General features: G+C 46.5%; 5 protein-coding genes and 1 long non-coding RNA gene across 16 annotated transcripts in view; 3 read left to right on the top strand and 3 right to left on the bottom strand.

Moving 5' to 3' along the window:
• The first annotated feature begins 14,768 nt into the window (after window positions 1–14,768).
• CNGA3 (cyclic nucleotide gated channel subunit alpha 3) lies at window positions 14,769–41,844 on the top strand. The gene is given in 8 exon segments (XM_082356203.1): window positions 14,769–14,906; window positions 22,138–22,251; window positions 24,519–24,698; window positions 28,246–28,299; window positions 36,143–36,250; window positions 37,044–37,150; window positions 40,372–41,724; window positions 41,727–41,844. Coding segments are annotated over 8 exon segments (2,055 nt in total). The 5' UTR covers window positions 14,769–14,802; the 3' UTR covers window positions 41,762–41,844.
• A 36,778-nt stretch (window positions 41,845–78,622) lies between these two features.
• INPP4A (inositol polyphosphate-4-phosphatase type I A) lies at window positions 78,623–204,121 on the top strand. Of its 8 annotated transcripts, XM_082356134.1 has the most exons (26): window positions 78,623–78,884; window positions 128,349–128,483; window positions 148,150–148,220; window positions 149,146–149,354; window positions 149,944–149,988; window positions 156,774–156,892; window positions 158,920–159,036; window positions 159,311–159,390; window positions 161,545–161,656; window positions 162,408–162,498; window positions 162,952–163,099; window positions 165,960–166,090; window positions 167,938–168,042; window positions 168,534–168,642; window positions 172,887–173,070; window positions 174,303–174,521; window positions 175,323–175,566; window positions 179,087–179,119; window positions 183,373–183,545; window positions 184,374–184,497; window positions 185,228–185,354; window positions 185,647–185,787; window positions 187,993–188,090; window positions 190,413–190,525; window positions 192,565–192,719; window positions 196,540–199,992. In XM_082356134.1, exons 4-26 carry the CDS (start codon window positions 149,249–149,251, stop codon window positions 196,718–196,720), a joined length of 2,955 nt encoding a protein of 984 aa, XP_082212260.1. In that variant the 5' UTR covers window positions 78,623–78,884; window positions 128,349–128,483; window positions 148,150–148,220; window positions 149,146–149,248; the 3' UTR covers window positions 196,721–199,992. The 8 variants fall into 8 exon arrangements, with proteins under 8 accessions (XP_082212260.1, XP_082212265.1, XP_082212262.1 ...); XM_082356139.1 differs by lacking the exons at window positions 128,349–128,483; window positions 196,540–199,992 and adding an exon at window positions 201,467–204,121 and having other exon boundaries at window positions 175,323–175,461; XM_082356136.1 differs by lacking the exons at window positions 128,349–128,483; window positions 196,540–199,992 and adding an exon at window positions 201,467–204,121.
• On the bottom strand, window positions 193,494–196,542 carry LOC309611589. Its single transcript, XR_014234612.1, has 2 exons — window positions 196,034–196,542; window positions 193,494–194,130 (listed from the first exon to the last, which is right to left on the bottom strand). It is a non-coding gene; the product is annotated as an uncharacterized lncRNA (long non-coding RNA).
• Window positions 204,122–221,559: 17,438 nt separating the features above from the next.
• On the bottom strand, window positions 221,560–231,716 carry COA5 (cytochrome c oxidase assembly factor 5). Of its 2 annotated transcripts, XR_014234602.1 has the most exons (4): window positions 231,497–231,716; window positions 225,262–225,345; window positions 222,568–222,756; window positions 221,560–221,630 (listed from the first exon to the last, which is right to left on the bottom strand). XR_014234602.1 is itself a non-coding variant. In XM_082356202.1 (3 exons), the coding sequence occupies exons 1-3, from the start codon at window positions 231,593–231,595 to the stop codon at window positions 222,715–222,717; spliced, it is 225 nt and encodes a 74-aa protein (XP_082212328.1). In that variant the 5' UTR covers window positions 231,596–231,716; the 3' UTR covers window positions 222,230–222,714. The 2 variants fall into 2 exon arrangements, 1 of the variants encoding a protein (XP_082212328.1); XM_082356202.1 differs by lacking the exon at window positions 221,560–221,630 and having other exon boundaries at window positions 222,230–222,756.
• A 54-nt stretch (window positions 231,717–231,770) lies between these two features.
• UNC50 (unc-50 inner nuclear membrane RNA binding protein) lies at window positions 231,771–240,585 on the top strand. The gene is made up of 6 exons (XM_082356194.1): window positions 231,771–231,918; window positions 232,990–233,273; window positions 234,035–234,155; window positions 237,983–238,122; window positions 238,211–238,312; window positions 240,241–240,585. The coding sequence occupies exons 2-6, from the start codon at window positions 232,994–232,996 to the stop codon at window positions 240,375–240,377; spliced, it is 780 nt and encodes a 259-aa protein (XP_082212320.1). The 5' UTR covers window positions 231,771–231,918; window positions 232,990–232,993; the 3' UTR covers window positions 240,378–240,585.
• Window positions 240,586–241,183: 598 nt separating this feature from the next.
• The window catches only part of MGAT4A (alpha-1,3-mannosyl-glycoprotein 4-beta-N-acetylglucosaminyltransferase A), a 117,903-nt gene continuing 72,129 nt past the window's right edge, over window positions 241,184–286,957 (bottom strand). For all 3 annotated transcript variants that reach the window (XM_082356175.1, XM_082356174.1, XM_082356176.1), the window contains exons 6-16: window positions 272,709–272,755; window positions 271,809–271,922; window positions 269,985–270,060; window positions 262,650–262,764; window positions 261,396–261,526; window positions 257,904–258,011; window positions 257,599–257,792; window positions 255,685–255,763; window positions 254,961–255,027; window positions 247,340–247,452; window positions 241,184–247,210 (exon numbers count right to left, since the gene is read on the bottom strand). In XM_082356175.1, the coding sequence (XP_082212301.1) occupies window positions 247,184–247,210; window positions 247,340–247,452; window positions 254,961–255,027; window positions 255,685–255,763; window positions 257,599–257,792; window positions 257,904–258,011; window positions 261,396–261,526; window positions 262,650–262,764; window positions 269,985–270,060; window positions 271,809–271,922; window positions 272,709–272,755 (1,071 nt within the window). In that variant the 3' untranslated portion in view covers window positions 241,184–247,183. The remainder of the gene's footprint in view (window positions 247,211–247,339; window positions 247,453–254,960; window positions 255,028–255,684; window positions 255,764–257,598; window positions 257,793–257,903; window positions 258,012–261,395; window positions 261,527–262,649; window positions 262,765–269,984; window positions 270,061–271,808; window positions 271,923–272,708; window positions 272,756–286,957) is intronic.

Below are 286,957 nucleotides of genomic sequence, written 5' to 3'. Positions count from 1 at the left end.
GCGCTCCGGCAACCCTGGGCAAGGACTGGATGACTGGAGGAAGGGCCGATTCATTTTTCTCTCCGTGCGATTCCCCAATTCACAGCTGCCCTACTTTATGCTGTTGTTGAGACTAAAATTTGTCATTCTGAAGTGTGTATCTCTAGTTAGACACGGCATGGGGCCGAGGATGAGTGGGGCAAGAGCAGAGGGGACCTGGAGCCCGCGGCTGGGACTCCGTGGCGGTGGACGCGGTGCCGGGGACACGCAATTCGCTGGCTCAGGGCTCTGCCTGCGAGCGGTTCCGCCGGCGCAACCCCTCTCCTGGAAACCCGATGGCCCGACGGTGGACGCTCCTCACCAAATGTTCCGGAGGGGCGAAGCTGGGGCCGGCGCCTTCCCTGGTACCTCACACCCTGGGGCAATGACTGGCTACCGGGGTTCGGGCTCTACCCCGGAGTGTTCAGTCCAGACCCCGGTCTCTATGGACCCGTGCACCAGCCGCTCCCCCGCACACACACGCACACACACACTTTCATTCATAAAAACGAGCAACGACATCGTTGTCTAGGCATGGGGTGACATACTCCCTGAATGACAAATCACTGGAGGGGGCGATGGAAAGCCGGGCCGGGAGGAGGGAGGTGACCCCTGTCACAGCCACTCCCTGAGCTAGGTCCTTGAACGCCAAAGTCCCGGATTCTTGACAATTCTGCTAGGTCAGAGAAATGAGTTAGCATTTCACTGAGCTAGCGGGACTCCCTTGGCGGGGAGCGGGTGCGGCAGGAAAGACGCGAACCTCCCTTGCTTCGCAAGAACGCCCGAGCGCACGCACTTTTCCTTCTCAGCCTCTGTTCTGTCATAAACTGGGCCCTCGTCGGGCGTGGGATGCCAGGAGAGAGTGACTGACTGGTCCCCACAAGATCTCAGTCACTTTATCTGGGACTTTGGCCGGGACTGCGTGTGCCTCTTGCCTTTGATGCGCCTGTGTTTATGCCTTTTCTGCCGTCATTCACTATCTGCCGGCGATTGCTGCGGCTGGTTAATAATGGGGTTGCCATGGCGACCAATCTCCCGTCGCCATGGTACCCAGGAGGTAAACAGTTGGAAGCCACAGAGGCTCTTCAGTAGCTCCCTCCCAGATCTTGCACAGGCTGCGGGTTTCCTGTGGTTGTGAGGCAGGGATGGCAATGATCAGGTGCTATGGTCCCCTCTACCCTCCCAACCCGCACTGTCTAGCCGCCTGTTCACCTGAAACCCTCTCTAATTCCTGCCAATCACTGCGGCCTCCAGGTTGGGATGGGTCAAGCTTTTACCTCCATCCCCCAACTGCTACAATGAGGCCGGGGTAAACGGTTTTCCCTCTGACCTAATTCATGTCAGCTGCACACTGTCTACTCCTGAGTACAAATGACAAGGCTAAGCCCTGTGGGAGACAAAATTAATTAAACAAACACGGTCCCTGGCCTCTGGACATCATGGTGTAGAGATGGCCTCTGCTCTGGGCTGCAATAGGGGTGATAACAGTGTCCCAGAGTAGAGAGAAGTGGGAGTGACAGACCCCCACCAGGGGAGGCCATAATGGAGTTGAAACTAAGGAATTTCAACTGCTGAGCAAGAGGGAAAACGTCTCTCTAGGCAGAGGGACTAGCAGGAGCAAAGATGCGCGTTTGCTCAGGAGAGGCTAGGCCCTGCTGTGCTAACACATAGACTTGTAATAGGGGCAGAGCCGCGCGCAGCCCTGAGCGCAGGACAGTTATCGCGAGACCCTGAGCACGCGAGACCTGAGTGCATGAGAGCGGGAGCGCTCCAGGCGATTGGAGGTCTGGCTCTCGCGAGGAGTGCGGCTGTGGTGTTCCTTGTGGCAGAAAGTGCGGCAAGGCGGACTTCGGCCTTCTCCTCTGGGCCTTCCAGACCCTCCGGTCTCCGAGCCTGAGGGTGAGCTGGGGGGGGCCCGGGGACAGGCTGAGGGCTGTGTCCCCCAGAGCTCCAGGGCCCTCACCCCAGCCGCCCACTGGCCGGGCCCAGGCCTTGAGGCAGCAGCGAACCCCTCCCCCATCCCCGCCTCCGAGACTTCATGGCGGCAGCCGTCTCCGTGGGTCGCAGTCCCTGGAGGCCTCGGCAACGGGAGTGTATGGACACAGCCATGAAGGTAACAGCTTCAACCAGCTTCAGTCTCTCCGTTCAAGTTTCAAACCTTGGTCCAGCTTAGATCAGTTGTCCACCGCTAGGAGGTGGCCAGAGGTCAGGGTTAAATCGCAAGGACCTTGCACGTCGTGACCGCAGGTCCACCTCTGTGGCGGGGCTGTTCTCAAAGCAGGGCAGTTGTGGTGAGCTGGGCATTTACCTGATTGGTATTTGCTACAACATGTGCTCCTGTTGATGCTCTACAAATGTTTCTCTCCAGTTTAAATGAAAAGCCTGAGGGCCGACTGGGTGCGCGTGCCTGGCTCCCTCAGTGATGACGGCTGGGCGGGGTCTGGGGCCCTGGCCCCGAGGGCGCCGCCAGCTGAGATCCGCCTCCTCGGCGGAGCCTGGGCAGTGGCGGGAGGACCCAGACGGGACGCTGGATGGACACTCCCGGGCAGGGTAAGCGGCCTGCACGGGCTCCTCTTAGCAGGACCTGGACCTCGGAGGGCGGAAGTTGAGCCTTGGGACCTTGCCCTTTCTTGTCAGAATAGAGGAAGACATTTGTTTTTGGTGGAGATTTAGGGGAACATCCTGACCTGACCGAGACCCGACCTCAAGAACAAAGGATCGGACACCAAGAAGTTAGCAACAACTAACCACGCCCCTCCCTCACCTTTCCTACAAAAGGGCTTTGCTGAAAGGTCTCAGGGAGTTCAGGGTTTTTAAGGCATGAGCCACCCGTCTCCTTGCATGGCCCTGCAATAAACCTTTCTCTGCTGCAAACTCCGACATTTTGGTATTATTTGGCCTCACTGTGCGTCGGGCACACGGACTTGCGTTTGGTAACAGACCCAGAACGTCTCAGTGGCTTAGCCCATGGCCTATGCGATGTCTGAGGTTCCGAGGCACTGGGGGGCCCTGCATCATGGGGGGGACTCTGCTGGCCAGATCCTGCCACCCAGCCCTCAGCTGGCCTGGAAGGGGGACTGAGAAGTACAGCCAGTACTAGGGTGGGCTTTGGTGAGCAGTCTCTGCCACCAGGTGGGATGAGAAAATTCATGCCACTCTTAAGGGAAGGATGAGTAACTTCATTTAAATGGAGCATCCTTTTTAGGCTAATATGATCCAAGTTACAAAAAAATCTTGAATGTCAGGCTAAGACTGCATGCTGGAGAAAATAGGCAACCTCTGAAAGTTTCTGAGTGACATGATTAGAACTATCGTGTAGAAAGACCCCGATGTTAGTGTAGAAGATTCATTCATTCTTTCATTCCACACTCATTGAGCACCTCCTGAGTGCCAGGCCTTGGATGAGTTGCAGAGGTGAAACTAAAGATGGGAGATGCGCAAAAGGAATTGTTTCAACAATCCTGGGGAAGGGGAACAGGGCCTGGACAGAGGTGGGAGCAGAACTCAAGGAGGCCAAGAGCCGTCTCTGGCTTGTTCGAGCCCTGGCACATGGTTAGGACTCAATGCATTTCTGACTTAGTGAATGGATGCGTGGAAGGCAACAGAGGAGACAGATAGTTGGTGGTGTAACTGAAGGACTTGGTGATGGTGGATCTGGGGAAGTGAGGGAGAGGGAGGAGTGGAAGCTTATGCGAGTCTTAGCTGGGTGATTAGTTGGCTCCAGGTGTCATTCATGGGGCATTAACCAGAATAAGACTCAGGGGAGGAAGGGCATATTTGGGAGCAGTTGGGATGGTGCCATTCAGGACATTTAGTTTGGTACCAACAAAAACTTCCTGGATATACTGTATCCTCCCTCACATGGCCCACACCTTGGACCTCATCTGATCCCCTTTTTGAGGAACTTCACACATTCCATCTTGTACTATAATAATGCAGTGTAGGCATTTAAAAAAAACAAAAAAGCAAACAGGCTTTTGTTCCCCAGTTCTGCCACTGGTTGACTTTGAATAAGTTGTTAACCATTCCAAGTCTCAGTTTCTTCATGTGTGAGTTGGTAGTGGTAGTTATAACATCTGCCTCATTGAGTTGTTGGGAGAAGAAATGAAGCAATTGGTGTGAATTTCTTAGTACAGTGCCTGGCATGGCAAGTGCTCAAAGTTGGATATGACCATCTTATAATTTCTTATAATGACAGTGTATTACTTTTATAATCATATCCCAAAAGTTAATTAAGGGAAAAAACACACTTTATCTCCTGTGTCTGCAGCTAGCCTTGGGGAAACAGTACTTGGGGAAGGAAGGGAGGTCCTTTGTCTGGCCTTGATGACTGTGTGTGTGTGTGTGTGTGTGTGTGTGTGTGTGTGTGTGTGTGTGTGTGTGTGTGTGTGTGTGTTGGGAGGTGGGAGGAGAAGATGGAATTCTGAGCAGAGCATCTATAGGGCTGGCTACAGAGATCTGGTTTCTCCAGCCCTAGATACCTCTAGAAAGCACTTTCATCCTCTTGGAATCTCAACCTGAGCAGCTGAATCCTATTGCAAAATAGTCATTTAGAAACTGAGTGCAGCTCAGGAAACCAGAGTCCCATTAGTTCTGAGTCATCTCTACAGAAGACCAAGACACTTTCTAGGCATGAGGCAAGCCTCTGTCTGGTGGTTGAGTAACATAATTGATAACCTTGTTACAATTTCCCTGTGCTCTCTTTTACCCAGAATCTCTTCCTGTCTGGGGGAACAAAGTTAGCTTTTCTTCTCAGGAGGGAATTGAAAATCTACAGCTGGTGTGTGCAAGCTTCCCTTTGCTTGTGTTATAAATGTGCATAGAGTTGAGAAGAGGGAGGACTCCACCTCCCAGCCATTCAGAGGTTTCCTTGAAAAACAAAATTGAACTCTCCTAACTCAGACTCATTCTTCCTATCTTGGTGCAGTGACATTCCTGGGTTTGCCTAGCCTCTACTCTGCAGAAAAGGGAGAACAGAGATTCTGACTTCCATTTCCCTTCATCAACCGGGAAGCTCAGCTCTGAGCACAATTGGACACATCCTCATGGTCTAAGACCTGAGCTACCCTTTTGGACATTCCTTGGGCAGATGGAGGAAATTTTGATACTTACTGGTCCCAGAAATTGGCCTCGTTTCTTGAGAGGCAGTGGATTAAGCTTGCAGGCTTTACTGTTAGATTGCCTGCTACAGTCCTGGCTGTGTGAACTGTGTACCTTGGTTTGCTCATCTATAAAATAGGGATAATAGTTGTACTTACTTCATAGGGTTATTGTGAGAATTAAATAAGTTGATACATGGGGAGAAGTACCTAGCATCATGTAAACTCTCAAAAATGTGATCATTATCAGTATTTTTATTACTATGATATTTCGACATTTCTCCCCTTTAGTATATTTATGTTTCGTGAGTTTCTTGTAGCAGACATTGTGAGTTTTGCATTTGAAAAGTGTTTTGATTTTAGATTTAACACTACTTCTTTTTTAGGTATAACTCACATGTGATGAAAGTCTTCTAAAGTATATATTTCAGTTATTTTTTTAGTATATTCACAGCTGTGCAACCATTAATTCGATATAATGTTTAAACTTTTTGTAGGGCCAGGTCACTCAAGATGGCTGTTCTCTTGCCCTCTGTTCATCCCCTGCCCAACCAATGCCTGATTCACTTGTATCTTACACACCTGACTGACCTTCCTACCTACTTGCCCCAGCCCCCAGCTAGTGATTATTCTTATGGAAGGGGTGGTGAAGGGCGTGCCCCTCTGCTGGTTTCCCTGGTAACTAATGAGCCCACCTGCTGTCAATTCTCCTATAAATGGTAATTCCCCCCTTTCCTTTGGGGGCGAAGACTGCCACCACGTCCTGTCTGCCCTGAGCCACACACAGTGGGGTGTTGCTCCAGGACCTTGCTTCAGACGTGTAAGGTCCCCCCATCCATTAAACCATTGATGTCTCTGTTGCTGACTCCAGGCTCTTTGTTCGGTCTTAAAGCTGGGCAAGCGCAGGCCTTGTAGGCCTTCGGGTTGCAGCCTAACACTTTTCAACACTCCAAAAAGAAACCCTGCACCCATTATCAGACATTTTCTTTTCTGACTCCCCTCCCCATCCTTGCCCCTTGCAGCCACTAATCTATTTTCTTTCTCTATGGCTTTGCCTATTCTGGATATTTCATATAAATAGAATTATACAGTATGTGGCCTTTTGTGTCTGGCTTGTTTACTTAGCATAATGTTTTCCAGGTTCATCCATGTTGTAGCAGGTATCAGTATTTTATCCTTTTTAATTGCCAAATAAAATTCCACCTGAATAACATTTCATATGTAGATATACCACATTTTGTTTATCCAGTTATCAGCTGATGGACATTTAGGTTGTTTCCATTTGGGGGCTATTATGAATGATGCTGCTGTGAACATTGAAATACAAGTTGTGTGGACATATGTTTTCATTAGGTATATGCCTATGAGTGGAACTCCTGGGTCATATTGTAACTATTTTTAGCATTTTGAAGAACTGCCCTGTTGTCTTCCAAAGTGGCTGCACCATTTACATTCCCACGAGCAGTGTATGAAGATTCCAACTTCTTCACATCCTTACCAACACTTGTTATTGTCTGTTTTTTTAATTATAGCCATCGTAGGCAGTGTGGAGTGGTTATCTCATCGTGATTTTGACTGACATTTCTCCATGACTAAATATGTTAAGCATTTCTTCATGTGCTTGTTGAACATTTGTAATTTCCTTCAGAGAAATGTCTGTTCAAATCCTTTGCCCATTATTTAATTGGGTTATTTGCCTTTTTATTATTGAGTTGTAGTAGTTCTTTATATATTCTGGGTACAAGTCTCTTACCAGTATATGATTTTAAATTATTTTTTCCATTCTGTGGGTTGCCTTTTTACTTTCTTGGTGGTATCATTTGAAGCACAAAGGTTTTGTGTGTGTGTGTGTGTGTGTGTGTGTGTGTGTGTGTGTGTGTGTGTGTGTGTGTGTTTTAATGAAGCACAATCTAATTTTTATTTTAGTCACTTATACTTTTGGTGTAATATATAAGAAACCATTGCTTAATCCAAGGTCATGAAGATTTACACCTATGTTTTCTTCTAGGAATTTTATAGTTTTAACCCTTACATTTAAGTCTATGATCTATTTTGAGTTAATTTTCATGTATGATATATATTCTTTTACATGTGAATATCCAGTTTTCCCAGCAACATTTGTTGAAAAGACTATTTATTCTTTCCCCCATTGAGTTATCTTGGCACCCTTGTGGAAAATCAGTTGACCATAGGTGTATGAGGTTTTTTTTTGGACTCTCAATTCTATTCCATTGACCTATATATCTATCCTTACACCAGTACCGCTCTGTCTTGATTACTGTAGCTTTGTAATAGGTTTTGAAATCAGAAAGTGTGAGTGAGTCCTCCAACTTTGTTCTTCCTTATCAGGATTTCAAGTTTGTTTTGGCTACTCTGGGTCCCTTGAATTTCCGTGTAAATTTTAGAATCAGCCTGACAATTCCTGCAAAAATTCCAGAAGGGATTTGATAAGGATTGTATTGAATCTGTAGATCAATTGGGGAAGTATTGCCATCTTAACTATTAATTTTTCTAATTTGTGAGCAGGAGATATCTTTCCACTTCTTTACATGTTTTTAATTTCTTTCAACAATTTTTATAGTTTTCAGTGTACAAACCTTTCATTTCCTTGATTGAATTTATTCCTAAGTATTTTATTCTTTTTACTGCTACTAAAAATGGGACTGTTTTCTTAATTTCATCTTCTTTTTATTTATTGCTAGTGTATAGAAATACAACTGATTTTTCTATGCTGATCGTGTATCCTGCAATACTACTAAACTCAATTAATTCTAATAGTTTTTTAGTGGACTCCTTGTGATTTTCTATATACCAGATCATGTCATCTGCAAATAGAGATAGTTTTACTTCTTCTTTTCCAATCTGATGCCTTTATTTATTTTTCTTGCCTAATGGCCCTGGCGAGCCATACCATGTTGCATAGAGGTGATGAGAATGGATGTCTTTGTCTTATTCCTGATCTTAGGGGGAAAGCATTCAGTCTTTCACGATTATGTTGTTAGCTATGGCTTTGTCGTAGATGCCCTTAATCAGGTTGAGGACGTTTCCTTCTAGTCCTAGTTTATTGATAGTTTTTAACTTGAAAATATGTTGGATTTTGTTAAATGCTTTTCTTGTGTCTGTTGAGATGATCATATAGTTTTTACCCTTTATTCTACTAATATGTTGTATTATGCTGATTGATTTTGAATAATAAATCAACTTTGCATTCCTAGGATAAATATCACTTAGTCATGGTGTAAAATCCTTCCTATATGTTGCTAGATTTGGTTCAGTAATATTTTGTTGAGGATCTTTGCATATTAATATAATTTTCAAAATGCCCTCTCACATTAAGTTCTGATATTCAAGTTGTTTATACTTATATTGTGCCATGTCCAGAGAATATTAACATTATATAGTTTTTTCCCTTTTCTGTTTTTGAAGCTCTGGAATATTTTTATTTTCTCCACATAGGATCACACTCACAGAAAATATGAGAGGACCCTCAGGTACAATATTTGCACTGTAGAGTTTTGTCCCATCATGGAACTTCTGAAACAGAAGGACCTTTAATAATCAGCTTGGCCTTGGTTTTCAACTCTGTTCCACAGAGTTCCCTAAGGTATTCTGTATGCATTTTAAGGTTTTTTTTTTTAATGTGTATTTAAGTATTTTAAAACCCCAAATAAATAAAGATAGCATTGATTGACATGTATTCCATACCAAACTTTACTATATTGGATATCATGGTGAAAATTAACTTATGTCCCACTGATTGTCTTTATAAAATTACAAAATACATTTGAATAAAATACTACAAGTGAATGTTTTATGCATTGGGTTCCTATGAAAGATTTCATCTGCAATAAGTCTATGTCCATCATTAGATAACGAAACTAAAGTGCTGGGTCACTCACCCAAATTGGAGGCTGAGCTGAGAAGAGACTCCAGGCCTCCTTTCTCTCAGTTGAGTGCCCTTGACTGCGTATATTGTCTTTCCAAAGTCATTTGTCTCAAACAAAAGATATTTTACTCAAGGGACTGCTTGAAACACTCGTCATTGGGTTAGTGTAGTGACGTCTGTTCTGGTCCTTGTGTTTGTTCTCTGGCTGGTTCGCAGGTCTCAGAGTGATTCAGTGCCTCAGCATTGGACATTTTCCCTTCGACCCTGAAGTTCTCAGATGGAATAGGAAAGAAGGGAAAGGCAATTAGAAGTGTGCTTTAGACAAAAGTTCCAAGGCATGCAGACCTTGTGGGAGTTATTGATTTATCTTTGGAGTTTAATTTGACAGAGTGAGCCTGTCCAGCCTCATACTTACTGAGAATTGGCTGAGTGCTTTTGCCTAGAGCAATGCTGAGAAAGTTGAGTTGTGGAGGATTGAAATGGATGAAGCCCAGAGAGAGGTTACTTCTGAGAAGAGCAAAGACCCCAAGTGGTAAAAGTGGTCCATCTCCACTGGAGAAGACAGAGACCTGGGCCAAGAGTGCACATCCAGCAAGACTGGATGGATATGCAAGTGCCTTACACTCAGGGGGCCCTGGCTGGATGGCAGTTCCCATTTTCAACAGAGCCTCAGGATCATCTATTGTACTTTCATCATCTCATTTGTGAGCTCTCCTAGAGTTTATGGGGCCGGGAGATGTGAAAACACTCTGGCGGTTGGGGAATCACTTAGGATGTTATGGCTTACAAGCTAGTAAATAAAGGGAAAGAATTAAGTGTTTATTCTGCCTTTCCTGTATGAACCATACCACTGAGCAGCCAAATAATAAGTCAAATTTTCTTTTTTAAGAATATTTCAGCTAACTGATGAAGATGGAATGATAGAATATCACCAATTTGCAACTCCTAATAAATCAATAGATCCAGTCAGTGATCACCAATGGCTGCTAAAATCACCCAAGAAAATATGGAACCCAAATTTGAACAAGCCCTGAGTACAACTTCCAATTTACAGGAAACATTGTAGAGTTGGAATTGGCAAAAATCCATATTGTGGGAAATTCTGTAGTACAAACAATTATGTTTCTTCCGTAAAGAGAAAGAAGAAAAATGCATAGAAACTTCAGATTTAAAAATACCAATGAGATACATCAGCCAATCAGAATATATAGACTTTGTGTGTGTCCTGATTCTTTTAAGTAATTTTTTTAAGCCAACCCTTATGACATTTATGAAACAATTAGGGGAAAAAAGATCTTAATGATTTATCTTAAACTAACATTTTCCTTTAATGATGTACATTTTGCCCTGTCCTACCCAACCTCATTCTCCTGGATAAAGAACACGGAATTAAAAAGGAAATTAGGTTACTTCTAACCCTTGAGGGACCTGGGTCAGGAGTGCACAGGGCCCACTTACCATGTCTAAATAACTAAAAACCATTCTCTTAGCTGAGGTAATCCCCTCCTCCCACCATTAAAAAAAAAAAAAAAAAGAAGAATTTTTTGGGTAAGAGCATGCTGGCAGGCAACTTTTTTTGGGAGTGTTTCCAAGGAAGAGAAGTAGGGGTCTTGGAAGAGAAAACAAGGGAAGCAGGGGAAACCACCCCAAGTGTACATTATCAAACTAATCACCACTCTGGGCAAGTGATTTGATCCTTCTAGGGCTTCTCCAAAGAGCCATGTAGAATATATGTCTGAATTATCTTCCTGAGGGGACAGAAAAGGGAAATATTTACCCATGGTTCCAGGCTCTATTAGTCAAGGGTTGCCCAAGGGGAGTTAACTCTCTAGCACTTTGGGTTTGCACGTGTGTCAGAATGGCCTTGGAACATGGGGCATGGGGACATTTGATCTCTGGTCCCCCATCCATGGCCTGCCCCCTTCTATTCCCAGGCTTGGGTCCACCCCCCAAGCCACAGGGGGCCTTTCACACACATGCGTGGACACTCTGCCCACACCTCCAAGCTCCATTCACCTCACCCTCACAAATAGCTCCTCCTGGGCCACCTGTAGGTCTAGGGGCATGCACATTGACACCGTTCTCAGGAAAACAGACCTGGGAAGAGGCCCAGGCAGACTCTAGAGCCAGTCCACAGAGAATTTGGGGTTCCCGGGCACCCAGAGCATAGTCTAGGGCAGGGCGCGGGGTTCTGGGTGAGCATGTTCCCTTGGCCTCATGGGCTATGGCTGGAGCGGAGTCAGAGTGGGGCCCTTTAAAGGTACTGGTCCGAGGCCTGTTAGGAACCGGGCGGCACAGTGGCAGGCGGGCGGGCGAGCGAAGCTTCATCTGCCACTCCCTATCGCTCCCCATCGCTCGCATTACAGTGACCCATCCCCCCCGCCCGACTCCTTGTCCATGGAAAAATTGGCTTCCACGAAACCGGTCCCTGGTGTCAAAAAGGTTGGGGACCACTGCTTTAAAGAATGGGGCCCCAGGCAGGACCCCTACTGCTCAGGCCAAAAAGTAATGCCAGTTCTTTTCCACCGACTGACTTTATCAGGCTCTGGAGTCAGACAGATCTTTGTTAATCTTGGCTCAGGCTGCAAGCAACAACATTAGGGAAACTGCTCACCTGTTGAATTTCTTCATTGGAAAAGGGAGGGAAGAAGAAGGCTGCTGTGAGGATTGAAGGAGACAGTATTACACAAGCAGCCACTCTGAGCCTGGCATATGGGAGCTCTCCACAGGGGGCAGGTCTGCAAGGGTCCAGAGGTGGCATCTGGGGTCAGGGTTTGTGGCCAGGGTGGAGGGGACAGCTGAGGGGGGCTGAGGGAAAGGGCATAGACTGGCTGCAATGAGCTTTTTCTCTGTTTGGTACAATTCTCATGAAGATACACAAAGAAGAGTAATTTAATAGATTTTCCACAGAGTCCCAAACTTCTTTAAGACTTGTTCTAGGGACTTCCCCGGTGGTGCAGTGGTTGAGACTCCACGCTCCCAATGCAGGGGGCCCCAGTTCAATCCCTGGTCAGGGAACTAAGATCCTGTATGCTGCATGGTGCAGCCAAAAAAAAAAGACTTGCTCTAGATCCCACTGGACCATAAGCTCCTTGAGGACAGAGCTGCATATCATTTTCTGATAAAACCCTAGCTCTTAGCATACTGCCTGGCACATAGTAAGTGCTCAGTAAAAAAGCACTGGATGGATGATTTCAAATTTGGTGTATTTCTTTTAGTGGGAGACTCTTAGTTCCTATGTTGGCTTCAAAGTTTCCCCAGACATCTCAACCTGGAATCATTCTCTGCCTCAACCCTGCCCCTCCCCCAGTCCCCTCCCCAGTGGGCAGCACCACCGACCCCCACGCCAGAGGTCACGGCAGCGTGACCCCTCATCCTTGATCAATTACTATGTCCCAGTGCTTCTATCCATCTGGTAGTTGTGGGTTTTTTAAAATTATTTATTTTTATTTTTGGCTGCGTTAGGTCTTCATTGCTGTGTGCGGGCTTTCTCTAGTTGCAGTGAATGGGGGCTACTCTTCGTTGCGGTGCGCGGGCTTCTCATTGCAGTGGCTTCTCTTGTTGCAGAGCACGGGTTCTAGACGCGCAGGCTCAGTAGTTGTGGCGCACAGGCTTAGTTGCTCTGTGGCATGTGGAATCTTCCCAGACCAGGACTCGAACCCGTGTCCCCTGCATTGGCAGGCAGATTCTTAACCACTGCGCCACCAGGGAAGCCCATCTGGTGGTTTTTTAATTTATTTGATTCACCACCACAAACCTAGTTCAGGCAACTATTCTCTCTCCCCCGAGATACTGCAGCATTTAGCTGCTCATACCCACTCATGTTCCCTGAATATATCCTCCCCAGTGTAGCCAGAGTGGCCTTTACACATCTGACCACATCCCTGATGGGCTCAGAGGTAAAGCCCAAGCTTCGTGACTCAACCTTCAGGACCCTCTGGTATACGTCATCTGCCCCACTAGACTTGTAAGATCCTTGAGAACAGTCATTGTCTTATATTCCTTTGTATCTCCTGTGGTCAGCCAGAAACTAAGTTACATAAATGAATACAGTTTTTAAAAATCAAAACTATTTTTTATCTATTGAGAAAATTATAAAATTTAAAATTGTGGGCTTAAACTCTCCAACATCAGAGATGAACCAGGACTATCTGAGCCAACGGCTGCCCCTCCCTGAGTAACTCGTGGTGAGCAAGGACCACATCCATGTTCGGTACTTCAGTGCAGTGCTCTGGGCTCCTGGCACTGACCTTCCTTTGGATATGAAATTAATTTAGTCCTGGAATTAGTCACTGGGCTATTTCTGGAAATCACCATCTTCTCTGGAGTGGTCTGTACTGACTTCTGACACACTTAAGCCACGTGGCTGCTCAAGAGAGCCTGTGCCTATCTGTTTCAGAGAAACTGTCCTCAGGAATTCATTTTCCTTCTGGAAGATTGTGATCAGAAATCACACAATTGGCCTGTCTTGGTATCCATCACGCCAGCTGTGCACTCACATCAGTTTTCTTTTCTCATCTATCAGAGGGGCACCTTCCAATGTTTGCTGAAGGGAAAGTATTCATGGTCAGATTTCTAGCATCAGGATCATGCCATTGATAGGTTTTATCTATTTCTTTGCTTGTATAAGCTGTTTGACACCACTGAGTCTCAATTCAGTCATCTTTATTTGTTAAATTTTTTTAAAATTTATTTATTTATTTATATATTTTTGGCTGCATTGGGTCTCTGTTGCTGCGCACGGGCTTTCTCTAGTTGCGGTGAGCGGGGGCTACTCCTCATTGCAGTGTGCGGGCTTCTCATTGTGGCAGCTTCTCTTGTTGTGGAGCACTGGCTCTAGGCACGCGGGCTTCAGTAGTTGTGGCACGTGGGCTCAGTAACTGTGGCTCACAGGCTCTAGAGCACAGGCTCAGTAGTTGTGGCGCACGGGCTTAGTTGCTCCGCGGCATGTGGGATCTTCCCGGACCAGGGCTCGAACCAATGTCCCCTGCACTGGCAGGTGGATTCCTAACCACTGCGCCACTGGAGAAGTCCCTCAATTTAGTCATCTTTAAATGGAGACAAAAATTGTAAATATCTGATGAGGTTATTGTGAAGATTAAATGAGATAAAGTGTGTACTGGGTTGAACATCACATTGTAAAGGTTTTATAAATGTCAAGTACTTAGGTTTTTTATGCTTTGTTTTAAAACAAGATTTTGGGGAGTTACTAAAACATGTGCAAAATTATAAGATTAACATAGGGTAAATGAGAAAGCCAGAGTTAGGAGGGACATTGCATCATTAAAGAGAATCATGAGGGTTTTAGCTTTCTTACATCGGATACCGACTTGGCCATTCATTCATTCATTTGCTGAATCAGCACTTAACTTTGAGCAGCCCTTGGGAATTCCCTGGCGGTCCAGTGGTTAGGACTTCATGCTTCCACTGCTGGGGGCCCAGGTTCAATCCCTGGTCGGGGAACTAAGATCCTGCAAGCCTTGAGGTACGGCAAAAAGCAAAACAAAACAAACAAAAAAACCTTTGAGCAGCTCTCAGCATGCAGCATATACAAAGGAGTAAAAGACCTTGTTTGTGCTCTGGCTCGGAAGACTAGCCCAGAGAGATCCAACTGAAACACAGTGTGGCAGGAACTGTGAGAGAAATGGAGGAGGGCACATGTGCCAGGGCTTGCCTGGGGGAGTAGCCCTCCCATACCAGCTGGGTTTGCAGTTACTTCCTGGGGGTTCCTGATGACATATCTGCTTTGTGTTCATGTTTCAGCAACCACCGTGGGGCTGAATGTGACAAAGCAAGAAGATGGCCAAGATTAGCACCCAATACTCCCACCCTTCCAGGGCTCACCACCTCGCAGTAAGGACCACGGACAGAGATCTCGATCGCATTGAGAACGGCCTCAGCAGGTAGGATGGGCTTTTAACTTCATGCCTGGAACAGGTTATTTCCATAGCTGATCTAGACCTGGGGGAAAGACTGCCTTTGCCTGTGGGCAAGCACAGGTTGGAGGGCGGGGTCTGTTCACAGCACTCCTTCTAACTTCATTTTCCATGTCCCTTACTCCTCACAACCTACACTGAAGTAGTTTTTATTCTCATTTTAGAGATGTGGGAGAATGAGGCTCCAAAAGTTACATAACTTTTGTAACGTTTTTTCTAGAAGGCAAGAAAATGAAGATTCATATGCAGCAGATTAAATTCTACTGTAAAAATGTCCCCAAACTGCCACACTTTCCCTTGTATACATCAAACATGTATTGGGCTCTGTCTGTGCACCAGCCACTGCCCTGGGCACTGGGGTGGAGTACAGATCAGGTGCACTGTCCCTCACTTCCAGGAGAAGGCCAGCACTCAGCCGTGCTCATGTACCTGGGGGGAGTGGGCCATGCTTTGCCAGCAAAGCCATCGTCCCCATCAGTGACATCCCGACACAGGCAGCCACATGGAGACCTGGGGCCTTGAGTTCTACTTCTAGCCCTGTTCCTAACTTACTAGTAGACCTGGGAAAACTCACTAACTCCTCCATGCCTCAGTTTCTTCAACTGCAAAATGGAGCAGCATTGGGAAATGGGAAATGGGAGAGTATCTATTTGGTGCAAATGGACTTACATTTTTATGTTTCTTAAATTCTCAGTGAGTTGATTGAGTTGAACAAGAAGAGGCTTTATTTCCAATATTTATGTTATTTTTGTCTCACATATATAACACTTAAAAGCTCCCGCCCATGAAAACTGCATATTATCTAATGGCCACAAGTGCAATGACAGTCCCTCAATCCTAGCATCCCTGGCACTAGGCCCTCCTCCGTCGTTTCTCCTCACTAACTTATATATGTCACTTCCTCTCTCAGATGCACATTTGGTTTTTTCTACGTCTAGATGCTTTGTCCCAGCTCCTTAGCAACTCTGCTAATAAGTGATAGACAGCAATTTCCCTATCTTTGCAAACTTACGTAGTCTTTGGACCTCCACCTTCTGGGATTCAGGCAAAGGGAGGAAATCTCAAAGCATGGCAACAGATATTCCTTCCAACTCTTTTAAGTTGGTGCTCGGACCCAGGAAATTTGATAGACTCAGGGGCATCAGAATTTCTCACCCTACTCAAATTTCTCCCTCCTAACTGGCCGACTGTCAATACTTGTGTTCCACAACTGAGGACTCCTTCCTTTAGGTTAAGGCATTGCCCTTATTTAAAAGGAAGAGGAACACTGTTAGGACAGTTATCTGCTATTAAGACTTTGGCGTGCGTTAATAGTTTCTTTCCCACATCTGAGCTAATAAAACCCCCTGAAGAGGGGCTTCGAAGAGGATTGCGGTAGAGGGGAGAAGAGTCCCAAGCATGGGGCACAGCAGGAAGTCAGGCCCCCTGGGCAGCATCAGGCTCCTGGGATCTTGGGCCCAATGGGAGAAGGAAGAAGCTGTTAGGATCTAGAAGAATTTGAAGCAAATGGAACTTTTCCCCATTGCTCCCTTTTGCCTCGAGTGGGACAAAACCAGAGCATCTCGTGGAGCTTCCAGACTCCCTAGAGGCTCAGTCTGGCTCCTCCCAGTGAGACAGTCAGGAGAAGGCAGGCCTGGCGAGTGGGCTGGGGCTCCTGCCCAGAATGCCTGCTTGACCCGACACCACCATGAGCCAGCTCTGCCCGACTTGTCCTGGCTCTGCCTCAGCCGGTGGCCGACAAGCTCCGTCTGGCTTGCGGGCTGTTCAAGAGCCTCTGGCTTCCGAGAGCCTTGCTGTGGGCTCACACTGGGTCCATGCACACTCCGGGGATAGGTTGTCCACACAGCCAGCGCTCTGAAGTGATGCTCTTGGACAGTGCTCTGCCATCTCACGGGTGAGCAAATGCCCTCCTCTCCCCAACCCCCATCCCCAGGCCAGCGTGGTGACCAACAGCACAGGCTCGGGGTCAGACTGCCAGGTTTGAAAAGTGGCTCTGAAAAGCCGCTCAACAGCTCCAAACCTCAGTTTCCTCATCTGCAAAATGGACTAGTACTGACCTCAGGGCAGGAATGAGGGTAAAACAGGGTAAAGCTTGGGGCACAGCCCCTGCCACGCAGTGAGCGCTTAATCGGTGCTCACTGCTGGTCTTGGAGATGCTGTCCCTCCTATGGGCCTTCTCTGGCGTCCCAGCTGAAGCCTTCTTCACCTCCTCTGACCTCAGATGGCCCCAGCTGTCCCGACACCTGGAACGGGCCATTTCCTGCCTGTGCCCACATCAGGCTGTCTCAGCCTGACCACTAGCCAAGTCTCAGTGAGCTCCACTTGGGGCTGTGCCCAGCTACATATGTGGTAAAAGCTTGTTGACAGATTAGTACAGAATCCCGTGGAAACACTTGAGAGGTTTCAAAAGGAGAGAGAGGAAAAATGCTTCCTTCATGAGAAGCATTATCTCATGGAGGCAGGAGTGGGTTAACAGACAGAAGTTTCCAGAATGGCTCCTTAGCATCACCAAAGATTGAGAATAGGAGTTCAGGCTGGGGGGAGCAGCCTTGGGCCGGAAGGCTGGGTCCAGAGACCTCCCCTGCTTCCCAGAGCAGCCCAACATCTGTCGATTCACTGACTAGTTTTCCCTGTAAGATTGATTTGAGCAAAGGACTCTGGCACATTCACATAAAATTTTTAAAGTTGCAAATCACTATTTGCAGGGAGGAAATGGTGTTTGAACAAATCATAGATCTTTGCCTTGAAATTCCAATCCTTTCAGAAAACTTTTGGGAGAAATAATTATGAATGTGTGTCCTTAAATATTAATCACTCTTTATCCTCAGTGATATCACACAGCTGTGCTGGGAACATATGCATTGGTGCGGTCCTTTGCTGAGTGCCCCACAAAGCGGGGAGTATCTTTTCCCTGACCCCTGAGACATCCCGTCTCCCAGGTCTTTCACCAAATTAGGAGACCCAGGTTTCTGTTTCTCTTTTTAAATCATTGGGCCCATTTTCCTAGTGAAGAGTCATAAGGAAGGATGAAAATATTTCCTTTGAATAAAAAAATTAAGTTTACACCTTGAAAAGACCAGAAATAAAAATGTCTTGAATTTTGCTTTTTCTGTTTAGATCTGTTTGGTTGACTCAGTTATTTGAGAGCTGTCTGGCATATTTTTGCAGATAATGCAATAGAGAAAGACTTCAGAGTCTGCCACAGAGAATTGCAGCTAGGACCGAGGGCACCCCAAACCCCAAATTAATCTCCTAGTGTAGCTATTTTAGGTGAGCTTTTGGGCATAAGGGGTTATGTCCTACAGAGAAGGAGACTTCTTCATGCTTTACCCTGAACAGAGCCCAAAGCAATTACCACAAAAGAAAACCATTTTCAACCTGCTTCCCCAGGATCCAAGACAAAAATGCAGTGACTTCAGTTCCCTGGTCACATGTGGCCAGGGCAGTACCTGCCCATCCCTCTAGTTCCTCAGGGCTTGAGAGCAGGAAAAGTAAAATAAGGTATCATTTTCTCCACCCTTGTTCCAAAAGGCCACTTCTCTTTCCTCTTATGTCCCCAAAGTCACTGGAAGAAGACACCAGATCCACAGAGCACAAAGTTAATCACCAGTTCCTGTTCTGATGAGAACCTCTGCTCCCTCCCAGTGACGAAAAAGCTTCACCTTGTGGACATTAATTCCTCTGTATAAATAAACTCAGAAGATGAGCTTTACAGGTTGAAAATGACCTTGTCTTTCAAAACAATCACTTCATTTTGTTTCACCAGTTGCCCTTGATCTTGCTAGTTACTAACTTCACAGGGCTTCTTCCTGCAAAGGCACCATCACCACAGAGAACCGGAGTCTGCGGGTAGAAGGCAACTTCAGGTTGTCCTGGCCTGATCTGCTTGTTTTACAGAGACCGAAGCCTGTTGAGTCCTGAGCCAGCTCCCGGCGGGACAGTACCTGGCCCGCACTCTCTCCTGCCTCTGTATTACCCTGGGAGGTTCTGGATCCCTGATCTTGCACTGATTGCCAGAAGTTTCTCCCTTTTGGCAGTACCTGTGTGTCTTTGGGGACACAAAATATCACCTCAGACATTTGGTTCCTCTCCTCCTAGCCAATCTCCCCTTCCATCTACCTCGTAAAATCAGTTTCTCTGAGGAATAACTGATTGGGTTTGCTATTTAAATACCCCCAGGCATTTAATGAGGGTAGAGACTATGGAGCTAGAAGAAAGACAGCAGGGTAGAACTCTGGGCATCAAGAAGCAAGTGGGGAGATGCATCAAGAAGAAAAGGCCCCTTGGGTCCCTTGAACTTACATCGTATAAGACCCTTCCTATTCTTCACAGCTAAATGTGCCTTTCTGGACTTGGGTGTTTGACCAATACTTAAATCAGTATGGAATCAATTTTTCCTTTGTTTTCGAAGACCAGGAAAATTAAACTCAGGGAGGGTAAGTGACCAGCCCACAGTGCACTTAGTTAATAGGTGCTGGGGTAGGGATTCGAACCCAGGCCTCCGGGCTCCCCACTACGCCACCTCCCCTTCACGTAGGTGTCAAAGGTCCAGGCCACTCGCAGTAGCTCTCACTGCTGCCAGCTGCAGGCCTGCTTTGAAATCTGGGGTGAGTTCTGCCCTACTCACCCACCCACAAGCCCTGATGTCATGGGCATTGAGTCCTTTGCTGCTGATGCAAATAAATCTGGTCTCAGGATGTGTCCCCCCACCCCCCCGCAATGAACAGAATCCAGACTAGGCAGAAATGCTGGGCCGCCTGCTCGGTGCCTAGAGCTCCCTGAGGAGGGAGCTGCTGGTGGGGACAGAACACCTCGTCCTGGGGTTGCCTCTAGATCTTCCGGGCACACATTCTGTGGCAGAGCTAGAGCCCAGCTGTTAGTTGCTGCCCGCACCCCAGCTCCCCACCCCCAAGCATGCCAGCTACTAGGATCCAGGCACTGGAGAGATGGACTCACTTGTCCCCCTGCCGCCTCCTCCTCCTGTAACTGACCCGGTGCCTTGCAACATGCATTCCCACCTTTGTAGTACGCAGAGTATTAGAAGCGCAAGGGTATTGTCGCTTCCTAACTGCAGCAGGGCCTCTGGTAGGGTCTCTCATATGTATAAGGATGAGGTGTGAGTGGTCTCTTACGAGTACAGAGAATTCAATTAGGCGGTTTGGAAATAAAAAAGCCATGCCCACAGTAGTGCAGCCAGGGGAATCAGAGCCATGTCTCTAGTGGCATGCCACAGGGCTCAGCTCTCAGCCATGTCCTATTCAACTTTTGCTTTAATCAGTGCCATATATGAAAATACAGAAGGCAGATTCATGGAGTAGGTGAGAGCAGGCTTTGAAATGAGATGGAATGGCATACAAATCTCAGCTTTGCCGCTTGGCTGTGTGACCTTGGGGAAGTTACTTAACCTCTCTGAACCTCACTTTCCTCTCATACAGTTTTTATGTGGATTAAGTGATAAAATGTATGTGGCTGACATACAGCAAGCAGTCAATAAATGGCATATACTTTGGGTATCACATCTGTGAATGAGACGGGGTTGGGAGGACCCTGCATACCAAGGGTGCCAAAACATCAAGTGACTCAGATAAATGGGAGAGTCCAATACTTATTTCCAACAAATCAATTGTCTATGCATAAGACAGGGCCTTCTGGCTTAGCAGCAGCACATGTTATAAGACATTGGGTTTTGCATGATAGTAGCTGGTGATGGGGAACCAAAAGCACGTCTTGGGCTCCAGTAACAGCAGGGTGGTTCTCAGTCTCTGTGCCCAGTCAGGCAAGAATACAGGAACCTGCTCACTGGAGAATGACCATGACAGGGAAGAGACTTGGACCTGATGAGGAAAGCCTGGGTGAGCTGATGCGTCTAGCCTGGGAAAACGAGGCAGCACAGGTGTGAGAGCTGTCCCTTTATGGAAGGCGGTCTTTTAGAAGATGAAGTTGCCTGACTCCATGTGGTTCCAGCAAAAAAAAAAAAAAAAGTGTATCCTCGATATGGGGAAGCTGAGGGAGAGAAGAACCTGCTGGCAATCAGGGCTGTGCAGAGAAGACCTGGGGGAGCCATGGAATGGTAGTGAGCTCCCCATGCTGGAGACGGCAGGGAGGTTGCAGAAAGGAAGAGACAGCAGCTCGGCGGCTGAGATACGGGATTCTGACTTCGAATCGCTCACTGGGGAGAGATAAAGCCTTTACCCAGACATTAATTCTTGCTTGCCTCTTCAACCGTGTTGCCACCTTGTTAAGAAGGCCGATTGGGCTGGAATAGGTCACGTGATCGAATTAATTTGTCTTGCCTGGGCTCTTCAAGACTCTTAGAATGAAGTGCAAATCCCTGGAGGCCAATGCCTGGATGGCTTTTAATCAGGTTGATCAAACTTCAGCCCTAGGAAGTTTTAAAAGAAAGGGAAAGAAAGGAAAATTACGCCCCAGCAGAGAGGTCTTATTCCAGGAAATTCAACAAACACGAGGCTCTGCTGATGCTCAGACTGAGCTGTGGACACCTGTCCTGTGGGTGCTGTTGCTTTTCGCCCTGAACTGCACAGGTGGGGTCCCCGCCCCCCTTCCCTCTGCATTACAGGGGACACAGGTTAGGGCTTGGCAAAAGGGCACAGCAGAAATGGATTTCCATTTGAAAGCACTACACAAATGCACGTGGAGGGCTAGGCCAATTCCTTACAATATTGCCGGACCTTCCTCTTAACCAGTGGGCTCCTGCAGTACCTACACACTATGACAGAGGGCAAGGGAAGACCTCTTGAAGGAGGTGGCACTTGATCTGACTTTAGGAGATAGGATTTCAGTATGCAGAGATGTGTGTGAACCAAAATCCTTGTTCTGGAATCCTTGCATGGAAACAGTTGCTCTGGCTCCAGATGTAGGCCCGGGACCTCCCCCGCCACCGCCCCCAGTGCTCTAATAAGGACCATTTGCTGCTGACTTGCCCTTTTCACCTGGGCTATGGGCAGTAGCCTCCTTGTCATAAAGGAAAGGCCACTTTCTCCTGAAAGCCAGGACCTGCTGGCTCCTGCTGGAGTAGGAACTGAAGTGGGGAGCTCTGGGCTGATGATCTGTGACAGCAGCTTTCCTCTTTAAGCAGGGCATCTGACCATCTCAGTCCTCAACGTGTCCAGGAGGTTGGAAATCAATGTCAAGGATGAGCTTGAAATCAATTTTGCTTGCTGCATATTTGATTTCCTAGGACCCACTTGCCATGTGAGGAGACACCGTCAGAACTGCAAGAAGGCATCGCCATGGAGACCAGAGGACTGGCTGAATCCAAGCGAAGCTCCTTCACCAGCCAGGGGCCTGCCAGGTAACCGACCGTTCTCAGCCCTCACCTTGGGAAAGGGCAGACGGAGGCAGAAAGAAGGTAGATAAGTCTCAGGAAGAAATGGTGGTTGAGGGTAGGGTTGCAGATTTGGAGAAGAAAGGGGCAGGAGAAGCGGAGTCAGAAATCTATCAGGGAGTCATTTCCTCTTGGGTCAGGTGTTCCGAGCTCAGAAAAGTCTAAGATAAACTGCCTTTATCTGAAATTGCTCTCATAAAAAGTGATGTTGAGGTACTTGCTCAATTCTGGAAGAATTCAGGAAAAAAAAGCCAACCAGAGAAGTTTCAGAAAAGAATTCAGAAGAAAGATCAGCCAGCTGTGGGAGACCGTTGGATGGATCACAGTGGCACACAGAGGGCAATCGTGGCTCTGTCGGAAATAGCCCCTGGCAGGTCCTCACTCGTATGGGTCTAGACTTCATAGCTTACGTCCTCGCAAAAGTATTTGAAAGATTAACTAGGCTCCGAGCTCTGTCTCCCTTCTGATGACATCTGTCCTCCGGCTTCAGTAGCAGTACCACCTGGAGGAAGTCATTTCACCTTTCACATCTCATCTAAAGATGCATCTAGTAACATGAGGGCTGCGGCAGAGCCCAGTGCTGCCTCACAACGGGCGCTCAACAAATGTTGGGCTCATTATTTCCTTCCACTGATTTTTTTTTTTTTTTTTTTTTACCAAAGCCAGAGTTTCATACAGTCATGTGTTCTACAGGTTTTGCTTAAGAGTATTGCAAAAAAATTAATTTATCTAGTTATTCTTCATGTTTTTCATTGTGGAGGATTATTTATTTCACTAGCCACTTATAGCTGGGCATTTAAGTGATTGCCAGTGTTTTTTGTCTTAACTAATAAAATGTCTCATTAATAAAAGGCCGGTTGATCGTAAGTTAGAGAACACCTTCAACTAGCTCAAATGAAAAGGGTAGGGCTGGGGCAGGGGCTGGTATAAGCTAAGATCCAGGCCACCTTGTGGAAACGGAGCCAGTGGGGCTCATAAGGGGCCATGGGGAAGCAGCTGCCTTCCCTCTCTCGTTTCTCTAGCAGCATTTCATGATCTGTGTGCTTTTTTCCTGCATCCCTCCTACGTTTCTGGCTTTCTCTGCTCACACCTCAGCAGTCACAGGCCGAAAACAGCCTTCACCATACGATCCCGAGTTGAAACACCCAACCCCATCTTGGAGTGGTTTTTAGTTCAGAGGCTTGAGTGACTCTCTGTGGGTCAGTCGTCCATCCCCGAGCCTGTTGGCTGAGGCTGGAGCTCTGGGGAGTATGACCTTGCTTCTCCCCCTCAGCAGAGGGAAGACGTGGGTGTGGGGAGTGTCAGAGCAGAGAGGTTAGGCTGGGCAGGCACCTTGCCATTCATCTGCAGCAGCCGCTGTAAGCATCTCTGTTCGTGGGATGTTCCTTACTTCAACTTATTCCCTTAGGCTATGGTCACAAGTGTGTGATGGGGATCAAGGTACGTGACAATTCATGACTCCATGCCAGGTTGCTCAGAACTGATTTGTTGGGGACAGTGGCATGCACAGTGGGTGCCAAGTCAGGAAAGCTGAACGCCAAGAAACAGTTGAGTCTGTCTTTCCGTTCCCCCCTGGCCAAGACGGGGAAGCAAGAGGCAGGGCTGAGGGAAGCTTTTTACAGAAAACTGAAGCTAAGATGAGCTCTGGGCGTGTGGACTGCCTGGTCTCAGGTGCTTGAGGCCCGGGTGGCGTCCGCTCCAGTAGAGAGGTCAGGGCATGTTGCAAAGGAACTTCTGCACAGGGCTGGGGAGAAAATAAGAGTTTGTATGAAAAGCAACTCATAGGACAAGGGTTGGGGAAAGAACCTAGGTTGTATCTGGGTGCTTGTTCCTTTATACCTTGCTCTGAATTTTATCACTATTTGGAAATTGTATTTTTTACTGTTCCTATGCTTACCAGTCATAACAAAGAGCTCTACATGGGGCAGGAGGAAAGATGAGCAGAAAAGCTTGCTAATGGCCCATTGGCAGGATCATGCCTTTGATAGAGTCCAGGTGTTATAGGGATAAAGCCATAATGAAGAAACGTCCCTTATGGCGGAAGCTCCGTCCCAGGTGGCAGAGGCGGAGGGAAGAAAAGGCTCTGGCGAGTGAGGGGCAGGGGGTGGCGTGCAAACCTGAGCCCGGCCCTGGGACCCACATCCTGCCGGCATCCCTACCCCTGCCCCAGCCCTCTGGGAGGGGGCTTCCGTCTCCTTCCGCTCCGCCCTCGCTGCGGGTCTGTGCCCTTCCAGGTTATCACGCCTCATCATCTCGCTGCGCGTATGGGCCACCAGGCACTTACGCCACGAGGACCAGAGGCCTGACTCTTTCCTGGAGCGTTTCCGCGGAGCCGAGCTCAAGGAGGTGTCCAGCCGCGAAGGCCGTGCCCAGTCCAACGCGGGCAGCCAGGGGCCGCCAGGCAGAGGGAGAAGGTGAGGGAGGCGGGGCTGCCTGCCCCAGACGGGGAGGGAAGCACCTGCTACTCCTTCCGTGCAGAGTGGATCCCCGCCCCCCCTCAACGGGTGGCCGGGAGCACCAGTCCCTCAGCTGTTCCCTGAAGAAGGGGTCTGTGCTGGGGGAACACTGCATGCTCTAGGGGTCTCCGCACGAGCCCAAGAAGCCCTGCGGGAGCGGAAACCCTTTAACCAGAGGCCCCAGCCTCGTGGGCGGCTGACCCTGTCCTCCGCGGAGCTCCCGCTAGCGCCCCCTGGAGTTGGTGCTCTCAGAATCGCACCCGGGACGTTAGCCTCACCAATCTCTCCGCCAAAGGACCCTCAGCCTACTCACCTTGCACTGTGACCCACCTTGCTAAAAAACTGGGGCTCTTGTACCACGAACCTCAGGGAGTACCTAGACGGTACCCACAATTTTATGGATGGGTATACGTACATTCTTCTGGGGAAAAGGTCCAAAGGTTGGTTAGAACTTTCAAGGGGAACCGTCCTCGCCCCGGGTTGGTTTAAGAGCCATGGGGAGCACAGTGGGTGGGAGTAGGGTGGGGAATGGGGAGAGTGTTTGTTTTTTGGTAGAAGGTTCTGCAGAACAAGGGCTCTGAGCACCGTGCACGGCCCCCTGCCGCCGGGGAGCTTGTGGCTGGCGCTGTCTGGTGCCTGCAAGTAGAGAAATCTGCAGGGGCTGGACTGACACCCCCGAATCCCCCTGCCCCCCCGCACAGAGCTGCTGCCTCCCCTCCCCCTCTTCTCGTGTTCTTGAGAAGTCACCCCAGCCTCTGGGCGGGGAGATCACTGGGCGACCGTGGCTTGAATCCACTGTCGTTGAACAGCAGAGGGTCTCTTTAGGACCCTTGGGGCAGTTGAGGGAGAAGAGGTAACACGTTCCGGGGAAGCAGACCTCCTCTCAGCCTCACAAACAGGAGGACACTTGCTCAGAACCTGCTTTAAGGAAAAAAGGGGCTTGAAAAAGATCTTTTAGCTGAACTCTCTAGGTTATGCCAGGGTTTAGAAGACGTAAAGTGTGAAAAAAGAAGCATGATTGTTGCAAAACAGACAGTCCCTATATAATTTGCTAGAGGAAATGCTGTTTTGTTTTGTTTTCTTTTTAAATTTATTTATTTATTTTGGCTGTGTTGGGTCTTCGTTTCTATGCGAGGGCTTTCTCCAGTTGCGGCGAGCGGGGGCCACTCTTCATCGCGATGCGCGGGCCTCTCACTGTCGCGGCCCCTCTTGTTGCGGAGCACAGGCTCCAGATGCGCAGGCTCAGTAGTTGTGGCTCACGGGCCTAGTTGCTCCGCGGCATGTGGGATCTTCCCAGACCAGGGCTCGAACCCGTGTCCCCTGCATTGGCAGGCAGACTCTCAACCACTGTGCCACCAGGGAAGCCCAATGCTGTCTGTTTTTGAGTCAAGGGAACAGAAGGGCTCGGTTGCGGGCCCCTCGAAAGGGCAAAGAGAGCCCCTGGGGAGTAAAGGCCATGAAGCCTCAGGGGAAACAGATGAATCTTTCTGGAGCTTCGATTTTATTTCCAGATTTGGGGTGGGGGTTATGTTTATTATAGGTTATGCAGTGCATTGCAAAATGTACAAGATGTACAAGCGTATTTAAGATAAAATATGAGAGTTCAAAGAAATGTCTTGCCAGAGACATTAGGAGACCTACATTAGTCTTCTCTGCTGGGGAAAGGTGTGAGAATCTCTGGCTGAGAGGCGGAGGCCCAGTGGAGCAGCGTTCTCAGGCTTCCATTTCCCATGAGCTTGGACTATAAACCCTCGGGCTCCCTGGGCTGTGGGAAGGGGACCGTGGATGGCCTGGGTGCTGGCTGGATGTGTGCAGGGCCATCCCAGGTTCCCAGGGCCGGGCATCCCAGGCTGTGAGGGAGCACCAGGACCACGAGGCCCACATGCTGTTCGCTGCTGAGCCAGAAAGACAGGAGGGATGGCAGCTAAGGAAGAAGGGAGGGTGGAGAAGGAGGAGGAGGAGGAAAGAGTGGGGGAGGAAAGGAGGTTTGCTAGCAAGCCAGCCAGGCTGGTTCAGTTCCTTTTAGGCAAGCAAAGACTTCCTTGGCTTAATTGATCAAACTTTTTCTCCACAACTTTAGACTCATGGAGATGAACATTGGACTCTGCCCATTTCCCTATGTGACCAGATTAATGGAGGGTTCACCCCATCAGAACCAGGCCCCAACTATGCCACCAATGCCTGGTCACTTGCTGGAAGGTTCAGAGTGGGCAGGTGAATGCAAAGGTGCAGAATGGGAGCAGATCAATCAGGGAGGCTTCCTGGGGGAAGAAGACTTTGAATTTTGAATTTTCAAGGCCAAGTCCCATCAGCAAAGCAAAGTTTATGCAGAGATGGGTCTTAGTTCTCCTGTAGGTTTGGCCCGATGAGATTATGGCAGATTATGGTGCAGCTCACGGGCAGCTGCACCCCAGAGAGCTAAACTTTCCTCCATAATCTCACAGTTTTGATTCCCCAGGGGATTTTTAGATGATCCGAACCAATCCTGAAACAAGCAGTTAGAGCCACATCCTGGATGGGGAGAGGGAGGCTTGGGAGGGATGAGCAGAAGTACCAAAAAGGCATTTGGCTGGATGTTCAACATCATAGAACAGGTGCCCGGAGAGTCAGGCTGGAGTGTCACCAGCGCCTGGCTCTGGGCCCCGGGGTCCCCTGTCCTGTGAATGGTCTGCAGTCACCACAGACAGGCAAGCTGCGCTCTAGCCCTGTGAGGCCAGGCTGGCTTTCTAAAACCAGCTGTCAAAGACGCGAACTGGCAGGTGAGCCCAGGGAGATCACGCCTTTTCCTAAAGAACACCACCAAGTACTGCCCAATCCAGCTTTCAATAAACGTGCTGGGTTGTGAAACCAGCACCCACCTTCTACCAGATTCCCACATAGATCCGGGGTGGCGGGCCCTGAAGTTCCAAGATGAACGTGGGGCAGGGGAAGGGGGAGGATGGGCTGAAACCTGGGGCAGCTCTGCCCAGAGTCCATTTTTTGCCCTGAGAACTGGAAGCGGCCCCTGTGATGGGGTTTCCGAGGGAAGGGCCCCGTGACAGCCACGTCTCTGCAGAGGGGGCAGCAAGTTGCTGCTGCTGCTAACTGTGTCCATTCTGGTCCAAGGAGCTTGGCCTGTTCACCCAGGAGCACCCGAGGGCAGGCGCCACGCCGGGTGGTCTCTGTGCCCCCCCATAGCGCCTGGCCCACTGCCTGGCACATGCTAAAACTGGAGGACATTGAGAGGAATTGAGACTAGGATGTTGGATGGGATTCAAAGAGTTAATCCTCACTTATTCAGAAGCCTCAGTTTACCCAAGTGTTCATCCTCTCCCCTTCACCAACACTAACTAGTCACAAAAAAATGTCTGTCCCTGACAATAACAATTCCCTCTGTTCAAGCTGTGTGGAAAGGCCCGTGAGACAGGGGATGGGAGTCCCAGAATAACTGCCTGGGGGCAAGGGGTCCCTAGCAATTGGACTTGAGTTCAGATTCCCATGCTGTGCTCTCTTTACCTCCCCGCAGTGACTGGCCCCTGGCCAGAAGCAACACCAATGCCTGCAACAACTCAGAGAAAGAGTGAGTACCTCTGCTCCCTCCTGCTCCCTGCGGCCAACCGCCTCCCTGTAGACACCCCAGCTTTGTACTGCTACTTCCCCCAAACCCCACCAGACCATTCTAGAATCCTGCTCCTTCCATTGGAAACCCATCCCCATGGACAAATGGGGAGAGGGACCTGGTCTGTGTGACTTCTTTGGGCAGGTCATTTTATCTCTGTGTCTCTCATTGTTCTTATCTAGAAAGCGAAGGGGTTGGATTGGTAAACATTTTCAGTGCTAACACCTCTGTTGCTATGTATCTGAAGATGCAAAGCTGGAGTCCCTTTACAGAGCAGTGGATAATCTCCTTCATGATGGGAATGCACTTTCCATTCTACATCCTCAAGCTCCTGTGTGCCAGTGAAGTGCCCTTGTCTTAAGGCCAATTCAGGCCAATGTGGAGGGCATGATCAGGACAGTGGAAAGAGGAAATTTAAATAGTTCCGGAGATTAGCCTCTTGAAACCGTGACCCACTGTAATTCCTTCCTACCACCCGATGCTGAGCTGGCAGAGCAGTTTGATGTGTGATTCTGGCAACATCACCCAAGAGCCCAAGCAGACAGTGTGCGTATGTGTGTGACCATATTTGTGTGTGAACACGTGTGCGTGTGTGCCCCGTTCTCCAGCCTTCCTTTTTGGAACACCGTGGGGGTAGGTAGCGGAGGGGGGTCTCAGTTGGAGCTTAGGGGAAAACCATCAATATCAGCCAAGAAATTCCAATTGACTGAGAACTGTGCCGAGGCTTTTTCTTGTTATTTCCCTTTGTTCTTCTGATAGAACTTCTTTCCATTTCCCTCCGTGAACCTTAGTTGCATTTTGGGGCTTTTTTGTTTATTTTTTAAATGTATTTTTTTAATTGAAGTGAGTTTACAATGTTGTGTTAATTTCTGGAATACAGCAAAGTGAGTCAATTACACATACATATATTCTTTTTCAGATTCTTTTCCATTATGGTTTATCACAGGATATTGAATATAGTTCCCTGTGCTATACAGTAGGACCTTGTTGTTTATCCATCCTATATATAATAGTTTGCATCTGCTAATCCCAAACTCCCAGTTGATCCCTCCCCCATCTTCTCCCCCTTAGTTGCATTTTGTTTACATAAATTGGGACATCAAATCCAGAGACCCAAATGCCAACAGTCAAGAAAAATGAAATGATTTAATCTGCAAAATGACAGCTACTGTGATATGTGTTTGTTGCCCTTGGAAACCTGGTGTTGAGTCCCACAGTCAGACAAAGGCTCAGGGCACCAGAAACCATGGGTAGAGGTCTTGTGGGTGGGTCTCCAGGCTTCTCCATCCTGGGGCTGGGATGTGGGCAAGGATGGTGTGGATACCGTCAGCTACATCAGGCTCTTATAAATCTTTTCAGATGGGCTCGTATCGTGGGTCCACACTGCAGCCAAGGACCGAGGGACAAAATTGGGGGCTGCCCCCAAATGGAGCCACCTGGGTACAAAGATACAGAAGTAATTCTTATGGACACCTTCCCCCATTCTTCCACCACATTTCTAGCATTTTCACTTAGTCCCATGGGTTCTGAAAATTTCTTTCTCCCGCTCAATCTGTTCTCAGCCAAAACCAGCCTCGTTTTGTAGCTCTGTGTAGGTCCCCTGGGGCAGTGCTGGGTGGATTCCGGGACACAGCTGGATGGCACGGGGTCTTCCCTAGGCCCTCAGCAGGTTGGTAGCCAGAGGAAAGTCCAAGGCTTGTAACTTGGGGCCACAAATCCTGAACAAGGGTGGCAGAGCCTGGTGTAATTAAACTCCCAGCAGGGCTAAGTGTGCCCGATAAGCTTGTGGGCAGCGCCCTCTGCTGGTGTCTTGACATTAAGACTTCAGCTGCAGAAAGACCAGTAGATTCAAGAGAACAGAGGATGGGTGAGTGTCCTTGCTCCTCTCATTTAAAGATTCTAACAACTTTTGTTCTTAAGTTTATTAATATGCTCATTGTCAAAAACTTATAAAACACAGAAAAGCACCCACGAGCATACACCCATAAAAAAGTACACTTTATGTTAGCAGTTGAACTCCATTATCAGAGACAACCCCTCTTCACATGTTGGCAAATATCCCTCCAAGTTTTCTCTAGGCATATATATTGAATAGATAGATACATACATACATAGATACACAGATACATAGACAGATGCAATATGTTTAATATATGTACTGGTTAAGAGCATTTGCATCCCAACTCAACCACCTAAGAGCTTTGTGACCTTGAGCAAGTTACCTGACCTCTCTGTGCATCACATTCCCGACTTGTGAAATAGGGATTATAATTGGCGTCTTACAGAGTTGTGTTAAGACTAACTGTTCTAATACGTGTGAAGTGCTTACAACAGTGCCTGGTACGTAGTAAATGATCAATCAATATTGACTACTGTGGGAAGCAGAGTAATTTCACTACCACAACCTCACCAAAAATGTTTCCATCCTAATCCCTGGAACCTGTGAGTAGATGATTTTACATGACAAAGAAGACTTTGCAAATGTGATTGAATTTAAGGACCTGCAGATGGAGAGATTATCCTGGATTATCCAGGTGGGCCCAATGTAATCACATGAGTTCTTAAAAGCAGAAGCGGGAGGTAGGAGAGTGAGTCAGAGATATGAGACGGAAGGAGGAGAGATTCGCAGTGTGAGTGGGACCGTCCTGTCATTGCTGGCTTTGAAGATGGAGGAAGCAGGGAGGGAGGCATGAGCCACGGATGCAGCAGGCTCCAAAAGCCAGGGATAGCCCTCCATCTACAGCCAGCAGGAAAACAGGGACCTTGGTCCTGAGCTTCAAGGAACTGAATTCTGCCTGCAATCCCAGTGAGCAGGAAGCAGATTCTCCCCAGAGCCTCCAAAAAGGAACACAGCCTGAGGGCACCTTGATTTTCATCCAGTCAGATTATACGACTTCCAATCTCCAGAACTGTAAGAGAATAAATTTGGGTTGTTCTAAGATACTACACTTGTGGTAATTTGTTATGGCAACAGTAGAAAACCAATAACACAGCTTTCGATCCCAGAGGTGGAGTGCTGCTGTAACAAATACCTAAAATGTGGAAGTGGCTTCGGAATTGACCCTAGGCAGGATCTAGAAGAATTTTAAGGAGCATTTTTTTTTAAAAAAGCCTAGATTGCTTTGAACAGGTTGTTAAAAGAAATATGAATGTTAAAGACTCTACCAGTAGCACAGGGAGATCAGCTCGATGCTTTGTGATGACCTAGAGGGGTGGAATAGGGAGGGTGGGAGGGAGGCTCAAGAGGGAGGGGATATGGGGTTATATGTATATATATAGTTGATTCACTTTGTTGTACAGCAGAAACTAACACAACATTGTAAAGCAATTATACTCCAATAAAGATATAAAAGAATGGGGAACAAACATCAGAAAAAAAACCTCTACCAGTGAGGGTTCAGAAGGAAAAATGGGGAGCATTACAGAGAAAAACCTAAGTTGCCTACATACTTAATACCTAAATGATTGAAACAGACTATTAGTAGAAATCTGGACTTCAGGGGTGCTGCTGGTGAGGGCTCATAAGGAAGTGAGGGGCAGGCTATTAGAACCTGAAGGAAAGGGGATTCTTGTTGTTCAGGGGCGAAAAGCTTAGCGGGATTATGTCCCACAGGTATGGGGGAAGCAGAATTCGTATGCAACGAGCTTGAATATTTAGCTGAGGACATTTCTAAGCAAAGGTATTGAGGGTGCAGCCTGGTTTATTCTTGCTGTTTATGGTAAAACTTAAAGAAATTGAGGGAAGAACTGATAAATGAAAAGGAAACAAGACTTGATGATTTGGGAAGTTCTCAGCCTGCTCAAATGGCAAAAGATGATAAGTTTTAAAAACTCACTGTCAGGAAAGCATGCCTTCAGGAAAAAGCTGAGGATGCAGCTGAACTTTTGCTGATAACTCAGAGATCAAAAGTTCTGAGTATTCAGTCACATAAAAAACCCTCTGAAGAGACCAAGGGTGTGAACCATGGCTCATCTCAACAGAAGCCAAAAATAGAGAAGAGATTTCTCAGAAAGCTTTGTGGATGAGCCTCAGTCTAGTGGAGTGGATCCCTCTGGTATACATGACCCATTAAGTTCTAGAAGATTTTATGGCAGCAGAAACGCTGCCAGCTTGGACCTGAAGGATAGAAACAGTACAAAATGAAGGAAAACTGTTAGACCTCTAAATTCTAGATGCAGAAAGCTGGCTGATAAAAAACTACTCAGCTACAAACAGGTGCTACCTTTCATGAAAAAGGAAGGATGACTGAGGGCGGAGCCATGAGCTATAGAGGTTTATTCTCAGGCCTTGAAACATACTGGCCGATGGCCCTGCTGGATTTCGAAATCACTTGGAACCACTGACTCCTTTTGTCCTCCCATCTTCTCCCTTGTTGAACTAGAATATCTACATCTGGTGTCCTATGCCTGCTCCTGCATTGTGTTTATGGAGATGATTCGTTTCTTTAGTTCCACAGGTAGGGAGGACTCGTGTCTCAAATGATTCACACCCAGAGTCCACACACACCTGATTCAGATGATGAGATTTGGGACTTCTGAACTGATGAGACTTAGATGATAATTTTGGACTCTGAGTTGATGCTCTAATGGGATGAGGCTGGGGGATCTTGGAATGGGGGTGAAGTCATTTTGCACATGGGATGCAAGGAAATCTTTGAGGGGCAGTGAAGACTGTAGTAGGTAGCCTGGAGGTGCCCATATGCTAATCCCCACATCCTGTGACTATGTTACCCTACACGGCAAAAGGGACTTTGCAGGTGTGATGAAGTTTAAGGACCTTGAGATGGGGAGATTATCCTGGCTTATCAAGGTGGACCCAGTCGAATCACATGCATCCTTAAAAGTGGAGAACCTTTTCCAGCTGCAGAGAGATGGCATCTTGAGAAGGACTCAACCCGCTGTTGCTGGCTTTGAAGATGGAGGAAGGGCGCCATGAACCAAGGATGCAGCAGCCCCTAAAAGCTGGGAATGTCCTCCGCTTTCAGCCAGCAAGAAATGAAGATATTGGTCCTATAATTGCAAAGAACTGAATTCTGCAAACAATCCAAGTGAGCAGGAAACAGATTCTTCCCTAGCGTCTTCAGAAAGTATTACAGCCCTGCCGACACCTTGACTTCGAAGAGATCCCAGACCTCTGACCTACAGATCTGCAAGATCATACATTTGGGCTGTTTTAAGCCACTAAGTCTGTGGTAATTTGTTCTGGCAGCAATAGAAAACTAGTACAGCTATTATTAGAAAATCTTTTGTAGTCTACTTTTTAACTTAGCAAAATCTGCAGAACATTTTCCCCTGTCACTGAATATTCTTCCACAACCTCGTTGTAAGTGGCCTCGTAGAATTCTGTGGTTGATGAAGGATTTCCTCCGTTGTGTGATTAGATTGTTTATGCTGTGGCTATTAGAAATGATGGTGGTGACGATTCTTCTGTATGCATGTTTGCACACATCTTTGATTATTTCCTGGGGAAGTGCTGTGTAAAGTGCATTGGTCCTTTTCAACGAGTGTTTAATTAGCAGACACTTATTTCTCAGCCCTTCCTTCCTCCAGGGGAAGGAACAGGGGAATCAGAAGGGCCTGCGGGTGATTCCGGGGGTGCCCTGAGGCAGGCAGGGTCTTTTACCCTCCACTTTTGTTTCCTCGGCTGTTCAGTGGGCAAAATGCATGCCTTGCAGGACTACTCTAACCGTTAATAGGTAACCCTTGTAACTGTGTCCAGCCCATAAAAGACATGCACTAACGAAGGGGAAGCAGAGTAAAGCTGTGTGTTGAGGAAACATCTGCCCTTACAGGCCCTTCCTGCTGATGCAGACAGGAGGGCGAGGCCCCACCTGCAACGCCACACCCAGCAAAGTCTGGAAGCGTCTGAGCGTGGCTGCATTTGCCTCAGACGACTTGAAGACTTGCTGCTGCACAGCGCACCTGTGCCTGCCTAAGGGTCTCGCTTCCTTTCTGTCCCCTGGCTTTCCCATCGAGGGCCAGGTTTTCATGTGACCCCAGAACAACGGAAAGGCTGCCTCCTTTCCTCAGAACAAAGAGCGTTCCATGTGATCCCCAAAACTCTGAGTGACTTCTCCACCCTAAAGGTGTGGATTTGGGTTTATTTCCCATTACCTCAAAAGTTTCCAGTCTCAAGCTGCTTGTGATTTTCTAGGGACTCACGGAAATAGGTCAGAAATTGTAGAATATTAGACTGAACCATTGTGTACATTTCAATGTATACAATGGATACTTCAGTGGAGGTGGTACCCTCACCCTTCAGGAATAATAATAATGATATTATTCATGAAATCAACAACCTCATTTCATCCCAGTGTGCTGGAAAGATTGGTTTCCTGCACCACGCCCTCTCCCCCGTGTCACTGTGGCCTACCCTCTCCCCGTGGTAATGACCTTGGTATATGAAAATTGCTAAATGTCACCCAGTGTCATCCAATGACAAGGCAAAAAAGGAGAAAGAAAAAAAGGAAGAGAAAAAGGAAAACCCAAAAAAGGAGGAGTAAGTACTGAGAGAAACTGCCCCCAAAGAGGGGGTTCCATGGTCACAGCAGGCCTGGTTCCACACCACCCGGCCCTGGCCCTGGGGAGGAGAGAGATGCCGTCAGGCCTTAGGGTCAGCCCTGGAGAGAGGGCTGCTTAGGGCTACAGAAAAGGAGTCGGTCTCAGGCAGGGATCAGGCCTACTGAGATCACGTGAGGGTCTCGTTCTGCAGGGAAAGTCGGGGAACCCAAAGGGGGGCTTGTAGGTAGGCAGGTTTGTCTGCAGCCTCAGGTGAGCAGTTCAGGGGTTCCCTGGGAGCTTGCTCCGGTGCCCTCCCCTTGGGCATTCTGTTTGCCCACAAGGTGGCCGTCCACACAGTGGAGTATGTGGAGCCCTTTTCCTGGACACTAGAAAACACTATATTCACAAACTTTAATCCAAACCCAGTGGCAATGAGTGTTGGGAACGTCCAAAGCCCTGTCAATCAGCAGCTGATCTTGGACTTGCTGAGTTGAGGTGAAAGCAGAAAGGCAACTCAGGGTCTCCTCCGGGGTGCGGGAGCAGCTCTGCAGGCCTAGGCGGGCATGGGGGGCAGATGGGGTGGGGGAGGAGACGCATGGGCCCAAAGAAAGATCTCTAGTACCGCCTATAAATTCCAATCCTCCGAAAATTCTGAAAATAAACACCGAAAGCACCCTAAGCTATTTCTTCCATTCAATGTTGGCTGATATAACCTCGATGATTCCCAAGTTGGTGGTTTTTGGTGGAGAGGCAGGAAATGTCTTTAGAACATCTGCACAATTGCAGTTAGTGAGGTGGAGAGAGCACATTCCCAAGGGAGAGCTCCGGGCTCCCAAGCTCCCAAGTTCAGTCCAGAGAGGCGCTGTCTCAGAACCACCCAGGGCAGTGATTAAATGCACATTTCCAGGCCCCAGTCCTGGAGGGGTCTGGCTGGGCCTGGGAGTCGGCATTTTCACAGAGCTCCCCGAGATGGTTCCAACAGCACCGTGCTCCCTTTTCCTCCTCGGCATCCTGAAGGGTATGGATGATACCCCAGGACATGGGAATGTCATCACTGTGGTTTTGTAGTCACCAGTGGCTTCCCGAGGTGCTGAGCTGGGAGAGAAGGCCTTTGGAGTCTGCCCTGCTCCCAGCCTGGGTGGGGGCACCCATACAGGGACACCCATGTGACCCCCTGGGACTGACAGCACCCTATCTGGGAAGCCATCTCTAGCTGCTGCCCACAGTTGCCCTGGGGTCTCTAAGCCTTTCCAAAGCTGTGGTCTTCTAACGCACCGTACTGCTTGTATGTCGGTGTTTCCAGAAAGAAGAAGGACACCATCGTGGTGGACCCCTCCAACAACATGTACTATCACTGGCTGACCGTCATCGCTGTGCCCATCTTCTACAACTGGTGTCTGCTCGTTTGCAGGTAGGGGCGTGGGCCGGGGCCTCAACACAGAGCTCTGAGTCCCTGGCAGCCACCATCCAGCTGCATGTGCCTCAGTTCCTCCTGGGTTCCCTGAAGCACTGGTGGAGGCCTGGCTTTGAGATCAAAACCATGGTCCTGGCACCTTGGAGCCTCCTTAGTGGGGTCGCAGGAGGAAGATGCAAGGGCGAGCTGTTGCTCTTCTGAGGGGAAGTGGGAGGGGCTGGGTCACTCCTGAGCTGACCTGCAGGACAGGGATGCAGGCACCCGGCGGCGTTCTCAGGCTGTCGGCTGTGGGCTTTGGGTTTTCTGAGCCGGTTGGGGTGCAGGGTGAGCTGCTGCTCTTGTGAGGGCAGCCGGGGCCTCGGGGTGCTCCCAAACTGCTAATTTGTGGGGGTAGATGTGGCTTGTTCTGTTGTTGATCTCCCAGAAGTTGTTATATCTTTGTTGGCATTTAAAGGCCCCAGAAAGGGCAAGTTCTCAGCCCCTTCATCTGAGGCCTGGATAAACTGCCTCCCAGCCGGGGGAGGGGAGCAGTCTTGTCGCTACTGCTGCGAGGCAACAGGGCCCACTCTTTGGGGTCAATCCCAGCTCTTCTTAGGAGCTCGGTGACCTTGAGACAGAAAAGCTTCTGAGAGCCTGGGTCCCCTCATCGGGGCTGGGATGCTGATGCCGGGGTGCAACCCTGTGGGCTGGGCTGTTAGCGGGATGAGCTGACCCCGGGTTTGTAGCACAGAGCTGCTGCCCGCCTTGGTCCCTCCCCCCTACACACCTGCCCCTTCTCACACTTGTTTAGGGCCTGTTTTGATGAGCTTCAGTCTGGGTACCTGATGCTTTGGCTGGTCCTGGACTACTCAGCCGACTTCCTCTATGGCTTCGATGTGCTGGTCCGAGCCCGGACAGGTGAGTGGGCCCAGGGCCGCAGACCCCACAGCGTGATTCGGGGGCCACCTGGGGGCCACAGGGCAGGTTCAGGGAGATCCAGAGTGGTAATAGCCCTTGGAGTTCCTCTTCTTAGACAGTCAGAGGAGCCAGGGCATGTTACCCCATGGCTTTTAGAGGAGGTGTAATATACTAAAAGTATATTCGTTTCAGAACTAAAATCTAAAACAGGGCCTAGGGGGAATATGACTTCCTTCAGATTAAGACAGGCTGGGACCTGGGACCCTCTACCAGAGTGCTTGCACTTGCCGCTAGACAAACGTCTCCTCTAGCAACAGGACACAAAGAATCTGTAAAGGACTAAAAATAACTACATGCATGTGCAGACCACCTAAGCCACACCTCCAGCCCAACCCACCAATCCACCCCCATATCCTTTAAGGGACAAGCTCGCCCCCGCCCTCAGGGAGCGAGCAAGGCCACCTGTTACTGTTTTCGCTCCCTTGTGCTGCAGCATGAGTCCCAATAGAGGCCTGAATTCCTCATCTGGACTCTTATCAATTTCTACTGATTAAAGAGTCCAAGGACCCCAGTCGGTAACAAGATCACCTCTAGTTGTGATTGGGGGCTAAAGCCCCACCCATGCCTCAGTCTCCAAGCTGTGCCTCCTTGGGTCTCCTTTTTCTGATTTGCACGAAGGCATCACATAAGCTGGTGGAGGCCCTGCTTGTCATTTCCAAGATTTTTAAACTAAAAACTGTGCCATGGTTGTGGATATAAAAACCAGTAGATCACAGCAAAACCTCAGGGTGGCTTCATGGTGTACAAAGCATTCCAAGCACGTCTTGTTTTCTCATGAGAACTGCTGCAGAAGACAAGAAGTGTGGGCATGATTATCTCCATCTTACTGCTTTAGAAACTGGGGCCCAGAGATGCTGAGTGGCCAGCCCAAAGGCCACAGTCACCACCCAGCAGGCCAGATGGGTGCCCCCCCACCCCGCTCCAGAATTAGTGCCCTGCATCATAACTTAGAAGATCTCAAGAACACAACTTGAGGCTTGCCTGGGTGACTTGGCCAGTCCTGGTGGCCTGCCACTCCATGGTTACATGAGCCTGTGGAGATGCAAGAGCCCCATGGGTGGCCGACTCGTTGTGGGGACTCCCTGCTTCAATCAGGCTTCAGTGGGACATGCAGCTCTCACCCAGACATCGACCCCACCCCTTTTTGTGTTGGTACTGTCCTTGGCAATCTAAGATTCAGCAGAAGGCTGGGAGAGAGAGGAGAACAGGTGGGCACAGACACCAAGAGGCCATGGATCATACTCCAGGAGAAAAAATCGTCAGAATTGAGACAAGATTATTAAGGAGGTGTTGAGGAGTCCCAAGGCACACGAGTGCAATGTAATGATCTAGGCACTCAATAAACACAAGTGTAACCAAACAAATAGGGGACGGGGAGCTGGGAAGCCAGGTGTCCCTAACATGTGACAACAAACTTGTTGTTTACTTTTCACAGAGGGGGCAATCCTACCTCTGTCTAGCCCTCGAAGTGTGGCCCTGGACCAGCAGCGTCACCTGAAAGTTGTTAGAGGTGCCCCAGACCTATGGGACCAAACTCTGGGGACAGGTCCAGCTCTGTGACTTACAGAGCCCTTGGTGTGGTGCTGTAGCTCACTCAAATCTAAAAAGCACTTGTTACATTAGTCTCTCTACTCTTGTGCATGTTTGAAAATGAAAGAAAGAAAGGAAGAAAGAGGGAGGGAGGGAAAGGAAGGGAGAGAGGGACGAAGGGAGACGGCAGGTCATGGCCTATTTGGTGGATTTCACCAGTAATAACACCTCACGACTCCCAAGGTCCAGCCCATCTCCAGACTAGGGTGGGTCCCAGGCTTCATGTGTTTTCAGAGCCCCCTGGGTGACAGTAATGTACAACCAGGAAGGAGAACCACTGTGCTCCTGGGCAAGGTTTTAAAAAGATAGGTTGCGAGACTTCCCTGGTGGCACAGTGGTTAAGAATCCGCCTGCCAATGCAGGGGACACGGGTTCGAGCCCTGGTCCGGGAAGATCCCACATGCCACAGAGCAACTAAGCCCGTGCACCGCAACAACTGACCTGTGCTCCAGAGCCTGTGAGCCAAAACTACTGAGCCTGTATGCTGCAACTACTGAAGTCTGCGCGCCTAGAGCCCGTGCTCCACAAGAAGAGAAGCCACCGCAATGAGAAGCCCGCGCACCGCAACAAAGACCCAATGCAGCCATAAATAAATAAATAAATAGAGTTTAAAAAAATAATAATAAATATAAATAAAAAATAAAAAGACGGGTCACGCCCCATCAGTGACTGGTAAAGTCAGTTTGCTAGGCCATGACCAGTGTTTTCAATTATTTTTTCATAAATTTATTTATTTTATTTATTTATTTTTGGCTGCGTTCAGTCTTCATTGCTACGCGCAGGCTTTGTCTAGTTGCATCGAGCGGGGGCTACTCTTCGTTGCGGTGCGTGGGCTTCTCATTGCGGTGGCTTCTCACGTTGCGGAGCATGGGCTCTAGGCGTGCAGGCTTCAGTAGTTGTGGCACCCGGGCTCAGTAGTTGTGCCTCACAGGCTCTAGGGCGCACGGGCTTAGTTGCTCTGCAGCATGTGGGATCTTTCCGGACCAGGGCTCGAACTCGTGTCCCTTGCATTGACAGGCAGATTCTTAACAACTGCACCACCAGGGAAACCCTCAAATTTTTTATTGTTAATATTTTCAAACATATACAAAACTGAGACAGTAGTATTATGAATCCCCACATACCCTTACCCAGCTCCAAATGTTATCAACATTTTGCTCATCTTTTTTCATTTATCCTCCCACTCCCTGTTCTTGGATGGAGTTTTTTAAGGCAAATCTCAGACAGTAACCATGTTAGCATGTAACCTTAACTAGGGGCCCATTTTTTAAGTATAACTTCCATTTATCTCTGAAAATTTAATAAGCATTCCTCACTACCATCAAATACCCAATCCACATTCAAATCTACCTAACTGATCTATGTTTTTAATTGAATAAAATAGATTAGATCGTTGAATAGAAAATACCAGAGTGCATTTCCTGTAGTAATGGTATGTGTGGTTTGTGGAAATTGTTCCTTTTATATATGTATAACCACGTTTTGTGTGGTCTTGAGGTGAGATACCTTTCTGCGGGCCATGGTCATAAAAAGGCCTCTTTGTTGCCCACATGATCTATCTTCTCCATCAGGCTTCCTGGAGCAAGGCTTGATGGTCACGGATGCCAACCGGCTGTGGAAGCACTACACAAAGACCTTGCACTTCAAGCTGGACATGTTATCCCTGGTCCCCACGGACCTGGCTTATTTTAAGCTGGGCATGAACTACCCAGAACTGAGGTTCAACCGCCTACTGAAGTTGACCCGGCTCTTCGAATTCTTTGACCGCACAGAGACGAGGACCAACTACCCCAACATGTTCAGGATTGGGAACTTGGTCTTGTACATCCTCATCATCATCCACTGGAATGCCTGCATCTACTTTGCCATTTCCAAGTTCATTGGTTTCGGGACCGACTCCTGGGTCTACCCAAACATCTCAAACCCAGAGTATGGGCGCCTCTCCAGGAAGTACATTTACAGTCTCTACTGGTCTACCTTGACCCTGACCACCATCGGCGAGACCCCACCCCCCATGAAAGATGAGGAGTATCTTTTGGTGGTCCTCGACTTCCTGGTGGGTGTCCTGATTTTTGCCACCATTGTGGGCAATGTGGGCTCCATGATCTCGCACATGAACTCTTCGCGGACTGAGTTCCAGGCCAAGAGCGACTCCATCAAGCAGTACATGCAATTCCGCAAAGTGACCAAGGACTTGGAGACACAGGTGATCCGGTGGTTTGACTACCTGTGGGCCAACAAGAAGACGGTGGATGAGAAGGAGGTGCTCAAGAGCCTCCCCGACAAGCTGAGGGCCGAGATCGCCATCAGTGTGCACCTGGACACTCTGAAGAAGGTCCACATCTTCCAGGACTGCGAGGTGGGGCTGCTGGTGGAGCTGGTGCTAAAGCTGCGGCCTGCGGTGTTCAGCCCCGGGGATTATATCTGCAAGAAGGGGGACATAGGGAGGGAGATGTACATCATCAAGGAGGGCAAGCTGGCTCTGGTGGCTGAGGATGGGATCACCCAGTTCGTGGTCCTCAGCGATGGGAGTTACTTTGGGGAGATCAGCATCTTGAACATCAAGGGGAGCAAGTCGGGGAACCGCAGGACGGCCAACATCAGAAGCATCGGTTACTCGGACCTGTTCTGCCTCTCCAAGGACGATCTGATGGAGGCTCTCACTGAATACCCTGAGGCCAAGAAGGCGCTGGAGGAGAAGGGGCGGCAGATCCTGATGAAGGACAACCTGATCGACGAGGAACTGGCCAAGGCCGGGGCGGACCCCCAGGACATCGAGGAGAAAGTGGAGCACCTGGAGTCCTCCCTGGACACCCTGCAGACCAGGTTTGCACGGCTCCTGGCTGAGTACAGCGCCACCCAGATGACAGTGAAACAGTGGCTCAGCCAACTGGAAAGCCAGGTAAAGATCGGCCTCCCGCCTGACGGGATGCTCCACAAACAGAGGCCAAACAACAGTGAAGATGCAGATGTCTGTCTCCCGCTTCCCAGAGCCAGCTGTCAGTGTGATGCTACACGGCGCGGGACTTGGCCAGGGTTGAATTCCAGCTTTCCTTACCCTTTGCGAGCTGCATGGCCTCAGTTTCCTCATCTAGAAAATGGGACTCTTTACATCTGCCCCAGTTAAGTGGCAGGTTGCTGTGAGCTCCACAAGAAACACTGCATGCAGCAGGGCTTTGTAAAGTGTGAGGTGTCCCCTGATCAAGAGTATGAAAGTGTGAGCACAAAACTCTTAATTTTTATCCACGGGGAATTTTTAGACTTTTGAACTTCATTTTTATTTTTTTATAAGTGGAAGATTGTTTAGTCACCCACCCGCTCCTGCCCCTCACTTCACCCCCTTCTGCTGAGGGAGATGTAACAGAATCTGAAGTACATGTGGTAACTCAAATTCGATACACGAGACAGTTTGGGGCTTGTTTCTGACTCTGCTATATCCTCGTGTTCTCTTTGGGACCCTAGAAACCCTGACCATTGGTGCTGCAACAAGCACAAGGGATAAAGCCAGGTTGCACCAGTTGAGGTCACTTCGAGTCTGAGAAACAAATCCAGGCTCCCTGCCATCCAGCTGCTGTGAAACTGGAATCTGTTTCATAGAAAAGAGCATCTCCGTTAGGGAAAGAGGCATCTCCTAACTCGCCAGTGGGGTTCTAAGACAACCTCTCTCCTGGTACCTGAGTCAGGGTTCTGGGGCAGCCTGTTCTGACTTGGTGGGGAGAGTTATGTGGAGGGGAAAGGCTCCCAGGTTGGAGGTCGGAATGGGGTCCTAAGCCAAACAAGCTGACCACTAGGACTTTTAGGAGATGAGACCCTTAGGCCATGTCTTTGCAAACTGCTCCTTGACCCCTGAAGAGGAAGCCTTGCTCTCCCTTGGAATTACATCCTGAGGCAAAGCTCTTAGCTGAAAATGTGCAGAGTGTGGAACCTAGGTCTTTTTGTCGAATCCAGTAAATAGTATTGCATTAACATTTTATATAAGATATCTATAGATTTGGGTTCTATGTTTGTGAATTATTACTTTAATGGTCCATCCTTTGCTTAATACACATTGTAAATTACCCAAAGACGAGTCACTCTCCTGATGCAGAGAAGCCGTATATGTAGGTTTTCCTGATCCTCTTTTCCATCAATCTCTCCGTCTCTGTCTCCCCTTCTTCTTCCTTCTTTCTCTTCTCTTCCTTCTCCTCTTTCTTCCTGGTCTCTCTTGTTCTCAGACAAGATGCCCCATTTGCTTTGAAGTCTCTGTGGTCCACTGTTATATAATCCGTATTCTATATAACTCGGCCCTAATGTAGTTCATCCAAAAGGTGCTGCCTTTTCAAGTATGTATTTTGGATTTACATGGGTCTCTTCTGGTTTTTACTATGGATCATTTGACCATTTTAACTTTCTAAAAGGAATTTCGAAGGCCTATTAAAGGAAAGTGTGATCCCAGCTCATATCAACAGCAAAATATAACTAGCAACGTGTTATCAAAATGCATATATTTTAAAAAGCCTTTTGACTGTTAATTTTGCCTACATTCATATTTGCACAGGAAAAATAGAGGCCTGGATTTTAAAAATACTGAATGACTCCTGCTTCATCTTTTGTTATAAGGGAAGATTCAGTCCTGGGGTATGTTTCTAGGGCAATGAGCCTGGCTTCCCCAAAAGAACTGGCGCTGGTGAACAGGGACAGCACATGCTCGATGTGAAGGGGATAAGTACAAAAGCAGGTAAGAAAATGCAACCGAAGTGGCAGCATTTGTCAGAGTGAGTGATTCAAAGCATTCAGGTATATAAGAAGTGTATCCCAAGCAGGATGCTAAGATTCCTGGCATCATTTGTCCCGGGTCACCACGGGGGGTTGGTCAGGCAGTTCGGGAAGGCATGGATGGACAGGTAAGCGTTTCCCCAGCTTTGTCCAGTGCTTGTGCCCAAGGAGTTTGGGTGCCAAGTTAGAATATGGGCTTCGGGGAATCAGGACTGCTGTCGTTCAGGTCACAACCCTGCCTCTTGGGCAGGTTATTTTGCCTCACCAGACCTCGCTTTCCCCACCTGAAAAATGGGAACCATATTGCCTACTTCACAGAGTTGTTGTGAATAAAGTTTAAAATAACACAGTATAATGCGGATGGCCCTTTCAACTTCTTGGGTGCAGAAAAAGTCACGTTATTGTCCTAGAGAAATAAATGAATACAATTTCATCTGGTTAGCCTCCGGCTGCCAAGATAGTTGGGAAGTTGAGTCTTGGGTTGTTTTCAGGACTTCTGTTCACTGTCTTGGAACCTGAGACAGGGTTTGTGGTCTCCCAGCCATTGTGCTGCCCCTGAAGGCCATTCTTCCTTCTGCACTGGGTTCAGCCATGGGGATCCATGCTGGGAGACAGCTTCTGTTTGTGCCTTTTGTGGGACTCTACGCTCATTGAGGTCCGTGTGTGTGTGTGTCTGTCTGTGTGTCTGTCTGTCTGTCTCAAGAGAGAGAGTCTCTGAAACAAAAAAGAAAGAAAATGTTGGTGGGCGCCCCTCGAGGTATGGACTGATGCAGGATCCCTGGCAGAACCCTGGGGAGGTGAGAGGTGGCAGGACCTCAGGTGAGCGGGCTGGAGCTTTGGCGCTGGGGAAACCAGCCTGGTAAAGAGTCCCATGCCTCAAGCTTGGAAAGTCCCAAAGCTTCCAGGCCTCAAGGAACCACACAGAGCCGGGCAAAGGATTTCTTGGCAGTAACCAGTATAAGCAGCATCTGAAAAAATTTGTAACTCAACTGATTCAATAAGAGAGAAGACTGCTCCATCCCCCCTGAAACACCGGCCCTCAGACATCTGATGCTACCGACTCCCCAAATTAAGCAGGACCAGAGACCTGCTGTAACTTTATCAAGCACACTCTGGTCCCTCTCAGACCCTTCTGCCAGGGTTCTATCAAATAGAAGGAAGCCAAGGCAGATTCCTTCTCTGGGTCTGGGGCCATTAGTAATACCCTGAGGAAGGAGAGGTGAAATGCAAACCATGAATGAATAAAATGGAGAAGAAAAATGCTTCTCTGAAGTGCAGGGAGTGATTTTGTTTAGTAAAGTTGAAGACTTATTCCTGTAACATAGCAACCACACTTCTGGCTCCCATACACAGGAAAGCTTTCACACGTGTACCCAGAGACATGTACAAATGTTTATTGCAGCATTATTTTAATACAAAAAAGAAAATAACCTAAATACTAGAATCTAAGAACACCCTTGCAGCCCACAGTTATTACAAGGGTTGGGGGGGCACCCCTCTCCTTTCAATTTAAAGCCAGAAACATCTGTGATCTCGGTCCTAAATGGGCTCCTCTTCTCCCTCCCACTTTGCACCCTCGGTCCAGCCTCTCTTCTGACATCACACACGAGCAACCCCTGTCCCTCACTGGATACTGGCCTTGCACTCAGCTGCACACAAATGCAGTCAAGGTTGGGGGAGCCTCCGAGAACCACTTCCGAACCCCTACAATGCTCCCGGAGCCCTCCAGAAATTTTTTTTAAATGCCAAGCAATTGCCAGGCCCCCAGGGTGGGCGCTCCATTGCACCGCTGGGGCACAGCTGGTTCTCAGAGTGCACTGGTACAAGCCTGGGAGCCTGAAAGAGCAGAAGAGGCACCCCCGGGCTTCCCAACTATGCAGCCTCCTCTCTGCAAAGAAGAAAAGCAAGTGGCTTTTGGCGCCTGGATTGTGGTTTTCTTCTGTCTGGTGTCTGGCCCCTGGTGGGTGAGGCTGGTCTAGAAGCTGGTACAGGCTTCCACCGCTGGGTGGAGCTGGGTCTTGGCCCTCTGGTGGACAGGGTCGTATCTAGAGGTGGCTGTGAGCTCAGGAACTCTTCAGGCAGCCCGTCTGCTAATGGGTGGGGCTGTGTCCCTGCCTAGTTAGTTGTTTGGCCTGAGGCTTCCCAGCACTGGTGCCTGTAGGCTGTTGGGCGGGGCCAGGTCTTGGGGCTAATGAGCCAAGGTGGAAGCCCCAAGGAGCATTGTTCCCACACTAGAATGTTCCCCAATATTGCTGCCACCAGTTTCTATGTCCACCAGGTGAGCTGCGGCCACCCCCTCCCTCCACCTCTCTGGGACACTCTCCAAGATCAGCAGGTAGGTCTGGCCCAGGCTCCTGTCAAATTACTGCTTTTGCTCTGGGTTCCCGTGAGCGTGAGATTTTGTGTGCACCCTTTATGAGTGAAGTCTCTATTTCCCCCAGTCTTCCCAAAGACTGCTGAAATTAAGCCCTGATGGTCTTCAAAGCCAAATCTTCTGGGGGCTTATCTTCCTGGTACAGGACCCCCAGGCTGGGGAGCCCGAAGTGGGGCTCAGAACTCTCACTCCTGTGGGAGAATCTCTACAATATAATTATTCTCTAGTTTGTGGGTTGCCCACCCAGGGGTATGGGACTTGATTATATCAGAACTCTGCCCCTCCTACCTGTGTTGTCATGGTTCCTTCTTTATGTCTTTAGTTGTAGAAGACCTTTTCTGATAGGTTCTGGTCTTTTTTATTGATGGTTGTTCTGCAAATAGTTGTTATTTTGTTGTGCTCGTGAGAGGAGGTGAGCTCAGGGTCTTTCTACTCTGCCTTTTTGGTCATTCTCCCCTCATCCTCTCAAATCTGACCTGCACTTTGTCCCTCAACCTTGAATGTGAGCCTGGATATAACTTGAACCTCAAAAATAGTCATGGGCCTTGAACCAAATCCTGGACGTGGACATTGGAAGTAGACCTTTGACCTTGCACCTGAACTTTGAACCTGGAACTCAGACCTAGCCCTAGACCTTGGACCTGATCTTTGGACTATACCTCAGATCTCAACCTGGTCAAAGGCCTTGGCTACTGACCTTGTCTTTGGTCTTGGACTTGGACCTGAAAACCAGACACCAGACCTCAGCCATGTACTTGGATTAGTCCTGAACCTTGAATCTGGCCTTAAATCTGATCTTTAGTTATAGATCTGAACCTTGATACATGGTCCTCAAACCTGGACCCTAGACCTCAGTCCTGGACCTAGACATGACCTTCATCCTGGAACTTCATACTGAAACTTGATCTGCCCTTGAACATTGAACCTGGAACTTGGACATGAATTTGAAATGAAACATGTGCTTGACATTATTATACTTTGGACCTAGAACCTAGAATTTGGAACTGGACTTCTAAACTTGAATGTGGGGACTTCCCTGGTGGCGCAGTGGTTAAGAATCCGCATGCCAGTGCAGGGGACACGGGTTTGATCCCTGGTCCGGGAAGATCCCACATGCCACGGAGCAACTAAGCCCATGTGTGCCACAACTACTGAGCTCACATGCTGCAACTACTGAAACCCACGCGCCTAGAGCTCGTACTCTGCAACAAGAGAAGCCACCACAATGAGAAGCCCACGCACTGCAACAAAAAGTAGCCCCCGCTCACCGCAACTAGAGAAAGCCCGCGTGTAGCAACAAAGACCCAACGCAGCCATAAATAAATATATAAATAAATAAATAAACAAACAAATAAACTTGAATGTGGACCTTTGGTTTAACCTCAGATTTGGACCTAGACCTGACCTTGTTCATAGACATGGGCCTGAACCTTAGATCTGGACATGGATACTGAACTTGGACTTTGGACCTGCATGAAGTCATCAGGGCTCGTGGCTGAACTGTTCTCCTATACTTGGGTAATGAACCTAGACCTGGACCTTGAACCTGCACTTGGACACTGGTCCTTCATCTTTGATCTGGATTTGTCCAGGATCTTACGGTTCACTAGACCAGCCAGTGGTGAAGACAGAAAAAAGCTAACTGATTATTCATTGCTATAATCATGCTTTCTTTATCTAACCCAATGAGAATTGTGGATTCAGTGTTGAAAATAATCAGGTATTTTAAATGTCAGTCCATTTCAAGGTCCTGGGCTCTGGGCATTGATTCCTCCCCACCTCCCCCAACATTGTATTTTGAAAATTTTCAAACATGCAGCAAAACAGAAATAATTGTGCAGTTAAACAACCATATACCCACCACCTAGATTCTACCATTTACATTTTACTGTATTTATTTTATCACTATCCATCTATCCATTCTTCTATCCATCCATTAATGCACCTAATTTTAAAATATATTTCAAAGTAAATTGCAGCTATCAGTATTCCTCCCAAATACTTCAACATGCATATCATTAGAGTTCTGTGTTAACAGATTTTTTTTCTATTGAGGCAAAATGCATGTGTGAACTATGAAGTACACAAATATTAAGCATATGTCCTCTGAGTTTTGGTAAGTGTATACCCTGCAACATACCCCTATCCAGATGTAGAACATTACCAACACTCCAGAAAGTTCCTCACACTCCTTCCCAGGCAATCTCCATTCCACTCTCAGAGGCGACCACCTTTCTGAGTTGTTTCCATCAGAGATTGCTGGTTTTTAAAAAATATCTAACAGAGGTTTTATACTAACCTTTCCTGATATATGGGGCCCATGTGTCAGTGGTCATGGCTTTGAGTGGCTTTTTGTGAATGGTGATGGGAAGTGAGACACCAGGCTAGGTCAGGCCCTGATGGTTCATCAGGAGGATCTTGCATTTGCTGATGGATGACCTAGAGTCCAGGACTGGGGGCTGGCTTATGACCAGAAAGTACTAATTTGCCTTGCACCGGCATAGAACTGGGATTTCCCAGACCCAGGCTCTAATCGGTTAGGCTAATAGGAAGAGAGTTGGAGACACATGCCGTAATACTCCCTGACACGTGGAAGGCACTTGCTTGGTGTCTGGTACAATATCAGGTGCTCTGCATTTCTTTTATATTCAACCCTTGAAGGCAAGGAGTAGAATCCCCATTCTACAGCCATGGAAACTAAAACTCAGAAAAGTTAAATGTCCCACCCAGTGTCAAATCAATTGAGATAGAGAAAAAAGCACCAAATGTTGGCATTGAATTCACCCATATACATTATCTGTGATCAGAGCATAAACATTTATTAGTATATATTTTGTGGCCAATTTTGGATTCACGATTTTTTTTCTAGCAGAATAGCATGCCTGCTAAACAAAAATGAAGTTAAATGCAGCCCAACAAAAACCTGGACTAATGAGAATTTCACATTCTCTTAATGATTTACTAGGATAATCATAGCATAGAAGATAGAAATTTATCTGAATTTTAAAATTTTTCTTTGAGCCAGTCATCGGATGAGTTTGCAGCTCAGTTGTCCTCACCCTCATCCCCACTAAGACTTCAGTAAGTATTTTATAAGAAAAAGAACAAGAACATTCTTTTACCACAGTGCAGTTTTCAAAAGCAGAAAGTTTAACGACTTCCTGATTTAATACTTTTATCTGATCTGTGATCCATATTCACATTTCAGTGAGTCCCAAGAAGCTCTCCTTTTTCCATGTCCAGGATCTAATCCAGGTCCAAATTGCATTTATTGTCACATCTCCTTAACCTCCTTTCATCTGGAACAGTTGGCTCCTCAGTCTTTTTTGGTCTTTTGCTCCTATGACAGTTTTTTGTGTTTTTTTAAAAATAAATTTATTTATTTATTTATTTATTTTTGGCTACATCGAGTCTTCGTTGCTGCGCACGGGCTCTCTCTAGTTGTGGCGAGCGGGGGCTACTCATCGTTGCAGTGTGTGGGATTCTCATTGCGGTGGCTTCTCGTCGTGGAGCACGAGCTCTAGGTGCTCGGGCTTCAGTAGTTGTGGCACGTGGGCTCTAGAGCGCAGGCTCAGTAGTTGTGGTGAGTGGGCTTAGTTGCTCCACGGCATGTGGGATCTTCCTGGACCAGGGATCGATCCTGTGTCCCCTGCACTGGCAGGTGGATTCTTAACCACTGTGCCACCAGAGAAGTTCCTGTGCAATTTTGGGCCCTAAGATTTAAATGGTTAAAGGTTGAACATCAAATTGGGCTCCAAGGATCCAAACAATGAAAGTAAAAAGGCAAACACTGTAAGTCACATGACTTGTTATCAGAAACCAAGAAACCATGCCATTCTTATTCAAGAGGCTTACACATTTAGCATTTTTTTTTTTTTTTTTATGGCTGTGTCGGGTCCTCGTCTCTGTGTGAGGGCTTTCTCCAGCTGCGGCAAGTGGGGGCCACTCCTCATCGCGGTGCGCGGGCCCCTCACCATCGCGGCCTCTCTCGTTGTGGAGCACAGGCTCCAGACGCGCAGGCTCAGCAATTGTGGCTCACGGGCCCAGTCGCTCCGCGGCATGTGGGATCCTCCCAGACCAGGGCCCGAACCCATGTCCCCCGCACTGGCAGGCAGACTCCCAACCACTGCGCCACCAGGGAAGCCCTACATTTAGCATTTTTATACATCCTGCCTGAGTCCCCCGCCCCCCAACAACTCTATCAGTGTACACGCCCACCCCCTGTCTGAAAGAGCAAATTCTCCCAGTCTTGCTGATGGTGAGTGCGGTCAGTCTTTAATCACACATCTCCACTATTCATTTCTTATTTTGTGAATGATTTTTTATTCTCTTTGTTCATTTTTCTATTGAGGTTTCATCTGATTGCCTCCTACGCTAAATTCCATTCTGACAAAGATCAGGTCTTTTTTTTTTTTCTTATCACAGTGTACCCAGCAAAGGGCCAAGCGCAATAATAGGTGTTCTATAAATATGTGCTGAAAAGTTGAAGGGATGAAGCTCCTTAGGGTAAATTCCTGGAAGTGGAATTAGTGAGTCAAAGTGTAGAAATTCTCCAGAAAGGCTTTTGATGCACATTAAGTTGCTCCCCCAAAAGTTTACATCCTTTTACAGTTTATAAGAGTAACTGTGTATTATCATTTTTTTATTCTTTATCAAACTGATAGTTGGGAAATTATCTTATTTTAATGTGATTTATTTCACTATAAATATAAATGGATCTTTTATATAATAATTGGTTATTTATAATTCTATTTAAACCCCTGTTTATAACTCTTCCTATATTTCTGGTTTTCTCCTCTTTCTTATTCATCTGTGAGACGGTATTAGGAAAATGAATTGGTATTCGTTTGTCAACATGTGATACAATTTCCCCTCTGCTTAGTTTTTGTCCACAAAAGTTTCTACATTTTTATGTAGTTGAAGTTATCCATCTTTTATTCATTTTGGCCTTTATGTCATAGTTAAGCCTTTTCATTCGGGACATAGAAATATCCACCCATGTACACCTCTAGGATTTTTATGGCTTCATTTCATATATCTGAATTCTTTATCTATTTGGAAAGAATTCATTTTGGTAAAAGGAGTTAAATGAGGTTGAGACCACAAAGTTCCAGAGCAAAGGTTTTGATGTAGATAAGATACAGTGAAGTGGGGAAATCGTAAATGTAGAGCTTGATACATAGTTACATGTGGACATGAACTCACAGGCATAGAACAGTTCCAGCATCAGGAAAGACCCCCTAGTGTCCCTTCCCAGTCTAGAACCCCCTGAAAGATAACCATTTTGACTTCTATCACTAGAGATTAGTTCTGTCTGTTCTCAAACTTCATATTGTGGAATCATATCGTATTTGCTTTCTGTGGCTGACTTCTTTTGTTAAATATAAAGTTTTCAAGATTCATCCGTGATGTTATATATAGCTGTAGTCCATATTCTCATTGCTGTCCACTGTTTCATTGGGTGAATAGAGCATGGTTTATTTATCCATGCTGGTAGTGACAGGCTTTGGGTCTGTTTCTGTTCTTGGTCATAATGAGTAACGTTGCTATGAACGTTCTTGTGGTGGATGTATGCGTTCATTTCTGTTGGGCAAATATACCTGTGGATCATATGTTTCTTATCTCATGTTTTCTCACAAAGTAATGGGATGGCTCATGAAGTGAGAAGCTCCTTTCAAAAGTGCAACTACAGGCTTCCCTGGTGGCGCAGTGATTGAGAATCTGCCTGCCAATGCAGGGGACACGGGTTCGAGCCCTGGTCTGGGAAGATCCCACATGCCGCGGAGCAACTGGGCCCATGAGCCACAACTACTGAGCCTGCGCGTCTGGAGCCTGTGCTCCGCAACAAGAGAGGCCGCGATAGTGAGAGGCTCGCGCACCGCGATGAAGAGGGGCCCCCACTTGCTGCAACTAGAGAAAGCCCTTGCACAGAAACGAAGACCCAACACAACCAAAAAAAAAAAAAAAAAGTTCAGCTACGTTATCACTGGTAGACTTTGACCACCACACTGTGGAGTTTCAGGATCACTCAGTACCAGGAACTCTGTTTTGGGAAGAATAAAGAATCTGTTGCTGGGAGCTGCATGGCTCTACTTCAAGGCCCCTGAAAGGAGGCAGCAAACAAACAGATGCCTTTATTAAGGATTCTAATAGTTATTTCTTTGCCTATTCCGTCTACTTGCCCAAATGTAAAGATTTGACCATGTAGAGAAAGATAAATCATGTTCCCTCTCTCTAAAGTATAAAAAAGTATAAAGCACATTCAATTCACTTAAAATATGAGCAACAGAAAAGGATCACAGCCAAATTCCAGGCAAAGTCATTATTAAAAGAGAGAGAGAGAGAGAGGGAATAAGATAGAGTATGATGTCTCTATAAATAATGAAATCCACCAAAAAGACATGCTCACAAAGCAGATGTAAACTGTGGCCTGACATTTCAAAATCAGCCCAAAGAGATTAAGAAAATGATGGACGCTCTAAAGAACAACGTAAAGCAAAATCAGGATCGAAGTGATTGAGGAAAAGGGAGATTCAAAAAGAGAGGTCACAGACCTCAGAAAAGTATTGGAAATAAAAGAAAAAAATCACTTCAAAATAAAGACTGAAGTAGAAGAAACACTGAAGCAAATAAACACAATAGATAATGAGAGAAATATCAAAGATGGAAAGGAGGAATACTTTAAAACTCAAAAATAAATGAAAAAATTGAAAAGATTTGAAAGGGATAGATACAGAGGACAAGCAACAAAGATCTAACATGTTGACAAAAATTTCCAAAGAAGTAAACCAAAACTCTGGAAAAGAGCAAACACTATAACTTATAATTTAAGAAAACTTTCCTAAAATAAGTCAGCTTGAACTGTATATTGAAAAAGCATCCTGCGTCCTGACAAACTGACCCAAGAAGCTGGCATTGAGACATATTCTTGCAAATCTTATGGATCTTTCTTTAAAGGAAAAGAAAAAAATATTTTAGGCACTCAAGCAAAAAGACAAAATCACTTGTAAGGGGGACTTCTATAAAATAGCACTTGATGCTAGAAGACAATGCAGTAACACATTTAATATATTTAAAGAGAGAAAATATGAGCCACAGATTTTATATCCAACCAAACTGACCTTGAAGTATAAAGGCCACAGATAAACAGTTACAAACATGCAACAACTCAGAGAATGCTGTTTCAATGAGCCCTTCCTGAGTAATCTACCAAAGTACAAGAAGCTTCTGAAGATCAAAAGACTGGGAAGATATTGGCATAAGGAGTGTCCATTGAAAAAGCTCAGAAACAATGACAATTCAGTAGTATGAGTATCCATAGAACCCAGATTGCAGTCTTTAAATACATTTTCACATTTAAGAAACCACAATGAACCTGGACATTTTGTTTTGCCAGAAAGCAAGGGAGCTATCAAAGACTACTTACTGGGGTTACATCCATAGGACACGGGAGCCGGCCTGAATGAACTTCCACTGGCCAAAGATGGGAGATTTGAGCATTGAAAAGAAAAGCAACTGCAGTGGTTCTAACTAAATCCAATATATATACATATATATGTATATATATGTCTTTAATCTGTGAGTTGATAAGTATACTAAAAAGTAATCTATTGGTCACCATTGCAACTCGACATTCTGAAAACCGTTGAGGGGAAAGAATCAAGCACTTATCCTGATCTTCCTGTACAAACTGTATTTCAGAGCAGCCTAAACAGTTGAGGAAGGAAAGTTCTTCTCTATAGAAGAATTCCAACTAAAAAAATCACCTTATGAAATATTGGATCTAGCAATAATATTAAATGGATGTCAAAACTGCTAGTTGAAAAGTTGATGGGGAAATTTATTGTGGATCAGACTGACAAATCTGAACTCAGTGATCCCCTTTAACATCACTACAGGTGGATCAATCAAGCATTATGGGACCCCTCACTTATGTAATAAAAAGGACACACCACCAGTTATGAAATGTTTTCACCAAAAGTGAAAGGAAGGAAGCAAAGGAAGGAGGAAGGGAAGTAAGGAGGGAGAAGGAAGAAAGGAAGGAAAGCACTTCCTCCCTATTACCTCAGCCCCTGATTTATGATAGTCTTTACGGAAAAGATGGCCTTGGAGATGTTCCAGACCCTCAAGCTCTACACCTGGATCAGGTGAGTGTGAACAGCAATGTTACAGCGATGAGGAGAATCAGAGAGAGGCCTGGTAGGTACAGGAGGGCTTTCTGCCATGTACTTACCACCACCAGGCTGTTCTCCTGAAGGAGTGAGCAGAAAGCAGCCTTCCAGAAAGCATGTTCAGGGATTCTCAAAACCATTTTCTCATGGAGTGTGTGTGTGAGCTATGCTAGTACTTTGCTCTGAAATTTAGAAAGGGCAGTCTTTTGCCAATCAACAGAAAACAGTAATGGCCTTATTTTTTCATTTTCCTCCTTATGGTTTGCTGAAACTTTTGCTCCCTGGTACTATTTGTGCTATTAGCAGACAAAATGTACTAACTATTAGCAAATCGTATTAAGATAACGCTAGCTGCTGTGATAAATGAACTCCCAAAAGTTCGTAGCTTGATGCAATACAAGTTTCTTACTCTGCAACAGGGCAGTGTGGGTGCTCCTGGCTGGCAGGGATCCAGCCGCTGTCTATTTTGGGGGTCTGCCCTCCCCTTGCGTCTCAAAGCTCTGAAGCCTGCAGATGGGGGGCAAGGGAGATGGAGAAGGCACCCCTGCTTTCATAATCACCTCAGCCTAGAAGAGATGTACATCACTTCTCTTGGCAAAAATTTGTCATGTCTAGACACACAGGAATACAGGGAGGGGAGTGAAAATTATGGTCCTTGACTAGGCAGCCCCTTCCTGGTGACAACTCTACACTCTGGAAGGGAGCACAGTCTTTTAATAGACCTATAGTTGTCCATGCAAACTAAAATTAGCTGAAAAATCCTTCAGAATTCATGTAGCTCACCAGCTTCCTTCTATGTCCTCATACTTGCTCTTGAATTTGATGTATTTCATATACATATAATAGAGTCAGTCCTATTCTCTGATGACTAAACATGCCAGGGAAACAGGATCACCCTTTATATAAAGGCTGGGTAAGGAAAAAATCAAGTGTAGCCAAAATTACCCTAGGAAATGTTTCGAATTGCCCTCTGTGTACAGTCTAGGATTTTGTTAGGTCCAGCATGCCTGTATTCCCTTCAGTGGAGCAGATTGCTCACTCTTTGGCTGGGAGCCAGAGGAAGGCATTGGCTTGCTTTTAGTGACTATGGTCAGGACTGCCACATATGGTTGCTCTAGTTGTGCACTGCTCAAAAGTGTCCCTTCTAAAGAGGCATCCTGCCTTGTTAGCATCACAGATTTTTGTATTCATTATGACATATTTCCAGCAGATGGCAGTAGAGGGTCCTTTTTTTTTTTTTTTTAATAGGAGTATAGTTGATTTACAATGTTGTGTTAGTTTCAGGTGTACAGCAAAGTGAATCAGTTATACATATACATATAGCCACTCTCTTTTAGATTCTTTTCCCATATAGGTCTTTACAGAGTGTTGAGTAGAGTTCCCTGTGCCATACAGTAGGTCCTTCTTAGTTATCTATTTTATATAGAGAGAGGGTCTTTTTCTAATATGATAAGTATAGTATGACAGTTCTCTAACAGGGTAGGTAAAGAGTCTTGTCTGGACAGGGCAGCTGTATATCTTTCCCTTCCGTATAACAGAGAGATGTGAGTTCTTAATCGAGTCATTTTTTGACTCCCACAAGGGTGTTGGAGCATACTTGCAGCGATGATTTACTGGATTCATTTCTGAGTTCTTTTGTATATATTTAGATACAAAATCAGTTAGGCAATATCAGTTGTCAGTAGAAAATGTAGCTTCTTAAGGTTTACAATGCCACAAGAAAAACTGGCAAATGCAGTGATCATTTCTATAGAAAAGAGATAATGGACACACCACCATTAAAACTCGCAAAGCATTTCATTTCCATGAAAGCAATAGGTATATCTGTTTCATAACAAATTAATTTTTCTTAGTGATTTTGAGTTTCTAACTCATTAACAATTCAAAATTTCTATTTTATGTTTGATAATTAGTTTCACATAATTTTTATTAAAAAATTTTTTATTGAAGTATAGTTAGTTACAATGTTGTGTTAGTTTCTAGTGTACAGCAAAGTGATTCAAATATATATATATTCATATACATATTAATATAAATATTATTTTTCAGATTCTTTTCCATTTAGGTTGTTATAAGATATTGAATAAAGTTCCCTGTTTTATACAGTAGGACCTTATTATTTATCTATTTTATACATTGTAGTTTGTATCTGCTAATCCCAAACTCCTAATTTATCCCTCCCCTACCACTTTTCCCCTTTGGTAACTGTGAGTTTGTTTACTATGTCTGCGAATCTGTTTATGTTTTGTAAGTAAGTTCATTTGTATCAGTTTTTAGATTCCACACATAAGTGATATCATATGATATTTGTCTTTCTCTGTCTGACTTACTTCACTTAGGATGATAATCTCTGGGTCCATCCATGTTGCTGCAAATGGCATTATTTCATTCTTTTTTATGGCTGAGTAGTATTCCATTGTGTGTGTTTACCACATCTTTATCCATTCATCTGTCAATGGACACTTAGGTTGCTTCCATGTCTTGGCTATTGTAAATAGTGCTGCTATGAACATTGGGGTGCATGTATCTTTCCAATTATGGTTTTCTCCGGATATATGCCCAGAAGTAGGATTGCTGGATCATATGGTAACTCTAGTTTTAGTTTTTTAAGGAACCTCCACACTGTTCTACATAGTGGCTGCACCATTTTATATTCCCACCAACAGTGTAGGAGGGTTCCCTTTTCTCTACACCATCTCCTGCATTTATTATTTGTAGTCTTTTTGATGATGCCATTCTGCCAGTGAGAGGTGATACCTCATTGTAGTTTTGATTTGCATTTCTCTAATAATTAATGATGTTGAGCATCTTTTCATGTGCTTGTTGGCCATCTGTATGTCTTCTTTGTAGAAACGTCTGTTTAAGTATTCTGCCCACTTTTTGATTGGGTTGTTTTGTTGTTGTTGGGGGTTTTCTGCTTGTTGTTTGTTTGTTTTTGATATTGAGCTGTATGAGCTGCTTGTATATTTTGGAAATTAAGCCCTTGTTGGTTGCATCATGTGCCAATATTTTCTCCCATTCCGTAGGTTGTCTTTTTGTTTTGTTTATAGTTTCCTTTGCTCTGCAAAAGTGTATAAGTTTGATTAGGTCCCATTTGTTTATTTTTGCTTGTATTTCTTTTGCCTTAGGAGCCTGACCTAAGAAAACATTGCTACAATTTATGTCGGAGCATGTTTTGCCTATGTTCTTTTCTAGGAGTTTTATGGTGTCATGTCTCATATTTAAACCTTTAAGCCATTTTAAGATTATTTTTGTGCATGATGTGAGGGAGTCTTGTAACTTCATTGATGTACATGCTGCTGTCCAGCTTTCCCAGTACCACTTGCTGAAGAAACTGTCTTTTCTCCTTTGTATATTCTTGCCTCCATTGTTGAAGAATAATTGACCATAGGTGTGTAGATTTACTTCTGGGCTCTCTATTCTGTTCCATTAATCCATATGTCTGTTTTTGTGCCAATACCATGCTGCTTTGATTACTGTAGCTTTGTAGTATTGTCTGAAGTCTGAGAGGGTTATGCTTCCAGCATTGTTGTTTTTCCTCAGGATTGCTTTGGCAATTCTGGGTCTTCTTTGGTTCCATATAATTTTATGATTATTTGTTCTAGTTCTGTGAAAAATGTCATGGGTGATTTGATAGGGAATGCACTAAATTTGTAGATTGCTTTGGGTAGTTTGGCCATTTTAAAGATATTAATTCTTCCAATCCATAACATGGGATATCTTTCCATTTCTTTGAGTTATCTTCAATTTCCTTTATCAGTGTTTTATAGTTCTCAGCATACGTCTTTCACCTATTTGGTCAGGCATATGATTTTTTAATGATGGCCTTATGTTTGTTATAATTGTTAAGACTGGTAAACAAAAAATCTATTAACTGAAAAAATGTTTGCCTTGTTCTGGCACGTTAGGATGTCTGTGTGGTAAACTGCTCACACTCTGAGATGCTCTTGGGAATCCCTGCTCACTTCAGCAGCAGAAGGACAGGCAGAGTCTCCCACACTGTTCAGAGTGCTTCCCTCCTTCCCTCCCTCCTGCTCAGCCCCAAACTCAGACAGTTGGATTTGCAGAAGTTAAGTGAGCAAATGCTACAGCTCCACCATGTTTCCAGATGTTTTGTTGAGAAAGGCTACTGTGTCCAGGGTTCTGGGGCCGCTCTGGTCGGTTAATGCTATTGCCAACAGGATGATGTCACAGCTATTGCATCTCTCTGCACCTGGGGCAGGGCTGGGGGCGTGGGGTCAGCCAGTTTCCAAGGCCCCTCCAGCTCTGCCCTTCTCTGATCCTACCAGTAGGAGAAAGGGGGACTGTGCCCCTTGTGTTTTATAGGTGGCCCTTATCCTTTGATACTGGAGGGTTCTGAGCTGCCTCCTAAATAAACCACTGTGTGTGGGAGTTGGATTTGGAGACCTAGGGAGACCAGTTGGGAAGCCTTAGTGCTGGCCCAGGTAGGGAGGATGGCAGGCTGAACAGTCAAGAAACATTTAAGGGCTTCCCTGGTGGTGCAGTGGTTGAGAATCTGCCTGCTAATGCAGGGGACACGAGTTCAAGCCCTGGTCTGGGAAGATCCCACATGCCGCGGAGCAACTAGGCCCGTGAGCCACAACTACGGAGCCTGCACGTCTGGAGCCTGTGCTCGACAACAAGAGAGGCCACAACAGTGAGAGGCCCGTGCATCGCGATGAAGAGTGGCCCCCGCTTGCCACAACTAGAGGAAGCCCTCGCACGGAAACAAAGACCCAACACGGCCAAAAATAAATAAATTAATTAATTAAAAAAAAAAAAGAAACATTTAAGAGGCCTGGTAAGTTAGTAGTATTTTAAAGCCTGGGGAGCATCACCATTTTTAAAGGGTAGGAGAAAGAAGACACACCCATGAAACCTACAGAGAACTGAGGCAAGCAAGTAAGTGGTCAGGATGTGGTCAAAATCAGAGATGGAAATTCAAGGAGGAGGGTGCGATCGATGATGTCACGTTCTGGGAAGAGCTGCAAAGTGTGCATTGAATTCGGTAACAAAGAGGACATCGGTGACCTTGGCAAGTTCTCCTGTGCTATTTCATTCAGTCTTTCCTTCTAGAAGAGGTAGGTATGATAGCGAAAGGTAGAAAGATACATGCACTAAATCATTAACCGTTGTCTCCTGGTAGAATTGTGAATGATCTTTTTGTCCTTCTTTGCTTAACTGTACCTTCCAATTTTTTTAAACCACAAGCATGTATTACTTTTGTTATTATTTATGAAAAAAAAATGAGACATGAAGGAGGAAGAACTCTGGGCCAGGGGCCCTCAGAACCTTTGGTAAGCAACTCTCATCTTCTAATTCCTGTCTCGGCCAGAGAGGATCCTGCACGTCTAATATTCTTTATTCTCCAAGTCTTCTGTTTTTTGTTTTTTTTTTTTTAAATGGTAGCTACCATGCACGGCCAATCAACACCTCTTTTTTATCATTTAACAATATATTTTGGAGATATCCTATGTCAATACGTGTAGTGCTGCCTTATTCTTTTTTTTTTTTTAATTTTTATTTATTTATTTATTTATGGCTGTGTTGGGTCTTCGTTTCTGTGAGAGGGCTTTCTCTAGTTGCGGCAAGTGGTGGCCACTCTTCATCACGGTGCGCGGGCCTCTCATCATCGCGGCCTCTCTTGCTGCGGAGCACAGGCTCCAGACGTGCAGGCTCAGTAATTGTGGCTTACAGACCTAGTTGCTCCATGGCATGTGGGATCTTCCCAGACCGGGGCTCGAACCCATGTCCCCTGCATTGGCAGGCAGATTCTCAACCACTGCGCCACCAGGGAAGCCCCAAGTCTTCTGTTTTAACACTTTGCTTTAACGTTGTATTTGCTAAACCACATCATGAGTACAGAGAATAGATAAGTAGATAAACATGAATGAAACCATTAAAATTAAAATGATAGACCATTATTTTTTTTCTGTATGCAAGAATTTCATGATGAATGGATTTCCCAGAACCACAACAAAGCAAGATTTTTGAGAAAAAATAAAACAACTCATGCCCATGGGTGACATTGTACTTCAGAAGTTGCCTGTCCCCAAGACAAGGCAATTATATCAGAAACCAGGCTTTGTATCTAGTAATTGCTACAATGTGGCAACTGCAGTCCAGAAGAATCTGATGTCAATGACCTTGAATATAACCATGTAACTGGCTCCCCAACTTGAGCAATGATGCTTTAGATGCCAAGGATCAACTTCTTTTTTTTTAAAAAAAAGAGGGGCTTCCCTGGTGGCACAGTGGTTAAGAATCTGCCTGCCAATGCAGGGGACACGGGTTCAATCCCTGGTCTGGGAAGATCCCACATGCCGCGGAGCAGCTAAGCTCGTGTGCCACAACGACTGAGCCTGTGCTCTAGAGCCCACGAGCCACAACTACTGAGCCCATGGGCCACAAATACAGAAGCCTGCGCGTTTAGAGCCCATGCTCCGCAACAAGAGAAGCCACCGCAATGCGAAGCCCGCGCACTGCAACAGAGTAGCGCCCGCTCACCGCCTCTAGAGAAAGCCTGCATGGGTTATGAAAACTTCAAAACTCTTTTGATAGCTCCTTCAAAATAATCTGAGTTCTGTTTTACTAAGACAAGCATTTTAAGATGAGAATCTCAAGATGGTCTTTGGAAATTTTTTAAACTTCAGATATACTTTCAAATATTAAAATTAAATTTTGGTCAATACATTAATAGACACCTTATATTACCAGTGAAATTGCCTAAGATTAGACAGTTACGAATGACACATTATGAATCATTTGGGTGATATTTTCCCCTGGGGCCTGGTGAACTACTGAAGCAAGCCGGTCATGGCTGCTGGCAGTAGTGGTTAACCCTAGACCCAGATGAGGAGTCGGCTTTGACAGAATGATTTCATTCTTCCATATATTTCAGGTGGGTATGCAAGATGCATGCTGTTAATAGAAATCAGTGTTCACAGATTTGGCAATGTTGGACTCTCCCATTGTTTAAGTGCAGCCCATATCTTTCCTAAGTGCATTGGAGGAGAAATCGTGTGTGTGTGATTGTTGTATACAAAGTTTAGGTTAATAATCGGGGGGGGGGAGGGATCCAGAGGGCACATCTGCCAGTACTTGGAGTGGTTTTCCAGGGAAAGGTTAGGCTGAACTGTGCACATACACCCACCCAGGGGATCCACCCAGCAGGGAACATGCCTCAGAGCCAGAACAAGTAGGAGTGGGAGGGAACAGCTCTTTTCTGTGCAAACAGCAGCCTTCAGGGTTGGCAGCAAGGTATGGTTTGTCCTTTTTAGCACCCTGCAATAATTAAGTCAAAATGCCAATTCAAGAATGTGGTTGACACCATTTGTAGAATTTAAGATCCAATGACTGATAATAAATAAACTCCTAGGTGCTTGTCCCTCTCGTGGGTGGGTGGCTTTTGATGATGGTGGTGATGGTCACAAGCGTCCTCCTTCCTCGTCTCTGTGGTGAGGCCACGGTGAGGGCTCACTGACAGACACCGAGGCCCCCCTCTGCCTCCCTTGCAGTTAGGCTGATGAGGGGACCAACAGTGGGCAGAGACGTGTGAGCAGAAGTAGCATGTCTGCATGTGCCCACCCCACGCTTTCTTCCTCCTCCGCCTCGGTGACCTGCAGGCCTCATGATGCAGAGTCTGCATCTCCAAGCCATCGCTGCAGCCCCCAAGACTGTGAAATGAGTGAGAAATAGGCCTTCACTGTGTAAAGCCAATGACATTTGGTGTTTATTTGTAATGTTTTATAATATCTGCCTTTGAATAAGGAAGGAAGCATTTTACTTCCTGTGCCAGCAAGTCGGTGTTATATTTCTGTTATATTTCTATAGTCATTCCCAACCCTACCTCCTGATCCATGATGCTCCTAAGGGTGCTTTCCCCGTCCCTGGGTCCCTGCAGTGCCATTCTGCCCATGGATGCACAGAAAGCCTTGGGCCCAGAGACACACCAGTTATTTTGCCACCTGTGGGACAGCTAAGGGTGAGCGCAGTTTCTAGGAGAGATCTAGGAAGGAGGAAGTAGCGGTCATCATTCCCATTTTCAAATGGGGAACCAAGGCTGAGCAAGATGAAATCACTTGTTCAGAGCATACAGCTTTGAAGCCAGGCAGGGATTCCGGAAGCCCGCATTTTTAACCACTATGCTAAACTGTGCCTCAGGAGTTGGGTCAGCTTGACAAGTTCAAACAGAATATGTCCAGTGCTTTCCTTGCAAAATTACTATGATTCTGTGAAAAGCATTTTTTTTCCAAATTGTGGATTGCAATCCATTATTGGGTCATGAAATCAATCTAATGACAGATTTTAAGAGAATATAATAGAAAATAACAGACTGCATTGGCACCATTCACAGGGGTATGGCTCCATGAAGATTGTGTTTGTTAGACTCACATATCACGTGTTTGATTGGGACGTAAAATTCAATCTTCTGCTACAGATTGTAGTCAACAGTCTGACAACACCACAAAAATTAGGCCTCAATTGTCTGTGAGTTTAATGGGAAAAGAAAATGTTACATTTGGGGGTAACCTGTGACTCCTAATGGGCCAGCCCTCAGAAATGCCCCACTATGCCTTTTATGTTTTAGACAACATTGTGTTAGTTTCATGTGTACAGAAAGGGATTCAGTTATACGTATAAACATACATCTACTCTTTTTCAGATTCTTTTTCATTATAGGTTATTATGAGATATTAAATATAGTTCCCTCTGCTATACAGTAGGTCCTTGTCACTTATCTATTTTATGTACAATAGTGTGTATCCACTAATCCCAAACTCCCAATTTATCCCTCCCCCCCTTTCCCCTTTGGTAACCATATGTTTGTTTTCTATGTCTGTGAGCCCCGCTATACTTTGATCCCCAAAGTACAAGGTGAACAAGGCTGCTTTATTTATCCTACCAATGAAGGCACCAATGTCAGCATGCTCCCTGGCAACCAGATCTGCTCCAGCCCCCCAGAACACCCAGATCGTTCTCAATGAATTGGCCGTGTCAGACAGTAGTCATCCCTTCCAAACAGACCATCCCCAAGGCCTCCGATACACTGATCTTCAGTGTGCCAAGAAATGCTTCCATCTATCTCTCCAAGTGCCAACTTCACCTTCCCTCTTCCCTCACACAGGGAATCCACCATCCACTAGCTCATCTCTCCCCTGCTTAGTCTCAACCTGCTTTGGATGAGATGCTCTGTTTTAGCTGGAGAATAGAATAGAATATGATACTCCTTTAAAGGAAAGCAAAGCAGAGTGAATAGGAAGTGAAATACAATTCACAGTGAGCAAGAATTTTGACATTTGTGTGATATCGACAGCACTTTTTCTCAGACCTCAGTGTGCATGCAAACCACCCTGAGGACCTTGTTAAATGCAGATCCTGAGTCAGTAGGCCTGGGATGGAGCCTGAGATTCTGCATTTGTAACAAGTTCCCTGATGATTCTAGTGCTGCTGGTCCACAAAACACACTTTGCGTAGCAAGGGTCGGTCTCCACAATGGCTGGCACAGAATGGGTGCTCAAAAATATTTGCTGAATTGAATTAAATTTCAGGAGAAGCTGGTTTTATGGCAGGACTCACCAGCAAGAGCAAGTGTGATAAGGTGAAGCAATCAGTTAAACCAGTGGTTTGCAACCCTAGCTGCACATTAAAATCACCTAGGAGGCAGCAATGTGGATGCAACTAGAGATTATCATACTAAGTGAAGTATGTCAGAAAGAGACAAATACCATATGATATCACTTATATGTGGAGTCTAAAATACGGCACAAATGAACCTATCTACAAAACAGAAACAGACTCACAGACGTAGAGAACAGACTTGTGGTTGCCAAGGGGGAGGGGGGTGGGGGAGGAAAGGACTGGGATTTTGGATTAGCAGATGTAAACAATTATATATAGGATGGATAAACAACAAGGTCCTACTGCATAGCACAGGGAACTATATTCAATATCCTGTGATAAACCATATTGGAAAAGAATATAAAAACAAGAACGTCTATATGTGTATAACCGACTCACTTTGCTGTACAGCAGAGATTGCCACAACATTGTAAATCGACTATATTTCAATTAAAAAAAAATCACCCAGGAAGGCTTTTAAAAATCCCAATGCTTGGGCCCCATCCTCAGTGATTCTGATTTAATTGGTCTTGGGGTAGAGCCTGGACAGCTACAATTTTTTAAATCTCTCCAGATGATCCTAATATGCAGCCAAGTTAAAGAATTTCTAGAAAGAAAATTGTTGAATGCATGCTATGTACCAGGCGTTGTGAGCTGAGTGAGGCCCTAACATAGAGTTGAGTGAGACCAGGTCCCTGCCCTCAGTGAACTTGCTGACTAATAGGGGAAATAGATCTGTGTGTGACTATAATGCCAAAAGTTGCTATAGTACATTTATGTATGCTTGTTTTGGAAATACAGATGAGAGAGGAACTAATTCAGTCTTGAGGAAGTTGGAAGAAAAAGACGACTGCTCAAGAAATGATGATATTTAGACCTTAAAGGATGAGTAGGGGATTGTCAGGCAGACAAGGGAAGGAGCTGCCCCAAAGCTTTGTTCTTTCTCATTATTAGCCGTAGGGAGATGATATTTGGCCAGGACTCAGGATCCCAAATTCTGGACCAGCTGCCCACTGCTGCTTATGAGATTTATGAGGAAGATCTCTGTGCAGTGAAGAAGGTCAATCAGTGCCTGTTCTTTCTTTTTAGCAGCTAGGGGTATTTGGAAGACCATATGTAAGCTGTCAGTAGGGTGCAGTCAGGAAAGCAGCCCACAACAGATACTCAATAGAGAGAATTTGATAGAGGAACTAGTTACATGATAGAGTTGCTAAAAATCCAAACATAAGGCAACCCAGAGATTAGCAGAGAGCCCAAAAGCTGAAGGGGCGTTAGGAGGTGGTGGAATTACCAGAACCCAGGGGCCAGAGTTGTCTAATGGGAGCTGGAAACACAGTAAGGACTGCACAAGGGGAGCTGGGCTGAGCAAGGAGATGCAGCCAATGATGCAAACATGACAAACTCTGGTCAAGGGAGATAGGGGGTGCCTGGATTCTCCCTTCCTCCTGCTCCTCTGTCTCCTGACAGTGCATGCCATTGGGGAAACCCAGCCAGAAGTCAGTTGGCAAAGGAACCTAGGAGGTGTAGTTTTCAGGGGTCAGTCCCTGAAGGCTGGGAAATGAATCTAGATGCTTACAGGCTGAATTGATACATTCTGGACTTCTGGCCCAAGGCTGACACCAAAATCAGACTGAGAAGCCCCTCTGTCCCTTTTTACATCTAACACTTTATCTTGGCCTAGAGCAGAGATGCTCAACTGATATGTTGGAGACACTTCCCTGACGGGGTCTGGGAAGCCAGAAACCCTAAGATGTTTAAGCTGCAAGAGGCTTTCTTTCATTACCCCAGGATCCTGGAAAATATGTTTTATGTGTGCCACGGAGTAAAAATATTTGGGAAGCAATGCTATAGGAAGAGGCAAAGAATGGAAGGTGCTGGAGGAAGCCCACACTTAGGAAGAGAAGGTGCTTCTAAAGCAGGGGCCCACCTTGAGGGTCTGCAAGGTGAGACAGTCCCAGACTCATCCAATTGTACTAGCCAGGAGAAAAGCAATCAAAGGAGGGAGCCAATATCCAAAAGGAGAAATATGATCAAAATCCACTCTCTTCACAGAATCCTGAAGATGGAAGACTAAATGAAACCAAAAGTTCTCCCAGCCTCAGGTTTTGAAAGAAGTAACAAGACACTAGCATGTCCTACATCTAGGTAGCTGTTAAGTAGCTGCTCCTCTCAGTTCCTATATGCAAAGAAACAGGAAAGTGGGACCCATACACAGGAAAACAAAAACAAAAACAAAAAAACAGGCAATAGAAACTGCCTAGGAGAGAGCCTAGATTGTACTTAACAGACAAAGACTTCAAAGCTATCATTATAAACATATTCAAAGAATGGAAACCATGCTTTAAACAAGTGAAAAAAGGGAATTCACTGGTGGTCCAGTGGTTAGGACTCCATGCTTCCACTGCTAGGGGCCCAGGTTCGATCCCTGGTCAGGGAACTAAGATCCACAAGCTGCATGGCATGGCCAAAAGAAATAATAATAATTATAATATAGTGTTGGCCCTTTGGAAAGTAAAGGAGATCTTCAGGGTCCCCAAACAAACACCAAAATTAAAATCCTAGACTTGAGCAAAAAACAAACATGAAAACCAGATTGCTCTGAGGCAAATTACCAAATCAGTCCAGAGATTCAGGAATTAGGTGGTCAGGAATAAACTTTGGGGCTGAAATTAAAAAAAAAAAAAAAAGTGAAAAAAGATTATGACAATGTTTCATGAAATAAAGAATATCAAGGACTTCCCTGGTGGTCCAGTGGGTAAGATTCCGTGCTCCCAGTGCAGGGGGCCTGGGTTCGATCCCTGGTCGGGGAACTAGATCTCGCATGCATGCTGCAAATTAGAGTCCACATGCCTCAACTAAAGATCCCGAGTGCCAAAACTAAGACCCAGCACAGCCAAAATAAAGACAAATATTAAAAAAAAAAGGAATATCAATAAAAAGGCAGAAATTATAAAAAAAGTCAAATGAAAATTCTGGGGTTGAAAAGTATAGTAATTGGCATGAAAGATTCACTAGAGGGGCTTGACTGTAAATGTGAACTGGCAGAAGAAAGAATCAGCAAACTTGAAGATACAGCAATAGAGATTACGCAAGCCAAAGAACAGAGGAAATAAAGAATGAGGAAAAATAAACAGCACCATGAGAAATATGGGACTCCATTAAACACTCTAATATACACTTAATGTCAATAACAGAAGGACCAGAGTGGGAGAGAGGAGCAAAAAGGGATCTACATATTCAAGGATATTAACCAACTCCTAGTAGAATAAATCCAAAGAGATCCAAACACAAACACATCAGAGTAAAAATACTAAAAAGACAAAGGGAAAATCTTGAAAGCGGCAGGAGAATGTGACTTGTCACATGCAAGGAAATCCCAATAAGATTAACAGCTGGCTCCTCATAATACGTAATGGAGACAGTTGAGTAACATATTCAAGTGCTCCATTTCTATTCAACATTGTAATGGAGGTTCTAGCAAGCACAATTAGGCAATAAACAAGCAAACAAAATAAATAAATAAATGGCATTTAGGTTGGAAAGAAAGGAAGAAGTCTCTGTAGACAGATGACATAATCTTGTATATAGAAAACTAAGGGATCTAATAAAAATCTATAAGAATTAACAAATGGGTTCAGCAGTGTTGCAGAATACAAGATGAATATACAAAAATCTACTATTTCCATACAGTAGGAATGAACAAACCAGAAATGAAATTAAGAAAACTATTATGATATTATAAAAAGAGTAAAATAGGAATAAATGTAACCAAAGAGTGCAAACCTCATACTCTGAAAACTAGAAAACATTATTGAAAGAAATTTTAAAAGACCTAAGTAAATGGAAAGATATCCCATGTTCATGGATCAAAAGACTTAACATTTTAAGAGGGTAATATTCCTTGAATTTACCTATAGTTTCAACATATTCCCTAATGAAATTCCAGCTGGATCCTTTGAAGAAATTAATAAGTGGATCCTAAAGTTCATTTGGAAGTTCAGGGGACCCAGAAGAGCCAATGAAATCTTGAAAAAGAAGAACAAAATTGCAAGACTCACACTTCCTGATTTCAAGATTTATTACAAATCAAGGCATTGTGGCACTAGAATAAGGATAGACATATAGATCAATGGAATAGACCTGAGAATCCAGAAGTAAGCCATCACATTTACAGTCAATTGATTTTTGGCTAGGATGCCAAGGCAATTCAATGGGAGAAAGAATCATCTGTTAAACAAATAGTACCAAGACAAATGGCTATTTAAAAGAAAAAGAATGAAATCGTACCCCTACCTCATACTAGATAAAAAATTGAACTCAAAATGGATCAAATACTTCAATGTAAGAATGAAAACTGTAAAACTCTTAGAAAAAAACAAAGGCAAACATTTTTGTGACCTTTTAGTAGGCAATGGTCTTTCAGATGTGAAACCAAAAGCATCACCAGCAAAAGGAAAAATAGATAATTTGTGTTTTGAGAATTGTTCTAAAAGCAAAGATTGGAAATACTGTTATTTTCAAGCTTGACTTTTGACCAAATGACACAATTTGTACACCCTTTGAGAATATTATGATGGCTGTCGGGGGGACAGATGTAACTGACAACACAGAGCTTGGTGAGAAAATTTCTATCTGGAAAGTGTAGGTTAAAACACTCATTTTGTTCAATTTTTTTCTATCTGATTTTAAAATAAATTGTGTTTGATTCCTTGGAGAAGAAATGCTTCATTTGCACTAATTCACTGAAGTAACAACCTCAAAACATTAATATCACTCATCAGGCATAGCTGGATCCAAAGCCTGGGATTATGCTGCCAGGGCTCCTTCCCTTGCCTCCATCCCTTGACTGTTTTTCTCTGCTTCCTGACCTCGTTTTCAGTCTGGCCCTCTCTACATAATGGGAAAGAGGCCAGTGTCTGCCAAAAGCACACATCCTTAAGGTCTGTGATCCAAAAAGAAGAGAGATAACCTTTTCTAGGGTGCACTAATCAGGTCCCACAGAAGGTCTCTTGTCTTCTCTGGAACACCTGCCCTCGAATTAGAACAGTTCCTGTGGAAAAAGGAATGACATCCCATGATCAACCAGGCCTGGGCCATATGCCTGTCCTCATTGCACTGTAATTGATAGCACCCATCAGAGTCTCACTGGATGAGAGATGGACCTCTCCTCAAAAAGAAAAAGGGACTCAGAGCAAGCAGAAACAATAGGTTTTTACTACAGAAAGCACGAGTGAAAAATATGAAATGCTTGAAAAAGTTTGACATGATAGTAATTACTTTTATTCTGATTACTAATTACAGTAGAAGAACAAACAACTTCTTTTCAGTACTGAAGAATAATGAAGTACCTTAGCTTTTATATCCCTTCACAGTTCGTTGAAGTTAAAGAAATCATGCTATTCTGTATCTCACTTACTTTAAAGGTTCACTTAAGGTTGTGAGGATTCCATACCAGCACTGGTCATCATTACAGAATATTGTTGAGGTGCACTGTGTGTACTTTTCTCTGGGAAATTTTATACCAACAGTTTGATTTAAACTGTATGCTTGCTTTCCATCTAGGGGTCTAGACTTCAGTGACTGAGGCTAGTCATGCAGGTGCTGTATGCCTGCATGACTGACCTCCAATATAAACCCTTGACATTCAGGCTCATGTGAGCTTTCCAAGTTGGCAACACTTCACACATGTCGTTGCTGGAGGAATTAAGTGCAACTTGCGCCACGCCATTGAGAGAGTCCATGTGTGCTTGATTTCCTCAGGACTTTGTCCCATGTGCCTTTTCCCTTTGCTGGTTTTGTTCTGTATCCTTTCACTGCAATAAACTGTAACCTTGAGTATAACAACCTCTGGGTCCTGTGGGTCCTTCTAGCAAATTATTGAATTTCAGGACAGTCTTTTGAAGATCCCCAACATAATAATACCCTACTTGCTTTTTTAAATAACAGTTTTTTTGAGATATAAATTCACATACCATAAAAATTACCCTTTTGGAGTGTACGATGCAATGGGTTTCTATATATGCACAGAACTGTGCAGCCATCACCACTATCTAAATCCAGAATATTTTAATCATCCCCAGAAGACCCCTTTACCTATTAACAAACACTCCCCATCCTCCCCTCCTCCCAGTTCCTGGAAACTACATATTTACCTTTGTCTCTGTGGACTTGCCTATTCTGGAAATATTATATAAATGGAATCATACAATGTGTGGCCCTTTGTGACTGGCTTCTTTCATTTAGCATATTATTAAGGTTTATCCATCATAGCATGTATCAATACTTCATTCCTTTTTATTGTAAACAATATTCCACATTTTATTTATCCATTCATTCAACTGATGAACTTTGGGTTGTTTCTACTTTTTGGCTGTTATGAATAGTGCTGCTATGAACAATCCTGTAAAAGTTTTTTCATGGATATGTTTTCAATTCTCTTCATTACATACCTAGGAGTGGAATTGATGGGTCATATGGTAACTTTATGTTTAACAGTCTTGGGAATTCCCTTGCCGTTCAGTGGTTAGCGCTTTCACTGCTGTGGGCCCAGGTTTGATCTGGGAACTAAGATCCCACAAGCCATGCGGTGCGACCAAAAAAAAAAAAAAAAAAAAAAAAAACCTCAAAAATTGTTAAAGTGGGTGCTCCATTTTACAATACTACCAGCAATGTACGAGTGTTCCAATTTACCACATATTTGCCAACACTTGTTATTATCTGACTTTTTAAGTCTTGGTCATCTTAGAGGCTGTGAAGTGGTACCTCATTGTGGTTTTGATTTGCATTTCCCTGATGACTAATGAGGTTGAGCATCTTTTCATGTACTTATTGGCCATTCATATATCTTCTCAGGAGAAATGTCTGTTTGGATCCTTTGCCCATTTTCAGTTGGGTTATTTGTCTTTTAATTGCTGAGTTGTAAATGTCCTTTATGTATTGTGGATAAAAGTTCCTTAAATATATCTGATTTTGAAATGTTTTCTCCCATTCTGTGGGTTGTCTTCACTTTCTTGATGTTACCCTTTGAAGCACAAAAGGTTTTGATTTTGGTAAAGTCCAAATTATCTATTTTTGGTTGTTGTTGCTTGTACTTGTGGTGTCACATCTAAGGAATCACTCCCTAGTCCAAGTCCAAAGAGACTTATTCTTATGTTTTCTTCTGATAATTTTACAGTATTAGCTTTTACTTTTAAGTCTGTGATCCACTTTGAGTTAATTTTTGAATACAGTGTGAAGTGAGAATCCAATGTCATTTTTTGCCTGTACATACCCAGTTGTCCCAGGACCCTTTGTTTAACAGGTTATTCTTTCCCCAGCTAAATTGTTTTGGCATCAATAAAATCAATAAATCACAAATATAAGGGTTTATTTCTGGACTCCCAAGTCATGTCTATCCTTATGCCAGTACCATGGTATCTTGACTATGTAGCTTTTTAGTAAGTTTTGAAATTAGTCAGGATAAGTCCTCCAACTTTGTTTTCCTTTTTCAAGATTGTTTTGACTATCTGAGTTTTTTCCATTTCCATATACATTTTTAGATCAGCTTGTCAATTTCTGCAAATAAGCTAGCTGGGATTTTGATAGGGATTATGTTGAATTGAAGATCATTTGAGTGGAATATTGCCATCTTATAAATATTAAGTCTTCTGATCCATGAACGTGGGGTATATTTCTATTTATTTAGGTTTTCTTTAATTTCTTTGAACAATGTTTTGGATTTTCAGTACACAAGTCTTGAACTTTGTTGAATATATTCCTAAGTATTTTATTATTTTGGTGCTATTATAAATGGAGTTTATAATAAGTGGAGTTTTATTAATTTCATGTTTGGATTGTTCATTGCTAGTTTATAAAAATATTGATCTTATATCCTGCATCCTTGCTGAACTGGTTTATTCTAATTTTTTTTTTAAAAAATTGATTCCTTAGGCTTTTTTATATACAGGATGATACTATCTGCAAATAGAGAGAGTTTTACCTCTTCCTCTTCAGTCTGGATGTCTTTTTTTTTTTCTCCTTTTCTACTTGCCCTAAGTAGAACCTCCAATACAATGTTGCATGTAAGTGGAAAGAGGGGACACCTCTGTCTTATTCCTGATCTTAGAAGTAAAACATCCTATCTTTCATCAAATATAATGTTAGCTCTGGGTTTTCAAAAATATTCTTTGTCAGTTTGAGGAAGTTCTCTTTTATTCCTAGTTCGTTGAGTTTTGGGTGTTGAATTTTGTCAAATCATGTGTTTTTTGTCACTTATTAATATGATGTATTCCCTTAATTGGTTTTCAGATGTTAAACTAAATTTATACTCCTGGGATAAATCTCTCTTGGTCATGGTGTATAACATTTTCCATATGTTACTAGATTCAGTATGCTAGTATTTTGGGGGGAGGATTTTTGTGTATATTCATAAGGAATATAGATTTGGAGTTTTCCTTTATTCTAATGTCTGTGTCTGTTTATGGTATTTGAGTAATACAGGCCTCATAGAAAGAGTTTGGAAGTGTTTCCTCCTCTTCTAATTTCTGTAAGAGTTTGTAAAGAATTTTTAAAATATTTGTTAAAATTCATTAGTGAAGACATCTGGGCCTGAGGATTTTTTTAATGGAATGCTTTAAAGTTATTAATTAAAAATTTTTTTCTTATTATAGATCTATACAGATTTTCTACTTCTTTTGAGTTTGTCTCATTTGCTTCTTTCTAAGAATTTCTCAATTTCATCTAGGTTTTGTAGCTTGTTAAGATAAAATTGTTCAGAGTTTTCCTTTATAATCCTTGTTATTGATGCATGGTCAGTAGTGATGTCTCCTCTCTCACTCCTAATTCTAGTAATTTGAATCTTCTCTCTCCTTTTTTTCTTGGCCAATCTAGTTAAAGGTTTGTCAAAATTGTTCGTATTTTCAAAGAACTGACTTTTGGTTTTATTGATCTTTCTATTTTTTCTATTCTGTATTTCATTTGTTTCAATTCTAATCATTATTATTTTCTTTCTTCTACTTTTTATGCGGGGGAGGATTGTTATTTTTCTAGTTTCTTAAGGAGAAAGGTTAGGTTACTAATTTTAGGTCTTTTTTTTTTTTTTTTAATATAGGTGTTTCCAGCCATAAATTTTCCTCTTAGCACTGCTTTAGCTGCATGCCGAAAGTTTTGGTATGTTGAGTTTTCACTGTAATTTTTCTGAAAATGTTTTCTCACTTCCCTTTTGAGTTCTTTTTGACCCCCTGGTTATTGAGGGCTGTGTTGTTTAATTTCTACCTACTTGTGATTTCCTTTTGTTGTTGATTTCTATTTTAATAACACTGGGGTCAGAGAACATACTTTATATGATTTCAATCCTATTTAATTTACTGAGACTTTTTAATGGCCTACCAGTCTATCCTGGAAAACGTTTCATAAATAACTGAGCAGTATGTATGTATGTTCTGATATTGTTGGGTGGAGTATTCTATAGGTATCTGTTAAGTCTAGTTGGTTTACAGTGTTGTTCAAGTCTTCTATTTCCTTGATCTTCTGCCTCATTGTTTTATGCATTATTTGAAGTAGAGTATTGACATCTTTAACTATTACTATTACATTGTTCACCTCTTACTTAAATTCTGTCCGTGTTGTCTCCTGTAATTTGGGTCTCTTTTTTGGATGCATTGTCTTTATTATATCTTCCTGATGAACTGACCCTCTTAGAAAATGTCCCTCTTTGTCTGTAGTAATAGTTTTTTTGTTTCAAAGTTTGTTTTGTCTGATATTAGTATAACCACAGTAGCCCTCTGTTGTTTACTGTTTCTATGGTATACTTTTGTCCATCATTTTACCATTGACCTATTTGTACCTTTAAATTTTAAGTTTGTTTCTGTAGACAGCACATAGTTTGGTCATGTTCTTCTTTTTTAAAAAAAAATCCATCTGCCAATCTCTGCCTTTTAATTGGAGCATTTAATTTATTTATATTTAATATAACTTGTGATAAGGTAGGACTTATATCTGCCATTTTGCTCTTTGTTTTCCACATATTTTATATCCTTTTTGTTCCTCTCTTCCTCTATTACTGCTTCTTTTCTGGTAAATATGTATGTTTTAGTATACTACTGATATTTTAATTCCCTTCTTTCTTTTAATGTTTATATTTATATCTATATCTGTGTATATCTGCGGTTAGTGTTTGTCCTGGGAATTAAATTATCATCTTAATTAACTTAAATCAATCTAGTTTGTATTAATACCAACTTAATTTCAGTGGTATACACAAACTTCACCCCAATTAAGCTGTTTTCTCCCACTCCTTTGTGCTATTATTATTATACACATTGTATCCTTTTATATTATGAGCCCATCAACACAGATTTATATTGATTGTTTTATGCAGATGTCTTTTAAATCAGAGAGAAGAAAAGCATTTCAAACTGATTTTTACCTTTGTATTTACCTTTAGTTTTTATTTATTTGTGTGAATTTGAGTTATTCTTTAGTGTCCTTTCATTTGAGCCTGAAGGATTGCCTTTATTATTTCTTATAGGATGGGTCTGCTAGCAGTGAATTCTCTCAGTTTTTGTTTATTTGAGAATATCTTATTTCTCCTTCATTTTTGAAAGAGAGTTTTGCTGAATATAGAACTCTAGGTTTACAGCCTTTTCCTTTCAGCACTTTTATTATGTTATTTTACTTCCTTCTGACCTCCATGATTTCTTTTTTTTTAATAAATTTATCTATTTATTTATTTTTGGCTGTGTTGGGTCTTCATTGCTGTGTTCAGGCTTTCTCTAGTTGCGGTGAGTGGGGGCTGCTCTTCGTTGTGGGGCACAGGCTTCTCATTGCAGTGGCTTCTCTTGTTGCAGAGCACGGGCTGTAGGCACACAGGCTTCAGTAGTTGTAGCTTGCAGGCTCCAGAGCTTGGGCTCAGTAGTTGTGGTACATGGGCTTAGTTGCTCTGCAGCATGTGGGATCTTCCTGGACCTGGGCTCGAACCTGTGTCCCGTGCATTGGCAGGCAGATTCTTAACCACGGTGCAACCAGGGAAGTCCCTTTCCATGATTTCTGATGAGAAAACAGCTGTTAATTTTGTTGAGGATCCCTTGTACTTGACGAGTTGCTTCTCTCTTGGTGCTTTCAAGATTCCTTCCATCTTTGGCCTTTGTTTTTTGTTTTTGTTTTTTTTTATCTTTGGCTTTTGATAGTTTGATGATGCTGTGTCTAGGGTGAATCTACTTGAGTTTATGCTAGTTGGAGTTTATTGAACTTCTTGGATGTGTAAATTAGTGTTTTTCATCATACTGGGGAATTTTTAGCCATTATTTCTTCAAATATTCTTTCTGTACCTTTCTCTCTCCTCTCCATCTGGGACTTCCATCATGTGTATGTTGATATAGTAGATGGTGTCCCACAGATCTCTGAGGCTCTGTTCATGTTTCTTTATTCTTTTTTCTTTATGTTCCTCAGACTAGGCTATATCAATTGACCTATTTTCAAATGTAATTCTTTCTTCTGCCAGCCCAATCCTGCTGTTATACCCCTCTAACAGATTTTTCATTTCAGTTATTATACCTTTTAAATATAGGATTTATGTTTGGTTCTTTTTTTATAATTCCTATCTCTTTTTGATATTCCCTTTTTGTTGCTATCATACTTTCCTTTAGCTTTTGATACGTGGTTTCCTTTGGTCCTTTGAACATGTTTATGATAACTGATTTAAAGTCTTTGTCTAGTAAGTCTAACATTTGTGTTTTCTCACAGACATTCTATTGACTACCTTTTTAGCCTCTGTCCTTTACTGTTTCTTTATGTTGAAACTTTTTATTTGAAAGTGGACATTTTAAATTACATAATGTGGCAATTCTGGAAATCAAATTTCCCTCTACCCCAGGGAAAGGGAAGAGGGCCTTTTGTTTGTTTAGTGGCTCTCTTGGGATAATTCTATAAAGCCTGTATTCTGTGTCATTTGTAGCCACTGAAGTCCTTGCTTGGTTAGCGTAATTCCTATCTTTTTATTGATATTCTTTGTGTAAATTGGCTAATTATTATACAAAGATAGTCTCAAATGCTGGGACCAATATGTCTTCTTTTTTTTAAAAAATATTTATTTATTTATTTTTGGCTGTGTTGGGTCTTTGTTGCTGTGCATGGGCTTTCTCTAGTTGCGGTGAGCAGGGGCTACTCTTCGTTGCAGTGCGTGGACTTCTCATTGCAGTGGCTTCTCTTGTTGTGGAGCACCGGCTCTAGGCACACGGGCTCAGTAGTTGTGGCACACGGGCTTAGTTGCTCTGTGGCATGTGGGATCTTCCCAGACCAGGGCTTGAACCCGTGTCCCCTGCATTAGCAGGCAGATTCTTAACCACTGTGCCACCAGGGAAGCCCTCAATATGTCTTTATGAAGGGGCTCTGTGTGTATGTTGAGGCATGTCTTCAGTGTTCGGGCAGGCAATTTACAACTCCGCCTGAGCCTTCATTTCTTGCTTGCTCAAAGCCTCAAGGCCAGCCAGAAGTGAGAAATTATGGCCTTCTTAAGTCTTTCCTGGACATGTGCATAGTTGTACACATGTGTGTCCTTTTGGATTCCAAGAAATATGTCAGGTCTTTCCAGAGTTCCCCCATGCTTTCCTTTTAAGTTAATTGGTGAGTCTCTTGCTAGCTCCACCTGGTATCAGCACCTTAGGCAGTTGCCCTGTTAAATAATTGCTGCTGATTGCTTTCACCAAATGCTCTGTGGATAGGGCCAACTGCACCAAATAAGCACTGAGTCAGGTCAGTTAAAGACAAGCCCTGAGAATGGAGCTTCTCCATTAAGCTGCCAGGCCAGTCACATAGTGAAAACTCCCTGGCAATAGGGCGTTAGGAGGCACTCCAAATGCTTTTTTGCGCCTCCTTTTTTGCGAGGCCACTGGTTTTCACAGCTACTATGGCAGCAGGGCTGTTAGTTTTCCAGGCTACATATATTCTCCAGTGAAAACCCATGTAAATATATTGTTTAATGGCCCCCAAAGAAATTCTCATGTAGGTTCGTTCTAGTCCACAAAACAGCACTGCTTAGCTCTGAATTATCATATATAGATGATCTAAGTCAGCTTACTTATTGTACATAAACAATCTAGGTCTACATGGTTATCAGAATCCCTGGAGGGCTTGTTAAAACACAGCTTGCTTGGCCCCGCTTTCAGAGTTTCTGATTCAGCAGGTCTGGCATGGAGCCTGGGAACTTGCATTTCTAGCAAGTTCTGAGAGGATATTAATGCTGTTGTTTGGGTACCACATGCTGAGAGTTTCTGAAGGATGGGGATATTTTCCCACAAGCACACTTCTAGGATACTTTCTTCTATCATGTTGTGATGCTTAGGGAATGCATAGTACCATATTTACCAACAAACTTGGCTCCTTTTTCTCTTGATAATGTCCATTCTACAGTGAAATTGGGGCCCCGTTCCTTGCTGCACTGAAATTGTAATTGATCTTTATAAGATTAACCTGAGTTACACAACAGTCAAGTGACAAATGTTATTGGAAGCCTGATTCTCATTCAGTGTTTGTTACTATGCTAAATGAATGAATTGTTGAACTTTGATGTCTATTTTTAAATGTTTGTGAATTTAAATTTGTTACTTTTTTTTAAAGCCAGTGATTTAAAAACTCTCTTGGCTTGATTAAAGTTATCATGGCCATAAAATGTATTGTCTGAACACTTTTGAGAATGAAAGGGGACCTGTTAATAATTTTGCTGGGTAAAAGATGTAAACTGGGGTTGTCCCAGCTAAACCAGGTATATTGGTCACCCTAATTTTAGAAAATAAGGTATAAAATTATTTTTGCATTTCCACAAGTTTGTTTGATATTTTGGATTTAATTTTACACTAGGGTTAAAGTTCTGTCAATATTTCTTTCTATTTATCTGAAGAAATAATAGAAAGCTTTTTGTTAGTAAATTACTTTTCAAAAGAGAAATAAAAAAAGTCAGAAAATAAGTTAAACTTTAAAAAGTTTCGTATTTACTTATTTTTATTCCAGACTGTTGTCTGCGTTTGGTTTTTGGTGACATGCGGAAGCTCAGCTCTAATTCTAAATATTAGAGAATTTTTGTTTAATTTTCATTTCTTACAGGTTAATCTTTTCTTTTTAAAGTAATTTATAAATGTTTGTTTTTATACCTGAGGGATGTGAGCTCCAACTGAGAAGTGTTCTGGTTTATCGAATTAAATTAGTTTTCATTCAAGAATTTTTTTTCTGACAAAATTTAAAGATGAAGATTAATGTTTATATTCAGTCCAGTATTACCCTTGCTCAAGCAGAAATATTAAGGTTTAAAGTCATATTAAAGTGGAATTTTTCTTCCAAAACTTCTGACTCTTCTATTTCACATCCCCCCGCCCCCGCCCCCCGCATGGAAAAATAGAACTTTGGGAGGTGTAAGGAGCTGATATTTGGTGAGAGTCTATAAATGTATATTTATACAATATGCCAGAACAATCTGGAAGGATGTTAGCAGTCCCTGTCTTCTTGCTCATCTGTTTCTTCAAAGTATGATTTTAATTTTGCTTGTTTCTGGGCTGAATGTTCAGTTTCCTAAACTTCGCCAAGGTACTGCGTAGTCCGCACCCGGGGAGCGCGCTCACCGGAGGGCAAACGGCCGGAGCGGTTCCCGGGTCGCGACTCTTCAGGAGTCTTCTTCCTCAGGGATGCGTCAGGGCCTCCAAGCCTCAGTATTTGTGAGGGCGAAAATGCCATCGTCCAATTAAAGTGCAGAAGTTCAAGAACTCCTTGCAGGCGATTCGATCACAGCTGAGAGCGGGTTTTGCAGGAAGCCGAGAGAAATCAACGTCAGCAGCCGCGGAGGAGGACCGGCCGGGTGGGGGCGGCCCAGACCGAGGCTCGTGGAGCGCGCGTGCGCGGCGAAGGGGCGGGGCCCGGGCGGGGCCGGCGTGGCCTCCTGAGCAGCGGCGGCGGCGGCAGCAGCAGCAGCAGCAGCAGCCTCGGCGGCGGGTTTCGCGCTGCAGTGCTGGCGGCAGGTTCGCGGCTGGGGTGGGCGCCGCGGACCCGGACAAGAGGACAAGCACCTGGAACCCGGCCGCAGCCCACGACTTTGCGACCCAGCGGCGGCGTTGCTGCTGCGGGACTCGGGCGCGCGGCCCGGCGGGACCGAGGACGGCGGGGCGGCAGGGCGCGGGCGCCGCGGGCCGGGACGCGCCAGGTAGGTGGGCCGGGCCGGGCCGGGGGCGACGCGGCGGCCGCGAGCCGCCGGGGACCGGGATGCTCCCCGGGCGGAGCGGGGAGCTGCGGGGCGCGGCGCGCATCCCGACACCCGGCGCGCCGGACGCGGAAGGCGCCGGCGGTTGTCATGGAAATCGTACAGCCTAGCGGTTCCCTGGCGGTGGCGTCTTTGGAGAATGATCAGACCCCGACGACCACTAGCAGGATGACGCCCCGGGCCGCCTCGGGCTGAGGGCAGCGGGCGGCGGGGAGCCGGGATGCGGGACGTGGCGCCCCCGAGGCCAGGTCGCGGCGCCTGCTTGGTGCGTCTGCAGGGCTGGATCTAGTGACTCCAGACGCTGAGGCCTCGGGGTGTTTCGGGTGTAAACAGAACCGGGTAAAAATAAACATACATCTCGGTGTAGGTCCCCATCCTCCCAAACTCTTCCTTTTTCTGCCGGCCCACCGTCCCCGACAACAGTTCTGGCATCTTTGCTTTTGATATTTTCTTTCTTTATGGCTTTGCTAGTCAATGAATTGAGGCCTGGGAAATCTGCAGGGGTTTGTGACCGTCTCCTGAAAAGCCAGTCATGAATGTGTAGGCCACAGGAGATTGAAACACTCAAAACGTCAACGGTTAATTTACGTCTTTGTGGGCGAAGGGAGCGGTCATGGGCTCGGCTCTCCCTCCCCTTGTTGCCTGCCCTCTGACATTACATAATCATGTATTCCTCCTGCCCCGACTTCATCCCTAATGACAGATCATGAAAAAATATTCCTCTGGATAAGGAAAAAGTATAGGCGGTTGTAAAGCCCATCTTCTTGTCTTTTTGCTTTGCCACTGAATGGGTTTTGTGTTGAGAGGCTGCTGAAGAGTCGAATTTGATTTGCCACCTGCCCCTTAAAGGGGCATCTAAACCGAGGGAGTAGGAGGTGCGGTGGCAGTTTGAATGTTGCAGTGAAATTCTGCCTGATTCATCTCTGTTCACAGTGGATGGGGTGGACTGTGGGCCGTGGGGTTGGAGACGGAACAGGCTGACTTGGATGCGAATCTCGAATCTGCCAGTTGCTAACTCTGGTTCTCAATTTTCTCATCTCTGGAAGGTGAGAACAGAACCTACTTTGTTGAGTTTGTTTTGGAATCTAGATGCTGTTGGCATTGGTAAGTGCACATAGACTAGCTATCGATTGTCCTAGAATTAAGCCTAATTTTTCTTTGATTGAAAACAGGCTTTCTTTAACAGGAATTTTTGTCTTTGGATTTAGGCTAGGGCCTTTGTTTGGGGGGGTTCTTTGCTGAAATGTTTACTTCTGGAAGAATCAGTTCACTGGTTTCTTTGAAGAAAGTTGAGATGATGGTGCCTGTGTGGGAAGGTCAGTGTGGTTGTTGTGTTGGAGGGCTGGTGTCAGGAGACCGCGATGCTGTCCGGGGGCGGGGTGGGGGGGCGGCGTTGCGTGCAAACGGAGCCCACAAGGCCTGGTTCCCTGTGGTGTCTTGCAAACAAGCCTCTGTAACAACAAGCCAGAGTTACATTTACAGGGAGGGTTTGCCCTGAAGACAGGGTTTAAAGGAATAAATGCTGGAAGAATACAAAGAGAAAGGAGGGCTGTATTTCTACTGAGCTCAGTGGTAGAATTAGTTGTACTAGTTCCACTAGCTACTTTACTTATCCAACTATTTTTCATTAGGCTTATGCTGTCTCAGAGTGTTTATCTGCTCAGGTGCAAGTCCTGCCTCCCAGCTAGACGCAAAGTCAAGGGTAGACATTATAACTCATTGTTTTTGGAAACTGGATATTTTGTTGTATTGCTGTTAGACTTAATGCCATTAGTAAGTAAAAAAAAAATTAAGGGAAGGATGAAATCAAATAATATACATAAGAGGTTGTAAGCTGTAAAGCTCTAGAGAGACAGGTTGTGTATGATAGAACTATTGACCGTTCAAGCCCCGTTAGCCAGCTGCCTGCCTGGGAGCAATCTCCCCAGCCAGCAAATCTGCAAGTGCACCAAAGGAATGGAACCGAAAGGATGTGGGACAAACTGATCCCAACCCCCATCCCATGGCTTAACATTTCAAGAATCCAGTAAGACACAGTAGAGGGGGAGACTTTGGACCAAGACTGTTTTATCCTGGTTTCTTAATGAAAAACTTCTTTAGAGATTATGTATTCCAAGAAGGGCCCTGTAGCATCATCAGCTACGCACAGTGTCAGGATGCTGTGGCTTTCACTGAGGGAAAAATAGCACAGATTTGCAGTGAAGAAGCCTTGATTATGTTGTTGCTGCTTCTGTGGAACTTGGTTAATGAGCTAGTCTTGAGAGATCCTTCAAAACAGCTTTTTCCAGTGTCCTGGAACAGAAGCTCTGTGAGGACAGCATATTCTAGGGAGACCAGTATTAACACCAGGGTAGGCCTGCTTCATTTTGTCTCTCTGTACTTTTAAGGAAAATACCATTGTGAACTTAATCCCCAGGAATTTACCTGTATTTTTCTATGCATATGCATACCTTGCTCTCTTAAAAAATTTTTTTAAAATATATTATTTCAGATTCACTGAAAAGTTGAAAGAATAATCTAAAGAGTTCCAAGATATCCTTTACCCAGATTCTCCAAATGTTGACATTTGGTTTATCCTCTCTCATATTTGTGTGTGTGTGTGTGTGTGTGTGTGTGTGATTACTTTTCTCTGAAATGTTTAATGTTAAGTTGCAGACTTGATACGCTTTTACTGCTAAATACTTTATTGTGTATTTCATAAAAACAAGGACATTCTCTTACAAAACAACAGCATGATTATTAAAAATCAGGAAATTAAATGTTGATGCAACACTATTATTTAATCTACAGGTCTTTTTCAGATCTTGCCAGTAGGCCACTTTAGAGCAAAAGGAAATCCAAGATTCTGTGGTGCCTTAAACCATCCTGTCTTTTAGTCTCCTTTAATCCGGAACAGTTCCTGAATCTGTCTTTGTATTTCATGGCTTTGACATTGACATTTTTGAAGACAACTGCCTGTGTTTTGGATAATGTCCCTCCACTTGGGTTTGCCCGTGGTTTCCTCCTGCTTAGATTCATATTATGCACTTTTGGCAGGTGTGGCACGGGGCGGTGCTGCAGCCGTCTTAGCGTGTCTCACAGTGGGCGGCATATGCTGTTGATTAGTCCCATTCACTGGTCCTGTCATCACTTCATTAAGATCCTGTCTGTCAGATTCCCTCACAGAAAGTTACCATTTTTCCCTTTGTCATTAATATGTATCTCATAGGAAGATCACTTGAGACTGTGTAAATATACTGTTACTCCTCATACTTTCACCCACTAGTTTAAGAATCCATTGATGATTCTTACCCAGATCAGTTATGATAGTTGACAGATGGTGATTTTCTAATTCCATGTTTCTTTCTACGCTTATCAGTTGGAATTGTACTAAAAGGAGGAACTTTACTTTCTCCCTCATTTACTCTTTGGTTTATGTCTCTACACTCATGAATGAATTCCTGCTTTATGCAACAGCTTATAGTTTGTTATGCTCATTATCCATTTTTCTGCTTAAATTGTCCCAGACTTGGCCTGCAGGAGCCTCTTCCAGCTGGCCCTCCTGTCCTTTTGATGTGTTCTCATCATTCTCTGAGGACTTCTTTACTTTCTGGCACAAAACCTCTAAGACTCAGCTTGTACTTTCCAGCCCTGGAATCAGCCATTTCTCCAGAGAGTCCAAGTTCATTGTAGTGGAGAATGATCTGGGTGCTAGGTGTGCTCCTTGCTGCTTCTAGGCCTTTTCAGTGGACAGGCGTTCTCATTGTAAACATAAATGGAGACACATCATACAAAATTTTCTCTGATTTACTTTTTAACTTTAATGCTATGTCCTGGGGATCTATATGCACTGACATGAAAAGTTTGGTCTGTATTCCAGAGTGTGGGTGTACTGTTATTTACTTAACTGTCCTTTATTAATGGACTTTTAGGTTGTTTCCAATATTCTACTCTAAAAATAGTGGGGAATCTGGGAACCACATCACTGTCAACACAAATATTTCAGTCTCCTAGATCCCTAGAAGTAGAATTTCTGGATTAAAGAGTAATAGGAAATGGATAGCTTTGCCACATTGCCCCACCCCCCGCCACTTCCAAGAAGCTTTATCACTCTTTGCTTTCATCAGTGTGTGAAATTGCCTTTTTCCCTTTAATTTGGCCAACACTGAACTGAAGAGCATAAATCTTGTTAATTTTTGCCAATCTAATGGATAAAGAAGACATTACTTTTTAAATTACATTTCCCAAATTACCAAAAATATTGAAAACCTTTTTTTGCTAGTTTATATTTTAGCTTCTGTGAATAGCCTGTTCATATCCTTTGACCATTTTTTCTTATTAGGTTATCTTGCTGGGTTGTGGAAGGTACTATAACTTCGGACTTTATTCTCGGCAGTGTTTGATGTCTCCTTTAAGGGTGATGCGTTTTTCATCCTAAAGGAGAAGGAAACTAACATATTCTGAGCGCCCCTATGTTCCAGGCCCTGGGCCAAGCGTCCATATGCATTCTCAGCAAGTTCCCGGGAGAAGGCCAGTGGTGTTGAGGGGGAGGCTGAGGCGAGGCATCATTAAGGCACCACCTGGGAGTGATTGTAAGTGGTTGAACCGGGATTCAGACCCGGGTCTGTCTGGATCTAGTGCCGTCTCCACGAAATTACATAGCTTCCTTCACAGGATTTTGAAATGAATGCTTTACTTTATGTGTCAGTGTGGGCGTGAAAATCAGTTACCTGGAGTCCCCAGTATCAACAATTTCTGTATCAGTAAAGGACTTTTTTACTCAGTCCTGCTTGGTGAGCAGACACATCTCTCAAAACCATCTATTTTATTCCTGGAGCTATTGAGGACTCTGCAGCCAAACTTCCTACGAGCCTCCAACTGGCTGTGTGACTTCGGGCGAGTGGCTTCATCTTTCTGTGCCCAGTTTTCTCACCCGCAAAACTGGGCTGATGGCAGCAGCAAACCCAGAGGCTTCGCTGGGGGCTTGAATGAGTTAATACACATCAGGTGCGTGCAATGGTGCCTGATGCCTGCTGAGCACCCAGGGAACGTACCTTAGGATGAGTTTATATGGAAAGCACGTGTGGGAGACCGCGTGGAACTAGTGCAGCCTCTTCTCATTGGGTTTAATCTCTTAACCATCCCTTTTGTCATAACCCAGCTGGGAAATGGGAACCCAGGGCCCCTGGGTGCTGTGTGCTTGTATCCTCTCTCTACGTACCTTGCTTGTGCCCTGTCACGGGCCTGCCAGCTAGCCCAGTTGGCCCTTCCTGTCTGCCCGCAGCCGCTGACCTGGGACAGCTGAGACGCTGCAGGCCTTTCTGTGTGCGGTCTGCTCAGTGGGGGTCACCTGGAGGGTCTCAGAAGCAGGCAGTATCTGGTGGGGGAGGGGCATGCTCTGGGGATAAAGAGGAGGTGTCCATTTTCTGGAATGGGGTCAGGAGAACAGACGGGTGTCCTCTGGCCTCCAGGAGGAGGGGAGGGGACCACCGGAGGGGCCAAGCGACCAGCTCGCCTCAGCTCCCTTCCTCAGAGCCTGTCCCTCAGACACCTAGTCATTCTCCTGACCTCGAGCCCCTGCAGCACCCCTTCTCGTACACTTGCAGGCAGGACTCTGAGGTCTCCTGAAACCCCCGGCCTCCCTCCCTGCTCCCTGCCCCACGCCTCCATCAGTGCCCTTGAATGGCTGGCATCAGCGGCTGTTACAGTAGCTGTCTGATAAAACTCACTCACTCCAGGATGTGGAACTCCTTTCCTTCCCTGTCCTGTGTTGCTTGCATTTCAAGTGGTGCATTCTCTAACCCATGAATTAGAGCTTTGAAGACGGATGACCTTGGTGTGCACATTCTGGGAGAGTGAAAGAAACGCATTTAGGCAGGTGGGTGTTTCTGGGAGAACAGGTCCTGTTAGGAAATGAGGATGCCCAGTTCAGGAGTCTCCCTGGGGTTATGGATCATGGGGCGGGTCAGTTGGGGTGCTTTTGGCTGCCAAGTGAGCAATGAGGACGTTTACTGTCTCCCAGAACTGGAGTCCTACTCTAGCAGCAGTTTTGAAGTTTCATCGAGGACCTAGATGCTTCATCCCAGGGTCAGCCTCCCCACGGTTATGAGATGGTCCTTAGCGTCAGCGGGACCGCGTGAAGGGGACACGCCAGCCAGTCCCCAGCCACAGCCTCTGCCTGTCCTCCCTCCGGTCTGGGCAGCAGTGAGGATCACGTGGCCTCCCCGGACCCAGAACAGGAGGCTGTGAGAGGGCTGTGGGCCGGCTGACTTAGAAGTGCTCCTCCGAGTGTGGTCCCCAGACCAGCCGCATCAGCATCGCCTGAGACTTGTCCAAAATGCAGTCTCAGGCCCCAACCAACCGACTGAATCAGAAACTCTGGGATGGGGCCCAGCGATCTGTTTTGAAACAAGCCTTCCAGGTGATTCTGATGCAAGGTCCAGTTTGAGAATTGCTCTCTTAGTCTAATCAAGACCACCCCCCACTCCTCAGCTGCATATGGAGCTGGTGTTTCCTGAATCCAGAGAGGACAGTTCCCAGAATAGGCGGACAGGAGGGAGGAGTTGGGAGGTCAGCCCACAGCGTCAGCCGAGGGGCGTGTAGAGTGTTTAAGGAGCCTGTGGGCGGCTTTACCCTCCTTGGCCCCCTGCCCCGGTGTATGGGCCCAGCTGAGTGTCCCAGCTCCCGTGCCCGCAGTCTCTCCAGCGCCTCTGAGCGGGGCCCACGCCCTCCCTGCAGGACTCGTCACTGAAGGGGGCCGCGTTGGGAGCACCGGCCCCAGCTTCTCACTCTGGCCCAGCGGGGATGGAGTGCGCGGGCCCTGCCGACTCACTTTCCTAAGCCGGTCCCTAAGCGTGCTCAGGTGTGTGGGGTTTGCACGCGCTGCTACTTCGCACTCAATTAGGAAGAAATAGCGAGCAGTGCCGTTAGTAGGGGCTTGGGGAATGCTGAAGGGACCGGCCTGGAGGGACGGCAGCCTCAGGGATTATTTATAATGGCAGCGGGGTGTGACCTGCTTTATCGTCCCCTTTCGGAGGCACAGCCTCACCTTCACGTTTGGGTGAAGTAAAACAGCCACCTTCACGGTGTGATTCGTGAGATCAGAGTAGCCCCCTGTTCCAGACTTTTCCTGGAACTAGAGAGCTGAGGTGTTTCTAGATTTTCTTGACTTTGCACGGCTTTCAAGGTTCATCCTGATACATAAAAATGATGTATGGGGACCGCCTCACGCTGAGCGCCTCTGCATCGGTGCCAATAGCCCAGGAAGGAAGAGCAGCCGGGGGGAGAGGGCCTGGGGAGGGTCCAGAATAGTGTTTTCAGACAGCAGTGGTTTGTGACATCAATTTGAGATTGTAACCAGCATTAAAAATGTTTTTGAAATAAAATAGAAACTATCCAAGTATATTTCCTACAGGGAGGGTAAGCATTTTTTGATCCCACAGGTAGTTATTTGCACATGGCGTGTGTGTGGGTATTGTCACGGTGTGATTGTTTCTTCCTGTGGGTTTTTTTCAAAAAGTATTAAATCCGAGGGTCGAGCACAGGGAGGAGGGGGCTCCGCTGGACGTGTACGGACACGGGGTCTTTTGCCGGGGAGGGGGCCTCGGGGGGCAGTGGTGCATGGCTTACTCCAGGTGGAGAGCCACTGATGGGAAACGAGAAGGGCCTTGTAGTGGTGTGGGCCGGGGGAGTGGAGCTGGAGCCAGGAGGACAGCAGGGAGGGGCCTGAACTTCCTGACCTCACTCTGGTGTATTGTTTGTGGTGTTTGACCACCTGGGCCAGATCCCCCTGGTGATGTTGGGGGTGCTCAGCCTGGCCACTCTGAGACTGGGGAGGCTGTGGCAGGGAGTGTGTCGACTTCTCAGAGGTTTAAAATTTGACTCTGGACGCCTGACCCATCCTTCTGACAGGGCGGATCAGCATATGGTGACCTACAGAGGGAGGGCGGGGAAAGGGGATAGAGGTGGAGACAGATGCAGACAGGTGTCTGCGTCTGGCTTGTTTGGAGGCTGGCCCCGCTGTTGCCTGTGAGCAGTGACAGGACAACTCCTACGTCGCCTTGGCTGCCGTTGGGACGGTGTGATATGCATTGTTTCACGCTGGGGTTAGTCTGGTTTGTGTCACAAGGCATACGCAGTAATGGCTTCGGGGTGTCAGTGTCTGTTTTTTGAGGGGGGCAAGTTGGATTGTGGGAAGAGAAAGTGCTGGACAAGAACCTGAGTCAGCTTTCTCATGTGTAAAATGCGGAAGGTGCCTGGCTCACGGGGATGGGGGCGGGTGCTGTGTGGATTAAATGGTATTGATACAAGCAGGAGAGGTCTGGGCACTGCAGCTCTGGACCAGTGCCGGTCCAGGGAAGGTACTGTCTCGCAGGAGGTCCGGCGTCTCCCCTCTCGACTTTGCAGTCTCGATTACCCTTTTTCCTACTGTGCCCCTGTTCTAAAAAGTGTATTCAAAAGGCTAGAGTGCATCCCATCTCTTGAGTCCTGCCCAGGGCACCTCTGAAGGGAAATGCTGCAGAAGAAGGAGGTTTTGAGAGGCAGGGGACTGCCGGCAAAGGTCAGAGGAGAAGGATGTGGGCAGAAGTGGGAAGAGGGAAGTGGGAGGGGCCTGGGCTCATAAATGTTTAGTCAGGTGGCCACTAACCCAGCTGTCTTCTACTGGCACTTTTTTTTTTCTAAAGCACATAGAAACTTGTGATTGTGTGCAGTGGAATGGTAAGTATTTTCACGTTTCTTAGTTATTGCTTCGACTGTGTTCTGCGTAAACACACGTTAAACAGCAAGATCACATTGCCTAATTGGGTGCTAATCAGATGGCCGGTAAAATGGAATCATTGATGGAGCGTGTGCCAAGCAGCATCAAGGTGCCCCAGAATCTTCCACGCGTTGTTACTGCTCTGGTTTGGAAGAGGAGAGGTGGGTGAGTGGGTTGGCCTCGCGGAAACACCCTGCTGGTCGACAGTGCCCACCTGGGGTGGAGGAGGAAGGCGCATTTGGGTTTTACCCCCGGCTTGCAGGTGATTTGGGGAAGTCGGGCCTGAATTTTACCTTCTCCTTCCTTGTTCATCTAGTGAAGGTCAATCCCTGCATGGGCGAAGTGCATGGGCGAAGTCTTGTGTGTGCTTGGTTTGGTGGGCCTCAGGCTCAGACACAGACATACATAAACTCTATTTAGGGAAGTGCTTCTTGAGTCTGTGGCCTTGGAAGTCCACCTCCTGCCTTGTGCTCTTTCACTTTCCCTCCGCTCTGTAGTGATTCAGCAGCAGCTTTCCAGAATGGAGAAGCTTCTTGTCAGAGATGCTGGAGGACCCCGGACGTGTCCGTGGAGATGGAAGCTCCCTGTGTACCATGCAGACCAAACTCTTCCTGGTCCAAGTAGAGCATCCGGTGCCATCCCTGGCTCCTCCACCTGTGCCCCATCCCCACACCCCTACTCTGAGGCTCTTTGCAGAAAGTCCCCCAGTACAACTGCACTTTATGTTGAAGCCCAAATCCTTGTCATTCTCCGTGGACTGATGGAGACCACGCTACTCTCTGATATTTTGCCTTGATAATTTATGCACAGTTACTGTCTGGTTCAGCTCTGGATTCTCTCTGGCAGCTTGACATCCTTCCCTGACTTCTCCACTTACCTCTCTCTGACCTCCTTTTTACTCTGTTTTTGACCTATTTTATTTCTGATTAGCCATTCGTGACCTTTTACACAAAGGGTGCATGGACTTAAAGTTATCGGTCAAAGCATAAACTGATTGAAAAGAAAAAAAGAAAGAGCTTCAGATGGATACAACTATATGAGTACTGTCCTTCAAGAGGAGTCCTAGTTCAGGAATCCTGCCACTGGTGAAAGTTGTCACATTCTTCATTTGTGTGTCTTCTTGAAACGCCGTAGAGCCCATGAGAACAGGAACCTGTCTTAACTTGATAGCAAAAATAATCTTGGAAATAGTTGGTGTTCTACGTGTGATTTCTCAAGACACGTGTTTTGTAATTGTCATCATAGGTGCCTTCGAACTGTTATGGTATTTTGAATAACTTCAGCAGAGGGAGGGAGATCTTTGCATTTTGAGTCAACTTAATTACTTAATCATTCTTTAATTAGTCAGATATCTTTACCAAGCTAGGTATTCACCTCGTTGGTCAAAGACAGAAGAAAAGCCAGCAGATGGATTGGGAAGCAGTGAGGGGCCTTGTGCAGGGCTGTTTCACGGGCTCAAAGAGAAAGAATGCTTCCGTGACAGTAGTACCGCCATCTTGGTTAAGAAGATCCGGGTTTTAAAATTAATCTCCATCAGTTCCTAACCTGGGACAACATAAGCCTTTTGCACTGGGGACTTGCAGATCGGGCTGTGACCCTGTGTGCTCCCAGGGCATCAGGTCACACTGTCTAGTGTGCAGGTTCGTTCCTCCTCGCAGCAGCCAGCGAAGCCTCAGCCCCTTCTATGGCCAAGAGTGTTCTAAGCTGTGGTGGGTGTGACTCATTTCAAACAGGATTAGATGAGACATGATCAAATTCCAGGGCCATAAATCACTGTATCATTCCTTGGAACTGGGCATGACAGGATCTGACCAGTGTTAGAGACCCATAGGTTGGCTGTTCCATAAACTGTTAAGGGTTGTACCAGTGTTTGTCATGGCAACCAGCAGCCCATGGCTTAGACTGTGAACCTAGTTTAGTGGACTAACTGTAATGAATAAAAAGGGGCTATTTTTACCTCATAACCTAGATTTGTCTGGACTGAATATGCAAGCCAAGCTATTAAATGTTTGGGGCAGTAAACAGGAATTCAGTATATTAAGTCTTTTTGAGCTTGCTACTGGGGCAGGCCTGGAAATAGGGTTGGTTAGCTATTTTAGGGTTATAAGTGTTGACTGCGTTAGGAAGGAACTGTTTCATGAAATAACTCTATAACGAAGTGAATCTTCTTACGCTTATAAGGTCTTGTGAGAATGTACTCACCCTAGCCTGGAGCCCAGGGTAAATTTGAGAATGCTTTGTTTAGAGGTCTCTTTCGGGGAAAATGGGACTGTTAATGAACTTAGATCTAAAATAGTATCCTTCCTTATCCCCAGCTCTCAGCATTCCAGGATGGTGACATTCTCCACCATTGGTTAAGTGAGAAATGGTAAAATTGTTAGGATTAACATCTGGTTGTGTGTAACAGAACAAATCTGAAGGAAAAGAGGCTTAGTTAAGGTAGGCATTTATTTCTCTTTATCTACTGAGGTCTGGAGGTGGGCAGTCAGAGCTTGTGCCCTACCATCCCTAAGCCCAGGCCTCACGTCCAGGACGGCGGCTAGAGGTACACCGAGCTCGTGGGCATTCCAGACACCAGGCCGCAGGAAAGCAAGCTTCCTGAGAACTCCTCATCGAGCTCTGTCCTTGTGTCTTGTTGGCAAGAGCTGAACCCCTGGCCACACCTAGACGCCAGGGAGGCACTCAACCCCATGCCAACCGAGTCAGGGTCCTGGGCCTGTTCCTAAGGAGGGAAGGGAACAATGGACATTGGAGGCAACTAGCTGTGTCTTGCTTGGAAGTTGTTATCTGTTTTAAAAGATGAGTTTTTGTGCTTGTTGGGAAAGTGTTTGCAAAATTTCTGTGGGGAAACTAGGCATGGGCATCTAACTAAAAACTCAAGGGCTTAAGACCTTTCTCACTTCCACATGGGCCTTCATACTCGAGCCTGAAAGAGGTCACTGATCCTTTTGTGCCTTCATTTCCTCATTTAAAGAACAGAAATGGTAGAAGTCTAATCTGAGTTCTCAGGGCCAGTGCTGAGCTTCGCAGACTGGAGTTGCTTTTCCCCAGTAGCCCCCTTGGGGTTTCTGGACCCAGGGGTGTGTTCAGAAGGCAAGGGCTGCCTCGGCGTGGGGATTTCAGGCAGAGTGTGAGATCCAGGCGAGGGCCAGTGGGTGAGATGCCCTGAGTGGGAAGAGGCCTGGAGTGGGAGGGCCTGGGAGAGGCGGAGAGCTTCTCTCTCCAGAGCCATCCTCGCCCTGAGCCTGCCACGGACATGCCCCCTCCCCAGAGTGTTGGGGGAGGGCCGGCCTCATCAGCTGAGTTGAGAGACACCTGGGTCTGCTTGTATCTCTCCTGCCTCTTTCCCTCCTCATCCTGCTTTGCCTTTCAGAAGGGTGATCCCAGGTGCCTCGCTCTCTGTCCGATGAAAGGGATCCCATAACCAGTTTAGGTGTCAGCGAAATTGACTGTGTTCTGCTCTTTGAGGCATTTGCATTGTAAGAAGGATATATGTGCTAGCAGTGCCTACACTCAAAGCCTCTCGGATGGTCGGACAGCAGACCCAGGAATAGGAGGAGCCTGGGGCCCTCCCTGTGCCACCAGCCGCTGGGCATAGCGTTTGTCTGCTGCACATCTGGGTGAAGCTGGCCAGGCCAGCTGCTCCTGTCACCTTCCCCCCACCCCAGCCCAACGCCTGTGTGCAGCACACGCCTCACACCTCTCGTGTGCTCACACGCCAGTCAGGCGTGCATATGCCGTTCACACCTGCACTTACGCCTGCCGCTTGCACACGTGTACATACGCTCACTGTGCGTGCGTGTGCATGCCCACGCACCCCTCCCCCTCCCCACCCCCCTGCAAGGAGGCAGTAGCCCCCGGAAGTTGAGCTGCTGGAAGGGCCGTGCATTGCTTTCTGGTTGAGTGGAATCCCTGGGGGCTAGGGGTCTGGATGTGCACGTATTCAAGAATCTTTACCAGAAACACTCCCTGAATTCCTGCTCCTAAAATCAGGAACTTCCTTTTGTGTTTCCAAAACTAATGATGAAAATCGGCTCATGTGTAATAACAGCTTTTCCTGGCCTCTAAAGACCTTTTAACTTCACATTTTAAAAAGACAAGGACTGCCCCATGGCCCTTTCTTGTCTTCTCTCCCCGGGGGCAGCTCCGCAGGCAGTGGATGAACTGGGCATCTTTGCTCTCACCCCAGCATCGTCGCTGCCTGAGCTGGTGCTGATCTTCCAGATTGTTTTGCTGTCCGGTTCTTTCTCAGTAAAAACATAATTTGTTTTTTCATGTTTGTGGGTGAAATTTTTTGCTTGCGGGAGGTGACCATCGAACTTCATCGAACTACCTTTCCTTCCCGTCACGGGTGTGCCCGTCCCTGTGTTATTTGCGACTTGCCTTCCCGTTGCACAGGTGCCCCGGTGACCAGATGCTGCATGTGTTTTTCAGAGGAAACAAAGACTGCTGAGACACCCTAAGTATGCAATGTGAATGCAGAAAGTGAGGCCCCGGCTGGAGGCAGGTGGTTCTGATTTCCATGTTTCGTCTCCCACTCTTGAAGGGGCAGGCGCTGTCACGGGGTGGGCTGGGGGAGAGGAGGGTAGAGGAGGCGGGAGTCCTGGAAAGCACTGCTGCCTGTGGGCGGTGGCTGTCAGCACAGGTCGTGTGGCCCCCGGCCTGGTAACCCTTGCCAGGGACATAGTGGCACTCGGGGAACATCTGAGTTCCAGACAGCAGCACCACAGGCCCAGAGACACTGAAGTGTGAGGGGAGCATCCATGGGGGCGCAGGATATGGTCCTTGGTCAGGGACTGACCCTTAATGCTGGGGAACTAGACACCCTGATTGCCTGGTGTGGGTCTCTCTGCCACCCCTCCCCCACCACGTTGAGTGGCCTGGGAGAGGGTGGGTGGCATGGTCACTTTAACGGCGTGTAGGCACCTGTGGTTCGGATGAGGCGGGTGAGTGCTGGGCAGCTAAGAGGAAAAACAGCATCAACGTAAGATAATCTACTCTGGGCACCTTGAAGAGCTGGTGTGGGGAGTGCTGAGTGGCTGGATCCCCTGAGCCCCATTGTCGGGAGGTCCCCTTACTCTCTCCTTCCTGGTGTGTAGTTCCTTAACAGTAACTCCTTAAGGGTCTGGAGGAATTGCTTAAGAGGTGCACTTCTGCTTTACTGCGTTTTATGAGGATGTTATGTCCCACATGGTGTTCACCAGTGTAAAGATTGTTCTCAAGGGACATGCCCAGTGAACACAGCAGATCTGGGGTGTCCTAAGACATCAGCGTCCTTCAGGGCAGGGACAATAGCTCAGTTTTCTTTCTGTTCCCAAGAGCATCCTACAGTGCCTGGCACAGAATCGGTGTGTAATCAATGTTTGTGGAGTGAACGAAAGAAAAAAGCTACTACATCATTGTCAGAAGTGAAAGAAAAGCCTCAGGCTCTCCTGGGAACATAGCCCGTTACCTGGAGGTCAAGTTGGGGTTCAGTCTAACTTAAGAAAGGGAGGTGAGACCAGAGCCCGTGGTCGCCCCAGTAAGTTCTCAAGGTGAAACCAAGCCCGTCAGCTTGTCCCCCTGCACCTGATGTGTCCTCAGCGCACGCCCCCTCACCCCGCTGGCTGGAACCTAAGGCTCTTCTGCCCTTCTGGGAGGACGGAACCACACCTCAGGGCTTGGTCAGCCTGGATGTTTGCTTCCTACATTTAATGAACCTGAAAGAGGAATTCTGTTTGCACATGCACAGGGTTGTGAGTGGAATCCTAGGGACTTTAGAGAAGCCGGGAGGATGGGGCGCACAGGAAGTGGGGGGGCCTCCTCCTCTCCTGGGACTCGCGAGGCATCACAGGGCTTCACGGAGAGATGAGTTTTGTGTCAAGGCTGCGGGTGGTGGCTCGAGCTGGGGGGCTCAGGAGAGAAGTGTAGGCAGGACGGGGTAACATGTCAGGAAGGAGGCTCAGGAGGGGCGGGGCCGGCTCAAGATTTGGGACATCATTCATCCCACACCGGAGTTTCTTCAGAGTTTTTTTTTTTTTTTTAATATTTATTTATTTTGGCTGCGCCGGCTCTTCATTGTAGCACGTGGGATCTTTAGTTGCGGCACGCAGGATCTTTTAGTTGCAGCATGCGGACTTCTTAGTTGCGGCATGCATGTGGGATCTAGTTCCCTGACCAGGAATCGAACCCTGGCCCCCTGCATTGGGAGCATGGAGTCTTACCCACTGGACCACCAGGGAAGTCCTTTATCAGACTTTTAAATTCTGTTTTGCTTGTATCTTATTGGTTGGTTGGTTGATTGATTGAATCATTATTATCATTTTAAATGACAAAAGCAACTCTGTAGTCTTCTAAATGGTCTGAGGAGGCCCTTTCTTAGATTGCAGTAGTTCTTTTGACCATCCCTGTGTACTAATCAGGTTTGTGGGCCAAAATTGGCTTCCTGGTCTCCGCTCAGGGCTGGGCCAGCAGGCGTGGGCACCACAGCTCCCTGAGCCCTGCCCGGCCCCGGACCTGATGCTGGGTGGCCGAAGTGCCCAGCCACAGGCAGGATGTCCCCAGATCGTGCAGTGGTGGCAGTGAAGCCGTGTCTCTGAAATGACAGAAATGAAACCAGCCCCAGGGAAGTATATTCTAAACCGCCTGTGAAAACTGGGCTGTGAGGGAGAGGAGGCACTGGGATATGCAGAGCCCCAGAGACATGTGTTCCTAGAAGTGGATACCGTGTCTCAGGGTCCTCTCCCTGCGATGAAAACAGCCAAGCGGCAGCTTTGGTGGCCCCCCGTCCTCCACCATCACGCTCTCCCTGGGACCTTGTGGGGTCTCTGTGCAGTGGGCGTGGAGCTGCCATGAAACATGGTTGAGCCCGTTGGCCAGAGGCTGGGGAGGGGGCTTTGGTAGTGAGCGATTACAGGAACAGGGCTTGGCTTGCGTCCGCTAAGGCACGCTCGGTCTCTAAGATTCTGGGGCTCTGGGACTCGGAGCATACATGTCCCTGTGCCATATACTGTAGTGACATAGTCGGCGGAAGACACGGCCGAAGGCGCCCAGTTGGGGAGGAGGGAAGTGAAGGCAGAGAGCGAGGGGTGCTGGTGCTAGAGGGATGATGGGGGTTACTGCCAGAAACCAGCACGGCCCCCTCCTCCATTCCCCAGAGTAGGGCCCCCTCAAGTCCCCCATCCTTGCACTAATGTCACTTGGTGCGAGTCCTCGAAACGTGCCTGCTCTTAGCTTGATTTAATAAATGGGATGACATCCTGTGTTATGTTTTACAACAGGCATTCACTTCCGTGGTTCAGAAATTATAAAGTTCAGCAGGATATGTGATAAAGTCTGCCTCCTGCCCCATCCCCCAGCCACCCAGATCCCTTCCCTGGAGCCACCAATGCCACGTGCTTCTCATGTATTCTTCCCCAGGTATTCTGTGTACAAGCCAGCAAGTGTGTGTATGTTTTATGTGTAAATATGTTCATGTTTACCTTTTTATTGCACTGGTGCCGTCGCACTCCATGCTCGCTGGGCCCTCCCCTTATCCCCTGACTGTATCCTGGTACTCCCTGCACATGGGAACATAGTTTCTCTTTGTTTGGCCCAGCTGTACCGGGTCACCCTGCCAGGCTGTACTGTAGATTCTGTAAGCAGAGCTCTCTTGATGCATGGTGGGCACTTTCCAGCCCGTGCTTGGCACGAGTGTGGTTGCTGCCCCACCCTCTTCTGAGGGGTGGATGGAGTATCACCCTGGCTGGAAGGAGAGCGTGGGCTTAGATGACGTTTGAACATTCCTCCGCATTTCCTCCAATTCTCACCTGGCCTGTAACTATTTCTTGGTTAGATATTATTTGTAAGATATGCTTTTTAGAATTATCGCCTTCTAGTCACACACAGACTTTTCAAACGAGTCTGTAGCATCCTGAATGAGGCTTGTCAAGGCCACCTGGACCTCAGCTTCAAGAACAGTGGCTCTCCGGGCTTCCCTGGTGGCACAGTGGTTAAGAATCCACCTGCCAATGCAGGGGAGAGGGTTCGAGCCCTGGTCGGGGAAGATCCCACATGCCGCGGAGCAACTAAGCCCTTGCGCCACAACTACTGAGCCTGCACTCTAGAGCCTGCGAGCCACAATTACTGAAGCCCGTTTGCCTAGAGCCCGTGCTCCACAACAAGAGAAGCCACCGCAATGAGAAGCCCACGTACCACAACAAAGAGTAGCCCCCTCTCGCCGCGACTAGAGAAAGCCCTTGCGCAGTAACAAAGACACAACTCAGCCAAAAATAAATAAAAGAAAATAAATAAATTAAAAAAAACAAAACAGAACAGTGGCTCTGAGGGGCACTCCTCTGCCTGGCCCACTGCAGGGCTGAGCAACAGGTGCTACAGAAGGTTCTGGAGGGACGTCTCTGACAGCCGGGCCTAGGACTGCACAGCGCCTGGGGAATCGAGCCGATTTCCAGCTGTGATGGTGTCTGGCTGACGCTGGTCCTGGCTGTGCCCTCCCAGGGTATCAGCCGCTCCCACCATCACGCTGTGTGTCTGGAAGGGAAGGGAACGATCTGGACACGGGCACTGTACATACGGACGTCTCGGAGTCATGTGGAATGGTCGTCACCGGCTTCTAAGTCTGCCAGGCAGCCCTGGTAGTTTGTCACTGGAGTGGGTGCGTGTGGGCAGGGGCGTCTGCGAGGCCCCCCTTCAGGCCTGGGAGGTGGGCTGGCGGAGGCTGCTGACACCTACCTACCTGCTCACGTTCCCTCCCGTACGAGGTTTCAGGCACAAGGGGAGGCACTGTGGCCGCACGGCCCGGGGGTGCTCCAGGGAGCGGGACGCGGCGATAACCCCCTCAGAGCCGTCACAGGAGTGCGTCTGGGAGGCTGCGCACAAGACCCAGGTGGGATCGCGCAGGACGGGGCCAAGCTGCGAGGCCTCCGAGGGGAGTGAGGGGCGCGCGGACGTTAGACCTGAGCCCCTGGGGTCTGGCAGGCCGAGGAGCGCTGAGGTGGCGCCTCCTGCTGCCGTGGCTCGGTCCCAACATGCCGCTGTCCCCTTTCTGCCCTGGTGGTGTCTTGTCAGGAGCCCAGGGCACATGTCTCCCGTGAGCGAGCCCAGCCCTTGCACCCGTGCAGAAGGTCAGATAAGAACGGGTGCAAAGAAGACAGCTCAGAGGGCTGCTCTCAGGAAGCCAGTGGGCTTCCTCTTTCTGTTCATTTTTTCTTTGAAACACTCTTGAGGTTTCGAGGTGCCGCCTTGAGCCCTTTGTGGTGGGCTGCTCGTGGCCTGTGAGAGGGATGGTCTTCAAATCTCGCGCAGGCTGGAGACAGGGTGGCGGGGCCCCTGAACGGGGGCAGGGGGGGGGCAGAGGCGCCTCCAGGATCTGGGCCTCGTCCGTGCAGAATCCGGAGGGCAGCTGCCAGCGCCAGAGGAAGTGGGATTATTGCACATCATGCGTTTCAACACTGGGACCCACCCCTCAAGAAGGAAAACCGAGAGCGGGGCCGCGGAGCCAGGGCTGAAGAGATGGAGAGAAGGGGACAGAGGGCCAGATGTTAACCACCCGTCCTTTGCTGGCCCAGCTGGCCCTTCTCCTGGGTTCGAAGGCAGGGCTCTCGGGCCCCACCCACATCGGGGTCCGCCTCCAGCCCCTCCTTTGGCAGCTGCAGGGCCTGTGGCTGAGAGGAGCGCTTCTGCTGCGTTTATTCAAGGTAAGGAGGCCCTGATCACAGCTTACTGGTGCCTGAGGTCCTCTGTGAGAGGTCAGCAAAGGTCACCCGTGGAATAGCTGAGTTATTGTACTGGGTGTTTAAGACAAATGCCTGTGGCAAAATTGTATTTTTATGTAGGATGAGCTAAGAGTTTGGGCAGCCTTGGAAACTCCCTCTTGAGACAGAATCAAGAGAGTATATGTGAAGGAGGTTTTTAAATGTCAGCAGGGTCATTGCAGCATAAGGCTGTAGCTCTTTGCATAGCTTGAAGGACTGGCTCGTGGTCCAGGGAGGTGGCAGGAACCGTCCTTCACTGATTGAGGTTCTTGAATTCCTGCTGTGGGCCGGGCACTGTTCTGGTGGCTTCACTCATACTTCCCACTTCGTCCCCTGTATCAGTTTCCTAGGACTGCTGTCACAAATTCTTACGGACTTGGCGGCTTAACACAAAAGAACTTTCTTTCTCTTACAGTTCCAGAGGCTAGAAGTCCAAATTAGCATCACAGGGCCAGAATCAGGGTATCAGCAGGGCCATGGTAGCTGCAGAGGAGAATCCATTTCTTGCCTTGTTCAGAATGGTAGCCGACTTTCCTTGGCTCAGGGCCCCCTCCTCCGTCCAGTGCCAGCTGTGTAGCTTCTTCTCTGTGACTGTGCCTCCCTCTGCTTCTGTCACATGGTTCTTCTCTTCCGTCTGAAATCTTCCTTAGCATCCTTTTTCTCAGGACATTTATGAGGATTCAGGGCCCACCATGTATTCCAGGATAGCTTCTTACCTCAATATCCTCAACTTAATCACGTCTGCAAAGTCCGTGCCATATAAATAACACTCACAGGTTGCAGGGCTTAGAACATGGACATCTTTGTGGGGGGCATTATTTGACCTCCCACATGGCGCAGCAGCCTGGTTAGGACGGCACTGCCTGACACAGCAGACAGAATGGGGAAGCCCAGGCTTGGCACGGCTGAGGCTCTTGGGCGGCCATGGTTCGTCCTTCTCCTGGACCTGCAGGAGGGCCATTTGCTGGACGTGCACTCAGTGAACAGATAAGTCCTGTCGTCTTCCTGTGTTACACTGGTTTGGAAAAGTAAGAGCTTCGGATCAGGGCCTATGCTGCACCTTGCTAGGGGCACGTTTGTTGATGAGTGAATTCGCTTCACTGTGGCCAGGTGGCCCTGGCCAGTCTTGTTGTCCTCATCTGTGAATTGAGGACAGAACAGCCCGTGGGTCAGGTGGTATCACCTGGGTGAAATGGCCCAGCAAGGGCGGCCCAGCAAGGGTCTGTGTGAGGGGTCCTTATTCAGTGTGAGTTCCTGGTCCCAGCAAGGAGAAGTCACATGAGCAAGGCCAGGTGACATGAAGGATGGATTGTGTTAATACCCGAAAGAAATAGTGCACTGGGATTTGTGCAAATAATTGACTCATTGATGTGACAAACATTTATTGAATGCCTGCCTGTGCCAGGACGTCAAGGGGGCGAAAGGGAAAGAATAGCAGACAACACATACCACTCCTGCCCTGGGGGGAGGGGAGCCAGAGGACAGACATCTAAAAGGTCGTTTCCCGATTGTGGACTGAGAGGAGTCACCTTTGATATGAAGATGAATAGATATGCCTCTATTACATATTTATTTATACTTACATACTCTAAATAACATGAAAATTCATGGTGGTCCAGGGGGAGGGGGGTGGTAGTGGGATGAATTGAAAGATTGGGATTGACATATATATACTAATATGTATAAAAAGATAACTAATAAGAGCCTGCTGTATAAAAAATAAATAATTAATTAAAAAATAATAATAAATTCATGGTGGTCCCTGTTCCCGAAGCTGTTCTGTATCTTCAGCTCACCTTCCTTTTCTCCCCCGCCTTGGTGGCTGGCCGTGGGTCCCCAAGACCCCTCAGTTGCTTGTCGTAGGTCCTTGAAGTCCCCTCAGTGGCTGGTCGTGGGTCCCCGAAGTCCCGCACTTGATGGCTTTCCGGTCCCTGGTAACTGACTAGGCCCGGTTACCTCCTTCCCCAGGGGGTGGGCCTGCTTCCTACCCCTCTCTACACTGAGCCTGGGCTGGGCCTGGGGTTTCTCCTCCCGGTGCAGGCCTGGCCTCTACCCAGCCCTCAGGTGGACAGCTGCTTGGCCTCCGGGCTCTGGTCTCCCTCTGACTCCCTGGCTCCACGCCCAGGCCGGCCCCTGCCCACCTCGCCGAGTCTTCCCTCCTCTGCCAGCTGCGCAGGAAGGGACCTTGTGTTGTTAGGTTTCTTACGCTGACCTTACTGAGCACTCACTGTGCGCCAGGGCCCGTCGGCTCAAGAGGGGTGACGCACGTCCCCTGTCACTGATTTCATGAGCCACCCGCCCTCCTGGAGCCTTGCCGGGCGCTGGCTGCTGTGCACGGCTTCCTCTCACACGTCCTGAATCCTACGCGTCTGTCCTCCCATTTTGCAGGTGAGAGAACTGGGGCGCAGAGAAGTGAGGTCGCCCAGTGGTCAGTGGCAGAGCAGGACTCACAGGTCTTTCTGTCCACAAAGCCCCTCGCTTACAAAGTTACGCCAGGTAGGCCTAGCCCGGGGATAGACCAGCCACCAAACTCACGGGGCGACTGGGGTGGCAGCAGGTGACAGTGTCCTCCTGCATTCTTTCTGATGGGGACCCACAGTCTTATTCCCATCTCCCTCTCTCTAATCCTTGTCTCTCAACCCTGTGTGTACTCACCGTGGACGCCTCGTACACCCCTCCTACCCCCTGGTCTGTTTACCGTTCCCCACTCTGTGAACTTGGCCTCTCCGTCTGTGTAGCTCCGTTCTCCTTGCGCTTCCCTGTGTAAGCAGTTAAGCCTGAGACCTGCCAGCAGTGCTGGTAGCAGCCCCACGTGGGGCGGTGGCTCGGAGGGGAGACCCAGAATCATCAGCGTCCTCCGCCTCGGCAGGGAGCAGAAAGGCTCTTCTCAGCCCCGTGGACTCACGTCTGTGTACATGATGTAAAGCTTCTCTTCCTTGAGTAACAGCATTTTTGCTTATATCCCCACACATACAGTCACGTTTGATTTTCTTGTATGTAGATGCACATAAACCCACACTTGATTTTCTTCTATTATTATAACATTTTTCTTATTTTAAATTGGCAAAAGAACAAACCTGTTCAATAGGCATTTGCCTCTTAGCTTGGAATCTTAAATCCCGTCTTAATGGTGATTTTATATGAAGAGAAATATTCTCTAGGTTCCAAGTAACTTATAAATGGGCTTTTGGAAAGCAACCTGTTGGTTGAACTGCCCATAAGTTTACCTTCACCTCTGTGGAATTCTAGAACTGAAATTTAAGATTATTCATCAGGGGTAGTGCTTTGTTTACTTTCTAATGCAGTGAGACCATGAACTAATTTAACACGTGGTAACTCTTAAGTAAGTGAGATAATAGTAAAATTTTGAGGCTGGACGGTAAGGAGTTGAGAGCCTTAGATACCCCAATTTTGATGTCTCAGTAAAGGAAACAGAAAATTTAAAGGTGCTGCGAGGGAGGGGAAAGGAAGGAAGGAAGGGGAATGAAACCCAAACCGGAGTCAGTTCTGTGTAGTGAGAGGCTGGCGGCTCACATCTCTGCTCTTAAGACCTGTGGCATTTCTCTCTTGATGGTCTTGGTCCTGAACCCAGTGGGACTTCATTTTGTAAAGGTGAAATGCCACAGTCTGGATGGTGCAGGATTGAAGTCTCCTGGGTTCACAAGGGGACATAGGTCAGCTGAGACCAGACGCAGAGCTCATGGCTGGACGTCGAAGGCCGGGGAGACCTCATCACCGCAGACCCCGGTCACTGGGGACTTGCCGCCTGGGAGGCTGGGCGGATGCCTCCTGAGGCCTCTCTGGGCTGCAGAGAAGGAGCCTGCGTGACAGGACAGACGTGGGAATTCTGGGGAAAAGGAACTGTCGGGGTGGGTGTGGAGTTAGGCGGGGAAGCAGAGCAGTGATGGGCGGTCCCCCACCCTGGCCGCACATTACACTCACCAGGGGCTTTCGAGGAGCAGGGAGGCCTGCTTTCCACCCCCTTACCTCCGCCCGAGGCCAGTAAAGGAGTGTGGGGTGGAGCCAGCCAGCAATGACATCTGTCACCTTTTCCACGGTGATTCTAAGTTGCAGCCGGGGTGGAGCGTGCTGGGCCCCAGAGGTTCAGAACTTGGGCGTTTGAACCGGACCAGCCTGTTTTGAATCCCCGCATGGCTGAAGCCTCTTCAGTGCTGAGCCCTGGTCCTCCCCACCTCTCGGAGGCTGCGAAAGTAGCTGAGGATGTGCCGAGCACAGCGTGCTCTGCTGGGCGCCAGGGGCGCGTGGCAGGAGTGGCTGATTGTCTGATACGGAAGGGCCGGTGGCAGAGGGCCTCCTTGTCACTTGGTAGAACCACAGTCCTGGTTATGGCTGCTTCTCAACATGGTGGCATGTGGCTGGAGAGCCCACGACCACGTTGGCGGGTTTCTGAATTCACAGCCGCAGCGTGGCTGGGACCATTTGGCACCCAGCACCTGGTTCCTCACCATCCTAGACCAGGGGTCAGCCAGCTTTTCCTGAGAAGGGCCAAAGAGTTAACATTTGGGGCTTTATGGGCCATGCTGGCCCTGTCACAGCATCACTGAACTCTGCTGTTGTGGCGCAAAAGTGGTCAAGGGCAGTCGGCAAACAAACGGATGTGGCTGTGTTCCAATAAAACTTTATTTTACAAAAGCAAACAGTGGGCAGGACTGGGCCCCTGGGCCGCAGCTTGTGGATCCCTGTCCTGGGCTATGCTTTCACACTTTATCCTCAACCTCACCGCGCCCCGCTCGCGGCTGCTGGCCTTGCTGCCAAGTTACCGCAGAAACGAGCACTCCTGTAGACTCGCCAGCCAGCGTCTGCACCATTCGCCCGGCCTCTCGGCCTCCCACCCCCTCTCAGTGGTCAGTCCCCGGGCTTCGCCCTCAGCCGCCTGTCAGCATCAGCTCGTCACCCCCACGTCCTAGAAGCCTCTCCCCTCAGCTCCCAGCACCCCTCCCTCGGGATCGCCCTCCTGTCTCCCTCCTTGGCTGATTTCTCCTCCTGGCGTTGCCGGGGCCTAGTCCCGGGACCTCTTCTCTTCTCTGCTCGCTTTGCTGGTTTTGTCGTCCATTCTGGTGCTTTACTCACCATTTATAGGCTGGCGACTCCGAAACATACTTACCCAGTCCAGACTTCTCGCCTGGATTCTGGGCCCCTCTAGCCCCTGCCTTCCTGACAGGAAGCATCTCCGACTGCACGTGTCCAAAACCGGACTCAGGCGCGAGCCTCCTTCCCCACCTCCGTGAAATGAAGGACCACGCGCGCCTCCTGCTTCTGTCAGTGAGACCTCGTGTGGTCCTTGGCACTTCGCTGCCCGTATCGGCTCTGTAGGAAGCCCTGCTGCATCTTCAGAGCATAGTCACTCCTCCTTTCTGTGTGTCCCACCTTTGCCTTCATCACGGCACAGTCTGCAGGGTGTCCGCTCTCCCCACGGCCGCCCTTGCCCCATCACTGTTTCTAGCAGAGCCGCCGGAGGGGGCTTTATGGAGCAAAGTCAGACCAGCTCACTCCCCTGCTCAGAACCTGCCAGAGGCTTCTCACTTGTGTACAGCGGAGGTCATGAGGCCGCACGTCGCATCCCCCATCTCCTCCTCTTGTCCCTGCTCCAGCCTCAGGCTGATGGCCCTGGCCTGCCCTTCTGCCTGGCACCTCTTCCCTCAGACACCTCCATGGCGTACTTTCTCTCGTAGCATCTTTGGGCCTTTGCTCAAATGTCCCCTTCTTAGTAAGGCCCATCCCGACGGCTGTATGAAAAATTGGGTCTCCACCCCTCCCCCACTTTGCCCAGCAGGCTCTGCCCTGGTGGCCTGGGCAGTCTCCCTGGGTGCCTTAGGACCGTGATGTTGGCGCAGGAGGGGCCCTGCACGAGGCCCTACGCCCAGGCAGGTGTTTCCAGGGCGTGGCCACATTGGCAGCAGGCGTCCTGTGAGTGGGTGCACCCCCCCACCAAGTGCCTGGCGTGGTGATGGAGGGGGTGGGGGACAGCTACGGGGAAGCCCTGCTGTCTTCTTGAGAGCAAGGGCTACTTTATATTTCATGAAGGGCTCAGGATTTATAGCCACAAAGCCTTCTTAATGACGTTGTTGATTACAGTCCGGTTCATCTTAGGCGTGTGTGTAAAGGGGTAGCATGTAGGCTGAGGCTGCGAGGTGCTGACCCATCTGGCAGGGTCAGTATCAGACTAACTGCTGCATGTAGGATTTGTGGCTTCCACAGAGATTTCCTCAACTTTTTTTCCTTTCTCTTTTCTCTTTCCTTTTCACTTGAGATTTCAGAGGACTGCTTTTCCCTTTGTCGCGTCCCTGGATTTTAAGGAGCCCGGCTCTGGGCCGGGTGATACAGGCAGGGAGAGCTGGCCTGTGCGGGCTGGCCAGGCACAGGTGCGCCCCATCCCGGGTGCCTACCGACCTCCTCACCAGCCCCCCCAGGCCCCTCCCACGGCGAGGAGGGGAGCAGTGAGGCTCACTAGCCGCTGGTTCTGAGCGGTGAGGGGGCGGAGCGCACGCCTGGTGGGTCTGTGTCCCTGAGTGGATGGCCTTTCCCTTCCCTCCATCTGGAGGCACGGCTGGAACCGGAGCCCAGAGCCTCACCCCTGCACCCGTGGTGTTGCCTCTGGTCGGGCGTGGATCAGGGCCAGGCTGCGGGAGGAGCCAGGAGACGTTTCCAGAGGAACCTTCACGGGCCTCCTTTGAATAGGTTTCAGTGTGGGTTTCATTTTTGTGACAATCCGCTCCATCTGTGGTCTCAGAGACCAGGATGATTTGGGCAAACTTTTGATTCGAGGTCACATCAGAACAGTTTTGGCCGTGGGTGTTGCACGTGTGCTCACAAGTGTTCACGAGTGTGCTCACCCGTGTGTCTGTGTCTGTAGCTTCTCCTGGACGGCCAGCAGGAACGATGCCTGACCCCAGTCCTGTGAAAACACTGCTTCGTTATTCTACAGTCACTACGTGTAGGAGAAAAGAACGGATGACCCTGTGGGGATAAAAAAATTGAGTCCGAAAAGCGTTTTTTTCCTTTAAACTTGGCAATCTCGCTAAGCTATCAGGGGAAAATGTGGAATTATATAATAGGTGGGAGTGTGTTTCTTTTAACTTACATTTGAGATGTCAGTGGTATCTTGTCACGTGTGGAATCTTTCTGTTAGGCCATCTGAGAAGTTAAAATTGGAGGAAGGCGAGGTTCTTTTGCACGTAAGCCCTTCCGTGCTGTGGCTTCTCCCAGGCTAACAGCCTCAGGCTGAGCTTTCAGGGACCAGAGACAGAGCTAGGTGTTTGTTTGCTAAGTGGACTGTGTAGCCTTGAAATGCTTTAGCCCAGTGGCCCGCAAACTTTTTGAAAAAGTATCCCATAAATGTGGAAGCTCCCCAGATGCTGCCCCTGTTCATGGATCTGCCCCCGGCCTCCAGAAGGGCCCGGGCACCCGCAGTGTGACTGCCATGGAGAGCAGGTTATAGGTCTGGGGTTCACCCCACGCGGGCAGGCTGTGACAGAGGGCCCGGCCCGGGGTTGGGTGACTGAGGCAGGAGCCATCTCTGAGAGCCCTGGGGTGGGAGATGGGGGGCTCCCGCTGACTGTGGCCTTGGTGCTGAGCTGGTATCTGAGGACCAGCTGGGCTTGTCCCTCTTTCCCTGCCCTACGAGGAGTGTGTGGGAACCGAGAGTGTCGACTGGGCTGTGGGCAGCTCCAGCAAGGCCCCTGTCTCCATCTCCTGTGTGAGTCCATTTTCTCTTTCTCTCCTCCAGCCAGGCTTATTTCTGCCCCTCCTGGGCCGGCAGCATTGTCTCCACAGGCGGAGAGCTGGGGGGCCTTGGTGGTGGTGAGCACGAGCCACGGGTGGGGTCCCTGGTGAGGGAGGAGGGTGCGAGGTACCGACTGGGCTTGAACCCAGCACCTCCCGACAGCTCCCTCGAAGCGTGTCCAGAGTAGAAAGGTCAGGGATGCGAGCCTCACACAGGTGGCGGCACCCAGAGCCTTGATTCTTGAGATTGTTACATACTTTACACAGTTACACGCTGTGAGGGCATTACTTACCTGTGGCCTCATTCAAACGTCCCAGGAGTATGGAGAGAAAATCATGGCTCCTCTCTGGTCTTTCCGCTCCCCTCCCTGGAGGCCTGGCATTTCTGTGCATGGTCCCGGGGGCACTGTCTGTCCCATCTAGATGTAGGTTTCTGAGGTGTGCATTTGTTTACCAAGGCTTGTTTGGAAAGCCATGTACACAGGGTTATGAAATCACTTGTGGTTTTCATTTCAGCCTCCTATTATGTCCCTCTTCATATTAGTAGTACCTGGTATCACCTGGCTGGACTCAAGATCAGCCTGTTGCTGGGTGTCCACGGAGCAGCGGGGAGGGCTGCCTGCCGGCCTTCTGGGTGCTGCCTGAGGTCTGTGGCAGGTTTTGTACTTTTAAGCAGGTCGCCCACACAAAAGGGTGTCCTCCAAAGTAGCTGGAGTTGGAGGTGTGCAGCGCTGTGTTCTTATAACATAGAAATACCGCACAGATCGAAGTGCCTCTGAAGAGCCCTGGGTGCAGTGAGCTGTGACCGGTACTGCCTGGCCCCGCACTCCACAGGCATCATGTTGAGGGCCAGGGTGGATCTGTGGCCAACCCAGGCTCTCCTGGCTGGTGAGCGACAGCCAAGACTAAACCAGGCCCCTGACCCCAGGCCTGGCCCTTTGTATACTGCAGGGCCCCGAGAGGCTGCAGTCACCCCGACAGTTTGCAGCCCCTCTTCACACTGTGCCATCAGTATCAGCCTAAGTGAAATGCAGGAAAATCAGTTTCATTACTTTATAGTCATTTTTCTAAGCAATCTGTTTCACTGATAAAAAACATTTCCAAATAATTTTTCTTATGTACTGAATTTATCTTGGGGCACTGGGGATGCAGAATGTGAGTTTTTCTGTCATATAATCATTTAAGAAAAGCTTGTTTGGGGCTCCTTCAACGGGTCAGCTTTGTGCTCTCGTTAAAGGTGAAAATGACTCAGTCCCTTTCCTTAAGGAGCTCAGGGGAGACAGGGATCTACAGTGTATTAAAGATTTTTTCTTTGTGGTTTCAAGAGGACTGTGTCATAAAGAGCAGAGGGTGTTTATTTCTGGCCAGGAGAAGCTTCACAGAGGAATTGCTATTTAAACTGGTCCTGAAGCATGAGTATGAGTTGCCTGCAGGACAAGAATCAGGGCATCAGGGGAGGGGACAGCCCGAGCAAAGGTGTGGTGGAGGGTGCATATTTGAGAGCCTTAAAGAAACAGCCTGTGGGTGTGGTCCTCAGCACGCTTGGGGAAGGTAGGTGGGCTAGCAGGCCCCCCACCCCGGGGTAAAGGACCTTGGACTGTATCCTGTTTGTGCTGAGAAAGCCAAGGAAGGGATTTAAGCCAGGGAGTTAGCCCATCAGATTTCCAGGTTACAGAGAGCCCACTAAAACCCCATGGTTCAAGTACCAAAGTCATCTCTCTTTCCCAACTATTTAAACTCAACTCTTGTTCATCCAGGATGACAGATGAGATGGGAGAGCGAGGCTAAGCCTTGGACAAAGCAAAATCACCAATACCACAGAAGGAGTCAAAACTTAGTACAAAATGAGTTTAATCTGCTTAAAATTACGTGTAACATTTAGCAGCATGTTGAACTTTTACAGATATATTGTTTTTATACTTTCTGCCTCAGTATTATACGGCACGACTGAAAATGGCCACGATAGCCTGTCCTCGGCTGTTGCGGACCAGGCTGCGTGGGGCAGGAGCTCCGCAGTCCACTCTCTCCTCCCCACTTTCCCTACCCAAGGTAGGGGGCGGGGGCGCGGGCGCAGCACTCCCTGTGGTGGGGAAGGACGGGCCTCTGTAGGGGGCCCTGTGTGTCCTTGTTGGTTATCAGTAAGTTGGTTGCCAGTAATTCCAGATAACAGTACGGAGTGCAGTTAAAACGGTTTTTATTTTGTTCCGCAAGTGCACTATCTTCTCGTTGTTTACCTAGGCGGCTAATCCACAAATGTTTAATCCACCCACAGGTAGTCAGGATTTGAAGGCAGAATCTTACTAAAATCAACTCCAAATAGCTTTGTGGTAACCAGCCTTCTTTGCAACGAGACTTTGCCCATGTTTCTCTCTTTAATATAATGAGTCAGAGTTGCCACTGGAAATATTTTTAATCACAAAACTTTTCAGAGAAGTGAATTAGAATGGGCGCACAGGATAATGAGGATTCATGGCATAGAAACTTTTTCAAGATTTGCGTTTCGATAGTTCCTGGAGCTTGAGTTGGGCTTGTTCAGAGCTAGGTTAGATAGATAGCACCTGGGTTTCAGGTCAGGTCTTGCTGGGACGCACATGCTGGTGCTGACTCACTGAGCTCTAAACTCTGTGTGACCTGATCCTGGCTGGACTCGCCGTCGGTCTGCACGGCTGCACACCGGGTGGAGATGGCCCTGCTTGCCTGCACCCCGGAGCTCCCCAGAGCAGGGACCCTCTCCAGCTGGGCTGGATCCTGTGCTCTGGGGATGAGCCTCCCCTTCTCTTTCCTCCCCTCCCCCCAGGTGTCCAGTCCCCAGCCCCGGAGTCAGGGTGGCCCTCACCGTGGCGCCGTTGCCCTGCTCTGAGTAGGTGCGTGGGGAGGAAAGGCTGCAGCGGGAGCCCTGTGGAGGGTGGGGTTCCTCGAGGCCTCCGGCCCTTCAGAGGGCAGCGGGGCCCACCCCGGAGTTCCCGGTTACCGAGGTCATTTCCCTGGTGCACCGTCACCCGGGCATGGTCACTATCGCCTTCCCTCCCTTCCTGCTGTCCACAAATTCTCACAGGGCTTCTCTGGCCCATTCTTTTCCTGGCCAGGTTTTTTTTTTTTTTTTTACTTACTTAATTAATTTATTTTTGGCTGCGTTGGGTCTTTGTTGCTTGCTGCACGTGAGCTTTCTCTAGTTGCGGCGAGCGGGGGCTACTCTTTGTTGCGGTGCGCGGGCTTCTCATTGCGGTGGCTTCTCTTGTTGCGGAGCACGGGCTCTAGGCACGCGGGCAGCACTCGGGCTCAGTAGTTGTGGCGCACTGGCTTAGTTGCCTCGCGGCATGTGGGCAGGGCTTGAACCCGTGTTGCCTGCCTTGGCAGGCAGATTCTTAACCACTGCGCCACCAGGGAAGTCCCTGGCCAGGTTTTTAATGGGGACTTTGAATAGATTTATTGACCTTCATCAAGGCCTCATTTCCTGCTGTAAGCTTCCCGTGTTCTCTGCTACTTAGAGCCCCTTCCCTGCTGTCCTGGATCCAGTGGCTTGGCCTGAGTGCTTCCAGGGCCTTGTTTCTGAAGGGATAGAGGAGATCCCGGGCCTTTGGGGCGTCAGCTGGGCTTGGTAGCCGGGCTTGGTAACGTTTGCTGGGGACAGTTCATGGGGCTGGCATCATGTAGCCCTATGCAACAGCCCGAGGAGGAGGATGCTGGTTACGCCCACGTCAGGGAAAACTGAGGAGCAGAAGGTTAAATGAGTCACCCCTGGCTGTGCGTAGTCCTCTGAGAGGCAGAGCTGGGACTCGAGCACAGGTGGCCTGGCCCCGGGCTGTGCCCCTGACCACGAGGCAGGACCCCTTCCCGGGACAGGACGCCGGCCGTGCTATTGCACCTGACACCCGCACCCACGCCACCTTGACCTCTGTCCCGAGCAGGTGCGGTGGCACGTCCTGGTCATCCTGCCGGGACTGGGGAAGCTGGGGCCCCGCAGCGTCCCAGTTCTCAGCGAGTGACTGCTCCAGGCCCCGTTTCCAAATTCTAGGGGCATTTTTGCTGTGGCCTTTCTCTGTCTGCGGTGCTGGAACCCGGCATTCCCAGAGCACAGCCCCATGAGCGAGGATTCACCACGTCCTCCGTTCAACGGGCTCTGCCTGGCCGGGACCTCCAGGATATTGCTGGGGTCTTGTGGGAACTGCCCTCCCTCTGTGAGAGCGTAAGGCCGTGGCAGCACCAGTCCCTCCTTAGGGACCGTCTTTTCAGCCCAAAGCTTCGGAGTCTGCCGGGTGGGGGCTTTCTCCCCCATGCCCACCTCACCCCGCCCACTGCCCGTTTCATCCAGTGCCCGTCCTGCCGAGACCACAGTTGGAGGCCCCCTGACTTGGAGGCCGGGCCTCACAGTGGCTGGGAGCTGCGTAGGAGGGTCGGAAGTAGAGGGTAGGGCCTGGGTCGGGAAGACTCAGGGGGCCGTTTCAGCTCTTGGGCCTCAGTCTCTTGGTCCTCGAAACGGGGCTGCGGTAGGAGGTGGTTAGGCAACATCTCCACGCCCTGCAGCTCCTAACCCTCTGTTAGTCCTGATCTGCCAGACTGTGGGTCTATTTTGTGACCCATTTAGGAGCTGCCTTTGATCTTCCTAAAATAGGATGTGCTGTTTTGGACATTGCTATCTGTGAGAGGGATGTGTGTTTAAAGCTAAAATAGGCTGTACTTTAACTTGCGGGTGTTTCCTTTTTCTGTGTCATGCACACCGTGTTTAAGTCATAGTGTCATAGTGTCCTCCCTCCCACCCGAGAGGACAGCCCCAGGCGGGCCTGAACCCACAGACCCAGCTGGTGAAGGCCTCCCGCCTGCTTGGGACCCGGGACTCCTCCACGTCAGGAGGGCTTTGACAATGTCTGTTCTTTGTTCGCTGACCCGAGGACGAGGTCATTTGCCCAAGAGCCTGAGGGGGTCTGGGGTCTAGACAACTGAGGGCCTCCCTTGCAGGCCAGCTGCTGAGTGGTTTCCCTGGGCTGGGCTGGGCTGTAGTGAGAGTGCACACGGGGACGGGCGGACCCCAGCCCCATTCTGGGTCAACTGTGGGCAGCTGTCAAGTGTTGCGTGTACACACACACACACACACACACACACACACACACCCTGCATGCACACACACACACACACATCACACACACACACCCCACACACACCCCCCCACACGCACACCCTTGCACCAGGTGCAGTAACCTCTCTTTTGGCCTTTTTGATGGTCACCAGTGTGGCTGTGAAGAGGGTGCGGGGTCCCGTAGGGGAGGGTGAGCTGGGTGGGAGTGGGAGGCTGGGCAGGGACTGCTGAGGCGGACGCGGCTGACTGTTCCACTCTGCCTGACTCACTCTGCGTTCAGTCCTGCTGTCACTGAACGTGGACACAGCCCACATCCTGTCTTTTTGCTGTGGAGCTGATTTGCAGTTTATTGAAGAGGGAGGCCTCTTCAATAAAAAGGGGGGGGGGGTCTGATTTTTCGTAGAGCATTAGGACTTAATTGGAAACAGTTGTGCAAAGCTTAGGGCCTCTTTCTAAGACAGCAGACTAGAGGCAGCTTCTGCAACTTCAGTGCCTACGAATCACCTGGAAGGCTTGTTGCAGGCTCCGCCCTCCGGGAGCTTTAATAGGTGGGGCGCTTCCCACCAGCTTCCGGATGTCGCTGATGCTGCCTGTCTGTGGACCATACTTCACGCTGTCCTGGAGCCCTTGGTCCTCTTCCACCCCCACTCAAGGTATTAGCTTATTTTTATCACCTTCCCTAAACTGGGCTACTTCTTGTGGTGCTAATTGATAGCAGCTCCAGTTCCAGGAGTGTGGGGAGGGCTTCTGTGCCCGCTCTAATTGGCAGCGGTTCTGACGGGGGTAGGGAGACAGAATCTGCCGTGCTCTTGCCAGGAGCTCCTGCATGTGCCTCGTGTGACGCCCCAAGACTACGCCACCACAGTGAGTTGAGCAAGGTGTCAAAATCCAGGCGCCCTGCTGTTTCGCCGTAAGAATTACACGCCAGGTCTAGTTTATGGAGCCTCAGAGATCGATGAATGGTCTGACTGGTGGCGTCTCTGCTGGTTCGTCCCTGGTCTGAACCAGCTCGTCCCAACCACTGGGACCAGAGCCGTGACCCTGCTGTTTATGAATTAGGATCTTCTCAGGTGTTCCAGGAGGCCTGTCACCCACTGTGTCTGGGACCAGGCAGTGTGGCTGATTGGCAGGACGCCACATAGACAGAGCGTGTGAGGATGAGGAGGTCCCAGGTGGTTTACCTTGTCTGATACATAAAACATCATCAAGCACCAGCTTCTCTGAAACGAATAACCGTTGCAAATGGAATTTGGACAAAGGATAGCAGACTTGTTCTCCTGTCCACCCAGCCCAGTCTCCTTGGTTTCTGGTCGGCCACTCGGCTTGAGCTTTTCCCATGAGATGGTCTTTGGAGCCCTTCAGCCTGACCCTGGGCTGGGCCCCTTCCTCGGGCTGGATCTGGATCTGAAACTGCCCCCAGGCCCCAGTGTGCGGGCCTTAGGAATTGCCCCCAGACTGCCCAGTGGGGCTGGGGTGCTGCCCCCAGGGGGTCTTGCTGAAGAGCTGCCCTCCTAGCCCCTGCCCGCCCTGCTGCCCTCTGGCCAAGGGGCAGCCCCTCGCCGGGCCACTCAGGCTCTGCCCCAGCAGAAAACCCTTCTTCCCGTCTCTGCAGGGCACCAGGTGGAGCCCCTCGGAGGGGTCCTGGCTCTCTCGCTGTCTCACCCCCAGAGGTGGGCTCATGTGCTGGGCATTGGGCCAGGTGTCTCCAAGGAGCAGTTGATGACTCCCCAGCCACCTGATGAGGCTCCACTGTAAACCCACTGCAGCTGAGGAAACCGAGGCCCAGAGAGAGAGGAAAGGAGAGCCTGGGAATTGACGTAGGGCTGGCTGGGTCCCACTGGCGTGCTGCTAGGTAATCTGCTCGTCACCTTTCAACTTCAGAACTCTTTGGAGGGGGGGCTCCTCACAGAACAGAATTTAGCCAGTGGAATTTTCCTGCATCTGGTGCTTCCATTGCAAGGTTGTGGGTGTCGCTCAGTGTGAGCCCTCGCCCCACGGAGAGGTCAGGGGTCGTGAACAGCAGGGGTTGGAGGGGCCTCTGGGGACCTGGTGGGACCCTCTGAGTTGGGGGGAAGACGTCTTCCCCTGACATGTTCAGGAGGGAGGGAAACTGCGTGCCTTTCCCCAAAGCCTTGAAGCGTTTTGTGTGCCAGAGCCAGCTTGGTCACTTGTCAGCTGGAACCTGTTTGTTTGCAGTCATCTCTTCTGATCGCCAGTGGCTACTGGATAACCCAGTGGCCTGGCGAGGGTGCTGGTTTCTTTATGGAGCTGCATTTGGCTTAGTGTTGGCCTGTGTTTTACCTGACTGACATGGGTTTGGGTATAAAGATTCAATGACACCATTCCCATGTGATTTAGTGCCACAGTTCTCTGTGTGAAATGATCTTACTACACTGAGCCTCAAGAACAGACTTATGGGGAAGCTTTGTTGTACCTCCAGGTGATACAGTGTCAGCAAGCAGGCTTGTGTATGGGAATGATTCTAAGCATTTGACTATTCCCCCAGCAAACCGTGCCTTGTAGAGTCCCAGGAAGGTGAGGGAAGTGGCCTCAGCTCGCAAGTGTGCTGCTTGGCTGGACTTGAGCGTCTGGTGTCTGGTCTCAAGGGTGCACCCTGCCCCACCTCCGCCTCCTCTGGGCTGGGCGCTTTGTTTTTTGGTGGGAGGTCTCATCATCAGTACTTCTTGCTTTTCCTTTTCCCTTTATTAGGAGTCTGCCACATGGAGTTAGGTTGTGATGTCCTTCCCTGGCTTAATAGCTCAACGTGGTGTTTAAATGTTCTAAAACTTTAAAAACTTGAAAAGTTTAAACAAGCCGAAGCAGTGTTAAAGGAAGTGGCATAGCAGGTAATGTGAGGGAACCTGTGTTTTGGTCCCTTTCCTCTCTGCCTTTACACCTGCAACTACTGCGTTAGCACATTTTGGGGCTAAGCCTTTGGAGGTCTGGGTAAAATCCCCCCAGGGGCCGCAGGTTAAATTGTTCCATTGACCATCTTGGACAGGTGTGGTTTACCTCATTAGCGTTAAGTCACGGGAGGGACTTGATGGATGTCAAGAGTCAGTCACACCTGGTCCAGGGGGTGAGGGCCCTACAAGGAGGGCGGGCTGGTGGGGGGCAAACATGAGAGGTGGGCCCCTCTAGATAGGTGTAACCGACTCTCCTGGAAGGGAGCAAGGGGCAGGATGTGGGCAGCTGTGAGGTCCTGCCCCCCCCTCCCCCCGCTCGTCATCCTGCCTGAATGGGGATGTCTCCTCAGTGGGCTTCTCATGGGGGCTGGGTGCCAGCAAGCAGCTAGTCAGCGCTGATAGTGGGCAGGTGTGGGTGACGTCCAGGGATGAGATCAAAAATGACAGGTGCACACCCTCCCATTTAAAAGAAACATGTGGCCTCTGATCTAAGCTGTAAAGAAGATTTTTATTTTGCTTACGTTGCTTTTTTGAAAAGAAAAATAAAAAGATAAGTCAAACTATAATGCAGATAGTGGTTTTTGATATTCTTCAGTATGTTTTATTATGATAAAACGACTTAGTAGGTGATACTTTATATGAAAAAGCATAGGAAGACTGATACGGTGGATTCCCACTCGGCTTAAGACATTTTCATTTCCAATATAGTTGAAACTACATACCTTCACCCTGAGGTTACCGTCAGCTTCAGTTTGCATTTTATTATTTCCATCCGCTCAACTCTTTGTATTTTGTGACCCAGTCTTTACATATTTTTGTGCTGGGAGATGGGAAGCAAGTTATTTCTCAGTTTGTCTTGTGATGCTTACGGTTAGAAACAGCTGTGGCTTGAAATTAGGCTTGTTGCTACCTGCCGCCGCCGCAGGTGGTACGGGAATGGTCAAGGTCAGGGTGGGGCCTGGGTGGGGCCGGGCCTGTGGATTATGCTCCCTTCCCTCTCTCTTCCTTTTGCCTGCCCCGCGGCCGTGTGCCGGGGTGGGCAGCACCCAGCCGGGTTCCCAGCGCAGAGCACAGACTGGTCTGTGTCTACCTCTGCTGCAGAGTTGGCTTCATCGGGGCAGGCTGTCTCTACCCCAGAGCATCGCTATGGTCTCCGCGCCGAACACCGTGTCAGTAACATTGCTCACGAGCCCTGCCCTAGAGATAGCAGCCTGGACCTGCTCTCTGTGCCCCCCTTTTCCGGGCTTTTCTCACCTTCCTGTTGGCCGCTCTGCTCCTAGGGATGGTGTGCCGCCGTACAAGGCCTGGTGAACACGTGTGTCCGACAGATGGACAGTCCGTGAAGTCTTTTCTTCCTTTCCAGTCTCTACCTGGAGCCTTTCCTTTTGTAAAGAAGCCCTTGCTTAGGGACTTCCCTGGTGGTCCAGCAGGTAAGACTCCGCGCTCCCAATGCAGGAGGCCTGGGTTTGATCCCTGGTCAGGGAACTAGATCCCGCACGCGTGCCGCAACTGAAAGATCCCACATGTCGCAACTAAGACCCGGTGCAGCCAAATAAGTAAATCAGTATTAAAAAAAAAGAAAAGAAGCACTTTCTCTCCCACCTCCGCTCCTTTGCAGATGCCCCTTTGTCTCCCCACGGTAACTGCAACGTGGCTGGTTCCCCCATGAGAGCCAGAGGCCTCGCAATGGATGGATTCCTTCCTCTGCACAGCCTACATTTCTTAACCGAGGTGGGCTCGGGGGTCCCTTCCTCCTTGACCCACGACATGCCATCCTCTCTACCTCCTGTCACTGCCCTCTACCATCACTGCAGGTTACCCCGGTCTCCAGAGATGGCTGGCCACCAGCCTTTGACGTCCTGTCACTCTGTGTCTGCAGGGCATGTGGCGTCACCAAGCCCTTGGCCTTCAGCCTCCTCTCCCGTGGTCGTTCCTGAAACTGCACCCTCCAGGAGATCCCAGCCTTCCGAACGCCCACCTCCCTCCTGTGTGTGCCCGTCCTTGGCTCCCACTTAGTCCCCGCCTGTCAGGCCCACGGAGCTCCTTGTCCACTGGGCCTGCGGTACAGGGACAGCCAGGTCCCAGCCACTGCTCCCAGATCTGGCGGTGTGAGGTGTGACAGTTTTCCTGTGCCTTGGTGATGGGGGAGATGTGCATCTCCCCCTGTGAGAGACAGGGGAGGCTGTGAGACATTTGAGGCAGAGCCCTTCTGGCTGAATCTGGAGGGATGGAGGGAAGGGAATCCGCCCCAGCAGCCAGGTGGGAGGGGAGGCCCTAAACCGCCTCACATGGTCTCGTTTTTTCCAGTAATTAAAATTTTACATACTTACTGTAAAGGGTTTAGAGAAACATGGTCCAGGTGATAAAAAAGAAAATCACAGTACACCATCTGCCAATGTTAACGTCTTAATAAGTTTTCTTCTAATCTCTTCCATTTAGTGTGTGTGCGCTTCTGTGTATTTATATTGGTAGATCTTAGAGTTTTAGGTTTTCATTTGTCAAGTTGTTATAAACTCAGTAATTTCCATTTCAAATGTCTGCATGGTACCTCACCATATGAGATGGTATCTCACCAAATGACTGAACCGTAATTTACTGTTTCCCTGACAGACATTTAGGCTGCTATTAAATCTTGCGGTTTATGGTGTAAGGTACGTTAGGGCACAGGTAACAAGCTGCAGTGAGCGTCCTCTTAGCACACATCCGACCTACTCCCCCCTCCCCCCACCCCAGTGGCCGAGTAAACTCCAGCTGCTGCACATCTGTCTTGTGGATGGATGGCCAGGCCTAAACGGGTGTGACCTCATTCCACTCAGAGGTCTTGCCTTCCTGCTGACAGAGACCGTCCGGCCACTGCTAACCACAGGCTCCTAGTTGCTTTGCCCGTCAGTCTGTGCCTACTTAGGAGCTGAAGAAAATAGCCACATGTTTTCTTGTTTGTAGGACATATTTTAGGTTAAATGTTTAAAAAATGTGTGTGAAGAGTTGATGCAGTCTTGAAAATATGATAGTCATGCAGCCCGGCAACAGCAGGAACTATGTTTGCAATTTAACATTCAAGAGAAAAAGTAGGATGCTATACTTTTGTACCGGCTGATCTCATCTATGTAAAATATGCAAATAAAGAAACTCTGACTTTAGATAGGGTGTGATTATGGGTGGGGTTTCCCCTTTACTTTCCAAACTTGCAGCAAGGGAACCATGGTGATAATTTTTCAAGTGCCTGTGCTGTCTGTCCTTGGCTGACTACAGGGTCAGATTCCTTGAAAACCCCCAGGGCGGTTCCTAAGGTGACTTGGCTGCCAGGCAGGTGGTGTGTGTCTGGTTGTCCCCCTGCGCTTGGGGACCAGCCATCGCTTGGGGACCAGCCATCGCTTGGGGACCAGCCATCACTTCGGGGCCAGCCATCGCTTCGGGGCCGGCCATCGCTTCGGGACCAGCCATCGCTTCGGGGCCAGCCATCGCTTCGGGGCCAGCCATCACTTCGGGACCAGCCATCGCTTCGGGGCCAGCCATCACTTCGGGACCGGCCATCGCTTGGGGACCGGCCATCGCTTGGGGACCGGCCATCGCTTGGGGACCAGCCATCACTTCGGGACCAGCCATCACTTTGGGACCACGGCTGTAGCTCTTCTGGGGATGGGAACCCAACTGCGGGGTTCTTTGTTTTGTTGATTTCAGGGTATCAGCATCTTATTAATTTGAAAGTATTTTGCTTTTTAAGTGAGAAATTTGGAAGCTGTTTCATTCATCTTCCTTTGAAAGTTAATCCAGGGTTTTGTTGTTATAGTAGAATACTCTTTTCCTGAGGTAAATCTGTAACTGAGAAAATAGAAATCTGTTGGAAACACCTTGTCTAAAGTACTACCACACGCTGATTGCTAACCACCTACATGAAATATTTCTCTTCATAAAATTTTAAGTTCTGTCAAAAGGGTTACTGCTTATTAAAACAAGGGGAAGGAGGCCTCTTGATGAGAAAGTTAAATTAGAAACAGTACTGTTGAGAGGTTTTGAATCTCAGCCTTCAGGGGAGGTTTGCTATAGTCCCACTCCGCGGACCACGGCAGCTTTCCAGAGTCCCTGGCAGGTAGTTCCTCTTCCCTCTTTGCTCCCTACAATGGACGGCTCAATTTCTAGCCCTTTCTCTTTCCTTTCTGGGTATCTTCATGGGGTACCGTAATTGCATTGATGGGTTTATGTTGTTTCCTGAAGTCTCAGTAGTAAATTAGGCTGAGTTTAATGGAAATGCACACACATTGCGGGCGCTCTTACAAGATGGTCTAAGAATCAGTCGTGTCCCTGTGATGTTTGTGAAGCAGCAGAGGTGCTGTGAACCCTCCTGGGGTCCTGAAAGTCTGGGAGGGGTGGCACATCTTCCTCGGTGTCCAGGCCGGTCTCTGTTCTCTTGTCTTCTCTCCTCCTTTCCTTGCCCTTGGTCATCTTCTGAAAGAGGAGACTCTTCCACTTCTCCCGCCTTTCTCATCAGCCTGTGCGCCCCTGCCCCCTAGCGCAGTGGTGCGTCCAAGGCCTACAACAGCGTGGAGACCATTGGAGCCGCCAGCGAGCCAGAGGAGGGGAGACCGGCTGAGGGCAGGCAGGGCTCCCGGAGTTGCCCAGAGGCCCTGCAGTGTGGGCGGGCGAAGCAGGCCCAGATCCCAGAGCTCTTAGATCACTGGGTTCCTGAGGATGAGTTACGTCAGAGGAATCTAGGAATAGAAATCAGTTCTTAGAAGGCTGGGTTGTGTGAAGGCCAGGGCAGCTGCTTCTCGGGTGTCTGTTTGCTCTACCTCTGATGGCCTCTGCCTGAAGGGCCTCCTCCTGTAAGGAGTCTGCACCAGTGATCTCAGCCAATGGCAGGAGGTGGGCAGGGGGAGCCTGGAAGCTGAGTCCTCTGGGGAGAGAAAATATATAAAGTATAGCTTTCCATCTTTGCACTTAAAAAAAAGAAAAATAAAAAAGGAAAGGCTAATTGATTCAGAGCCAAGTAATTTAAAAGAAATAAGCTTTAAAATTTTAGAATAGTTTGAGATTTACAAAAAGTTGCAAAGAGAGTAGAGAGTTCTTCTACACTCCCCCCTCACCCCCCCACCCAGTTTCCCATGTTGTTAACATCTTACCTTATCATGGTACATTGTGATACATCAGTCACAACTAATGAGCCAATACTGATACATTATTATTAACTAAAGTCCATACTTTATTTAGATTTCCCTAGTTTTTGTTTTTATTATTATTATTTTTTAACCAGATGTCCTTTTTCTGTCCTAGAATCCTATCCGGGACACCCTATTATATTTAATTGTCTTATTTCCTTAGGGTCCTCTTGGTTGGGAGACTTCCTCAGACTTTCTTTGTTTTTGATGACCTTGACAGTTTTAAGTAGTGATGTTCCGGTATTTGTAGAATGGCCTTCATTTTGGGTTTGTCTGATGTTTTTCTCATGATTGTACTGGGGTTATCGGTTTTGGGAGGAAGACTACGGAGATGAAGTGCGTTCTGGTCACATCCTGGCAGGGTCCATACTGTCAACGTGACTCGATCATCTGGCTGAGGTGTTGTCTGTAAAGTTACACTCCCCACCTGCCCTAGAATGTTCTCTTTGGAAGGCAGTCACTATGTGCAACCCACAGGTGTGGGGTGGGAGGTAGGCTCCACTCCTTTGAGGTGACAAGGTTATTCACATAAATTGTTTGGAATTCTTCTATGTGGGAGGTTTGTCTCTTCTCCATTTATTTATTTATTCAGTCATTTATTTATAACAGAATGGACTTTGGATATTTATTTTCTACTGGGGGTTATAATTTAGTACTAGGTTACTTATTTATTTTGTTGCTCAAATTGGTCCAGCTTTGGCCATGGGAGCTCTTTTGGTTGGCTACTGTGTGCCTTTGACATACCCCCATTATTATGGGTTTTTTAACTGGTTTTTTTTTTTTTTTTTTTTTGGCACTACGAGATGCCCCAGGCTCATCTTGTACATTTCCTGCCCCGGCCCTAGAATCTGCCATTTCTCCAACTACCCCTCACCCCTTTTATTGGAGAATTGCATTAAAAACCAAGACCCCGGCACCGAGTGGTTAAAGTTATTGTAATTTCAGTGTCTGTGTACTCAACTGAGCAATAAAAGCAAAGCACATAAATAGCGGTACCAGCAAGAAATAACTGAAAATCTCCATTACCAGCTCTGCCCCTTCTCAGGCTCCTCAGACACAGTTTTACGGTTGTAAACCTGATGTGCACCTCGTTCCGAGTCCTGTTTCTGGAATCGTCTCTGTAGTGGTGATGCCTTTATGCACACACTCTTACCCGTTCATGGTGGAGATGCAGTAAGTAGGTCTTAGAATAAATAATTCCTGCGCCCTGAGTCCTGTAGTGGCTCTTGGTCAAAAGCAATAAATTGAAAAAAGAACCCGATGGAAGAGAAGTTTTAGACACACGATGAGCTGTGTAGACAGAAAGCACCGCTGAGCCCCTTAGAGAGAGAGGGGCTGCTTGAGGCTGGGGTCCGGGGAGACAACTAAGAGATGGGGTTGCAGCTGGTCCGGTAGGTGGGGTGGGTGGGATGGGCTGGGGTGTTGTGGGAGTTGTATTGTGGAGGCTACAAGTGCAGGGGGGGCCGAGTGGAAGCCTTGCACCCCACCCTAAAGACTCCGGAGCCTCACCTTTAGGAGAGTGTGTGCATGTGCACGCGTGTGTGCGTGTGTAAGTGATGTCATCTCTGGCTCTCAGCCACACTGGGAGGCCAGATCAGAGCTTGTTGCCTTAGCCCCTTGTGGGGTGCCAGTGGGAACAGAGAGAAGAGGGTGATGAAAGCAGAAGTCTCAAAGGAAGAGGGGGCACAACCCAGTGACTGCCCAGCGGGGTTGATGGTTGGGAAGCCATGTCAGGAATGTCTGAGCTCCTGAGAACGGGGGACCCCAAAGGGAGAGGATGCAGGAGAAGCCAGTTCTGAAGGGGGACATGGGCCCAAGTTTCAGCAGGTGCCAGGAGTCCGGGGCTGGTGACTCATTGACTTAATAATGCTGGATTCGGCCTCAAGAGAGGCCTTACGGCCGAGGGGAGGGATCCGGGCATCATCTCCTGGATGGCTCGGTGGCTGAAAAAGTCAGGGTGCAGGAGGGTGAAGGCACACACAGGACGAGGCCCGGCCTGCAGCCTGTCCCTGTCCCTGTCCCTGCCGTTGTCCTGGCTGTTGGCAGAGGGAGCTGTCCCTCGTGCCGGATGACTGATGAGCATGGGGTTGCTGAAGCACCAAGTGGGAGCTGCCGTTACACACCGTCTCCTGACACCATCAGTACTGGGTGGTTTAGGGTCTTTTTTTTTTTTTTTTTTTTTTTTTAATATTTACTTATTTGGCTGCGTCGTGTCTTAGTTGCAGCACATGGGATCTTCACTGTAGCATGTGTGGTCTTTCGTTGCAGCACGCGGGCTATTTGTTGTGGCGCGTGGGCTTCTCTCTAGTTGCGGCGCACGGGCTTAGTTGCCCTGCGACATGTGGGATCTTAGTTCCCCGACCAGGGATTGAATCTGCGTCCCCTGCATTGGAAGTGCAGATTCTTAACCACTGGGCCACCAGGGAAGTCCCAGTTTAGGATCTTTTATCTTGGGGCTTCTGTTTTGCTGTGCTGGAACTCCTCTGACAGTCTCATTCTGAGGGAATTTAACCCTAATGCTCTCTTCTTGGCAGAGTGAACCCTGCTCCTCTCCTTCCTGAGTCTGAGAGGATGCTTGAGAATGTGCGCCCCGCCCCTGCCCCCTGCCACGAACTACGGGTGTGACTTGTTTCTGGGAGGGAGATGGTGTGGGGGACTCTTTAACTATTTGGTCTGAGTTTTTGTCCTTGGAAGACATGGTATATTGTGTAGGGTTTTTCCATCATCCCTGCGTGCAGCCACCAAATTCTGACCGCCATTTTCGCTCCTTCTGTGTGGAATTAACATCTTTGTGAGATCCACGTGCCTGTGGAGTGATGTGGACAGTGTAGAGAGGCCCGGGGCGATGGAGCTTACCCAGAATTCCTGTGCCCCTGCGGGGGCTGTGGTGATGGGGAGAAGTGCTCCGGTTCTGGGTGTATCACCGGGACTTGTCGGGGGGCTGGGTGTCGGGGAGGGAGGGACTGAGAGAGGAAACGAGGAGGACGCCATGCTTTGGGCATGAACCACTTGGAGGATGTGGATGCTGAGATGGGGAAGGCTGGAGGTGGAGCAGGAGGGAAGCCGGGGCGGCACGGACAGTCCCAGGGAGGTGAGGACGTCCTCTGAAAGGGCTGGGATAGTCGGCTGGTTTCCTTTTTCTGACTGTGCTGCTTATCACACGGGAATCTCTAAAAAGAAGATGGTTTCAGAAATAGTACTTGGCTCTGGAGGATGGAGCCTATGTGGGATGAGGATGCCCACATGGGAGGGTCTGGGTCCATCCCGCAGTGGTCTTCTCAGTTGGGCCGCACAGAGGTACCCCAGGTCCCTGGCCTGCAGTGTCACAGTTAAATACGGAGGAAGAACTTGAGTTTCGGGCCAGGGAGTTTGGCACTTCACTGGTTTAACATGAGGTGCTTCCGGAGGTATTTGTGGTCTGGTTCAGTCCCGACCCCTTTATTGCCCTCGTGGGAATGCCTTCCTTCCTCTCATTCTGTTTGAAACTGGGATTCCACAGCTCCTTGCCCTAGAATCACCTGTGACACCAGTGCCTCCTAGTAGATGAGGTGGGAATCTAGGGCGCCCCACCTCCTGCCCCTGTCGGGGGCGACAACAAGGTCGGGGGTGGAGAGATGGTGCCTGCAGCAACCAAAGAGCAAACACATCGAGGGGAAATATTTGGTCCTTTGGGTGTCAGAACGTGCCATGAAGGGTTCGTTTTCCAAAATTATTATTTTGTAGTACGTGGACTCCTTCTACTTAGAACAAAATAAAACACTTCCCAAAGAAGAGAAGCATTTTAATGCCAACTTCTTAATCTAAAAAAAATTACAGTGGGGAAAAATAAAATGAAGTTGCATTTCTTTATGGTGATGGAGAAAAAAATCAAAGCCCAAACTGGGTCAGATAGACAATAGCAGTAACGATGAGTTCTGTCGGTATCTGATTGCAGCTGAGAAAACAAAACATCAAAAACAAATTTTATTTCCACAAGGGAGTGGGAGGTGAGCTTTGTGCATTCCACAGGATTTTCACACAGTGGGTAGTAACGTGTCAGAGCCTAGGTGTTTTTACACTTGGGGTAAGACCTCTGCTTTCTCAACTGATTCGGGAGGGTCTCGTGAGCCCCCAGCTGCAGACCCAGTGCCAGGCGGGGCCTGGGCAACAGAAGGTAAACCAAAGTGCCTTGGAGCCCTAAGGCCTCACCCAAGGAATGCTCTCTTTTGAGTGTTCACACACACTCACGCATGATCTCATCTGGACGGTTTGGTTTGCAAGCACCTTGGCCAGGGAGAAGCAGCAAATTTCAGTCAACAAGAACACTGAAAGCTGCTTAACCTGATTGCAGGTGAAGAGAGAGAAGCCGGCATCACGAGCAGATGTAGCTGGAAAAGGAGCAGCAAGCCGGGTGCATCTCACATGCAAATAAGCTGCCCTGTACCCCCGATGGGAGGCACCTTTGTGCCCAGTCACAGACGTGCTGAGTGCTGTTCATACTGTTCCCCGCACTGCAGACTGGACGGCAGCACCAGGGCTCCCCGGTCAGGGACAGGACTGGAGCTGGGGGATGGGTCTCTTGTTCAGAAGAGTCCTTAAAATCAAGGAAGAGTGTAATACGTTTTACAACAGTTTTCTTCTAGTGTGGGTAGCTTTTAAAAAATTGCCCCCCACGTGATCTCTCACTGGCCAGAAGCAGCTGCCAAGGGTCCCCTCCTGGGACATCTCTCTCCTTGTGGGAAGGGGCAGGCCCTGTTGATAGGCTGTCCTGGGGGCCGGTACATTGTGTCCTTCCTCACTGTCTCCCATCATGCTCCTAGAACCTGTCCTGTCTTCAGCTGGCTGGGAGGAGATCTCAGAGTGGTGTGCGGGCAGGGAGCCGGATCCCTGTGATGCCAGGGGGCCTTCAGGGATGACTCGTCTGGTGTGTTCATGAGGGTGAGCACCGTCAGGTTCCAGGGGAGGTTGAGGCAGGGGCTTCTCCGGAAAGGGTGCCTGTGGGGCCTGTATAGGAAGCATAACCCTTGGACCTTTGGCATCTGTTTAATGTCTGGAGGGACCTGTAGGGGAACCTAGCCCAGGAGGGCCCTGTCCAGAATAACATCAGTTTGCTAAGTAGTGACTTTGGGTACGTTTCGTACGTTATAGACGGGGAGTCTGGGGCTGGAGGGGGTCTAAGGTCCAGCCCAGTTCTCAGCTCCTGCCTGACAGAGCCAGCACTGGAGTCGTCCTCCCTGCTTCCCCACCCCCATCACTGCTGTCAGGTGGAGATGCTTGGCTGGCGTCTTCACACTTCCCAGCCGCCTCCTTGATTTGGATTCTGAGAATGCCGTCTGCTTCCCTTAGAGAGTGGGCAACACTTGGTGACTTTCAAGAATGTGCTGGTAGATCTTCTCTCTGCCACGCCTGGTTACCCCAGGCCAGTTGTTTTTTGGGGAGGGGTGAGCACCGCATTTCTTTTGCATGTGGATTGGAACCCTTTTGGCCTTCTCAGCTGAGTGGCCCAGAATGAAATGGTCTCCTTTTGTGTAGAGGGGGCTACTTGAGAGGGATTTATTTATGAGGGATGCGTGTGGCTTGTGCACTTACTCTGACCTGATGATCTGATCTGTGATCACACACCTCTCATGCATGGTAATGTTTCCTCACATTTTCAGCTGACTTGCTAATCAGGATATACATCTGGGTGACTTATTTTTAACAAAAATAATATATTTTTACAGACATGGCTTCGTTCCTGCTGGGGGGACGTTTCCTTATAGTGTGTAGAACTCATATTTTGCTGGTTAATGCCAGCTTCCCTAACATGAAGTATTAGACAAAAAGGAACTTATGCATAATATTTTGCCAATTGTTAGAAATTAAGTATAAATTTTATTGGGATCCACTTCTGGAATGGTAGTATTAGGAGCTCCACAGACCTATTCCTCAGCAAAACAACAATAATTGGTGAAAGCTGTTTTTAAGAAAACAATCAATTAAAATATCCAGAAATGGTCCTAAGGGTATGCAGCAAATGAAGAAACATTTATTCAAGAAAATCTACTGTACATCGGTAGCCACGTCAAGAGTCTGTGGCACTTGAGCTGTGGCCCACTCCTTCCTGCCCAGCTTAGTATGACAGAAGTTTTCCCTCTGGCTGGGTGTGGCCAAGAACATGTGGCTCCCCCCAGCTTCCATCAAGGGCTACAGTATCTCCCTCGGAGGGGCAAGCTGCCAGCACTTCTCACTCCTCTCAAGCTCCCGTGTTGCAGAGGCGAAATTCCAGGAAAGTGTACCCAGCCTCTACTCATTGCGTGGAGACTCTGCACCGAGCTGAGGATATTGGGGCCCCAGTTACCCTCTGTCATGCCAGTTTGCTCGTAGGGTGGAGGTCTAATTCCAGAAGAGTTAAGAAGGTCAAAGGCGGACCTCCCTGGCAGTCCAGTGGTTAAGACTCCCGCACTTCCACTGCAGGGGGCACAGGTTCGATCCCTGGTCGGAAGATCCTGCACGCCGTGTAGTGTGGCCAAAAAAAAGATCAAAGGCTACCCCCTCCACCCAGCACTCTGTTCATAATGTGGGGTGTCACTCTGGGAGAAATGAGCTACTGTCCTTGACCCCAACTCCAGAGCAGTGACTCAGAGACTTTGCCAAGGAGGAGAGGTTGGCCACGAGAACAGAAAACTCTGAGGTTCTCCCCAAAAGTACTGAATTTATTTATAACAGAGTATGGGGCAGTTCAGACCTAAGCATGCTGTCAAAAACAAGACAAGGAGATCTTGGCGGTAAGAAGCTAAAAAGAGGCTGGTAGCTCCATGAGAGCAACAGTTGAAACTTTAGGCTAGCGAAAACCAGAGAAAGAGACAGCTAAGAAGAGCCCTCCTGGGGTCAGAACAAACCTCAAACCCTGTTATCAAAAATTGTTCCCTCAAAAAGGCCAGCATTTAATTGATCATGCTGCACAGCAGTTGATGCCCGAGGATATTGTCAAAAACAATAGAGCAATCAGCCAGCAATTCCTGGAGCCTAACAGCTGGCTGTGATAACATCAGAGGCAGGCAGCTTTACTGAGAGATCAGGGAAGAGAAGAAGAGAGCCCGGATAAAACCATTGTCACCCCAGGGAGACTGTGCACACCCAAGGCAGTGTCCTCTGAGGAACAACATCAGAGGCTGCACACTGTGGGGAAAGTGGGGAGTCCTGAGGGGATAGACTTCACTAAACTAGTCCCGCTGATTCACTGAAAAAGTAAGCAAACAGAAACAAGCCCTTGTGGGGAGAGGATCAGTATTTGAACTGCTACAATATATTACCTAAAAGGTCCAATGTTTAAGACAAAAGAATAACATGCAAAGAAACAGGTAAGTGTGATGGGATTCTTTTTTTTTTTTTTTTTTTTAAAGCATCAGAAACTGCCTGAAAGAGGGCCCAGATGTTGGATTTAACAGACAAAGACATTAAAGTAGCCATTGTAAATATATTCAAAGAACTAAAGGAAATCATGCTTAAAGAAGTAAAGAAAGGTCTAATGACAATGTTTGATCAATTAGAGAATACCAATTAAAAAAAAAAGTATGAAATGAACTGAATGGAAATTCTGGAGTTGAAATGTAAAATAACTGGCATGAAGAATTCACTGGAAGACCAAAACAGTAGATGTTAACTAGAAGATAGAATAAGTAAACTTGAAGATAGAGTGATAGAGATTATGCAGTTCAAATGATGGGGGAAAAAAATGAAAAAAATGAACAGAACCTCAGGGAAATGTGGGACACCATTAAGCACACCAATGTACACATAATACAAGTACCACAGGAGAGGAGAGAGAGAAACAGAAAAAAATATTAGAAGAAATAATGTTGAAAACTTCCCAATGTGATGAAAAACAATCTCCACATCCAAGAAACATAATAAACTCTTAAGTAGCATGAACACAAAGAAGTACACACTGAGGCACATCATAGGAAAAAATGTTGAAAGACAAAGAGAAAATCTCGAAAGCAGTGAGAGGAAAATGACTCCGATTGTACCAAGAATCTCAGTAAGATTAACACTTCTCATTGAAACAATGGAGACCAGAAGACAGAGGGATGGATGGCATGTTCAAAGTCCTGAAAGAAAAAAAAAATAAAGTCAACCAAGGATCTTATATCCAGGAAAGCTGTCTCTCAAAAATGAAGGTAAAAATAAAGATATTCTCAAATTGAAAAATAAGCTGTAAAACCCCCCAGAGAATTTGTGGTCAGTAGACCTGCCTTACAGAAAATATAAAGGAAGTTCTTTGGGCTGAAAGCAAGTGACCACAGGTGATTATTCAAATCCATATGAGAAGCCAAAGAATGCCAGTAAGAAGACAAAGAATGCCATTAAAGCTTATTATATAATTACATGAGACAGTATAAATGCATATTTCTCCCCAATTTTATAAAATAATATGTATATAATTATGTTTTTGGGCCTAGGACATTTAGAAAAGTAATGTATTTGACAATAACAGCATAAAGGAGGCAAACGGGAGCAAAACTGTATCGGAATAAGGAAATTACACTGCATTAATGAGGTAGCCCAAATCCACAGGACAATAGGAAGAGAACCAGAAATGGTGAATAATAAGGTAGATGAAACAAACCCTGGAAATATATACTTGCTTTCCTTCTCTCACTTCTTAAAAAACACAAAAATTATATAAAGAAATAATTACTATATTTTGGGGGTTGTAACATATATAGATATAATAATTATAATAATAATTGAACAAAAGGAGGAAAAAGGAATAGAACTATATAGGAGCAATGTTTCCATATCTCACTGTAATTGTGTGGGTAAAGGAATTAAAGGTTACACTAGAAAATATTTACTTAATGCAACGGAAAGCAGTAGATGAGGAAGAGAGGAACAAAAAAGGCGGAGACTTCTATGCCCTTGCCACCTTCAAATTGTTTTTATTATAAGGGTATAAACTAAATATTAGAGTTTGACTGTGTTTCTTTAATTCTACTACATGAAAAAAATTTTTATTAGGTTTTTTTTTCTGGATAGAGCCCTCATCTGTCTCCCATTTATTCTGGGGCTTTTTGTCAAAGGTGTATTTTAAATGTATTCAGAGCATGTACACACCTGACCAGGAGGTTGTAAAGATAAAACAAGTGGCTGTGGCGTGAGGGAGGTGCTTGGACCTGGAGTTTACAACCTGGGGTTGGTGTGTCCTGGCTCTGCTACTGCTTTTGACCTTGAACTGGTCACTTGTCCATCTCTGACCCTGGCTTCGAATGTTAAAAGGTCACCTCGAGCACTCAGATGATGAGTGGGAAGTATTTGACCACAGCTTCCCCCATCCCCCTTCCCAGAAGATGAGATGTGGGGAGGGGCGAGAGGGGATTCAGGTTCTCTGCCTCAGTGTGAGAGCCACACCCTTTGTAAGCAGAAAGGGGAAGGGGGGCTGCTTCACCACCTCTGCTCCTGGACCCCTTCCTGGCAGCTCAGTCCAGCTCAGCTGCTGGACTTGTGCGGTGTATTAGGTCAGAGGATGCCAGGTGCTGTCTGTTGTGCGAGGCATGTTGTTGTGGACTGAATTGTGTCTCTCCCACTCCCAGCCCGTACCAGATTCATATGTTGAAGTCGTAACCCTCAATGTGACTGTATTTGGAGATAGCGTCTCTAAAGGGTTAATTAAGGTTAAATAGGTCATGAGTGTGGGCCCTAATTGAGTAGAACTGGTGTCCTTATAAGAAGAGTAAAAGACACCAAGGAGGGGTGTCCACGTGAGGGCACAGGGAGAAGGTGGCCGTGTGCACGCCAGGGAGAGAGGCCTCAGGAGAACCCCAACCTGCTGGCACCTTGGTCTTGGGCTTCCAGTCTCCAGAACTGTGAGAAAAGAGATCTCTGTTGGGTGAGCCCCCCAGCCTGTGGTGTTGTGTTATGGCAGCCCGAGCAGACGAATACCCAGCTGCTGTGGAATCTCAGTGTTCTTTGTTGATACCCACCAGCACTGCCCCACTGAGGAGCTGGGAAAGCCATCCCACTCAAAATTATAGATGTGCAAGATAATCAGAAATAAAAAGGCTGGTTTGCAGATTGTCTTCTCTCTGTTCTCCTTCAGATCTGCTTAATGACCAGCCTGGTGGCAGAAGCCGTCTGAGTGCCGGTGTCAGCCTGCCTGAGGGCTGTGGGTCTGGGGTGCACACTGGTGCACCAGAACAGGGTCGCCTGACAGCAGTTATCCCAGAAATGCCAGGTTTGCCTTGCATTTTGATCTCCTCCCTATTTTGCCCCCTAAAACCGTGGTGGTGGATAATCACACGGTATTTTTAGATCTGCTTTGCAGTTTCTCTGTGCAAACCTTTCCTCGGGTACATGGTTTAATCCTCTCATCCAGCCTTGTTTAAGGTCTACAGAGTGCTATATTTATTTGACTTTATTTGAACTTTCAGGGCTTTTCAGAATATTGTTCCAAGAAATCTAATGTTTACAGAACTCTAGAATTTAATGCCTTAAAAGGCTTAGCTACTGATATGAGTGTAGGTTTTCTTATGACTTATTTCCCTCCTTTTTTTCTAGGCCATCTAGGGCAGGCTAGCTAAAAACTCCCTTGGAATTAGTGTCAGAAGGTCTTTTTTTTTTTTTTTTTAATTAATTGCATTTTTTAGAGCAGTTTTAGATTCACAGCAAAATGTAGCAGAAAGTATAGAGAGTTCCCATATATGCCCTGTCCCCACACAGAAAGTTGTTTGCTTGCGCCGTACTTGTAACTTTTCAAGGACAGAAGGGACAGATTGTCCTTTTTAGAGAAGTGTAGTATATTTTCTTGGCTAGATTGACGACCTTTAGTGATCAGGTGGAGGGTGAGTGTCAGACCACCCATCTCTGTCTGCAGCTTGAATGAACTTGGGCCTGGCACCCAGCGGAGTCTCACCACGTCTACCATGAGCCCAAGGGAGCCACAGGAGGTGTCATTGGCAGGCCCAGGTCTAATTCCTGGGGAAGCCTCCCCACTGCTCATAACCCAGGCTGTGTCATCCTCCAGAAAGAATGTGTCATTTAAAGATTTAAATCCTAACTCCTACATTTTCAGAGCATTTTTGCCTTTGTATCTCATTTGACTCTTAGCAAGACCTAGTGTCACTTAAATTTAACTGAGTAACTTGGGATCTACAAAGCCTTCACACACACTTTCTTAACTGAGATTTGCAGCAAGTCTCTAAGGTTGGGGATGTCTCCCCAACTTGATGACAGAGGACATGGGCTCTGAGCAGAGCCTTCCCACAGTCAAACAGCTGGTCGGGGGTTGATGGAGATGGAGATGGGATGCCGTGCCCCGGGCCCCCTGTCTCCTGAAGGGGGCCTGTGTGCTGCTGGATGCAAGCCTTATATCTGAAGAGTTAAATTCATTTCTACATATACTTGAGTATTTAACTAGATCAAGATATTACGTGTAGCAAATTTAAGTTAAAACATTTATTTAAAGAAGAATCTCTGTGCATCAGTACAGTGCAGTCATGGTAGAAGTCATGCCCCCCACGAGGGCCAGCTGTTCAGGAGGTGCCGTGAACCGTGCTAGCTCTGCGAGGGGACCAGAATGGAGGCCGGAGTCCTGTTGTGCGGCCCAGCCTCGCTGGTCGTCCTCAGGATGGTGGGGAAGACGCCCCTCTTCTCTGCACTGTGATGTCCTCGCTGAGGCAGGGAGTAATGATTTCCCTGGGGCTGGGGCTGGGGCAGGCTTTGTGGTGAGGAGCAAATGACAGAGCAGAATATACACAGTTCATGCCATTTGGGGCAGCCCACCAGTGTAGGGTAATAGATCGGGGAGGAAGGGCTGGGGAGGACAGAGCCACACCCAGCAGGGGACACCCAGGTGCCCAGAGTTTGTGCTTTGCCTGAAATCTGATAGCTGAATGAAACACCTGAAGCAGACCAAGAGCACGACTCTGTGTCAGCTGTGTTTCCCTGAATTTCTCTGCTCTTGTTTGTGGTTGGTGGGCGTCTGATGCACTGCGCACTGCTCAGCGGAGTGGTGCAGGCCGAGCGGAGGGATCCAAGACTTTAGTTGGATACACTGGTGCCTGCTCCCTTCTGGTTGAGTATTGGACACATGTGTGTTCACACCTCCCCGATGGGTGTACATCTGGCCCCTTCCCCAGCTGGTCCTCACTGAAACCTGGTGATGGGGCTGCGTGATGGTCCTGGGGGTGTCGGGTTATGTCTGTGTGGGGCCGGCCCAGTCACCCAGAGGAGGAGGACATTCCACCGGGTGGAGACCTGCCTCCCTGGCTCTCCGTCAGTGACCTGCCTGCTCCCAAGGGGGCGGGACCTGAGGTGGCTTGGAGGGTGTACCTGCTCCCTGCCAGCTTCTGGTTTTTTTGTTTTTCTACAGATTTCTTCTAGTGGGAGGTGGGAGCAAATCTAAAAATCGAATTTTGAAGGCACATTTTCCCTGGTCTCTTTATTACCCAACTGCCAAGAACGTTTAAAAAAAAAAAAACGTGAAAGCACAAGTAGAGATTTTAACTAGTTTTCACTGTCGTGACAGGGAGACACTTTATGGGGGCCTTTGTTCTCAGTGTGTTCTCTACACTGTAGAACTCAACTGTGAATTTCAGAGAAAAACAAATAACCCTAAAAGGTTTATCTTGACACTTATAATTATACAGATGTCCTGACTCGTTAGCATTCTTTTTCTAAACAAAAAGCACAACGAGCCTGGAATCTTTCTGGAACAAGGAGACTGCGAAAGAAAGGGAAGATGCTTCTGGCAACTTCCTTGAGTGGTCTCATCCCACGTGGTTTACGGTGAGCTCATCGGGGGAGGGCCTCTCAAAGGCGACAATGGCTCTCGTGTAAGGTGCTTGCTAATAGACCTGAAATTGCTCTGCCTCTTCAGTTACTAAGTGGTTTTTAGTTCCTTTCCTGGTTGTTGCCTTGTTGGGTTTCACTTCTGATTTGTAGAATTGAATAGCGCTTCCTTCAGCGCTAGTGAGCATGTGCCGGCGTCAGTCTTCTTGTTGACAAAACGGCCTTTGAACCCCCTGGAGACCTGCCAGGACAAGAGAGCTGTCCTTTACATGTTGGGCATAGATGTTGCCCGTCTGTTCCGGGGCAGGTGCCCCCTTGGCCCAGCCTTACGAGGCCTGAGCTGGTTTGTACCAGTGAGCAAGAGGTTTGTTTTCAAAAGCCCAAGACGAGGGTTCCAGAGAGCACAGGAGTTGCCTGCTAGCTGGAGCCCAGCACTGTGGTCTGGGGTCAGTGGCTCCCCAGAACTGACCCTGTCCTGGCCCTCCAGCCCATCCCCTGTGTCGCCTGCAGCACCAGGCTTCCCCGTTCCGTGAACTCACTGTCCCTTAGCGAGCCTGGACCTTTGAAGTCAGCTCCGTCCACGCTGCATCTGGACAATCACTGACTAGATTTAAGGGTTCTTCCTCACCTTCCCCACAGCCCAGGGCGTGCGTTTCCCTTTTGTCTGGGTGTTGTCTTGCCTGAACGTCTTACTTCATCGGTAACACTGGTGGGTCCTTGCAGGCAGGGACCCTCCTGACTCGCCGTGTGTCCCCTCGGAGTGCCCGGCCCGGCACCTGTTGAATGAACGAGCGAGCAGCTCTGGTTCCCGGTTGCAGGCTCCTGTGAATTGCTCAGGGGGTCGCAGGCCCCCGGGCCAGGCTTGCCAGTGGAGGGCAGAAACACCCGCAGAGCTGCTGTCTGCCCCCTGCCCCTGGCCCGTCCCTGTTGGCCTGATGGTCGCTGGAGGTTGGCAGTGGTGCATGGCTGGTCTGCCGTTGAGTGTGAACTGGGCGCCGGCTGGCACCTCTCCCACCGCAGCTCGGGTGGGCGGCTCTGAGTGCTGCCCCGAGAAACGACTGGGCCTCCAGTCATTGCCTGCAGCTCTCTTTCTGAGTTGCTTTTCTTGGGCTCCCATCATCCCTGCCACCATCGGCTTTGCACTCAGAGCTGTGGCCAGGCTGCCGTGGGAGAGGCTCCCAGAAGGCCTCCCGCAAGGGTCCTCTTTGCTCTGGTCAGGAAGTCACTCCATCCAGGCCACCCTTTGAGGGGCGGCCTGTGAAGGGCAAACACAACTGGTGGGGGAGCCGCGGAACCCTTCCCCCTGCGCCGTCCTCCCGCTCAGCTCTGGGAGGGAAGGATTGGGAGAGGCTGCCTGGGAGGGCAGCCCGGGGTCGGTGGCGGGGGGGATGCTGGCTTCTCTGTTGGCCGTGCCCCCTCCTCCTCGCGCAGGGGCGTGGGTGAAAAGTGGGCCAGAAGGGGCTCCCTCCCGTGGGCCAGACCCACCTCCGGCCGCTTCCCCGTCTCGCTTCCATCACATCACAACCGCACAGCCGAAGCCAGAGCCCCCTCTTTCCAGAGAGGTCACATGTGACACAGGACCGCCTGCCTTTTATTTTCCTACGAGAATACGGGGCACTGAGGTCCTCTCAGAGTCTCCTCTGTGTCTCCCACCCAACAGTGTTCCATTTTGGCAGCTAGAGTGGCAGCGAATACACCACTTCACCAGAGACTGACGTGTCGTGAAGTTGGCAGAACGAGTGCCCCGCTTTATGTTCCACAGCACATAGAAGATCGAGACATCTCTCCCTGATCTGGGTTTGGTGGTGCAGAAGCTGAACTCGGCCTGGTTGGGTGCTCCCCGCTGCGAGGCCTGGGGCAGGCCATCCCAGTGTCCTGGCTCACTGCCTTGTTCCAGAAATAACTTTGTCTTCCTGGCATTTCATTGATCTGCGGTTGTTGCTTCGCGTTAATAGCCCTTTAAGGAATTTTATTCCTGCTCAGAAAGTTTTATATTCTCTCATGAATAGAAAGCCAACTTTGACACTTCTGGCTTAGAAAACAAGCTTTCCTAGTGATTATAAAAATAAACTGAACCCACCCTCCTCCTGTCATCTGAAACACGTGGAACTTTCCAGTTACCGTCAGGGCCGCTCTGGCGATGGCCGCGGTCTAGAAGGAAACATGGGTGACAGTGGCGTGGACTGGCCAGTGCCTCGTCGGGCCCACGCGCCATCCCGCACAAGGTGCTGGAGCGAGGGGTCCAACAGGATCCGGACGGTGGCACCGGGCTGCCCGCGGGTTCCGCTGATTGGAAGCACTGGGCGGTGTGGTGCTAGCGCACAGACGCCAGAACTTGAGGGTGAGCCTGAGGCCTTCTTGTGGGATAAGCCCTGGCAGCTGGATCCTCCTTTGTTTTCCCCAAGCTCCGTTAGCATGGGGTTTGGAAAGTTAAAGTCCTGCGCTAATAACCTGTTTTCTAGTAAACGGAACCAAAGCCCGGCATCATGGCTGCTCGCTGACCAGCGCGTGGAGCTGCATCGGGCCAGGTCTGACTCACCCCTCTGGGGGCTGGTGTGGACGCCCAGCTTCCCTGCCAGGAGTGCACTTTGCCATCAGGTTTGTGAAAAAATACCGGCAGGTCTTTGGGACTGTAGTGTCTCCTGGGCGGGCTAACCCTGGCCAAGGCCTGTGTGTCCCCGCGTCGGGCCCACTCCTTTTCCGTGTCCAGCCGCTGCCCGAGTGGGGAGCTGGTTCACTCTCCCTGCAGCGCGGCCCTGGACAGGCCTGGAGGAGGACGTGGGCCTTTTGGAAGGAGGGGGAGCACGCGTGTGTTATCCTTGCATCGTGGCGTGTGCGCCACCAGCGTGAGCTGGGGACGGCGTGCCGGCTGTCTCCCCGGCCTCCTTGACACGTTCTTCACATACTAAGCCAGGATATTCCACAGTGAATGAATCAAAGCTGTTGTGAACCGTACAGAGAAGGACATGATGAGAGAGCCACGGTAGTCATGCAAAGAGCAGAGGAACCCCTGCTAGTTGTGTTAACGTGTCGGCACCAGAAGGAGGTCTTGAGTGACGACTTGCTGGTTTGGGGGTCAGTGTATTTCCCATCCTACTTTCCCATTGAAATATAACGTGTCTGTACAATATTCTATAAGCCACATCTCCACCATCAGAAATGCAGAACATTATATATATGTTTTCTTACTTCAGTATCAGTTGGTATTGTTGGCTAGGTTTTGTCTGTTTATCCTGTTCACAAATTTTTGTGTTTTTTAAAAACTTATTTTGAAATATTTTGACAAAAATAGGTTATTTTTGTCAAGGAGCTTAATCTCAGCTTAGGAAAAAGGAAGCAAACATGAAATGATGCAAAAAAGAAGCTGTTCTCATCCTAAGGTTCTCTTTTGCCTTCTCTAGGAAGATCTGTTTCCTCTCTCGTGTCTGTGGTGCTGACTGTGAAAGCCGGACACGGGCTCAGGACTGAGGAACCAGAGCGGGCACTTGTAAAGCTTGTGGCTGGTGATGGAGAGGGAAATATTATTTAGTGTGTCTTGAATCTGAAATATGTTCTTCCAGGAGGTCCTGAAAAGGGACAGAGGGAAGAAAGTAATATTCCAATAAACATTATAAGATTAAAATGGTATTTGTGAAAGTGCTTAAAAATCAAGGACCTCTACGAGTGGACAAGATTGTGCCTTTTATTGATATCAGCATTTGTTTGTAGCTTGAATTACTGTGCCCAGCGCTCTGTGTTGCGTTTGGGAAAGAGACTGGACTAGTGAGACCCTTCTTCCGGTCCTGACTTCCCTCCGCGGCTCACGACCTTAGAGAAGCCTCTTTAGCCCCGTGAGCCTGGGTCCTGTCTGTCAGACGCCACCAAGCAGCGAGCGAGGTCACCTGGACGGGCGTTTTCTACCTGAGAAGGTTTTCTTTCCATGGGGACCAGGTGAGGCAGGTGAGCGGCCGGGGTGTGGGTGGAGGCGCCCCGGACTGGTGGTTCGTGGTCTCCTCCTCTCTTGACCTTTTCATGCGTGTTGGAAACGTTACAAGAAACTTGATCCTTTACGTGAATCGGCAGCAGATACAAAGTCCAGGTGGGAAAGACATACGGCTGCCTCTTGATTTCATGTAAAAGAGCAAAACAACATGTTGCCGCGGCTTGGGGTGGCCCTGCCGTCCGGGATCCCTAGGTCCCCACTCAGTCCCAGGAGTGTCGCTGCGTCCCCACCCCTCTGCCCTGTTCGACAGCCCCCTTTCTGGGGAGCGGTGGCCGCTGGCTGCTGTTATTTTGACCAGCTAGCTGCGGGGTAGAGCTCAGTGGCCATTGCAGGCATTCCTGGCCTCAGGCCAGGCAAGGGGGGGAGTGGAAGGTGTGGCCCGAGAGAGCTTCGAGTCACTCAAGGTCATGTCTGTGCAATAGTTTCTGTACTGCAGCCCCGTCTGTCACGTTAAATTAAGGTAAACTTGAGTGCATTTGTGTCGGGCTTCTGTTTGTTGTTATTTTGTACATCTCTTTTAGTTTTAGTAGTTTAAGAGCTCCAAGAAAAGAGTTTATACGTAATTTATGTTTACGTTATCCATTTTAAATAATATAGAAAACAACAAACGCTGGGAGCTCTTTGACTTTCCAAAGTTTAAGAAGGACTTGCGATAGGGTCTCTCCATTCAGCTGCTAAAACCTGTGACTTGAGATGATTCTGTCCAGCCTCTCCCTCCCCCCTGTTTGTGGGAACTCTCCCCACCAAACTTAGGTGTCAGGGTGGCACCCATGCTACAGTGTGCCCCCTCCGGCCGGGGCGGGGGGGGACCTGGCCCAAGCGAGGCCCTTGGGTCACCTTCCCCGGAAGAGAGCTGGGCTGGAGACTCGGGGAGGATGCCTGCGTTCAGCCTCTTCAGTGGCTCTGGCTGGAGAGTTTGAAGTGGGGCTCTCGGCCCTACTATGTGCACAGGGTCCTCGGCAGAGTGGGGGGATGACGTGGGCGAGCAGAGGGAGCCGAGAAGAGTCAGGCGCGGGGTGCACAAGTCAGCTCAGCCATTTTCCTGCCCAGGTTTTGTAAGTCAGCTCAGAACCTTTATGAAGACGGGCTTTTCTGTTTAAACTCACCTGAATCGGACTCTCCAACCTGCAGCACCAGGTCCTGTCTGTCAAGTATGGTTTTTTGGCCATGATAGGAGTGCCCAGAACCCGCCCCCACCGTGACAGCCCCGTCGCTGAACCCCCGAGGACTGGGGGGGCAGGGGCAGCAGGGTCAGCAGAGTAGAGGGCGTTGCTGCAGCTGGGGTGTGGGCCCCCGCCCTGGGAGGGCGCCCCCTTTCGGCACTGTGACCCTAAGGAGCCTTGAGCAGCTGTGGCCACGCCCGCATTGGCCATTCCCTTCACTGAAAGGACAGACCTCTCCCAAAAGGGAGGAGGGCAGAAACAGAGTCTGGGGCGGCTTCCGCCCTGGTGGCTGGAGGAGCTCAGGGCCCAGCCTCCAGGTGGCCAGCTCCGGGTAGGGGGAGGTAGAAACAGGCACCAGGCCAGGCCCTACAGCCTTGGATTTGCGTGGAAATAGAGAAGAGAGAGAGTCTTAGGCAGTGAACGGGGCACACGCAGCCCAGCGCTGGGGCTTAGAGCGCCCCCCAGCCCTGGGCATCCAGAGTTCTCTTCCAGCTTTGAGTGAGTGCCTGGGGGTGGGGCCTCTGCGTCTGTGATGACACCTTCCTTCATTGGCTGGTGGGGACTTCATGGAGCCCCACCCGGACGTAAGCTGACCCACAGGTCACGGGGAAGCCCTTGTCCTGTCCCCTTCGGCTCTCGGTCCCCTGGGAACTGCATGTCTTCATTGACAGTGGGAATCGGTAAATACTGGATGGTTTCCTCCGTCCTTTGCACACCTGTGTGGAAGTTTCTGTGGAATTGCTGAGAGGCCAACACGCAGACGAACTTTCAGTTAATTATGTGAGGGCTTCGAGTGGCCAAGTTGACAGAGGAGCACGACGTGAGGCTTGTCACAGCCGTGGACCTTCTGGGATAGAGAAGAGTGCATTGTCCCCAGCACTGACGGGCGGCTCTCGCAACGGACTGTGGCGCTCAGGGTCTGCGTCATCTTTGTTCATGGTGTCCTGGGGAGCTTATGCGATGATCAGATGACAGGTGAAGCCCAGTGTGTGGGAGTGAGAGGAGTGACCTAAAGGACACTGAGTCGATTCATCCCAAGAAAGAGCCTTCAGAATCCCTGGTTCCGGCACCCGGGGCGCCCCTGCTGGAATAGGGGGGAACAGCACAGGGGAAGGTCTCAGAAGAGGTTTCACTAGCACCAGAATGGCCCTCAGAGGGCCCACCATTCATGTTTCCGCTACGTTTCTTGTGATGCATTTCCTGAGCAAGTCTTGTTCATCTCTGTGTCCCTGAGACCTGGTCCACGAGAGACCTGAGATGGTCAGTTGATAGAGAAGAAAGCGCAGGAGGTGTAGAAGCCAGAGAGGGGAGGCACCTGTGGAAAGCAGCTGGAGGGTGGGTGCGGGGGGAGGGAGGCTTGTCATGGCAGAGGGACCACAGATGTTGCTGGTGCCGCGTGCTTACCAGTAACACGTGTCTCCTCTCCCAGGAGTGAGCACCCAGACCCGCAGTGCTCACACAAGCACTTTGAAGCAGTTTATTCAGGGCACCTTAGTTTCAGACTAGTTCCTGCTGAAATTCCCCTGAAGGTTCGTGGTTTGCAGGCGAGTCACAGGGGCTGAGCTGCAGTTCTAGACCGGGCTGTCCCCAAGACCCCCTAGAGGAGCTGGTTTTCAGGAAGGACACACGGGAAGCGAGAGAGCTGCCCTGGCGTCCAAAGAAGGGCAGCCTCACAGGGCAGCCGGCCGGGGAGGTCTCAAGAGCGAGGAGGCCGGGGCGGGAAGCGTCACAGGCTCGCCAGTGCTGCGTGGGGACAGACAGGGGACTGCAGGGGGACGGTCAGAAGCCGGGTTGAAGTCTGGATCTCTGGGGAGGATACCACTGGCACGAGTCGCTGATGGATTGGGTGTGGGTGTGAGAGGAAGAGGAGTCCAGGCGCTTGCACTGATCTTGTTTCTTGGCTGGAGCCAGTGCAAGGATGGAGCCACCATCGACCGAGGTGGGAGAACTGAGGGGCCGGGGGGATCGGGGCTGCGGCTGGAACGGTCTGGGCTTGTCCTGCTTAGGGCACCGCCCTGCCTGTTGTCCTGCCCCCTCCCCCCCCCCGCTGTCCTTTAGAGCAGCGGTCCCCAACCTTCTTGGCACCAGGGACCGGTTTCATGGAAGACAGTTTTTCCACCGACCGAGGTTTGGGGGGTGGGGAGCAGGGAGCCGGTGGTCCAGGCGGTAACGCAAGCGATGGGGAGCGGCCGATGAAGCTTCGCTCGTGCCCGCCGCTCACCTCCTGCTGTGCGTCCGGTTCCTAACAGGCTGCGGACCAGTACGGGTTGGGGGGTGGGGGACCCCTGCTTTAGAGGAATATCCACGGCCCACCCAGTGCCTGACTCTTCCCACTGGAGTCCAGAGATGTGCATTGAATCTGGGTTAAGGCACTAAATTCTGTCAGCTGCCGTATTCATTAAACTAATGAGGCAGGTTAGTTAATTAAATCGGGTGAACTCATTGCCACGCTACCTGTTCAGTGTCACTGTCAGCGAGCGGGACTTGGGGGAATGGGAGGACACACGAGGTGACAGGTTGATTGTCCCTTGCTGAGCGCAGGCCCAGTGCAGCCCTGGATCGGCTTGTCTGTGTCTGCAGGTGAGACTGTACACCAACTGCAGCACATTTCCTATTATCCTGTGCTTGCCTTTCTAAGACACATCATTTTCTGGCAGTTAAATGCCAGCAACACTGAACTGATGTTTTGCAGCTCACTCACATGTTAGGCCTCGTTCTTGGAGTCCCAGCCAAGGCCCCAGGCCCTCCCTGCACGGGGGCTAGAGCAGGAAGTAGGAGAGCTGGGTCCTAGGGGAAGGAGGAAGTGGCCTCCCCACAGGCTTTCTCCAGTGCAGCGGAGCCCGGGGGCCACCCTCTGGAGAAGAGAATCCCAAGGATGTCCAGCCCGAGGCACAGCCCTGGGGTGGGGGCAGGGTCTCCTTCCACGCTCCCCTCTGACTGGGGCACCGTGGATTCCTCCCACCAGCGGTCGTGTCCTCATCTTACAGGTGAGGAAACCTCAGCACAGGGAAGGCGCCCTGTGGAGGTGACATGGCTCCCAGTGGCTGACGCCAGTGCCCGGGCTCCCTCACCAAGCCCCACCGCCTCCGGGAAGGGTCCTCCGTTCACCCATTCCTTCCCAACAGCAGCCTGTAAGCCTAAACTTTAGGGATATTATTAGAAAATGTGATGACTATAAACTGAATCACAGCAAAGTGCCATGGACCTGGGGGAGGAGTTGAGGTTGGAGAACCCAGGGAGGCTGCGGAGTTGTACATGTGAAGAGGCTGAGCTGGAGGGAAGGCCTTCCCGGCTTGCAGATGCCCCAGGAAGAATGTAGTGTGGACCCGACACGTGGGAGGTCAGGAAAGCCCAGGAGAGGAACTCCGCGTGTCGCACGGAGGCCTTTGGTGCTGGGCCCTGTGTGGGCTGTCGTGTGTTTCTCTGTGTACGTGCTTGCTCCTCAGGGCATCCCTTGGTGGTAGTGCTGTTATTCCTGTTTTACAGATTGTGAAACTGAGGCTGGGAGAAGCTCAGTAGCTCTGTCACTCGTGCAGGAGGAGGGGTCTGAAGTGACATTAACTGAGCAGGTGCTTGGACTCATGGTCCAGCTCTGGGCCTCTGCTGGTTGACCCAAGCATCCAGGTCCCAGAAGGGCAGGTGTCGAGAGCGCTGTGGACCAGGGTGTCTGGGGCCTGGTGGGCTTGGGGCCAGAGCACGGGGCGGGGGCCAGAGCACGGGCCTGGGGCCAAGCTCAAGGCCTGCCTGTGTGCCCCCTCAGAGCCCTCCCAGGTGCCCTCCGCCCTGGTCTCTGTTCCTGGGGCCTCTGGCCTTTGCCGCAGCCAGCATTCCTGGCTTTTTGTGGTGAGGAGGCATATTTGACTTTGTTTAAAAAATTAAGATCTTTCCTAGGTAGTTGGCTTTTTTAAATCCTAGGTAGTTGGCTTTTTTAAACAGAAAAAAAGGAAGACCTGCTTGCTTCCACTATTCTTTTTTTTTTTTTTTAAAGCAAGCATCTGCCTTTTAAAAAAAAAAAAATTAATTAATTAATTAATTAATTTTTGGCTGTGTTGGGTCTTCGTTTCTGTGCGAGGGCTTTCTCTAGTTGTGGCGAGCGGGGGCCACTCTTCATCGCGGTGCACGGGCCTCTCACTGTCGCACCCTCTCTTGTTGCGGAGCACAGGCTCCAGACGCGCAGGCTCAGCAGTTGTGGCTCACGGGCCCAGTTGCTCCGTGGCATGTGGGATCTTCCCAGACCAGGGCTCGAACCCGTGTCCCCTGCATTGGCAGGCAGATTCTCAACCACTGCGCCACCAGGGAAGCCCGCTTCCACTATTCTTATGCATTTTTTTAAACATATTTATTGGAGTATAATTGCTTTACAGTGTTGTGTTAGTTTCTGCTGTATAACAAAGTGAATCAGCTATATGTATACATATATCCCCATATCCCCTCCCTCTTGTGTCTCCCTCCCACCCTCCCTATCCCACCCCTCTAGGTGGTCACCAAGCCCCGAACTGATCTCCCTGTGCTATGCAGCTGCTTCCCACTAGCTATCTGTTTTACACTTGGTAGTGTATATATGTCCATGCCACTCTCTCACTTCGTCCCAGCTTCCCCTCTTATGCATTTTAGGGTGGGGAGAGGCACCGGAGGTGGAGCATCCAGTGGGCGGAGAAGTCCCCAAGGTGAGCAAATTAGAATAAAGGAGCCCTGACCCCCAGGGCCCCTCCTCCTGCCCCCCCCTCCTGGAACCCACCCTGTGCTCTGCTTTTGGTGGCTCTTCCCCACCCCACAGCCCGACTCTGCTTTACATCAGGTGGCGGAGGTTTCCGTAGTGTAACGTCTCTTCTGTAACCCTCCTCAGCAGCCTGCTCATGATTTCTGTTTCAGGAAAGGTGTGTGTTCCCCTCACCCCGGCAGCAGGCTTCTCCGACCACAGCCATTCTGTCGCTTTCCTTGCATCGGAACTTGATTGACAGCATTTACATTTCTGAGTCTTCCCGTTGCACACATTCATCGGTTCCAAATATAAGCCAGAGGAATTTTCTGCTGCCATTGGCTGTTGTTCTGGAACATTCACAGTCCGGGCCTTCCTGGTCCTTGCCCGTATGCCGGCTCTTCCTTTGCTGGTGACTGACCTGGGCGGATGCCCGCGAGCTGTTGGATGTTGGGCGCTCTGAGCCTGCACTGTGGCCAGCACTGCCTTCTCCCTGGAGCGCAGCCTCCGGTTTGCTGCTCACCCTTGCCCTTGGCCATTGCAGAGACACTGCTCCTGTTCCTCTGTGTTGGCCTTGCCCATCCCTCGTACCCCAGCTGCCATGGCTCTGCCCATTCAATTTTTGTCATTGGCAGCTGCCCCCCAGCCACTGTGTGCCCACCCCCAGGTTGGTACCCACGCCATGGAGTTTGCACCCACGCTGTTGTCATTCTCTTATTTGCTGGGCTTTAAGGAATTGGTGGCCCTGAAGTCCCCAGCCTATCAAGTTTCCTCTTGGGTGTAGACCAGGGAGCCCTGGGTGGCCTCAATTCCCAGCGGACTCCAGGGAACCCGTGGGACCAGAGGTTGATTTTGGTGGCAGTGGTAGTGATGGGTCCCTTTTTCTCTCTTGGTTGGATTAACAGCTCTGAGGCCACCTCAAAGAACTTGCTTTCTCAACTAATATTAAGGCCAGCCTCCACCATAGGGTGTGTCTGGAGTGGTGAGGTCCAGGCCTCGCCAGGGGATATCGGGGTGGGAGAGGGGCAGGAGAGAAATCAGGGTGTCCCGAGCCTGACCTGGAGCTAGAGAGGGAATGACAGATTTGTCTGGTTGACGACCTGCTAAAGTGGATTTTTTACTTCTCTGTGCTCCTCTTATTTCCTGGAACTCTTCCTGCCACCTGTGGGTGTTTTTCTCATGAACTGGGCTACCTCATCCAGAGCACAAAACATCATTCTTTCCCAAGCATCGTGCGGTAAGTTTTTTTTTTTTTTAAATAAATTTATTTATTTATTTTTTGGTTGTGTTGGGTCTTCGTTTCTGCGCGAGGGCTTTCTCTAGTTGTGGCTACTCTTTTTTTTTTTTTTTTTAAAGGTTTGCATTTTTTTTTTAATTTTATTTTATGATTGTGTTGGGTCTTCGTTTCTGTGCGAGGGCTTTCTCTAGTTGCGGCAAGTGGGGGCCACTCTTCATCGCGGTGCGCGGGCCTCTCACCATCGCGGCCCCTCTTGTTGCGGAGCACAGGCTCCAGACGCGCAGGCTCAGCAGTTGTGACTCACGGGCCCAGTTGCTCCGCGGCATGTGGGATCTTCCCAGACCAGCGCTCGAACCCATGTTCCCTGCCTTGGCAGGCAGGCTCTCAACCACTGCACCACCAGGGAAGCCCATCGTGCAGTAAGTTTTAACTTGTGGTTGTAATTTTTATTTTATTTATTTATTATTTTAAAAAATATTTATTTATTTATTTATTTATTTTTGACTGCATTGGGTCTTCGCTGCTGCGCGCGGGCTGTCTCTAGTTGCAGCGAGCGGAGGCCACTCTTCGTTGCAGTGTGCGGGCTTCTCATTGCGGTGGCTTCTCTTGTTGAGGAGCACGGGCTCTAGGCGCAGGCTTCAGTAGTTGTGGCGCGTGGACTCAGTAGTTGTGGCTCGCGGGCTCTAGAGTGCAGGCTCAGTAGTTGTCGTGCACGGGGTTAGTTGCTCCGCGGCATGTGGGATCTTCCCAGACCAGGGCTTGAACCCGTGTCCCCTGCACTCGCAGGCAGATTCTTAACCACTGCGCCACCAGGGAAGCCCCTGTAATTTTTATTTTCATCGTAACCGTTTATTGAGTGCCTGGAAAGCGCCAGACTTTAGTCAAGGTAACTAACATTAGCTGCTATAACAACCACCTACCCCGCCCCCAGTCTCCCACAGCACAGGTTTATTTCTTAGTCAGGTTAAGCTCAGCCTAGGTTGTGTGTGGGGAAGTGGTGGGGCAGAGGGTCTGCCTGCCCCACAGTCTGGGGACCTAGTTTCCATCCGCTGAGTGACCCCACCTTACCCTGGGGCCGTGGAATTGCCCACCAGGCCCCTGCACATAGCAGGGAGTCCAGGGAAGAGGGGATCCCACAACCACTTCACTGTCTGCATCTAAGCTGGTGTACATCCTTCTGCAGCGGTCACACGCCGCTGGAGGGACCAGTCCGTCAGTGAGCCTGGTGGCAGGTGTGGTCTGCCTCAGACCTTGATGGTTTCTTACCCAGTAGGTGCTTGTTAGATCCCTCTTCTATGTTTAGGCTTGAGCTCGGTGCCCAGGAGGATATGGAGGAAGCAAGGACTTTAGGTCTGGCGTCCACGAGACACAGGTGCGTGGCTGGCTCTCCTGCTGCCACACAGGAAGTGCATCGTCCTGAGGTGTAGACCGCCTGGTGGGTTAGCGAGCCTCTGCGAGGAAATGTTAGCAAACTCGGGTTTGGCTGCTTGATGCCCAAAAGCCAATACTCGAGAGCCAAGTGCTGGCAGGAACGGAAAGGCTGCTTTGTTCAGGAGGCTGGCAACCTGGGGAGATGGGGGACTTGTGTCCAGAAACCAACTCCAAAGATTCTGCTCGACCATGAAAGTTTTTAAACAAGAATCATTTGGGGAGGGGCTCAGAGTCGTCTTTATCTTCCACCTTGTGCAGACTTTCTTCTGATTGGCTGGTGGTGAGGTGACAGGGCAGTGCTCCAGGAATCTGGTGCTCAGCCAGAAGTTACCATCCTCCACCTGGGTGGGGTCTTAGTTCCTGCAGAAGAACTCAGAGATGTTTTGTTATGTATATTCCTTGAGGGGGAGCCAGGACCCTGCCCCAAGGCTGCACTGTTGTTTCTTGACTACTCCTCCCTTGTCTCTGCACCCCCTCCCTTCCCTGATTAGCAGCTGTTTGAATCTGCCCTTTGGAGTTCCGGGAAGGTCAAGGAGGCTGAATGAAGCCTATTTCCTACAAACAAGAAACAGGGGACACAGAGAGGACTTGTACCCAGCAGGGCCCCACCGGGTCCTGCTCCATTGCAGAAGGGCTGTTGGCTGCAGGGGAGGCTTCCTGCAGGAAGGGGCAGCTGTCTCTCTTGGGTTATAACCAGTGATTTTCGGTGCCGGTGATCAGTGTGACACCTCATCCATCAGTGACCGTGGCCATCCTGGATTGGGGGGTTTGAGAGAAAGCGCTTCCTCTTTCTGACTCGTGAACTAGCCTCCTCCTCAAGGGCTGCTCTGACTCATCTTTCGTCTGACCTTCCCTCTTGGAGAGCAGAGCACTGGGAAGGGTTGCCCTTGGCCCGTTTGCTGCCCACAGCAGTGACAGCGATAGGGTGGGGAGGGCTGGGATGGCAGGGAGAGAGCCAGTGGTACGGGGGCTTCTGGCTTTGGGTTGATGCCAGTAGTTCATCCTTTACCTCCACTTGACCTTGAGGAAGTCACCCTGCCTGGATTTCCGTGCTCATCATGCAACTCCTTTTAAGATGATTTTGAGAAGACCCCAGTGTTCTGACAGATACCAGTGGAGCTGGCCTCCCCCCTGGACTCCTGCTCAGCAGAGGTTACTGAACCAGAGGGGCCTCCAGACCCCTGCCAGGCCTGAGGCACCTTGTTCTGTGGAGGAGGAGGGCAGGCCTTCCCAAGACCGGTTCCTCTAGAAACTTCCGACAGTCATTGGTGACCCTCAGGAACCCCACGAAGCCATGTGAGTCACAGCGTCCTCTCCGTGGACTTGCTGATGCTCCCTCGGCCACATCTCCCTGCCCCCACTGGGCGGAAGGGACGTCATCGGCTTTGCTGCTGATTTGATGGAAGAGGGGTCACACGTCTCTCACAGAGTCAGGAGCCGAGGCAGTTAGTTTCATGAGTTACTGCTTCTCTCCTGCCCCGAAGAAAAAATTCCAGTCTCCTAAACAACTCCCACACCCTCTCTGTCCTCTTTAAGTCATTTTTCTTGCTAATGAGCTCTGGTCTTCAAATGGGGCTAGGAGGAAAACCAGGGACCTTGGGAATATCAGAATCCTTGGTGAATTACCTTCAATTAATGAGACTAATAAAGGGAAGTCTAGTTCAGCTGTGCAAATCAGCTTCGTGTTCTGGGTCCTGATGACTTAAATCTCAGATCCTAATTAGATGCCCCCAAATAACCACGAGGTGGCTTCTAAGGTCCTTGTGAACTAAAAGCTTCTCTGATCTGTGAATTCTGTTACGTGTAAAATTAGCCTGTAGATGTTCCCCTTCAAGCATTTCTGTCCCCAGAGTCTCACGGTACCAACCACCCTCCAGGGGAAGGGACGGGCCGGTGGGGACGCTGCAAGGGCAGGGGGGTGGGGAGCCTCCCTTGGGCTGGCGGGATGCCGGGGTACAGATGTTGTCCTCTGTTAGGTGGCATGTCTCCACTGTCCCGAGGGAAGGGGGGTGACGGCAGCTCACTAACAAGCTGAGCAGGGCGGCCAGGCGGGGCGAGGGGATGCCGGGGACACACAGGGAAAGGTCGTGCTCCGGGTGCCGCCTCTACCTCTGGCCAGCGTGGCGGCAGCTTTCAGTGACGCGGGAGGATGGCAGTAAGCTGAGAAAGACAACGTTTCCCCGTGGGCACGCCCCCAAACGTGGCCATCATCTTGGTGTGGTCTCCTGCTGGCTCTGTCCCGTCTTTTTAAACGGCTTTAACCAGAGAACAGGTAGAACATTTCATTAAAAACACACAAGATGCAGAACTGACATAAACACTTTTTCATGCTGTGCTGTCTTTATTATAGTCATTAAAGGAATCAGCCTTTTTACTGGGTGTAAAGATCATTCATACACAACGCAGTGAATTTCCCACAGTAAAGTCACTCGTGGAACCAGCACCCACATGAGGAGACAGCACACACCAGAGCCCACAAGCCTCCTCACACCCTCCCCAGTCAGTCCTGCCCCTCAGAGACACCACTGTCCTGACTTCTGACACCACAGACTCGTTTGGCCAGTGCCCGAACTTCACAGAGATGGAATTGCCTAGAACATGCTCTCGTGGGTCTGGGTTTCCCCCTTGACATTGTTCCTAAGAGTCATCTGTGTTGTTTTGTCCATGCTACTGTTGATGGACACTTGGATTGTTTCTGGTTTTTGAATATTATAAATGTTACTGCTTTAAGTGTTGGTTTTTTTTGTTTTTTTTTTAGATTTATTTTTTTATTTGGTCGCACCGTGCGGCTTGCAGGATCTTAGTTCCCCAACCAGAGATTGAACCCGGGCCCTGGCAGTGAAAGTACCAAGTCCTAACCACTGGAATTCTGCCAGGGAATTCCCAGCTTTAAGTGTTCCTTGCAGCTTTTTTTTTTGGTGACCCTAAGTGTGTGTTTCTGTTAGCAGTTGCACTCTGAGTTACATACCGGGTCACGTTCAGTGCGGGGAGGTACTGCCAGTTTTCCAGCATGGCTACACCATCTTACACTCCACTAGCAGTGTATCGGGGCCCCATTTATTCTGTCCACATCTTTGCTAGCACTTGGTACTGCCTGTCTTTTTCATTTTAGCTATTCTAGTAGGTACGCAGAGGTATCTCATGGTTACAATTAGCATTGTCCTGATGACTAATGAGGTTGAAGGACTTCTTATGTGTGTTGCCTTTATTATGATCATTTTAACAGCCATATGGTAGTGTTTCTTATAGATGTTCCAGAATGCACTTATCTGTAGCTGGGCATTTCGATTGGTTCCAGTGTTTGTCATTACAAGGAGTGCTACAATTAGCATCTCTGGACCACTGGCCAGAATTTTGTTATTGTTTACGGATTTTGATAAATAATGTCAAATTGGTTTCTGAAATACTCGAACCTCTCTAAAATGTTATCAACAGTGTAGGAGAGCCCTATAGAGTTTCCCCTAGGTCTGCCAGCAAAGCACATTCTCATTAGAAGAACAAACAAACCTCTTTCAGACGCCTACTTTAGGTAACTAAAGGTGTATTTAACATTGCTTTCCTCATTATGATTGAGTTTGGTCACTTTTCCAAAGTATTTTCTACATGTATCCCTCTTTTATGAATTCATACCTTTTGCCGCTTGCATTTAGTGAGTTGTTTTTTTTGTCAAGTTGTGTAAACATTATTGTAAGACACAGATATTAGTACTGCAAGTACTTTCCCAGTCTGTTCCACTGTCATTGCATATTTTTGACTCGTATGCCTTTTGGTGTCAGCAAACTGGTGAGTCATCCCCTTGGTGACTTCTTCGGGGCCCCCCCCAGCCAGGCTACTGCCCTCTCTGCTGAGGTGCCCAGGCCCAAGGTCCCTGCGGCCCCAGTGGGAGGGGGAGGAGCACAGCCTGCAGGGATGTCGGGTTTGTCCGAGGGCCGCGCGCACTGATCCTCCCGTCGTCTCCACCACGGACTCTGGAAGTTTCAGATGCTCTCGCTCTGGGCCCTGCGGTCTGCCCTGCAGCCCCCAGCAGTGCTGGGCCGAGTCGGAGCCTGGGTGTTCCGATCCGTGGGAAGGCGCGCGGGGCCAGGCAGCGGCGGTGGGCTGGGAGCTAGGTGGGGTTTGCAGAGCCCGCTCCCGTTCTTGCACATTTGCTTCTCACTGCAGCTCCATGAGGTGGGTGCAACCACCTTCATCTTAGACACCAAAAAGCAGAGCCTCAGAGGCACCCAGGTTCTCCCAGGGCCTGACATTTGTGAGCAGGAAGCCTGGGCCTCAGGCTCCTTATCTTCTCCTTTCCCTGAACCACATCCCAGCTGCCCAGCAGGCCCTTTAGGGCTGTCCCCCCTTCTCCTGGATCACCCCAGGATGGGGGATAGGAATGGGCACTTTCCGTTTCTCATTCTTTGGGGCTTTGTGCAAAACCTTTGTTTTTGAGCCAAAAGGTTAGATTGGGGCGTGAAGCTCAAAGGAATATGTAGTAGCTCTTGGCTTCCCCACATTTCTAGGCATTAAAATTATAACATATATCAGTACATTATAATAAGCATTCTCGAGAACTCCATGTTTGACTAGCTTGTTAAGTTTATAATTTTCTGTTTTTAGATGATGGATTTGGATGTGCTTCTATGAAGAAATGCCACGTGTCTCTACTGGTCCAAGGACGAACATGTCCAGTAAGTTAGTTGCTGGGTGAATTAACCCAAGAGTGGGAACACAGGCCCTTCGGGTGCAAAGGCATTGATGCACTTTGAGAAGACAGGGGCGTTTGGATATATGGGGACCTTTGAGAGGAGTTATTAGTCCAATTATCTTAACTCTTAAAGGTTGGTTCCTTCCAGAGACAGCAGGGATTGTAGCACATAGGGTTAGAAGAATATGTGAAACTCACTCCTTGCTGGGTAACCCACTTCTCAGAGCAGAAAGTGAGTTCTGTGCTGGGCCGGAGCCTCAGCCTGCAGTGGCCCTTTGCCCAGAGACCTCCGTGTCCACAGCGCGGCACTACCCACCGGGGCGTAGATGGTCACGTTTTGTGGGAAAGAAAGCCTGAGTCTGACACATGTGAAGTTCCTGTACCCCTGGGAGGGAGAGAGCAAGGTTGGAGACATGCCTTTGGTCTCCACTGTTCTGCTGTGCTGTCCTGGTCAGTGGGCGCCAGACCTCTTCTTGCGTCTCTTATCTTTCTAACGGAGATGGTAGTGAGCTGATTTATGATTGTAAAGAGGCTCTGAGACTTGCCAGTGGAAAAACATAATAAAGCAAACAAGAAAATATCAAAGGCCATAGTCGATGATTAGATCTAAGCCATCATTTAATGTGGCATGTCTCTGTTGGAGAGAACATGATTTCTTTACGGGACCCCACGGACGGACCGTGCTGGCGTGTGTGTGAGTACAGAGGAGGTGACTAGACGGGGCCTAGCTCATCGGACTCTCCGTCCTGGCTTCTCATTGCCAGGGGACCCTGGCTTTGCTGCATCTTGTCCATGTAGGTCAGCGTGCTCTCTCCATGAGGGCACAGTGTCTCTTCGTCACCATCCCTGTTTTTTTGTTGTTGTTGTTGTTTGTTTTTTTAAAAAAAGTGTTTGTTTTTATTTCTCAGGACTACTGCCACCTTAGGGGACTAGGGCTTGGTGACAGCGCTTCCCGGGGAATCAGGCGTGGTCTGACCCAGGAACAGGAAGCACATCGTCACCAATGACATCATGACAGCAAGAGAGCACAGCCCTCGCCATGGCACCAGAGCCCGTGCAATGCAGCGGGCTTCCACCATCGATGTGGCAGCCGACATGCTTGGCCTCTCTCTGGCAGGTGAGCCTCACCGGGCCTGCCCGCGGGTCCCATACTGTGGCAGCGCTGGGAGGGCCAGGCCTGGCATCCCTCTGCTTGAACTGGAATGGGGGGAAGTCAGCCCTCTTCCTGGGAATTGCTTCCACTGGAACCTGCCCGCCATCAGTTTTCCAGTTTGCGTGGGCACCTCCAGGGCTCATTTGCCAATAGATAACGTGGGAATGTCCACAGTGCCTGTCTGGCAAGTGCCCAGACCATAATAAAAGCCCTTTGTGTTGTGAGTGTGCAGACCCGAGTGGGAAGGGATTTGGTCTCGGGGTCAGAGACTTCTTAGGAATCTCAAAATAAAATGTTTAGCAAACAAAGAAATCATCTCCTATAACAGTTTGTGAGGGAAAAGAAAGCAGAGCGTTGGGTTTTTCTTCCCAGTTTTATTGAGAAGTAATTGGCATATATCACTATAAGTTTAAGATATACAGCTTGATGGTTTAATTTATACATATTGTGAAATGATTGCCACCAGTGTGTTGAGTTTTTTGCATCAAATCTGAAAGCAGGGAAAAGTTTATTAAGGGTGATTTTTTTTTTCTGTCATTTCTTTTTTATCCAGGAAGTATACAAGATCCAGATGAGCCCATTCTAGAATTCAGCTTAGGTAGGTGTCTTTTAAATTTTCTTGTCTTAAAATACACGTTGCTTAAAAACAAAAACAAACACTCCACGACTGGCAGGAGTGTGTCTCAGAGGTCTTGCTGCTGCCACCACTGCTGCCCAAGTGCTTCCGGGGAGATGAAGCTCCGAGGCTGGTGTGAACCTCCTGTGGGTGGGAGGGAACCTCGGGGGGCCGCCTGCCTGCCTGCGGGGCTCGTGTCCCCTAGCACGTGCTCCCTGCCGGCTGGCAGTGGGGAGGGGCGGGAGGTAAGCCCACCCAGAGCCGCAAAGACAGCCTCCCCTCCCCTCTCCTACCCCCTGGGAGGGGCAGGGAGGGGTGAGGAAACGGGGCTTAGGGCCAGCGCTGTCCGCCGCGGCCACAAGGCCCTGTGGGGTTGCATTTAGCTTTCTAGCCCTCGGATCCCTGCTCCACGCGCGGAGAAGCTGACACCTGATGCTCTCCCTCTCGCGAGCATCAGATGAGAGAGTGTACCAACCACTGCCGTGGGCTGCACTGGCTCCGGGCTCGGGCAGTGTGGCTCGTCGCAGAAGGTTCTGCTCCGAGGCCCGGCACTCTTTAGTGTTCCTCTCCCCTTGTCCGTGGAAGTCTGCTGAGTGGCACGCACCCACCTCGCCCTCCCTACCCTTCTTCCTCTCGTCCTCCTTCTGTTGGGCTTATTCCTCCAGGCTGGAGGCTCTCTCTGGAGAAAGTAAACCACCCCACTCCCCACTCCCACTCCCCCCCCCCGCCAAAAGAGACACAGAGATGCTGGCCTTTGGAACCCAGCCAAAAGAGGCCGGCCGGCCACCCATTCACTGTCGCGGAGCCCACCGTACACCTCAGCCTCCTGATACCACATTCTTAGAAACAAATGGACTTTTATTTGTGCTCGCAGAGGTTGGTGCATGCATGTTGATTGCAGCTTTATTTGTAATATCCAGCACTGGAAACAACGTCCATCAGCAGTAAGATTAACTATGTTACATGCATACAACAGACAGCCGCTCAGCAGGGAAAAGGACCAGTCACTGATACACACACACCATGGGTGCATCTCAGAAGCACCGTGCAAAGTGAAAGAAGCCGTAATAAGAGACCGTGTGTTGTGTAATTCCATTTATGTGAAACTCAGAAGGATGAATCTGTAGTGAGAGAAAACAGGTTAATGGTTATCTGGGAGTGAGCCTGAGGACTGACTGGAAAGGGCCACAGGGAGCCCTTTGGGGTGATGGAGATGCTCTGTGTCTGGACAGTGGTGGAGGGTCTATGGGCGTGTATGCTGATCAAAACTCACCGAGTGCTGCGCTTAAAATGGGTGCGTTTTACATACAAATTATACCTCAGCGGTGATTCAAAACAAAATGAAAGCGTAGATCACTAGACCTTTGTGGAAGGCCCACAACATGAAAGATAGAAAAAAATAGAACTTGGAAGAAACAGAGACATTGAAGAAAGAAGAAAACGTCAAAGAAATTATAATGTGTATCCTCAAGAGAAGATGGTGTATCCATAAAAAAACCCAGGAGACTATGAAGAAAAACAACAACTGAAGAACATGTACAGTCTGAGAAACTTAAAATATAACAGAGTATTTTAAAATGCAATAAAGGTTGGAAGATATTTGAGGAATTATCCCAGAAAGTAAAATTTTCAGAGCAAACTAGAAAATGGGAGAGAAATGGAAAATTAGCAAATTCAGGAGGCTCAACATTTAGAAAATAGGAAAGAATGTAAGGGACAAAATTAACAAGAAATTATACAAGCATCTCTCAGAACCGCAGAGCCCATAACAAGGCACGTCACGGTGAAATTTCAGAGCACTGGGAATAAAATGAAGATCCTAAAAACTTCCAGAGAGGAAAAAACCAACTGGTCCTCCCCAGGGGATGGAACTGGCCTGGAGATTCTTGGGGACATTGGAAGCTTGAAGACAGTGGGGCCACATCTTTAATATGAGTGGAGAAATATCTCCAACCTGCAGTTCTCTGCTCAACCAGATTATCGATCAGTGTGAAGGTAGGAAGACATTTGTTTCATCATACAGAGTCTCAAATAAATTTACTTTCCCCACATCCTTTCTCTGGAAGTTAGTGGAGGATGTGCACCACCGAAAAGAGGGAATAAACTGAGAAGAAAGAAGATCCAGGAAACAGAGTCCAACGCAGGAGAGAAGTGAAAGAAATCCCGTAATGAATAGTATTCACTTAGCTTTAATAATGCAGAACATGGATGTAACAAAAAAGTTGAGCTAAACTGAGTTTAGAGAGAGAATGAGAGTTGATATAATTAAGTTAAAAATCTTCACCGCTATACTAGAAATCTAGAAATCAGGACATTTCTGAATCTGGCAAGTCAAGGGCGGTAATGTAGTCATATTAATTAGACAGGTGGAGGAAGAAACAGCTTAAAAAAGTGAGGGTGAATTTTATGTTAAATGAATTTTGCCACAATTAAAAAAAAAAGATGAGGAGTAGGAGTCAGATAATTGAATGGTCAAATATTTTATCTTAAAAATAGAAGTTTAAAATTAAAAAGTACTCATTTAAAAACCTTTAACAGAGAAAATGTAAACCCTAACAGAGAGAGAGAATCACAGTTGGCATTTTGGTGTATATTCTTCCAGATATTTTTTAACACCCACACAGGGTTATACAGAAATTTTTGATGATTTTTAGTTGTGGAGGTGATGGAATTATTTACAAAAATGTCATCCTAGTGTTCTTAACATGGTTTTTTTTTCATGTAGGGAAATATCACTGGCATCTTTTCATTTTAATAAACGTGGATCTGCCACCTCATCGTTTTAGATGCCTACATGGAATCTATTGTATGGCTGTGCCATATTTATTTTAACCAATCTCCTATTGCTGGACATTTAGGTCTTTCTAGTTTGCCATTATAAACACACCAGCACAGTTAACGTACTTGTACATGGATCTTTCATATATTTTGCTGATTATTTCCCTAGGATAAACTCTTGGATATAGAATTGCTGAGTCAAATGATATGCACTCGAAATATGTTTTACCGGTTTACCTCAATAGCATTTATTCAGCTGGGACTACAGATGCTCTGGTTGGAGAGACAAGACCCGCATATCAGAGATTAATGGTTTCTATGGAAATATGCCAGAGGAGTGATGTGTAAGTGATAAACAGAAGGAGACGTGACTGTGGGCTGAAGAGAGAAAGCTTCGTGGAAGCCATGGAACTGAGCTAGGAATTAAACCTTGCGTGAGATTTAGACAGGCTGGGTGGGGACGAGGCCAGGAGAGAATGTCACCCGTGGGGAGGTGTGTTCTGAGAGTGGCAGTTGGCCCATCAGCCCTTAAGCTGATAATCAGTCTTTCCAGCCTTGGGCCACCTGCTGTGTCTCAACCTACCTGCCATCACTTGCGCTTGAGAGACTCGGATGTTCTAACCTCGCATGATGAGAGGGCAGGCCAAGAGAGACCAGACCAGGGTCACCGATGGGGGTAGCTTAAAGGAGGGAGAGCAAATGGAACAGTCAAATCCCTGATTTCTGTTGAGGCAGACATAGTAGAAGAAATAGAATAGAATTTTTAGAAAATAATAAAACCTTAAAGCTTCTGGAAGAAAATAAATAACTCACAACCACAACTTGAGGGTTGGCAGAGCTTTCTTGGCAGAAAGTACTAACTCTGTGTTTTAGTTTGCTATTGCTGCCATAACAAATGACCATAACATAGCACCTTAAAACAATGCAAATTTATTATCTTACAGTTCCGTTAGGTCAGAAACCCAGAGGGCTCAGCTGGATCTCTGCTTAGAATCTTATAACACCTAAATGAAAGCTTCAGCATGGATGCGGTCCTTTCTGGGGGCTCTAGGGGAGAATGTGTTTCCTTGTTCATTCAAGTTGTTGGCAGAATGAGTTACTTGTGGTTTTAGGACTGAGGTCCCCATTTCTTTGCTAGCTACTGGGTTGAGGCCTGTTCTCAACTTATAAGGGCCACTCACATTCTGTGGCTGTGGCCCCTTCCTCCATCTTCGAAGCCAGCAATGGCAGGTTGAGTGCCTTTCATGCTTAGAATCTCTCCTGTCTCTCTTTTTTTTTATTGTCACATCTTTCTAACTCACCCTTCCACCTTCCACTTGTACTTTTAAGAGCTCATGTGATTAGATTAAGCACACCCAGATAATCCAGAATAATCTTTTCATGTCAAGATTCCACGACCTTAATCACATCTATGAAGTCTTTTTTTGCCTATTATTATAATATATTCACAGGTTCCCGGGATTAGAACGTGGATACTTTTTAGGGGGAGGGACATTTTTCTGCCTGCCGTTCTCTAAAATTAAAAATCTAAAATCAAAAAATGAAAAACTGTAGAACTCTTTAAGCAAATGAATAAATAAACCGCAGACTGGGAAAAAAAATATTCACAACCCATATACCTGACAAAGGACAGATCCAGAATAAAATGCTTACAAATCAACAGTTAAAAAAAAATCAACTCGATTTAAAAATGAGCAAAAGACTTGAGCAGACTCTTGACAAAAGAAGTTATAACAATGAACAATAAACGCATGGTGAAAAGATGCTTAACATTATGAGCAACTGGAACTCATGTAGATTGCTGGTGGGATTGTAAAATGATACAGCCACTTTAGAAGACTGTCAGCTTCTTACAAAGCTAAGTGTAGCCTGTACTATAAGCTAGAAATCCCACTCCCAGGTACTTAGGCAAAAGAAAGAAAACATGTTCACAAAAAGATGTAAGAATGTTTATAGCACCTTTATTTATAATAGTTCCAAACTGGAAACAACCCGAATGTCTATTAACAGCGGGACTGATAAGTAAATGTTGGTACATTCATACAATGGAATATAATTCAATTTTTAAAAAGAAGAATGAAATATTGGTATATAAACAATACAGAGGAAACTTAAAAATGTTCCGTTTATGTGAAATTCAAGAATGGACAAAAGTGATAAAAATCAGAAAGTGGTTGCAGAGGTAGGGGAATTGACTGGGAAGTATGGGGGGAACTTTCTCGTCTGATGGGAAAAGCTATCTTGTTTTGATGAGGGTTACATGGGTGTATATGATTGTCAAAACTCATTGAACTGAAAACCTAAGGTCTTTGTATTTTATTATATTCCAATAAGTAATGAAAATCCATGAAGATGTATGAGAAGATAATACAAAGAGATTAATTTTCAGAAGTAAATTAATTTGCAGAAGTAAAAATCAGTTTCTGAATTTTAAATCACCAGTGAGCATTTTAAAAATCAATGAGAATGATGAGAGCAGGAATAAAGACCTCTAAAAATCCTCTCCTTCATAAAGGCAATGAAAAAATGGTCAAAATCAATTGTTTCAATTGTCAAGATATTGAAACAACCTAAGTGCCCATCAACAGATGAATGGATAAAGAAGATGTGGTATATACAGATACAATGGAATATTACCCAGCCATAAAAAAGGATGAAATTTTGTCCTTTGCAGCAACATGGATGGACTTGGAGGGCATTATGCTAAGTGAAATAAGTCAGACAGAGAAAAACAAATACTGTATGATATCACTTATATGTGGGATCTAAAAAATACAACAAACTAGTGAATATAACAAAAAAGAAGTAGACTTACAGATATAGAGAACAAACTGGTGGTTACCAGTAGGGAGAGCTGGAAGGGGCAATACAGGGGTGGGGGGAGTAGGAGGTACAAACCACTGGGTGTAAGATAGGCTCAAGGGTGTATAGTACAACATGGGAAATATAGCCAATATTTTGTAATAAGTGTAAATGGAAAGTAACCTTTAGAAATTGTATAAAAATGAAAAACTATAAAATTTTTTAAAAAAATCAATTGTTTCTGAACTCTGGGAATTAACCAAAGGCTTACAGCACTGTGGGACATGTTCAGTGCCCCTCCAGAAAAGCCACTTCTTTTTATGAGTGTTGAATGATTTACCATATGTTTCATCAGTTACAAGGTGGATATTTTTTCATCTTTTAGTATCTCTTTAATCAGAAAGTGTCTTACAATCAGTGGCATATCATAGACTCATGGCAGTGGGCCTTTTTTTTCCTCTCATAATACATTTTACAATAGATAGCATGTTAGATTCAAAGACGTATGATCATTTTTCCTGTGGGTCCCTTCTATGATAGAGTTATCTTGAGTCTTTCAAAATGCTTAGTACGTTTTCTAACTGAAACAGTTCTACAGGGCACCTTTTGTTCTGAAAAGTCACATGTTTAGTAATCTTACATTTGATATAAGTCTTATAAGGAGAATAAATGAGCAATGACTTCCTTAAAAAAAAAAAAGCTTTGTTTATTTTGCCATAGAATTTTAATTTGCTTCCAACATACATCACACACAGATCTGGGGACACCATAAGCTAAGGCAGCGGAAGTCCTGGATGCGGGTGTGTGTAGCTGGGTCTTGATTTCATCAACTCTGTGGCTGCTTAGCTCCAATTAGTCATTAAGGTCAGACTTTATGGGTCAGACCCTTCCTATGTCATCCCTTCCGTGGACGTAGAGAGCCTTCCATTGGCAGTGCCTGCATTGCTGTCCTGGGGGCTGGGGAAGGCGGGGAGGAATGAGAAGGGATTGCTTCTAATCTGAAAAATCACCTCCCTGTGACAACTGACAATGTGATCATCTCATCCCTTTGAGTGTCATTTACTTCTCTTGCTTTCTTTGGGTGCATTTGGAACAGAGAACTAACTAGAGCCTGATTTTAAAGATTCATTTCTATTTTATTTTTATTTAATTTTATTTATTTTATTTCTATTGTTTTAATTCTGTAGCTTGCAGTGAGCTGCATACGCCATCGCTAGATCGAAAACCAAATAGCTTTGTAGCAGTGAGTGTGACCACCCCACCCCAGGCGTTCTGGACGAAGCACGCGCAGACGGAGATCATTGAGGTGGGTGCTGCTGGCCCCTGGCCTGCCTCCGGCGGCTCCGTGACAGTGTTTCTGATCCCGACGGGAGGGCTGTTCAGTGGCCTGAGCACCTGTAGCTGCAGCTGCATTCCTGTGGATCGTCCCTGTTCTTCCATGGCTTTTCAGTACATTGGTATCTTTCATCACACTTACTCGTCTGGGTGGCATTTATATTTGCCATATCCTTTGCAGTTATTATTGATTGTCTATTGGCAGGCTGTTTTTGAACAGTGGTCCCCTAAGGCTGATTGCCTTTTAAGAAGTAAGACCCGATTCTTCCTTGTCACCTCCAGGTGGCTGCTACTTTTGGACAGGTGTGCTCATTAATCAGAGTTTGGAGAGTGTTCACTCTTAACCAACCCTCTTACTAGGCATACCTTTATTTTTATTGGTTTTTATTTTTATATTCTTTTGAGATGTGTGTGCTATGTGTTTACTTTTTACATTAAATGAAATGATATGCGTTCGCCTGGGGAATTTTACAAAATTTCTTTAGATGAGCACATCATGTAAGTTATGAAACTAAGTGTAGGAGTTGGCTGGTGTGAGCTCCTGTTGGATTGTGTTGGTGACGTGAGCCTCTAGGTGAAGTATCTCCTCCCTGGCAATCTCCACCAAACAAATTGCATTTCCCCTTCTTTCCCAGTTTCACATTTTGGAAGACAGACACTTTTTCATTCTCTTAGAAATGCATTTCCAAGTTCAAGCCAACAATTCTGTTTTCTCAGCATTTGTCGAGCACTGCCTACGTATGAAGCCTAGTGCTGGGTGCTGCGGATGATACAAAGACCCTTGAGGCCCCGTCCCTGCCCTCAAGGAGTCTGCCATCCTGTGGGTGAGGAGGCGGGAATGAGCGTGGCTCGTGCAGACAGAGCAGAGTGTGGTCTCTGTTAGAGCAGAGAGACGAGGACGGTACCCGGAGGACGAGGTCCCATCCATCTCATTGTGTGGGTTTGGAGAGTAACTTGATCCTGTTCAGTGTGTGCAGAGGACACAGCAGGAGCGCAGGGAAGCGGGGGTCTTGCCCGGCCGGGGCAGGCTTGTCCGCAGCTGTGTTTCAGGGAGGCCCTGAGTCAGAGGTCGCTGGGGGAGTGACAGTGCTGTGGGGCCTGACTGGCAGCAGGGAGGAGTGGAAAGAAGGGGGCATGAGAGGGAGGCTCTGGAGGTGGAACTGGCGGGGGTGCATCGATGCTGGGTGGTTGAGAACAAAGCAGAAGAAGGCACCAAAGCAGGTGCCTGGGTCTGCAGCCTCCTTGGACAGAGAGTCAGAGAGGGTCCGAACCAGCGGATGGAGGGAGAGGTTGGGTGGGGCTGCGGCCCCAGCTGGCCACCTGGGGGCGGGCACTGTCCAGCAGGCGCTGAGACATTGGAGCTGGAGCTGCAGGTACAGACAGGAACCGCTAACTGTTTGGCTGAGATCGCTAACCACCGCCTGAGGAAGAGAGTCTGATGTAATGGCGCTTTGGGGGGGCAAGGCCGGCCTGCCAGGAAGTAGCTACCTACGACTGAGACACTAGCAGCTAGTCCTCAGAAAGGGAAGGGATAGCCCTAAGAAAGCCGGGCCATAATCATTCCAAGCCCAGGAGTCTAGGAATAACCAACTCTGCCCATTCATGTCCTCTTCCGTCTGCCTTTGTACGTCTTAAAGGAATAACCCACAGTAGTAGATCCAAATACATAACTCATCTGAAGTTGTAAGACTAAGAATACATGTGGACATTCAACTCAGTTTTAGAAAATCCTTCCTGCTGAGGGAGGAACCCTTAGAATGAGCCCTTGGGCCCAGCTTGTGTGGTGGTCTGTTTGTTGTATCTGGGCCCAGAAAACTTTGTCCTTTTTGGAAAACAGTGTTTTGGTTATACGCATCCATGTAAGCCCCATTCGCATTTGTGTTGATCCAAGTTGGTAAGAATGTTAGTTTCTCCTTCTGAGAATGTTGATGTATTTCAGAAGCAACCAGTTCAAAAAATCCAACTCTGTATTCTGATTCTTTTTTTTTTCTATTCTAGGGAACCAACGATCCTATATTTCTAAGCAGTATTGCCTTCTTTCAAGACTCCCTTATCAATCAGATGACACAGATCAAGCTCTCCGTGTATGATGTCAAGGATAGATCTCAGGGAACAGTTAAGTACCATGTTGTCGTTCGTGGGCTATTCTTCTCTTTTTTTAAAGTTATGTAATCGTTTGAGAGGTGAACACAAGATTGACTTCACTTCTGGCTCACAAATTAATGTCCAAATGTATTTGTCTTTGGGAACATCTTTATGAGCCTCCCCATTGGGCTCCTGAGATGAGGTCAGATGTGTGGAGAGAACCAGCCAGCTGGACTCCCCAGGGCCTGGCAGTTGGAGCAGAGGCAAAGCAGGTGCACTAATGCTGTCTCCCCCTCTTCCTCAGATGTACTTGCTGGGCTCTGGAACATTTGTCGTCAAAGATCTGCTCCAGGACAGGCATCATAGGTTGTATTTAACACTAAGGTTGGTATTTAATTTTGTCCCTTTGCAAGGATCTGGAATTATGAGGTCCAGGGACAGATGGGGAAAGGCCCTACTTCCGGTACTGAGAGAGCACCATGTCCCCAGAGGCCAGTCTCTGGTGGGGGGGACTTGGTTGTCATTGAGGAGAGAGAAGAAAAGCCTGTCAGAGGGCCTCTCACGGAATGGAAATGTGCAGTGTTCATAGGAAGTATGCAGACCCAAAGGAAAACCTAGGTATACATCTAATAATACCAAATATGTTTTCCTGTTATCTGTCCCCTCCCTAATAGGATGTGATCTCCCAGGGGGCAGGGATGTTCCATGGTTTTGCTTGTATCCCAAGACCTAGAACAGTGCCTGCTGCTCAGTAAACATTTGTGGAAGGAAGGAATGTGGGGAGGGGGGTGGGGGGGACCCCACTATGTTGGGGTCAAGGTGTCAGTCCTTCCCAGATTCATTTTAGGGGCAATTCCCACCCTGACATAGTGTTCTTTTTTTTTCAAAATAATGTAAAAATTGGGGAAATAGTCCCAAATAGCAAAGAAGATTTTGACACAGAAGATGAATTCCCTGCTAGTAGTGCGACACTTTGAAGATACGGAGATGATGGAGTTGAAGGCGTTGGGCAGGGCTCACCCTGCTGTGTGTGAGGAGAGCTTGACTCAGGACGAGGAAGGGGTCTCGGGGAGAAAAAGCAGGGTCGCCTGGGGGAGGGGCCGTTAGAGAAAAACACCCAGGTGCATCATACGCCAGAGCTGATTCTAGTTGGATTAGGGTTCAATGTCAGACGTGGGCATCATCCTTTTTATTTATTTATTTATTATTATTTAAAATTTTTATACGTGTACATTTTATAGTCATTTATTAAGCTCTTACTGTGTGCTCTCCTGTATGACCTCACCTAATACTACAACCCTAGGAGGAGATATTAGGTAATGTTAGGGATGAGGAACCTGAGGTCCAGAGAGGTTAATTAACTTGCTCCGTGTTATCCAGCTAAGAACTATCAGAGCCCACATACAAATCCAGGCAGTCTGATTCCAGAGCCTGCACTTTTTATTTTTTATTTTTTGGCTGCATTGGGTCTTTGTCGCTGCGCGTGGGCTTTCCTTTGGTTGCGGCGAGCGGGCTTCTCATTGCGGTGGCTTCTCTTGTTGAGGAGCACGGGCTCTAGGCACATGGGCTCAGTAGTTGTGGCTTACAGGCTCTAGAGCGCAGGCTCAGTAGTTGTAGCGCACAGGCTTAGTTGCTCCACGGCATGTGGGATCTTCCCGGACCAGGGCTCGAACCCGTGTCCCCTGCATTGGCAGGCGGATTCTTAACCACTGCGCCACCAGGGAAGCCCCATCATCCTTTTTAAAAGGAGCTAGAGATGACCGTCAAACAGAGAGCCTGGGGAGGGACTTTTCCAGGCACAAGAACCGTGAGAGTGAGTCACAGAGGAAATGGTCAGTGGATGCATGTGACCACATAAAAATTTAGAACCTGGCTAAGCCCCACAGCTTAGATAACAAAGCCAGAGGCTTCAGGGTATCTCTGAATGAATCAGGGATTCACTGGGGCTTCCCTGGATGAATCAGGTGGGCCCAGGCAGCCAGCAGCTACCCTGAGGGGTCTTAGCAGTAAAGCAGACCAGGGCTAGAGTGGTGCCAGCTTTACCATGAAGGATTCAGAGGCTTTGGGAAATCCTGGGTGACCTCAGCTTACCTGGGGTCCCGGCCTAGGCCTTGAGGCTAATCAGAGCTTGAGGGTGGGGTGGGAATGAGCAGAAAAGGGGTCTAGTGCCAGAAGAAGATGCTCTCCAGTCCCGATTCCAAGGTGTGTCCGCATCACTCTCCGGGGCGGGGTCAGCCCAGGGCTGATGGGCACCAGCCTCCCGAGCGGGCATTGGCTACCCCGACCCCCGCTTCACCAGGCACGCCACCCATCTCTGGGGCCTCGTCGCCTCTCAGACACAGCCCTCTTCTGTGCCCCCGTCTCCTCACCTGCCTCCCCCGGAGCCTGTGCACACGGTAACTGCTGCCTGACCGACCAGCTGGCCCCATCCTGGCACCCCCAGGACCCCTTGACCATCCAGGAGGCTGAGCTTTGTGTTGAAGCAGAAAACGAAGCGCAGTCACGGCGCCGTTTACCGAAGCGCGTTGCTGGTTGCAGGTCTGCGGAGAGCGACCGAGTGGGCAACATCACCGTGATGGGCTGGCAGATGGAGGAGAAGTCAGACCAGCGGCCCCCCGTGACCCGGTCTCTGGACACCGTCAACGGGCGGGTGAGCACACCGCTTTGCTCCTCTCCGTGAGGAGTTGAGGACTGTCCCGACACACTTTGCCCGTGAGCTGTGGGGAGGGGGAGGCTGGGCTCCGCCGCAGGCGCTTCTCCAAGTAGAGAGAAGCGGGCGCCTGCCCCTGCCCCGGGCCACGCCGGCCCCTCTCCAGAGTGCAAGCTGCAGTCAGTCAGGAGGGGCGAGGCGGCTCGTGGGTGTGGAGTGAGACCCAGGTCATCCCTGAGGGCTGGTTACGGTCTTCCTCTCCCAGACGCTCCTATGCCTCGCAGCCGCCTGGGCCCCGTCTCACATCTGTGCCCCCCCCCACCCCGCCCTCCGTGTCACCCTCTGTGATGCACAGCCGCTCACCCAGACACTCTCAAACAACAGTTCTAATTTCAGAGCCCAAACGCTGGTAAGTAGTCATTGTAAAATACAGAGATCTCTCATTTTACCCCAAATAAACCTGAAACATCAGCTGTGGAAATACTCCTGGGCCTCATCTACCACTGCCCTTTCATCCTACACATCAAAACACTCAAAGACAAGGGGAAGTGACTTGGTGGAAAGTTGTGCGTTTCTAGAAGATTGTGTGGGCAAAGTATGTTCAGTGTCCTGGGCGGGGCTTCACTTGTCTGTGGCCGTGCGTTTCTCATAGAGTTGATGGTGGATGTTAGTTTCAAGGGTTCTTTTATGACATGATGTGCTCTGGAGTCTGAGTCACAGTTTTCTCATGCTTTTCTGTACGTGTTTTTAGATGGTTCTGCCTGTTGACGAGAGCTTGACCGAGGCCTTGGGAATCCGATCCAAATACGCTTCGTTGCGAAAAGACACTTTACTGAAATCGGGTAAACAGCTTCCTCTGTTGGTACTCTTGCCACTCGTGAGTGTCCACGTGGGTTCGTGGTCTGCTTCCCCACCCGCTCTGATTGTCACGGCTGTGCACGCCGATTGTCACCTGTCTGCACAGCAGCGTGCCGTCCTTTGTGGCAGCATGTCGGGACCTCGTGACCCTCCGGGGAGGGGGCTCCTCCTTCCTTTCGCTCTGTCTCGATGGCGTCGGGCTCAGTGACCGGCAGCCTCCCCGCCCCAGTCCTAGCACCTTAGAGCCGGTGACACGGTCTGGGATGATGAGACCGCATGTCACGGGGCAGGGGCATTCGGGCTCGGTCACTCCGTGGGTGTGGGTGTAAGTGTTTTAACTCCCTGGAGATGAACAGGAAGAAGACCCGGGGGCCAGGGGGGAGGACCCCGCGGCCGCCTGCGCCTGCTCACCGCGGCCTGTCCCCCTCCCGCCTCAGTGTTCGGCGGTGCCATCTGCCGCATGTACCGGTTCCCGACCACCGAGGGCAACCACCTGCGGATCCTGGAGCAGATGGCGGAGAGCGTGCTGTCCCTGCACGTGCCCCGGCAGTTCGTGAAGCTCCTGCTGGAGGAGGACGCGGCCAGGTGAGGCCCTCTGTCACGCGCCCCGTCCCATCTGGAAGGCTCGTGGGCGGGGTGGGTGGGGCACTGGCATCAGATGGGCCTGGCCGCACGCCCAGCGTCCACCGCCTGCCTGCTCCGCGGCCTGGGCTCAGTTTGCTCACCTGTGTCCCGGGGTTTCTGTGCGAGGACGTCACGAGACAGCGTGCCCGACACGCCAGCTGTGCCCCTGCTGAGCACGGGCTTCCCTCCCCGCCCCTCCCCTCCGGCCTTGAGAAAGTTAGACTAGCTGGTCCCTCTCTGGTTGTGGCTGCCTGGGTCACGGTTTTCTACGGTCCGGGCTCCAGAGGGCTAAGGATGACCCATCAGGACACTGATCCTCTGTGTCTCTCAGCCCAGGGCCTGCTTCACTGGTCCTGAGGCGGGGAGCAGCCTGAGAGGAGGTCCGGGCACTGCAGAGTATGTCTCCTGTCTGCCTAAGAGTCATCTCTGCTCCTTGCCTTCGAGCACTGTTAATCATAGATGCAACACAGCAGCTGCATGAAGGAAAACAGTGCAGCCAGATCCTACTGTTTTAATACAGCTCTTTTGTTTTAATTTTTTTTATCTTGAAAAAAAATTTGAACTTAGAGAAAAATGGCAAGAATAATGCAATGAGCTGCTTTATCCCCCATATGTGTATATTTTATTTATTTTTTATATAAATTTATTTTATTTATTTATTTTTGGCCTTGTTGGGTCTTCGTTGCTGCGCGTGGGCTTTCTCTAGTTGTGGCGAGCAGGGGGCTTCTCTTCGTTGTGGCGCACGGGCTTCTCATTGCAGTGGCTTCTCTTGTTGCGGAGCACGGGCTCTAGGCATGCGGGCTTCAGTAGTTGTGGCACGTGGGCTCCGTAGTTGTGGCTCGTGGGCTCTAGAGCGCAGGCTCAGTAGTTGTGGCTCACGGGCTCAGTAGTTGTGGCGCACGGGCCTAGTTGCTCCGTGGCATGCGGGATCTTCCCGGACCAGGTCTCGAACCCGTGTCCCCTGCGTTGGCAGGCGGATTCTTAACCACTGTGCCACCAGGGAAGCCCTGTGTATATTTTATAGAGTTAATTTTTTGAAACTTCCTTTCAGCTTTTCCGTATTTGTAATATATTTACATAGCTACCATCTACTTTTCTATATATCTTCAGTTTCACTAAATTTTTAGTTACGCCTAATTTCCCACTGTTTGGTGCACTATAACTTGGAAGAATTCATTCATTCATTGTGTTGGTTTGGAGGGTTTTGTTGTTTCTCACACCGGCCACGGGGCCAGTGCTCTACTCACTGTGGTGGGGAGGCGGGGGTCTTGATGAGCAAGATGGACCGTGGGAGACAGTCAGTAACAGAACTTGGGCCACACGGGGCCCAGACGGGTCACTGGTGTGCGGAACCTAAAAGGGGCCGCAAGAAGGAGGAGGGTGGTCGGGGCAGGCCTCTGAGAGACGGTGACACTAAGCTGACACCCGAAGCACAAGGAGGAGCCACGTGACACACGGGCAGAGACACGGAGAGAGAAGGGCCCGCAGCGGCTGAGGCAGACAGGCTCGGGTGCAGACCCAAGGCCGGCGGGGCCACTCAGCCAGCAACCCACGGGGACATCGGTCCCACCCAGCCTTGCCTGCACCGAGGGTTCTTTTACATTAATCTTGTTGATTTAATAATAATAAAATGGCACAGCTTTCTAATTTTTTTTAACTTTAGAAAATTTAGTAGATTCCTAAAACACTTCTATAAAATTAGCTTTTTTCCCCCCTCAGAGGAAAACGTGCATAGTATAAAAAGCCAAAGAGCGCAAAAAGGCTTTTAACAAAAAACATAAGTCTTGGGATGCTCAACTTTCTGATCTCCTTCCCAAGAAACAACCACTTTTAGCCGTTTTAGTGTTTTCTGCTATATTTCTAAATTTATGTATAGAGTACTCAATTAATCAACTTCAGAGATTAACTGCTGATTTCCTATGAAGAGGATTTTAGGTCTTTTATACTTTCCCCCCCAGTTTCCTAAATTTCCTAAAGTGGTTATCCTTTTTTTTTTTTTTGAATCCATTTTGTGTGTTCATTATTCTGATTAGGTAGCTATTATTTCCTGCTGAGCTAAGAAGTTTATACTTCAGTTCTTAAACAGCTTTCATTTTTGTGGATATAACAAATTCTTTTTTTTCTTCTTCTCTATGCACTTTTAGATCTAGGCAGTTCATTACTTACACAGATAGTAAAGGGAACGATAGCTAAAGTTGCCAGCTTCCCAGCGTCCTTGTCCCGGACCCGAATAGGATGACAGTGTGACTTAAGGGGCCAGGTGGCCACAGCAGGAGCCACGGGCCCCCGTTGCTGAGCAGCCCGGCTCGCCGGACAGCTTTATACTCTGCAGCTCTGCTCTGGTGAGGGCAGAAAGCCCCATGCCTCCCAGAGTCCAGGAGGCAGTGACAGCCCCGGGTGGGGGGGATGGGGGGGTGGGGAGGGCCTGTAGCAGTTGCCCTCAGGCTCCAATCCTCCTGTGCTCCGGGAGGGTCAGACTCAGGCTGCAGTTCAAGCCTTCACGCCCCTGTGGCCTCTGGACACATGCAAGGTCGCCAGGGTGCCATGGTGGAGGCACTCCCCTCTTCACTCCTTCACTTAGTTTTCCCTGAACATTTGACTAAGTTCCTATGAAAAGCCTGTCTGTGCAGTTTCCACGTGGTCAGTGGTCTGCCTTTTTCACAGCCGCTCTTGGAGCTGTCTGCTGCCCTGCCCTGCTGCTGGCCCTCTTCCCTGGGCATGACGCGTCCACATCCATCTGTCCTCCTGGTTGGTCAGGGCTCCTGAGCCTCTGCTGGGAGGGAGCCGGCGCCACGGCCTGATGCGTGTGTCTTGCTTGCAGAGTGTGTGAACTGGAAGAGCTGGGGGAACTGTCCCCTTGCTGGGAGAGCCTCCGGCGCCAGATCGTCACTCAGTACCAGACCATCATCCTCACGTACCAGGAGAACCTGACCGACCTCCATCAGTACAAAGGTGGGTGCCCGCTCTCATTTTCCCAGCTGGAAATCTGGAACCCAGGGTCACTCCCATATTCCCACTGACAGACACTCTAATGGATTTTTAAAAATAGATTCTCATGTAGGTGTGAGTTCTCTCAAATATGGAGTTTTCAGATCTTAATTGAGAAGACAAATGTGTGAATTGCATCGAAAGTTCCTTCCATGGTATCATCTGCCAAAACAACCGCTGTAGGATGAAATTCAGGAGAGACAAAGTCACAGGCTGTTGGTTCATTTTATTTCTTCATCTTGGTCCAGCATCAGTGAAATGGCCAAAAGGATGCAGGCCGTTTGCCTGGAGACAAAGCAAGGCAGGGTTTTCTAGATTTCCCAGTTTAACTGTTTAGTGGTCCTTATATTTACATATGAATTGTCTGAGTGGAGCTCTCCATTTTGACTCAAAAGTGAACGTGAAAGATAGACACATCTTTTCTTCTTGAAAGATGCCACTTGATTTTCAAAACATTTTCAGGGTAGGTTTAGAAGACTATGCTTAACTCATTCCCTTTTGGTTCCAAATGGAGTGACTTTTTTGGTTTTCTATTACTTTATTCTCTATCTTCAGATTCTTCCCTCCTTCCCCTCTTTATAATAGAATTTCAGCTTTTAAGGAAAATCATAAGCCCTTAATGTGGGGACAGAACATAGGAACCTGTCCCTAAACATGGCTAAGAAGCAGCCAAGTTTACAGGAGAGATGACAAGATGATGGTGCCCTGGGTTTGGTTTGAATCTGAAGAACAGATCCAAGTGTATTTCTAAGACACATGGCAACGTTTGCCTGAAGGGACTCAGGGACCTGCCTGTGCTGGATGCTTGTTACCTGGGAAAGTCTGAACCCCCCACCATGCTTCTTCTAGAGCAGAGCTTCTGAGATGTCAGCGTGCTGCTGAGTCTCCAGAGAGTCTCGTGGACAGCAGGTCTGGGGTTCTGCGTTTGTAACAGGCTCCCAGGATGCCAGTGCAGCCGGGCCACGGGCTACCCCGTCAGTAGCTAGAGAACCATCTCCCCTGGCAAAGTACAAAGCAGACGGTGGCTGGTCTGCGTTTTGCATACTGGCAAAATAAATTTGTCTTTTTTCACTAGACGGAACGTTTATTTCTCCTGATTGTTAGTGTAATTTATAGTCTCTTTCTCTAGGCAAGTAGTTCTTTACTTAATTAGTTAAGTATTCTAATTATAGAAATAAGATTGTGAATACTTGTTAGAAAACACGGTCCGAACTCCTGAGCCCCCACAGGATGTACAAGGGGACACGTTAGCGTGCTTTCCGGAGGCCAGAACTGACGCTGTGTAGCGTTGGCCCATCTCGATAGACCTGGGGTGATGAGCAGACCTTCTCATCACTTTTCAGGATTGAGAAGTGTTGCTCCCGTCACACCAGCTTCTTAGATCTTGGATGCCGGCCGGCAGGCTCTGCAGTTGGAACAGGCACTTCCTGGCACGGGCCCACTTGCTTTTTATAGTGGTGCTGACATCATGCTGCACAAAATCCTGTCCCTGTGTCAGACCTGTTGGTTGACAGCTGATGATAGGAAGGCCTGGTGTCGCTCCTGAGCCTCCGAGGGTGGATCCACCAGGCCCCTTTCACCACCTAGGACCCCGAACCAGTCTCCTGGCCGGGAGCTGCTCTCCCTCAACGTTTCACCCCCATCGTCTGGGAAGGAAGTGTGCTCGTGGGCAGCTCAGAGTTTCCGAGGCCACTGCTGACACACACCTGCATACCCACAGCAGCACCCTCAAACTGTCCCTTCTCCACCCACCGTTCATGAATGGCGGATACAGGCTGACCATCTTTATTTTCTCACATTCCGTTCCTTAGGTCCCTCGTTCAAAGCAAGCAGTTTGAAAGCAGATAAAAAGTTAGAATTTGTTCCCACGAACTTACACATACAGAGGATGAGAGTTCAGGACGATGGAGGATCAGGTAACCGTCTCGCTGGATCACATCTCACTTCCTTTCTCCCTGAGCTGCCCCACATCTGCCCCAGCCTGCCCTGTGTGTGCTGCTGCTGGGCGCTCGGCAAAGAGGCACAGCCCAAGGGCCTCCGGAAGGCCTTTGTGGAGAGCTCAGACCCCTTCCTCTTGTCTGTCCTCCCTCCAGCTTCCCTTTGTGTTGCTGTGGCAGAAAATTGCCCACAGGTCATCCTTCTGAAGGAGGGATGCAAGCTGAGTGTCGCTGGGTAGTTGCCCTCTGGCCTGTGTGACTCTCCCCTGAGACAGACAGGCCCCTCGTAGCCGAGGTCATGGTGCTTGGCTCCAGAGACCCTCGGGCAGCCCGGGCTGTGCGACTGAGGGAACCACAGGCTGCTTGGAAGTGGGCTGGCGGGGGATCCCAGAGTTGTGTACGTATCCCTGTAGCTGGCTCGTCCACAGGCCTGAGCCCACAGTAATGGAGGAGAGCTTTCTGTCATTCAGATCAGAACTACGACATCGTCACCATCGGAGCGCCAGCAGCACACTGCCAAGGCTTTAAGTCAGGAGGTCTCCGTAAAAAGCTGCACAAATTTGAAGAGACCAAGAAACAGTAAGTGCTTGGAAGGGGTCTGTCGTCCTTGTACTGCCGTCTGACGCTTCCTAGGTTAAAAAACCCAAAAAACAAAAAAGTCAAAACGGGACCACAGAAACCTCCAGTATCCGATCTGCTTTTGCGGGGCGGGAGGAGCTGCCTTACGGGCCCTGTGCTGCTCTGTGTGTGTGACTGAGCTGGGTGGGTGACGAGGCACCCGAGCCGTGGTCCTGTCCCTGGAAAATGGCAGCGGATGGAAATGCACCTGGAGAGCGGTGCCCCAGGCGGCGGCCCTCGTGGACGCTGGGGCTCGGCTGCCCTTTACAGGCCCTCGTCGGTTGGTTGAAGGTCACAAAGCGTGAAGCCGGGGAGAGGTCGTTTCCCCTCCTGGAAGATGCTGGCGGTCAACATTCCCAGTGTCAGAAAGGCTCACGGGGCTGTACGGAGTTAACCACGCTGAGCAGGAAATTGGGAGGTGGGCGGGGCGGGCCTTGCGGAGCACGCGGTGAGGGGCGGGGCCTTGGGGGCGGGAGCCGAGGGCGCAGGCGTGCTGGTGACGCAGAGCTGACGGGTCTGGGCCTGGCCCTGGGGCAGAGTCAGCGCAGCGCCAGCGCGTGGAGCCTGCTGGAAAGCAGCGAGCGGAGGGTGCAGGGTGTGCTGTGGATCAGAGGGGACGGGCGAGAGCGCTAAACCGAGCTGCTGTGCTGGACGCTGCGAGGCGTGGTGATCTTCCCGAGCGTCACTCGCCAGACTTACCTTGACCAGGGGGCGCGGGTGTAGGGAGCGGATGCCATGCGTGTGGCCGATGCCCTGGGCTCCTCGGACCGTGAGGTGGAGTAGCAACGCGAAGGCCTCAGGCTCGCAGAAGGTGACGGAGATGAGCCTGTGCTCAGGCTGATAGGAGAGAGGAAGGCAAGTGAGGGGAGACGGCAGAGGACACCGATGGAGCGAGGTTCTGGAGGAGACGGGGAGGCGAGGCCGGGAGAAGAAGGTGGGGCTGCAGAGAAGGAACAAGCTGGGGCCGCGATGGGGCAGTCTGCGCGGAACGTGGGCTCGAGGGGCCAGAGCCGAGCGCTTTGAGGATGGTGATGCCAAGGCCCGCCAGCCTCAGGAGGACCCGCGGGGCAGTCGGAGGAGGCTTAGTGCCGGCCAGAGCCTCAGGCCCCAGGGCAGGAGTCAGGTCAGGGCTTGAGCAAGGTGACCTCGGACTGCACGGGTTGGGAAGAAAGGTCAGGTGCAGCGGTCGTGGGCCGAGGGGCGAGCAGACTGGCGGAGAGCAGCTGGGGAGTTGGGTCAGGGCTGTGCGCAGGGCTGGGCGGCATCTCGGGGAGGCCCCTGGCAGCCTCCTCGACCTTGATTCGTCCCCACCAAGGGCTCCTCCCAGGGCAGACAAGCCAGGCCACCAGATCCCCCCGAGGATTCACCAACCCGGTGCTCCTCTGGGAATTAGGACAAAGGCGAGCTTTCTGTGCCACCACGCTCTGCACAGCCAGCCGCGTGTCTGTCGCAGCATTGCATGTGGCCGCGTGGAGGTGCGAGTGTGTGACCTGAGGCTGGCGTGGAGGCCCCGGAGGAGAAAGCCGCTCAAGAGGGCTGTCCCTGTCCCAGGAAGGTTGGGGTGTTGATACCTAAGTATTTGGCATGTTAACTTCAGTACCTCTTACTCCCTAAATGCTTCTACAGCATTTTTCTAATATACTATATACATTTTTACTTAATGTCCTACTGATGTCATAAAACCACCTGCAGGAATGGTTTGCACCAGGGGAACTCTCCTTTCGGCGCAGGTGTTACTCGCCCGCATGGGACGTCTCCCTGGGGCTCGAGCACATGCGCAGACGTTGCTCTCACCAGTGAGCATGCTGGGCTCCTGAGTTTAATCGTCCCTGTAGTCGGGGCCTCGACAAATGATCTCCAGAATTTTGACAAAAGAGAACTTGTTTTTTTAATTTTTGTTTTGCATTTGCCGTTTGCTAACAAGCTGCTAATATTTTGTTTTGGTTCTTTTCTTTAGCAGTTTTGAGGAGTGTTGGTGAGTTTTCTGTCTGTGGAGAGTGTGTGTTTGGGTCTTGCTCTCATGCAGAGAAAGACTGTCCCCTCCTCTGAGGTGCTTCCCCCTCCGTGCCCCCGTGGGCTCCTAGTTGTAGCCTCATAGACAGAATTCTCCTTCCAACTGCAATGTTCTGTGATAATGAATAGCCCTTCCCAGTCTGCTGTGTCAAACCCTCCCAGTCTGGTGGCAGTTCATTGCTGTGCTCACTCGAAGCGAAGACCCAGTTTTGTTCCTCCAGGATATGAGGAGCCCAGGCCGGGCAGGTCCCCAGGTGCTGGGGTTTCAAGTCAACCCACTGGTGCGTTTGGGAGTCCCTTCCTGGCTTCTTTTACAAGAACCTATGGCTTTTCAGTTTTCAGTTCCCCTTCACGTCTTGTAGGAATGAAGCCAGCTTACATTTTTATGGTATTTAATAGTTAATGGAGATTTGTCAAACAGTATTACTAGGGCCAGTTTTATCCCTGGAGGGCAAACCAAGAATTAATACAACCAAGTGACTTTTTCCACCAACAATGAGATGGCAGCCAGAAACCACCATGCCTGCTGCCTGGGGTCCCCACTGCCGTTCCAGGCCTCCCCAGACTCGCCCAGGGTGCTTGCCCCGGCCCAGAACAGGGGCTCCGCACTGGGGCTTGTGAGGCACCTGTAGCCCTCAGAACTGCTGCCATCGTGGAGCTGGAGCAGCTCAGGGGCCGTGGCTGGGCGGACGCTGCTGGAGATGCCGGGGCGCTGCACGCCGAGGACACCCTCCCCCGTGGCTGAGGCTCTGCAGCTGCCCCCAGCTTAGGCCTGTGGTTGGGCTCCCACGCTCGTGTGTTCACGGTCATCCATGAACAGCAGCTCTTTGAAGTGTATCCTTTCTCACTCCCGCCACGTTCTTCCCGTGTTACTAACAGGATCTGTGGGCACACACAGTGAGTGGGGTGATGCTTTCTGTCCCGCTTGTCGGAGGCTTTGTATTTGCTGAAGTGAACACACCCATCTCCATACACACGTGTACGTGTACGTGCAGCACACGTTACGTGTGTTCTCTAAATATTGGCTCCTGGGAAGAATAAATTTTAAAAATCCTGTTTCGAGATTGTATTCCTGAGACTCAGTTGTCTGAAATGGCAGCTATTCATTTGGCAGTGATTGCAGATTGGAAAGCAGCGTGTGCACCTCGTGCTGCGCAGGCTTGGCCGCAGCCTGCTGCATGGGCTTCTGGCAACTCCATCGTTTTTCACTGTGGTGTCTGGGCTTGGGGTGTTGTTTTTTCTGGGGTGCTTCGGTTTTTGTTTTTGCATGTTTACCCCATAGTCCATCAGGGGAATGGGCAGGGCGGTTTCTTGGTGACCCAGCTTCGGGTTACCCTGGAAAGAGCCCAGCAGGGAAAGGACTCAGTCCTACCATGTGACCCTCACCTCCAGGGGCAGCAGTGGAGGGTGTGGTCCTCCCTCTTCCCCTAACTCAAAGGGTAGCTCTTCGAGGGGACCAGTCAGGGCCCCTCCTTACATGAAGGATGAGTGCCTTATACTTCTCCCTGTTTCCCTCAGCTTCCTCAGGTGGTCTGAAAAATAAACTTATAATATTGGGTTGATTGGCCTCCAGTTCGGCATGTTCTCCATGCCCCCCTTCATCTGATGGAACATTAATTTTTAAGCAGGGGAGTCCTGGAGCAGGGGAGAGAGGATGGAAGCCCAGTTTTCTGGGGACTTGCTGGGGTAGACACACGAGGGAGGGTGTGGGTCTGTGCACAGAAAGTTTGAAGTCCTGATTGGCCAAATGATAAGACAGGTTTCTTTTGGCAAAGTCCAGCCCCCTACTGCAGTCTCCCTTCACTGTGGTGTGAACCACTCTGGTGTCAGCAGGTCTCCACTCAGGTACTGCTTAAAAACTGACAGAGGAGGTTCTTAGGTGAAAGATTATGAGCATCCAGGTAACTACTGGGTTCAGCATCTGTACACACAGGTAGAAACACAGTAAAAATACAGATACATGCAAATATGGATAAAAGACTTAATTGTATTTTAACATTTCAAGCCTCTGCTGTACAGACAGAACGGATCTCCTGAGATTTCCTCTTGGCCATCAGCAACTAGCCTAGCCTGGGAAACACCCCTGAGTAACAGGAGGCTTCACCTCGTGCTGGTTGTGGGCAGGGGCGGGGAGGTGCTGCTATCCTCATCAATGGGGAGAACCCCTTAGAAGCTGTTCTCATCCTTTTTAGTACGTCATCCAGCTGTCAGTCCATCATCTACATACCACAGGACATCGTCAGAGCCAAGGAGATCATCGCCCAGATCAACACCCTGAAAACCCAAGTGAGTTACTATGCAGAGCGGCTCTCGAGGGCGGCCAAGGACAGATCTGCCACTGGCCTCGAAAGAACACTCGCCATCTTAGCAGACAAGGTAGGAGAGGCTACCCTGCTGCAGGGGGGTGGGGGTCCCTTGGGTTTCTGAAAACCCCTGGACACCTCATGTGTGCCTAGAGCTGTCCGCACAAATGGTGACATTGGGATGACCTTGAAGGTCTGACTTCAGACCCTGTTCCCACCAAGGCCTGGGGCGGGGGTTGGTGACTGGCCCATGGTCACAGAGCTGGATGGGGGCAGACCAGCGACAGAGCCCGGAGCTCAGGAGCCTCAGCTGTGGCTTCATGCACTTGGCTTTCCAGGGAGCGCACGGGGGTCCTGTGGGAGCTGGGACAGTTCCTCTGCTTCCTTAGTGACTGCCTACTCAGCACACTGTGGGCCACATTTCTGTTGTACTCACAGTTCAAAAAAAGAAACTGAATTATACATAAGATAAGAACAGTATAATTTCATTGGCTTTTATATAGTCCACAAACCAGCTTCTAATTAACTGTCATCTGATCCTGATTAAAAATTGACGGATGATGCTTTTTCACATGACTCAGTGTCTCTCTCCACATATGTGCCTCCGCCAAACACACACGTGCCCATAAGCACACACACGTGCAGGCACAGATTCTGGTCACACTTCCCCACTCACACCTGCTTAACTGGGATGAGCTGCTTTTCCCGTCCGAATGTCTTGTATCCTTCCCGTGTGTTTGCCCAGTAAAAAGACTGAGAGCCGGGGGTTAAATTCACTCATAAAATAAAGGTGACGTTGTCAGATGTCAAATTCTGAGCCACAGAGCCGCTGTTGCGTGCAGAATTCCCCAGAACCGCAAGTGCTATGCCAGGAATCCTGCTGCCCGGGGCTTTAGGTATTAGATGTGAAACATAAGAGCTCAGCAGTTAAACTGAAGTGAGGCCTGTGCCCTGGGATGGAGGGACAGCCCGGGAAGCCAGTGAAGGCTGACACTGGGCTCACCCCGGGCCCCTCCTCCAGCGATGTCAGGCTCAGAGGCCGGCCGGGGTCCAAGAATGTCAGAGGCTTCTTGGCCTCTCTGTCGTCCTCCTTGCGTTCTCCAGGCTTCTGTGGGAAATTCTTGCTGAGATTCAGCCGGGCCTGTCGTGCGGCAGCCTTTAACCTCGGACGTCCCGAGGGCTGCAGCTCTTGGGGTGTTGGCACCGTGCAGGAGGGCAGAGGGGGGCGGGCTGGGCGCTCTGAGAGGCCGGGCCCCGCAGCCCCACCTGGGTGCTCAGCGGCCAGGTGCGCGTGTGTCCCTGCAGACCCGGCAGCTGGTCACCGTGTGCGACTGCAAGCTGCTGGCCACCTCCATCCACGGGCTGAAGGCGGCCCGGCCCGACTACATCGCCTCCAAGGCCTCGCCCACCTCCACTGAGGAGGAGCAGGTGATGCTGAGGAACGACCAGGACACCCTCACGGCCCGGTGGTCGGGCAGGAACAGCCGGTCTTCCCTGCAGGTCGACTGGCACGAGGAGGAGTGGGTGAGTCTGCCGCCCCCGCCCGTCGCCCGGCTGCCGAGCCGGCCCGGGAAATGCGAGGCCTCGCTCCCTCGCCGGGGTCGGGCCCAGCCTGGGCCCGGCCTCCTCGGCCTCCGCTGGCCGTCAGCCCTTCCGGGGCCACGTCCTTCTGGAGATGTGGGAGCTGAGGTGCTGGGCAGCTGGGTGAGGATTTGGGAGACGCCGCCCTGACATCCCGTCACGATGCTGCTTCCGCAGGGTGGGCTCTGAGCGCAGGGTCTGCCCCTGGAGGGAGTGACACGTCAGGGACTCGTGTTTGTCATTTGCTGGGACTGTTCTTCGGCGGTGTCGTCCTGGGGGCACCGGATTACCGGCGGCAGCAGCGCGCTCCCCCAGGCCTGCCCTGGCGTCCTGAGTGCTCCCTGGGTTTCTGCAGGGACCCCCCCCCCCCCCCGTGCGGAGCGATCCACCGCCTCCGCCTCCGTCCAGAAGACCTCAGTCTCCTGCGGCGTTTGTACGAGGGCTGCTGGGAGGGAGGAGGGGACGAGGGTGCTCCCGTGGCCCTCCTGCCCGCAGTGGCCTCCAGGACAGCGGCTAGCAGACGTCCCACAAACTTCAAAACTGATGCCCACGGGGCACTGACTTGCCTTTGGAAAAGCAGATGCAGCTTTAACGGGGAATTCGAATTGTCTCGCCCTCTGCGTCTTGCGGGGTCTCAGTGGGCACGGCGCCCGGGGGGGGGGGGTCGGTGCGGGGGGCGGGCTCTGCTTCCTGCCCCGTGTCTCCCGCTGGGAGAGCTGACCCCGCGCCCCTTGGGTCCGCCAGGAGAAGGTGTGGCTGAACGTGGACAAGAGCCTGGAGTGCATCATCCAGCGGGCAGACAAGCTGCTGCAGCGGGAGCGCCTGCGGGGCGAGGGCTGCGACCACGGCCTCCCCGGCGCCGGCAGCTGCGCGGGCAGGAAAGGTAACCGGGGCAGCCAGGCCTACTGGATCCGACCGGAGGACCCCCTCTGCGACACGCCCCCCTCACCACGCCCCCCCGACGCATGCCGCCCTCACCCGACCACACGTGCGTACGCACCCCGCTTCCCACCGCCGCCTCGAGCGCTGTCCGTGTGTCCGTGTGTGTCTCTAACTCCACGCCCGCCACGCAGACTGCAGGGAGGCCGCTCAGCAGAGGGGGTGTCGCGGCCCCCAGGGCAGCGGGGGCGGGGCTCCCCGAGCCTTCACGGCTGCGCGGCCCGCGTGTGAGCCTGCAGGCGCGGCGAAGGCCGGACCTCAGGGCCCTGCCGGCTCACGCTGCCGCGTCTGGGAGGGTCGGGCTCCGGGGCTTTTCTGGTTTGTCAGCCAATCCGGGAACCCGAAGGAGGCCGAACGGTAGATGCCTTTCTTGTGAGATTGCTTACCGTGTCAGTCATCGAGGAAAAGGTGAGGCGTGCAGCTCTCTCTGGATGAGAGCTGGTGGCAGGCCCAGCGGACTGGTCTGGAAAGGCTGGTTGTCACTGGCTGGGCGCGCTTTTATCCGGCAGAGGCCTGATGCCCTGGGCCTTGCTCGTAACCCAGTCAGAGGGTGGGCCGCGCTCCCACGTCAGGGGGCGCCAGTCAGGTTCCTCTGTTCGGCGCCACCTCCAAGGTGGGGCTCTCGGTAGACGGCAGGACGCTGGCGTGAAGCGGCACGCTTCAGAAACAGCCTGCTGCCTGCGGAGACACGGGGCATGACCAGACGCTCTGCCCCGCTGTCGCCTTACAGCTGGGGGCCACGTGCCTTCTGAACCCGCGGGTCCCTGGTCCCTGCAGCTCTGGCCTTTCCCCGTAAGAGCTGGTGGGGTTGTGCGCCGGGCAGCTGAGATCCAGCTGCTGCCGCTGCCTCCTTGCCCCTCTTTGGGCGGGTTAAGGCCCAGCTGGGCCAGGGATGGGCCGCTGGCAGCGGGACTTGTCATTTCTGAACCGGGCAGCTTTCATTCAAGGCAGGGTCTCGCTCCCTGTCGGAGCCTCTTGGTAAATCCTCCTTTGGTTTGTCAGACGCCCTCCGCCTCCAGTCTGCCTGCAGTCTGTCCCCAGGGTGCGCTCTCACTTGAGCCTGTGTTTCCCCGGTGTCCGCGTCCTCCACTCTGCCATCTGTGAGGGGTTCCACTTTCAGTTCCCCAAACCTGTGTTTGGTTCATGGAACTGTTTTGTCTTTGTTCGTGCTCTCATTTTTTTACTGTAAATTGTGTTTCTTTAAAACAATTTCTGAAAGTTCATTGCTCATTTTTCTTTAATATTGTCTTGCTTGCAATTTAAACATTTTTCTGCAGATTTAAAAAAAGTTGCTGATTGGATTTTTTTAAATGCAGGAGATAGTTTATTAAACTGGATATACTGTTGCATTCATAACTTAAATGTCCTCTTTTTCTAGGCATGTCCCGTATTGTTCAAATATATAGACAAATTTAAGTGCAGTTTTAAAGTTATTTAAAGGAGCATTTATTTATGATATTTAGGGCTTGACTTGTACCTGTGTGTGCCGTACGGATGAGCTCTGTTGTGCTCATGGGAGTAGGAAGCGTTTGAGAGAGTCTGACTCTGCCGATCAGCGCTCAAAAGAAACTTATGAAACCATATGCCTCTAAATTACCTGCATGTGATCCTTAATTTAAAAATCTGAGCACAGCCGGGAAGCCGTTCAGACCTCGGCATGATCGGGAAACACCAGGCTGTGCGCCGTTTGTTTTACTCAATCTCTTGTCCTCAGGGGCCAGAGCTGGGCTCTCTCGTGACTCCCGATGCCCTTCCCAGTTCCTGGGGCACTTGTTTTGGCCTAATGGGCGGGTTGTGTTCACGCCAGCATATTTATTGCCTGTGAACAACTCCATGCCTCTTTGAAAGGCGTTCTCTCTTTTCATTCCAATTCTCTACCCTGTCCTGGGTCCTTGGTTTTCATCTTTCATCAAGGAGTCGCCCCACCTCAGCCCCGCCTGGGGTCAGGGCTCCGCAGGACCCACTGACCAGTCCCCCGCAGCGGGGACCGCAGAGGCTCCGTGAGCCTCCCTCTCCTCCTGGTTTTCCACCCACGTGACCCGCCTGCAAACTGTCAGGATTTGGTGACTTCCATTAGCTCCCCCACACACTCTCTCCTGCTCTCCTCATCCCCAAAGAGTCCCTCAAACCCTGGACCAGGTTCCTCTTAACCTGAGATCTATGGGTTGTACCCCAGGTCCGCGTACCCCTGAGACTGTGTGCTAAAATCTGCATGTGTGTGGAGCAGTCCACAGTGGTCATCAAATCTCAAGGGCCTCTGTGATCTAAGAGGAGATCCCTCTCTCCCATTTGATTGAAAGATGAGTCTACCCAGTGGGTTGAGCCCCTGATCCCTTCTCAGGCATGGTCCCAGCCCAGCAGTTTGGGATCCCTGCAGGTCATGAAAACAGGCTTCTAGACCCTTCTCCTCATAGAGACTCGGGATCTTGGAGGAAGGGTTATGGAGAGGCAGAAATCTGTATTTTTCCAAGGCCTGGGGTAATTCTGATTTCAGCCAGACAGATGTTGAACAGTCACCGCTGTGCATCACACACCCCACGGTGGCTTCCCTCTTTGTGAAGTAGGCAGTCTCAGGATATTTGAGCTCTAGTGAAGACGCTGAAGTCTTCAACACACAGAGGCCTTTAATTTTGCTCTATTTTCTGTTCCGTTGGCCAGTTTAAGAAGTCATTGCCAAAGATGATTAGAGAGAAGATCCCTGCCACCGCCCTTCTGGACAATCCAGGTTGTCAAAGTCTCCGTTCAGCGGGTTCTGGTTATTCTTGAGGATCTGAAATTACCTGTTTCAGGATCCTAAAATGTTCTGTGAACTGAAAAGTTTAGACATAAAATAAAATAAGCTTTTAGCCCAAACGATCCCTTTTCAAACTTGTTTGTTTCAGGTGGCACACCCAGTTAACCAGGAATTTTAGAGTTTTTAAGGGAGAAGAGAAATTGAAATGAGTACTTCCCGATGTGACTCAGTGTAGGTGAAATTGAGTTAAACTTGGCATTCTTTGAGGGACCTGGAGGGATGTTCCAATTCTAGACTTCCCTCAATCATAAAGGTTTTGTATTTGGCTTAATCGTAAAGATTGGCATGCATGTGTTTGGTATATGGGTTTCATGACTGGATCCTAACCTTTTGGATCTCAGCAGCCGACCTTTAGCCCGGGCTCCAGAGTCAGTCAGGGCCGCGGGCTCTGAGCTGCACGCTCGATTTACTGGTCAGTCTCTCTCACTGCAAGTTTGCTTCCAGATGTCGTGAGCCAGCGTGGGCTCCAGCACATGCAATGGGATGGACGTGGGGGCCTTACCTCATTGTGACACGTTAACCTGCTCTCCCCGAAGAGCGTGTCATGTTGAAGTACCAGCAACGTGAATGCTGGCACCTGTGGATTGGGCGGTGAGCTCCAGGCAGCCCGACCACCTTCACGTGACTCCCGGGGAGGAGGCAGGCAGGCCCCCGGCCTCTGCTCCGAGGCTCAGTTTAGCCAGCTGCTGCTGCAGTTGCTCTAAGCGTTGAGTTGCTCATGTTTGAACCGTGTGCCGCTCCTTAATCATCCGTGTCGCCCTCCATTTCTGTGCAGATGGCAGTCCCCCTCCTGAAGAGTCCAGCCCAGGTACGTGGTTTCCGCTCAAGGCTTCTGCAGATGTCTTCTTAGTATTCAGGGCGTGTTTGTAGCTAAGCTGTCAAAGATCGCCTTGTACTCCCAGAGTTAGGAGAACATTTTAGGAGTTTCCTCATTGTGAGGGATGTAGCGACTTTCCTTAGGTTCGGTGAGGGGCCCGTCGGGCTGGTATTGTGGCCAGAAGCAGGCTGCCACGTGCGTTTCTGTCACTTTCCCGTCCTAAACCCTTTTCAGACAGTGTCCACGAGCACGTTAGGCTTCCTGCAGTGGGTGGCCTGGGTAAGAGAGGGACATCATGGTACATGACGCTTCCTGTGATTTCACCTGAACTTGCGAGCATCCCATGGAGGGGGAGGCAGATAAGAGGCAGCCGTCCAGATGCTGTGGCATTGTAATCACACAGCATCCTCTCTTCTGAGTCTGGCTGCACCCTTAGACTTCCTGTCAGGCACTGCTGTGGGCTTCAGGTGGAGTTAGTGCTAGAAATGGAATCTTTCTGACTGCATTTGCATGTAGAAATCAGTGTTTGTAACTCTAGTTCAGGGGTCGGCAAAACCACGGCTCCGAGTGAATCCCATCCACCGCCTGCTCTTGTAAATACCATTTTCCTGGAAATAAGTCACGCCCATTCGTTCGCGTACTGTCCATGGCTGCTTTGGGGCAGTGCCAGTGTCCAGTAGTTGCGACAGAGACCCTGTGGCCTTCAAAGCCTAAAACGTTTACTGTCCAGCCCTTTACAGAAAAAATGTGCCGACCCCTGCTCTAGTTCATATCGAATTTCCTGGATGTGGCTTGTGGTTTTCCCAGAGGGAGCGTGAGACCCCCAAATACGATGTTGTGGGTTTTTTTCCCCTTACACTCCAGAAAACAGCTACCCAGTCAGCCTGAGGATTACATCCCGCCCTCTGACTGCATGTAAATACGCCACAGCGGGCCACCTGCCGTATGTCTCGGGTGCAGCCAGCTGTGATTGTGGGATTTGCCGCCCTGTTCCCGTCAGCTCTCAGAGCACCCCTCACTCACACGGCACCGGGTGGTTCAGCGCCGCTCACGGCCGTGACTCCAGAACCCCGTTTGCTCTTCAATGGGTAATCTGATTGGGCACCTCATAACCCCCCCAGCTTGCTTTCAGCCCCTCAGTTTCTCTCTCCAGAAACGTTAGTTTGGTCACGAGCAGGTCTCCAGCTCCAGTTCCCTGGGCCCTCCCCAGCACCTCCCCTGGCCTGGGCCTGCTGCCCCTTCCCACCTGCCTCTGGACTCCCAGTCCCCCCAGCTTGCCTGCAGGACAGGTCGGTGCCTTCTCGCTGCGCCGTCTCCCCCGAGCCCCGTGGCGGTGACTGTCCCCAGCAGTTAAGGCCAGGAAAGGGGGCGGCAGCCTCATGACCCTGGCCCGAGGCAGCTCGGGGCTTCCCTCGGCTCTGCGTGCCCTGCAGTTTGTAGAGCTGAGGGGAGGTCTAGTGGGTTCCCAGGTAGCACTCAGGCAGCCTGGCTTGTACAGCTCTCCTCGTCTTCTGTGAGCTCTGTCACTTCCAGAAGCTTTGGTGGCTTGTCCACAGTTGATGTCAGATGGACTAAAAGGTCCCCTGCCAAGGGTTCCTTTAGCTTTTCCCACAGAGCTGTATTTAGTCTGAGTTAGAACACGTGCATTTTCTCACTCTCTCTCTCCCTACTTTCTCCTTTCCCTCCCCTATTAATGAGAAAAAAAAAAAAAAATACACAAAAGCAAGGCTACCTAAAGTAGCACAGTCCTGGACTGGCCACCATCAGTGAATGTTACAGGTGAGCAGTGAGGTCAGGAGCTTGTCCCACAAGGGGAATCAGCTCCACACCAAGGATGCTGCTTAGTCGCTGGTGTCTTGTTCACAGCCAGACTTTCTCGATGTAGGAGGCAGAGTGAACCCCTTCACCAACCCTAACGCCCCAGACACCCGTACTTAACTAGGTTCTGGTAGAAGTCTCGTCACTGTCCCTGAAATTTATTTTGTTTGGAAGTTTTGAAGTTTGGTTTCCCCTCGTGTTGACCCAAAATGTATTATCCCCAACGACTATTCGCTGCGTAGGCAGATGTGTGTACAAGTGGCCATTCCTTTTGTGTGTCTGGGAAGACACTTAGCCTTTCTGAGGCTGTTTCCGTACCCGTATTACTAGTCCTGTCTCTGTGGATTAAGTGAGAGAACAGAGAGTGAGGCACTCACAGGTATTGACTTAAGGGCTGGTTGATGCTCCCATTGAACTCCGGAGCCATCCAGACACGGCTGAGCCCTCCTCTGGGCGGACATCAGGCTCAACTCCCGCCCAGGGCCACATCTCTTCTCCGGAACAAACTCTGAGTGCTTTTTTTAACCATTCTTCCAATTCTACAGTTTTTTTCAGTGTCTTTTTTTTTTTGGTTTGGTTTGTTGTTGTTTTTTTTTCTCTAATGCAGCAAAACTAAGTCATTCTTATGTGGATTTTGTTTAAACAGAAGTAGGCAGAGTAAAAAATTGTATGCAGAGGGCTTGCTCAGTCAAATAAGACCACTTGTATATTCTGATCATTTTCAGGTTAAAGTGATCATGATTTGCATATTAATTACATATATATATTCATGTTAAGTGGAAAAGAAAGTAAAATTGGCAACACTTGCTCTAAGAGTATTTACTTCTGAGGTGAAGAATAGTCTTAATGACTGCCTACCTTTCCCCAAACTACTTGGCTATTAAAACTTAATGCCCATTGGCCTTTTTTGACAGTTGTTGAATATAATTGACATGGATTCAACAGAGTTCTTCAAAGAAACAAAAACATGGTCTCTGAGAATTTTAGAGGCAGAAAGACGTGGATATTATCCACTACAGTCATCCCATTTTACTGCGAAGGGCCCCCGTGGCTGAGGGGTCAGGGGACCTGCCCGCGGCTCACCCACCACTGCTCAGTGGCAGCCGGGGCCTGGGACTCACATTTTCCACTCCTCCGTGCAGGGTTCTTTGTCACTGTGATTTCTTTGCTACGACCTTTCTGCTGTAGACTTTCTAAATTTAAGCCTGCTTTTTTCCATTACCGATAGAAACCCCTGTCCACGTACAGCGTGTCTGCATATACACTTAGATCATTTCCAAAGTTTGAATGGCTGTGTAGACTTGAAAATCTGCGTTGATCAAACACTGAGTACAGGGAAGTCCTTCTGTAGGTTTTAGGCGTTTCTCTGAATTTGTTTCTCAACAAAGCGTGAAGCACACAGCTTGAGAGAGCAGAGCCACAGCTCCCTTCTCTCTTTTTAAGATTCTGTTTATCTGAGACGGAGCTGACCATCCTAGCAGCTGCACTGCTCACGAGGCCAGGGCCTGTCCTGAGTGGGGCGACGGCCATGGGCATTCTGTGACCCGCACCCCATCCTGGGAGGGTGCCCTGCCCGGGCTGCACACCACTGCCTTTGCCGCGCTCCGGGTGGGCTCACCCAGTGGTGATGATCTAGTGCCTATTTCTGGGCTTGGTGGCCTGTTAAAAAAATATAACTGATGGGGGCATGTCTTTTCTCTTCTAAATGTCTTTAAATAGGAAGGACCAAAAAGAGCCAAAGCTAAAAATACCTTTCACTCTGTTTTTCTCCCCTGAGGTTCTATTTTTTAAAAGTTGTTTTGGTTCAGGGTCAAAGTTTCCTTATATTCCAAAAATAGGAAAACCCCACTAAGCCAGGAATAGAGGGAGTCCGGCAGGAAGGTGGCGGCGGGGAAGAAAGCGCAGGAGGCAGGGACACTGAGGGCTGTGGCTACAGACACAGCGCCGGGGAGGGTCCTTCCACAGTCGTGGGCGGGGCCTGTGCCCGCTGCACAAAGGCTCGGCCAGGCTGGGTTGGCTTTGCTCTGGAAGCCCGGGGCTCTGCCTCGCCACCTGGATCAGGGAAGCCAGACAGCAGGTACCCCGCGAGGGACGGCGGTGCCGGGGAGGCACTGGCCTCTGCAGACACGGTGTGCTCTTGCTGAGTCGTGACTCCCAGAGCTCGCTGTCATCTTCCTTGAAAGGAACAGGCGGGGCCGTGAGTGTGTAGAGTCCCCAGAGGGGGTGTCAGTGGTCCCCGAGGAGGGCTGATGGTGCGTTTGCTGGAGAAGCTGCAGGCTAGGAGGGCAGAGACCGGGGCTGAACTTGGCACCACATCTGGGCCGTGCGGAGGCAGGAGGGGCAGGCCGGGTGGCAAGGCCGGTGCGGGACTGGGGGCCAGGGGCCTTCGAAGTGCCGCCTTCTCAGCCGACCGCCCCTCGTGCCAGGTGAGTGGAGCGAGGCCCTGTACCCCCTGCTGACCACCCTCACGGACTGCGTGGCCATGATGAGCGACAAGGCCAAGAAGGCGATGGTCTTCCTGCTCATGCAGGACAGCGCGCCCACCATCGCCACCTTCCTGGGCCTGCAGTACCGCCGCGACGTGGTCTTCTGCCAGACGGTAGGTGCACCTGTCCCTCTCGTGCCGGTTGAGGAAACCAGCGTGGCGCTGTGCCCTCCCGCCTGTGGCTTCGCCCGTGTGGCCTGAGGCCTGGGTGTCGGCCTTGGAGGGAGGGGGAGGGGAGCTGCTGGATCGCAGGTGCTCAGGAGGGTCCGGCTTCACACCTGCTCCCCGGGAACCTGCCCCGAGGAGCCTGGGCTCACACCGGCCCTGGTGCCACCTTTGTTTTTCCCTGCAGAGGAGTTCATTGAGGGAAGACGCGCAATCTGTTTTCTGGTTTATAAAGCAGCAGGTATTAGGCCTGCTCAGGCACAACTCTGTTCTGGTGATTTCGATTTCCCTTCAGAGGAGGGAAGAGCTTAAATGAGCATCACCAGTTTTCAGATGCCAGTAATCTGATTAGCAGAGTGAACGGTGGCAGAGGCTCGGTGGGTTCTGTGCGGCTTCCTGTGCCCGCGAGGCGGGGGCTGTGCACGGGACACCTCTGCCCAGGAGACTCGCGGAGGGACCTGTTCTCCACTCCTGCCCCTCGTCATGAGCACCCCGCTTTCCAGCCTGTGCTGATCTGGATCTGTGGGCATAGAGGCCCTTCCTTTCACCATGGGGAAATAATTCTGGGCTTCCAGAAGGTTCTGGCCCAGGAGTGACCCCAAGGTCGGGTCGGAAGCTGAACCAAAACCAGACCAACCTTTGGAAGCGAGCCCTCCCGTGGCCTCTGCACTCCTGGTCCCAGGTCCTGAGGGCGAGGGGCCGCCGCAGGCAGAGCAGTGCGGGTGCAGGAACCAGGGTGGGCCAGGCGTGAGGTGAGGCGGTGTCTGTCCCCTGCAGCTGACCGCGCTCATCTGTGGCTTCATCATCAAGCTGAGGAACTGCCTGCACGACGACGGCTTCTTGCGGCAGCTCTACACCATCGGGCTGCTCGCCCAGTTTGAGAGCTTGCTGAGCACCTACGGTGAGCCGCCTGGGCTGGGGTTGTGAGAGCCTCCGTGTGTGACCCCCTCTCGTCTCCCTGAGTGGTTTTCTGACACACAGGTAACACATACTGATTAAAATGTATCCAAACATACCCCGATAGGTGACAGAGAACTAAAAAAAGTCCTACATAGTTAAACACACACACACACCCGCTTGTGGCCCATTTCTGCACCCACTAAATTATTAGAAGGCAAGTTGCTGGGTCAAACAGTAGGAGTATTTAAAAAATTTGTTGATATTTCCAAATTGTTTTATAAATGCTCTCTTCTCCTCACCTTCGTTTTCTGTTTATTTCTTCTTAGAAGGTAAAAACGATTAATTTTTTTAAAGTATCTGTTCATCTTTGGAGTTCTAAGACATTGAAGAAATATCAAAAGATCTAAAGAATAGGGAAAGATCACAGCACCTAAAGAGCCGGCTTTGCCTTCTGAGGTTCCCACGTGTAGGTCCCCCACCCCTCCCTTCGCCAGGAAAGGGCCGGGAACTACGAGGTGTGGTTGCACCAGCTGCGCTTTTTAGCACGGCCGTAGGACTTCAGTAGTGGGCTTTACGCACGGAGAAGTGAGGCACTTGGCCAGCCTCCCCCCAGCTCTCACCGCCTCGTCCCTCCACCCTGAGCTCATCACTGTCCTTCCGTGGCCACACCGAGTCCAGGGGAGAGCGCAGGTCCCCTCTGCCTGACAGCCCTTTCCCTCTCTTGCCTCCAGGGGAGGAGCTGGCTATGCTGGAGGACATGAGCCTTGGGATCATGGACTTGAGGAACGTGACCTTCAAAGTCACTCAGGCCACTTCTAATGCGTCAACCGACATGCTGCCCGTCATCACAGGAAATCGGTAGAAATGTTTTTCTGATTCTCAGAACTAGCGCAGTGTTTTAATCTGTGTTCATCACATGTGATGCACGTTTCATTTTTGCTTTATTCCGTTTCATTCAGCTGGAAACGCGCATCCCAGCCGGCTACATTCATTTCACAGCCCTGTACAGGTCGGCGACCAGCAGCTGGGAGATCTCCGAGCCGGGCCGGGCTGCTGTCCCGTCCTGAGGCCAGCGGGGCCTTCCCCTCCTTGCTCGCCATCTCCCATCTCGCTGTCGCAGGCCTGACCCTCCTCTTGCTCTGCGTTTCAGGGATGGCTTTAACGTGCGGATCCCCCTGCCGGGCCCCCTGTTTGACGCCCTGCCCCGGGAGATCCAGAGCGGGATGCTGCTGCGGGTGCAGCCCGTGCTCTTCAACGTGGGCATCAACGAGCAGCAGACGCTGGCCGAGAGGTGCGTGCCGGGCCACCTCTGTGGGCCAGGGGCTGCGTCCGTCGGTCGCTGAGCTGCTGGAGAGGGTGTGCTTAGTCCTCTTCGGGCTCCGAGGGCCACGTGGACTTTGTTATCCCTCCTTCCTTTAAGTTCAGCCACACACCGGCTCGTCTTTGGTGCTGGAACACAAAGATGAACCAGACGAGGTCCGTGCCCTCGAGAGACTTGGGCTGGCAGCAGGGAGATGTGGCTGCGAGGATTACGATGAGTGCAGGGAGTTGGGGCCCTAGTGAGGTCTCAGAGGGTCTGGGAGGGCTTCCTGGAAGTGGGTTTTAAAGAGTAAGTGGGGGTTGGTCATAGGAGGAGGTGGAGGAGAGACCTGGCGTCCCAGGCCAAGGAGCCTGAACAAAGGCAGGTGGGGAGAAGCCATGTGGGGCTGGAGGCTCAGGTAGCAGGCTGCAGCGGGCAGGGGTGAGGACGGAGAGGCCTGGATGCCAGGCGTCGAGCCACGCCTTGGTCCTAAAGGCCTGCGCCTCGTAAACTCCTCCAGGGTCACCTGCCAGGCAGCAGGGAAGAGTCACGTGTGCCCACGTGTGCAAGAGTGTGTGCAGGTGTTGGAGAGGAGGGGGGGATTGGGTGTGTGTAGCTTCTAATGACCTTCTGCTGGTACGTGAAAACCTTTCCTGTCACGTCATTACATGCATGTGATCTATGTGTTTTAGAACTAAAAGGTGTCTTAAAGTACTTGCTGTTAAGGACGTTTGGTCTCCAGGACGATATGCCATATTCCTGTTGAGCCTTTTGAGCCCAGTGGTCAGCGTCCATGGATCCCCAGGTGTAGGGTCCTCCCCACACGGTCGGAGACCTTTCAGTGGGACAGGACACCATCAGAGTCACATCTGAAGAAGATCATCTGCCGGCCATGTGCTGGAAAGATGTGAGGGGTCCGATGTGATGAGGGGGTTGTCGGGAAGAGTCCGGGCCAGAGGCGGTGACCTGGATCAGTCAGGGGCAGTGCAGATGGGAAGGGACAGACTGGAGAGCCGAGACGTGGTCTTCAGCAGGGCAGGTGTGAGAGGCGACGAGGAGAGGAACAGAGCAGGCCTCTAGGTGGGTGGTGAGTAGCTGGTCCTAACTGGGAGAGGGGTCACGCTGGGGGCAGTTGGGGAGCTGGCCTTAGGCGGAGGGCACCAGCCCAGGAAGCAGAGATCTGGAAGGTGTGGCCAGAGGTGAGGTGCCCACTTCAGGGAGAGTGGGCAGCGTCGGGGCCCCCAGCAAGGAGGTGTCCTCAGGAGGAGGTAACATTCCCTGCGTCTGGCAGCTGCTATTCCTGACTGCAAGAGTGGTTTCTGAAAAAGGTGTTTCTGGAAAGGTTTCTGCAAAGGGTTGAGGCCAGGCCAGATTGGAGTGAGTAGAGGGCCAGGTGGCGGAGGACATGGCAGTGGACGGGGGACATGGGGAGCAGGGTCTGTGCTCTACTTGCTTGTCTGCTCCTAAACAAGGCCAGCTCACCTGTGTCCCAGGGCGACCTCAAAGGAGCAGGTGCCTGGAGAAAAAGCCATTTTGGGCATCAGGGGTGGTCGGGTTGCGGTGGACCCACAGGAGGGCATCCTGCCCCCCAAGGGATGACTTTGGGACTGTGAAGAGGCTGCCATGCACGGAGGTCACCGGGCAGGAAGTGGTGGGGGGGGTGTGCGTCCAGGGCTGCGTGTTTGAGGAGCACCTGCGCCTTCCTCACGGGTGGCTTTCCTCCCGGCTCCCCGCGGGCCTGGCTCCCTGCGTGGTGAGGGGAGGGCTGGGGCCCTGCGCTCCGTCCAGCAGGAGCAGCTGGTCGAGTCTGGTCATCCAGCAACAGGGCGACTTCCGATTTGAAGATGGGACTGTCCTGATTCCCCAGCCAGAGCCCCACTGCCGGCCCCGCTCCTGGGCGCCTCCGGGGTGGGAGGACGGAGACCCGGGGCCGCGCAGCGGGGCTGCCCAAGGGCCTGGGTGTCTCGCAGGGATGCCTGTCACAGTCACGCAGGGTTCCTGCTCATGAAACGTATTCAGACTTGTCACCAACACGGGAGAGATGACCTTAAGCTTGGCGGGAGGAACGTGGCTTAGAATCTAGACGTGCGCCATAAGGATCGAGAGAATCGACATTGTTACCTTTAACGCAGTCACCGTGGCGCTAGAAGAAAGCGACATTAGCCAACTAACGGTGTCCCCCTGTGACCTCCGAAGGTTTGGCGACACATCTTTACAAGAAGTTATCAACGTGGAGAGCTTGGTGCGGTTAAATTCCTACTTCGAGCAGTTTAAGGAAGTTTTGCCAGAGGACTGTAAGTACTTCTTCACTACGGCCGGTCTCCATCCGCTGTCTTTTGTCCCTTGTGGGGTCTGGGGTTTGCTTAGCGACCTTCCCGGTGCTGCTGCTGACCCTCCCCTGCTTCCCGCCCTGTCACCAGTGTGGTCGGCTGCTCTCGTGCCCAAGGTCACCGTGCAAGACACGAAGGGGCTGAGGACAGACCCTGGGGAGGGCTCGCGTGGAGGCGGGGCCAGGTGGGCGCAGCGCCAAGGGGCCCCGCTGGTGTCTGAGGGGCATCTCACAGTCGCCGTGCGGCGGGGCGGGTGGGTGACCACGCTGCACTTCCTCGAGTGGCCGGAGGCCGGCAGGGACTGAGGGCTGGCACGTGGGGAGGCGGGAAACACGCCTGGAGCGCGGGGGATGGAAGGGTCTTAAAGGCCCGAGCGAAGGCGCTAGAAAAACAGGCCTGCGAGATGCCAGAGGATGGCAGGACCGGAGATCCTGCAGGGCCAGGTCGGGGCCCGCGAGCGAGTTGGGGGACGTGGTGTGGGCACAGGAGCTCGGGCGGGGGGCCTCAGTCTCCCCATGAACTGAGGGCGTGAGCCCAGCACTGGACTTGGAGGCTGTGAAGGAGGCTTGGGACGGGTGCTGTTGGAGCCATTGAGGCTCTGGCCCTGACCACACATCGGAATTCACTGGGGAACCTGGGAAAATCCTCTTGCCAGGGGCCCGGCTCAGAGTGTAGGGGGTGGGGCCTCGGCCTCGGGAGGTTTAGAAACTCCCCGGGTGATCCCCGTGTGCTGCAACCAAGCTCGAAAGCGATGATGTTTAAGAGGTCAGTAAAATGCTTTTCTGAGGACTCAGCTGAAGGTCATGGCACCTGGGCTCTCGGGATCCCAGATACCGAGTCATCCTCATGTTCTTCCACGGTGATCATAGTGACCAGTGACAGATTTTTCAAGTCCTTGCACGTGCCAGGCCTTCTACACACTTCCCATGAATTATCTAACTGATCCCACAGCACCCTTGGGAGGTGGGCTTGGTTTCATACCCATTTGACATATAGTGACACTGAGGCATGGAGGGCAGGTCCCCCAAGGAACCTGGGTCAGGCCAAGTGGCCTGTGGCCAACGCCCACCTTCCGACTGCTCTGGAGGCAGGGACAGTGCCGGCTGCCCGGGCTTGGACTGATGGGACGGGAGCGTGTGCTGGGCCAGCCCCCGGCTAGGGTGCCCTGAGACGGCAGGGCTACGCTGGGGGATCAGGAGCCTTGTGGTCAGGAAGGGGGAGACTTGTGCTCAACATTTTGGAGGGCGGCAGTTTCCAGTGAGGCAAAGCCCCGGGAGACGTGAAGTGGCCCCGGGGGTACAGGCCCGGGAAGGGCGAGGCCTGCGGGATCAAAAGCCATTAGCACTGCCCACGGCCCAGGACGCTGGGGGTGCCTCAGCCCGCCTGGCCCTCAGCCCAGCAGTTACGCCCGTCCGTGAGGCTGAGGAGATGGGGCCCACCAGCAAGTGCCCCCAAGTCTGCTGGGGCGCCAGTGTCGCTAATTGGGCCAGAGGTCAGGTCGTGCGTCTCCCCCGGGAGGCTCTGGTTCGCGGCCTCTGGGTTCCCACAGCCCCCGTCACACGCCGAGCCCTCTGGCCCGGTCCCCGGAGCAGCGTGGTGCTGGGCACGGAGCAGCAGTGTGAAGTGGTTGGCGTGGGATCCTGCGTGCACCGGGGAGGTTGTGCGGTGGAAACGGACGCATAGTTCCATCCCACAGTTGGTGGTGATTTGCGGATTCAGGCCCCCTGGCTGTTTTCCGTAGATGTGACCTCGAGGCTCTTCTCTTCTCCTCTGGTGGTCCTGGTGTTTGAAAATCCCAGGCTTCTGAGGTGAGGTGGTCCGACTGATCTTCCAGCTGGAGAGGTCCTGGAGCGGCCTGGACACTGTCGCGGTGGAGGAGGCTGCCCTTCCCACCTCCCCCAAGGGTGGCGGCCCCCCTCAGTGTCGCCACCCCCAGCCCTAAGCGTCCTCCAGCCCTGGTGGCGGTTCTGAAGACCTGATGGATCTCCCTCACTCCCTCCCATTCTCGATGATTCGAGCTCCCCCTCCAGTCCCTCGAAAGAGCTGAAAGGAGGCCAGGCGGTTGCCCTTTGCAGGCGGCACTGAAGTGGCAGTGAAAGTAATGGAGTGCTCCCCGTGCTGGCCACCAGGCCCAGTCCCTGAGCACAGGCCTCCCTTCTTGCTTCAATCACACTGAACCTCCGGCTCCGGCCGGGACTCATCCTTCGGCTGTGTCCGGCGGCGCTGGCTGCCGTGGGCTAAGTCCCCGCGGGCGGCCCCAGCTCCACGACCCCGTCTCTCTTCCAGGCCTACCTCGATCTCGGAGCCAGACGTGCCTGCCCGAGCTGCTGCGGTTCCTGGGTCAGAACGTGCACGCCAGGAAGAACAAGAACGTTGACATTCTCTGGCAAGCTGCTGAGGTGAGGGAAAAAATGTTAATAGCAACAAATTAAAACCTCAGCCAGGAGTGAAGAGAACAGATTTCTCCGTAAGGACACGATGAGAGTTGCCCGTGAGTTGCTTACTTTAGGGCTGCCTGGATTCTGATAAGCTTGACACAGAAGCTACCCCCTCGGACGTGGAATAACCAGGCTGATGACAGTTGTCCCCTTCCCAAGCCCGCACGGTCGATAACCAGCTAGAGCTCACGGCCTGCTGCATCTTTCAATAGGTTCAAAGGAGATCTCTGGGACCTTTGCCATCTCTTTAAACAATATTTCTAGTACACTGCTGCTCAGATCTCCTCATTTCCCCTGAAATGAAGTCCTTATAAGACCTCAGATACTTTCTCACCAATTTGGTTGTGGAGTTCCTGCTCTGAGCCCGGGTATCAGAGCAGTTTCACAGCTCGTCATTCACTCACCCCTGATGAGGGGACCTGTCCACACTGGGACTCACACACAGAGTTGGAATATTATTAGTTGGGCCTAATTCACACCTGGGGAGACCCGCCAGCACCCCAAAGTGGCTGATAGTCCCCCCGCAAAGACTGGAGCCTGGTGCTGCAGACTGCCCTCTTGTGCAGGGACGCGCCTGTGGCCACCCTGCTGCACCTTCCAGAACCTCTTGGAGCTCTGGATCCACCACCTATGAATGTAACTTTCTTTGACCCTATTTGTAGTTCTGGTTTATGCCACGTGTCTGGGTCATGAACTCTCCAGCCTGTGGAATTCAGCGAGCACGTCCACGTTCACTTCATCAGTTATGATTTTATTAATTCACTCTTCACCTAGCTCAGGGGCTGCTTAGAATCTTTTTAAAAATTTTTTGTGTATTCTCACAAGATGCCCATCTTCCTCCTGATGGTCTTGGCTGAACTTGTTTGGGTCCTTTCTGTCTTGTCCTTCTCCAGACACAGTGCTGAGGACCACACTGTGCCCTCTGTAGAGTGGCATCCCTGGCAGTGGCTGCGTGGTCTCGGCTGAGGCCTCTTGGCCCGAGAAGCAGCACGGGCCGTCTGTAGGGCAGCCTGCAGCGCCTCTGGTGTTTTTCTGAGAGCAGCAGGTCACGGAGCCCACTGGCGTTAGGTCATGTGGTTCTTCGTGAGGTACCCATGTTGTTCTCACAGTGCAGCATCTCCTGCGGGTCCACAGGCCCTTGTCTGAAGCTCTCGTGGGCAGGTGTTTTAGAATTCACAGGGCTCCATGTTTCAGAAAGGTGATACGGTGTACCTAGGCGTGTGATAGGGTGCACATCACCTGTGTGTAACGTGGTGCATGTGGATGATTTCACATCCCCGGGGGCATCTGGGGCAGCACTCTGGAATCAAACTCTTGAATACTGTCTTACTGAAAAGTATTAGTACGTATACAAAATGGGATAAATAAAAATTGTAGATAGTTTGACATCCACTCAAGAGCTGGTCATGTTGCCAAACGAGGCTGCCACAAACTTATACCAAAAAAAAAAAGTCTTTTGTTCTAGGGCTTTCTCGATTTGGGGACTGTGTGCCTAGGATTGCTCCTAGTGGTGCAGAGCAAATGCTCCCAGGTGTCCTTCCATGGGGAGAGGAGGTGCCCTGAGGCGGCCTTTTCTCAGCAGGGGGGTTGCCCTTCAGGCGAGCCCCTCACTTGGGAGGGGAGGTGTGCTGGGTCCTGTACCAGGGCCCTGGGTCAAGCTGGAGGGGAGCCTGGTGGGCAGGTGGTGGCCACAGGGAAGTGGGTCTGCCGAGCTGTTCCCACCCGTGCCGACGAGGAAGGGTGTAGAGACCAGTGGGTCTGTGCTGTAACTTCCAGAAAGGCCTAGAGACTTGGCGGGGGCGGGGCATCCTGGGAGCTCTCTGACCTACCCCAGGGGGTGGGCAGCAAAGGGCTGGTCTGGGCAGAGCTGGGAAGGTGGGTGAGCAGACAGTGGGGCCCCCGGGAGGCAGCAGCGTCCTGTGGGAGAGGCCCCGGGAGGTGGCCCGGGGCAGCGACCTGTCCCGTCTCCCTCTAAGCAAAGCCTGCCTTCCCGTTGGCAGATCTGCCGCCGCCTCAATGGGGTGCGGTTCACCAGCTGCAAGAGCGCCAAGGACCGCACGGCCATGTCGGTGACGCTGGAGCAGTGCCTGATCCTGCAGCACGAGCACGGCATGGCCCCGCAGGTCTTCACGCAGGCCCTGGAGTGCATGCGCAGGTGAGTCCCCCGGGCCCGGCGGCCACGCTCTAGTTTGGCTTTGGAGAATTCCTCCACGTCTGCCAAGTCAAACTGCAGGCACGTCACATCCAGTGTCCTCTTCTGAGTCAGGGGGAGAAAAGAGCCGGCGCTGTGTCTGAGCGGGACCACATTGAAGCGGGCGAGCCAAGGCAGCGGGGAGGGAGGTGGCGAGCTCAGAGGTGGTGAGCTCGGAGGCGGCCGTGTGGCCGTCCTTTGGCACCCGGTGTCCCCCGGCCACTCACCTTGCTGTGGGTGCGACTCAGGGCCCGGGCGTCCCGGCAGGCCCCGGCTGTTCCCATCCCGCGTTGCCTCTTCTCAAGCCGAGGGGAGACCGAGCGTCCGCAGGCTGCGCCGGTTGGCTCCGCTTCTCCCAGCGGTGGGCTGGGTTTGCTTTCACGAGCCCAGCGTCCAGTGAGTGTTTCCTGGCAGCAGCCCCTCCCCTGTCCCTGTGCCGTGGCCACCTTGCCCTAATGATGTTCTGATTCCGAGGCAGCAGGCGTGTTTGCAGGATGAAACCTGGGACTAAAACTCTGTCCGCTGTCGGGCGATGCCTTGTTTCCGGCACGGCTGGGGAGCGCCTCCCCTCACGTACCAAAAGAAAGGATAAGAAGCCTGCTCCTCCTGTCTTCTTCCATGTAGCCGCCAATGCTGTTCTAGTCTCGTCTCCAAGTCACTTCTAGTGAACGTTCTGTACCATTTGTCCTCTCACCAAATTCTTCAAAGCATTCAATTCTCTTATCCTTTCTGTATGTCTCTGCCGTTTCACCTTCTCACAGTCGTACACGAAAGCGATGCCTGAGCGCCTGCCTTTTGACAGTAGCGTTTTGTAGAACTGGAACCGTTTTGTCCTGTTTGGTCTTTCCAAATTCACCCAAACCTCGTGACCTCAGGGCTGCCTGTTGATGCACTTTTAGAAAGTTCACACTCTCCCTGCCTCGGCCTCAGGGAGGCGGTGGGGTCTCGGCATCCCTGGTGCGGTCAGCTGCGAGGTGGAGGGGAGGACCGCGCTGGTGAGACGCAGGCCGCCGGCCGCAGAGAGACGAGAAAAATGGAGGGACACAGCTCTAGTTGTGGGGCGGATATTAGGATGGGGTCCATGCCGTAGGCGCACGTCAGGTGTACAGTTGGTACCCCTCGGTCGAGGCCTCTATCCAGTCTTGGCTCCGTGAACACATTCGATGAAAACAATAGTTGGTTCTGACTGCGTCTGAGCACGAAGGTCTCGGGAGACCAGGGAGCCGGTGGCTCCTTAGACGCACGGGCAGCCCCATCTGCTGGCCTGCAGCCCGCCAAGGGGCTGGGCGGCCACCCACACGCGCACAGGTGAACTGGGAGGCTGGCAACACACGAGGCGCTCTCACAGCTTCTGTCACGTGGGTGATTGCTATTCCTTGTAGGAAAATCAGAAAATCCACGTAAGCCCCTACTCCAGTGATTCCCACACCTACCCACACCCCACAGGACAATTCTCCGTATTCCTGCTACTACAAGGAACACGGCTAACATCCCGATGCGTGTTCACAGATGCATACGTATGAGTGTGAATGTGCTTAACCCACGCATTGGTCAACTTACCCAGTCCCTGAATAGTACACAAAACATATGCACAAACAGATGCAGTTAGATGTGTAACTCTGCCCGCTGTTTTAGCCTACTGTTCTCAGTTAACTGTCTTGTGAGCATTTTTTCAGGTTAATGAATGTGGGCCTTATCATGTTTAGCACACCATAATTTATCCAATTTGCTGTCCTTGAATCTTTAAGCTGTATACGGTGTGTCAGCACTTTAAATAAGGGCGCAGTGAATACCCTTGTGTTTTCTCCTACCCACGTCTGCCCTGTTGATTCCTTAGGTTAAAAAGTGTACACCCTTGTAAGGCCTTTAATACAAATTGACAGGTTGCTCCCATACCAGTCACACCCAGTGTCCCGAGGGCCTGCCCACCCGCCCTCTGGGCAATCATCCTGCCACTGCTCTGAGCGCTTCTGAGCCTGGGAAGTCGGCCTTGCTTTCCTACATTACGGGCAGGGACGCCGGGGTCCTGAGTAGGGAAGGACCCTCCTCCCATGGGACGGGCATCATTCCCTTGGCCTCCCTCTGCTTCTCTGAAACCCCCATCCACCTCCAATCATGGATGTCTTTTTAAAGTTTATTTAGGTTTTTCTGAATTTTCTAAAATCTCTGCAGTGAACATATGTTACCTTAATAATCGTTGAAGAAGTTATTAAACACCAAAGCAAAGCTCCATGCTATCTCGCCTCTGCCGCCCCCGGGATCCTCAGAGCACCAGCCCCGGGTGCCGTGCTCGCCACCGCCTTGTCCACCTGGCCTCATGCATTTGTTTCCATGTGACACTGTTACCCCTGACCTCTCTGTTTTTGGATTATCCCGTGTGGGGAAGACGTCTGTTCATAGGCTGCAGGCCCCAGGTGGCTTGGTCGGTAGCCGGTGTTTCCGGCTGCGGGGTGGCCAGGAGCCGCGGGGCAGCCCGGAGCCCTAAGGAGGCAGCAGGAGATCTGGCCGTGCCCTGCGGGGTTCTCTTGCTTTCTGGCTTGCATTGGCTTACCCGACGGAGGAGCAGAGCATGCCGGCAGCGGGCTGGGGCGGCTGGGGCAGGTGGGCCGGGCGAGGGGCAGGGCTGCCGCTCAGGCTGTCTTGTGTCTGGAGGCCCAGGGTGAGCACTGGCCAGCGCTGTGCTAGCAAGTGCTTGACAGCCAGCTCTCTCCAAAAACAAAAACAAAAACAAAACCTGATCTGTCTTGTTTGCCGATTTCTGTGGCATAAACACTCCCACCAGGGCCTGTTTCAGGCTGCCGAGCGACACCACAGACCAGGGAGCTGGGAAGAGATGCGCACGCTTGGCTCTTGCCGTCAGAGCCCGTTCCAGCTCCCTGCTGGTGGTGCCCCTCCGTCCCCAGTGCAGGGGCCGAAACACAAGTGTGGGCCTTCCTAAGTAGCCCCTGTGGCCCCCGAGACTGCCGTGGCCGGGGTTGTGACCATCAGTGCTCGTGGCATGAGAAGCGTCCCCCGTGAGAATGGCACATCCAGGGCGTCCAGGGTCCTCCAGGAGCCTCACCTCAGCACATTTCTTCGGTAGCACCAAAGGGGGACAGACCCCCCCCCCCCCCCCAGTTTCCAGTGAGCTGGGTTGGACTCCATTCTTGGTAGACCCCATCTCACAGAACGATGACTCGGAACGGTAGCTCACACCCTGCCGTTGCGCAGCCTAAAAGCCGAGGCGAGTCTGGTGAGGGCTCTGCCTGCAGTTGATACTGAAGGGAAACGGTTATCACCTGAGTGTTTAATCAGGAGGCAGCTTTGGCGAAGTAAGTTGCACCACCTGCCGCTCAGGCACCTGTGAGAAGGTCAGACGCCCCCGATGGTTCTTCATGTTCCGCCTGCTGTTCGGAGTCCACGTCTGGCCGCGTGTGCGAGCACGGCAGGGCAGCATGGCGTGTGCTTGGCAGGCGAGGGGGTGAGCATGGAAAACCATTTAGTCGGCCCACACGTGTTTGTTTTCAGTAGATTACAGTATTTTTTTCTTATTTTCCCTTCTCTTTCTCTCCTTTCTTTCTTGTAACTGTGCTCGTTTTGTTTTGGTATCCCTTTTACACCCTTTTCTGCATATCATCTTTTTCTTTGTGTTGTGGCTTCATTCCATGTTTTTTTAAATCTTATCTTTTGGTTCTCCTCTTCTTTTCCCATACTTTTGAAAAAATCCATTGCATGTATCTCTCCTTTTCCTTTATTTTCTTTCCCTTTTTCTTTTCCTTTCTCCCAACCTTCTTCCTTTTCACAGCATTGGAACACGGGAGGTAGTCACCCAGAAGAACTTGAGCGGCCTGGTGCCCATCCGAGACTTAAGACTAGACCCCAGCCTCCTCTGTTCCATCCCTTTACTAGCTCTGAGCCCCAATTTACTGATTGCGTGGCTCTTCCTGAGCATAGCATACCTGGTGGCCAAATTGCGTTGCAAATGAATATCATTATGAGAAATTAACAAATCACCAGAAAAACAAAAGTGCCAGAACATGTCCAGCCACCGTGTACCTAACTGGACAGAAGGAATGTGTCAGAGCATGGTCCGCCAAGATATATTTCATGCCTTACAGTTTGACATTTTGTTGTTCTGAATTGTAAACACCTGCCAAATTATTTCACCAAGAGGACGTGTTCGTTTAAATTCTGTAGAGTTTTCAGTGCTTGTAACGTGTTCTTAACAGAGCTCTGTTACTGCTTTGTTTAGCTGGCCTGGAATTACTTGTACCAAATCTCTTACCTTCTGATGTAAAACTATTTATTACCTGTATATCTCTTGTGCCCTGTTTCCTAGAGAGAGGAATTCTGTCAGGAAAGAATTTGTATATTTGATACTATTCTTTAAATGTACTGCTAACCTTTCCTTTCCTTTTGAAGAGAAATGAAAAGTTTAGATGCTTTCTAACTGGCTCATCTAGATAAACCTATTTAATAGGACATGTACTTTCTGCTTTCATTTCAAAGCGTAGTCCCTGAAATTATAGTAGCAAACAGTTTGCAGAATTATAACATTTCCTTGCTTACGTTATTATTTCCAAGTTGGGATGACACAAAGCTGTGAAGACGGTAGCTCATTGTATCAAATCAGGCACATAAAAATAACATATTGCATGTGACTTTAGAATTACTCTTTTAAATATTTGTCATTAAACTGATCAGGAACCAATGCACAGAGTAACAAAAGGCTGTTAAAGTTAGATACATTTATTTTTCTTGAAATAGCATTTTTCATCAAAAAAAAAACCCCTGCATCTTTAATTCCAGATTCAAGTCCAGATACCTTTTCTCTCTTACAAATCAAATATGGTTAATTATGAAAAAAAAAATCAAAATTTACCAAAAAATAAGGCCTGACTTTTGGGCAGTTGTGCCAGATGGAGGTGTGAGAGAGAAAAGGTCACTTTGGTTTCTGTTCTTATCACTCTTAATTTGAACATGGCAATGTCTGTAAAATGGGAGGATTTGTAGCCTTAACATTCCTGTGTGGAAAAGGGTGGCTAGACACCTCTGAAGGCAGCAGAGTAGATGACAGGGAAACCCACAGATCCTGCCTAAGAAACGGGCGGCGGCTTCTCTGTTTTCCAGCTCAGATTATGTTGTGCTTCTGTTTTGGCCTCCAGCTGGCTTTCCCATACATTGCATTTTATGGAAGTGGATTTCTTTTCACCACTCTAGAAACACTGGAGTGAATGTAGAGAAGCTGGCTTTTCCAGAAACTTTACACCCAGGCACGCACACAAACCCAGTCCACCACAAAATCTGGCCTCTCCATTCCCTCCCCCAGACTTCCAGAACTTACTCTGGGGTTTCTCTGGTTTGGCCTCAGATCTGAGTCTGGGTTCCGGGAACTGTAGAGGCAGTTACGACTGCAGAAGCAGTGGGTGACAGATGGCAGATGCAGACTTTAAACTCTGAGACGAAAGGGCATCCTCCTCACCGCTGTGTCCTAGACCCGAGCACTGCGGGAGCGTAGGGCAGCTGAGTCCACTCTCCTCACAAGTGCAGTGTGGTCGCTCTGTCTTTTCTAGGATAAGTGAGGTGGCTGCTCTGGGGCACAGCTCCTGACATCTGTCAGGAGGGAGTCTCTCTCCAAATGCCAAGTGACTGGTGGTGTTAAGTTGTAGCAACATGACACTAGTCACAGGTGAGGTGCTGCCAGCCTGTGGCTCTTGTGGAGAGGTGTGTCCACCACTTGTCCTCCTCCACATCAAGGTGTACAAGTCGACTTTCTGAGACCATCTCGTTCCTTTATTGGAAAGAGGGCAGGCAGGCCCCACGGTTCACGTTCCATAGCTCCTAGCCTGTTCTGGGTAAAGCACTCCTGCTGCCCCCGGGGTGACACGTGCTGTGCCCACCTCCGGGCTGGCAGAGACCGTGGGCAGATGAGGGAGGCCCTTCTGACCACACAGAGCGTCCCCTCCTCTTCCCGGGTGCCACCGCCCAGCAAACGGGGGCCGCGGCCAGCTAGACAAGCACCCCCCCCCGCCCCCCAAGGGGCCTCACGGACACCATGGCCTGTGCCCGGCTGTCTGCCCCCGGCTGTCATGGTGCCCACCAGGCCTTCCTGTAGGCTTGGCTGCCAAGATAAGAGAGAAATGGATGGAAGGAGAGGAGCTAAGATTCTTGGTTTTTCTCTTCAGGGGTGGGTCGGAAGGCAGCACATTCTAACTCTGCAGTCACGAGGTGAGATGGAGACAGCGCACCGCGAGATCAGACGAGGCTGGGGGTGGTGGTGGTGCTTTAGCACATCTGAGGAAGGAAGCTAAGCATGCCTTTGAGCTGAGTTTTCATGTCGCCAAGGCCTTATGAAGTCAGGCTAAATATATATTTGAAATCTTTTCTGCTTTAGTAAGAAACAGGCAGGATAAAACAAAGATGGGGAGATGATTCAAGAAAGGGGAGTCACTGGTACCTGGTGAAGGTGTTCAGGTTGCTTCCGAGCTAACGCTAGCGCTGAGGCGGTGTCAGCGCAGGTGACGCTGGCTGTTCAGGGTCGCCACGGCACTCGTGTGTCCAGACGAGTTCCACAGGGGAATCTCCCCTCCGGAAAGGAAAAACAGAGCTGTCACTAAAATCAGTTGCCACTTGGGGTTTCAGTTCTAATTTTTTGTTTTAAAAAATAGATGTCCTTGAGATAATTTATCGATATAATAAAAAAAAATCATGTAGCTTTGAAATAATTAAATCCCTCTTTCTAAAAATCTATCCAAGGCCACCTCAATGTGTATTATGGACTCCTAAAAATAATGCAGCCATTGTGAGGGATCAAAGTATTCTGCCTTAGGATGGACGTTGGCCCCTGCAGCAGCAAACGCCAGTTACCACAGCACGGCCTTGCCTCTCTCCACACCTCAGGCCCCAGCCCCAGGCTGGAGCTTGTCTAAACACTGGGTGATAGAGTCAGCGTGCGATCAGCCTCATTAGTCAGATTTTTGTAAACTCAATCCAAATTCAAACATTTGAGGGAAAATAAGCACAATTTGATTTAAAAATAAAGTGTAATCTTGACTGTAATTTCATGTGTAGTGTATTCAGCCAGCTAAACCAGTGATCAGCTTCTTTAACATGTAAATAAAAGGTAATATCACAGTTCACAAATTCTTCTTCGTTCCTCAAAGCAGTTTGACATTTACTACTGATAGGTAGTTTTTGAAAAGTGTGTACATTTCTTTGTAAATGGAGAAGCCATATCTGAAATAGTCCAATAATGTAAGAGCTTCCAAAGATTAAAGAAGCACCTATATAGCTTCTGCTTTAAACAGAGTATTTTTATCTGATTATTGGATGTTAGACCAACATGGTCTTTACTTACTCTAGGGCTCTCTGCTCATATGGCCTAGGCGCTCAGTGCAGATGACACACATGTAGCTGAGGGCTTTGAGGTTCTCGTGACAAGAAAGCATATCTGAGTTACTGAATTACTTAATAACAAGCAGGTGGATACTTTTCTAAAATACCCGAGTTTATCTTCTGAATAAAATCACTGTCTTAGCAAAAATATTTTTCATGTTCTTAATAATGAGATTGTCATTTTCACTTTAAAAGGCTTGAGCAATTGCCACTGATATTTTTTTAAAATGCATGACATAATAGTCTTCATACAACTTGAAATATTTTTTTTAAATCACTGTTTCTTGGTAACTGCAAATATTACATCTCATAAAGGGGATTTTGTACTAAATTTAGTATAGTTTATTTAACTGCTAGTCTTAGAATAATATAAAACTATAAACTTATACTGTGCTATAGGAAGTCATTCCTATTTAGAATCACTTTTGCCTGTGAATTTGATGTCTATCACAACATTTCCCAGAGAGCTCCCCTGAGGCTCCCATTTGGGAATGTGAGGCCTGCCTGACAGCTCATCCTCCTGTTGAGCATTTGCTTTGCCCACTGGGTTGCCATGACAACCCTTGATCAGTGCAGCAGCAGAAGAGGCTGGTGGCAGGTTCTCTAGGGAAGGGCCCCCTGTGGGCTCTCACTGGCTCAGTGGCACTCTTGAGAGAGGTGACCACAACGAGGGCAGCTCACCTGGAGAAGGTGACCTCAGTGGGGTCACTTCTTCATGACGCCCCAGCGCTGAGAGCCGTGTAGCCACCGCACAGCCCGCGGCATTGCTGTGTGCCCGGGACAGCTGTCTCCCAGGTTGAGACAGCATGTGACAGCCGCCTTCTGAGCCAGATGGTTTTGCTACATGTTGAATTCTGCAAGGAAAATCAGCATTTTGAATTTGAGACAGTTAACAGCTGTTGCTAATATAGAAAAATGCAGCTTTTTAAAGGCTTTCAGTAAGAGTAGCATTTTTTCCATTGAAATTGCCATGTGACAGAACCTCTGAACCACTAGTTAGGATAGACCCCTCAGATAACCAGACACGAAATACATGTGAAACCATTACCTTAAAAAAAAAAAAAAAAAGTTGTCCTCCACTTCGATACAGTGCTGCTTTTGGAAATGCAAACCTCGCAGTCCCATACAGCCTGTGTCCATCTCTGTGCTTCTTAATTGCCTTGTTCAGAAACCCACCATCTTACATGTGTATTGTCATAAATGAGTCTGGCATCCATTTAAATTAATCAGCCTTTTTTTTAATGCTATGAAAATAATCAGTTCATTTCATCTGAGTTTAAGTCTTTTCTTTTTTCCTTTTTTACTGCTGTCATTTCTTGTGCTTGTTTTTTCCCCAGTGAGGGTTGTCGAAGAGAAAATACAATGAAGAATGTTGGAAGTCGCAAATATGCGTTTAATTCCCTGCAGCTGAAGGCTTTCCCCAAGCATTACAGGCCTCCTGAAGGGACTTACGGAAAAGTTGAAACATGAACACACGGTTTCCTCTAATTAGCTGTTATGTAATAAATGTGGGTACCCTCTAGTGTCATATATGAATTCTTCAAGAAGACCTGAAGGATTGGTTTTTACTTTTACGTTTTTAAAACTATTTCACTGAAGAGTCTATGGAGCATGTTTTTTGCGTTGGAACCCATAGCAGGTAATGTTGGGCTCACTAGTGTGGAGAGTCAACAGCTGCCCGTTTAAACAGCCTTCAGCCATAACCACACAGATATCAACAGTTACCTGTATGAATCAAGCCAGGTGCGTCTGAAATGCGAAGACTTTTTAAAACGCCCACTTAGGCAGCTGCTCACCTAACTTATTTTTCTACTGAGTAACTCAAAATTGAGCATTGATTTACAATCTACTTTTTAAAAATCTCCATGTAAAACGGTAAATAATAGTTTAAATGATTGGGTCCCGGGCAGACCACTAAACGTTAAACGTTAAGGGAAGTTTTGGGGAGAGACGCTCGCTCTGTCTCATGCGGTCAGGGTGAGTGCTTCTGGTGCATCAGCCTGCCTGTAACAGCACAGGTGGAACCAGGAGTTGAAGTAAAGGCTGATAAATCAGCCTGAGATAAGACTTATTAGAAGACAACACCTGCAAAGCCGTCCACACAGTAGGGGCCACCCCTGTCCCTTAAAGAACAGGGTGTCTGCTCGAGGACATGAGGCCAGCCGTCTCCTGTTGCCGTGTGCCCCGTGTGTAGTCCACGGCCCCAGGGCATGTCTCCCCTTCTTCCCCAGGTCAGGACCTCGCACGTGGTATCGTCTGATGCCTCTCAGTCAACAATGGGGGATTTTGCGTAGAGATAGTGGAAGCCTAAATATTTTCAAAATCGGTGTCCTCTGGTGGGTTTCCCAATTTTTTGTCTTCTAGAAGACAATACAATCATGTTTGAATGTCTGATGAAAGTGTCTTTTAGGTTTGCAATAATTGTTACTACTCATTCTGTTATGTAAGATGGCTGTTGAGAAAGTTGAAATATCTCCTAAAATGAGATTTTGAAAGGGATTAATGGACCATAAAACTTAGGAATTTCATAGAAAATTATGTCTGGTCATCTATTATAAGATGATGATGAGTCATCTGCACATAGCAGAGTTTTATGTTTTTATCAATTCTGTTTTTATCATTATTATGTTTACATGTTATTTAAAAGGCTGTAAAAGAAATGTATGTGGCACATATCCATGATACTGATCCTAATGACTTGTGAACCCTTAGGAAGTTCCTTTATCTAAAATTCTAAATGTTATTCTTTGGGCTCCTCTAGAAATGCCACTTGGAAACATGTAACAAGCTTGGGCCTGGGGAGCTGAAGCACAGGCAAGACCACCCCTTGGCAGGGACAGAGGGTGGGCATCAGGTAAGGGTGGAACCAGGTGACCTTTCAGATGCTTTCCTCCTCAGAAGTCAGTGCACACCTGGAGCCTGCTGTCTCCTGACGCCCACTGGTGAGTGTGAACTGGTGTGGAGGGTGAGTCAGTGAGGCACCCTTGGCGCTCACCAGCCCCCGCACAGCTGGGTTCACTGTGGAGGGCGGAGGTGGAGAAACTTGTCCCGCAAGCCCACTGCACAGGTGGCAGCAGGTGGTATCAGATTCTCCTGCTGTTATCGATCCATGTGCAAAGACAGCTTCCAGTATGGCTGACTTAGTCTTTCACCTCCACCATTTCATTTGTCATTTTCTAGTATCTGTATATTTCCATCTTTACTCATTTTAACATCATTTCTAAAAACTCCCTTGTATTTTTAATGTTACTCATACAACTTTCAGATTTTTTTTTTTTTTTTTTGGTCTGAAGAGCATTACCTGCATTTACCAAAAGGGAATATAGCAAATGTTGTCATCTGTTTGTGGTTTTGCATGTGGCACCTTTATATGAATATTTTCCTAATTTTGGCTTCATGTTGGATCACCATAAAAGTCGAAGACTTGGCTAATCACGTAGAAAATATTCAGGTTTCAGTATTCCACCTGAGCGTTACTCCCCCGCTCCTGTGCGGTAGTCAGTCTCACAGCGGCACTGCGCGATTACAAAGCTCGTTGAGTGGGGGCCACATTGCCCATCGTGGTGGCTGCAGGTACCCAGGTCACACGGGAGCTTTGAGTTTTCAGTTGGAGAAGGAAGGCAGTTTTACAGGTTCCCGTAAAATGGAGGTTCCATCAAGTGCTCCTTATATAAGGCACCCATTTAAAAAGAAACGTTGAGACGTACTGAAAGCTCAGATGTGACGTGGATTCTGTGAAAGCGTCTGCAGCACAGTTGCCTTTGGTTTCCTTTAAAAACGTACAAATACTGTATAATAACAGTTTTGTCCTTACACAATTGTATTTGCCAAGCTTAGTGCATTAAGGTACTTTTATTTATTTGTTTTGGACAGTATTAATATATATAAACATATAGTTACCGTTTTATATATTCTTAGCTCATTCAAAGCCATGTATGCTGTAAATGTGCTAGTCTTTAGAATGACAATAAACAACTAACGAGATCACTAAACCTGGTCTGACTGATTCATTCTGATACATTAGGAGGACTGGTTCTGTGGCCGGCATCTGGCTGGACTGATGGGCATTGCATTGAGCGCTCAGTGTTTGTAAACATGAGACATTTCTGTTTTATAATCCTGTTTTCACTTAGTTGGAAGTAGAGGGCAGTGAGGTGTGGGATTCAGCTTCAGACAGACTCAGATCCCTATCCTGTTCTACCTTTCACTGGCTGGTGACTTTGAGCAGCTTGCTTGCCCTCTCTGAGCCTCCCTTCATGTGCTAAGTATGAAGTTGCTGCTTTTGCCCTTGGTCCCAGTGCACATCAGATTTTGCGTGCACCCTGTAAGAGTGACGTTCCTGTCTCCCCCAGTCCTGTGGAGATGCTGCAGTTAAGCCTTCAAAGCCAAATGCTCTGGGAGCTCCTCTTCCCAAAGACAGACCCCCAGGCTGGGGAGCCTGACATGGGGCTCAGAACTCTCACTCCTGTGGGAGAACCTCTGCAATATAATTACTCTCCAGTTTGGGGGTCACCCACCCCCTCCCAGGGGTATGGGATTTGACTGTACTGTGAGTGTGCCCCTCTTACTGTCTCGTTGTGGTTTCTTCTTTATGTCTTTGGTTATAGAATATCTTTTTTGGTAGGTTCTTATCTTTTTTTTTTATCGATGGCTGTTCAGCAGTTAGTTGTGATTTTGGTGTGCTCACGAGAGGAGGTGAACTCAAGGTCCTTCTACTCCGCCATCTTGTCCCAGGAACCGAGGAAATTTTAATCCAGGGTCATTGTGCTCTCCAGGAGATCGACCATGTCCCCACAGTGAGTATCAGAGAAAAATCCCCTTATGCCTCCAGCAGGAGAGAAAAGGAACCACTCCTGAGATCTGCGTGCTAAATGTGGACACAGTGGGCAGAGAGATGATTGGCATCAAACGTTCCTGAGTGTTAGCTGCTGCTCGTACCCTCCCACGTCCGTAAGTGTGGGTGGTGTCAACTCTGTGGGTTGCCTGGCGATCCGTTGTGTGACTTGCTGAAATGTCACTCCATGAATGGTCTGATTCTTCATTACGTTGCATCTTGTGCTCAGCACATGTGCCCAGGGATCGCCCTTGGATAAATTCCTAGCAGTAGAAATGTACAACTAAAGGATAATTTAAATGTTCTGAAATTTTTGAACTTTTAATATTACCAGAGTACTCCCAGAAAGTTAACCTACCACCTGGAACACCACCTGCCTTTCCCTTTCTCATCGGAGCTGGAGACGGCACCTCGTTTCACTTCCATTCCTTTGATTACTCTGAAACTGAACATCTTTTATACTTATATTCATGCTTCTACTTTTGTGACTTTGAGTGTACATCTTCTTTATATGACTAAGTGTTTTTAATACACAGTATATTCACTCCTCTGTCACATTTTGTGGTCTTTTTAAACCTACTTGTCAGTTGTCTTTTGGTTTTGTTGATGGTAGGTAGGGGGTCTACGGAAGTGAAAAAATCTTATGTGGTGATATACACCTGTCTTTTTCTTTTTGCTGTTTGTTGTGAAATTGAGTCCTGGCTTCCCCACTGGAGGTGACACAGCTGGCCCCCCATCCCTGTCTGTGAGAGGGTGTCATGCTGTGCCCTCGCTGAAGGACAGCACTGCACTTGGCACCTTGCACATGCATGGTTTAATTCCATTTATGGTTCCTGCCTTTGCTCTGGTACTGAGGTTACTTAAAAAATATTCACCTGTTTTTATTTCTAGTACTTACATGGTTTGTTTTACATTTAGAACAATTCATCGTGAATTATTTTTGGCGTAAGCCACATGTAGAGTTTGCTACAGTCAGCACGGCCTCCCTCCGCTAAGCCAGCCTGAATGTTGCTTCTTTAAAGATAAGCAAGGGGAGACGTTTCAGGACACCGGCCACCGTCACCGTGCACTTCCTCCTGCCCCTCCTCGACGCCATCCTGGGTTTCTGTTCCAGCCTGTTAGTGGGTGACTTGGTTCAACGTGGCTGTTTGGTTCTAGGGGCAGTGACCGTGGAGGTTCTGATTGGAAGAAGGTAAGGGGGGCTGGCGGTTGGAGTTTCCCCATTTGTAATTTTGCTGAGGACAAAAATGATCAGCTGTTCAAGGGGCCGTTACCTTTGTAACTTCCTTACAGGCTGTTCTAACGGGTCTCCCCTGTTTTTTAAAAATTTTTTATTGATGTATGGTTGATTCACAATGTTGTGTTAGTTTCTGGTATACAGCAAAGTGATTGAGTCATATATGTGTATACATATTTTCCATTATAGATTTTTACAAGTTACTGAATATAGTTCACTGTGGTATACAGTAGGACCTTGTTGTTTATTTTATATATAGTAATGTGTATATGTTAATCCCAAACTCCTAATTTATCCCTCTCCCCCCTTCCCCTATGATAACCATGAGTTTTCTATGTCTGTGAGTCTGTTTCTGTTTTGTAAATACGTTCATTTGTATCATATTGTAGATTGCACATGTTAAGTGATATCGTATGATATTTGTCTTTCTCTGACTTACTTCACTCAGTATGACAACCTCTGGGTCCCTCCATGTTGCTGCAGACGGCATTAGTTCGTTCTTTTTTATGGCCGAGTAGTGTTCCTTTGTGTGTATATATGTGCCACATCTTCTCTATCCGTTCCTCTGTCTATGGACACTCGGGTTGCCTCCATGTCCTGGCTACTGTGAATAGTGCTGCTGTGAACATTGGGGTGCGTGTGTCCTTTTGAATTAGCATTTTCTCCAGATACACGCCCAGGAGTGGGACTACTGGATGATGTGGTAACTCCATTTTTAGTTGAGGGACCCCCCACACCGTGTCCACAGTGCCAGGTTCCATTCCCCTGAGCCCCTTCCTGAAACAGCAAACAGCAAGTTGGAACCGTTTTTGAAGTTTTCTTGCAAGATCCTCCTGAGCCTGATGTGTTCCTGTGCTGCTGTCACAAGGTGGACCTTTGAGCACAGGGTGACCCCTTAGTCACACGGCAGAGCTTCCGGCGTTGCCGTCTTTTCTGGCCTGGGGAGTGCCAGGAGCCTGGGCCAGTAGAAGGGCCTGGCCTCAGGTCTGGACATCCTGTTGTGCTCTGGGCGTGGGCCCTTCCAGGACCAGCACCTTCGAGCAAGCCCTTGTGGAACTCTCCACTTGCAGATGGACAAACTCTTCCCCCGCCTACCCCCTGCCCCAGTGTCTTCCCTTACAAGCCTCTATGAAGAGTTGATTTTTCAGGAAGTTGTAGTGCAGGTGCTGCTCTGCAGTGTATGAGACCCTAGTCCAGAAGCAAAAGGTTCCCTGGAAGGGGACAGCTCAGGGCGCCTGACCTGCCCCGCATGCTCATGAGCGTTGCCCAGAGGGAGGGCAGAGCTGCCTCACAGGTATGATGATTACCTTTACACTTTCAAATGTACCTTCCTCTCAGAGGCCCTTTCCAAAAGTAGAAAGTAATTAGTGGATAAAATCCAGTATTTGAGAACAGGAAGGAAAATAGAAATGAAAGTGAAATCTCTGAGCAGCGTATGTCAACCCAAAAGCTCTTTCATTCCCACGAGCACGAAGCAGCACAGGCACCAGCAGGAGCAGAAGTGACTGGAGAGATGGAAACTTCTATTTAGCACACTCCATGCTCCCACAGGATTCTGGAAGCAGAACAGCACTGGCCAGAACTGACGGTCTGGTGCCCTGCTTACACTGACCGTGGGCAGTGACACCAGCACAGCAGATGTCAGCCTACAGCATGTCTGGAAGCCAAATGTTGACTTTTAGGCGGAGAGTGCAGGTGGGGTCTGTGCCGTGCTCTGAACTGCAGCAGGGCCCTGTGAGTGGGCCTACACAGGCGCCCCCTGCCCCCAGCCGTGGCCACCAGGGAGACCGCCCCAGCCTCAAGTTATAACTCTATCCTGTGCTGCCCAGGGGAGAATGTCCCTCCCCAGTCTATGATGAGATTTGGCAAACAGGTAATAACTTTGTCTTCTTTTTATTACAGCTATCACTACCCAAGCTCCGACACAGATTCCTGAGAGGGTGGGAACAGAATATCTGCACTCCAAATCCCTCCTCAGACCCCTTTTGTGCCTCAGCACTACTTTGCAATGACTCCTTCCTGCACCAGGCTTCCAGTGGGCCTTTTCAGGCAGTCCAGGCAGGTCTGCATTCAATTATAAATCTTTATGGTGCTGTCATTCTCTGTTGTACCATTTAACAGACAAAAAAAAGCCAGGTTGGAGAGGACAGGGAAGCGTGCTTGTTTCCAGAGCGAGGAAGAACATAGCTGCATTTGAGAGATGGATGTAGAGGGATATGGCAGTTCATCACTTCCTCCCTGCTGCTCGCCCTGCCCTTGGCTTCTGTGGTTTTCCCTTCCTGGTCTCTCACTCTACCTCTTCACTCTGATTGGCTTGTTGTCCTCCACCCACCACTAACACTGTGGTGGTCCCTAGGTTTCTGTCCATAACTTCCTCATATAGAATAAATTATCACTCAATTGCTAATGACTCCCAAATTTCCAGATCCATCTAAACACCCAACCATATCCCAGTCATTCTACTTGAGTGTCTCGGTGTCTCAAACATAGCATGTCAACACTGAACTCACGCATTCCCCCCCTCTAAGCTGGCTGAGCTCTCCTCTGATAAATGATTTCACCTTCTACCCTGGGGTCACCTTCCCTCCCCTCTACATCCCATCAGCCACTAAGATCGTATCTCTTCAACCCATTCCGTAATTTCTATCCACACACTCACAGCCCTGGTCCACATCCACATTCCCTCTCATCTGGACCACCTCCCCATAGCTTTCTTATTCCTCCTTCAAGGCCCATCTCAGGCATGCCCTTTTCTATGGCGATTTCTCTCCACAAAATGAGCTGGCCCTTAAAAAAAAAATTCCCTCAATCAGCCTTGAATATATGCATATTATATTATGCATATCTCATTCATCATGTTACTTACCTTTTACTTTGTCCAGCATGTTACTTTGAGTTACAACAGCAAGTGCAATGCCTGTCACACAGGAGCTATTCAAAAAAGTTCCCCGAATGAAAAGATTGTTTTTTGATGTTCAGTTGAAATCTTATTTCAGCACTAGACTATTGCTTTTCTCTCTATATAATCAGTTATTCTAAACACATTATAAGGAGCCAAATTCAACAGGCTCAAGGGAAAAGGCAAACTTAATAGTGTAGTGTGGCAAACACCAGGACCGTGGTTTTCTCTTGGGGGTGAGCAGGCAGGTCTCTGAGGAATGTTAGGCATTACAGAGGGTTCAGACAATATTTCTGTTGATCTGGATGATAGTTACATGGTGATCTACTTTATAGTTAACTGGCAACATTATAAAAACACTGTATTGGGACCAACCTCACACACCAGTGGGCAGGCACAAAAATTCTGCAGGCCAAAACACAGTGGCACAATATATTTAAAGTGATAAAAGGGAAAAACCTACAACCAATAATCATCTACCCAGCAAAGCTTTCATTCTGATTGATGGAGAGATCAAAAGTTTTACAGACAAGCAAGAGCTAAAAGAAGTTAGCTCCAAAAAACCAGCTTTACAAGAAATATTAAAGGAACTTCCCTAAGCAGAAAAGAAAAGGCCATTACTAGAAACATGAGAATCAGGAAAGGAAAAAGCTCATTGCTAAAGAAAGATAAATATACAGTAAAGGTAGTAAATTAACCATGTACAAAGCTAGTAGAAGGTTAAAAGAAAAAGTAGTAAAATGATCGACATCCTCTTTAAGTAGTTAATAGATACACAAAGCTGTAAAATATGACATAAAAACCAGTAAGTGTTGAGGCAGGGGAGCAAAAATGAAGGGTTGTTAAAATGCATTTGATGTTAAGAGATTAGCAACTTAAAATAATCATTATATATACATATGTGTATGTATCTATAGAGAGAGCTATACATAAACCTCATGGTAACTACAAGCCAAAAGTCAATAATGGATGCACATGCAAAAAAGAGAACGGAATCCAAATGTAACTCTGAAGATAGTCATCAAATCAGAAGGGAAGAGAACAAAAGAAGGAACAAAAAAGTACAAAAACAACCCCCAATTAACAAAACAGCAATAAGTACACATCTATCAATAATTACTTTAAACGTAAATGAGCTAAATGCTCCAATGAAAAGACACAGGGTAGCTGAATGGATAGAAAAACAAGACCCATATATATGATGCCTACCAGACTCACTTCTGATCTAAAGACACACAGACAGAAAGGGGATGGAAAAACGTACTCCCTGCAAATGGAAATCACAACAAAGTTGGGGTAGCAATATTATATTAGACCAAAAACAAAAAAACAAAAAACAAAAAAACCCACCTTTAAAACAAAGACTATATAACAAGAGACAAAGAAGGACATTATATAATGACCAAGCAATCAAGAAGATATAACAATTATAAATACATATGCACCCCACATAGGAGTACCTAAAGACATAAAGCATATAGTAACAGATAAAAAGGTACAAACTGTCAGTAACACAGTAATAGTAGAGGACTTTTAACACCCCACCTACATCAATGGACAGGTCATCCAGAAAGAAAATCAATAAGAAAACACTGTGGCCTTAAATGACAAATTAGACCAGATGGACTTAATATATATAGAACATTCCATCCAAGAGAAAGGAGAATGCATTCTTTTCAAGTGCACATCGAACATTTTTCAGGATAGATCACACGCTAGGCAATAAAGCCTCAGTGTGTTTAAGAAAATTGAAATCATCAAACATCTTTTTCGACCACAATGCTATCAGACTAGAAATCAACTACAAGAAAAAAACTGGAAGAAACACAAACATGTGGAAGCTAAACAATATGCTACTAAACCAATGGATCACTGAAGAAATCAAAGAGGAAATCAAAACATACCTGAAGACAAAAGAAAAACACAATGATCCAAAATCTAGGGGACCCAGCAAAAGGAGTTCTAAGAAGTTTACAGCAATAGCTTAAAAAAAAAATCCCAACAAACAAAAGCCCAGGAGCAGATGGCTTCACAGGTAAATTCTACCAAACATTTAGAGAAGAGCCAACGCTTATCCTTCTCAAACTATTCCAAAATATTGTAAAGGAAGGAATGCTTCCAAACTCATTTTAGGAGGCCAGCATCACCCTGATGCCATAAGCAGACAAAGATATCACAAAAAAGAAAATTATAGGCCAATATCACTGATTAACAGAGATATAAAAATCCTCAACAAAATATTAGCAAATTGAATTCAACAATACATTAAAAAGATCATACAACATGATCAACTGGGGTTAATCTCCAGGAGGCAAGGATGGTTCATTATCTGCAAATCAACCAATGTGATATACCACATTAACAAACTGAAGAATAAAAATCATATAATCAAAAAACAAAACAACAAAAACAAAAAAAAAATCACATGATCATCTCAATACATGCAGAAAAAGCTTTTAACAAAATTCAACAACGATTTATAACTCTCCAGAAAGTGGCTATAGAGGGAACATACCTCAACATAATAAAGGCCATATTTGATAAGCCCACAGCTAACATCACACTCAACAGTGAAAAGCTAAAAACATTTCCTCTAAGATCAGAAACAAGAATGCCCACTCGCCACTTTTATTCAAAATAGTGTTGGAAGTCTTAGCCACAGAAATCAGACAAGAAACAGAAATAAAAGAAGATTAAATTGGAAAGGAAGAAATAAAACTGTCCCTATTTGCAGATGACATGATACTATACATAGAAAATCCTAAAGACACCACCAAAAAACTACTAGAGTTCATCAATGAATTCAGTAAAGTTGCAGGGTACAAAATTAATGTACAGGAATATGTTGCATTTCTATACACTAACAATGAACTTTCAGAATGAGAAATTGGGAAAACAACCCCATTTACCACTGCATCAAAAAGAATAAAATACCTAACAATAAATCTAACTAAGGAGATCAAAGACCTTTACTCGGAAAACTGTGAGACAGTGATGAAAAAATTGAAGATGACAGATGGAATGATACATTGTACCATGTTCACGGACTGGAAGAATCAGTGTTGTTAAAATGACATTACCCTAGGCAATCTACAGATTCAGTGGAATCCTTATCAAAATACCAATGGCATTTTTCAAAGAAACACAACAAATAATTCTAAACTTTGTATGGAAACACAAAGACCCCAAATAGCCAAAACAATCTTCAGAAAGAAGAACAGAGCTGGAGCTATCATACTCCGTGACTTCAGACTACATCATCAAACCAGCATGGTACTGGCACAAAAATAGACACTTAGCACAGTGGAATAGAATAGACAGCCCAGAAATAAACCCACACACTTATGGTCAATTAACCTATGACAGAGGAGGCAAGAATATACAAATGGGGAAAAGACAGTCTCTTCAATAAGTGGTGCTAGGAAAACTGGACAGCAACATGTAAAAGAATGAAATTAGAACATTTTCTCTCACCATATACAAAAATAAACTCAAAATAGATTAGAGACCTAAGTGTAAGACTGGAAACCATAAAAAAAATCCTAGAAGAAAACATAGAACACTTTGATAAATTGTAGCAATTTTTTAGATCTGTCTCATAAGGCAAAGGAAACAAAAGCAAAAATAAACAAATGGGATCTAATTAAACTTAAAAGCTTTTGTAGAGCAAAGGAAACCACTGACAGAATGAAAAGACAACCTACTGAATGAGAGAAAATATTTGAAAATGATAAGACCAATAAGGGGTTGATATCTAAAATATATAAAGAGCTCATACAACTCAATATCAAAAAAAAAAACTGATTTAAAAATGGGCAGAAAACCTGAAAAGATATTTTTCCAAAGACAACATACAGATGGCCAACAGGCATATGTTATATTAGTAATATTACATTAGTAATGTCATATTAGTAATATGACATTAGTAATGTCATATTAGTAATATGACATTACTAATATCACTAATCATCAGAGAAATGCAAACCAAAACCACAATATCACCTCACACCTGTCAAAATGGCTATCATCAAAAAGAACACCAATAACAAATGTTGGTGAGGAGGTGGAAAAAAGGGAGCCCATGTACTCTGTTGGTGGGAATGTAAATTGGTGCAGTCACTATGGAAACAGTATGGAGATTCCTCAAAAAACTAAAACTAGAACTACTGTATGAGCCAGTAATTCTGCTCCTGGGTATATAGCCAAAGAAAATGAAAACACTAATTTGAAAAGATTAATGTGCCCCAATGTTCACAGCAGCATTATTTACAATAGCCAATGTATGGAAGCAGCCTAAGTGTCCGTCAACAGATATGTGGATAAAGAAGACGTGGTGTGTATATATATATGTACACACACACACACACACACACACACACACACACACACACACTAGACTACTACTCAGCCATAAAAAAGAATGAAACTTTGCCATTTGCAACAATGTAGACAGACCTGGAGGGCATTATGCTTACTGAAATAAGACAAAGACAAAAACTATTTATCACTTATATCTGTAATCTAAAAAATAAAACAAGTGAATATAACAAAACAACCAGACTCACAGATATAATAGAGAACAAATTAGTGGTTACTAGAGGGAAGGGGGGAGGGGCAAGACAGGGGTACAGGATTAAGAAGTACAAACTACTATGTATAAACTACAAGAATATATTGGGGGCTTCCCTGGTGACGCAGTGGTTAAGAATCTGCCTGCCAATGCAGGGGACACGGGTTCGAGCCCTGGTCTGGGAAGATCCCACATGCCGCGGAGCCACTAAGCCCGTGCGCCACAACTACTGAGCCTGCGCTCTAGAGCCCATGTGCCGCAACTACTGAGCCCACGTGCCACAACTACTGAAGCCCACCCGCCTAGAACCCGTGCTCCGCCACAAGAGAAGCCATCACAATGAGAAGCCCGGGCACCGCAAGGAAGAGTAACCCCCGCTCACTGCAACTAGAGAAAGCCCGCGCGCAGCAGCAAAGACCCAACGCAGCCATAAATAAATAAATAAATATTTTTTTAAAAAAAAAGAATATATTGTACAGCACAGAAAATATAGCCAATATTTTATAACAACTTTAAATGGATTATAATCTATAAAAATTTTGAATCACTGTGTTGTACACTTGAAACTAATAAAACATTGTAAATCAACTATGCCTCAATGAAAAAAACAACACCCTATGTACTTTTCTGTTATATTTAACAATAAAAATTACATGTTAATCCATCATTCAATGAAAAATCTGAAAAGAAAATTTAAAAAACAATTCCACTTACAACAGAGTCAAAAGGAGTAAGATAATTAGGAATAAACCTAACCACAGACACAAAAGTCTTACATACTGAAAACTACAAAAAGTTGCTGAAAAAAATTGAAGACACCAATAAATGGAAAGAAATCCCATATGAATGGATTGGAAGAATTTATATTGTTAAGATGCCAGTACTATCCAAAGTGTACAGATTCAACATACTCCCTGTCAAAATCCCATTGGTGTTTTTTGCAGAAATAGAAAAATCCATTCTAAAATTCACATGGAATCTCAAGGGACTCTGAATAGCCAAAACAATCTTGAAAAAGAACAAAGTTGGACGTCTAGTACATCCTGATTTCAAAACTTAATAGAAAACGACAGTAATCAAAACAGTGTGGCACTGGCTTAAAGACAGACACACAGTGCAGTGGAATAAAAAGGCCAGAAGTAAACCCTGGTATAGGTGGGCAAAATAATTTTCAACAACGTACAAGACCATTCAATGAGGAAAGGATGATCTTCTCAGTAGTGTTGGGAAAACTGGATATCCACATGCAAAAGACTGAAACTGGACCCTTACCTTCTACATAGCAACTCAAATTGGAACAAAGACCTAAACATAAGAAGTAAAACGATACAGCTCCTAGGAGAAAACTTAGGGGAAGAGCTTTCTTGGACAGGGCAATGATTTCTTGGCTACAACACCAAAAAGCACAGGCAACAAAAGTAAAAACAGATAAACTGGACTATATCAAAATTGCAAACTATGCATCAAAAGAACACAATCAACAGAGTGAAAAGAAATGGGAGAAAACATATCCAAATCATATATGTGGTAAGGAGTTAATATCATAATATACAAAGAACATCTAGAACTTAACAACAAAAGAGCAAACAACACTTTTTAAAAATGGGCAAAGAACTTGAATAGATATTTCTCCAAAGAAGATCTACAAATAGTTAACAAAGACCTGAAATGATAAAATGGTGCTCAACATCAGCAGAATTGGTGGTTACCTGGGGGTGGGAGGGAGGACAGGGTAATGGGGAGTTGTCTAATTGGTACAGAGTTTCAGTTTTGCAAGATGAGAAGAGTTCTGGTGACTGGTTGCATAACAAGCTGAATTACATAACACTATTGAACTATATACTTAAAAATGGTTAAGATGTTAAATTTTTCATTATGTATATTTTATCACAACTAAAAATTAAAAATATAGGCACTAATAAAGGTATCAGAAATTATGTTGTAAATGGATTATAGACTTACATGTCAGCTAAAACTATAAAACTCTCAGATGAAAACAGGAATAAATTTCCATAAGCTTGGAAGAGGCAGTGGTTTCCTTTAGATACACCAAAAGGAAAAATTGGAATTCATCAAAATTAACAACTGTGCTCCAAAAGACAGCATCAAGAAAGTGAAGATAAACTACAAACTGGGAGAAAACATGTCAAAGGCCAATCATTTGTCTTTAAAAGGAACTTGTATACCTAATATACAAAAAAAACCCCACAAAAAATGACAATAAAAAGACAACTCAAATGAAAAATGGACAAAGGATCTGAATAGACATTTTTACAAACATATACAAATGGCCAATAAGCACATGAAAACATGCTCAATATCATTAGCCATTAGGGAAATGCCAATCAAAATCCCAATTTGATAACACTTCATACCAAATAGAAAGACTGCAGTCAAAAAGATGAAAAATATATTGAGGTGCTCCTATGTTGGGTGCATATTTATTTACAATTCTTATATCTTTTTCTTGGACTGATCCCTTGATCATTATGTAGTGTCCTTCCTTGTTTCTTGTAACAGTCTTTATTTTAAAGTCTACTTTGTTTGATATGAGTATTGCTACTTCAGCTTTCTTTTGATTTCCATTTGCATGGAATGATTTTTCCATATCCTCACTTTCAGTCTGTATGTGTCCCTAGGTCTGAAGCAGGTCTCTTGTAGACAGCATACCTATGAGTCTTGTTTTGCACCCAACATAAGAGCACATGAATATATAAGGCAAATGCTAACAAACATAAAAGGGGAAATTGACAGTAACACAGAAACAGTGGGGGACTTTAACACCCCACTTACACCAATGGACAGATCATCCAGACAGAAAATTAATAAGGAAACACAAGCCTTAAATGACACATTAGACCAGACAGACTTAATTGATATTTATAGGACATTCCATCCAAAAGCAGCAGAATACACTTTCTTCTCAAGCGCACAGGGAACATTCTCCTGGATAGATCACATCTTGAGTCACAAATCAAGCCTTGGTAAATTAAAAAAAATTGAAATCATATCAAGCATCTTTTCCAACCACATTGCTATGAGATTAGAAATCAGCTACAGGAAAAAAAACTGTAAAAAAACACAAACGTATGGAGGCTAAACAATATGTTACTATGTAACCAATGGAACACTGAAGAAATCAAAGAGGAAATCAAAAAATACCTACAAACAACAATGTAAACATGACGATCCAAAACCTATGGGATGCAGCTAAAGCAGTTCTAAGAAGGAAGTTTACAGCAATACAATCTTACTTCAAGAAACAAGAAAAATCTCAAATAACCTAACCTTATACCTAAAGCAACTACAGAAAGAAGAATAAACAAAACCCAAAGTTAGCAGAAGAAAAGAAATCATAAAGATCAGAGCAGAAATAAATGAAATAGAGACAAAGAAAACAATAGCAAAGATCAATGAAACTAAAAGCTAGTTCTTTGAGAAGATAAACAAAATTGATAAAACTTTAGGCAGACTCATCAAGAAAAAAAGGGAGAAACTGAAATTGAAACTGTGATTAAAAATCTTCCAACAAACAAAAGTCCAGGACTAGATGGCTTCACAGGTGAATTCTCGTAAACATTTAGAGAAGTGTTAACACCTACCCTTCTGAAACTCTTCCAAAAAATTGCAGAGGAAGAAACACTCCCAAGCTCATTCTGCAAGGCCAACATCACCCTGATACCAAAACCAGACAAAGCTATCACAAAAAAAGAAAATTACAGGCCAATACCACTGATGAACAGATGCAAAAATCCTCAACAAAATACTAGCAAACCAAATCCAACAACACATTAGAAGGATGATACAACATGATCAAGAGGGATTCATCCAGGGATGCAAGGATTTTTCAATATCTGCAAATCAGTGTGATAAACCACATCAACAAATTGAAGAATAAAAACCATATGATCACCTCAATAGATGCAGAAAAGGCTTTTGACAAAATTCAATACACACTTATGATAAAAACTCCCGAAAGTGGGCATAGAGGGAACCTACCTCAACATAATAAAGGCCATATATGACAAACCCAGAGCGAATGTCATTCTCAATGGTGAAAAACTGAAAGCACTTCCTCTAAGATCAGGAATAAGACAAGGATGTACACTCTTGCCACTTTTATTCAACATAGTTTTGGAAGTCCTAGCCACGGCTATCAGAGAAGAAAAAGGAATCCAAATTGGAAAAGAAGAAGTAAAACTGTCACTATTTGCAGATGATATGATACTATATGCAGAAAATCCTAAAGATGCTACCAGAAAACTACTAAAGCTCATCAATGAATTTGGTAAAGTTGCAGGATACAAAATTAATACACAGAAATCTCTTGCATTCCTATATATTAACAACAAAATATCAGAAAGAGAAATCAAGGAAACAATCCCATTTACCATCTCATCAAAAAGAATAAAATAACCTAGGGCTAAACCTACCTAAGGAGGCAAAAGACCTGTACTCAGAAAACTATAAGATACTGATGAAAGAAATCAAAGATGACACAAACAGATGGAGAGATATACCATGTTCTTGGATTGGAAGGCTCAATATTGTGAAAATGACTATACTACCCAAAGCAATCCACAGATTCAATGCAATCCCTATCAAATTACCAAAGGCATTTTTCACCAAATTAGAACAAGAAATTTTACAATTTGTATGGAAACACAAAAGACCCCAAGTAGCCAAAGCAATCTTGAGAAAGAAAAGCTGAGCTGGAGCAATCAGGCTCCCTGACTTCAGACTATACTACAAAAGCTACAGTCATCAAAACAGTATGGTACTGGCACAAAAACAGAAATACTGATCAATGGAACAGGACAGAAAGCCCAGAGATAAACCCACATACCTGTGGTCACCTAATCTATGACAAAGGAGGCAAGAATACACAATGGAGAAAAAACAGTCTCTTCAGTAAGTGGTGCTGGGAAAACTGGACAGCTACATGTAAATGAATGAAATTAAAACACTCCCTAACACCATACACAAAAATAAACTCAAAATGGATTAAAGACCTTGTAAAACTCTTAGAGGAAAACATAGGCAAAACACTCTTTGACATAAATCACAGCAAGATCTTTCTTGATCCACCTCCTCGAGTAATGAAAATAAAAAACAAACAAATGGGACCTAATGAAACTTAAAAGCTTTTGCACAGCGAAGGAAACCATAAACAAAACAAAAAGACAGTCTTCAAAATGGGAGAAAATATTTGCAAACGAAGCAACCGACAAGGGATTAATCTCCAAAATATACAAACAGCTTATGCAGCTCAATAAGAAAAAAACAAACAACTCAATCAAAAAATTGGCAGAAGATCTAAATAGACATTTCTCCAAAGAAGACATACAGATGGCTAAAAAGCACATGAAAAGATGCTCAACATCACTAATTATTAGAGAAATGCAAATCAAAACTACAATGAGGTATCACCTGACACCAGTCAGAATGGCCATCATCAAAAAAATCTACAAACGATAAATGCCGGAGAGGCTATGGAGAAAAGGGAACCCCCCTACACTGTTGGTGGGAAGGTAAATTGGTACAGCCACTATGGAGAATAGTATAGAGGTTCCTTAAAAAATTAAAAATAGAGCTACTATATGATCCAGCAATCCCACTCCTGGGCATATATCTGGAGAAAACCATAATTCAGAAAGATACATGGGGACTTCCCAACGGTTAAGAATCCACCTGCCACTGCAGGGGACACAGGTTTGAGCCATGGTCTGGGAAGATCCCACATGATGCAGAACAACTAAGCCCATGCACCACAACTACTGAGTCTGCGCTCTAGAGCCACAACTACCGAAGCCCGCATGCCTAGAGCCCTGCTCCGCAACAAGAGAAGCCACTGCAGTGAGAAGCCCGTGCACCACAACGAAGAGTAGCCCCTGCTCACCACAACTAGAGAAAGCCCGTGCACGGCAACGAAGACGCAACACAGCCATAAATAAATAAACAAAAAGATACAAGCACCCCAATATTCGTTACAGCACTATTTACAATAGCCAGGACATGGAAGCAACCTAAATGTCCATCAACAGAGGAATGGATAAAGAAGGTGTGGTACATATATACAATGGAATATTACTCAGCCATAAAAAAGAACGAAATAATGCCATCTGCAGCAAGATGGATGATCCTAGAGACTGTCATACCGAGTGAAGTAGGTCAGACAGAGAAAGACAAATATCGTATGATATGGCTTATACGTGGAATCTAAGAAAAGGGTACAAATGAACTTACCTACGAAACAGAAATAAAGTTACAGATGTAGAAAACAAGCTTATGGTTACCAGGGGGTAAGGGGGGGAGCGGGGATAAATTGGGAGATAGGGATAGACATATACACACTACTATATATAAAATACATAACTAAGAAGGACCTACTGTATAGCACAGGAAACTCTACTCAATACTCTGTAATGGCATATATGGGAAAAGAATCTAAAAAAGAGTGAGTATATGTATATGTATAACTGATTCACTTTGCTGTACACCTGAAACTAACACAACATTGTAAATCAACTATACTCCAATAAAAATTTTTTAAAATAAAATAAAATAATAAAAATTTTAAGAAGTTATAATAAAAAAACCCAAAAGGTGAAAAATAACAACTATTGGTGATATGGAGAAATTAAAATCCTCATACATTACTGGTGGGAATGTAAAATGATGTAGCCACTGTGGAAAAGTTTGGCAGTTTATCAGTTAAAGTTGGAGTTATCATACGACACAGTAATACCACTCTTAGGTATATAACCCGAAGAAATGAAACATGTCCAGATAAAACTCATTAATAAATGTTCATATCATTAGTCATAATAGCCCCAAAGTGCAAATAACCCAAAATTTCCTCAACTGATGAATGGATAAAAAAAATGTGGTATATCTATACTATGGTATATTATTCAGCAATAAAAAGCAATGAAGTATTGGACTTCCCTGGTGGCGCAGTGGTTAAGAATCCGCCTGCCATTGCAGGGGACACCTGGTTCGATTCCTGGTCCAGGAAGACCCCACATGCCGTGGAGCAACTAAGCCTGTGCGCCACAACTACTGAGCCTGCGCTCTAGAGCCCACAAGCCACAACTACTGAGCCCACGTGCCACAACTATTGAAGCCTGCGCGCTTAGAGCCCGTGCTCCGCAACAAGAGAAGCCGCCGCAGTGAGAAGCCCGCGCACCACAATGAGGAGTAGCTCCCGCTCGCCACAACTAGAGAAAGCCCGCGCGCAGCAACAAAGACCCAACGCAGCCAAAAATAAATAACATTAAAAAAGAAAAAAAAAAAAGCAATGAAGTACAGATAGATGCTACATATAGATGAAACATGAAAACATGGTGAAAGAAGCCAGTCACAAAAGGCCACATATTACATATTTCTATGTTTATGAAATGTCCAGAATAAGCAAATCTATAGACACAGAAAATGTATGAGTTGTTGCCAAGAGCTGGGGGCCGGGGGAGCGGGGCTTCTCTTTGGGGTGATGTAAATGCCCTGGAATTAGACAGTGGTGATGGCTTCATGACTAGGCTTCATGACTGTGACTATTAAAAAAAAACAAAAACACTGAATTGTATACTTTAAGGGTGAATTTTATGGTATTTGAATTTCTCCCAATGAAGCTCTCAATAAAGCTGTGACTAAGAAAAAGATAGGGTTCTATAAAATAATTTGATTTTCTTATCAAACTTAACTTTTAATAAAAGTTGTAGCACTTAAACAGGTATACAAGAGGTATTGAAAAAATCCATCATTTTCCCTTTCCCAGTTAATAATATATGCAACAGACCTCAGTGAATTTCTGCAACAAGGATCAGTGCTGATGTGGAATTCTCACAACTTTAGGTGAACCTTTAAGAAAGCAAATGAGCTACAGAATACCTTGATTGCTTTAACTCCAGTGAACTGCAGGTCTATGAAGAAGTTATGGCTCCTTCCATTATTCTTCAATACTGAAAAAAAAAAGCTGGAAACTTGGATTCATATCTGGCTCTACTATATTATATGATTGGAATAAAATTACATGATTCTAAACTTTTACAAGCATTTTATGGTTTTCAGTCTTGCCTTCTATAGTCAATACCTACTGGCTCTGAATCCTTCTTTCCTTTTAGGATAAAGCCCATCATTCATTCAGTGTGATTCTGATATGAGTTACCAAATACAGTGCATAAGACCCAGGCCTGGCCAAGATCATGGGGTCCCATCCCTTTTTCCACAGGGACTACAGGTCTAATTCAGGGGCAGGTGTTCCACAGAAGACAAGAGTCCTTTTGTAGGGTCTGATTAGTGGACCCTAGAAAAGGAGGTTATCTCTCTTCTTTTTGGGTCACAGACCTTAAGGATGTGTGTTTTTGATGGACACTGGCCTCTTTCCCATTATGTAGAGAGGGCCAGCCTAAAAACGAGGTCCGGAAACAGAGAAAAACAGTCACGAGATGGAGGCAAGGAGCCCTGGCAGCATAATCCCAGGCTCTGGATCCAGCTATGCCTGATGAGTGATATTAATGTTCTGAGGTTGTTACTTCAGTGATTCAGTGCAAGGGAAGCATTTCTTCTCCAAGGAATCAAACACAATTTATTTTAGAACTAAATAGTACAGACTGAATAAAAGAAAGTTTTATCCTAAACTTTCCAGATAGACATTTTCTCATCAGGCACCATGTTGATTTTAACAGTCCCATTAGTGGCCTTCACAATATTCAAGAAGGATGTACAAACTGTGTCATTTGGTTGAGGAGTCAAGTTTGAAAATAACAAGCTTTCCATTCTCTGTGCTTCAGAACAATTCTTAAAACACATCTACTATGTTCTTAGCTCATAACTATTCAATTAAATTTTTCTTCTAAAAATAACTTAGAGCAAGAGAAGCATTTACTTTATACATACTCATCCATTTTCTTCAGTGTTCCATGGGGGAAGAAACTGCTCCAACCGAACAGATGTAACAAAAAGTATGTTTCTTATTTTGGCTTCTCTGTTTTAATGACAGAGAAAATCCTTTGTTGTTTTCATCTTGGTTTCAACATAGTAGTGTCAATATCCTTTTCTTCCCCTGAATCTTGATCTGGCATCCAACTGAAAATAAATATACAATTAAATAATACTCTGGACACCATAATTAAACACAGATTTGGTAATGGGTTGTCACTATATGAGAGAAGTAAACCAGTTTCCAGCGCACTCAAAAAGGCAATGGTCACAGCTCCCAAGGTGGGGGGGTGGGGGTGGGAAAGATGGCGTTAAAAACGAAAGTTCCTGGGCTTCCCTGGTGGCGCAGTGGTTGAGAATCTGCCTGCCAATGCAGGGGACATGGGTTCCAGCCCTGGTCCGGGAAGATCCCACATGCCGCGGAGCAACTAGGCCCGTGAGCCACAATTACTGAGCCTGCACATCTGGAGCCTGTGCTCCGCAACAAGAGAGGCCACGATAGTGAGAGGCCCTTGCACCGCGACGAAGAGCGGCACCCACTTGCTGCAACTAGAGAAAGCCCTCACACAGAAACGAAGACCCAACACAGCCAAAAATAAATAAATAAATAATTAATTAAAATAACTTAAAGAAAAACGAAAGTTCCATTTAAGGTCACAATAAGGATTTTCTTCTTGAGTCCAAATTTCATTTATCTTTTTCTCTGAAGTACACTCAGTGTATGTTGTTCTTCAAACAAACCTGACTTTCTAATTAGGTTTTGTTTGGGTTACTATTCAAGTGTTTTTTAAATCTTTAAATAGTAACTGAAAAAAGAGGAAAGAGCCTTGAACAATGTTATGTAACACAGCCACTTTGGGATTAAAAATCCTTAAATTACTACTCATACGTCAACTCTATGTTCTCTGACTTAAGCCTCACAGCGCAGCCACTTCTTAAGGGTGGTGTGGTAGTGTGGAGGGTCCTAGTCAGTAGAGAAGGCAAAACTGCATAGACAGTCAATACCACTCCCTAGAAATTCCACAGGAAGGAATTATTTTAGAGCTAAACCCTATTAATGAGGACAACACAGCCAGTGCGGGACAGACTGCTATTTCTTCATCTGAGCACTAGATAAAGTAGCTAAGAGCCACATTTTCAAAAAATAAATAAATAATCTTCAAGCATGGGAATCATGATCAGGATGATGAGAGGCTTATATTAAGAGGGAACAGCCGATTCAAACTCACCATCTCACCTTCACTCTGGGTCATACACTCACTGTTTGAAATATTAAGCAAAATTACCAGCATAATTTAAATTGTTTTGTTTCAGGTTTTTGCCAAGAGTGCATAAGTTGCATTAGTTAAGTGTGAGGCAACTCCACTATGCTGGAGGACTAACAGTGAGTCACAGTCTTAAAGAAAGGCTGCAAGAATCTCTAAGTCTGCTAAAAAGTTCCCTATACTGCTCTTTCTGGAGTCCAAAAGTATGAGTGAAGCTCTGCCTTGTACTGATATTTGAAATGGTCAGAAGCACGTTTAGTTTTTATTCAAGATGGTTACAAATTTCTGCAGAAGGTAGATAAATTGTGGAAAATTTTTACATGTTCTGATTTCTTAAAGTTCTTTGGAGATCAAAGACTGACGTTCAGGCCAGGAATTACAGGGAGTTTATTACAAATTCAATCATTACGATTAAAAAGGACAACTCATCACCTCCTACAGTAACTGTTCTTTATAACTTCTCAATTATTTAAACATGATCTGACATTCTTGAAAGATCTAAAGGCTTGCATCTTACACGGGTAACAAAACTATGTGAGAGAAGGCAAGAAAATCCTCTTTTCTTACATTAAATGACAGGAAAATATGGCAAAGAACTGTGTCACTTGAGAAAAGAAAGAGAGCATGGCTAAATTTAATCTAACTTTACACCTCCCTGGATCCGGTTAGTTAGCAAACATGCTCAAGTTCTTGTCTGGCCTCCCAGATCATAATATACTGTACTCTCTGCTTCTCCTATCAACAAAAGGGAAGGGATTTGAGTGCTGTCCCTCAACAAACAAAAGCAGGTTCAAGTCCAAGTTACTGCTGTCTTTAGAGGGATGTCCATTTTTCTGATTTCGTATTTTCTTTTCACAAAGAGAAGTCTCCTGGTTTCTATTCCAAAGATCTTTGTAGATCTTTGGAATCAAAGAACACCAGAGTAGAAACCATGAGATTTGTAATGTCCTCTTAGGCTGTCTTTCCACAATCCCTCACTCTACAAATTCAAACACAGACACCAACATCTCCTAATCACACCAACATGTAAGGCACAGTGCACGCACCGTAGACCCCACATTATGGGTCTGTGTGTAGCTGCCAAATGACCCAAATACACAGTGACCAACATCAACTGTGCCCCATCTACACTTGCCAAGACTGCACTCTCACTCTTTCAAAAATTCATGAAGTTTAGCTGCTGTGGTTAGCATAACAGCAATAACAGAACAATCAGCTGTGGGTTTGCATGAATGCTACCTCACATTAATTCACTGGGTAAGAAAAAATACATCCTTTTTTCCAAGTGATATCACTGCAACCTATTTATAATTACTAAGTCACTCACATATTTAACTCCACAGAGCTAATTTTTAGCATAAGCTTTTAAAAATCTTTAGCTACTTACCACTGATCTTTTACACTCAAAAAATGAGTATTTCAAAGCTTTGCAGTTTCCTTCCTTCAGACACTGCCGAGGGGATTTTCCTTCCTACGACACATAAAACAATATAAATACCTGAGAAATTTTCTCACAAAGTACAAAATAACTGTCCTTCTGGAAATAGTTCTTTTTTAAAAAGTTAAGGAAAAGCAGAAAACAGTAACTTATATAAGAAATAATTAATAATTCATTTTGACTGTTGGTACTTAAGAAGAAAAGGATAGAATGAAAAAATGTGTAAAATAATTTTGGGGCACTTTAAGGGTGCCCTTGAATTTTTGAAAACACTGGTTTCCATGGGATACTTTAAAATGTTTATATAAAAATCTAGAAACTGCTATCTTCAGCTCCTTATGTGTAAGAAAGGGAAAGAGTAAAGGTGAAAAGTAATAATGGGGTTTCTTCAGGGTTTTAAAAACTTTTACACTCAAGAAGTCCTAAAGACAGAGAAGAAAGTAGTGTGTGTGACAGAGAGAGAGAGGGAGGAAGTGGGGGGGGAGGGAGGGGGAGAGAGAGAGGGAGGGGGAGGGGGAGAGAGAGGAAGGGAGGAAGGGGGGAGAGGGAGGGAGAGATGGAAAGAGGAAGGGGGGAGAGAGAGGAGTAGGGAGAGAGGAGAGAGAGAAAGTGGGGAGAGGGAGGGGGAGGGAGAGAGGGAGAAAGGGGGGAGAGGGAGAGAGAGGGAGAAAGGGGGGAGAGAGGGAGGAAGGGGGGAGAGGGAGGAGGGGGGAGAGAGGGAGGGAGAGAGAGAGGAAGGGGAGAAGGAGGGGGAGAGAGAGGGAGGGAGGGAGGAAGGGGGGAGAGGGAGGGAGAGATGGAAAGAGGAAGGGAGGGAGAGAGAGGGGGAGGAAAGGGGGAGAGAGAGAGAGAGGGAGAGAGAGAAAGTGGGGAGAGGGAGGGAGGGAGAGAGAGGGAGGGAGGGAGAGAGAGAGAGGGAGGAAGGAGGGAGAGAGAAAGGGAGGAAGGGGGAGGGAGGGAGGGAGAGAGAGAAAGGGAGAGAGAGGAAGGGGGAGAGGGAGAGAGGGGGAGAGAGAAAGAGGGAGGAAGGGGGAGAGAGAGAGAGGGAGAGGAAGGGGGAGAGGGAGGGAGAGAGAGAGGAAGGGGGGAGAGAAAGAGAGAGAGGGAGGGAGGAAGGGGGGAGAGGGGGGGGAGGAAGTGGGGGAGGGAGGGAGGGAGAAGGAGAGAGAGAGGGGGAAGGAGAGAGAGGGGGAGGAACGGGAGAGAGAGGGAGGGAGGGAGGGAGAGATAGAGAGGGAAGGAAGGAGAGAGGGAGGAAGGGGGGATAGGGAGGGAGAGAGAGAAAAAGGGACAAAGGGGGAGAGAGAGGGAGGGAGGAAGGGGGGAGAGAGAGGGGGAGGAAGCGGGGGAGAGAGGGAGGGAGGGAGAAGGAGAGAGAGAGGGGGAAGGAGAGAGAGGGGGAGGAACGGGAGAGAGAGGGAGGAAGGGGGGAGAGGGAGAGAGGGAGGGAGAGGGAGGGAGAGAGGGTGTTCACGTGAGAGATCAGGAATGCTGTAGTGGTGAATGGGAGGGATTGTTCTGGAAGGTATTATCAAGTGGCTTTAAAGTCTCCAATTACAATATCATTTTAATGCAAGCAAGTTTACCTCCAACACATCTCTGCGTTTTCCCACCCCCTACTGCCATAGTCAAGCTCTCTATTCTGAGAAGCTCACTGAGTAAGAACTGGAAGAGGAGAGTGAGATTTTAACAGAATTTATATATACTTGGGAGGGAAGATCTGCCTGGGCCCAGTGTGAAATTAACTGGTCTTTAAGCAGTGAAAGCTCGTAAGAGCTTAAGAAAAATGGATTAAACCATTCCCTTTCTGCCATCAAGACAGGACAGTGCTACAAGAACACATTCACAGGGGAAGTGCTTATTTCTGACTCTTAACAAATAAGACTTTAAAAATCACACTTGACAAACTAACTGCAAAACTAGATTAAGAGCTAAAATTTAGTAGTATTTTAGTAGGTAAACATGGGATAGAAATGACTTCATTATCATATCTTCATTATCTTAAAATATTTTGAACAAATTTACTGCCATAAATTGAACTTAACACAAAGGCACTTAAATATATTGGACACAAAGAAGCATCTACAGAAAGTGTATTTCACAACTCAAAGAAGCAAGATTGAAATTTAACTACTGCAAAATTTCTTTTTGAACCCCCTACCCTACTAATTTGTCTAGTAACTAAACACTCACAAGGACTAATTTATTAAAAAAAAAAATTCGGAACTGTCCTAGATCAGTTTAGCAGGAGGTTAAAAAGTAAATACAAGATATTCCTGTGTACACAGGGCTTCAAACAGCAGGTAGGAGAAGGTATACACATGCTAATGTTCACTGGCAGTGTGAGCAAGTCACAAATTGGGGGAGGTAACTGGGAGGGGGCGAGGAGGCAGGGAAAGGCGCTGAGGGGGTTCCCGTTTCCCAGAACTGTAAATGCATAAAACAACATCTGGAAAAAGGAGACTGAACTTGAATTTTCTGAATCACCTGAGGTTTAATGACATTAAACTAACTTGCAATTCATGAGGGAAAAAAATCAAAACCTTACATTTTATTACTGTTAAAGAAATAATAAATGAAGAAAACATATACTGCTCATAAACTTTAGCTTTATGCAGTGCTTCACGATATAAAGGAAGATTGTGAAATCTTCCTACTCGAAGTGAATTCCAATGCAAAATGAATCAAGCAATTTTGTCTGAGAGTAAAAATGACCCTGTTCCACGTTAACTTTAAAAGCTCAAACAGCCCCAGTTAGGTGCCCTAAAATCTCAACAGCTTTAGTGCTGGTTCTCAACATTTCAGAAAGATGTTAATGAGGTCGGCTAGAGTACTAAAGTAGAAAGCTCTGGTGTAACTTAAATTTCACCTTCTCTTCATCTTCAAGGATTTCCCCTCAAGCAGATTTTGCCACCCCGACTCCACCACTGTGATCACTCTCCAAAACCTTTACTTTGCAAGTGCCAGTCACACTCCTAGTTTTTACTGTGAAAAAAGCTACAGGGTACCACATCTATGGCATTCCTGATCCCCAGGAACCTTGGCCACATTCCAGTCTTTATGTCTGCTTGGGCCCTAGATTTGAATTGTCATCTACATCAGTGAATCTCAAAAGTGAACCAGAACAGAGTAGCAAGCTTCTCTGCACTATTATGTTCCTCCCTCAAACTCTGTAATGAGGTTGCCCACATGAAAAACGTGGAGATAAAAGACTATAACTATACAAAAGACTGTAATTTATAAACTAATGCTTCCCCAAACCGTATCTGAGATGCCACCTTTTTCACAAGCTTTCAACCCATACTGCCAACTGCCTACCAGGAAGATCCACCTAGATACTACACTTAAGAGAGAAATATTACTTCATCTTCCTCCACCTCCACCCCTAATGGCAGATTGCTAACTGTCCCCTTAATATTCACTCTTCCTTCTGAGTGGGGCATATGGCTGAGCTAGATTTCCCAGCCACCTTGCAGCTGGGTATGGTCATGTGACTAAGTTCTAGCCAATGGAATATGCAGGGAACTGAAATGTAAAACTTCTGGGTTGGTCTGTAATGGAAAGTGGCTTGCCCCACTTTCCTCCCCCATGTTACTAGGCCTGATGATGTGGAAGCAAGGCAGTCTTGGACCGTGAGTGAGAGAGTAATATCCTAACTCCCATCACAGCACCTGACACCACCGATCAACAGTGTTTAGGTCCATGGAAGACAGAGAGGATCAAACTAGACCCTACTTATAGGCAAAAGAGAGAATTCTCTATCTTGTTTAAGCCACTGTTATTCCGGGTCTCTGTCATATTTGTCTGAACCTATAACCCAACTAATACACTCCCAAGCTTATTTGCCTTCTGAGGTCAAGACTGGTGATTCCCAAACATGGCTGTGTCCAAGAATCAACCTGAGACGCTTTTAATTTATAAGGGAGATGGGGAGAGCAGTGGAATCTGTACTTTTAAGCTCTCCCCCTCCATCTCCAGGTGATTCTGATGAAAAGTCAGCAGGTCTGGAAGCTGTTAACAGAGACACAAGGGAGATAACTTGTAATTGAGTTCCTTGGGCACAGTTTCAACTCCCAGGAGTCAGAATCCTAAGAAGTTTATCCAAGAGATGCCTGTTGAATCTGCTTTTTCCTTCTCTTCTCCAGCCCCACTGGAGTTTACATCCTTATCACCATTACCCTGAGTTTCTCTGAGCCCCTACAGTTCCTTGGCTATCTCTCAGTGCAGCCCCAGAACTAAGTATTTTATGTTTAATTCCTCCCTAGAGTAAGGTCTAGCAGCTTTGCAGGTGGGTTAAAGATTGGCAAGGAGAGACTATAGCATCATCTGCCAAAAGATCAGATTAATTTCTTCATTCAAGGAGCTGAGGAATCAAAAACCTTATCGTAAACGAGGTGGCCATACACAGCAGGCATATACCTCAGCAGAACTCCCCTTGGTCTTGAGTTCCTAGTGGGGAGGGCGGGGCTGGAGCTGCCAGTGACACCATACGAGAAGGTAGGATATCCGCCTGGATTTGCATAACTCAATGTTTTGCCTCAGTATTGCCATTTTATAGTCCAGTTGAAGTGGCCATTCAGGATGAATTTAACACAAACTGTCAATGCACTTCCATTTAAGAGACTCTTTATATGAAAACACCACGTTTTCCTAGTTGACCAAATTCAGCAACCAAAAGGCCAAATACTCAGTGGGGGGAAGCAACATCCGTGCAATGTGTCCGGGTCATTACCTCTGCCTACACCTTCCGAGCTTCCCGGAGATCCAATTTCTACAATGTGTCCCATTCATCTGTATGTCCCCTCAATCAGACTTGGCACTCAAATGTTTGCTAAATCAATCAATCACTGCAAAAAACCAACTTGGTGTTCTCCCTGCCACCAGTATCCTCTTCCACTTCCAGAGTTTCTTTCCTCAGTCCTACTCTGTGCCGGAGCTGCTCACTGTGACACACAAGGGCTGTCACCCATGGCAACCGTCCTCTCAAGCCTCCTGGCACATTCCCCTTCCTCCAGCCCAGCAGGGTACCAGCTTCTCGTGGGCCTGCCACATCTCCCTGATTCCGCGCGTGCTGTTCTTTCAGATTCTCCCCACAAACACCACAGCCTCCACTCCTTTACTTGATGAACTACTACTCAACCTTTAAGACTCAGAACAAATGTTACCTCCTCCTGTGAGAAGTTTCCAAATTCTCAAGCAAAGTAAGTTGCTCTCCACTGGGTGCCCGAGGCATTTTGCTCCTCTACTCATAAAACAAGTATTTACTGAATGCTTACACAGCCCTTGCCAAAAACAGTGAACCAAATGTAAAACATGAATCAGCAGAAACACCAATACAGCCTCATGATTGATATCCATTTTCGGGCAGTTGTCTTTTCTTTGAAATAAGGGCAACTTTCTGAAATTACATCTCCAAATGCAAAAATAATTGCACCCAACGGATTGCCCTCTCATCAGGCCTTGGTGATCGGAAAAGGTACTCGTGCTTTGGTTGGGTTTAAGGCCAGAACCCAGGTTCCCCAGTCGACTTTGAACCTCTCTGCATTCACAATGGCTCCTGAGAAGACCTGGGGCTGTAGTGAGGGAAAAACAAGAGAGCAATAGCTCCCATTACAGCACGTAAAACCACAAGATCCACGGTAGGGGGAGCAAAATACAAAGTGGTGAAAATAAAGAGCTGCCTCATTTACAGCTTACGCAGGAATGCACAGAACTCAACTCAGCAACACGTTCAAACCAACACAGGGTAGGCAGAGAATCTATTCAGCCACCACTGAACACAGAAAGGAGAATTTACTAGGCACTACAGTGTGCCAGGTTCATGTAATTACCTGCTAATTTACTGATTCTCATTTTCTAGGGCTCAAGAAACCTTTCTTATTCTCCTTTATGCCTCCAGAACCTAGCAGAGTGGCAGCATTCCGTGTTTCTCGACCCGAAATGATTTATAACCTTTACAAAAACCCAACGGGGCGGCACCGTTCTCTCCAATTTCACACCACTGGGAAGTGAGGCTCTGACAGTGGATTCGCCCAAATTCACTAAGTTGGAGCTGCGTTCGACACCCAGGACGGCGAAATCCGAGGCACTTCTCTTGACCATCACCGCGGCCGGCCGAGAGCCCTCCGCCGGCCCCGCCTCCCCGCTTCGGGTGTCGGTCAGCCGAGCGCCCGGCCGCGCTAACCTGGAGCACGCAGTCCGACTGCAGCAGGCACGCGCCGAGGTCCTCCTTCAAGCCCGCGCACGCGCCGCCCTCCGGCTTGTCCTCGTAATAGCGGGGCATGACTGCGCCTTCCCCCCGCTGCTATCCAGACCCGCTCCAGTCCGCGACGGCCCCAACTTGACAGGACGCCAGCAACGCCGCGGCGGGCGGAACCGGAAGCCGGCAGCCACCACTTCCGGCGGGCGCGCGGCGGACCAAGGGGGCCCGGGAGGCCGCGCGCGCGGCGGAAGTGGGTCACGTGACGCACCGCGCCGCGCCGCGCCGCGCCCCCAGCGCCAGCGACGTTGCTGGGAGGGAAGTTGGCCCCGCGGCAGCTGGGTTTGGCTGCTGTGCGGCGGTGGCGGGTCAGTTTGGAGCCGGTGGAGGCCGCCGCGGGGCTCCAGGTGAGGCCTGCCGACCGCCCTATCTGCGCGCGACTCGGGCTCGCCCGGGGGCCGTTTCCTCCGGCAACTCGCGGCCCCACGTCACCCGGCCCTGGAGTGACCGCGCCCGGGTTCGGCTGCTCGGCCTGCGGCGGGGCTGCCAGACACATTCAGGGGGGGCTGGTTACAGTTGAATTTCAGATACCAGCGAAGAATGTTTTCGTATGCGTATATCCCACGCAGTGTTTCGAACCTGCTATTAAAAATTACTCTTGTATCTGAGATTCAGTTGTAACTGGACGTCCTGTGTTTTTATGCTAAATCTGGCCGCCCTACCTGAGGCCCCGGGCCGGCGGGGAGCCATAGGGCCCGGGAAGCGCCGCCAGCGTCCCGGAGGAGGCCTGGGGAGTGGAGCCAGACACTGGGCTGCCGGGGCGGGGCGTGGGGGCCGGACGGTGACCGGCGCTCCCCTGGCTTCAGACTGGTTGGACCGGAACTCCCACGCTGTCGTTCCCCTGCTGAACTAGTTAGGAAGTAAAACACTATGCATTTGAGTTCTGCTTTGTTTTTACATCACATAGTCATGAACGAGTTGCTTGCTGGTCATGCGCTGATGGACCTGTGAGATAGGCCATTTATTTTACCTCGTCGGGAACGTCGTTTCTGTTTGGCTTCAGCAAAGGCTTTCTCTTAAAGTCTTGATGGTCGAGAGCCCACATGACAGGTGGAATTTTGAGCCAGACTGCCTGCGTGCAAATTTTGGCTCCATCAGTATCACTGCCCCTGCCGGGGAGTGGGGGGGAAGGGGGAAGCTGAGGATTGAGGGAAGTGAAGTGTGGGGAAAATGTGGACCCTATGAAAGTGTTATTATGAAGGTTCAGAAGGGCGTGGGGTAGCCCTTGCCTGAAGTGCAGTGATCATTTCTGCAGCCTCAGAACCAACTCCACTCGCTTTTGAGCCCTGCCTCTACGCAGGGATTGGAGCCGAAATGTAAGGTGACTTCTCTCGTAACTCACAAGAGGGCTGGGTGCTAGTAGCTGACAGTTTCTTCAGTTGACTTGTAATAGAATTTTTTTTTTTTCTTCCATCTAGGAAGATGTTACCGAGTACTTCAGTGAATTCCCCAGTGCAGGGGAACGGGGTATTGAGTTCCAGGGATGCGGCCAGACACACAGCTGGAGCAAAACGCTACAAATACCTGAGGAGGCTTTTTCGTTTCCGGCAGATGGACTTTGAGTTTGCTGCCTGGCAGATGCTCTACCTGTTCACTTCCCCACAGAGAGTTTATAGAAACTTTCATTACCGGAAGCAGACAAAGGATCAGTGGGCCAGAGATGACCCTGCTTTCTTGGTCCTGTTAAGTCTCTGGCTCTGTGGTAAGTGTCTGTCTGCAGGAGAGTTGAAGAATAAATGAGCATTTCAGGTTGGGCTTGTCATTTGGAGAATCTTTTGTTATCAGCATGTTGTGGGTCACAATTTGGGGATCTCTGAAGCTGTTTTCTTCCTCTCTGAAGCCTCAGAAATCTCCTCACAGGAAAGAACGTGGTATTCTTCCTGATTTTAAAAGTCCCAAGCAGGTGCCAGAGTCAACTGTTTCCTCAGAACTTTCAAAAGCAGAGGACAGAGTCACTCCATGTCTTTTAACTACCATGATAAATAAATTGATACCCAAATGCAAACCCACTGTGAAAAAGGACTACCGAGGTTGGAAATTGCATTTCACCATCAGGCCAATCCAGAATGAGAGTTCTGAAAGTACCAATGTGAACTTGAGAAACTGCTTTTAGTTCTCCAGTAGTGCAGTGAAAGGGTCTGAGCCGTCTTTAGGGTGTTGGATTATTTTTCTCCTTTAACTAGACTTAAAAATATGTGAGGGTGCTGCTTGTGTTCTGAATGCTGGGGCTACCCTGGTGAACCACAGACAGATGGGGGCCTCCTCAGTAAGCTTCAGATATCTCACTGGTAGTTCTGTGTTCCAAGGTGATCTGCATTTCTTAATCAGTTACATCTGACATACCTTTGGGGTTTACATACCTGTCTCCCACTCTAGAGTGGGCATCTGAAAGGCAGAGACCATGCCCTCTACCCCTAGAATCTAGCAGAGTGCCTGAATACATCTTGTAAATCTTTCTTTCAGTGTCCACTATAGGATTTGGCTTTGTGCTGGACATGGGATTTTTTGAGACGATAAAGCTGCTCCTTTGGGTTGTATTCATAGACTGTGTAGGCGTCGGTCTTCTCATATCAACCTTAATGTGGTAAGTACTGTTAACTTTGGTTCTTTAGATGCTGCTGTAGAGCCTCCATTTGCTTGCTTCAGAGAGTAGCTGATGGAAATTGAAACAAGATAGATGAACTGAAAGCATCAATTTTGGCTGCCAGGATTATTATACCTTGTTCTCCTGTGTCGGTACCTACATCAGAAAATACTCTTAAGGGGATGGTCTGCTTTGTCAAAGCGCAGCAAATAAGTGAATTGAAGTAATGATTGTGTCGTATTAACAAAAATTTTGATTTTGCAAAAATATTATGCAGTTAGCCAATTCTGCTTAAGCTGTCTGGATGATGGCACAATCAATATTCTGCTGCCTTTGCCAGTGGGTCACTTCTAGAGGTATAAGATGTAGACGATTATATTATGGAATCTTACTTTGCATCTTTGACATGAAATGACGTACACCTGAAAAAAGATTGTTTTGGTTAAAATTTTGGTGTCTGTCTTCTGAGCCACACATGTGGGTTTTATTGACTGGGTTCTCAGTCTGACTTTGTCTGGGTTTGCTGTACCAACAGTAGTGTACTGAGTATAAATCTGGTGTTTGGTTTTTCAGCCTTCTCCCTGATCAGTACTCCTGTGGGGTTGGCAGAAGGGGTGGATGTGTGGGTGAGCTCAGCAGGGGGCCGGAGGTGGTGGTCATTGTATGTCAGAGAAAACACTGGAACCTGAGTCACAGAGAGACCTGGGTTCAAATGCCAGCTCAGTCATTTACTGTGTACTTCTTAGCTCCAGTCTTCTCTTTTGGAAGATGGAGTTGATTATTTATGAGGTATTTGAAAAGATTGTGGTATGAAAAGCACTTGGTATATAGTCTGTGCTCAATAAATGGTAGCTGTTAACATTTTAAGCAAGATTCTGAGACGCTAACCTCTGATGATACCAACCTGTTATTTTGTTTTGTAATTTCTGACTAGTCCAGTACAGGTCTTGTATGTGCTAGGTAGTCAGAAAATGGAATGCATCATTAACCTAAGATTCTAAAATCTGGCCTAAAAAGAATACCGCTAACCAATGTAAGTCACGTGTTCATTATCAAGGTATCCAAGGGAAACATGCTAGGCGAAAAAATTTCAATAAATAAGGCTTTCAAACAAATAGTTTGTAGCCGGCATTCTGCCTTGAATGCATTGCGATTCTGCGATCTGGAGGGTCGCAGAAGCCGGGAGTTTAGTACCTTTAGTGTGAGTCTGTATCATAGTTTGAGTTCATTGGAGAAGGACTCAGTATATTTTTGAGAACCTACATTGCGCTGTGAATTGTGTGAGGAACTAGAAATAGAAATGCGTGATTCCAGTCACGCCAGGGGCGCCACAGAAGCCAGCATGAGGAGGTATTTGGGCAGATGGGGTAGCTGATTCCTGGCACCAAGTGTGAAGGCAGAGAGGTGTGGAACAGCGTGCCAGGTATGGGAGCACAGGGGGCACTGGGTGGCTGGGGAGGAGATGGGAATAGAGAAATTGGCCCTAAATGCAATTTAGAGAAAAGAACTGGACTTTAGCTCATAGGCTGCATGTGGGAGTAGGAGGGAGGGGGAGCGGTGGGAAGCTTGGAGGCTTTGAAGTAAGAAATACGATCAAATTCACACTTCAGGAAAAATCCTGTCTATGGCAGTGGAGACGGAGGAGCTGGAGAGAGTGGCTAGGCTGGATACAGTCGTGGGGTCTGCACTGGAGCAGAGGAGGCCCGGACTAGTGCGGTGTCACAGAAATAGATGAGGGTAGGGAAGAGGAGGACCCGGGGCCTCTGGGATGGCCTGGGAGTTTTGGGCTTAGGAGTCAGTGGCCGGTGCAAGTGAAGCATTCCATGTTGGACATGTTGAGTTCAGGAGGCTTGTTGATAATGAAGTGAAGGTTCATTGGCCACTGGGGTAGGTAACTAGGAAGCTGCAACAGTCTGGCCAAGATGAAGACATGACTGGCATTATTAATACGGAGGTGGGAGGGGAGCACCGCAGCTGTCTTTGAGCGCTCTCAGAAGGCGTGTCCATGTTCTAGAGGTGAGACTCGGAAGGAGGCCAGAAGCCTGGAAAGCAGCCATTCAGGGGCTAAGCAGAGGGGTAGGGGCAGCAGCAGGACCCCAGAGTGGGAACTTGGGTAGTGGGCTAGATGCTTATTCCATTCGTTTTAATGGCACAGGTTCTCGGCTCAAGTGGAAGGTGTGCTGGTGAGCTCGTTTGCTCGATCAGAGCACGATTGTCTTGCCACTTTCAGATAACTGAGTACAGGACTGCTTTATTAGTACTGTAACACCTTCTCCCTCTTGTTTCTTTCTTTTTTCTATTTTTATTTCCACTAGGCATAGCATTTTCTTAACGGTATCCTCAAAATGAAATCACATGTGGAAGAGTCCATTGAATTTCCACAGCTGTGTTTATAATACAATGATCTTTTTTGTTCTTTTCCTTTGACAATCTTTCTGTTACCTGGATGTCTGTCTGCTCGTTCGTTTATTAGTACTGTAACACCTTCTCCCTCTTGTTTCTTTCTTTTTTCTATTTTTATTTCCACTAGGCATAGCGTTTTCTTAATGGTATCCTCAAAATGAAATCACATGTGGAAGAGTCCATTGAATTTCCACAGCTATGTTTATAATGATATTTTTTGTTCTTTTCCTTTGACAATCTGTTACCTGGATGTCTGTCTTCTCATTCGTTCGTCATTTAACGGAACGATTAGGCCACGCTGTGCAACAGAGACACCAGCTGAGTGATTGTTCCTGTGGCTGGAGACACCATTGGCCCCTCTCTCTTTACTGGTTCCTCCTGAGTCCCTGACCTTTCCACGGGGGAGACCCAGGTCCTAGGCCTTGGACCTGTTTTCTGCGTTCACTCTTTGGGTGATCGCATTTGGGTTCGTGGCTTTTAATATCATCTACACACTGATGAGTTTATATCTGCAGTTTGGACCTCTCCTCTAAACTCTAGACCTTCTATACTTCTTACTCCAGACTGACAGGCATCCCCACCTCACACCTCAGTCTTCCATTTGTTTAAGGCCAGAATCTCTCGGTCGTTCTTGACTGATCTTTTTTTTTTGTACCCTAGCACTCAAGTCTAGCACTAGTCTAGTACCTCTAGTCCTGTTGGCTCTGCCTTCCAGCGGTAATATATCCCCATGTCAGCACCTCTGCTGCTGCCACCCTGTTCATCTCCTGCTCGCAGCAGCCTCCCATCTGCCTCTCTGCTTCCACTCTTGTCCCCAGAGTCTGTTCTCAGGCCGGCAGGAACCCTGTCAGTACAGTAAGTCAGACGTTCTGGGAACTCCACAGTGACTTCTTATTCCACCAAGAGTAAAAGCCCAAAGATCTGACAGTGGCCACAGGCTCTATAAGATCCAGCTCCCGTTTGTTTTCGGATTCCATTTCCTGCGTATCTTCTCACTTGTCCCAGGCACTCTGCGCCCCTCCCCCATTCCTCAAGCCTGCGGGGCCCTCTGCCACCTCCCTGTACCCACCCCCACCTCTGTGCTTGGACTCCCCTCTGCCTGGAATGCTCTGCCCTGGGGGATTCTTCCCATCACTGCCCTTGGGACTTTACCCAGATGTCGCTCTCTTATGACCATCATCATATGTAACATTTCAACTTTGTATTCTGTCTTTCTGTACTGCTCTGTTTTTCTCTATAGGACCATCTGACAGCTATTTGTATTGTTGTCAGACTACTCCCACGAGATTGAAGGCAGAAATTTGTTTTGTTTACCGCTGTATCTCCAAATGTCTGGAATAAAGCTTGGGACATAGAAAGTAGTCGGTAAATACTCATAATTAATTTTATTGTACTATGAAATAAATGTTAACTTTTCTCTTCAGGTTTATCTCTAACAAGTATTTAGTGAAACGGCAGAGCAGAGACCATGACGTGGAGTGGGGCTATGCGTTTGATGTGCATCTGAACGCTTTTTACCCTCTCCTCGTCATTCTGCATTTTATCCAGCTTTTTTTCATCAACCGTAAGTAGCAGTTACTTCTCAATATATTATCAAAAAGTCTTCATTGTACCCACTGAAAAGAGATTCATTGTATGCGTCTCTTCCGCAGATGTCATCCTAACAGACACATTTATTGGATATTTAGTTGGAAATACCTTATGGTTGGTTGCAGTTGGCTACTACATCTACGTAACTTTCCTAGGATACAGTGGTAAGTAATTGCTTTTTTTGGTTGGTTGACAACACAGCAGGGAGGGGAGAAGTTGTAACAATAATACAATTAGCTTACTTTCATGGCGCTCTTACAGGCACTGTCCCAGGTGTTTTATAGGAATTCTCCTGTTTAATCTTTACAGATACATGGTACACCTTTACTTATCCCCATTTTTCAAATGAGGAAACAGGCGCAGAGAGATTAAGTAACTTACCCACGGTCACGCAGCTAGCAGGTGGCACAGCTGGTATATAACAAATTTTATAATTTCAAGGAACCATGTTAAACCATATTGATGCTGTCCAAATTACTGGCAGGAAACCCACGATCGGTTTCCTCTTCCTTTTCTCCCAGGCTTGTGGGTTCTAGGTTACCGGCAGTCAGAGTGAGGAAAGGGCTGGGTCCGATGTGTGGGCATGTTTAAAACCTTTGCCTCATTTTCTGTTTTATGATTGTGGGCTGGGGGGTTTGAAATACTCTTTATTTTGTAAACATCTGTGTTTAAAATAGATGAACCCTGCTCACAATTCATATACTGGACCCGAGACACAGTACACAAAGTTCACCCGTCACAGGGAGACTGTGGGGCTCAGGAGCAGCGGAGGGCCCAGGGGTGCAGAGGTGGTTACGTGTCAACAGCAGGAGTGCCTGCTCAACAGTCTGGGCCTAAGGCCAGGTGCCAGGCCACCTGCTGGACTGGAGAAGCTTAGGGATGAGAGGTTCTGCAGATGATCACAGAAGATCGGGCCCAGCTCCTGCTGAGCTCAGGGTGTTTGTGAATTCACTGCTAAGTCCTGCTATCGATTCATTTCTCATAGTATGAATGAGAACCATATTTACATTCTTCTTCATGTATGTTAAGAAACGATCGCTATTCAATAGAGTTAGATTAAATCTAGAGACCTTACTTATGATGTTAGCATTATATTCTTAGCCCTTCCTTTCTTGTCACTCTAGATGATTAGGCTCTTAACTGTAAATACAAGCCACTTGTACTCACATGTGACTGGCTCCTATGGTGAGAGCTTCCCATGCTTGCCCCCTTGGCTTTGCCAGGAACCACTGCAACCCCCCTACCACCCAAATTGTAATACCTTGTTTGGGGCATTGAGAGTCTTTTCTCTAGCTCAGGGGAGATGTTTGTGACATGTTATATTTAGGCTTCTAATGAATTTTCACATTTTGAGAAAGTTTTAAAATGTCATTAGCACACTGCCACATTATGGTTGCTTGAAGTGGATTCTGAATCACTCTCCTGGTAACTCCCTACGATTTAGAAGATTCTTTGAGCACAGCTCAGTTTCAGTTTGAGGACTACTTGTATGAGAAATATTTAGGTTAGAATGCATGGGGTAGGGACCCACTAACCAAGCCATGAGCAAGAAACAAACATGGATATCTGAGGATGGATTTAATATGTGAGAGTTTCAGTTCTTTCCTAAAGTCTGGGATACTAGTTGAGATCTCACCTTCTCAAAGTGGACGTGTAATGCTTTCCCCCGTTGGGAAATCGCAAATAGCTGAAAGTTGGTTTTTTTCCTGTAACATCATCCATCTCTGTTGGTACGTTAGAATGGGAGGCTTCTGAAGCATTACAGGTTTAAATTCACCACTGCGCCCATTAATATTGGTGATGTTTGACCCTCACTCTTAAGCTCAGTCCTGGATTTGCTTCTCATTCATCCTCTGTGCTGAGAAACCTCTGCTCGGTTTCTTCACAGCCATGAATGAGAAGGAAATAACACAGAGGAGTAGTAATATTGCTCTGGCTGCAGTATAGCATTGTCAGTAAGATGCTTCAGTAAGATTCACAGTATGTGTGCCTGCTCGGCCTCTCGTGCTGTGGGGGGAGCCGTCTTCCAGAACGCTCGTTTACTAGTCCTTTACTTTACCCACCAATGCATGTGGGTTTGCTCCTTTTCCAGCGCTGCCGTTTCTGAAAAACACAGTGATTCTTCTTTACCCGTTTGCACCTCTCATCCTGCTCTATGGACTGTCGCTAGCGCTGGGCTGGAACTTCACCCGCACGCTGTGCTCCTTCTACAAGTACAGAGTGAAGTGAAACCGGGAGCCTCTTACATCTTAGGTGCGTCAGCAGTATTGGTGAGGTGGTGATTTCTTGTGAAATTTGTAAATAAACTATCACTGTAGATATCTCAAAGGTGTAAAGTTTGCAAATTTGAAGAAATATATATGCTAACACTGTTATCTAGTACCTTCCTTAAAACTAATTAAATGTACATTTCTATAATAAATATTTTTTAAACTAAGGCATGTATTTTATTCTGCACAGAGAATATATGCAAAGTACTAAGGGCATGTGGAAGAGAGAAAGGTAAAACTTTTTAATATGAATTATTTTTGAAAGTATCCATTTGGAGAACATGGTAATAATGTTTCCCCTTCTCCCCTCCCCCACTGTTACTGACAAGGTACAAAGTCCAGCCCCATTTCTAATGGGCTGCATTTTAAACTTTTATATAAGCCACAGGATCCCAATGTAACCTTCAAAAGCCTCTACTTGTAATTCAAATAGGAATCACTGTACTACAGGCTCTAAATATCATTAACAGCCATTGTTAATGCAAAAAAAAAAAACTACCCAACAAACAAACAAAATACAGTAGATCGAAGAGGTCCCTGGAGGCTACTCTTACTCCGGGGACTGTACAGTAGCATATGCAAGGTCTGAGTGAACACCTGCATGACACTGATAATCACAGTCTTGACACCAGGCTGCTTTTCTTTCTTAGAAGACTTTCCAAAACCCACATATCAAATCCACGTTTTCTAACTGAAAACAGTACCAGTAAACTATTATTATATCAGTGTTAAGCAAAACTAATAATAAAAAAAGCTTAGTACTCATAAAGTTTTACCTGTTTTACTTTTATTAGAAGGAGTCTTGAATTCAACATGGCTTTTTAAACTTCTTTATCTCAAATACAGATGAACGGTTGTGGCACAGAGAAACAGTGATGAAAGGCACAGTCAACAGGACTAGTTATCAGGCTTTCAGTTATAGCAGCAAATTTGAAAATAAATAATCTGCCTTTAAAAATCCAACAGGTACCTAAAATATTACTACAGAGATTACCCATTCAACCAATGGAGACATTGTAAGGAAAATATGTACAATACATCTACGGAGAAAAAAACATCTGGTACAACCTGGAAAAGCAGTTCCTCAGGCAGCTTCTCCCAGGGGTGCTTCCAGAAACACCCCAATTACAAAGACAACCTTTCCAAACAAAGTTTGTTCTCAAGGAGAAACGCTTCAGTTTTTCATTCCATAAATGAAACAACTGTTACAGTTTAATCAGCTGATTTCTAAATCCGTCTTAGAAAGCGTGACTGTCTGCACTGAAATGAGAAGTATCAGCTCTGCTGGCAGTGCATCTGACAGTACTGTCGATATCCACCATTTTTAAGGCTCAGAGACTATGTCTTCAAAAGGTATTTTCACCCAATTTTAGCCAACACTGAGCATTTCAAATAAGTAATGGAATGCTAATCAAACTAAAGTACCAAACCTTTGATTCCAGGGCAATTTGCTAATTACTAATACCATGAAGCCACTAGGAGCAAGTGACATATTAAACAGCTTCCCTAGTGTCCAAGAGTATTGAATGTTCCCCACAACAGACAATCCTTAGTTTAGAACAATTTTAGCACCACTGTTCCTAACGTTTTTCCGCACAAAGTGTTTCCCATTCAACGTTCAGTTCACGTTTTTGAACGACATCTAAATTCTCAACTCACACATAACTGGAGTGCCAGCTCTTTCTTGTTTGTTCCTCTGGAAATGCTCTAGCTAGTGCCCAAACAGGTGAAGCACGTGTTTCAGGTAAAAAGAGAAGAGTTTCTATATAAGCATTGATGATATGGGTATATATATGTATATATATAAACAAATCCTTTGTTGTTGTTTTTTTTTTTTTAGTAATACTGTAGTAGTGGGCTCTTCAGCACTGTAGGTTCACATGCATTGAAGAAATAAAGTAAGCATGTTAGTTATCATGGCATATATCTGTAAAGATTAATAATTAATAATTTACAACTATCAAACTAAATTTCATACACTATAAACACTGCTACATAGCTTTGAAAAGTTTCCTTTTCTTTAAAGAGATCAGATGTCAAAGTTCCCTTAGGACCTCAGATATGATTATGACTCAAATTTCTGACCTTTCGATAATGTTAGCCTCTCATTTTCTTTCTTTTAGCTCAACTTTTCTTATATCAAGGCTATAGCAGTATAGTAAAAGCAGCACAAAAAGTAATGGACAAACCAAAATTAAACTTCATTAGCAACTAATGGCTTGGAAGCAGAGAAGTATTTTGAAAAGTATTCCCTAAGTACAAAAATTTGGTCAGCACGTATAGGATTTGATCTGTGCTTAGACTATAAATTTTGGTTAAAAAAAAAAGTCCTTCAATACAGAGTAGATTATTTGGTCTCTACATAAAGGCATCAATTTTTTTTTCTCTTAATATCTTACTTAAAATACCACTGTTCCTCATTCTTAAATAACTGACAGGCTCAGAGCAGCCTAAATCAACATAAAGTGACACCTATTCCAGGAAAAAGATTCCTTACTCACTGGATCCCGCTCCTGCAATCTCATGCTAGCGGTTCCTTCATGAAACGCTACAAAGGTGCTGCAAGTTTTTGCCAACAACCTTCCAAAGAGGATTAACTGAGGTCTCTGGGAGAGAATCCCAGATGAGGCCTGTGTATATGATCTGCTAGTGCAAGACTTTATTCATAAGTTTATCAAGAAATACCCAACATACCAGAGGGAATCAAGCAGGAAGCCTTCTCCGCTTCACCTCTTTTAAATATCGTATTCATTTTCTATTGCTGCGTAAAATCACGGCAAATTTAAAAGCGTAAAACAACACCCATTTATTATCTCACAGCTCTGTAGGCCAGAAGTCCAGGCAGGCGGGCCTGAGCTCTCTGCTTAGAGATTCACATGGCTGGAATCCCGTGTTGGTGGGGCTGAGCTCTTAGCTGCTGGAGGAGAGCCCACCTGCACACTCCTTCTGGTTGGTGGCTGAGTTCAGTTCCTGTGGCTGCAGGACTGCAGTTTCCATTCTCTTGGCTGTCAGCTGGGGCCTCTCAGCTCCTTAAGACCATCTGCATTCCTTCTCATGTGACCGCCTCCATCTTAAACCAGCCATGGTGCCGCAAGTCCTGCTTTGAATCTGACTTCTGCTGACAGCCTGAGAAAACTCTGCTTTTAAAGGGCTCACCTGATTAGCTGTCCCCAGATAATCTCCTTTTTGCTGTACAACATAATTATGGATCATACTCACAGGTTCCACACATACTCAAAGGGTTAGGATATACAAAGTCATTGGGGGGCGGGGGGAGGTCATCCATGGAATTCTGGCTGTTACAAACATTCACTGCTATTAATTAGAGCAATCTCTCCAAACATGCTGTTTCCATATAACCACACTTGTCTTTGAGGGCAGCGTTGCTGGAAGACAACTTTTTTCATTATTATGACATATTTAAAAGAAGCCTCCATAGCGTTGCTGAAGTTTTTAAAATAACACCTTCTAATTATTTACTAATGCAATTGACTTAAAAAGCTTGTTCAAAGACATCTCCAACAGCTGGATTAACCTTCACATACATGTCTAGAGGCTGTGTGCTAAATCCATGTGCATTCACATTTTCCAAAGCTTGTCAATCACACATGCTTTGGAACCTCATCCTCAAGTTGTCACTCTCTTGGGACTACATAGTAGGGACAGTGAATGCTGTAAAGGATGCATGAGACTTAAAGAACTTAGGAACTGGATCTTAGAATCCTGGAAGTAGGTCCTCAACCTTCTCTTCTCACCCGAAATACTCATCATCATTTGCACTACGATATATTCTGCATGTCTGCTTTTAGCCTCATGATGGGAATTCATTATTCTGGATTCTACAATGTTCATATTAGCACTCTTGACACAGTGCTGTGCTGCAGAATTTTCTGTGATGATGGAGATGTTCTATATCTGTGCTGTTTAACCCAGTGGCCACTAGCCATAGGGAGCTAGTGTGACTGAGGAGCTGAATGTTTTATTTATTTAAACTTAAATAGCCACCCTGTGTCCAGTAGCTACTGTAGAGGACAGTGCAGCTCCAGAGGCATCATGCCGTATACATACATAAAAATAAAATTAGTCGCGCCATTTGTACTTTTCCCCACCACTCTGGGTAAAAGTGGTTCAGTGTCCACTCAAGGTCAAGTATGTACTTTCTCTCATTCCAGGTCCCCTCATCTTCTGTCCCAGTACTTTAGTCCCTAACATGACTCTTAAGGGCAACTACTATAATCGCTTGCTTGAGGCAAGCCTGGCTGCTTCTAATTGTCTAGTGGAAACTGGGGAAAAGGAGAGCACAGCTGACACGAGGGTCCGTGAGCACCTGTGCAGCAGAGGAACCTAGGAAGCATGACTTACAGGCTTGCCTGCAGGAGCCTGACATCTGGCCAGAGTGATTACGTGTATGTGCACACACACTCGCCACAAACAAACTAGACAGCTGAGTGTGTGTGTGTGTGTGTGTGTGTGGCAAGGACAGTAGGTAAAGAGAGTTAAGAAAAAGAAAGAGGAGTGTGGGCTGGAACAGTTGGTCCCCTTTCCCAGACGCTGCCTGGGCACCTGCCACGTGTCAGGCACTGTTCTGGACTCAACGAGGCACTGGTAACAAATCTATGGGGAGGAAGGAGTGCACAGGAGAGTCCTTGAAAGATGGATAAGATTTGGCTGAAAGTCTCAGGAACAGGAGGGATGAGCCAAGCCTGGGAGTGGAGACTGAGCACAAAAACAGGACAAAGCTGGCTGGGTAAGGCTCAGTCTCAAGACTGAGACACCCCAACAAATGGCCAGGAGCTGCAATTACTGTTACCTCCCTAGACTCTCAGAGCTTGGCCTTTCTTCCTCAAATCAGAGTTAGCTACTTGGGAAGCAGGGAAACAAGGGGATTCCTCCAGATTTTTACCTCCTGATACTTATCTGTTACAGCAGTAATTTAGTATGTGAAGCTGGTGCCACAATTTTGTAATGAAAGGTTTATGCTTTTGCAGTGACATTTCCCCGTTAGGCGCTGGGCCAAGGAGATTTGAGAAGGAAATAAAACGTAAATTAAAGAAAATAAAAAGTAAAATCTAAAAACCTCAAGAAAAATTTTTAACTGGACTCGGACATAAAGAAATCATTGTTGGCAACGTGTAACTTTTTAATCAAGAAAAGTAACTAAGAATTATTCAAATATGGAGTAATGGAAATAATTGTACCCTATCAGTGTTTCCCAACCTTTTTCACTGCATGACCCTGCACAGCAAACGAGGCTGTCTGGAAGCTGCTTGTCCAGCCTGCTGGGTAACCAGGTGACGCTCCTCCAGGCTAAAGGCAACCAGCTAGAACCTCCAGCTGCCAGAGGCCTCAGCCACTGGCTACTCTGAAAGCTCAGGAGATTCAAGCTCTGCACACCTGTAACCGCCTGCAACCCACCTGAGGACACCAGGCTGGTTGGGAACTGATGTTGATAATTCACAATTTTGTAAAAGTAAAAGACTTTTGTAAAGATCACCGATTGCTAAGGCTGATAATAGCTTTGTTTATAGTAGTGATATCATTTGGAATTGCATGTTTAAGAGCCATAAAGACTCTTCAGATGTGAATTTACTTACAAGTTCATAATGCAGTAGAATAAATTATTTTGGAAAAACATACCACTGTTACAATACCTTTCACCAAAAAACCAACATTACAATTTTGTTTTTCTTTAAAATTCAACCAATTGTGACTCATACAATAGCATTACCTAGAAAACATTTTGTCAGAACTCACGGAGTGAGTGCAGATATAAAAGCATCAAGGAAAGAGAAAATGCCTCTAATTCATGGATTAAAGACAAAGATTAAAAGAGAAGAGTGTGTCATTTTACATATCAAAGGAAATGTAATGACTTCAGTCTATGATAATTTGGGTTGAAATGCATCACCCCTGCACATTAAAATTTATCAGACTGATTTTTTGTGGCTATACACCATACATAGTATAGTAAAATAACCCTCAAGAAGGACATTGGTCTTTAAAATCTTGGCTTTAAGGAATGAGAAATGCCTTTGAAAATATTTTGTTCAGAATCACTGTGATTATAAAAGTACTTCAGTTAGGAAATCAATCTAGAATCATTCTTAAATGGCAGTGCATTTGAAAAATGGCATTAACTTGTAATGTTTGCATTTCCAAAGAAAAATATAGAAAGAACTTAAAACAAGGTCACTGGTTTTCAAAAAAAGTATTGATTCAAAAATTTACTGCACAAAAATATGTACTTCTTAAGTGTTTCTAATAAATTAACTCCGTAGCATTTTATGTATATTTGTGTGTGTGTGTGTATATATATATATATATATATATATATATATATATATATATATATATATATAATCCCTGATAATCTATAAAAGAGGGTCTATAATAGTAAAATAAATGAACTTCAAAAGTACCCCCCTTCATAAAATGTATTTAACATTAATTTTTCTCAAATTTTAAGGAATGTAACAATATGTACAACTCTTATGTATTAGTATAATACCAAAATAGTACAAGTCATATTAACAGGCTGTCATAACTGTAAAATGTCTGAGTCAAGTTAAAACTGGAGGACAGCTTAGGTTTGAATGAATACAATTATCCATGGAAGATTCATTTTCCAAGTGGAAATGACAATCATCTTATCTACAGTAGATTTCACAAGAGGTAGAATTCAAGTTACCAAAAAAAGGTACGTGCTCAGCCATCTTTAATCAACAAATTCACAGGGAAAAAATGTGTTGGTTTCTTAGGAGATAGTCAGTTTGTGACTTTTTTAATATGAATCTGAAATACAAGATAGTGAACAGCATGAAATGGCAATTTTCAATTCCAAAAAGGTCTTAATTATGAAATCCAAATGCTGTAAAAAATGTAGAATCTAAGCAGTTTCACTGATTTAATATATTGTCTTACCTCATTAAGAATGGCCCAAACAGCAGAATTCTGAATAACTGAAAGTCGGAATGCTGAGATGGGGTTTAGGTTGGGATCCACCATTCCTTCTGCAACACCATTCTCAAATTTCCCTTCAAAGTAAAAATCAACACTCATTGGGTAGACTGAAACAAGCACACATAAATTATCACTGACTTAAAGCAGGGAAGGAAAACACCAAAATATTTCTAGTGGATGTTTTTACACAAAGAGCATGGGTGAATTTTTTTCCTTCTTTCTACCTTTATTCAACTTTTAAACGTTTCATGAAGTAGTATATGCTTAAAAACATTAGAAGCAACCTTTTTAAAGAGGCAGAGCTATACATTTTCTTATTGCAAATTTTAAAAAAACCAAATATATTTGTTCTTACATCAACTAACACACAAGTTTTTAGCAAAATGTGACTTACAAACCTTACAAAATATACTCTGTACCATCTTTCAGTCTGACCACTTTGAGGATTAAGTCAATAGTAACAAATTTCAGTGCTTTAACACACGGTTGGGGCTTCCCTGGTGGCGCAGTGGTTGAGAGTCTGCCTGCCAATGCAGGGGACACGGGTTCGAGCCCTGGTCTGGGAAGATCCCACATGCCGTGGAGCGGCTAGGCCCGTGAGCCACAATTACTGAGGCTGCGCGTCTGGAGCCTGTGCTCCGCAACAAGAGAGGCCGCGATAGTGAGAGGCCCGCGCACCGCGATGAAGAGTGGCCCCCGCTTGCCGCAACTAGAGAAAGCCCTCGCACAGAAACAAAGACCCAACACAAGCCATAAATAAATAAACAAATAAGTAAAAAAATTAAAAAAAAAAAACAAAAACAAAAAAAACCACACACGGTTGGCCTTGAGCAGTTTCCAAGGTCACATCTAGACGGAATTAAAATGTGATACCTCCTCAAGGCAGTTCCAACATAAAACTCCATTATAAATGATAAGCTCAAAAAGCTCTCCTGTAAGGATAAGGACCAAGAAGTTCTATAGAAGATAACATGCTCAGTACTCAATTTTTCTTGCTGTGAGGAAACAGCAAGAAAAACAAAAATGCTACTGAAAAGGTGACAGGAAAATGGTTTGTTCTGAGCCACACTGCTCTAAGCCAGGGATAGGCAAACTTCCTAAAAAGGAGAGAGAGTAAATATTTGGGGATTTGTGGGTCAAGAAGGCATCTGAGAATATCATCCAGGTACTTGTACAGAAAAAGAGAAAACTAATTTTTATTGATGAAATTCAAAATATAATAACTAAGTTGTTTTTTTTCTGCTAATACTAAGGAGCATGTAATTCCTTATGGGGGGATAATACTTAAATTAACTGGTATTCAAAGTTAGTATTCCTTATCATCGAAATCGATTGCAAATGTTCATCTGTTAATGTGGATCTATAATGAGATTTGATATATTTTATCTTGAATGCTTCCTTTCACACAGCCTAGATACTGCAAATATTGTTATTAATCCACAAGCACATGATTTTAATGGAGCACGTCCATGACTTGGAAGGTATCTGCGTAAAATTCTATTAGATTCTTCTCTTTGATATCTGCCTCATCATTACATTGCAGATGAATCACTTTCAATCAAAGGTTGGGGGAAGCTCCTCAATTAGCTTGATATTATTACTTGCAGTTCAAATAACGTTAATAGTCATCAAAGTGACCTGAATGCAATATAAGTTTTGCACATAAGCACTGCTTTGTCTTGTACTTTTAGGTTGAATTCATTAAGAAACATTATCAAGTCTGAAGCAAAAACTAATTCTCAAAGAGATAATAGCGGTTGAGGGCAGTTCTCACTTGGAAAATTTTCAATCTTATTTCAGAGCTAAAACAAAACAAAACCAAAAAAAAAAACCACAATAAAATTTTATCACTGCTAAGCCCCAGAACTGCTGTGTGGCAGGGCAAGTCAGGATATTCAGTTCTTATTTCTGACAAAAATTCACAGAACTGATGTTGATGAAGTCAATGAGAGTAAGTAAAGTTCACTGGCGACACTACTGGTTCAATAAATTAATGATATACGACAGACTCAAATACTCTCTGTAAAGCACCCGCTGATGAATAATAACATAACCATAGGCTTTAAACACCTTACATTGTTGCAAGCTTTGTAAATCTGTCCATCTAAGCCTTCTTCTCCACACGTATTTTCACCACCATTCACTGTAAAACATCCTAGCAGATTCCACTTCAGTTTGTACGAACTTTGTGTTTTCTCAACTGGTTTGAAAACATTCTTGCCTGTACTTGTTCTCTACAGACTATTCAGACACCAATTCTTCAGTCACTTCAAACCTGGCATTGACTCCAAATAACAACTAGGCAGTATCAGTAATATCTGTCAACTCACCAAGAGCCAAGGAAAACTGCTCAAATAATTTGCATTGCTTTTTGACTACTGATATTGTTCCCAAAGTCCCCAACTCCTCAAGCAATAGTTATTGCTGAAAGCCTAATGGTCCGAAATAAGTTTATTTTCTGGGCACACATATCTCTGTAGTTAAACATGATTTAATTAACTCATCATTGGTAAATGGTTTTCTTGCTTGGCTAACACATGAGCCAGTTTGAAACTCACTTTGGTTACAGTGTCATTTGAATCTTTTATTTTTGTGAAGAAATTCTCAGTGATGAGATATCATATTTTAAATCTTCTAATTTTTCTGACCATTGCTTTCCTGTGAGTTGGGGATATTGTTGTGAGTGCTTAGTAGCGGTAACGTACTCTCTAGCACAGCTCTTGTGTCACTGCATAATAACCACATAACCTGCCATCTAATTTTGTAAAACAACCCATATTCCACTGTGTTAAAAAGCACAACATTCAAAGTCCACTTTTCCTGTTTTGACATGAAGGGTAATCACTGGTAATTTTTTTAAAAATGTCACAGTAGAGTTATGTGTGTGGCACTTTAAACACTGTCGAATTATAATGCATCAAAGCTATCTGTAGTGCACTGAGCAGCAATTCAAAGCACTGAGAGCACCACCGCCATCTCTTTTGCAACTGCTCACTTATCTCTGCTGTTGTAGCATAAAAGCACACAGACAACACATAAACAAATGAGCACAGCTGTGTTAAAAGAAACTCTATTCATGGACACTGAAATTTGAATATTTTCTAGTTTTTACATGTCGCAATATATCACTATTCTTATTTTTTCAACCATTTAACAATGAAAATAAACAATGAAAAAAATTTCTACGTTCTTCACTCACAGGCTATTAGAAAACAAGCAGTGGGCCACATTTGGCCCATGGGCTGTCGTTAGCTAACCGTTAAATTATGTGCCAATTCTAGAGTCTTAAAATATATTGACTAGGCTCATAGTAAGATAAGATACATTCAAATTGAAAAACCATACTGGAGAAAGTTCATTTTCATTTGTACAGGAAATATTCAACTTATGAACTGCCAGAGTAATGTTTTTATTAAAAAAAAATTAATACTTATTTCATAAAAGTATGTCATTATTTGGCGCTGGACTGGGGTAGGGAATGTATGCTACAAAAGTATTATTTAATATTGAGTTAGGAAGGGAATTCAGGGCTGAAAAATGCTGTGGAGCTTGAAACATTTTAACTTATAATGTATCTGAATCTGTCACCTGATGAGCTCATTTAATTAGAAAAATAATTAGCAAATTATATAACTGGCCTCATTAAAACACTCTCACCCAGCAATTTTATGCTGCAGATATACTCTCACATGTGCAAAAAGCATATATAGACTGCAGCAAAAATTGTGAACAATCTAAGTGCCCATGATTAGGAGACTGGCTAATTTAATTACAATATGCTAATACAAGGGAATATTAGGCAGCCCATTAAAAGATTGAAGAAAGAACAGAAAGAACGAAGTAAAGTTGTAGATAATGCAGTTGTGACTTACTTCCATTCCTAAGAATACATTGTAGAGAAACTCTCATACATGTGCCTAAGTGTTCAGGCCAGCAAAAAGATGGAACAAACTTTATGACCAAACAGAACAGACAGCAATATATTCATCCATGGAGATCTATACAGCAATGAAAATGAATGAGCCATAGATACACACATCCACATGGTTGAATATCACAATGGTGAGAGAAAAAAGCAAACTGTAGACTACAGAATGTCATCATTCATATCAAATTTCAAAACAAGCAAAATAAGACTGCTTTATTCAGGGATATATCACACATATGTAGTAAAAGCATACATGGAAATGGTAACCACAAAATTTAGGATAGTAGTTACCCTTGGGTGGGTGGGGAAAGAAGATAATTAGGAAAGAGCAACTGAACGGGCAAATCTTAAGCTGCATACACTGATATTCATTACATTATTAGTTGTATCTTTTTGTGCATCTGAAATATTTACAATTTTTAAAAAATGTTCATCTTCCATATGCACATATGTATTTTGTTCAGTGAAAAAACAAGATGTAGAACAAGGTTGTAGAGTACCATTTATGTGTGATTGCGTGTTTTTGAAGAATATACTCAAATATTTTTATTTATGAATAGATACTTCTAGAAGAATACAAATCATTATAGCAATTGCCTCTGGGAAGCACCAGGTAGGAGGGGAAAGGAGAGGGAAGGAGACAAGTTTACCCTCTTAAATTTGTATTTGGTACCATGTACATGTATTAACTTTACAAACAACAAATTTAACTTTTGTCCTTAACCCAATGGTCTGGTAGGTAAGCATTAAAAGATAAAAAAGAAGGGGAAAATGAAAGAGGAAATGACTAAAGAGTGACTGGAATCCCCAAACCCTGGCATTAGGAGGGACTTCCAAGGTCATGCCCTCCGTGGACGCCCTTCTGCTACCCAGACGGTGGTCCATTCCTTCTTCCAGTGTTTCTCTGTGAAAGGCTCTTCTTCTGCTGTCTCATAATTTTAACCTACTAATAAATCTGGTATTTCTTTCACAGGACTGTCCTTAGTTACCACGCCACACCCGTCAAGCCAACCCCACCTTCACCCATCAGGTCTCTACTAATTGCCAGCTCGTTGTCTACTGTTTCCGACAATGCCTTTGGGCATAAGTTGCTGCAAAGTCTGATCCTATTGAATCCAGGCCCCTTTGTAGCGCCAGTCTTTGTGGCTTGTCCCACCCAAGAGTGCTCTTCTTAGCTACCTCTTTCTCTGGTTCTCTCTGTCAAATTTCTGGATGGGCTACGGTTTAGCTTGAATGTAGCTACCAGTCTCCTCCTAACTGTTTACCACCAAAATCTCCATCATATTCCACAGCGCCCTTGGGCTTGAACTTCCCCAAGTTCTGTTTCAAGTAAGGCAGTCCCCTTAGGGTGCGCTACAGAGCTCTCTGATGGCCTGCCTCTCCCCTGGAGAAAATCTCTGCACCACTGCTCAGGACCCCTGGCAGGGACAGCGGCCCACCTCCCTGCTAAAGTGACACCCCTGCTTTACAAGCAGAGCACGGGGTTGTAGCAGTAGCCCTTCGTGTCCTGGCTGACCTCTCCCAGTGTGCGGGGACCAGTGGGCTGGGGGAGGTGATCAGGGCCAAGGATTCTCACCCTGCCGTGCCTGCAGCAAAGGTTCGCCCGATGAATGGAAGTTAGGTGGAGGAAAGGAGCCTCAGATTTCTAAGCTGCTCATGTCTGGAACAGAGCTTCTGCAACAGGGAGCTGGGGAGGTGACAGATGCTGGTGGTCTGCCCTTCTTGGTGAGATACCGCAGCCCTGGAGTGGGGGCTGGTGGGAGAGGGAGTCTGTGTTTTTGGCTGGACATGCAGAGTAGAGCTTCCGAGTCACTGAGCTTGGCCAGCGTGTGTAATGAGCAGGTCAGGGCTCCAATGCCACAGACTCTTAATGCTGTTACTGAGATTCAGACTTTATGAGTTAATGTTTCTCTATTTGCTGTACTTTTCTAATAAAATACCTTTCACCAGTTATGGCTGTCTCACTAGAGAAAGGTCTGCAGAGCCCCTCACACGCCATTCAGCTAAAGCATACTTCCTAAGGGAGCAGAATTTTTTATATGAACTTGAAAAAAAATCAGCTGCTTTTGTTTCTGATGCACACTTTTGTTACACAAGGTCCTAGGTCTGATCACCCATCAGTTCTCTTCCAGTTCTAAATATGTATGAGTTGATGTTTTAGATGGTCATTATCTTCAAATTACTGCAGAGACAATCATATAAATGTCTCTATTTCCTATGCTAGTTTCATAACCTAGAACACAACATTCTCAGAAATTTAATAACTCATAGGTAATAGGGTTAATAAATGTCTCGTGTACGCAGCTAATCTTATAAACATTTCTAGGGTAGGCTAAAGTATGACCCAAATATGAAAATAATTAAACTCATCTATCCACTAAGCTATACAGAAATTAGTCAGGGTGACTGTACAAGCCTTGTAGCAAACACTGAATGACATTCACCAAACGTAAAACTGCTTGAGAGAGTTATAAGAATGCCTCTGTCCTGTATACCTACAATATTAATTGCCCAATCATCTCTTCTGCCTACCAATAGGCAAAGCATTAATTTAAGTAAAAGAAAATATATAATCATCCACTGAGTTGATGTCCATCAAAGGACAGGTCCTACGTTAATCACAGGAGATGCCTGAGCAACAAAGCCCCCTCCCCCTTCCACGGTGAGCGCACAGAACTGAGCTACGAAACGTGATTACACAGAACAGGTGCATGCACTGTGGTAAGAAGAGCCAAGGAGAAGGCAGCTAAACTTGTTAATAAAGGATGAGAAAGCGTTCATCAGGAGGAGAAATATCAATCCATCATTTCAGGCGGGGAAAGCGGACAGAGACACGGCTGGGAGCACGGGGCATTAGAGGAACACATCTTAGAACTGGAGAGATGAAGCATAAGAGGAAAGTAACAAGATACGAAAGTGGGTGGGAGCTAAGGAATCTGATCATGGAAGGTCATTAAGGTTTTCAGCCAGGTTAATACAGCATTTAGGTTTTGGCAAGGGAGCTACCAGCGGCTCGGTGGACTGGCTCGGAAACAGTGGCAGAGTATCGCTGCAGTAGGGTGAATGCACATTCAGACACAAATAGACATTTTATGCTAATGGACAGTGAAGGTGGGTGCGGGGTTTCAGAGTGTCTCCCAAGGTTAGACTCAGGCAGCTAGATGAATCGTGACAGCACAAACCACGGTGACCAATGATGAAATGTCCATATTACAGACGCTCCGGGTAGATGGCTACGTGGCCTCCACGTAGTTTGTCAGCTGGCATCTCAGTACAGATCTAAAGCTCAGGAGGGAGGCAGGGCTAAAGGCTCAGACTCTGGCATACGGATATTGCTGGGATCATGAGAGTAGCCAGCTAAGATCATCCGGTACGAGACTGCAGAAGGCAGCTGAAGGCGGATTATCTACCAGTGACAACAGTGAAGCAGCAGATGAAGAGAGAAAGAGGAACCAGGAGATGAACCTTTGATCTGAAACCCTAGTTGGGTCAAGATAATAATAAAAGTATGTACTAGAACACAGAGAACAGGTAAAAGAGTACACTGGTATTTATAATCCTGAAGCTGCTTAATATCTGAAAAGAACTTAAAATTACTTCAGGACTAAGTCCAAAAAAGTAAAGGATATTTTACTAGTTTAAAGTAGGTATTACCTATTCTGAAATAACCATCTTCTAATCGTTTGTCTTTGGTTTCTTTGCTGATTTCCAAACCTTCACTCTAAAATAGAACAAAAACATCTTATAAATAATTACTTCTATTTAAAACAAATCTAGGCTATTAATATATCTTAATAAATATAAAAGTGGCATCTGTGGCACAGCTATCTCTGAAAAGAGAAAATGCCATGTCAGTCTTGAACCTTGAAAGGCTTATCCATCAGTATAAGTGCTCCATCTGAATCTGTATATAATATACTGTTGGCTAGAAATTTTTAATTTTAATTAATTTCCAGTTTAAATCAATTTAATAGAATGCTGTTTTCTATTAAAAATATACAGAAGTAAAGAACTGTGTGTTAACTTGAAAGAAATTAAGCATTCCTTAGAGACCAATAAATTAATTTTCTACGTTATTCAACAGGCATTAAAACTGCATGGTATTTCGGGACTCAAAATACAAACAGCAAGTAAACATTAAAGTAAAATAATGATTCATTTATTTTCCCAGTACAAATGTCCAAGTTACTCTCCAACAGGAAACAAAATAAAGGCTCTTTCTATGAAGGCAAACGGGACAATATACCAGGTGTTCCATATTGCCAAAAGAAGTTGGTATTACTCACCACTAAGGTCCTGCCATCATGAGAATTTCTTTCATAAACAGGAATAGCCTCAAATCAGGTCAAGGAAAATTTAGGGGACAAAATAGTCATACCTTTAAAGGCAAAACTTCCACAGTTGTGTTGAGCAGAATATCCCCTGGGTGTTCCTGGTTGCCACTATAGAACAAATAACTGAAACGACAAGCATAAAAATAAAAATACAGTCAGACTATCCTTGACAAAGGTTCAGAAGGGGGCCTCACCTCAGAATAAGGTCGACGACGCTGAAGTCTGTAGTGGCTGCACAGCATATGTTCTGAACAGCTGCAGGGAAATTAAAACCTAAGGGGGATGCGCAATAACTCCTCTATCAGAGGGGCATGTTTGCTGCATAACAATAATGTACTTGACAAAAAAAAAAAAAAGATGGCAGTGTTTTGTTGCTGTTGATGCAGCCATTAAAATGCTTGTGAATCACTTATGACAGAGTATATTGGATAATATATGATATAAAATTACATGTAGACCACAATCTCAAAGTAGAAAGTGCACACAGTTACCAAGAAAAAAAAAGTGTCAATATGGTCATAATGGTATCCTTGGGGTTATGATTTTTTTTCCTCATTCTTCACACCTTAAAATTTTTGTATAATGAATACATACATATGTTACACAGAGAATATTTTTCCTAACACTTCACTTCTGTATTAATAAATACAACTTCTGCTTTTTCCCCTCTCAGCAAGTAAGTTATGGTGAAAATCAAATGATCCCTTTTCTCTGTCCTAGGAAGGGTGGGTCTATGCATGGACTCCAGGAAAATTCATATATACTGTCATTTTAGAAGAATTGTGTTTCGCTAGAAAAGTGCCCTCAGTAGGGGCATAACAAATATCATTTTACAGAGGTTTATTGTAAGTGTATTTGTTGTTACTAAGTTTCATCTCTAATATATGAGCTCTTTAGCAGATTCTTTGATGGAATTATTTTTATTTTCTGAAAATAAACCCATAAATGTGGTTTGAGGCTATTCTTGTTGAGGTGAAAGAAGAGTGCTATTTCTAATTCTATGAGGACTCAAGTGTGGTGAACAATACCTCACAGGGCAGAGCTCCACTACACAGTATAAAAATGAGCATTAAGTAACAACAAAACCAATATTATATACTCATATAGGTGCAAAATATTACTCAAAAGTATTCTAATATGTCTTGCCAGTGATCTTCCCATTGCTTATAACATTTTTACACTTAAATTCCTCTTTAGAATCAGTTTAGAGTAACAAAAGAAAATTAATAGCATTTCATGTAGCTATGCATTGTTTTTGACCACCTTAAACAGAATTATTCCAAATTATTTTTGGCAGATTCTAAAAACCAAATGGCCTTCAAAGAAGAACACATAACATCACATTCTGGGGATTACAGGGAAGTATGCCACAGACAGTGTGGGGAACATACCCAAAACTGAGGAAAGATTGAAGGAATTGTGACTGTTAAGTAAAAAATGGGGAGAAAAAGTCCCAAATTTTGTAAAGTGAACAGAAATGCTGAAACACATAAAAGGGTTTTAAATTCCTCCATGGTGTACTAAAAGCACTTGCACTTCCAGCACTTACAAAAGCACTGAATAGGAATAGTCATAGTCTGTCAAATTTATCATTTGAACCAAATTGCTGGGCCATCCACTAGCTCACAGTCAAATCTTAAGGGATATTCTAGGATAAGGACGTGAAAACTAATTTGGGATTCTGAGGGAGAGTTCTACATAAAAGTATTAAAAATCTATACTAAATATACATTCAGAAATACCAATAGAATTTATCAAACATACTAAATGCTGATATTATATCTGTAAGCAACATACCCATACTGTTACTGAGTTACACAAAATGTACTTTATAATCCAACATTTAGGACTCATTGACTGCTCACATATGTTATATACACCAAAAATTCCATCATAAATCACATTATGAATAAGAGGTCTGAATTGTAAGACCAAATTATATTTCAATAATGACCTACCTTTCCACATTGACTGGCTTGTCAAATTTAAACAGGATGTAGTCTCCAGCTACTGGAGTTATAGCCCAGAAGAAATCCTCCCCCATATAAGTTTTCTCCAGTGTATGTCCTTGGTAGACCTTCAGAGAAGTAGATACCTCTGCAGGGGGGTTTACATGGATTTTAAGAAGTAATGGTTTCATGTAATCTTTATCCTAGGAGGAAAGACATATTAACAACATACGGCTCATTTATACTTAAGAAGAACAAGGATTATACAGTAGATAACAAATTGTCTGTGCATGAGAAAAAATTAAATCACCAACCGTGAGTTTCTGAATTTTTCCTGTTAGTGAAGAATGCAGACCCACATGTTGGAAAAGGGAAGGTCTGAAGCGGATCCGCAGATTTGCTTTCTGTCGATCACAATGTTTCTAAATATTAAACGGGAACGTTAGTGTTACATTATAAAGTGAAATCTTGTCCTCCTCTGAAAGATGAGAAGCCCTTTAGAAGGGTAAATATTGAAAAGAAAATCCAACTTCATCTCATAATTCCAAATCATGTTTTTTTAGGGTCCTCTTTGAGGCATTAATAGATTTGCTACCTACTTGATAAACAGACACGATGCGGAAATTAAAAATAAGCACTTCCAAGGGAAGAGTTAAGGAGTTAATTTCAACCACCTTTCAAAATAGGTCAATATAGATTTGACTTTTAATGTTAAAATGCACAAACTCTAGAGGTTTGGTTCAAATACACAAAATACCTTTAAGTGGATAATATAATGAAGAATTTGCAGATAAGAAAAAGCACATTTTGTTGCATGAAAGCAATCTGAAAATGTGAGGCAGTAAGTGGACCACAAGCAAGGAAACAACATCAAAACAGACAAATCCAGCTCAGCACAGTTGGGGGACACCTATGTTTCAGCTCTAAGTGCCCCATGGCCCAGATTTTCGATTATAACCAGCTCTCGTGTGATCATGGCGTGTAGGACCTACGGCCCCGGCAGGGCTCTCGCGCATTCATTAGCTCAGTGCTTCAGGACAGCCACGGCTACCTTGTCATGCTTTTATAAACCCTTTCCATTTTCAATGACTTTTATAAGCTTTGGGCCAAGAACATACTGAAGAAGACAAATGTATAAGACATTTCCACTTTGAAAGACCTCCAGTTATTTCCTGGGTGTGAAAATGCCAAATTTTTCTCAAGAGGTTTAACTTCATTAGCGTTATTGCTAACAGGAGAGTAGAGATGAAATTGTATACTTTATTTACACAAATAAAACACTCAAGTGGAAGGAGAGGGAAGGTAAGGGAGGGAGAGGACAGGGGAGGAGGGAGGAGAGGGGAGGTGGGAGGAGGGAGGAGAGGGGAGGTGGGATGGTGGAGGGGAGAGAGGAGGAGAAGCTGCAGTGCCTGAGACCGAGCCCGCCACTCAACACACAGGCAAGGAATGACACATTCGGGCCCGAAGAGTCAAAGCAGGTCCATACACCTTTGGAAGAATGTGTGAATGCTTTTTTTTTTTTTTAAAGTAACATTGGTTTATAACATTATATAAGTTCCAAATACACAACATTATACTTCTACTTCTGTATACACTACAGTGTTCTCACCACCAAGTCAGTTTCCATTCTTCACCATACAGTTGACCCCCTTTACCCATTTCACCCCCGCACTCAGCCCCTGCCCCATCCCCTCTGGTAACCACTACTCTGTTCTTGTAACTACGTGTTTGTTTTTGCTTGGTACTATTGGTGGGAATGTAAACTGGTACAGCCACTGTGGAAAACAGTATGGAGATTCCTCAAAAAACTAGGAAGTACCATATATGACCCAGCAATCCCACTTCTGGGTATTTATCCAAAGAACACGAAAACACTAATCAGAAAAGATACATGTACCCCTATGTTCATCACAACATTATTTACAATAGCCACGATATGGAAACAACCTAAGTACCCATCAACAGATGAATCGATAAAGATGTGCTGTGTACACACACACACACACACACAGACACACACACACAGACACACAGGAATACTACTCAAACATATAGAAGATGAAATCTTTCCATTTGCAACAACATGGATGAACCTTGAGGGTATTATGCTCAGTGAAATAAGTGTGAATGGAAGGGTCTCCCAGACCACTGTCAAAGGGATGTGATTCTGGAGCCAGCAAGTATGTGGTGACAGCTTCCATGACATCCTAGTGGAAGCAGCTGAAAAATTACGGGCCATAGAAAGAAGGGTGAAAGAATGTGTCTTCATGGTTTTAATTTTTACTTTCAGAGATTTTCACCTCACAAGCTCACTTAAGAACCTAACCACTGGGCTTCCCTGGTGGCGCAGTGGTTGAGAGTCTGCCTGCCAATGCAGGGGACACGGGTTCGAGCCCTGGTCTGGGAAGATCCCACGTGCCACGGAGCAACCTAGGCCCGTGAGCCACAACTACTGAGCCTGCGCGTCTGGAGCCTGTGCTCCGCAACAAGAGAGGCCGCGACAGTGAGAGGCCCGCGCACCGCGATGAAGAGTGGCCCCCGCTCGCCACAACTAGAGAAAGCCCTTGCACAGAAACGAAGACCCAACACAGCCATAAATAAATAAATAAATAAATAAAGTTTAAAAAAAAAAAGAACCTAACCACCATATTAGATAAAACTGCACAGGACCAATTAAAGGCAAGTGTGTTGTACAAATGTAAAGATGACGTGAATTGTTCTGTGTCCTACAATAAAAATACCTGTAAATCACAAAGAAAATACAGGTAAGGGCTTACATCATAAAAATGAGTTGATCGAATCGATTTATATGTTCAGTCATTGTTGGAAAGCTGGTACTCTGCTATTTCGCTACACACCGTGATTTGCTCTAAGAAAGTGGTTATTTTTAAAAGAGAGAGAGAGAAAGCAATAGCTTATGGACACCTGAAGAGGGTGCCCTAAAAACTAACTGGCAGATAGGATGATCAAACTGTTCTAGGGAATATAAGGTCAGGAAATCAAATTAAATATTTGTGCAAATAGGTCAACACTATAATGACATACGCGTATAATAAAGATTTCCTTGTTATTACATGTCAAAGTGACTCATTCACTTTTAAGAATGTGTACATTCATATTTTATGCTTACAGCCAATAATTTAAAAAAATTTTCCAGAGATACAATTCAAATTAGACAAGAAGAACATATTAATTTACCTTTTACAATAAGATTTCAATGGAGATAACTTAATATTTGAATAGTCCAAGCAAAAATCATTGTTTACTTACTTACCTGTCACCAACATCCCAAAGGCCAGCATATCAGCATGAACATTGGCTTCTTACAAGTAACACAATACAAAAAAGGCACACTTTTGACTTGTCATTGTTTTGGTATAAAACATGACTTCCATTCTATTCCTTATATCCAGGTGTGCTGGGGTCCGATATTGTCCCCAAAGTATTTGAAAAAAGAAAGCTGACAGAGGATGTGAAGAAAACCAAAACAACCCCACCCCCACCCTCCCCCACCGCCACAGGACAGATATGGCCAACAGCAAGGAAACACCACAGCCTCAAGACACAATAAACATTCATCAGCAATTTAAAGAAAGGTGCGCTTCACTGACTTAAAAGTCCCTCCAGAACAGGAACTTCTTGTAGTTCTAGAAAGAAGGCAAGCACTTACACTGGTAAGTGGAAACACTGTTTTCTTTCAGCTACCTATTTAACTGTTCATTTACAACATCTGGTTCCCTAAGAGTCATCACTTTCACTAAAAACATAAAAGAAGCCTCTTCCACTCACATAAGAAATTAACTTACTGCATCTTTTTCAGGGTTGCAGACTTTCACCCACAGAATATGGTCCAAGAGCCAATCAATGGGTTTCTCCTTATAGAACATAAATATGAATTCCACAATTAGAGTGAGGTCTGGCGCTTGAAACATTTTACCTGAAAAGATATTCCCAATCAGTAACTGTAATAAAGAAGCCAAGCATCAAAATGGCTTAAATGAGTGAAATCCGTACAACAAATACACTAAAGCTTGTGCTTTCACCTATAAATCATTATCAATAATTTCCCCACCTCTTATCAAAAACAAACTTGCTTTAGCTAAGTTTAGTTGTCACCTGAGTATAAACAGAAGTAGGTACTGAACTCCTAACTTTCTCCATTACAAAATCTATCATACAACTACTAGTTCAAAGGATTCAAGAAGCAAGCTGGAGATTTTTCCTTCATGTCTTATTAAAATTCATTCTTCCCATAAAAAAGGAACTTAAGAGGTTTAAGTAAAAAAAAAAATTAACTAAATCAATAAAAGCAAAAAACAAGGACTCCTGATTTTGTCTTCACTGAAACCTTCACAAATAAAGATGTTTTTTGAGTCTTAAATTAAGTTTTGAGATAAATGATCAACAAGATCAAAGCCCCAGCCTCTAATACTTACAGATTTAAAGCATTAGAGGAAGTGAAATGTTACACTCTGGGGTGTTTTTTAAGACCTATAAATTTCCTTCAACCTTCAACTTTAAACATATTCTCTCTAGTTGGATACTTTAGGAATTTTAATGAAAAAAAACGTTAAAAATAAGTACCCTTACTAGTCCATGAAAGCAACACATGAATACAAATTAATGACTGAACAAGAACTTCATGTACTATGTCAAATACCAGGAATTCCTATTAGAAAACCACTAGTGCAGGACTCTTCTTAAAAGAATCCCAATCTTGCAAAAGCTCTGGGCTTTAAAACAGGAACTTGAAGTGTCTGAGAAGAAGGAACGAGACATGCTCCCCAGGACAGTGGTTGGCTCTCTGTGGACATGAAAAGCCAGTAGGGCTGCCTTGCACAGCTCCAGAGTAAATATTACCATCTTAGAACGCTCCAAATACCGTTTTGGGTTGACTTTCAACATTTTATACACAGAAGTTTACCGAAATTAAATTTTCTCAAAAGCAATCCATTTCCAGAGGAAAAAAGACAACTTTAAGGTAAAAAAAAAAAAAAATAGTCTAAGATTCTAAGTCACAGTTATTTCTGAAAAGTAAATAAATCTAAAACTTTTCTTACCAATGAAGCCCAGCTGGGAGAACTCAAGTATCATCCATTCCTCAGAAGAAAGTTGAAGTGCAAAATTTTTTATGGTGTTAAAGTAATTCTGTTTGACAATAATATCATCTTCAAGCTAAAGAAAGTTGAACAATCATATTAATAAATCAGAAAGAGAAGGAAGATCTAAAGAGGACATTCTTTACTATGGAAAAACTCAAGCACACTTTTATAATGACAATCAAGGAAACAATGGTCAAAAATGATGAAAATATAAAAATAAATTTCAGGACTTTCCTGGAAGTCCAGTGGTTAAGACTCCATGCTCCCAATGCAGGGGGCACGGGTTCCATCCCTGGTCGGGGAACTAAGATCCCACATGCCACATGGTGCTGCCAAAAAATATATAATAATAATAATAATGATAAAACAAAAAGGAAAAATTATAAAAAATAACTAAAATAAAAATACATTTTATTAAAAGAAAGCAAGGAAAATAAAATGGCAGATGCACATAGCAAGTCAACAAAACCACTCCCTTACCATGGGAAATAACAAAACCACTCCATGAATTACTCCTTTTGGTCCTTTTATGGCTCCCAACATGATTTCACACTATCCTGTTTTCTTTTCAAAGGAAAAGAATTTTAAAGGCCTTTTAATTTTTTTTTTTTTTTTGCTTTTTACATAATACATGTAACAAGTCAAAAAAAGAAAATAGCTAGCAGCTCTCCTTCTCTGCCCTCCACCGTGCTAGTAGAAGTGACCAATGTTCAAGGTTGGGTGTGCACCCACTGGACACCTTCAATATGGGCATACAGCACAGGTAGACCCATACCTACCTCAAGGTTCCCACCACCTTTACATTTTTATTAAAAAGGGATCACATTATGAAACTGGCTTTTTTCTCTTAATATATCATGAATATCTTTCCAGGTTAAAAAGTATATATTTAAAGCATTCTCTCTAGCAGATTCATACTATTCCCTGGGATCGATGGACAAATCATTCACCTGCTCACAGGCAGACACCCTGGTTGTTTCTCATTCTTTGTCAATGCAAACAATGCTTACACTTCATATCAGTGCTATTCATTTCTGTGGGATGGGTTCCTAAAAGCTGTCTTTTTATATTTTAAAAGACATCTTCAAAATACTTAAGAAGCTGTAGCAACTCAAGAGTGCCAGTTAACCCCATGTGCTCTGCCATCACCACATGTGTTACTGGAATGTTTACCAGTTCAACAGGGAGTTGACAGAGACCAGGGATCATGAGTATCTGCAGACTTCCTCCCCAAATCTCCTTTCATAAAATTTTAAAGTCATAAGATGATTTTTTTTTACATATATACATTATTTTTTAATATTCTTTTCCACTGATGATTTTAATATCCTAAGAAAATGCTTCCTTTTCTTAATGACACATTATCATTTCTAGTTATCTGCAAGTAATTTTCACTTATTTTAGTATTTAGATTTTTTTCATGTGTTTAAGTCCTATAAGCTTTCTTCCTATCTGTGAAGAAACAGTAGCAATATTTGGAAAGGTACGATTTTGACTCACCCAATATTTACTGAGCTTTGATTATGTTCCAGACACAGTACTAAACCCTGGGAACCCACCAGTGAACAGAAAAGACAAGTTTTACACCCTCAGAGCTTGTAGGGAAGCCAGAGGGAAAACCAGACAAAGCACAAAGCCCCGCTGGCACCTAACCTTGCTTTCCCAAAGAAGAGATGCCCACACTCACACGCAAACATTGGCTGTGGACGCCCAAAGGAAAGATGACCCCCGGTACAAGGTACTTCCAAGTTTTTCCAATAAGTAGATTAAAAAACAAGCTTGGAATAGAGACGCAGACGTAGGGAACACACGTGTGGACACGGGGTGGGGGGGGAGCGGGGATGGGATGAATTGGGAGATTGGGATTGACATATATACCATGTGTAAAACAGATAGCTAGTGGGAATCTGCTATATAGCACAGGGAGCTCAGTTTGGTGCTCTGTGGTGACCTAGATGGGTGGGATGGGGGAGTGTGGGAGGGAAGTCCAAGAGGGAGGGAATATATGTACACATATAGTTGATTCACTTCGTTGTATAGCAGAAGCTAACACAACATTGTAAAGCAACTATACCCCAATTTAAAAAAAAAAACAAAAACAAGCTTGGGACTGATTTAAATATACAGAAGTGTAGGTGAAATAATTAAATGCCTACTTAAAATTTAGTACACTAAATTTGGTTACCACAGAAAATTTACATTTTTTATATTCAATTAGAAAAATTGCTTTGTTCCACTCTCACACCTCATCAAACAACTTCACTTTTTATAAAACTTTTAAAGATAACTGTAGATTCATATGCAGCTATAAAAAATAATACAGAGACCCAACATACCCGCAATATATATCCTCCAATATAATTACAGCACAATATCACTACCAGGAAATTGACTCTGATACAATTCAACCACGTTATTCTAATTTCACCAGTTTTACATGCACTCAGCTGTGTGTAGTTGTGCGTCTGTGTGTTTAGCTCCATGCAATCTTAACACGTGTACATGTGCAGGAGCACCAGTAGAGCTAGGACACAGATCAGTTCCGTCACAGGGACTCTCATGCTACCCTTGACATCCTCAGCCACCTTCCTCCTCTCCCCCCTTCCTAGCCGCTGGTAACCAAGAGTGTTCTCCATCTCCATAATTTTGTCATTTCAAGAATGCTATATAGGGACCTCCCTGGTGGCACAGTGGTTAGGAATCTGCCTGCCAATGCAGGGGACACAGGTTCCAGCCCTGGTCCGGGAACATCCCACATGCCGCGGAGCAACTAAGCTCGTGCGCCACAACTACTGAGCCCACGCGCTCTAGAGCCCACGAGCCACAACTACTGAAGCCCGCGCGCCTAGAGCCCGTGCTCCGCAACGAGAGAAGCCACCGCAATGAGAAGCCCGCACACCACAACGAAGAGTAGCCCCTGCTCACCGCAACTAGAGAAAGCCCACGCACAGCAATGAAGACCCAACGCAACCAAAAATTTAATTAATTAATTAATTAATTAATTAAATAAAAAAAAAGAATGCTATATAAAGACTGGCTTTTTAAACTGAGCATAATTCCCCTGAGATCCAAGATGTCGTGTATCATAGTTCATGTCTTTTCATTATTTGGTACTCCACGGTACGAATGCACCACAGTTTGTTTAACCAGTCACCTGCTGAAGAATATATGGGTTGTTTCCAGGGTTTGCTATTATGAATGAAGCTGCTATGAACCTGCACGTACAGGTCTTTTAGTGAATATATGTTCTTCTCTGACATCAATGTTTTATCATGGCAAGAGCCACTTTTTGAAAAATCTAACATATATCCCATTAGTAGTCGCTAGTTTATAGAGAGAAGTTAAAATACAAGATGTAAAATATTGCTTTTACAGTATGCAACTGTAGTATTTGAAAGAGGTGGAATATTATATTTACATTTTTGCTCCAATATTTTAAATGTACAAGGAGAAACCAAAAACTAATGGTGGTTACCCATGGGAGAGGGAGAAAACACGGGAAGGGGACAGGGATAAAAAGGAGACTTCTGTAAATATATCTTGTTTTATATAACTTTTGATTTGGGAATGTTATGTTTTTTTACAACTAAAAAGGAAAAAAAATCCTAAAAACTGAATACAAATGGAAACAAATGAACCTAGTTTCATATCAGGTTGTCAGTGTGGTCACACAGTATGAAGAATTTTGTCGAGTGACTTTCAAACACAGAATTTTGACTATATATCTGTATCAGGATATACTCTTAGGGAGGAAAAAAGGACGAAAAAATTTTAATTGCATTTAGTAGTCTAACTGTTAGTAGTGATATTGGTATTGTTATTTTGAAACCATTCTAGGTATACTATAGAATAAAAGAATTATGTTATTTAGATAATTTTTACTAAAACCAAGACTTTCAATGTAAGAGAAAAGAAATATATGTAGGGCTTCCCTGGTGGCGCAGTGGTTAAGAATCTGCCTGCCAATGCAGGAAACACGGGTTCGAGCCCTGGTCTGGGAAGATCCCACATGCCGCGGAGCGATTAAGCCCGTGAGCCACAACTACTGAGCCTGCGCGTCTGGAGCCTGTGCTCCGCAAAGAGAGAGGCCGTGACTGTGAGAGGCCCGCGCACCGCGATGAAGAGTGGCCCCCACTTGCCACAACTGGAGAAAGCCCTCGCACAGAAACGAAGACCCAACACAGCCAAAAATAAATATAAATAAATAAATAAATTTATAAAAAAAAAAAAAAAGAATACAAGAGCCAATTTGAAGAGATTCCCACTGGCTTATGATGGGCCAATACAAGCATCAATATGAATAATGCTTGCAAAGATTGAGGCAAACCATATCTCTTTTTAAAAATCCATGAGTTCATAACAATACTCTAAAAATGGTCACCACTGGAGATTGCTATGGTATCAACTATAAAAATTAACAAAGAGAAAGAATCAAGCATTTATTCTTCCCTTCCTTTGTGAACTATTTTTCAAGATAACCAAATGGTTAAGAAGGGAGAGTCCTTTATAGAAGAACTCTATTTATAAGAACATTACAATTCTTAGAATTAGAGAATTACCAGTTGGCAACCTCTAATGACATAAGCGATCTGGGGGAAAATAATCAATGAAAACTGAAACCACAGGACGAATGGCTGCTGGGGAGCTGTTTAATAAAGGAGAGATGAGATCGACAACCCTACACCCACTGATTAAATCTCAGCGTCACTAAAAGTGGGACAACCTGACAACAAAGTACATCACTATGTTATAAAGGAAGAACTATGCAGTACCACCTATGAAGTGTTTGCATCATCAAACAGTTTTCTAGAAGACTGTCTTCAAGTCCAAGTCATTTGTGATATAGCACTTTATGGAGCCGGGTGTGCTGCTGTAATGGGAAACTTCATTACAAGCCACAAGCAAAACACTAGGGCAGCTGACATTTTCTTTTCCCTTTAGATGTACATCTGTGATGACCACAGAGTAACCGCTGTTTCTACTGGCTTTTTTTTTTTTTTTGGCCGCGCTGCTTGGCTTGAGGGATCTTAGTTCCCCAACCAGGGATTGAACCTGCACCCTCGGCAGTGAAAGCATGAAGTCCTAATCACTGGACCGCTAGGGAATTCCCTCTATTGCCTTTTTAAAAGTACTCTTTAAAAGTCTTGGGTAGGGGATTTCCCTGGTGGCGCAGTGGTTAAGAATCCGCCTGCCAATGCAGGGGACACGGGTTCGAGCTCTGGTCCGGGAAGATTCCACATGCCATGGAGCAACTAAGCCCACACGCCACAACTACTGAATCTGTGCTCTAGAGCCCGTGAGCCACAACTACTGAAGCCTGCACACCTAGAGCCCGTGCTCCGCAACAAGAGAAGCCACTGCAGTGAGAAGCCCGTGCACCGCAACGAAGAGCAGCCCCCGCTTGCTGCAACTAGAGAAAGCCTGCGCGCAGCAACAAAGACCCAACACAGCCACAATAAATAAATAAATAAATAAAATAAATTTTTTAAAAAAAGTCTTGGGTTGGATACACCCCCAACATATGCAATCTTGAAGTCATATCCCTGGGATAATTATGAAGTCTGGATTACAATACTTTGTACATCATATTGAACTCACTGAGGGAATTCTATACATTATGTAAAGACCTGAAGGTAAAGCAACTCCCTCTTTTCTGAGGCATAATTTTTGGGCAAATAGGGTAATTTTAAGAATGTCCGGTGGATCCATATGTGAAAGAGCTGAAAAGCTGGTAGCAATCTTAATGACCAGCAATAAGATCATCGTGATAGCTGAATAATGGTACTTCAAGAAGCAATTAAAAATTATAGCAATCTATAATTACTGGCATATAAAGGTGTCTACAGTATGTTAAATGACAGCAAAACAGGCTTTAAGACAGTATGTACAGTACACTCCTGTTATAAAAAGGGTTCTATTAAATGAGTTAATATGTGAAAAACAAATTTTAAAGAACAATGCCTGACACGTGGTAAGTATGCAATAAATGTTAGTTCATAGCAGCTGTTATTGTTATAATATATCATATATTGACCCTGCTTAGGGGAAGTTTTCCTTACCATCCTCTTTCTTAACCCCCATCCTTTCCTCAATTTTTAAATATTAACTTTTCCTACACTCCCCCCAAAAGCTTTAAGGTTCCATTAATTCTTCCCTTGGAAGAAAATTGGAAACAAATTTTAAAAGTGATATAGCTACACTTTTAAATTCTCTCTATAAAGTTCTTGATCATAATGTAAATATTTATATATTGGCCCTAGAACAAAGAGCAAGGTTCAACTACCATAATATTTGGTATACATTAAAATAAAATTCTGTGAAATTATTATCTTAAAACTAAAATCAGACTTCTCTAATGTATTTAGAGGAAACGTACTACCTGTATCTAGGATATTGTGGTTTTTTATATGCACACCTGTTGGATCCTGTTATAGACAATGTCGCACTCTATCATCTTTTCCATTTTCCATCCTGTGAACCAAGGAAGGGTTCACGCACACTTGAATGCAGCTGGCCCGAGGTACAATGTCAAAGGAGACAAAGTCTGCCCTCAAGACTGCCCACCTTCCCATGTGATGCCAGCCTCTTTTCTTCTTTCTTTCCCTCCCCAGCCCCTGCCAACAGCTGCTTAATCATGTCCTTCCTGTTCAGGGACCAGGGCTGCTTCTTGCCACTCTCATCCAAACATCCACCCAGGAGAGGATCTAATAAACTTTTTATACTGGAAAAAAAAATAATTGACAGGCTTCGCGTGCCATATACCTCTCAGGGGTATTTGCATTTTGAACAAGGGATAAAGACGTTTGGTTAAAGAAGTGAAATTCCAGTGGTGAAATTTAAGCTTAAGTATTTTTTTTTTTTAAGCTTAAGTATTAAATGGAGAATGAGGTTTGAAAGAAACAAGAGCTTCCTAGAATTACTTAAGGTGTTGCCTACCTGGCTAACTTAAAACCCGTATCATGATGGACTTACTGTTTTAGCCATGCTGCTAAAAGTTGCACCATTAGAACTAAATGTCAGCTTTATTATCTTCAGTACAAATGAAAATGTACTGAAGCGCACAAAACAACTATTTACCATAAGACCACCAAAATAATTATGAGCTAAACCAGCGAGTAGAGCTGCAGAGCCCATGTTCTCAGTGACATGATCAACCCTTCTGCTCTGGCATACTGTTATGATCTTATATATTTTAGAGGGTTTATGCTTTCAAAATTTCGTTTTAATGAAAATATACCCTTCATATTACTTTTTCTTTAAAAGTGTGGAAAAAAAAACCAAACACACACTTACCTGGATGTAATATGTGCCCTTTTCCTGAGCATACATCATTAGAAAACAATAATCGAGGTTTTGCTTTGTTCTCCATCTGAAATAAAAATTTTCAAAAAAAGTTAGGGACTTCCCTGGTGGCACGGTGGTTAAGAATCCACCTGCCAATGCAGGGGACACGGGTTTTATCCCTGGCCCGGGAAGATCCCATATGCCGCTGAGCAACTAAGCCCATGTGCCACAACTACTGAGCCCGCACTCTAGAGCCCGAGAGCCACAACTACTGAGCCTGCGTGCCATAACTACTGAGGCCCACACGCCTAGAGCCCGTGCTCCGCAACAAGAGAAGCCAGTGCAATGAGAAGATCGCCCACCGCAACGAAGAGTAGCCCCCGCTCGCCACAACTAGAGAAAGTCTGTGCGCAGCGACGAAGACCCAACGCAGCCAAAAAATAAATAAAAATAAGTTAGGAATCAGACTCAAAGTTAGCAAAATAAGGTTAGATGTATAATATTTTATAATATATAAAATATTGTATAATATATACATATATGCAATATATACATCACATATTGTATATACGATATTATATACACAATGTATAGTTATGTATCAGATAGATAGGTAGATAAATAGATGGATGGATATCACACATACAGGATTTATCCACTTAGGAGAGAGTGAATGAGAATTCACTCTTCTCTAATGAAGGCTTTATCGAAATATATGCTCAAAAACACTAATCCTCAAGGCGTCCTGAGGAAAAAAGGAGTCTAATGTCAAGTAAGTTTGGGAAGGACACATATTCCTCTTCTAGAGACGTATTAGTATATTAGAGGCATTGAAACATTCAGCAGTAAATACATTTCTTGAAAAAAAGTTTTTAATCCAATATTTTCCAAATTTTCTTGACCACAGCCCCCTTTTCCAGTAATATCTTAATGTCTCTAGGAACCAGTGCTTCACATACAGGTAAAAATGCTTTAAAAACCCAAAACATCATATTGAAATTTACAATATTAGGTCCTTTTGGTGAATTCTTGGCAGTCTACAGAAACACACTGACCAATGTGAATAAGAGAAGTGGCTTTTCTAAAAGCCAGTTTAAAAAAAAAAGCACACAATAAAATAAAAGCTTTGAACCACTAAGTAAACTTCTCCAGAAAAATACCTTACAAGCTGATATGAATTTAATGAGTCTATCCAGAGTTTTTTTTCAAACAAATTCAATCTTAAATTTTTAAAATAACATTATATTTATTGAGAGATAATTAACCAATTATAGGGACATATCTGTTTTTGTGACAAATTAACAACTCAAGAAATACAATAAATCTCTTCCCAACACAGTGTTTTTGTCCTTTTTTCTGGTTATAGGCAATCCCAAAATAATGCCAATATCTCTTAGCTTACTTTGTCTTTAATAACAACACAAGGAAAGTTTCTAACTCTTTCAATTTTAGAGATTCAGAGATAAATAAATTCAATTGACTAATGATTTTATTGCAATTCAGTTCTGCACAAGAGTATTATTGTTTTTATCACTTTTATTGGATCTGTTCTCATTTATGTTACATAGAGACATGAGATTTCTATCTGGACTAACTTTTGAGTTATACTGAATATACTCTTAAGAAAAGTTATAACAACACAGAGCAGCATGGTTATAAAATTCATTAGGTTTACCAAATTCAACCTCTCATCAGAAACTCCACAGAATTTCCAATAAAATAATCAAAAAGTCATTAGCTCTCAACTAATTAGCTCAACCCTAAAATGAGTTAAGCTTCGATAAACAAGGATGACATTTATTGCCTATTATACTCAAGGGTGCACAGGCTTACCTTATTCTTTCTTTAGAATCTCCAAATGTCTCCTTTAAGTTTGTCAAGTCAGGATAATAGCTTTCAGGAGGTGATATTATTTCCACCAAGCCAGAACTGATTTCTTTAGAAAATCTATCATGAGAAAGGTTGGCTGAGTTATTTAAGTTCTGTGGGATTTTATATCTTAACGATCAACTTATATGTATAACATAAAAATACATTTTAAAAAATCTCTGGTTTTAGCATACTGATAGACAAAGGTAGAGCCACAGTATCTTAAACAAGGACCTTTGCTTCTCTTTTGTCTTTCTTTTTAAAGTAAAAGATATGTCTTTTGGGGGCAACAAGAGATACATTTCAATGAAGAAACCCATATCAGGACTAATTTCATGATACTGCTCTTAAAACTACAAAGGCAATATTATAAAAACTAATGGTATCTGCAACTTACTAAGCTGTCCATCTGTTACCTGCTATGTGCCCTACTCACAATAAACTGTTAATAAACCTTTGCAGATTTTTAGACATAGTTTAGCACTGAGGTTTGAAACTGCTACCTGACTAGCTGCCCTGACAGCAGAAATTTTTTTTCTTGCTAAACAGAGTGTGAAAGATTTAAGTGATCTCATATGACTCTCTATTCACTGTCTTCAAGATTAAAGATTGTTGTTTGATAGTGTTACATATATATGACATTCAAGTCTTTTCCAAAATGAAATACACCAATGTATCCTATCAGACAACTTGATATATACACACATACTTTATGATAATATAAAAGACCAATGATAGGTGGTCCAGTGAACACTGAACTCCACAGAAAAAATGAACTGTAAAAGAAGGTGTTTTCTTTTAGCAAAAAGCCAAGAGATAATAGTAACTAGAATATTTTCATTTCCATAATTAAGAAGAACTTACTCTTTCTCCAGGTTGGCTACAACACCATTTACATAATCAATATCTGTCTGGGAGAGAAAAAAACAATTATACCAACATTCATGTTTTTATATTTTTATCTTTATATTTTATTTAACTTTTAATTCTGAACTGAAAATTAAATAAATGATTAAAACATTCATTGAAAACATGAAATTTTCAGACAACTTATGGGATTTGCACTTCCATATTCTACTGTATTGCACTGCTATATATCACTGAGTACTAACCAATACAATAAGCAGATTCTTAAGTTTTTATTGTTTTCAATTGTCTATGTTCAATTCAGTAGAAAAAACTGAGCACAGAAACTATTTCTACTTCTTCTGCAACATCCAAACTGTAAGTAGTGAATAAATAACAGATGCAGAATGCTATAGGGAAAGATTTTTCCACTTGGAATCATAAAACCCAGGTTCCAGATTTGCCTCTCTAGCTACTGGCCTGTATAATCTAAAGAAAGTCACTCTCTGAGCCTGTTTCCTATTCTATTTAAAGAAAAACAGGGGGGGGGGGTTGGGAGGAAATAATACCTCAGACACTATGACATTACATGATAAAGCTATGTAATAAAAAGCAGTGTTATTCTGTATTATTGTTATTATTTTATTATTAAGCTGATAATGAGAACCCAAGTCAAGAGTACTTTAATCAGTCAGAAAAAAACGTTTATCAAACCTGTGAACTTCTAAATTATATATACAAGTGGAGAGCCAATACTCCTGACCAATTTTTAACTACAGTGACAACTTAAAATGCTCAACTGTTAGAAGGAATCAACGATATATCTCGTACAATCTATGTTATAAAAGACTGCCAAAACACTTAATACTTGAGGAAGATAAGCTTTATCTTTTTTGGTTTAACACTGGAAATTACAAAACTACTGAATTATAAAAAGTTGTTTTAGAGGAGACTTTTTGGAAAAGTATTTTAACTTTAATTTCTGTTAATTGAAAGTAATTCCTATTTTTATCGTTAAAGATGTAGGAGTGAGACAACTTATTAAGACCATGTCCTTCAAACTCTTAAAGAACTATGGAAACACAACTAGCACACAGCTCAAAACCCTCCGTCCTTCCCCTACATAAACCCAAACACATCCTACTATTCATCAGGCTATGATTTTAGAGAACATAATCAAGTCTGGTTTATATAACCTTTAATGAGTTTAGTAAGATCTGAAATTCAATTTGATAAGCATTTATTGAGAGCCAGTGATTTGCCTATCCAAGGAAACAGGAATACAGATGAACAAGACCAGCTCCCTGTCCAGTAAGCTGTCCAAGAGGGCGGCCAAGAAGAATAAGTTTATGTGAACATAGATCTATTATGTAATGTATAATAAAATTTATGAAATGCAAGTGATCCATATCTAAAAATACACATAATCCTTATGTTGCATGTTAACTAACGCAACTAGCAAAAGACTCACTTAAGCGACGGTAATTGGTGTCACCATTATATACCAGAAGCGATCCTACCTGGTATCAGCCAAGGGAGTGATCGTGGGGCTCCTCTGAAGAAAGTAAACATGTAACTGGCCTAGAAACACACAGCCAAGCCAGTCTTTGTCCCCATTTGGGCCTCTACTTGCCTCTCCCCAACTCTTATATGTTGGCCATAAGACAGGCAGTCTCTGAGATATTGGGGGCTTCATTGCTTTAAATTAAAACAACGCTTTTTCCTGCAATCTTTTTTTTTTTTCTTTATTGAAGTATAATTGCTTCACAATGGTGTGTTAGTTTCTGCTTTATAACAAAGTGAATCAGCTATACATATACATATATCCCCATATCTCCTCCCTCCCGCATCTCCCTCCCTCCCAACCTCCCCATCCCACCCCCCCAGGCGGTCACAATCCTGCAATCTTTTTTAAAGGTCTGTGGAGACTTTTTAAAAGGTACTATTTTTGTTTTTATTTCCATTTCTCTAGGAGGTGGGTCAAAAAGGATCTTGCTGTGATTTATGTCCTAGAATGTTCTGCCTATGTTTTCCTCTAAGAGTTTGATAGTGTCTGGCCTTACATTTAGGTCTTTAATCCATTCAATTTATCTTTGTGTATGGTGTTAGGAAGTGTTCTAATTTCATTCTTTTATGTGTAGCTGTCCAGTTTTCCCAGCACCACAAAAATAAACAAATGGGACCTAATGAAACTTAAAAGCTTTTGTACAGTGAAGGAAAGCATAAACAAGACGAAAAGACAACCCTCAGAATGGGAGAAAATATTTGCAAATGAAGCAACTGACAAAGGATTAATCTCTAAAATATACAAGCAGCTCATGCAGCTCAATATCATAAAAAACAAACAACCCAATCCCAAAATGGGCAGAAGACCGAAATAGACATTTCTCCAAAGAAGATATACAGATTGCCAACGAACACATGAAAGGATGCTCAACATCATTAATCATTACAGAAACGCAAATCAAAACTACAATGAGATATCATCCCACACTGGTCAGAATGGCCATCATCAAAAAATCTACAAACAATCAATGCTGGAGAGGGTGTGGAGAAAAGGGAACGCTCTTGCGTTGGTGGGAATGTAAATTGATACAGCCACTATGGAGAACAGTATGGAGGTTCCTTAAAAAACTAAAAATAGAACTACCATACGACCCAGCAATCCCACTACTCGGCATATACCCTGAGAAAACCATAATTCAAAAAGAGTCATGTACCACAATGTTCATTGCAGCTCTATTTACAATAGCCAGGACATGGAAGCAACCTAAGTGTACATCAACAGATGAATGGACAAAGAAGACGCAGCACATACATACAACGGAATATTACTCAGCCATAAAAAGAAACGAAATTGAGTTATTTGTAGTGAGGTGGATGGACCTAGAGTCATACAGAGTGAAGTAAGTCAGAAAGAGAAAAACAAATACCGTATGCTAACACATATATATGGAATCTAAAAAAAAAAAAAAGTTCTGAAGAACCTAGTGGCAGAACAGGAATAAAGATGCAGACGTAGAGAATGGACTTGAGGACGTAGGGAGGGGGAAGTGTAAGCTGGGACGAAGTGAGAGAGTGGCATGGACTTATATATACTACCAAATGTAAAATAGCTAGTGGGAAGCAGCCGCATAGCACAGAGAGATCAGCTCAGTGCTTTGTGACCACCTAGAGGGTTGGGATAGGGAGGGAGACGCAAGAGGGAAGAGATATGGGGATGTATGTATATGTATAACTGATTCACTTCGTTATAAAGCAGAAACTAACACACCATTGTAAAGCAGTTATACTCCAATAAAGATATTTAAAAAAAAAAAGGTAATATTGTCCTCCAATTCTGAGAATATATCCGTGAATCTATAAATGAGATATGTATATTCTTAGGGTATGTGAGTGATAATGATTGGGACAGGTGGGAAAAAGAGTAGACATACATAGTGAAAGAAGAAAGAGCATTCCCCCCACCCCCGAAGAAATCAAGTCTTCTTCACGGTTAAGTAAAATTAAATTTTTTAATTAAAACTAAAAGATTTATTAATACATACTGCAACATGAATGAACCTTGAAAACACTATGCTAAGTGAAAGAAGCCAGTCACAAAGGACCACACATTTTATAATTGCACTTATATAAAATGTCCAGTATTTTTTAAAAATCTATAGAGACAGGAAGTAGATTAGTGGTTGTCTAGGGCTGGGGAGAGAGCAGTATTAATGGGTAATGGCTAAGGGGTGCAGAAATTTCTCTTTGAGGTGATGAAAATCTTCCAGAAATTGATTGAGATGGTGGCTACAGAACTCTGACTTTAAATAGGTGAGTTGTATGTTATATGAATCCCAAAAAAAAAATAAATAAATAATCAAAAACACAAAAACTAAGAGATAGAAAAAAGTTAAATGTAAAAAAAAAGTATTTCAGATTGTGCATACAGAACTATGGGTCAAGCGGCTTCTCTTAGGGATGTATAAGGAAAAGTTTAAGAAGCATAAAAGCAGGTTCAAGTAAGTCACTAATACTGACACCAATTCATCAGCATAGAGTCATACACACGTAACAATTCATCAACATATACACTTGGCTTAAGAATCAATTTTTCCAGTGGTGTATAAATTAGATGAAATGACAGTAATAAATTCCAATCTTTACTTTAAATCAATAATTTATAAAGTCCAAATGGAAAAGAAATAATTCTTTGCCAAATGTCACGGCAGTCAGGAAACTGTAACAAAGTCATACAATTTCAGGGAAACTTTCAATTAAAATCAATATATAAAATAACACATCACTTTTGAATATGCTATAGCTGTCGTGTTCAGTAATACTGCAAAGAACAAATATGTGAAATAGAAATCTGAGTGAAAAGATACTTCTAGAAATAAATTATAGAAATTTATTTCTAATGGCCCAAAGAATAAAACAGAAAGTTAGAGGCAACCTCCTGTGAAAGATAAACAAACGTTACAAATGTCAGAAACTTTTAACAGTTACCAGTTGTAAAACAGTTACCCAGATGAAAAAGAAGGAAGAAATTTTAAGCACTAGATCAGAAAAGAACATAAAATTAAAAGGACTGAATTTTAAATAACTTGAAGGTAAAAACTGATTTTTAAAAATGTCCTTTATATGTAAATTTACTATCTTCTTTCCAATCATTTCATTCCACAAATATTTACTTGGTGTCTACACCATAAGCGGGGATATTTATATCCGTATCGTATCCGTATCATCAAGCTCTGAGTTTAGATTAGCAAATAAAATAGATAAGATCTCTGCCTTGTGAAATTTAAAATTTGTGGAAGATGCAGTCCATAAAGAAAACCAAAATTATATATATATATATATTTATAACTGAATATTTATTAAGTGCTATATAACTAGTATGCAATAATAGAGAAAAGCAAGCAACCTATTTACACAGGATAGTCAAAGAAAGTCTGAAGATTTGACATCTGAGCCCAAATCTGATACATATTTCTATTCAAATCGACAAAAATAAACAGAAAATACTAAAAGGAATAATGTAAATTAATTGATATGTTAATTAGGGCTTTGCCTCTGCCCTTAGACAGGGTATGTGCAAGATAATCCACTGGAATAGATCATAGCGTAAAATTTTCTATTTTGTATATATTTTAGAGGGTATAATATGCTATTATTATACACATGTACAGACTGGGGGCTGCTGCCCAATGCGATACTGAGCGGGAAAGCTGGGCTTGCACTGCTGTACTGGAAAAGACCAGTCCTGGTGAGACAGGAAGGCTGAATTAGCCAAACAGGCCACCAAGCGGTCACTGGAAATAGGCCATAAAAATAAGGATGATATCCACCACCTTTGCTGGTTATCTTCTAAATAACCTCTGATGGCTTTATATCACTCGGTTGATAGCTCTGTTCCAAGTCTTCCCCATCCTTGTTCCTAGTGGCTAAATTTTCTTCTAGTTATGGGTCGCTTTTTGGGGGGCTCCTTGGCATACTGGCTAACAACAACAATTTTTTATTTGATACTGGACATTACAAATGGACAGTGCTGAGTGTCTTGATTTTGTTGTCTTCTTTCAGAAAGCGCTGAGCTTTATTCCAGCAGGAGTTATCTGTGGATCGGTTGATCCTTAAAGGCCTCTAAGCTTTGCTGGGGTGGGCTGAGAATAACCACTTCAAGGATGACCACTTCCTTGGGCGTCTCCACTGAACGTCCTGGGTTATCACCAGGTGCTCACCGTTCCGGCTGGTCAACCTCATCCTACGTGAGCAACGGGATATGGTCAGGTTACAGCTCCCTGATCATCCTTTTTCCAAACCTGTGGAGCTTCACCCTGTGTATGTGGGTCCCTATCCAACAAAGACTCAAAGGCACCATCATCTTCTGTGCAGCGTCTCTGTTCTGCAATTTCCAGCTGCTCTCTTCGGGATTCCCCTTCCTGCAACGTGATCTGGAAATATCTCCAGGCAGAAAGTTGGGACAATAGTGGTGCTCATTTCTCTCTCTCAGGGAATCACATCCTGCTGTCCACTGTCTGAGAACAACTGGATTGTATATTTTGTCTAGCTTTTTAGTTGCTTATAGCACGAAGGTAAGTCCAGTCCTTATGAACTCCATCATGGCTGGTAGCAGACGTCAGTTTTATATAATAAAGAACCAATGAGAATTCCAGAAAGATAATGGGTACAAGTGACAAATCAAAAGGACTAAAATGACAGGCCTGTGCCAGAATGGGGCTGGCAGCTCATAATAAATTTTGTTTCCCTAGGGGTCCAAGGAAAAGGTTTTCCTGTACACCTAGTGCTTGGTTTTTAAGGTTCTTTAAATTCAGTGCAGATGTACCAACAAAGGCCAACAAATACCACAGTTAGCTTGTAGTTTCTAAAATAGTCAAGCTGTTCAAAGATAAGAGTGAGAAAGCGGAAGTTAAAAGGACACACAAGAGAAAAAAAGAAACCTACTTCTTCATTTTCAATATATCTCTCATAGTCTTTCTTCCTTTCCTTCTCCTAACAGTCAGCTGATGCTACAGCAACAGTTCTCAAACTTTTGTGATCAGAACCCATTCAGTTCAAAATATGTTCCTAGTTTGATGACTTCTCACCACCGCCAAGCCTAGCCTGGATTATTACAAGTTTTCTAAGTAGCCTCCTCGCTTCTGCCCTTTCCAAAGCAGCCACTGTGATCCTTTTAAAAGGTGAGCTATACCAAAAATGCATAACTGCAATCTAATCATGAGAAAACATGAGACAGACCCAAATTGAGACATTCCACAAAATAACTGACTAGTACTCATGAAAAGTCTCCGAGTTCATGAAACACAAGAAAAGACTGAGGAACTGTCAAAGATAGGAGGAAATTGGACTTCCCGGGTGGCACAATGGTTAAGAATCTGCCTGCCAATGCAGGGGACACGGGTTTGAGCCCTGGTCTGGGAAGATCCCACATGCCGCGGAGCAACTAAGCCCGTGCACCACAACTACTGAGCCTGCGCTCTAGAGCCCGCGAGCCACAACTACTGAGCCCACGTGCCACAACTACTGAAGCCCGCACGCCTAGAGCCTGTGCTCCACAACAAGAAGCCACCACAATGAGAAGCCCGCGCAACGCAACAAAGAGTAGCCCCCGCTCACCGCAACTAGAGAAAGCCCGTGTGCAGCAACGAAGACCCAACACAGCCAAAAATAAATAAATAAATTTAAAAAAAAAGATAGGAGGAAATTAAGGAATCAGAACAACTAAATGTGGTGTGATATTTTGGATTGTACACTGGAAGAGACAAATGATCTTAGGTGGAAAAATGTGGAATGTGAATAATGTCTACAGTTTGGCTAATAGTATTATATCAATGTTCATTCCCTGGTCTTGATTATTTGGCTACATAAGTTGTTAACATCAGAGCAGTGAAGGGAATACTCTGCATTACTTCTGCAACTTTTCTGTAAATCTAAGTTATTTCAAAATAAAGTTTTTTAAAGTGCCTTCAAAGAAAAAAAAACGTAAGTAAAGTGTCTTCTCTACTTGAAACCCTCAAATGGCTTTCCAGATTAGCAGTTCACAAGACAGACCCACTCCCTGTTTTCATAAAGTAAAATTTTATTGGAACACAACCCCATCCTTTCATTTACATATTGTTTCTGGTGTTTTCGGGGCTACAACAGCAGAGTTGAACAGCTGCAACAGAGACTGTATGGCCTGCAAAGCCTAAAATATTTGTCATGTGGCCCTTTACAAAAAAACTTTGCCACAGTTCCCTGACTGAGGGTAAAAGCAAAGTTCTCACGATGACCTGTAATGTCCTCAGTGATCTGGCCCAACCTACTCCTCCTCTGCCGACCTCCTACTGCTAAGCCCCTCACCTTTTCTGCTCCAGCCACACAGGCCTCTCCTTGCTGTTTCACAAAATGTGCCCAGCAATGCTCTCACCTGAGGGCCTTGGCACATGCTGTTAGTCTGCTTGGACTGTGCAACTCTTGCACCCTTCAGGTCTCTGCCCGAATGTCCTGACCACTCTAATAAACCATCCCTTGGCAACCCTGAACTCCCTTTCTTGTTTACTCTGATTTATTCTCCACAGCATTCTCTACCATCTAACACATCATATATTTGTTTTTTATCTGTCCTTCTCTACAATGTAAGTTTCATGGGGCAGAGGCTTTGTTTTATTCGATGATATGCCTAACACTTACTGCTGCTTCAGTAAATATCTGTTGAATTACAAGCAAGTTTTACAGGATATTATATATATACACATACATATATATGTGTGTATATGTTTTTATATATATATATTTTTTTCTTCTTGACTGGCATTTCTGTGATTTATAACCAATGCATAAGTAAACATCTTAAAATATACCTTCTAAAACAATTACAGGCCAAAAATACTACTGAAGCACCAAGACAGTAATCTGTGATTTAAAATCAAGAATAGAAACAACTAATAACTAGACAGATAATCAGCAAGTCTGCAGAAGGCTTGAACAACACTATCAACCAACTTGACCTAACAGGCATCTATAAAACACTCCTCTCGACAACAGCAGATTCCATTCTTTTTAAACCACACGGAACCTTATCAGGGTAGACCATACACAAGTCCATAAACAAGTATTTATAAATTTAAAAGGTCTGAAATCATGCAAAGTTTGTTCTCTGACTACAATGGAGCTGAATTAGAAATCAAACAAGAGAAGGAAGTTTGGGAAATACACAAACAGATAAAAATTAAACAACACATTTCTAAATAAACCATGAGTAAAAGAATTACAAGGGGATTTAGAAAGTATTTTGATCTGAATGAAAATTAAAACTTGACATACCAAAATTTATGGGAAGCAGCTAAACTGGTACTCAGAAGGGAGATTTAGAGCTTTAAACTGCCTATATTAGGAAAAGAAACTCTCCAACCAATAATCTAAGCGTTCACCTTAAAAACCTAGAAAAAGAAAAGTAAACCAAACTAAGAGTAAGCAGAAGGAAGCAAACAGTAAAGAGTGGAAATTAATGAAATAGAAAAATAGAGAAATGATAAACAACAAGGTCCTACCATATAGCACAGGAAACTATATTCAATATCCTCTGATAAACCATAATGGAAAAAAATATGAAAAAATGTATATATATGTATAACTGAGTCACTTTGCTGTACAGCAGTAATTAACACATTGTAATTCAACTACAGTTCAATAAAAAAATTTAAATAAATAATGAAAAATAGAGAAATGATGAAGTTAATAAAACTAAAAGTTTGTTCTTTGACAAGATCCAAAAAAAATGATAATCAACTGAATAGTATCACCAGAAGTTTTTCTACTTTACCTGATGGCCAGCCAGCTGGAGCTGAAAGACCTTAAAGATCTCACTGGGGGAGCAAGTGGGGAAGAGAAAGAAAGGAAAATGGGGGTAGGGGTAGGAAGAATGAAGACAGGAGACTGCTGTTTAGCAAATTAACCTTGAGGAACTATTGGACTCTTAGTCATGTGCATATATAGCTAATAAATATTTTTTTCAAAAGGAAAAACAAAGACAAGGGTACAGAAAAAAATATTCCTGTGTAATGCCAGACTACAAGTTAAGGGCACGATCCACTGTCTAATGGATTTTTTTAAAGATTTTTAATATCCTTCAGTACCTTCCTCACTTTAGTTCAACGAGTAAAAGAATACTTAGAATGAAATCTGTTCTTTTGCCTCTATTAAAAAAGATGACAAAAAGGTAAGTATGAGAGTTTGAGAAAACATAAGTACAGAGAGGGCGACTGTTTCTGAGGCTACTGTACTTCTCAGGTGCTTTGGGGTAGAAAAAAGTTCCAAAGCATTCAGGTAACTAAGCCCTGGCTGAAAGCACCACTAAAGGGTCTAACCAGAAAAGACTAAACCACTCATACAGAGTTCACCCAGGAACACAGCACTGACATTACACACAGTCACCAATGAGAAACAGTTACGAAACCACAAACTCCATTTTCAGTAAGACCAAAATTAATAACCAAAATTCTCAAACTCAAAAGGAACCCAGTTTGGTTCCAATAACCCGAGGTAATGAGCAGAATCGTGCAGAGTAGTTATAGTTGCAGGAAGCAGCCCGACTCTGTGGCAGCTACAAAGACATGGTCTGATCAAGGAAAAAAAAAAACAACAAAAAACACATACACACACACACACAGACAGTTAGTCTGGTACACTACTCTGTCCCTCCTTCAATGATGATTCATAGAAAAGGAACCAACACAGCAACTACAGAAAAACATAAGAAAAAAAGGAGAGATTCAACAAAACCTATGAACAAAAACAACAAAAGCTACACTTGATACCAACAAAACAGGTGAGAAATTGTGACCAAATATTTCCTCAGTAATTGAAAAGAAAAAACACCCCGTTGAAGCAGTTGCTGTTGTGAAGCAATTCCAGATAGCAGAAATGATTGCAATAATTTTAAAATATACATGGAAATGCAAAAGATCTAAAATATCTAAAGCAATCTTGAAAAGAACAAAGTAGGAGGACTTAATCCTACCTGTCTTCAGTACTTCAAAGCTATAGTAATCAAGATAGTGAGGAATTTGCATAAGGATCAACACACAGATTAATGGAACAGAACAGAAAAAAGACCCACACTTATAGGGTCACTGGATTTTCAACAAAAGCACCAAAGCAATCCAATGGGGAAAGGAAAGTGTTTCAATAACTGATTATGGGAGAAAATGACATCTATATAAAAAACAGTGAACTTTAACATGACCAAAAATTAACTTGAGACAGATCACAGACCTAATGCACAAGTTAAAACATGAAGCTTTCAGAGAAGAAAATCTTTATGATTTGGGGGTAAGCAAGGGTTTCTCAGGTCATGGAGAGCAAGTGTCATAAAAGGCAATACTGACAAATTAGACTTCATCAAAATTAAGAACTTCTGCTCGCCAAGACAAGGCAAAAACATGAATAGACTTCCACAGATTGGGAGAAAATATTCACCAAAATATATATTTGACAAAAGAATGGTATCCAGTATACACAAAGAACTCTGAAAAACTCAATACCACCACCACACAATTTTTTTAAACGGGCAGAGTTTTGAAGACATTTTACAATAGAAAATAAAATGGATTAATGATGGATAGAGATGCGATAAATGAAAATACTAAAACATTGGTAGAATCTAGGTAGGATGTAAACAGGTTTTACTGTAAAATTCTTTAAATTTTGTTGTATGTCTTAAAATTTTCATAATAAAAAATACCATTCAAAAGTCCTTTCTTGAAATTAAAGAAGACTCGACTCTATACCTAAAGAACATATCCTGTGCCAGGGAAAAATGATCTACAATGGTTAAAATCAAGACATAGTATACCAAAATCACTAGGCTTTAAAGATAAAAAAAGAATCTTTTGGGCAACCAGGCAAAATATGGATTTCTTACAGCAAAAAATAAGAAAGATGGAAGGTCACCTGGCTAGCTTCAGCAATAGCACTATACCATGCCCCCATCCTCTGGAAAAAAAAAAAAAAAAGGGAAAAGAAAACAAGAAAAGGAAATGTAACTGAAGGTTTCTATACCCAAGCAAATATAAAGGCAGAAGATAACATTTTTGATCACACAGGACCTCAGGGAAAATTGCTCACATGGATCTTTATTGAGGAAAATTAGAAAATGAACTTTAATCAATAGGTTTAAGTAGGTTATCAATTGAGAATGTACTTTGTTTATTTAGGATTAAGCAAGTAAGTAAGTATACTGTGAATAATGAGGACCTAGTTTCTCACCATTGGAGAAAAGAGTTAAAATTAAGGAATGGGGGAGGCTAGAATGAACCCTGTGGTATTGGGTTGGACCTACAAATCGATGCACACCGGACTTACATAGATGTATATATGTGTGCATGCATGTGTATGTATGAATACATGTATTTCCTAGCTCTGCCCACTGAAAAGGTCAGAAGCAGTGATCCCTCGGGAACAAGGAGCACATCTTGAACCCAGGCCTTGGTTTCTATTACCATTCTCCAATAAAAGGAACCAGGTTCCTTGGGGATATAGTTGATTCTAGGACAGGGGCAGGGAAAATACAAGATAAACCTAGAACATCTTATATTGCTAGAAAATAAGAAAAAATGATGGGGCATATTGAAAGGAGAGAGTAGCCAACTCAAAGAGCTCCCAATGGCCAAATTTGGGATAATTTGAGCAACAAAGTAAAAAATTTACAGTAATATCCACAACTCCACACTGACATAAATAACTGAGAAAATAAATGAAATCGGGGAAAAGGATAGATCTTCCTTATAGCTGAATTCCAATTAATAAATCATACAATTGTAATTATAGTAATGATAGTACAATAAATGTGCAATAGTAATTACTGCAGGCAAGAATCATCAAGGATGCTAAATCAGCTGGCAAAAACTTATGATGAGAAACAGGATATTTGCATGATCTCCAAGTATCACCCCACAAGACAGCTACAAGGTACATACAGAAAAGGAGAATATTTACAGTAGAGAAATCTGGCAGATGCCATCTCAATCAAGTGATGAAAGTTAACATTGCTGGTAATGAGATATATCAACATCATCTAAACACGAGGCTCTGAAAAAGAATACATCACTTCTATGGTGTTCTTACTAAAAATGCACAACCTGAATTTAATCATAAAGAAATATCAAACAATCCCAAACTGAATGACATGCCACAAAATAACCAGTGTTCTTCAAAAGTGTCAAGGTCATAAAAGGACATTAGTGGGATATCTGGAGAAATCTAAATAAGGTGTGTTGATTAGTTAATAATATAGTTTCAATGTTAATTTCCTGCTGTTGATAATTACATTATGGTCATGTAACATGCTAGCATTTGGGGAGATTGGCTGAAGGGTACTTGGGAACTCTGTACAACTTTTGCAATTTTCTTGTAAGTCAAAAATGATTTCAAAATAGTTTTAAAAAATGAATGTGAAACTTTCTCAAAAAATAAATAACCAATCCAGAAAACAAAAAGCCCCTACCAATAAGAAAGTTTAAAAACTCTCTTGACCATCTCCTTGGTCAAAGAGGAAACACAAACCAAAATCATGGACAGGACAAGGTAGGGGTAGGGGATTAAGAGGTACAAACTATCAATACTATGTATAAAATAAATAAGCTACAAGGATATAATGAACAGCACAAGGAATGTAACCAATATTTTATAATAACTTTAAATGGAGTATAATCTATAAAAATATTGAATCACTATGTTGTACACCTGAAACTATAATACTGTAAATAAACTATACTTCAATTTAAAAAAAATCATGGACTAATAAGAATTTAAACATTTCACGTCAGAACCTATGGGATATAGCTAACACAGTACTCAGAAGAAAATTTATATATTAGTTCTTATATTAGCAAAAGGAAATAAATAAATAGCAAATAATAAATAAATCAATTTAGCATTTGGGTCAAGATGTTTGAAAAGTATAAAATGGAACCAACAAAACCAGAAAAAATTAATAATGTTAAAAGCAGACATTAATAAATTAGAAAACAAAAAAAGGGAAATAATAAAAAAACCCAAAAGATGGTTTGGGGGATAATAAATAAAAACAGATCCACTAGCTAACCTATCAAAAAGGGGGAGGGCGCACAAATACAAACACATAAACAAAGAAATCAGAAATAACCACAAAAAGAACAAAAGTTTACTTTGCTCCACTCTATATAAAGCAAATTTTAAAACTTTGATAAAATGAACCACTTTCTAGGAAGATATTTTATCAAAATTGACAAGAAATCTAAGTAGCTCTTAATGTTCCAATATGAAAAGTTAGTATTATACCATCCAGGTAGAAATGAGGAGAAAAAAAATATATCCACACATATACCCATTAAATATCACTGAATGGGTACAACCACCATTAACAGGCGAGGGGACAGCCTTGGAGGAGAGACTTTTCAAGGTATACAACACACACATTTATAATTTTTAAACCATGTGATCCCATTACCTATCCAAAAAATTAAATAAGTGGGAAATAATTTTCCCTTGTAAATAAAATACATAACAATAAATAAAAATAAAAAATAAAAACTCCACAGCAATTTGATCAATTCTCTCTGGTTATTCAATTTCTGTATTCACTTACAAATGTACCTGCTCTGCAAATCCTGCCCATAGGCCTGCTAACCAACTAGTACTGTTAACCCAATTTAAACCAAAGAATTTAAAGACGGCATAGTAAAGGCCTCTGCCACTCTGACTGTAAAACACAAACTAGAATATGTATGACAGTAATACCTAAA

Source organism: Balaenoptera borealis (assembly GCF_965194805.1).
Source record: "Balaenoptera borealis genome assembly, chromosome: 15".
Taxonomy (NCBI): Eukaryota; Metazoa; Chordata; class Mammalia; order Artiodactyla; family Balaenopteridae; genus Balaenoptera; species Balaenoptera borealis.
This window is presented reverse-complemented; position numbering and strand designations above follow the sequence as displayed.

What these genes read in the sequence shown, in the direction of transcription:
- INPP4A (XM_082356133.1), top strand. Translation starts at nt 149,249, where the DNA reads ATGACAGCAAGAGAGCACAGCCCTCGCCATGGCACCAGAGCCCGTGCA. An exon ending in CAGCAGACGCTGGCCGAGAG is followed by an intron (nt 185,788 to 187,992) that starts GTGCGTGCCGGG and finishes TGACCTCCGAAG; the next exon opens with GTTTGGCGACACATCTTTAC. An exon ending in GCCCTGGAGTGCATGCGCAG is followed by an intron (nt 192,720 to 196,539) that starts GTGAGTCCCCCG and finishes TCCTTTTCACAG; the next exon opens with CATTGGAACACGGGAGGTAG.
- COA5 (XM_082356202.1), bottom strand. Translation starts at nt 231,595, where the DNA reads ATGCCCCGCTATTACGAGGACAAGCCGGAGGGCGGCGCGTGCGCGGGC. An exon ending in AGTCGGACTGCGTGCTCCAG is followed by an intron (nt 225,346 to 231,496) that starts GTTAGCGCGGCC and finishes TATGTGTCGTAG; the next exon opens with GAAGGAAAATCCCCTCGGCA. An exon ending in TTGAGTGTAAAAGATCAGTG is followed by an intron (nt 222,757 to 225,261) that starts GTAAGTAGCTAA and finishes ATTTATTTTCAG; the next exon opens with TTGGATGCCAGATCAAGATT.
- UNC50 (XM_082356194.1), top strand. Translation starts at nt 232,994, where the DNA reads ATGTTACCGAGTACTTCAGTGAATTCCCCAGTGCAGGGGAACGGGGTA. An exon ending in GTTAAGTCTCTGGCTCTGTG is followed by an intron (nt 233,274 to 234,034) that starts GTAAGTGTCTGT and finishes TCTTTCTTTCAG; the next exon opens with TGTCCACTATAGGATTTGGC. An exon ending in CTCATATCAACCTTAATGTG is followed by an intron (nt 234,156 to 237,982) that starts GTAAGTACTGTT and finishes TTTTCTCTTCAG; the next exon opens with GTTTATCTCTAACAAGTATT.